The sequence below is a fragment of the Hippopotamus amphibius genome, chromosome 12 (genome assembly GCF_030028045.1).
Source record: "Hippopotamus amphibius kiboko isolate mHipAmp2 chromosome 12, mHipAmp2.hap2, whole genome shotgun sequence".
NCBI lineage: Eukaryota > Metazoa > Chordata > Mammalia > Artiodactyla > Hippopotamidae > Hippopotamus > Hippopotamus amphibius.
In genome coordinates, this window is record NC_080197.1 from 84,026,724 (window position 1) to 84,309,957 (window position 283,234).

At 43.1% G+C, this 283,234-nt stretch overlaps 10 protein-coding genes, 1 long non-coding RNA gene, 4 other non-coding genes and 1 pseudogene across 60 annotated transcripts in view; 6 read left to right on the top strand and 10 right to left on the bottom strand.

The window, feature by feature from the left end:
• Positions 1 to 1,627: 1,627 nt before the first annotated feature.
• Positions 1,628 to 8,906, top strand: ATP5MC2 (ATP synthase membrane subunit c locus 2). 3 transcript variants are annotated; one of them, XM_057703269.1, is made up of 6 exons: positions 1,628 to 1,946; positions 2,281 to 2,458; positions 4,826 to 4,901; positions 6,146 to 6,223; positions 6,997 to 7,193; positions 8,644 to 8,906. In XM_057703269.1, exons 1-6 carry the CDS (start codon positions 1,643 to 1,645, stop codon positions 8,756 to 8,758), a joined length of 948 nt encoding a protein of 315 aa, XP_057559252.1. In that variant the 5' UTR covers positions 1,628 to 1,642; the 3' UTR covers positions 8,759 to 8,906. The 3 variants fall into 3 exon arrangements, with proteins under 3 accessions (XP_057559252.1, XP_057559253.1, XP_057559254.1); XM_057703270.1 differs by lacking the exon at positions 2,281 to 2,458 and having other exon boundaries at positions 1,842 to 1,946; XM_057703271.1 differs by lacking the exons at positions 1,628 to 1,946; positions 2,281 to 2,458 and adding an exon at positions 4,691 to 4,715.
• Positions 8,907 to 23,837: 14,931 nt separating this feature from the next.
• On the bottom strand, positions 23,838 to 23,910 carry TRNAK-UUU (transfer RNA lysine (anticodon UUU)). The gene has a single exon. It is a non-coding gene; the product is annotated as a tRNA-Lys (tRNA).
• Positions 23,911 to 25,468: 1,558 nt separating this feature from the next.
• Positions 25,469 to 120,281, top strand: LOC130832663 (cyclic AMP-dependent transcription factor ATF-7). Of its 11 annotated transcripts, XR_009048348.1 has the most exons (13): positions 35,747 to 35,828; positions 53,659 to 53,727; positions 93,496 to 93,592; positions 97,798 to 97,916; positions 101,819 to 101,956; positions 103,989 to 104,146; positions 105,188 to 105,287; positions 105,815 to 105,928; positions 106,507 to 106,659; positions 109,832 to 110,029; positions 114,662 to 114,770; positions 115,493 to 117,686; positions 119,404 to 119,523. XR_009048348.1 is itself a non-coding variant. In XM_057701237.1 (12 exons), the coding sequence occupies exons 2-12, from the start codon at positions 53,680 to 53,682 to the stop codon at positions 119,619 to 119,621; spliced, it is 1,452 nt and encodes a 483-aa protein (XP_057557220.1). In that variant the 5' UTR covers positions 25,469 to 26,612; positions 53,659 to 53,679; the 3' UTR covers positions 119,622 to 120,281. The 11 variants fall into 11 exon arrangements, 10 of the variants coding, with proteins under 10 accessions (XP_057557220.1, XP_057557217.1, XP_057557223.1 ...); XM_057701237.1 differs by lacking the exons at positions 35,747 to 35,828; positions 115,493 to 117,686 and adding an exon at positions 25,469 to 26,612 and having other exon boundaries at positions 119,404 to 120,281; XM_057701234.1 differs by lacking the exons at positions 35,747 to 35,828; positions 115,493 to 117,686 and adding an exon at positions 35,369 to 35,494 and having other exon boundaries at positions 119,404 to 120,281.
• LOC130834281 (U6 spliceosomal RNA) lies at positions 33,031 to 33,132 on the bottom strand. The gene has a single exon (XR_009048662.1). It is a non-coding gene; the product is annotated as a U6 spliceosomal RNA (small nuclear RNA).
• Positions 33,170 to 33,241, top strand: TRNAE-UUC (transfer RNA glutamic acid (anticodon UUC)). Its single transcript has one exon. It is a non-coding gene; the product is annotated as a tRNA-Glu (tRNA).
• Positions 120,282 to 125,215: 4,934 nt separating the features above from the next.
• LOC130832665 (uncharacterized) lies at positions 125,216 to 125,969 on the bottom strand. The gene is made up of 2 exons (XR_009048349.1): positions 125,896 to 125,969; positions 125,216 to 125,574 (listed from the first exon to the last, which is right to left on the bottom strand). It is a non-coding gene; the product is annotated as an uncharacterized LOC130832665 (long non-coding RNA).
• A 2,196-nt stretch (positions 125,970 to 128,165) lies between these two features.
• Positions 128,166 to 129,178, top strand: NPFF (neuropeptide FF-amide peptide precursor). Its single transcript, XM_057701245.1, has 3 exons — positions 128,166 to 128,322; positions 128,548 to 128,669; positions 128,786 to 129,178. Exons 1-3 carry the CDS (start codon positions 128,215 to 128,217, stop codon positions 128,901 to 128,903), a joined length of 348 nt encoding a protein of 115 aa, XP_057557228.1. The 5' UTR covers positions 128,166 to 128,214; the 3' UTR covers positions 128,904 to 129,178.
• A 74-nt stretch (positions 129,179 to 129,252) lies between these two features.
• On the bottom strand, positions 129,253 to 134,434 carry TARBP2 (TARBP2 subunit of RISC loading complex). 4 transcript variants are annotated; one of them, XM_057703802.1, is made up of 9 exons: positions 134,220 to 134,434; positions 133,504 to 133,668; positions 132,584 to 132,686; positions 131,888 to 131,983; positions 131,252 to 131,324; positions 130,907 to 131,024; positions 130,480 to 130,607; positions 129,850 to 130,051; positions 129,253 to 129,693 (listed from the first exon to the last, which is right to left on the bottom strand). In XM_057703802.1, the coding sequence occupies exons 2-9, from the start codon at positions 133,661 to 133,663 to the stop codon at positions 129,536 to 129,538; spliced, it is 1,038 nt and encodes a 345-aa protein (XP_057559785.1). In that variant the 5' UTR covers positions 133,664 to 133,668; positions 134,220 to 134,434; the 3' UTR covers positions 129,253 to 129,535. The 4 variants fall into 4 exon arrangements, with proteins under 4 accessions (XP_057559785.1, XP_057559783.1, XP_057559784.1 ...); XM_057703800.1 differs by having other exon boundaries at positions 133,504 to 133,673; positions 134,220 to 134,429; XM_057703801.1 differs by lacking the exon at positions 134,220 to 134,434 and adding an exon at positions 133,972 to 134,170.
• Positions 134,435 to 136,131: 1,697 nt separating this feature from the next.
• Positions 136,132 to 152,994, top strand: MAP3K12 (mitogen-activated protein kinase kinase kinase 12). Of its 3 annotated transcripts, none has more exons than XR_009048550.1 (15): positions 136,132 to 136,283; positions 144,521 to 145,002; positions 145,334 to 145,517; positions 145,684 to 145,875; positions 146,151 to 146,309; positions 146,479 to 146,637; positions 147,374 to 147,482; positions 147,746 to 147,855; positions 147,984 to 148,100; positions 148,224 to 148,361; positions 148,549 to 149,173; positions 149,369 to 149,439; positions 149,531 to 149,804; positions 150,192 to 150,486; positions 152,858 to 152,994. XR_009048550.1 is itself a non-coding variant. In XM_057703772.1 (15 exons), exons 2-15 carry the CDS (start codon positions 144,558 to 144,560, stop codon positions 150,288 to 150,290), a joined length of 2,583 nt encoding a protein of 860 aa, XP_057559755.1. In that variant the 5' UTR covers positions 136,132 to 136,283; positions 144,521 to 144,557; the 3' UTR covers positions 150,291 to 150,937. The 3 variants fall into 3 exon arrangements, 2 of the variants coding, with proteins under 2 accessions (XP_057559755.1, XP_057559754.1); XM_057703772.1 differs by lacking the exon at positions 152,858 to 152,994 and having other exon boundaries at positions 144,521 to 144,694; positions 144,794 to 145,002; positions 150,192 to 150,937; XM_057703771.1 differs by lacking the exon at positions 152,858 to 152,994 and having other exon boundaries at positions 150,192 to 150,937.
• Positions 151,538 to 173,327, bottom strand: PCBP2 (poly(rC) binding protein 2). Of its 25 annotated transcripts, none has more exons than XM_057703788.1 (15): positions 173,043 to 173,313; positions 170,590 to 170,732; positions 170,040 to 170,063; positions 169,919 to 169,951; positions 169,268 to 169,384; positions 166,803 to 166,934; positions 165,706 to 165,834; positions 164,589 to 164,663; positions 162,651 to 162,743; positions 161,506 to 161,547; positions 160,197 to 160,269; positions 159,652 to 159,690; positions 158,643 to 158,695; positions 157,976 to 158,145; positions 151,538 to 152,011 (listed from the first exon to the last, which is right to left on the bottom strand). In XM_057703788.1, the coding sequence occupies exons 2-15, from the start codon at positions 170,656 to 170,658 to the stop codon at positions 151,975 to 151,977; spliced, it is 1,086 nt and encodes a 361-aa protein (XP_057559771.1). In that variant the 5' UTR covers positions 170,659 to 170,732; positions 173,043 to 173,313; the 3' UTR covers positions 151,538 to 151,974. The 25 variants fall into 25 exon arrangements, with proteins under 25 accessions (XP_057559771.1, XP_057559770.1, XP_057559769.1 ...); XM_057703787.1 differs by having other exon boundaries at positions 158,643 to 158,698; positions 173,043 to 173,312; XM_057703786.1 differs by having other exon boundaries at positions 164,589 to 164,675; positions 173,043 to 173,312.
• LOC130834284 (U6 spliceosomal RNA) lies at positions 168,755 to 168,861 on the bottom strand. Its single transcript, XR_009048664.1, has one exon. It is a non-coding gene; the product is annotated as a U6 spliceosomal RNA (small nuclear RNA).
• Positions 173,328 to 177,143: 3,816 nt separating the features above from the next.
• PRR13 (proline rich 13) lies at positions 177,144 to 182,388 on the bottom strand. 3 transcript variants are annotated; one of them, XM_057704255.1, is made up of 5 exons: positions 182,330 to 182,388; positions 181,665 to 181,703; positions 181,464 to 181,523; positions 180,631 to 180,995; positions 177,144 to 179,311 (listed from the first exon to the last, which is right to left on the bottom strand). In XM_057704255.1, the coding sequence occupies exons 2-5, from the start codon at positions 181,681 to 181,683 to the stop codon at positions 179,264 to 179,266; spliced, it is 492 nt and encodes a 163-aa protein (XP_057560238.1). In that variant the 5' UTR covers positions 181,684 to 181,703; positions 182,330 to 182,388; the 3' UTR covers positions 177,144 to 179,263. The 3 variants fall into 3 exon arrangements, with proteins under 3 accessions (XP_057560238.1, XP_057560239.1, XP_057560240.1); XM_057704256.1 differs by having other exon boundaries at positions 182,324 to 182,353; XM_057704257.1 differs by lacking the exon at positions 181,464 to 181,523.
• Positions 182,389 to 186,243: 3,855 nt separating this feature from the next.
• On the bottom strand, positions 186,244 to 187,496 carry LOC130834079 (3-hydroxyisobutyrate dehydrogenase, mitochondrial-like; annotated as a pseudogene).
• Positions 187,497 to 193,939: 6,443 nt separating this feature from the next.
• AMHR2 (anti-Mullerian hormone receptor type 2) lies at positions 193,940 to 202,253 on the bottom strand. Of its 3 annotated transcripts, XM_057704252.1 has the most exons (13): positions 202,205 to 202,253; positions 201,723 to 201,905; positions 201,317 to 201,508; positions 200,934 to 201,014; positions 200,655 to 200,779; positions 200,315 to 200,545; positions 198,863 to 198,977; positions 198,547 to 198,719; positions 198,206 to 198,353; positions 197,903 to 198,039; positions 196,811 to 197,016; positions 195,335 to 195,403; positions 193,940 to 194,100 (listed from the first exon to the last, which is right to left on the bottom strand). In XM_057704252.1, exons 1-12 carry the CDS (start codon positions 202,251 to 202,253, stop codon positions 195,382 to 195,384), a joined length of 1,662 nt encoding a protein of 553 aa, XP_057560235.1. In that variant the 3' UTR covers positions 193,940 to 194,100; positions 195,335 to 195,381. The 3 variants fall into 3 exon arrangements, with proteins under 3 accessions (XP_057560235.1, XP_057560237.1, XP_057560236.1); XM_057704253.1 differs by lacking the exons at positions 193,940 to 194,100; positions 195,335 to 195,403; positions 196,811 to 197,016 and having other exon boundaries at positions 197,899 to 198,035; XM_057704254.1 differs by lacking the exons at positions 193,940 to 194,100; positions 195,335 to 195,403; positions 197,903 to 198,039; positions 198,206 to 198,353 and having other exon boundaries at positions 196,807 to 197,016.
• An 8,850-nt stretch (positions 202,254 to 211,103) lies between these two features.
• SP1 (Sp1 transcription factor) lies at positions 211,104 to 247,074 on the bottom strand. The gene is made up of 6 exons (XM_057704258.1): positions 246,965 to 247,074; positions 245,734 to 245,888; positions 243,897 to 245,412; positions 215,295 to 215,463; positions 213,365 to 213,564; positions 211,104 to 213,194 (listed from the first exon to the last, which is right to left on the bottom strand). Exons 1-6 carry the CDS (start codon positions 246,969 to 246,971, stop codon positions 212,881 to 212,883), a joined length of 2,361 nt encoding a protein of 786 aa, XP_057560241.1. The 5' UTR covers positions 246,972 to 247,074; the 3' UTR covers positions 211,104 to 212,880.
• A 33,033-nt stretch (positions 247,075 to 280,107) lies between these two features.
• Positions 280,108 to 283,234, top strand: part of SP7 (Sp7 transcription factor) — a 7,710-nt gene continuing 4,583 nt past the window's right edge. Inside the window, exon 1 of the mRNA XM_057703576.1 lies at positions 280,108 to 280,145. Within this exon, the coding sequence (XP_057559559.1) occupies positions 280,125 to 280,145 (21 nt within the window). The 5' untranslated portion in view covers positions 280,108 to 280,124. The remainder of the gene's footprint in view (positions 280,146 to 283,234) is intronic.

The following is a 283,234-nucleotide window of genomic DNA, read 5'->3' on the forward strand; positions in this document are numbered from 1 at the left end:
TTTGCCTCAGAGAATATGAAACCGAGAGCTCAAAGGAATTCAGTGAGGGCGGGGTGGGGGTGTCTGGGGACTTAAGGAGATATTCTTGCTAACCTGTCTTGCCTTTCTTCTCTGAGCATCCTACCCTGTGCCTGGCACCGCTTGCTACTTGGTAAATACCTGTTGATTGATTCCCAAGGATCCCAGCTCCATTCCTCACCTACCCCCAACCCCACCCCAAGTCAACAACTGGAACTGGAGGGAGATCTGGGCATTTCAGGGGAACCAGTGAGAATCCTCATCGAGCTGGAATCGTGGATTTAGGAAAGGCGGGAAGTCTGCCACCCTTCTCTCCTCGCCCGCTTCTCCGATTTCTCCCCACTCCTTCCCCTCCCTTTCAGGAGCTCAGGGCCATAAAAATGCAGATGGAGGATCGGTGTGAAATAACGGGCCCATATAAATCCCTCTGCCGCCCGCCTGCAAGATGGATTGGCCGCAATGAAATTCCTCCGCGAGGATAATTAAACTCGGGGCCTCATCCGGGCAAAATTACATTCCTGTAATGGCGTCGCTCGGGGTCCCGGGAAATTGCTCCGTGGGCTTTCAGCGGCGGTTTTTATCGCCGGCCGGGGTGTGCCTGGCTGCGGCTCGCCTCTCCTCCGGGACCGTAAAGCTGCTGCCGTGATTTATCCTCCCCTTCTCCCAAATCCGATTAAATGGAGGAGCTCGGGGCCGGGGCGCCGCGGGGCCCGGGAGCCGGGAGGGGGCGGCGGGAAGGACGGGGCCAAGGAGGGGAGGACAAACGGCCCCTCAGAGGGTGGTGGATTTGGCTTTATTTACAGCCGCGGCCTTCTTTTTATTTTTTATTTTTTACGGGGGTTTGGTGAGCTTTCCCCGTCTTTCTCTGCTTTCAAGCACGATGCCTGGACCGACGAGGTTTGGACGTGAGGGGAAGTGGGTAGGCCTTGCCGACCTCCCTCCAGAGGGGCCAGTCAGACCCTATCTGGGAGATAAAGCGGCCTAGAAGAAGAGATGAGGGCCGGGAAGCCCCCTCCTCCCATTGGGGAAAGGACGAGTGAAAGGGAGAAGCCGAGGAGCCGCCATAAGAGCACCTCCTGGGGGGGGGGGGGGCTGCTTATCTCAACTCGTGTAGGTGAAGCCTGGGCGGAGGCACAGGAATGCCTGCGGTGACCTCGCAACCTCACGGCAGGTCACTGATGACCATTATTCCTTGACTGTCTCAGGACTCAGGAAAGAAGGCTTAGGGTCAGTGCTCTTGGGTCCTAATTATCTTAAGCCCCTATCTTCTGGTTCGGTGATGCTGGTTTTCTCATAGCTGATCACTGGAATAAGAAAGAGGGAGAGGGAAATAAAGGTGAAGCCACTAGAGGCAGCTAGGGCATTTTGCTGACTATTCGCCCATTGAACTGGTTTCCCATCCATAAAGTCAGGGTCTGTGGCAACAGAAGGCAGGAATCCTTTTCCTCCTGCTACATTTTGGACACTGAACCCCAATCTCGATTGTATGCTATTTAACACTGAAATTTTTGTTGGTTTTTAGTTTTTGATGGGTTTTTTTTGGGGGGGGGTTGTTTTGGTTTGGTTTTGGTTTTTGCAGCGTGACTGCGCATGCTTGGAAAGGGAAGAAAATCCGAGATCCCAAATGCTGTGCAGAGCAAACCGCAAGCCACGTTACCACGGATCGGCTTACACTGCGCAGTGCCCTCATTTCTGCACACGGTCGGCTCCGCCTGCAGTTTCTCCTTACAAACGCCAGGTGGAGAGACTGGCCGGATGCCGCGACAGAGCTGGCAGGCGGCGCTATGGCGCCTGGACCGACCTCAACTTTGCAATCACTCTATCCTTGGCGGAGCGACTCGTTGGTTCGGGCCGCGCATGCGCTGAGCCTTCCTTTCGCTATTACCGCCCCTTCCCCGCCCTCTCTGTCTTCTCTGCACTGGGAGCAGGTAAGGCTTTGGGCCCTCGCGCCCTCGTTGCGCCGCGCACGCGCCCGTGTCGCCCCACCTCGCGTGGATGCTCTGAGGCCCTTACCTTGCATGCTCCCACCCAGGGCCTCATGCCCTCCCTTGCCCCCGGTATCCCCGCGCCTTAGGGCTGCCCCTTCCGCGTGCCGGTGACCTCCAACCGCGCGGGCCTGGCGCCATCTTGGATGTCTCGTGGGTTGGGGGAGGGCGCTTTGGAGCTGGCGAAAGTCAAATCCCAGGGTGTTCATTCCACCTGTTCCACCTGTCCCAACTCGTCCCTTACAAACGCTCTTTTCTCACTCTCTTGCCTTTTCAGAGCTGTCCCAACCCCCAGACTTTACCTTTCTATCTCTTTCTCTTCTCATCCTGACCCGTGCCTTCCTTATCCTGAAGCCTCCAGAGTTTGGGTCCCAGGACCTCAGGTGCCGAGCAGTGGAGATGGTGAATCGTCTGAAGCCACCAGCTCCTCTAGTCAGCACCCCTCGACTTAAAAAGTAAACCTTGAAAGTGGTAGAAATGAACAGAACAGCCAAAACAGCCCCAACTTTCAGGCTGTGGCCTGGGAGAGCTATAGCAAAAAAGAGGCGCGTTTCTTTGGAACCACTGATTGTCTCCCAGTGCCGTTCTCTTTCTTCCACTGCGGTGAAGTTGGGGAAAAACTCATGTCGTGGACTAGTAGAGTGGTTTTCCCTTAGAGGCAGCCGGCCTAAAAAGGGATGGGGCCAGCATGGGATAGTACCCACCTGCCAGCTTACTACTGACAGCCCCCAGACTCTGCCCTCAAGAGAAAAAGAAGGTTATGAAAGGGAACGTATAAGTAGCAGCCCTGTTACATCCTGGCTGATCTACACTGAGGATGAAACTCATGAATCTGGGTAGTGCTGTTGCCCAAAGTGGTATTGGTTAACAAGTGCAGACTTGGCCAAGGTTAGGTGACCAGTGGCGGGATGGCCACTTCATGTAGGCTCCCTCCAGTTCCACATCAGGCTCTTTCCATATGCTATTTCATTTAATCTCCCTAAGAACTACATTTTACAAATGATGATATTGAGGTTTTGTTGACTTGGGAGAAAATAGTCCTCCCTTTTTAAAAGCTTTAAAGGAATTTCGGATTTTTGACCCAAGAAAACCTGAATACTCTGGCAGCAAAATTGGGTTAGAGTTACATATGGGCAGAAATCACAGTTCTAGATAGGACAAGAGTTGAAGACATCCGTTAATCTAAAAGTAACTAAGATTCTGCCGTCAGGAGTGTAATCTGGGAAAGTATTAGTCCAACTCATTCAAGAAAGTGTCATTTGACAGGCCTAAGTAATCACTGAGTATTTCAACCTGTAACGTATTAGAAAGCATTATGAGTGAGAAGAGTTCAAGTCCTGGCTATACGACTACCAAAGACTGGTTTTAAGACCATGGTCTCCGTGTAGCTAAGAATCATTTGGGAAGCTTTGTTGAAATACAGGGTACTTGGGCCTTATTCCCAGATAGCTTAACCCAGAAAGTCTAAAGTCCAAGAAAATGATTTTTTTTTAATTTTTTTTTTTTTTTTTTTGGCCGCAGCTTGTGGCATGCAGGATCTTAGTTCTCTGACCAGTGATCAAACCTGCAAGCCCTGCAGTGGAAGTGCAGATTCTTAATCACTGGACTGCCAGAGAAGTCTGTTTTTAATACATACACTATCCCTACTGGCATGTAACTAGTTCAGGTGGGCCTTCAATTGTACTTGGAAAAACCCTGCCTGTAGGTCTTTAACTCACCCACGCTTCTCTCAGTCCTACCAACTTATGCACCTACAAGCTGTCAGTATTGTTTCATTTATTTTTTTTTTGCCTTTTACATAGTTTGGGTTTTTTTTTTAATATTTATTTTAATTTTGGCTGCATCAGGTCTTAGTTGCAGCATTCAGGATCTTTCGTTGTGGCAGGCGGGCTCTTTGTTGCAGCACGTGGGCTTCTCTAGTTGTGGCTCACCTACTCAGTAGCTTGGCTCGTAGTCTTAGTTGCCCCACGGTGTGTGGAATCTTAGTTCCCAAGCAGTGATCGAACGTGCGTCGCCTGCTTTGGAAGGCAGATTCTCAACCACTGAATCACCACCAGGGAAGTCCCTCAACATTGTTTTAGATCATGGAGAAAAAAAATTGAATACCCCTTAGTGTGATGGTGGAAATGAATACTTTAACAGTCATTGCTAATTCAAGTAGTGACAGAGTTCATCGTTCGTTTACCTTATCTGGTTAATTTATGTAGGAAATAAGTGTTCTGAGGAATCAAATGTTTCCAGGTAATTCAGTAAAAAGATTGTTGGAGACCCTTTCAGTGCCTTGGCCTTCCACAAGTATCTTCCAAGATTTTTTTTTTTTTTTTTTGGCTGTGCCACGAGACTTGCAGGATCTTAGTTCCCCAACCAGGGATCTAACCCATGCTCCCTGCAGTGGAAGCGTGGAGTCCTAACCATTGGACCACCAGGGAGTTCCCCAAGAGTCTTTAAAGGGCAGCATTTTGGGGCCCAGGCAATGAAGTCTTGAGTTCCTTTTGAGTAAGAGACTGAGGGAAACTCAGACAGAAGACGCTGGGGATATTCATCTGACAACTCCAACTCATGAGACTATGGAAAGGGATAACAGATCTTAAAGCTGGGATAAAGTGGCTTCTTGTTCAGACCAGAAGTCACTTGATTATAAGGAAATGTTGGAAGCTGTGTGGAGGAAATCCTGACTTCAGGGTTCTGATTTCATCTCCGCTAAGACTTGAGGTCAGTCAGTGCTCTCTGGGCCACTTAAATTTCCAGAGCACCTTTGCTGCTAATAAGGGTGTCGTTTGGTAAGCAAAGACAATATTTACAATGCTGCTCTATAATTCCAGCTGTCCTGCCACAGCCCTTCGTCCCTGTCCCCTGAAAATGTACACTTGTGCCAAGTTCGTCTCCACCCCCTCTTTGGTGAGTACCTGCCTTTATTGGGAAAGTTTTTAAGGAGAGACATCTTTTCCTTCTCAAGACCTTGTTCTTCACAGCTAGGTCCTTTGCTGTGCTAGCCTGACAGGAGAGAATGAATGCTTCTCAGGCATTCCCTGCCTCGTGTCCCATGAAGGCCAGTTAATTCTTCTCATCCAACCATATTAGAAGAGTAGAAATGAGAATTTGGCTAAGATCAGGTTATTCCTATCCTGAAACTCTGTGTTCTTGGAACCCTACCAAAATGGTAAACATGAGTTAAATTGCCTGAGTTGGATTGAGATGCACTGTGTACAGGATTTTGTCCTGAGTGTCAGAGAGCCATAGCTAGGAGTTCCTCTAGGAGCTTAAATTTGGATGGGAAGCTAAAATACACGTAAATACACATTGGGAAAATATTTGACTCAGAAGCAACAGCATGGAAGAAATTACAAATTACTAGATAGTGGAGGCAGTTGGTTCATCCACTTATAAGCGAAAAGGAGTGATGCTGTTAGTAGGTATTATTTAATTGAGCACTTACTGTGCCTGGCACTGAGTTTACCAGCTTGTGTACATAATCTTATTTACTCCTCAAATCAACCCTGAGATATGTTATTCCCATTTAATAGATGAGAAAACAGGCTTAGAAAGATTTAAGTGACTTGTCCTAAGATCACACAACTGATACAGAACTAAGATTTGAATCTGTTTATATCTGACTAAAGCCCTGGCTGTTAACCACCATGTTGTCTGCTTTGGAGACATTGGCTTGGAGTTAGTCAGAAAAGGCTATGTGATAAATTTTCAACATGGATCTTTGTGCCTATTTTCCAAAAGGATATGTTCAGGGAACCGTGTTGCAGTCATTGGCTTCCTTCTAATTGGCTGGCCGTTACCAGTATGTGTATGAATTTCTTACTGAGTGAAGTAAATGCTTCTGAGGCTTAAATTTCTTCCTATTCTCAAGGCCTGTAAAAGGGTATATAGCAAGGGTAGGTAATTCCTTCCCAAAGGAAGTAGACTTTCTTCCCTTAAAGCAGTGGAGAAACCTAGGAAGCAAGAGAAATGGTGCCATTCTTGAATCTAGAATTCGCTTAAAAGTAAAAGAATGATTCCAGATTCTCTTTTGAGATTGTGATTCAAGTTCTAGTGAATGAACGGGGCATCTGAGTAACACTTTGGGGTGGTTCTAAAACTCCTCTCCACAGCTTTCCTTGACCTTCTTGGCCTTGTGTTATTCCCACTAGATCAGGAGAACCTCTCCACTGTTGAGCCGATCACTGTCTGCAGTGGTGCTGAAACGACCAGAGATCCTGACAGATGAGGTACGTTATAAGTGGAATTGGGCCTGTGGGGTGGGGAGGGTTACCTGACAATATATGGTGTCATGTATGATACCATATATTCCCTAATGTTCCAGCTTTTGCCATTGGCAGCACATGCCCGTGTGTGCTGCTGATAACTGCCATTACTTGACCTAATGTACTGACTTGAGTTGGGAGTATTTAATCCCAGGAAGATGATCTCCTCAAGGCATCGAGAACAGGCTAGGGCTTGGGAATTCCATGGTGGCGCAGTGGTTAAGAATCCACCTGCCAATGCAGGAGACATGGGTTCGATCCCTGGTCTGGGAAGATCCTACATGCCGTTGGAGCAACTAAGCTCGTGCACCACAACTACTGAAGCCCACATACCTACAGCCCGTGCTCCACAACAAGCGAAGCCACTGCAATGAGAAGCCAGCACACCACAAAGAAGAGTAGCCCCAGCTCACCACAACTAGAGAAAGCCCACACACAGCAACAAAGACTCAATGCAGACAATAAAAATAAATACGTTTTAAAAGAAAAAAAGAACAGGCTAGAGCTTCAGTATTAGATTTCTAGACCATACCTGAATTTTGAAGGTATTTGACATCCACCTCTTGCATTTAAAAGTTCTTCTTGGCAGCACTTTAGGGAGTTTTCCAGGGAGTTAAAACTTTCTGTTTTGGGGAGAAACAATGAGATTGGATCGCATAAAGGGCTTATATGGTACAAAAGTTTCCAAAGCAAAGGAAGAGTTTCATAAAAACTTTCTACCTCCTTCTTTTTCACAGAGCCACAGCAGCTTGGCAGCCTCACGTCCCCTGACCACCTCACTTATTCCTAGCTGCAGCTTCCAAACCAGTGCCATTTCAAGGGACATTGACACAGCGGCCAAGTTCATTGGAGCTGGAGCTGCCACAGTAGGGGTGGCTGGCTCTGGGGCTGGAATTGGGACTGTGTTTGGGAGCCTCATCATTGGTTATGCCAGGTAAGATGGGCCCTCCACTGGCGTTCTGATATGCTTCCAAAGGTCTGGACAGAAATACTTGGGGTTCTAGAGCTGCACTATCCTGTACAGTAACCACTAGCCATATGTTGATAAATTTTAATTAACTGGAAGTACACAAATTTAAATTTTGTATACTTTTAATGTAACTCAATAGCCACATTTGACTAGTGGCTACCATTTTGGAAAGTTCTATTGGACAGCTTTGGTTTAGAGTAAGAGTCAGCAAAGTAAGGCAGGAGGTCCATATCTGGGCCACAGCCTGGTTTTGTATAGCTGAGCTAAGAAGGGTTTTACGTTTTTAAAGAGTCATGAAAATAGACAAGGTCATAGAGACCATATGTGACCCACAAAGCCTAAAATATTTGCCATCCGGCCCTTTACAGAGGAAGTCCCGTCCCTGTCCCGTACCTCCCCTCACCCCCGGTCTAGAACCTCAGCACAGTGGCTTCGCTGCTGTTTTACCCCATCTCCGGGAATTCCCCCCATCACTCCTGGGAAAACTGCCTCTGCATCAGCCCCATGGCTCCCTGACACTTGGGACTATTTGGTCTCCACCAACTCCGGACATCTCACTGTTAGAACTAAATTAATCCTCTAGAGACCTGCAAGTTCTCTTAATGTCTTTGAGGAAATAAGTTTATTTTTTAGGATTTATATGAAATAAGAAACTTCTGTGTCCACAATTCTGCTTAAAGCTGGTGTTGCTTTACTTTATCCATCAAGGCTTCCAGAGGTAACAGAGTAAGGGAAATATAAATTATATATTGACTTTCAAAGTTGGGAGTCCTTTATCCCATTTTAATTCATATCATCTAAACCCCACAGACCATTTGTAGCCCAGAATCTTTTCACTATTTTGAAACAAGAGAAGTTATTTGTCCCTCTGACTCCCTTGTCCACTAGAATGGTGTTTTTCTAATTGTGTTACATAAAGCCCTAGGGTTCTGAGGGTACACCCCAGAGACTGTCTTAGAGAATGAAGGAGAGAGCAATCAAACAAGACTTTCAAATCCCTCACTTTTTTTACAATTATACCTTACCTTTCATACATTTCATATTTGGGGGTTCTGCTGCTTAAAGTTTGGAAACACTACTCTGATAGACCCTGCCACTCCAGATACCTCTTCCATCCTGGTTGAGCCCTGGATAGTTGTGTCCAGACCCAGGGGTCTTAAGTTATGAGGAAACTATGGGTGATGCAGTAGAGAAGGTAATGTTTGTCCTGGGCTATGTTACAGAGTTTTGGATTGTCCACTCCCCTCATTCGTCTCTGTAGAGCCCTTGATGTATCAGAGCAAGAATTGGGGCATGAGAGACTCAATACATAAGATGTTAGCTTGAGATGGATTCTCCCTGAGCCCACCTTTAATATTTGTCCTTTTCTTTGTGTGGACTAGAAATTCAGTCTTTTCTCCTCCCCTTCTCCCAGGAACCCTTCTCTGAAGCAACAGCTCTTCTCCTACGCCATTCTGGGCTTTGCCCTCTCGGAGGCCATGGGGCTCTTTTGTCTGATGGTGGCCTTTCTCATCCTCTTCGCCATGTGAAGGAGCCGTTTCCATCTCCCATAGTTCTTTCTCCCGTGCCTCGTCTGCCCTGTATGTTCCTTTTCTTGTACCTTCCCAGGCAGCCTGGGGAAAGTGGTTGGCTCAGGGTTGGACAGAAGGAAGACAAATAAATACTGTATTCATAAGACGTTTCTTGAGTCTCTTGTGTATTTTTCTTTTCCACAATTGGCTGAATGCCTTGGTGAAAGTATAAGGTCTGGAGGTTGGTGATGATTCTAAACTCAACGTGGGTCTGGGCTCGCTTATTCTTCATTCTCTGTGTCGGGAAAGCTTTATTCAAATTAGTGCTCCTTTTTAATAATTTTCACCTGGGATGGCATGTTACCTTGGAGAATTGGGTCAGTAGCAACTTACAGTGCTGGTTTAAAATTTTGACTAATGGGCTTTCTGTTTCCGCTGCCACTCTGCTGGCTGAGGTCCTCATTGCCACCCACCTGGTCTATTGCAGTAACCTCTTAATTGGCCTTCTGCCTCCTGTCTCTACCCTCTAGCATTTATTTCTACCCTCCACCACCAGGTTAATCCTCCTCAGCATAGGACTGGTTTTGCCATTTACCAATTCAAAAACAGTCTGACTCAATTTTCTCAGCTTTATTTTTTATTATTCTTCTACACTCTACCCAGAGTGGTCTGTCATTTTCCAGATACTTTCCCAGCTTTCCCATCCTTACATATCTGTAGGCCTTGCCGTTTGTCCACCTCTGCTTTCTTTCCCTAAATCTTTAGTCACTTTCCTTTTTCATACTCCCTCTGTTGTCCTGAAAGACTTAGCTTAAATGCTGCCTCTTCTTCCATGAAGCTTTCATTTGATTTCCATCCACTTTAAGTCAAATGAGCATTAACCCATATAAAGGGCTGTAAAGCATGTTGTATCCTTCTAATGCTTACTATGTATGATAAATTGTGGGTTTATGTATACGTGTGCACGTATGTGCGCCTTTATCTTCCAAGTTAGATTGTTCGTTTCTTGAGGCAGGGAGTATGTCATGTTCATCTGGTATCACTAGAAGTATCTAGTGTGACACATCTCAGCAGTATCTTAGTCAAATTTTTAATTTAATCATCTAAACCAGACACCTCGCTTCACACGTGAGGGAACAGACTTTGAGAGATCCGAGGATTCTCCCAGGGATATTTACTAACAGGGCTGGAGCTATAGCAAGGGTCATGTCTCATAGCCCAAGGTGTAAGACTACCACACTGTTGGTCTTGTGGGGCTCTTCCAGTGTTGCTGGTGACTATTGTTTTCCCAAGCAAGAGGAGAATAAGCAAAGATAGATAAAACATTTTCCCTTAAAAATGCCTCAAGAGGGAGTTTGAACAGTGAGGTTAATATAAAGATAATTATTTTCGAAAGGCTAAACGTTAAGCCTTATCTTACATATGCTTGAAGTCGGATATAAGTTAAAAGTCCTTTCATGATAATGTAGATGACCACACAGTTTTTCTTTTGGTTCAATCAGTGACTGAAAGCCCAGGGCAGAGACTAGCCCCCAGAGAAAAGTGATGCTCAGAAAGCAGGTCACCCCAAATCATTCACCCTTGCCCTTTTGCTGTTGTGATCAAGGGTTGAATGGGATCCTATCCACCATTTGCTTCTAGGTTGCTGTACTATTCCCAAATAACTATATATACTGGACTCTGGGGCTCTAGGTGGATCTCACAAGAACAGCTCCCCCAGCCATGAGTAGGTGGAAGGTATCTACATATTTGGGGATGAGGAATAGCCCTCTCTGTTTTGTTCATTTAAGTTTGAACCTCTGGTAGGAGCCTCTCATGCCGGTCCCCTTACCAAGTCATCAGATGAGAATCATCTGTGTTTTATTTTTCTCCTTGGCCCTTTCTTTGGGACTGAATCTAGCTGACTCCTTAACAACTTGGATGCTTGGAGAGAACACACCTGGTGGCCCACGTGTTCTTGTTCTCTCTGAGGTGAATGATGAGATGGTGCTGCAAGAAGCTTCAAAGCAAATTTCTTCAGGAGGAGTCAAGGCAACCTGGATCCTCTCAGTGTCAGGTCCCGAGATATTTATTGGTAACCCTAGTTGCCAACCACTTGGGGTAGAGGAGTGCTATGTTTTAGTAGAGAAGGTCCAAGAGCAAATTTTCTGAAGGTCTTTCCAATTTTGGTAACATAGAATGAAAGTTTTCTATTTGTCCTTGTAGTTTCAAAAAGATCACATGATTTAAAATTAGGAGATGTTAGTTTAATCGCTCTTCTACTCCTGGCCATTGTGGTGGTCAGATCACTAATTAGTAATTCTAGGACCTCAGTTTCTCCCCAGCTATAAAATTGGGATAATACTCCTTATCCCAGGAATTATGTGCATGCACACAGAGGTACTTTGGGTATTTGGAAAGGATGGTGCCATGAAAGTTCAATGTATGTTGATTATAATTTACTTTCTCATTCTCCATGAAGCTCAGAACCTATCACAGGCATTTTATGCACAGTTTCTCTCCCTCTTTTATGGTTGGCAAATCTGGCCATAAAGCACCTGTAGGAAAAATCCCAGGGATGCTGAAGGTAGTCTTGGTTCCCGCTTCTTTTTTTTTTTTTTAATTATTATTGGAGTATAGTTGATTTACAATGTTAGTTTCAGGTATACAAGAAAGTGAATCAGTTATACATATATGTATATCCACTCTTTTTTCCCCATATAGTTGGTTCCCTCTTCTTACTCCTCAGTTTTTTCAAGAGTCAGTTGTATTTCTTCAGTACCAGGAAGGAGTGTCATCCTAATTAGAAGAAAATGATGTCCTTTGAAAATCATCCACAGCCTCCCTTTCAGCATGGATTTATCAGTTTGGGGCCTTCTTAGGTTTTCAGGATGAAAAAGCTGCTCAGGAACAACCCTGGTGCTTTAGCTTAAGTCGGTGCCCAGGAACCTAGAGGCTGCTCTGTGTCTTACCTCCTTTGATGAGAAATGAGGTGAAGGGATATTCACAGTGAATTCTGAAATAGAAAATGGAAGAGGAGTACAGGGAATATTATCCTGGTCCCACAAGTTTTGAGCAATGAAATTGTGTCTTAATTGAGCCATATCTAAAAATACGCATTTTTTCCAACATGTATTCTTAGGACATACTCTTGGACAGCTTTGGACAGCTTGGTGTTGACACCATTTGATGAGGAAAAACTAAAACGGGAAGTTTTTTTTTAGTCCTCAAGTATTCCTTAAAATGCCCTTATTATTGAGCATTTACCTCAAGGCACTGTTAGGACATTGTGACCAAAGTAGCCACTCAAGAGGTGGTAGAAGATATAATGGATAGAATACCAGGGATGAGGTCAGGACTCTCATCTCAAATGCTTGGCTTCTCTTATTAGTATAAATTATCAGTTAGAGATAGTTTATTCCCACTTCCTTCTTCGCCTTCCCACCCCGAAAGAGATCATTTCCTGTCATCCTTTGTATAAGTGCTGTGGCAGGCAGAATTTCTTAAATGATCCCCTAAAAATGTTCTGCTCTAATCCCCAGAACCTGTGAATTTGATGAGCTATCACACCTGTGGTTATGTTATATATGGCACAACTGACTAAGATAAGGAGATTATCTGCATAGGCCTGATCTAATCACATGGGCCCTTAAAAGCAAAGAGCTTTCTCAGATTGGTGACAGGAGAAATGAGAGATCCGAAGAAAGGATTCGATGCACTATTACTGGCTTTGAAGTTGGAGGGGACCATATGCAGGGATTAGAAAGTGGCCACTAGGAGCTGAAATTGGCCCCTTAACCGCCGCCAGCAAGGAAATGCTGACTCTGAAAACGACAAGGAACTGAATTTGGCCAATAGCCTGAATAAGGCTGGAAGTGGATTCTTCCTTAGAACCTCTAGATAAGAGCCCAGCCCAGTCAACACCTTCCTTGACCCTAAACCGAAAGTGTAATCAAGCCTGCCTGGATTTTATGATCTACAGAACAGTAAAAGAATAAATGGAATTTGTTTTAAACCACTAAGTTTGTGTAGTTTGTTACGTGGCAATAGAAAGCTAACAGAAATGCAATCTTCCAGTCTGCGAAAGGAGTGAAGTTTCATCTGAATTTTGTGTTGAAAGGAAACTAAAGTTGACTTATCTGACCCTCTGCCTCCTAACTTCATTGACTTGAACCTAGCTCAGGAGGGCTAAATAAGGAAGGATATTTATTTATTTATTTATTTATTTATTTGCAAGGCCATGTGGCATGTAGGATCTTAGTTCCCTGACCAGGGATTGAACTCATGCCCCCTGCAGTGGAAGCACTGAGTCTTAACCACTGAACTATCAGGGAAGACCTTTAAACAAAAATTGTATGCCTATAGCTATTTTCACTATTGTTACCATAGCTATTTCACTTGTGTGGAGTAGATTTTTTTTCTTGTTTTAACAAATGAGAAACCTAAAACCCATATTCAAGAATCATGACTTAGTTCTAGAGGTTACCTAGGTAGGAAGTGATAGAATAAAACAGAGCTCCTTGCATTATGCCACACCACAAGGTGTGGGGGCCAGGATCTCTTTGAAAGAGAGGAAAAGACAAATCTGGACAGATTTTTAGATTTCTCAGTGAAGGAGATTGATCTGTTTTTCTTACAGTTACCATCCCTATTGTTATCTTGCAGATAGGTAGCGTTTGCCTAACGTCGTGTTCATTTTACCCGCTGCTGGGTAATTTCCTGGGTTTCTGAGTTGGCTCAACTTAGTTGGCTCAGCTCTGGCCCCAAGATGGATTATTTAACTATTGTGGATTAGAGCCTTCCAGGAACTGCATAACTGCTTTTACAGAAACCAGCTCTGCAGATCTTGCTGGGGAGGGTGGTTGGGGAGCTGTGTTTGTGTGTATGTGTAGGGGTGATAGCTGAGCCTAACAGACTTCCATCCCCTTTGCACCCCTAAGGCTTTTCCATCCACATCTCCCAACAACTGGAGTAAGGACTTTAAGTTTCCAAAACATAGCTGCAAAGGGTAACAAACACCTAGCCTGAAACTCCCTTAACAATAGCAGGATAGTCAGTGGGGATTTAGCTCAGGGAAAAAAATTTTTTTGCTTTTGTTTTTTGGTTCGTTTGTTTTGTTGGTTGGTTAGTTGGTTTTTTTGGCCACTCCACGCAGCACACAGGATCTCAGTTCCCGGACCAGGGATCTAGTCCACGCCCCCTGCATGGAAGCGTGCAGTCCTAACCACTGGACGGCGAGGGAAGTCCCAGCCAAGCTCAGGGAAAATTTGTACAGCGCCAAAGACCCATACCATTTTCAGAAAGCAACTTGGCTTATGGAGTTGACCAGATTGAAAGTCTCAGATCTTGGGTTCAAGTCGCTTTTGGTTAATTCTTCTTGTGCTTCAATTTCCTTCCCTTGTGTGAAATGAGAGGCACATTTCCTTGAGATGTACCTCCTGGAGATGTCATAGAAATAAATGAAATTAGATTTTAAAACTTCTTGTTGGAGATGTAGATCTTGTAAATGGTCTCTGTCTCTTCTGTTTCTTAGTTACCAATTTACCAGGAGTAACTTAACACTAGGATTCTCTGCCAGTGCTAAAATTAGACTCCACCAGTCTGGGGTTTCCTTTTCTCCTTGCTTTTGTTTTTGGGGGCTGGAGGGAAACATATGTGCTGCTGGAATTAGTAAACTAAAGACTACAGAAAATTTTTCCCACCAGAAAACATTGTTTTTATCCTACCCACCTTATCGTCCTTTTAAAAAAGGAAACCAGATCTGTCCTGGATTTTGATTATTTGATTCACTCCTAGATATGGACCTGGGAAAGCCTAGGAGTCCCTGGGGGGTGAGAGAGGAAGGGATAAACAGAACTGGAATGGAGACAAGCTCGGCTCCTGATTGCTCCAGCCAGCCTCCCTTTCCTAGCCAGACAGGCTTTCTGCCACTAAAATTGTGAGGTTCTCTGTCACATGACAAAGGGCCTGGAGTTACTCCTAAGTGTGCTGACATCTTTTCTGAGGGTGGGAGGCTTCAGGTATTGGGCACTTTTCTTGTCCAGGTGGTTGGGGAAAAGGAACAGGCAAGGAGGGAGTCAATCTTTTCCAGCTGTAACCTAGAGAGAAAAGGAACAAATTCTTCACCAGGGAAGACTGTGTAAACAGTGCCTTTGGCTGGAGCCATAGAGTTGGGGAAGCAAAGAAAGGGATCTTTGTTCTCCCCTACCCCAGCCAGAGCACAATCGTAGAGCTGGGATTGTTTGCTTTGGCAAAGGACTCCCTGCTTGAAAAGCCTAGGCGTTCCAGAGGCCTCTGTTGGGTTTCCCATATGGAGCTGAGGAAAGGGCAACCCCCAGCCTAAATCTTTTACCTAAGGAAGTGAGTTAGGAAACCTGGAGGCCTAAAGCATCTGGCCTATTCTTCTGTAGCTTTGTTAACCTCCTTCCCTTCCCAACTTTACCACACCACAGGATGTTAGTTAGCCTCAATCTTCCTGCGTTGGAGAATGCTTTGGTTCTTGTACTAGTGTTCTATCCCAAAAGAAGCTATATTTTCACAGAATGCAAGACAATCCCAGGGCTCCTCTCTAAGGACTCGGACAGGAAATAGGGATTCCAAGATCATTTTCTCCATCCTGTTCCCTTTAGGTTGTATTGCACATGACCCTTATAGCTGTAGTCAGTCTTTCCAAAAATGTCCAAAAACATCCCATTTTCCTTGGTTAGTATTAGTATCTCACAAAGGTAAGACAATGCTTATGTAGTGCCAGGTGTTTTGCAAATGCCATTTCATTTCATCCTTGTGACCACCTTATCAGGTAGATACAATTACCCCCATTTCACAGATTAGGATACTAGGAATTAGCAAGATAAAGTAATTTGTTCAAGTTACACAGGCGGTATATTATTTTGCTAGGGCTGCCATAACAAAGTACCGCAAACTGAGTGGCTTCACAGAAATTTATTATCTCATAGGTCTGAAGGCTAAAAGCCCAAGATCAAGGTGTCAGCAGAGTTGGTTCCTTCTGAGGGCTGAGGCAGAATCTGCACCATGCCTCTCCTCTAGCTTCTAGTGGTTTGCTGGTAATTTGGGGCACTCCTTGACTTGTAGATCTATGCCTTCATATTCAGATGGCATTGTCCCTGTGTGCATGTCTGTGACCAAATTTCCCCTTTTTATAAGGATACTAATCATATTGGATTAGGGGCCTACCATACTCCAGTATGACCTTATCTTAACTAATTACATCTGCAATGACTCTATTTCCAAGTAAGGTCACCTCTGAGGTACTGAGGGGTTAGGACTTAAACATATGCATTTGGAGGGAGACACAATTCAACCCATAATAGATGGTAACTTGATATGCCAAGATTTGAACTTGGGTCTATCTGACTCCAAAGCCATTTATGTTCTTTCTACTGTACTATGCTACCTCCTAAAAACCAGAAAGTTACTCAAATTGTCTTCTGGTTTCCAATATCTCTCATCTTCAATCCAAATTCTATATTGCTGCTGCTAGTTATCTTTCTAAAATGTGAATTTGATCAATCATTCTCTTACTTAAAAATCTTTTAGTGGCTCCCAGTGACCAGCTGGTTAAAGTCCAGACATTTTATGGTGATAAACAGGGCCTTTCTTTCATGCCTGTCTTTTCGGCCTACTTTCTCACCACTCTCTTTTCCTATCCAATCATCATAAACTCCAACCATACTGACCTACTTGCAGTTTTTCAAACACATTATGCTTATATATTCCTTCAGGCCTTGATTTCATCCATCACTTCTCCCAGTATGTCCCTTTTACAGTTATCTTCATTTCAACTATTCAAACAAACAAAAAAAAAACTGTAGGCTCATCCTCGGTTCCTCTACTTCTTTCACTCTATACGTCCATCTCCACTGTCACCACCCTAGTCTCAGCCGTTATCTCTCACCAGCACTGCCAAAATGGCCTCCTAACTGGTCTCCCTGCCTCCATTCTTGACCACTCCATAGTGAAATGATTACTGAAAGTGAAATTGTGATTGTTTTTCTTCTGAATAAGACCACCAATGGCTTACCCATTAAACTTAGATCTGAAGTCCTCACAATGCCTGTTAAGTCTTTACATGAGCTGATCTCTTATCTACCTCTCCAACTTCACCTCAGATTACTCCTCTCATCTCAGTATGTTAGCTGTCTATAATTGTGTAACAAATTGCCCCAGATTTACTAGCTTAAAACAACAAATATTTATCATCCCACAGTTTCTGTGGGTCGGGAAATTAGGACTGGGTTAGCTAGTTGGTTTGGCTCAGGATTTCTCATGAGGTTGCAGACAAGACGTTGGCCAGGGCTTCAGCCCCTGTTGACTCAAGGATTGGGGGTCGAGGATCCAATTCCAAGATGTCTCACCCAAATGGTTGTTGGCACGAGGTCTCAGGTTCTTATCATGTGGGCCTCTCCATAAGGCTGATGAAGGTCCTTACAGTATGATACCTGACTTCCCCCAGAGTGAGTGATCCAAAAGAGAATAAGGAGAAAGCTGCAATGCCTTTTATAGCCTATTCTCAGAAGTCACACACCATCACTTCTGCCATACTCTGTTTATTAGCAAAGTGTCACTAAGTCAATCAGCCTACACTAAAGGGGAGCAGAATTCCTCTTGAAGTGAGGAATGTCAGAGAATTTGTAGATAATTGCTTCTCAACATTTTGGCTAAGATCAAGTGTAGAATTTGTGGACACATTTCATTTATTTTTTTTTTAAGATTTATTTATTATTTATTTATTTTATTTATTTTTGGCCGTGTTGGGTCTTAGTTGCAGCATGTGGGCTCTTCGTTGTGGTGCATGGGCTTCTCTCTAGTTGTGGTCTGCGGGTTTTCTCTTCTCTAGTTGTGGTGTGCAGGCTTCAGGGCATGCGGGCTCTAGTTGAGGTGCACGAACTCAGTAGTTGTGGCACGTGGACTTAGTTGCCCTGCAACTTAGTTCCCAGTCCATGGCTGTTTTTTTTAATTTTTTAAACAGAATCTTTTTTTTAATTAATTAATTAATTAATTAATTGGCTGCGTTGTAGCTTTGTTGCTGCACACGGGCATTCTCTAGTGTGGTGAGCAGGGGCTGCTCTTCATTGCAGTGCATGGGCTCATCATTGTGGTGTCTTTTCTTATTGCGGAGCATGAACTCTAGGTGCCCGGACTTCAATAGTTGTGGCACACAGGCTCAGTAGTTGTGGCGCATGGGCTTTGTTGCTCCGCAGCATGTGGGATCCTTCTGGAGCAGGGATTGAACCCATGTCCCCTGCATTGGCAGGCAGATTCTTAACCACTGTGCCACCCAGGAAGCCCCCAGAATCTTTTGAAGACAGAAATTTTAAATTTTGATGAAGTCCAAATTTATCATTTTTTTAAATTGTTTGTGTTTCTTGTGTCCTGGCTAAGAAATCTTTGCTTAACCCAAAATTATGAAGGCTTTCAGTTGTACTTTTGTATAGAAGTTTAATAGTTTGGGGTTTTATATTTAGGTCTATCATCCATTTCAAGTTGACTTTTTTTATGTGATGCAAGGTGTGAGTTGTAGTTCTAATTTTGCATACAGATGTCTAATTGTTTCAGCACCACTTTTTGAAAAGACTGTCTTTTCTCCATTGAATTAACTTGGCACCTTTGTTAAAATTCAATTGATCATATGCAATTAGGCTTATTTCTAGATTCTTTTTTCTCTTCCATTGATATAAATACACTGAAACCACACCGTCTTAACTACTGCAACTCTATAGTAAGTCTTGAAATCAGGTTGTATAAGTCCTCTTACTTTGTTATCTTTTTCAAAATTGTTTTGGCTATTCTACATCCTTTGCTACCAGCAGTTCTTGCATTTGAGTGCCCCTCCCTGCCCCTCATCTTCTCATGTCTGACTCCTTCTTGTCATTCAAGCCTCAGTTCAAATGTTTCCACCTCAGAAAGGCCTTCTCTTACCATTCAGTTTAGAATGGACATACACTAATACGCTGTGTAACACTCTATTGCATCACCCTATTTAGTGCCCCCACCACTAGAGTGGAAGCTCCATGAAAGCCCAGCTCTTGCCTGACTCATTTATCGCTGTATCCTCAGCATCCAGAATAGTACCTGCCATAATGCAGGTCCTTGGTAAGTATTTATTCAGTGAAAGAATTAAGGCCTTTGAATATGTTATTTCTTCAAACTGAATAATCCTCCACCCTCCAAATTTCATATTTATCCACTAAAATGTCTCAATCAAAAGCCTAAGTTTGTGAATTCACTCTAGAGGTTTTTGTCCCTTCCTCTTTATGTCTAGATATATACTTACTATAGGACTTACTATTCATATTGTAATTATTTATGTACATGTTGGTCTTGGCCACAAGATTTTAAGCACCTTCTACATAGTAGCCACTCAATAATTTTTTTTTTTTTTTTTTTTTGGCTGGGCGCAGGCTTTCTCTAGTTGCAGCTTCAGTAATTGCAGCACACAGCCTCAGTAGTTGTGGCACATGGGCTCTAGAGCGCAGGCTCAGTAGTTGTGGCGCATAGGCTTAGTGGCTCCACAGCATGTGGGATCATCTTGGACCAGGGATCGAACCTGTGTCCCCTGTATTGGGAGGCAGATTCTTAACCACTGTGCTACCAGGGAAGTCCGATAAATATTTTTTTAGTGAATGAATGAGTGAAAGAAAAATCCTACATTATGGCTTATCTTATAGTTTGTCTTTCTACAAGGTGGGGCATCTTAAAAGCAAAAACAAAAGTAAAAATATGCACACACAAAATTGAAAACAAAAACACCTTAAAGGGCCACTCTTAATATCAAATGTAAGTAATAAAAACTAACTTTTACCAAGTACTTACTGTGTGCCAGACAGGAACAGACCCAGTTGGGTAGGGCCTGAAGTTTATACAATTTGGGGATTCTCTTTAAGAAAAAGGAAAAAGGGCTTCCTAGGTGGTGCAGTGGTTGAGAATCTGCCTGCCAATGCACGGGACACAGGTTCGATCCCTGCTCCAGGAAGATCCCACATGCCAAGGAGCAGCTAAGCCTGGGCACCACAACTATTGAGCCTGTGCTTTAGAGCCCTTGAGCCACAACTATTGAGCCCATGTGCTGCAACTACTGAAGCCCACACGCCTAGAGCCTGTGCTCTGCAACAAGAGAAGCCACGGCAATGAGGAGCCCATGCACCACAACGAAGAGTAGCCCCCACTCACCACAACTAAAAAGAAAGCCCGCGCACAGCAAAAAAGACCCAACACAGCCAATAAAATAAATAAATAAATAGATTAATTAATTAATTAAAAAAAAGAAAAGGAAAAGGAAAAAAAATTACAGATATAAAATTAAGTACAGGGCCTTGGAGGTAGCCTGAGCAAGTGAGATTCCCTGAAACTTAAATGTCTTTAGTTTCAAGGTAAATCCACGTCTAGTGCCAGACACTGTTTTAAGGGTATTGCTTAATCTGCTTAAACAACCCTATGAAGTAGAATCTCCATTTTAGAGATGAAGATGTTGAGGCCTAAAGAGGCTGAACAGTTCTTGCAAGGTCCCGCTACTGGTAAATATGATAGGGCAGATTGGAACCCAGGATGTCTGGATTCAAAGCCCATACTTTTTTGTACTGCTGTCTTCCTGAATCAGTGTGAAATATTTATCACCCATCATAGGTCCAGATCTGTCATCTCCCATCTAAGATAATTCTTAAATATTAAAATTGACTCAGTATAACAAAAGCTGCAGAGTATGGCTTATCTATAAGTATCTAAAGCATATTCTCCAGCTAGAAGCTTGTACTTCAGCGCTTACTCAAAGATGAAAGAGTAATACTGAGTCTCTGGTAGTTCTCTTGGATTCAACTATTCTACTTTGTATCCTAAATTTGTATATCTAATAACCTCAAACATGGTTCTTTGGGGTGTAGCTATGTAAATCATTAAAATATGGACACAACCAAAAAAAAAATATCACAGACACAGATTAACCATACCCAGTTTAATAATGAAACCTGATTTTATTTCGGCCACAAGTAAAAGAGTAGCCAACAATACTCCTGTGAGTGAAAATCAGGAATCAAAATGATTGCAGGCTTTTTTTTCTCTTTAATTAAAACGTAATTATGAGCCTGCCTATCTTCTTACTTTCCTTCCTTTCTTTTTCCTTCCTTCCTGAATAATTCGGTCTAAAAGCCGTTAGGTGGGGAGTGTAGGAGTCCAGTTAGATGAGCAGCAGCAGTGGCCCATTGTGGTATGTTAGAGCCTGAGGACGGTAAAGAGGGTTCTAATTCCATGTGGGGAAACCGTTATGGGAGCCTGGCATAGGGTGCTGGAGCCCAAGCAGGCATCCATGGTCAGGGGATGGACGGGCAGCAACAGCAATGAATATTGGTTATATACAAATGGGATTGGTCAAATAAACAAACATATTGAGGATAAAGGGAGCCAGGTTTCATTTATATATATACACATATATATGTATACACACACACACATTTTCCCCCTAATTCGGTTCACTGAGGGGACCTGGGAATAGTGACATCCCATAGCATTGGTCTATGGTTTCTAAATACCAATTCTCTACTGAAAAGAACCATTGCTCCTCTGGAAAAGGGCTGATTTGGGCCTGGGGATGGGAAGTACAAGATGAACCTGAAATTATATAGTTGTGCCAGGACAAAGTGTGGAATGCTCAAATAATGATGGGGACATGTCACTTATAAAATAAGTCATGGATGTAATGTACAGCATAGGGAAAACAGTCAATAATACTGTAATAACTTTGTATGCTGACAGATGGTAACTAGACTTACGGTAATTATTTTATGATGTATAAAAATATCAAATCACTATGTTTAAACCTCTAATATAATGTAAGTCAATTATACTTTCAAAAAATGATGGGGACATCATTTCAAAAGGATATAAAAGAGAGCTTTAAAGCAACTATACTCCAATAAAAAAAAAAAAGGAAGAAGTTGAAAAAAAAAAAGGAAAAGAAAAGAGCTTGAAGGGGTTCCCACTGGCCAAATTTGTGACAATTTGAACATCAAACTGAATAATAACAGTAAAAGATTATAATCCACTGAATAAAACAGGAATCCATGAGTCATTCTGATGGTAATAATTAATAAATAAGTGGGGAGAAGAAAAAGCTTTTCTCAGTAAAATGACAACTAATTAATGTAGAAGGAATGATGGAATTAGAAAATGCCATTTAGAAGCCATCAGTAACAATTAAGCCACAGAACATCAATGAATACTAAACCAAATGGGTGAAAATTTGATGAGGAGCAGGATATCTCCATAATCTCAAAGTACTTTCCCACAAAATACTCATTAATTACAAAAGGAAAAATAATAATTTTACAGTGGAGGGACTTGTAAGACATCACCATGATCAAGGGATGAACGTTACTAACATTACCATTAATGGGACAAATCAAAATAATATACAGGCTGATAGAATGCAATTAGAACAACATCACTTTGATTGTAATTCCTGACAAAAATGCATAATCTAAATTGAGTTATGAGGAAATAACAGACCTACCTGATTGAGGAATATTCTACAAAAAATTGGCCTGTAATCTTCAGAAGTGACAAAGTCATGAAACTCAAGGAAACATTAAGACCAAGATAAGTTCCATATTGAAGGAGAATAAAGCAATATGACAACTAAATGCAAAATATGACCCTTGGCTGGGTTCTTTCGCACTGAGGAATATTTTTTGGTCAACTGGCAAAACTTAAACAGGGTCTGTGGGTTATATGGTAGCAGGTATCAAATATTAATTTCCTGATTCTGATGGCTCTTGTGATTGTGTAGGAGAACGCTCTACTTGGTAGGAATAATGCACTAAAATATTCAGAGCTGATGAGACATTTTCCTTTTGTAAATGGCTCAGGGGGAAAAATTATTTGTACTATTCTTTTTTTTTTTTTAATATTTGGCCACACTGCATGGCATGCAGTATCTTAGTTCCCCCATCAGGGATTGAACCAGCGTCCCCTGCAGTGGAAGCCCAGACTCTTAACCACTGGGTTGCCAGGGAAGTCCCTATTTATACTATTCTTGCATTTTTCCTTTAATTTTGACATAAATTAAAAAATTTTAAATGTGAATCATTTGAAACATAGAGAAATGCACTGAGAATTATAGAGATGTCTACTCTTACCACTTCTTTTCCACATTGTATTCAAGATTCTAGCTGGTGTATAAAGAAAGAGAAAGAAATGAAAAGCATATATTTTAGAAAGGAAGAAGTAAAACTATACTTTGCATAGGTAACATAATTACTTATATAGAAAATCCTATGGAATCTACCTTAAAGCCACTAGACCTAAGAGTTTAGCAAGGTTATAGCATACAAGATCAACATGCAAAAATCAATTGTGCTTATACATTAGCAAAAATAATCAGATATGCCACCTAGCAGACTGTAACTGGGTCTCCAAAAGTCATTCCACTGTTTTATCAAACCAGCTGCTTCCAGATGGTAGGGAACATGGTAAGACCAGTGAATTCCATGAGCACGGGCCCATGGATGCACTTCTTTTGGTGTGAAATGAGTTCCTTGATCAGAAGCAATACTGTGTGGAATCCCATGACAGTGGATTAAGCATTCTGTAAGTCCATTGAATGGTAGTTTGGGCAGAAGCATCGTATGCAGGGAAGGAAAGTTCATATCTAGAGTCAGTGTCTATTCCAGTAAGAACAAAATGCTGCTCCTTCCATGATGAAAGTGGTCCAGTGTAATCAATCTGACACCATGTATCTGGCTGATCAGCCTGGGAATGGTGCCATAATGGGCACTCAGCAGTGGCTATAGTCAGGTTGGCTTTGACGAATGGAAGTCCATGTTGCTGAACCCATGCATAACCTCCATCCCTGCCACCATGGCCACTTTGTTCACAAGCCCGTTGAGTGATTACAGGAGCAGCTGGGGAAAGAGTCTGACTGGTACCCACAGAATTATTATAATCCTTTTCTACTGAGGTCATCTGTTGGTGAGCTTTCACAAGGTACGCGAATATTTTCACTTTTTTTGCCCATTCAGAGAAGTCTGTATACATACTCCTTTTTATTTATTTTTAAATTTATTTACTTATTTTTTTCGCCATGCTGTGCAGCTTTCAGGATCTTTAGTCCCCTGACCAGGGATTGAACCTGGGCCCACGGCAGTAAAAGTGCTGAGTCCTAACCGTTGGACCACCAGGGAACTCCTTGGTATACATACTTCTTTCCTAAATTTCCTTGTCCCCAATTTTCTACCCATGTTCCTTCCGAAGCCCTGACCGTCCAGCCAAACCATTAACCACAGCCCATAGATTAGTGTATAATCACACGTCTGGCCATTTCTTCTTCCGAGCAAAGCGAGCAGCCAGGTGCGCTGCTTGGAGTTCTGCACGCCAGGAAGATTTCCTTTCACCGTTGTCCTTCAGAATGTCCCAGAAAGGGGTTGTAGTGCTGCAACTGTCTGCTGCAGCATGGTACCTGCACATCACGCAGAAATATCTGTAAACCAGGCCTAAGTCTCTTCGTTTGTGAAGTAATGGCAGGGTACTCTACGTGAGGCCATAGGTTCAGGCTGGGAGAGCGATGGCAGTGTAGCAGGAGTGGGGATCACGAGCGCTTGGGCCACTTCTTCACTTAACTTACTATGCCTTCAGCGTCTGTTCAAGCCCGATCTCATATATACTACTTCTGTTGGATGATAGAGTACTGCTGTGCACACACAACTTTATGATTTAGTGGGCCAGGTAATATCCACTTCATGATGATGGGCAGCTGAGGTTGCATGGTAACTTGGTTGCTCACTGTGAAGGGTTCAGTCTCTAGTAAGGCCCAGTACCAGACCAAGAGCTATTGCTCAAAAGGAGAGTAGTTATCTGTAGGGATTTCCTCCAAAATTCTAAGGTTCTATGCTGCAGTTCACCAACAGGAGCCTGCCAAAAGCTCCAAAGAGCATATTTGCCATTGACACTTTCAAGTGCTATTGCATCTGCTGGGTCATGTGGCCAAGTAAGAGAGCAGCTTGCACAACACCTGCTGCAGGGCCTTCTCTTGTTCTGGGCCCCTCCCCCCAAACTAGAAGCCTTTTGAGTCATTTAGTAAATGGGCCAATGGAACACACCCAAAGGAGGAACATATTGCCTCCAAAATTCAAAGAGGCCCCCTAGGCATTGTGCCTGTTCATCGGCTGTAGGAGGGGCCAGATGCAACAACATATCCTTCGCCTTGGAAGGGATATCTTGATGTGCCCCACACCACTGGACCCCCTAGAAATTTCACTGAGGTAAAGACCCCTGAAACGTCAGATTTATTTCCTACCTCTGGCATGCAAATATCTTACCAATCTGTCTAGTGTAGTTGCTACCTCTTGCTCACTAGGTCCGATAAGCATCACGTCACTGATGTAATGAACGAGTGTGATACCTTGTGGAAATGAACGACAATCAGAATCCCTGCAAACTAAATTATAACATAGGGCTGGAGAGTTGATATACCCCTGAGGTAGCACAGTGAAGGTGTGTTGCTGGCCTTGCCAGCTTAAAGCAAACATCTTCTGGCCTTGTTGACAGGGATAATAAAAAGGTATTTGCCAGATCAATAGCTACATACTAGGTTCCAGGGCACATGTTAGTTTTCTCAGACAATGAAACTACATCTCCTAGGGCAACTGCAATTGGAGTGACCATCTTCTTGTCCTTTGCCCAGCCTATTTTGTTACTGTGTTGTTTATGCTTCTTAAAAAATTAATTTCTAGGAGTTCTTTATATGTTCTATAAAGAACATATATGCTGGGACTTCCCTGGTGGCGCAGTGGTTGAGAATCTGCCTGCCAATGCAGGGGACACGGGTTCGATCCCTGGTCTAGGAAGATCCCACATGCCTCAGAGCAGCTAAGCCCATGTGCCATAATTGCTGAGCCCACAAGCCGCAAGTACTAAAGCCCACACACCTAGAGCCCGTGCTCCGCAGCAAGAGAAGCCACCACAGTAAGAAGCCCAGGCACTGCAACGAAGAGTAGGCCCTGCTCTCCTGCAACTAGAGAAAGAACAGCAACAAAGACCCAACACAGCCAAAAATAATAATAATAATAAATGTAAAAAAAACCACACATGCTAAAATCCTTTACGTGGAGTGCAAATATTGTCTAGTCTGTGATTTGTATCTTCACTTTGTTTATGGTATCTTCTGATATAGAGAATTTAAGTTTTTTTAGTCTTTTCCTTTATGGGTACGCTTTTTTAGTTTTCTTTGGGATTCCTTCCTTATCATGTTGTCATAAAAATATCCTCCCACCTTTTTTTCTAAAGTGAATTCTGGCTCTGTTACCTACTGGCCGTGTAACCTTGGGGCAAGTTTCTTGATCTTTCTGGGCCTCAGAGTTCTCATGTGTTAAAATGGGGATGGTAATAATGTCTACTTCATGGAGTTGTTCTTAGGATTATTCACCTGTATGAGGCAGGGAGCCAAAGAAACAGATGTCACTCTTAAGTTAGGATGATATGAGATGGGTTTATTTACAGAGATATGGGTAGGTAAAGGGGAACCGTATGGGGTCGTACGATATCCTGAGGGTAGTAGCAGCAAAGAAGCTGTCATAACACTGAGGCCAAAAGGAAGGAATAGGGTAGGCAGTGGTTATTGGAAAGATAGTGATCTTAGATCTAGGGATAGGGTAAATCTGAGGCAATTTGGCAGGGAGGAGCCTGTGGAATAAATACTCTGACTTCTCTGTCCTTCCTTCCTCCAAACTTGTACTAAGGTTCTGCGTGGGCTGAAGCCAGAGGGCAAAGGAGTCCACTGATGTCCATACTAGACACTGGGAAGAAGGAGGGGAGTGGACCTGGAGGAGCAAGTGAAACATAATGACATACTTTCAACCAGAATTTATTGATTGCCAACATGAGCCAGGTACTGTTCTAGGCACTAAAGATATAACTGTAGTCAGTTACAGAGCCCCTAACTTTACGAGCTTACTTCCTAATGGGAGCAGACAAACCATAAACATTAGTAAATATTATATGTCAGGTAAGTGCTAGGAAAAAAATGAAGCAAGATGAGGAGGATAGAGTGATGGAGTATGAGGTGTAGAGGGGTGAGGGGAGCATCTCTGAGGAGATGTCATTTGAGCAATGATCTGAAGGAAGTAAAGAAATGTACATACCTGGTAGAAAAATTGCAGGATCATGCTTGGCAGTCTGAGGAAAGGTGAGGAGGTGGTGTTGTTGGAAAATAACAAGTGAGGAGAGAGGAGAAGGTAGTGATGAGTGGTGGGATCCTGGATATATTTTGAACGTAAAGGATTTCTGCATCTACAGGATTTGCTGATATAGGATGATATAGGACTTTGAGAAAGTCATTAAGGATGACCCTAAAGGATGTGGGTGAAAAACAATTGGAAGGAGTGACATCAGCAAAAATGGTGGATTAAGAACCTCCAAAAATCCACTCTTCCGTATAAGCAATGAGAACACTGGTATAATTGTCAGTATCAACTTTTTGAAACTTTGGAAATTAACCAAAGGTTTGCAACAGTGAACAGAGTGTTTATGCAAGAAAAATAGCTGAATCTCAGTAAGAACAGTGAATTATGTGGCATTTTAAATAATTAATTAATTTTTTTGGCTGCCTGGGTCTTAGTTGAGGCGTGCAAGATCTTCACTGAGGCATGCAGGATCTTTTGTTGTGATGCACTGGCTCTGTCGTGGCTTATAGGCTTCTCTCTAGTTGTGGCACAGGGGTTTTCTCTCTCTAGTTATGGCACGTAGGCTCCAGGACACATGGGGCTCTGTAGTTTGAAGTGTGCGGGCTCTCTTGTTGAGGTACACGAGCTAAGTAGTTGTGGCGAGCAGGCTTAGTTGCCCCATGGCATGTGGGATCTTAGTTTCCAGACTGGGGATTGAACTCGCATCCCCTGCATGGGAAGGCAGATTCTTACCACTGGACCACCAGGGGAGTCCCTTATGTGGCATTTTAATTTGCCCTATTCCCATCTTTTCCTCTCCCCAGCTCCATGGTACCCTTGAAAACCAAAATCCTGCGATCACAGTGAAAACCAGCAGCCCCATATCCCCATGGAGGGGGTGGAATGGGGTTGGAGCTCCTTCAAAGCCTCATCTTTAGAGAACTGTCATTATTTGACCTGTCTGGTGGTTCCCTGGAAGATCCATTCAAGGCTATCTTTATTTGATCTGACTCAGACTCTTACGAACAGCCTTTTCCTTGGAGGCATTTGTTTAAAATAATGAGAGGCAGTTTTTCAACATTACAGCTGCCTGTGGTGGTGGATAGCAGTTGAAGTTAAAAAAAAATAGGCTAACCAAAAAATTTGGAAGGAAAATCTGGGGATTACAATGTCCACTGGGGCTTTGGAATATTCTGACAGGTTCCTGGAAGTCTAGAAGGCCATGCACATTTATAAGACTCGGTGCGTGGTCAGGAAAGACCTTAGAAGCCCTTAAACTCTCACTATTGACTAAACTTGAGGCTCTGCATAAGCAGAAAGTGACGCCTAAGGCAGAGTTGTGAATTGCCTGGATGAGTGTTGAAGACATACCCCAATATGAATTTGAAGTCCCTTGGCAAAGACATACTGGTTCCAGGCATTTAAGAAAATCTCTGTCAACTAATTACCTGACTGCTAGGCTAACTCTGCAGAGACTTCAGAGGATACACATGACAAAGAATACACAATTTACAGAATTATTTCAGAAAAGCCACTAAATAAACAACTACCACCAATATCAAACAGCATCAAAAGAGACCTTGGGTAAGGGGAAGAATCTGATTTTTCTTGTTGCCACATTATATTATTTTAAATGTCCAGTTTTCAACATAAAATTATGAGATATTCAAAGAAACAAGAAAATACAAAAAAGTAGTCAATAGAAACTGTCTTTGAGAAAGATCAGATAATGGACTTACTAGACAAAGACTTTCAATCAGCTATTTTAAATATATCCAAAAAAACAGATAAAGAACATGTGATACACGCACGCGTGCGTGTGCGCACACACACACACACACACACACACAAATGGAATACTACTCAGCCTTAAAAAAGATAAAATATGCCAAATGCAACAACATGAATGAAACTTGAGGGTATTATGCTAAGTAAAATAAGACAGATGGAGAAAGACAAATACCAAATGATTTCACTCATATGTGGAATATAAAAATAAAATAAAACAAAACAAAAATAAATGAACAAATCAAACAAAAACAGACACATAGATACAGAGAACAGAGTAGTGGTTAACAGGAGTGGGGTAGGGAGGAGGGAGAGCAAAATGGGTAAAGGGAGTCAACTTTGTGGTGAGAGTTGAAAACTAAACTTTTGGTGGTGAGCACACTGTAGTGTATAAAGAAGTCAAAATATAATGTTGTACACATGAAACTTATATAACATTATAAACCAGTTACCTCAAACATAAATAAATAAAATATGTTCAAAGAACTAAAAGAAACCACGTGTACAGGCCTAAATGAAAGAGACTGTCTGACCAAATAGAGAATATCAATGAAAACACAGAAATTATTATTATTTTTTAAAATTTATTTATTTATTTATTGGCTGTGTTGGGTCTTCATTGCTGCATGCAGGCTTTCTCTAGTTGCGGAGAGCAGGGGCTACTATTTGTTGCAGTGCACAGGCTTATTGCGGTGGCTTCCCTTGTTGCAGAGTATGGGCTCTGGGTATGCGGGCTTCAGTAATTGTGGCACATGGGCTCAATAGTTGTGGCTCATGGGCTCTAGAGCGCAGGCTCAGTAGTTGTGGCACACGGGCTTAGTTGCTCCTCGGCATGTGGGATCTTCCCGCACCAGGGCTCAAACCCGTGTCCTCTGCATTGGCAGGTGGGTTCTTAACCACTGCGCCACCAGGGAAGCCCAGAAATTATTATTATTATTATTATTTTAAATTTATTTATTTATTTATTTTATTGGCTGTGTTGGGTCTTCATTGCTGCACACGGGCTTTTTCTAGTTGCAGCGAGCGGGGGCTACTCTTAGTTGTGGTGCACAGCCTTCTCATTGTGGTGGCCTCTCTTGTTGCAGAGCATCAGCTCTAGGCATGTGGGCTTCAGTAATTGTGGCACATGGGCTCAATAGTTGTGGCTCATGGGCTCTAGAGATCGGGCTCAATAGTTGTGGCGCACAGGCTTAGTTGCTCCGCAGCATGTGGTATTTTCCTGGGGCAGGGATTGAACCCGTGTCCCCTGCATTGCCAGGTGGATTCTTACCCACTGTGCCACCTAGGAAGTCCCAGAAATTATTTTTTAAAGAACCAAATAGAAATTCTTATGTATAAAAATGCAATAACGAAAATGAAACTTTTACTAGAAGGGTTCCACAGCAGATTTGAGCAGACAGGAGAGAAAAAGTAACTGTTTTAGGTCAATTGAAATGATCTAGTCTGAGGAACAAGAAGAAAGAATGAAGAAAAATGACCAGTGATATGCCATCAAGTGTACCACAGGAGGAGAGTAGTGGAGAGAAAGTTACAGAAAAAATATTTGAGGAAATAATGACCAAAAACTTGCCAAATTTGATGAAAAATCATCATCTACATATCCAAGAAGTTCAACAGACTCCAAGAAGGAAAAGTTCAAACAGATCCATACTTACACACATCATAACCATGCTGTCAAAAGTCAAAATTTAAGAGTGAATCTTCAGGGACTTCCCTCGTGGTCCTGTGGGTAACACTCCCAATGTAGGGAGCCCAGGTTCAATCTCTGCTGGGGGAACTAGATCCCACACGCATGCCGCAACTAAGAAGTCCACATGCCGCAACTAAAGATCCCACATGCCATAAAGAAGATCCCATGTGCTGCAACTAAGACCCAGTGCAGCCAAAACAGATAATTTTTTTTTTTTAAAAGAGTGAATCTTGCAAGCAGCAACAGAGGAGTGACTCACCATATATAAGGGATCCTCAATACAATTTCTCATCAGAAACCATGGAGGCCAAAGGTAGAAGGGTGCCTTATTCAAAGTACTAGAAGAAAAAGATTGTCAAACAAAAATTTTATATCCAGCAAAGCTATCCTTCAAAAAATGAATGAGAAATTAAGACATACCCAAATAAACAAAAATGAGAAGAATTCATCACTAGCATGCCTGTCCTACAAGAAATACTAAAGGGTGCCTTTAGGCTGAAGTGAAAGGTCACTAGACAGTAACTAATCCACATGAAGAAATAAAGAGTACCAATAAAGGTAACTACATAGGTAAATATAATATAAAAGGCTGTAAATGTAATTTTTGTTTGTAACTCTTTCTCTCCTATAGTACTTAAAAGATAATTGTGTAAAACAATAATCATAAATCTATGTTAATGGTTATGCTAATTCCAGCAGTGAAAAGCTGGAAGAATGACCTCGGTTCTTGTCTTCTTTGAGGAAAGAATTCAGTAAAGAGAACAAAATTATGAAAAAGATCAAAGTGTTTATTAGAAGCATAGTACTTGTGGAAGAACACACAGGAGGACTCAGAGTGAGTTACGCACCATAGGGGCAGCTTAAATTGCTTCTATGGGGGCAATTTTCTGGGTTGTCTCTGGCCAGTAATCTCCATATTTGGTCTTGGTGTGCATGCTTATCTCTCAGCCAAGGTGGATTCCAGCTGGCATCTTCTCCCTCCTTTTGTCCTTCCTCTAGACTGAGGGCCTTCTCTGAGCATGTGTTGAGCCAGAAAATCCTCAATAATGCACCCAATCAGGGCCCAATGCTCCCACTGGTATCCCATCTCGAAGGGTCCACAAAAGTGCTCAGCCCAGGGAAACCAGTTGCAGCTGTTCAGCCTGGGGCATATCTATCTTTTACCTCAGTACAATGAGGAAAGATGCAATTTGTATGACAATAACAGCACAAATAGAGAATATCAATGAAAATATAGAAATTATAACAGCACAAAGGAGAAAGGAAATAAAGCTATATAAGAGCAAAGATTTTGTATGCTATTGAAATTAAGTTGGTATTCATGCAAACCAGATAGTTATAAACAAATAATCCTGTTACAAAATGGGTAAAGGATTTGAATAAACATTTCTCCAAAGAAGATGTATAAATGGCCAATAAACACATGAAGTGATGTTCCGTGTTACTAGCCACTAGGGAAATATAAATCAAAACCACAATGAGATTCCATTTCACATCCAGTAGGATGTCTAGAATCAGAAAGATGGACAATAAAAGTGTTGGTGTGAGGATGTGGAGCAATTGGGAACTTCATATATTGCTAGTAGGAGTAAAAGGATGCGACTGCTTTGTAAAACAATTCGGCGATTTCTCAAAAAGTTAAACGTAGACTTACCATATGACTCAGCAAGACCATTCCTCAGTATATATCATGAGAATTGAAAACAATGTCCATGTGAAAATTTGTAAATGGGTGTTCAGAGTCACATTGTTCATAATAGCCCAAAAGTGGGACTACCCAAATGTCCATCAACTGATGAATGGGTAAACAAAAATTGGTATATTCATTCAATAGAATACTGTTCAGCTATGAAAGGAATAAAGTACTGATTGCTACGTGTTACAACATGAATGAACCTTGAAAACATTGTAAGTGAATGAAGCCACAAAAGGCCACATATTATATTATTCCATTTATATAAAATGTCTATAATAGGCAAATGCACAAAGACAGAAAGTAGACTTGTGGTTGCCAGGATTTGGTGGGGGTAGATGGGGAGTGACTGCTAATGAATATGGAGTTTCTTTTTTTGTTTTTTTAAATTATTTATTTATTTAGGCTGTGCAAGGTCTTAGTTATGGCACACAAGAGCTTCGTTGTGGCATGTTTAGTTGCGGCATGTGGGAACTGTAGTCACAGCATGTAGGCTCTTAGTTGTGGCATGCAGACTCAGTTGTGGCATGTGGACTTCTTAGTTGTGGCATGTAGGATCTTTACTTGTGGCATGTGGACTCTTAGTTGCAGAATACATGTGGGATCTAGTTTCCCAACGAAGGATCAAACCTGGGGCCCCTGCATTGGGAGTACGGAATCTTAGCCACTGGACCACCAGAGAAGTCCTAAATATGGGGTTTCTTTGGAGGGGGTGATGAAAATGTTCTGGAATTAGATATTGGTGATAGTTGCATAACTTTGTGAATATACTAAAAATCACTGAATTGTATACTTTATTTTTATTTTATTTATTTATTATTGAAGTATGGTTGATTTACATATACACTTTATTTTTTTCTTTTCTTTTCTTGTTTTATTGAGATATAATTGACATAATAAACTGCATATATTTAAAGTGTACAATTTGATTTTTTTTTCTTATTTATTCTCTACATCTGTGTCTCTATTTCTGAAAAATATGGAACACTTCACAAATTTTCATCATGCTTGCACAGGGGCCATGCTAATCTCTGTGTCATTCCAATTTTGGTATATGTGCTGCTGATGCAAGCACTATATATATACACTTCAAAAAGATGAATTTGGGGAGTTCCCTGGTGGTCTAGTGGTTAGGACTTGGTGCTTTCACTGCCATGGCCCAGGTTCAATCCCTGGTCAGGGAACTGAGATCCCACAAGCCGAGCAGTGCAGCCAAAAAAAAAAAAAAGAATTTTATGGTATGTGAATTATATCACAATAAAAAAAATACAACTGGAACAATGAAGGTAACTTTTACTAAGATAGGAAAGATTAGGGAAGGGGCACATGTGGGAGAGAAAGGAAATATTTATTTTGGACATGGTAAGTTTGAAATACCAATTAGACAGCCAAGTGGATCTGTTAAGTAGGACATCCAAGTAGGATTTGTTAATTAGTCTGCAGTTCAGGGGAGAGGTACGGATTGGAGACATATATTTGGGGAAAAATGAATTAATACATGTAATACACTTAGAGTGGGGCCTAGAACATAGTAAGATCTATAAAGGCTGGCTATTATATTTATTATTCTGTATGTATAGAGTCAATTGGCCTAGCACAATTTGTGGAATCCCTTCTTCTCTGATTTGTAATGCCACCTCTGTTATACACCAATCTCCCATATATATTGAGTGTCTGTTTCTATCATTGTATTCTTTTAAGTAGGAATTGTTTTAGGGGAGAGCAGATTGGAAATCAAGACTCCTCTCAACTTTTCTCTATTCACTTCACAAGAATATAAGTGTACGTTTCTGTTTCACTTTTGTTGTCTAGGGAGAAACCACCTGGATCTTTCTACCTTTCAGAGGCTATGAGGCTAGATAAGATCCTAGGCAGGAAGTTCAGAAAGCTGAGTAATATAAAGCTGCAAAAGGAAGTTACTTGAGAGAAAAGAGATTCCATAGGTAATATTTTGAGTCAACTCTCCTTATAATTACAACATTTTAAAAGTTTTTTTTTTTTTTTTAAGTTGTGGTAAAAAACCACATAACATAAAATTTACCACCTTGGTAAAACCATATGAGAAAATTTTAAATACAGTCTTTGCATTTGATGTTTCACCCAAAATCTTCCCGAAGCTATCTCCTTCTCATAGTTCAAAGGTTCCTTCTTCAAAGAGGCCTCTCAACACCAGGTTTAAAGTTGCTACCCTACTCCTGGTCACTTACTGTCTCATTACCGTGAAGCACTCTTCACTAACTGAAATACAGTATTTGTGTTTATTAACTGTCCCCCACTCCCCACTAAAATGTGAATTCTACCAGACCAGGGACCTGGTCTGTCTACTTTTCTCCCCAAGCCTAGAACAGTTTTTTGCACATAGTATGTCCTAAGTATTTGTTAAAATACTTGCTGAGTAATAAATATAGTGCCTTTTAATGCCAAAGAAGTTTCACATACATTATCTCATTTGATCATTACAACTCTTTGAGTAAAATGGGATTGCTGGCTCCACTGTAAAGGTACTCAAAGAAAATGATAGAGTTGGGAGCTCGCTTTTCCCAACACATTCACTCCAGTTCTAGGGCTAAAATATTTCCAACTACTTTGCCATTAAGGAAGTGATAACTTTGGAGGGCAGTATAAACAATCTGCACATTTTTTAAAAAGCCGCCAGTTCCTGCGGTTGAACTTTTACCACTCCTCACCCCAATATACAGTCGGTCACACACACACAGCAGAGATTATGTCCACAGTGATGCTACTGAGTGCAAAGAAGAAAAGGAAACTACTCGACTATTTGAAACACTGAATCACCTCGTGTAGCTGTTTCGTTTTACCCCCCCCCACCTTTTTTTAATTAAAAAAAATTTTTTTTTTTTTTTTTTTTTGGCTCTGAGGACGGCTTGCGGGATCTAGGTTCCCCCACCAGGAATAGAATCCGTGGCCCCTGCAGAGTCCAAACCACTGGACCGCCAGGGAATTCCCCCCGCCCACACGCTTTTTTAAAAAAACAGCTTTACTGAGGTATAACCTTGTCTCATTTGTAAAGTGCGCTCCTTTGAGGTAATCTAGTTTTCTAGTATGAGAACGGTTTGGATCTCCATTACTACAAGCACCTGTAAAGATTCCCCTTCCTTCTTTTTCTTTCTCCCCTTACACTCGGCAGCCTAACACGTGTGCCCAGCACTCACGGAACTCGCTTAGCCTCCCCCTCAACCCCGGCCCACCGAAAGCCCGGCCCCTTCTTTTCCCGGAGCCCCGCCCCTCGGCCCCTTTCCGACTCAGGCCTCGCCGATCTCGCCCTTCCTCCAACCCTTCTCCATATATCGCGAGAAGTGAGCGCGCCTGGCCGGACGAGAGAAAAGTATCTGCTCCGCTGAGGGGGGAAAGAAGGAGCTGGAGGCAGATTGTGGGATCGAGCGTGGGCGGGCGGGAGGCGACGGAGCTACCAGCGGGTGAGTCCTGATAACATTAACTAGTCCATGATCTGACGGGAGTCTCCCCGTCAACTCTGGCCAGTCCCAGTGTCCCAGGCCGGGGTCTCCCCTCCCAGTGCGTGTTGGACGGGGGCGCTGAGGCGGTGGCCGGGCCCTGTCTGAGGAAGAGGGTGGGGCATGGACTAACGCCGACCAATAAGAGAGAAGGAACCTACGATTGGCAGCGGCGAGCACTAATGGGAGGTCACCTTTACTTTGCGGAGTGCCGCCCCTCTTCTCTCCCTCCTCCCGCCTCCTTCCTTTGGGGGGGGGAAGGCGGGGCCAGAGGCCTGAAGTGTGGGGAGAACTTGGGGTAAGTAGCCCCGGGGGGCACAGGGCGTGGCAAGGAGAGGGGAGTTGATTCCTGAGGGAATGGAAGTCTCGTGGAGCCTGGAATGGGGTGGCATGGGAGAAAGGGGAGAGGTACTAAACTGATTGAAGACCCAGAGCTGCTTCAGAGAGTGGGGTTAGAGGCTTGGCACTGGAAGAGTCGGGGTAATGGGCAGGAGGTAGGGATGAGTAGGTGAAAACATGGCATTTGGTTTTGCTGGGAAGATAGGGAGTAAGTGGAAGTGAGAGCATGGCATTTCGATTGAATTATACAAAAAGTATCAGGGACATGATACCAGAGAGAAAGTATGGATATGGAGAAATTAAGTGAATGCGTTTAGGAAGACTTAATAGGGATGGGCTTAGTGGCCAAAAGGCAGCACTTTGGGAAGGGTATGGGGGAATCCAGAGGGGTCGGGAAGGTGTTTGTGAAGGAGATGGTTGATACATACAGGTATTTAGCCTACGTATCAGAAAAAGCCTGGGAAATGGATTTAGAGCTTTTGGTGGATATGGCACCCAGTCTGGTGACCAGCCTGCAAGAAAGCTGGGATGGAGGTAGAGAAGGAGAGAAATAGAACACTTTCATTACTTCTACTCTGATTTCCTTTCTCCCTCCCTTCCTCTTCCCACACTTCATCTCTTCCTCAACTCAGGGATGGGGGCTTGGGACCTAAGCGGCCAGGTTGGAGCCCCAGCGGGAGTTATATGTTGCTCTGAGTTGCTTATGTTCTCTGACTGGGGTGTTTACTACCCAGGGCACCTCCTACCCAGATTCCCGCGTTGCTACTTTCCTAACTTTAAAAGTTTGTTCTCTACTTATCAGAGGTGTTTTAATGTCTTTGAAGGTTGTATCATAGTAAGTGTAGATTTGTGGGGGTGTGCAGAGTTTTCTCCACAAGCTCGCTTGATTCCTCTGTTTAAAAACTTTTCAGTAGTGTAAGTAATTCTTATGGAGACATAGGTCTTTATAGGTATCTTAAGCACAGAAAAATGTACTAAACTGAAGTTTTTGTTAAATGTGTTTCTTACCCACTCGTATTCTTGAAGAGTTGCTAAATGGTTGGTTGCAGTTAGTTTTAGTTAGCTCATGTTTTTTTTAAGTGGTGTGAATAAAATGGACACGTATTTCAGGAAAGTGAAGATTTTTCAGTTTCTTCCTTTGTGTTCAGATTCAGAAGCTAAAGATATGTCATAATATTGATATCCTGGGGGCAAGGGTTGGGGAAATCAAACAATTTGTACTTAAACATGGAGGATATAAGGTAAGTGAAGACTATTGCGAAATGTAACACGTCTGTAAGAAAAGAAGCTAAAGAAAAGTTTGGCAGCTATACTAAGTAGTCTTACCAGTTCTTAATTCTGCACAAAAAAGGGACGTCTTTGCCCTTTCTTTGATAGTTGTGTATTATTTAATAATGAAATAATACAGGCAACTAATTAATAACTTCTTTACTATTGCATAGATTTGTCTTTTACATTCCTTTTCCTTTTGGAAGCAAAATAACATCTGAAATACCGGTAAAGGTGTTATATGAAGAGAGACCAGAGTATGTTGCTTTGTATTTACCTTTGGTTTTCAGCAACCATTTGTCCTCCTGGCCAGGAAGTTACGCCTGCAGCACATTGAGACCAATTAATTACTGACCTTTTAGCATTAATTACTTAATTGGGTTCCAGTATTTCACATTCAGAGCATTGCTATTGGACATTCAGACATTTTCACAGTTTGCCTAGCAGCAGCACAAAAAGACAGCCAATGAGAGAGCAAAGTTCTTGTTTTATTCTTCCATCCTAGAATTTGTGATAGGTTTGACTTGGGCACCATCTCATTAGTGTTAACACCTAGCAGAAAGGTTGAATGATAAACACTGCTCATCTTTAAACTTATGGATCAAAGGTTACATCCTGTGATAGTTTTAGTGTTGTAACTTTTAAGCATTTTTGTTTACCAGGGCTTTTAAATGTTAATAGATACTGTTATTGTATATCTCCTTTCTCTCCCCACTTCCAACCCAAAATGAAATTTGTTTTTTCAACCTACTCTCAAGCTGCTGCTTTAAGCCCCTGGCTCTGCCTGAACACAGCTGCTCTGAAGTTCTCACAAGTTATTGTTTTGTACATGTCAAGAGTGAGTTTTCCCTGGGCTGCAGTAGGAGGGAGTCAGTGTTAACAGCAGCCTCCTATCCACGTCTGATGAGGAGGAGCCTTTCTGAGAGGAAGTTTTAGGTGGAGCAAATAGCATTGCCATGTAAATGTTTAATAAAAACAGCTCTCTTCTTGAAACTAGTTGGCAAGCTGGCATACAGTTGTCCCTTATCCCTTGATAAAGGTACTAAAGTTATGGTGCATGTGTTGTTTCTTTGAGAAAAACAAATGCAGCATTCATTAAAAAAGAAAAAGCATTATTTCTTTTGTTGTTGGTTTCTCTAATTGTACTATGATTTTAGAGTTCATGAAAAAAATGTCTTCCATCTCTAGAAACATGTCAAATAAAACAATTTTTAAGCTTCTCAGTTTTGAATGTTGTCTACGCCTAACAGGCTTATTTTAAGATCAAGTATTGATATGTTCATGAAATGTGAAAATGGATCATTTTGGAATGTCCGGTGGGTGATCTTTTAACTTCTAAATGCTGTAAGGAAGAGGTCCCTGCTTCATAGATACCCTGTTCCATTATTGGAGCTCTACTTTTAGAACATTCTTTACATTGTGAGGCTCTTTACTCCTGCCATCTGAAGCTACAATAAATAAACCTAATTCCTTGTCAACATGGTAGTCCTTCAAATATTTGATGACAGTTATGTCCTGTTAAGGCCTCTCTTACTGGGGTAAATATCCCACATTCTTTCAGCCATTCCTTAAGTGACATTTTTAATAAAGTTCAGTCTCCTTATCAACTTAGTTGCCTGAGTTTTTAGGGTTTCTTATCTAGATCTGAATATAACATTTCAGTTATTATCTGATCAATACAAAGTACAGGGGAGAGTAGGGCCTCTTTTTTCACTGCACTGAATACCTCTGTTCTTAAAGCCTAAGATCACATTAACTTATATAATTAATTTTTAAATTTTAATTGAGGAATTTGCATTTATCCCTGTAATTGTCATCTTGTTAGTCTTGGTTTATTGTTTTAGCTCAATAATGTTATTTGGCCTTTTTTTAAATTTATTTTTTGTTGAAGTATAGTTGAATTACCATGTGTTAATTACTGGTGTACAACAAAGTGACTCAGTTATCATATATATACATTCTTTTTCATATTCTTTTCCATTATGGTTTATCACAGGATTTTTTTTTTACATTTATCTATTTATTTGGCTGTGCTGGGTCTCAGTTGCGGCACACGAGATCTTCATTGTGGCATGCGGGATGTTTAGTTGAGGCATGTGGGCTCTTGATTGCAGCATGCATGCGGGATCTGGTTCCCTGACCAGGGATGGAACCTGGGCCACCTGCATTGGGAGCGTGGAGTGTTAACCACTGGACCACCAGGGAAGTCCTTTATCACAGAATATTGATATAGTTCCCTGCGCCATACAGTAGGACCTTGTTTTTATCCATTCTGTATATACCCGTTTGCATCTGCTTGTTATTTAGCCTGTTAACCATTCCTCATATCTTTCTATTGTTGATAGTTAAATTTGATAAACATGACACCTATGTTTTTGTTTTAGGTCACTGGTAAAAATATATGAGTGGAACAATGCTGTGTAACATCAGCACACTATCATTAGGTTGATATTAATCCATTAATGAACCTTTTGGGTAAAATTCAGTTATGAATCCACCTACTGTTTTATTATCTAACCTATATTTCATATGAGGTATTAAGAGGTGTTCTGGTGAAATCTAAATATGTTCTGTGTCTGACATTATCCCTGAGCTCCTAGGCTAGTGACCCTGTCAAAAAAGAAAGTAAAGTTAAACATGAGTTACTATTTAGCTTTCTTATGCTAGTGCTTATAGATCATTGCATTACTTGTTCATAAGCCATCTATTTAATAATTCATTTTATAATCTTCCTGAGAAGCAATATTTAATCAGAATACAGTGTCTGGGCTCTGCTTTCCCTGGCCCCTGTTTTTTCTAAGTATTATCTTTTCCCCATTTCCAAGATCTCTGGTCCTGCTTCCTTTAAAAAATAATAATAATTCTAGAATGATTGAACAGTGTTTCCTCATAGTTCCACGTTTTTTGTCATTAGATGAAATTCTGTTTTGGAAACTCTTTTAGGAAGAAACATCATTCCCTGAACATTTTAAGTTACATATTAAAGAATTAAACTATTGCCCATATAACAGTTACATTGTAGCTTCCTACAAATATTGACATCTCCAGTTTAGACCTAACTTTTCATTTTATGTTTGAAATAAAAACCTACAGCATGTGTAAAAAAAAGTACACATACATATATATATATATACATGATATATGTTATAGTTTATTGGTGTTGTGATCTAAGTTTGTCATACTATGTGCTGTAGGTAAAATGGTACTTACAAATAAGATAAAACATCAGAGGACATCTCTAGGGACTAAAGACTTTATGTTGGCAGCCAACAACTTTCCCGTGTGTTAATTTTAGCCTGATAGTTGAATTTATGTTTGAGCAATTTTAGCTGATAAATGCAGTTTTAAAGCACCTTCCTCTTTTGGGGTTTTAATTTTTACTTTCATTTTTAGAAAACTGCAAATTGTGAATGGAAATGTTTGTGTGGAATAAAGTAGCATGCTGTTAGGGACAGAATACAGTTTCTTTTGATGCATTCTTATCTATCTAGATTGTAGTTATGAATTCTCCTGGAAAGCAGACGGATGGACTTGATGACCCCTCAAGGTCCTTTCCAGTCCAAACATTCATAAGTAGAGGCTCAGATAAAGGAACTTATTGAAGAATCAGGAAGAAAAATAGAATGTAAAGAAAATGAAATAGAAATGGTTCTACTGACCCAGTGGGAATGAATAAACAAAAAGTAAGGAACATAAATGACAAGAAATAATAATTCCTTTGAGCTAAAAACAAAACGAAAATCAACAACAACAAATATTTTGCACTGGGGTCATTTTATGTCTTAAAATATTTTATTATGACATTTTCTGTTCAGAATTTCCCTGGTGGACACTGTGTTGAAAGAATGTGGTTGGTTGTTTTTTTTTTCCCTTCTGTTGTCATAGTATTTTGTTTCCTTTCCTTCTCGTTTGTCCTTTTGTTGAGAAACTTAAAAAAAAAAATCTGAATAATGTACTCACTGACTATACAATGAAGGCAAAATTCGTCAGCTTTGAAAGTAACCGTATACTGCATGGGTTCCTTGGAAAGGAAGGATGAATATTCAAATTCAGGAACAGTTTTAGGAAAAGACAAATTTACTATCTAGTTTTTAAAACTTTGTAAGCAGACATCTAGGAAAGATTCCCAACTAAACCAAAGGTGAGCTGCTACAGTAGTGTCATGAAGGAGAACAAAACTCATTGCAAACTCATGTCTTTGTTAGCTTCTTTTTATCTTTTGATTAATTTAATCCTAAGTGTTCTCATATATTTGAAACCTGACTGTGCAGAAGTTTCTCTAATTCAGTACTACATTTATCCTTAATAAATGTCAATTTGTGAAAGTCTAACAAGAGCCAAGATTTAGCTTGAAAAGTTACTTTGTGATCTTGTGGCCTGGGCCTCCATGGGAATAGTTTGTTCTGCTGTAGCCCCACCTTCTCACAAAACCCAACTTGTTTTCTTTAAGTGGAATTACCTACTAATATCTTCTTATCTGGTATAGTGCTTCTTTCTGACATAGCTGACAGAGATTTATGTTCCCCACATTTTATTTGGGGCTTAAAATTTACCATGTAGTAGAAAAGTTACTTTTTTTTCAGGTTAAAAAATAGAGCATAACCGTTCTTTTTGAAATAGGAATATGCCTGACTTTGTTATAAAAACAGGGTGACTTATTGAATATAACATACGATTGCTATAAATGATTTGTGTGGCACCAAGTTTCTTGCCAGTAATGTTTATTTAAGCTTTATCAAACTTGAGTAACACCATCCTGGTTTTATTTAACATGGTTTTTCTGGTATTTCTGGTACTAACATATCTTTTATAGCACCATTTAATTTTTTTTTTTTTTTTAAGTTTTGGTCAAGCAGTAGTTTGCTAATATTTTACATATCTATGTTAGGGACTTTTGAAAGTCAGTTGGATACCCCAGCTAGGTCACTGTGTTGCCAGTATGTGGACAGTCTTAGAAAACAGATATTTTTCTTGTGAATTTCTAAGGGCCTCCATGATTATTGTTGTGGGATATTGTAGCTGTTTCCTGTCTGGGACCAAACTCATACTGGGATTTAATGTTAAAGTCTATCAGGTTTGTTGTTTGCAGCCTATTTAAATTAAGTCCGTGAAGATTTAAAATTTATCCTTAAAGATCAGGGTTTTGGGGTTGATTGCTATTGCTTTGTTGTTTTAGGGATCACACTTTATCTGAAAATGAGTAGGAAAAAAACCAAAACACAACACTAGATTTTTGACAGCCTACCAGTTTCCAGGAATTTTTTTTACTTCTAAAATCATATTGAGGCCAAACATGGATAAGTATAATGTTCTCTAACATCTAACTCTGCTTCCCACTGTCACTCTAGCAAGTTGTTGTTTCTTTGATTTTGCTTTATTAACCTTTCTGAGAATAGCTCAGAATAATTCCGTGAATCCTCCAAAAGCCTGGAGAGACTTTTAAAAAGTTCTTGTCTAGTAGTTGCCTGTATGAAGCTGCTTCCATATAGGTTCTAAGCTTTGGCCATGTGTTGCCTAACTTATGATTCAGCCTAATTCTCACTCCCCTCTGTTTTCAGTCATTTGCTGCAAAACTATTTAAGCTGGCTCCTTTCTTTGAAACCTGTCCTTACATGTCTGAGCCTGAAATCCAGAAATTAATTTTGACCTTCTCTTTGATCATTTCAGGACACTCTACTGTTTATTTCTCAAACTGTGGGTCTCAAACTGCTTTTGGTCTCAGTACCCACCCCTTTATACTCTTAAAAATTATCAAGAACTCCAAAGAGCTTTTGCTTATTGTGGTTATATTTATTTGTATTTAGCAATTAGAAATTAAAAGGAGAAAACTTTAAAATATTTATTTACTTATTTTAAAATAACAACATAAATAACTGTATCTATAGTTTTTTAAAAATGGGGGGGGAAGAACATCAAATATCTGGCCAATAGAAAACAGCTGTATTCTCATATCTCCTTCTGCATTCAATTTGTTAGGATATGTTGTTTTGGTTGAAGTATATGAAGAAAACCTGTGCTTACACAGAAATGTAATAGGAAAAGGAAAGATTATTTTCAGATAATTGTAGATAATCTTTCTTCTTTGATGCTACATCAAAATCTGAAAAGTGATAGTTTCTTAAAGGTTAGCTATTGTGTAAAATCTGACACCACATCTGTGAACTTTTACATTAAAATGAATTGGCCTATGTTGCCTCTTAAATAGCTCTTTTACTCATGTATGATTTGAACACCCATGAACCCTCTGAAAGGGTCTCAAGGATCTGTAGGGATCCCTGGAGCCCCCTTTGCAAACTGATGTCTTATGGTACTAAACTTGAAAAATACAGTTGTTTGCCATTTGGGAGGAATATCCAACCATTTTAATGCTCTCAAAGGGTGTGTTACTGACCATTTGCATCAGAATTACCTAGGGGGTTTTTTATTTATGTATTTTTTGAAGGTGATTGCATGTGGGGCTTCCTAGGTGGCACAGTGGTTAAGAGTCCGCCTGCCAGTGCAGGGGACACAGGTTCGATCCCTGCTCCAGGAAGATCCCACATGCCATGGAGCAACTAAGCCCATGTGCCACAACTATTGAGCCTGCGCTTTAGAGCCTGTGAGCTGCAACTATTGAGCCCATGTGCTGCAAATACTGAAGCCCACACTCCTAGAGCCCGTGCTCCACAACAAGAGAAGCCACAGCAATGAGGAACCCACGCAACACAACGAAGAGTAGACCCACTCACTGCAACTAAAGAAAGCCCACGCACAGCAAAAAAAGACCCAACACAGCCAATAAAATAAATAAATAAATTTATTTTAAAAAGTGATTGCATGCGGGCTTTCTTTAGTTGCAGCGAGCGGGGGCTACTCTTCATTTTGGTGTGCAGGCTTCTCATTGTGGTGGCTTCTTTTGTTGTGGAGCACAGGCTCTAGGCACGAGGGCTTCAGTAATTGTGGCACATGGGCTCAGTAGTTTTGGCTCACTGGCTCTAGAGCACAGGCTCAGTAGATGTGGCGCATGGGCTTAGTTGCTCTGTGGCATGTGGGATCTTCCCAGACCAGAGATCAACCCATATCCCCTGCGTTGGCAGGTGGATTCTTAACCACTGTGCCACCAGGGAAGTCCCCAGGGTGTTTTTTAAAGTGTAGATTCTTGGGCCCCAAAGCCAAGAGAATCCAGGAGGCCTGGAAATCTGTATTTCTACACGGTGCCTAGATGAATATGCTACAGATTGAGAACTATGGAGCTAGCTTAATTAATCATATTTTAAGAAAACGTAATATCTAAATTTCAAGAAGTCAGATAAAAAGAACCTAGTGCTTGAATAGTCATATAATAAAAGCCCCTATTAACAATCACTCTCATATTTGTTATAATTGGGATATCTTAATCTTGTATTTTAATTAATAATAGTTATCATAAATACCAGGAGTGGCAAACTAAGGTCAGATGGTAAATATGTTAGGCTTTGCAGGCTCGAGGTCTCTGTTGTAACTACAGCTGTGCCATTGCAGCACACAAGTAGCTAGCCAGAGACAACATGCAAAGAATCAGCATGGCTGTGTTCCCATAAAACTTTATTTATGGACACTAAAATTTGAATTTCATATAATTTTCACGTCGCAAAGTTTTCTTCCTTTGAGTTTTTTCAACCATTTAAAAATGTAGGGACTTCTGTGCTGACACAGTGGTTGGGAATCTGCCTGCTAACACAGGGAACACGGATTCAAGTCCTGGTTTCGTGAAGATCCCACATGCCACAGAGCAACTAAGCCCGTGTGCCACAACTGTTGAGCTTGCACTCTGGAGCCCATGAGCCACAACTGCTAAGCCCATGTGCTGCAGCTACTGAGGCCCGTGTGCTTAGAGCCCATGCTCCACAATAAAAGAGGCCACCACAGGTAGAACCCCGCGCACCACCACGAAGAGTAGCCCCCGCTCACCACAACTAAAGCCCACGTGCAGCAACAAAGACCCAGTACAGCCAATAAATAAATAAATAATTTTTTAAAAAAATTTAAAAAATAAAGATGTAAAAAACATTCTTAGCTTGTGGGCCATATAAAAACAAGTAGCAGGCTGGATTTGGCTGATGTGCTGGAGTTTGCCAGTCCTTGATGTGTACTATAACTGGATTATGAGTTTAAAAATTATTACAATAAAGTATACAATGTTAAAACTATCAACATTATTTAATTTGCCTAGACAAAAATAATGGTTCAAGAAATTGTAGTCCCTCAAATTCATGTTTCTGGACATTTATTTCTGTAAATAAGCATACAAGAAACACCTGTTTGTGCGTAAACTTGGAAATACACGATTCAGTTAGAAGTAGTCATACAATATTCAAGTTGTTGTACAACTTGCAGGTGTTATAAAAAGATATGGTGTCCATTTTTATGTCTTCTTTGGGGTGTGTGAGAACAGGTAACTAGGATTTAGTCCAGCCACAACCTTTTGATTCATCTTTTGCCTTTCTTTTTTCTTTTTTTTTTTCTCTCTACCTCAGTTTTCCAGTCAGTTAGCAAAGTGCTTTACAAAAGGCTAATTAGTTTTAGGTTATAGAAGTATATATGCTTTTTATGTAATCCTTTTGTGGCATTTGGTTTACCTGCTAATGAAATAATGTGTTAAACTGTTGTTACGCTAAATGGTACAGTAGAAAATGAATCCAGAATTTATGAACAGAAATTTCAATTCCTAAATAATCTAATGCCTAGTAAAACTTGAGTCTTCTTTGTTTTCTAGGGTTAACATACCTTCATTATAGTCTCATAGTTCATATGTTTATTGGAATCTTTTCCTTAAATCAATGTACTATAACAAATACAAGTCACAGCAGCACAGAGTATCCTTTGGAGAATAAAATGTTGAGACTGCTGTAGTGAAGAGCCTCAGTGTTTATATACTCTTTGCTTAGCAGCAGCCAAATTATTTTAGAGTCTGAAACTTGGTATCCAAAGTTTTTGGAAGAGAACTGTTTGTATATAATTTTTTTCTTTTTAATATCATAGGGGAATGGGGCCCATAGAGCTCTGTTTGGGTGCTTGTCTAAATTTTTTAGCTTATTTGTAGCTCACTGAAAGGCATTCAGTACCTGCTAAGCTTGATTTCAGCTCTCTTTATTCCTTTTGTGATGGATGGTTGGGGCAATTTCTAAGTGTTTGATATAAGTACTACTGTTATACTACTACTACAAAACAATGCTGTTGTTAGGCAGCATTCATGAGAATGGGTCCTTGAGGATAACAAAGAAGGAATTATCTTGAAATGCTTGATTTACCCTGTGTATCGATCTAAGTTTCCACCATGTCTATTTCTATATGACGCTGTTAGTTTATATTTTTAGAAAGATTTTTTTGGTAGTCTATTTTGAACTTAGTTTGTCAGTTGGTTCTGTGGTTCTGTTGCTTTGTAGTAGAGAGTGAACAACTTTGTATAATTTTTAAATACTATACTGTTTAGTGCTTTAAAATAGTCTAGCAGAGGGACTTCCCTGGTTAAGTGGTTAAGACTCCCCCTTCCAGTGCAGGGGGTGTGGGTTCAATCCCTGGTTGGGGAGCTAAGATCCTACAAGCCTCCTGGCCAAAAATTGAAACATAAAAACAGAAGCAATATTGTAACAAATTCAACAAAGACTTCAAAAATGGTCCACGTTGGGGGAAAAAAATTAAAATCTTAAAAAAAAAATTAGTCTAGCAGATGTGAGCCTTAAAAAAAAAAAAAACTCAGACTTTTTTTGTCATGCTGTTTGGTAATCTTTTTATTATTAAATTATATTGTAATTTTTTAATTTATTAAAAGCAATCTGTGATCATTGTAGAGACTTTGGAAAATACTGAAGGTAGGAAGAAGAAAATAAAATCATCTGGAATACCGTTATCCAGATATAACAGTATTAACATTTGATGTTAATTCCCTCATCTTGTTCTATGCTTATTATTTTGTTTGCTTTTTTCTAGATTTGGAATTATGGTGCATATGCAATTTTCTATCCTGCTTTTTTTCCCCCACTTAATGTATAGAATTTTCTCATGTTGCTAAATAGCTTTCAGAAACATTATTATTAACAACTTAAATGTATCTATTGTAAGACAGTATCTTAGTTTATATTTATCCATTTTTAAAACATTTAATTCCTTTCCCTTTTTTGTTATAAATATGACTGTGATGAACATTTTCATATATAAATGGTCCATGTTTCTGGTTTTAAGCTCAGAATAAAGTCCTGAACGAAGAATGATTTGTTCAAAGGCTATAAAACATTTTAAGACACTTAATATAAACATTGCCAGATTGCTTTCCAGAAAGATTGTCCAAATATGTACTCCCAAAAGTCCCATATTAAGGTGCCCTCTCTGCCGCATCCTTGATTAGGAAGCATTCTTTTATGCTTGAAAATATATCCTAACAGCTCTGGTCTAGGTTTTGTTTTCAAGGGTCAATTAACTTGACAAATACCTGCCTCTTCCCCATTTTTAACACTCTAACCAAAAACTGTGGAGCTTCTTCTATGTTATTTGTATGATAAGAAAAGCAGAGAATTGGTTGGGTGTAGTCACATAAAGTACCTTAAGCACAAAGTAGTTGTAAATATGTATTTAAAATATGTCTTAGGTATATATCGCTTTAAATACTTAAATACTGCATAGCAGTTGTTTCGTAGACGGAGCAGCTCTCTGCAAAACTTGGAAAGATACGTGTAAAATTTCAGCAAAGTATACTTGAATATAGACTTCAAATTAAGTTAGTAAATATTTATTGAACATCAACTGTGTTATGTCAGGAAAGGCTTCCAGAACTTTTAAACAGGATGTCTGTATTCTACCCCATTACCTTTTTGATCACAGATAATACAGCCATTTATTTATTTTTTTACTTTATTGGCTGCATTGGATCTTTGTTGCTGCACACAGGCTTTCTGTAGTTGCGAAGAGCGAGGGCTACTCTTCATTGTAGTGCACGGGCTTGTTGTGGCTTCTCTTGTTGCAGAGCGTGGGCTCTAAGTGCGAGGGCTTCAGTAGTTGCAGCGTGTGGGCTCAGTAGTTGTGGCTCACAGGCTTTAGAGCACAAGCTCAGTAGTTGTGGTGCACCAGCTTAGTTGCTCCACGGCATGTGGGATCTTCCTGGACCAGGGCTCAAACCCATGTGCCCTGCATTGGCAAGCAGATTCTTTACTGCGCCACCAGGGAAGCCCCCATTTCCTTTTTATTCATGAAACTAAAGTAGTCCACTCCTAGTTACCAACACATCACCATTCCGTTTCTTTCACAGCAGTTATCTGCTATTAATATAAAATTTTGTTTTTTAACTTTTTTGTGTTTGTCTCTTCTTTGTAGACTGTAAGTAAGCACTGTGAGGGCAGATACCTTTTTTTTTCCTCTTTTTTTTTTGAAGGGGGAGGCTGCATGCAGGCTTTCTCTAGTTGCAGTGAGCTGGGGGCTACTCTTCATTTTGGTGTGCGGGCTTCTCATTGTGGTGGGTTCTCTTGTTGCAGAGCACAGGCTCTAGGCACGGGCTTCAGTAGTTACAGCATGCAGGGTCAGTAATTACAGCACATGGGCTCAGTAGTTGCGGCTCTAAGGCATGTGGGCTCAGTGGTTGTGGTGGCACACTGGCTTAGTTGCTCCATGGCACGTAGGATCTTCCTGGACCAGGGATCAAACCCATGTCCCCTGCATTGGCAAGTGTGTTCTCAACCACTGTGCCACCAGGGAAGTCTGAGGGCACATATCTTGTCTGTCTCATTCATTGTGGAATTTTGGGGCCTAGGGTATATGGTAGGCACTGAATAAAGTGTTCAGGGAATTAATGAATTTTTTAAGTTATTAAATTTACTTTTTGATCCCAAAGGTAGATTGTAGTTATTAGTTGCATATGTCTTCCTTGTCAGATCTTATTCCAAGACTTAACCATCTTTTTTGTGCTCGTACACACTCTGGAATTTCTAGCAAAATAAGTTGATAAATACCATAAAGAATAGGAGAAATAGTAAGGGATCTAATATGTATACTGATCAACCTATGACTAATTGAACCTGTAAATTAAGCTACCATTCTTACTGCTTACTTGGCATCTTTCATGCCAGATGACAAGGATTCTTTGCCTGACCAAACTCTATTTAGGCTCCTGAACCTTCTTTTAGACCCATCTATGTACTTCCTTATGAAATCAGATTTTAGCAAGAACCCTGCTAAGTCAGTTTAGCAAGAGCCCCCCACTCTCAATATCTGTTCACTCTCATATCTGATTAGGTTCTTCATCCTCTACCATCCCCCAGGTGATGTCTGATCACCCTGGCCTGTCTTCAGCAAGAATCTTATTAGGTTAGTTTAACCAGAATCCCCCTTGCCCCTTATGTTTCCTCTTAGTAATTTTCTAGTCACTGACCCCCACCGTGGTCCTTGGCTATAAATTCCCACTCTCCCATGGTGTATTCAAAACTGAGCCTGGTTATATACTGAGGTCTCTTAACCTCTATTGCAATAGTCCTGAGAAAAATCTGCTTTTTACTGCTTTAACTACTGTTCAGCTCTGGTTTTCTTTGACACAGATGAGAGAAAGATTCTTTTTTTGCAAAGGACTATTGTCTTTATTTTTATGTCCACTTTGCCTGGCACTTAGTAGTTCCTTAGTAATGTTTTTGAATGAATGAATGAATGAATGATAGCTAGTATGAACCCCTTCTAGATATTCAGGAATCTTTGATATTTAAGGTTTATATGCTCTTCTCAATTTTTTGTACTCAGCAATATCTACTTTTTGTTATTAGGAACCTACAGACAGGCCCTTGGGTGTGTTTGTATTGATGCATGGCTTTTATTCCTTACCTAAATTTGGGCCATCTTATTAACATCAGTTGGTTACCAAAGAAATAATCATATTACAACCAGGTCCAGAGAACTGACTTTGTAGACCTCAGTGACAGACTCCATCCTAATTATATTAAAAAAAAAAAATAGATACACAGATGTATACACAGAGAATCAGTTTTCTTATTTGCACATTGACCGTTTTAGGACATACTTCTGGCTCTGACAAAACTATTTAAGAAAGATTCTATGAAATTACCCCAGTTATTAAAAATCATTCTCTAAACCTTAGATTTTCTTCAGTTCTCTGCAAGCATTCAGATAACTTTCTTTTAAGTGAATACCAATTTTTATCATTCGCGCATTCTGGTGAATCTGAGTACATGAGCCTTTTCCTTGGCCCCTAGGACAACCTTTTTATGCATCTTTGTTTTCCTGTTCTGAGATCTCCACTGAGAGCATTTTATTTTCCCTTGGAAATGTCTCTAAATATGTGTATCCCGTCTGTCATTTATTGCTTAGTTCTATAAAATGCTTGAGTTTCATCCTGAAGAATAGATTGAGAAATAGATGACAGACTTGAGTGTCATGCCCAGACACGTGATCTACTTGTCAAACAGTACAGTTACAAATGGGCTGTGAGTTAAATTCTAGTGAATGGCAGCATCATTATTCAAGATTTCACCTTTTGTCTCAGTCTTTATACTACAGAAATGTGTTGCTATTTGTTTTTGAGACGGCATCAGTTTGACCTCTCATAATTAGAGGTTAGTTTTAAGTATCAAATAGAAATAAGCAATGGCATTCTTTATATGTAGCAATTGATACAGCAGACTGGAATGGAAGAGGAATTTTTAAAAGGATGTTAACTGGGAATTCTTTTTAAAGGGGAGACATCATTATTGTTAAATATTTCATTTTTTAAAAAGACATCACTTTAAATTTAAAAGCAAGAATTATTCAAAATGAAAAGGAGCAAGAGATTGAGGGAATGATTCAAGAATAATTATAGGGGGCTTCCCTGGTGGTCCAGTGGTTAAGACTCCATGCTTCTAAAGCAGGGGGTGTGGGTTCAATCCCTGGTCAGCGAACTAAGTAAGATCCCACATGCCTCATGGTGTGGCCAATAAAAAAAAAGAAGAAGAAGAATTGTGAGTATTTAAGAAGGAGGGCCTTCTTCCTCCCATTGTGATCTCCCTTTGGTGAAAATGGCAAAACAAAAGCCAGCAAAATGGAAAGGAAGCAGGAAATCCTAGTTAGTAACTGTCAGATTTGAGTATTTAAGAGCCGTTAAATGCTTGCTTCTGTTACATTTTAATGTTTTTCCCCAAAACTTATTTTTGTCTTTTTCTCCACTTTTAGAAAATCATGATTTTTCATCTCTATTTCCTAGTAAGGATGCAATGAAGTAAAATTTGGAAGTCATATATTGGGATGTGATTGCACAAAACCAAGTTAAATTTTGAATTCTGTGGTTTGAGGAAAACCATTCCAGAATTTATTTAATCACTTCCTATACCAGTGTTCCTCCACTCCTTAGCCAAGACCCTTTTCCCTCCTCTAAATCAATAGAAGACCGAGAAAACTTAGCCTCAAAAAACATAACTAAGGTAAAAACAAGGAATCCTGCCTGGTCTTTATATCTGCTCTAGCCCTTGTAGTTTACTTCCTGGTTGAAAATATGTTAGACGATCTTGTTGAAATAAAATTCTCATTTAGTGATTATATTAGGAAAGCAGGTTGTGGGACTAGGAAGTGAAATTATCTCCAGCACAGCAGTTGTTAGGAATTCTTCCAGAGATTGATTTCTTTCCAGAAATGTTTTGAGTTTTCAGCCACAATGGCATTGGTCTTTGCATTTATTTATTTACTGTTATATATTTGTATTTATTTTTTGCACTGTGATATAGTTCTATAAAGGGCTGAAAAATCATTGTGTATTTTAAACAAACAAACCAGAAAACCCCCTTGTCCTGGGGCTATGTGAAGAATAAAGCTCTCATTTTCCCCGTACCCAGTCATCAGCTTGAGCTGGCCTCTCCCAGGAACAGAATTTATTGAAGCAATTTATCCTAGCTAAATGTGATATAAATCTGTGTACACCTATGTACATACAGGCTCTCTTCCATTACTGCAGTGCTGCAGCATCAGTTTTCTTCATAGTTAGACCCTGTTCCTATCACAATGAAGGATTACTAAGAAGCCCTTTCTATTTTATGGGGCACCCCACAATTTTAAACACCGATTAGTTGTGGAATACGGGTTTCCAACCCCAGAGTGAGTCTTAAGAGAGTAGCAGAGATGTTAACATTGCCCTCTGAGTTTGAAGCATGGTTTTCTGATTGCCAGATTTGGTCTAGCACTTTAATATTTTATTTTGATGTAGACTTGACTGAGGTTAGCCTGACATTTTGGTTTATCTCCAAGATAAAAATTTGAAATTTGGTTACAGTTCTGAAGTCGTTTCTAGGCATATTCAAATTGTAGTTCTTCCTCTTTCATCTTCCCTTGTTCGTATTCTTTCATACAGCTTTCTCTCTCTTATAGAAGGATGTTTGAAAATGTCCTTTAGGAGTTTATTTTATAAAAACTATTTTTGTGACCCTCCCCTTTTTTCTCTTTCACTCTTTCAAAATACTGTGTATCTTTTAGGAATATTTTTACTATGATTTGCATTTCTAACCCTTATCCATCTCCACCTCTATTTTTATTCCTAGTTGGGATATGAGAAATTTCCCCAACATGTTCATTTGGAATTATTGTTCTTTGACAAGGAATTTCGATCAACATTTCAGGAGTTTAGCTTCAATAATTAAAAAACAACAATGGTATAAACCCTGTTAAATTCTTCAGAGAAACAGAGAGGATGTGTGGTGATGCCTTTTAGTGCCATTTCTTTTATCCCCTGCAGCAGCACACATCTGTTGGCTGCAACAGAGCGGCCCAAGAACTCTGGCCGAGAGCAGCACAAACAGCCGGAACATATTCACCCAGTAAACCCCCAAAGAGTCGACATTTGTTTTATTGCTGCTTTTAAAAACCTAGCCATAAATAGAATCAGGGGGGGAAGGGCACCGATATTTCTCCATTTGCCACAGACGATTGGTGGGGGGAGAAGAAGGCTCCCGGTGGGGAGAGAAGGGTTTTATTTTTATTTTTTTATTAATGAAAATCATTTCCCATGTAGCCCAATAGGATGGGTGCTTTGTTTTCTTTGGCAATAATCTGGGATAAACGGCCCTTGCCAACAGTCTCGTAGTTTATACACCAGGGAGCCAGATTATGGCCCTGTAAAATGGAGCACCCCTCCTATAATCCCTTAATTAATTAAATGACAAATTTTGGTCTTCTCTAGTTCAGAAATATGGCTTCCGCATCGAGCGTTCAGTGAATTTATTGACGTAGGGAACTGCACTGGTTGTAATTCAGCAGACTGAAGAAGTGTGTTATATACCGTAACAGAAAGAAGGAAAATCTAGCAAAAGGTTTGAAATTCTTTGACTCTTTAGGTCTAAATTTTTCTAATTAAAAGTTTCAATTGAGGCACAGGAGATCATATGCCACCTGTCTAATGGGTCTCCCCAAAGTAGCCTGTGTTTACGGCTTTGATAGACGGCATTCTTGGAACACCTGTTTCTAGGCTTGATATTTTTGAAGCACTTTTTTTTTTTTTAACTCCAACGTATTTAACATAACTTTTCCCCCTACCTCCCCCTCCTCAGTTCTGCTCTGCTATATGAAATATGGGAGACGACAGACCGTTTGTGTGCAATGCCCCGGGCTGTGGACAGGTACGTTTACAATATACTTTATTGTGAATGTCTCGTTGTGAATCAAAGTGGCTGTTTTATCACTAAGGCAAAGAGTTTAAAGCCGGTATTTTACGTGATCACTGGAGGTAATCAGATCAGAGGATTTGCAGTGTGTAAATCCAAGTTATGAGGAAGTGTAGGCACTCTACCGTAATGAAATCTGCCTTGCTCTCTTTCATATTGTTATTCTACTGGTGTTTGTTTCCCAACAGCATAGAGGAATACATGTTGCTCTTGCTTCCTTTCTAAGCTATTTATATAAATACAAAGCAAGTTTAGAAATATCTTCTCTTCAGCCTTCATGGATATAAAAGTCTGCTCAGCATATTTGGATAGGCAGCTGAAAATGTACCCATTCATTGTGCACCTCAATTTGCCAGGGTCTATTTTGGAATTTTTAAACAAGAAAAAAAAGTCTCTTTTGATTGTTGATCCAGAAAATCATTGTTAGCAGCTAAGGCAAATACCTGTCTAGGAAGGACAAATCCAACATAGAATCTGAGATCTCACAGCAATATATCAACTACAAGATTTCTCAGCCATTTTCCCTGTCTGACGCTGTTAAATGCCTTATTCTAACAAGCTGCCATGTTATTGTTTGTATGTGTGTACATTGTGTCAAATATTTTTCATCTTGTACTTTTTAAATAATTTTGTTGAAATTGCCCTTTTTTTTTTTTCATTCTGTACCTTCTTCACGCTTATTCCTAGACCCTCACATTCTGCCATGTCTCACAAAGGATGAAGAAAGGAATACAAAGACAGTTTTATTCAAGAAAGTTTTATTTGCCTTCATGGGTTGATTTTATGGAGCCCAAAGTGTTGAATTTCTTTTCAGTTAGGTATATGCCATGTGACTGTCCAGTGACACTTACTGGTAGTATGTGAGATTGCAGACTAGTTCTATTAAACATTGTGAATACTTAAAGTAAGTATGAAAAGAAGAGAGTTAAGTTCCAGAGATTCCCAAGAATTGGAACTTGAGAGGTGGATGAAATGGGGTTCATGACAAGGAATGGGCAGAAGGATGATTCCAAATACCAGTAAGTGCTGAAAATTTCATAAAAGACTAAAATAGCCAGTGTATTCTGAAGTATTCAGCATTGTAGGCTTTATTTCCTTCCTTGTCAAAGTTTTCAGCTGTATTCTTTGTTGACTGCATGTTTTCCCCATGGGGGTGTGTGTGTGTGTATTTTTTTTTTTTTAACAATAATTAAAGGAATTTATTTTTTTTTCAAGTTTATTAACATATTTATTACCTCACATAGTTACCATTTTCTTTTTTTTCTTCCTTTTTTTTAAAAAATTTATTTATTAATTATTTTTTGGGGGTACACCAAGTTCAATCATCTGTTTTTATACACATATCCTCGTATTCCCTCCCTTCCTTGACCCCCCCCCCCGAGTCCCCCCCCACCCTCCCCGCCCCAGTCCCAGTAGAAGCCACTTGGGAAAGTGGAGTAAATTTGTTTCACTTTCAGACAACTTTATTGGAGTACATACCTGAATCTGACTCCTCCAAATTTTTGTGTGTGAATTTGTTGATAATAGTACTTACTGTGACTCCCATAATTGATACCTGGTACCCTTTTTACTTATCTCACTTTAAAAATCTGGACTTTTAGTGAAAAGATTTATTTTTCTTTACTTGTTGTTTAAGCTGCTCAGTGCTCCTCTTATATGTTGTATGCTTATTAAGACTACCCAGATAAGGACTTAAAGAAATAAAAATGGATGATAAAAATAAAGGAATACATAGGTAAAGCATCTCTTAAGCTCTCTGAGAAAGAAAATATATCAGTAGGGTTTCTTCAGGCTGTCTTATCAGAAAAAAGTAGTTCTCATTGAGATTTGTGAGATCCCAGAAGGGTTTTGTGTTTGTTTCTTTGTTTTTGTTTTGTATTATTTTGGACTAGAGGTAGGAAAACAGGGACTTTGTACTTTGGTTCCTTGTTGTATTGTTGGGTTCTGTTTACCATAAGCCTTTTCCTTCCCCTGCTTCTCCTTCCCATTTCTGAATTGTTTGTTGGTATTTTGGTTATTAGGATTCATTATAACCTCTGGCATAAATCCTGGAGGCATATTTTCTCTCAGTGAGTGTGAAACTGAGGGAGAATGCTACCTTCTTTTGGATTCAAGTTACTTGTTTCATAGGAAAAGGGATAAAAAGCTACAACTTAAGACTTTGAGGTAGCACGATTCATCCTTTTGCCTCCTTTGCATGTCAAAACTTTATGGTCAGGTGAGATTGTAGCTCTTTAGTTATATTTAATTTAGTCTCCTTTCAAGTTTCTCCCAATATCTAGTAACAAATAACTCTAGAGTGGGATCGCTACAAGATTTATTGTGATTGCTTCATCTTCTATGAAATAGTGAAAATGTGGCAGAGAAAATCAGTCTGGTAAAGTGAACTACCCTTGGCCTGTCATCCCAACTTCCTTATATACCTTGAAAATGGTTTCATTGTGGAGCCACCTTGAGGCCTTCAAGCCTATTTATAATCAGTCGTCATTGATTCAAAGTCTTTACTTCAGAAATGGTAGAATAATAAAAAGGCTATGTGAGTGCCAGGAGAGGTAATAAGGACCATGATAATTTTTGCAAGGCATATTTAGAACTCAGCAGCCATAGAAGTGTCAAAAATCAGTGGCTTCTACCAGTTAGAGGAAGAAGGAATTAAAGCAAATTATAATTCAAGAGACTGATCCATAAAACCCAACCAACAAAAACTGTAGGAATCTTGCGTTATTTAAATATCTATTCTCTGCCCAGATTTTACCCTGTGTACCCCTAAACTCAGAAATCATATTACGCCTTAATATTAAGGAGAGGTGAAAGGAAAATTCACCTAAAATAGACTAGTGGATTATGCTTTCCACCATATAATCAAAACCACCAGGCTTTCAATGGATACGTAAACATGTTTTGGTTGCTAGGTCTTTAATGGCTGTTATTTTTGGATTCTGTTCATGATCCACTTCCCAACAGTAAGTCTGATGTGACACAGCTGAGTTCTAAATATGCTGCATGTACTTTTTTAAAAAAGATGGCTGCTGAAGGTTGTGTTCTTTGCATTCTTAACTGAAAAGACAGGTGATAAAGAGTTTCTTGAGCTCGCTTGTTCCTATTCTCCTCTTGAGTCTCTTGTTTCTGGTGAGGCCTTATCACCCTCATGAAATGGAACTCAGGGAAAGTAATATTCCTGCTAATATTTCTCTATGGAATGTGGTAGGAAGAATAGTTAACAGACCTGCCTCTGGAGGATGGGTTAGTGTTGTTAAGGCAGCAGAGCCCCAGATCCCCTGTGGTAAAGGGCTGGTTGAATTTGAGTTGTGTGGGTTTTAGAAATGTTTATAAGGTAACATCTATTTAAAAACATTGTAACTATAAAATAGCTTTGCCTCTGTGTTATTAAAATAATAGAAATACAGTTTGGTGCTGAATCTAGAAGACTTATAAGTTTTTAATGCTTTGGGGAGCACTTTTACTTGAAGGTAGATTATAAAGTTGCTCTATTGCATGTGGAAGCAGGAAAAATTACTAGTCTGTGTCAATAATCTTGAATTTGAGATGTTACTTCGTGTGGATACAGTTAAATAACTTACCTTTTGGATGTTTGGGGGGGGGTTGTTTGTTTTTTTGTGTTTTTTTGGTTTTTGTTATTGTTTTTTTTGCCATGCCATGAGGCTTGTGGGATTTAATTCCCCTACCAGGGATTGAACCTGGGCCCTTGGCAGTGACAGTGTGGAGTCCTATCCAATTAGGGAGTCCTAACCCCAGATGGCTAGGGAATTCCTTGTCCAGTTTTTATTACCAGGAGTCAACAATTTCCATATTCCTATACCTCCCTCTCAGGCACGTGACACTGATTTGCAGTACAAATTATGTGGATTTAAGTAGTCCTTCTGGTTACCATAATCAAGTCTGAGCAGAAGCTGGTCGTATGAGCTTATTAGAATGTCTGTTTCCTTAGAACAGGAACACATTTCCTCTGAGAAGATACTATTAATGGATAGTTAGTATCATCCCATTATTAGCCATTTTGAGAAAGGTTTCTGTCATAACCACTCTGTATCAACTGTGTCCTTTTAAGGAAAAATCCTTTGTTTCTCTGTCCAGTGTGGCCCTGAGGGGCTGTTACTCTTTTTATTCCCCCCCACCCCCCCGAAGATATCTACTATCAGATCTTTTCTTCTCCCAGAGAACATTTAGGTACAGGTTGAGGTTCTGTTCATATCTTTCTGAGACATGAGACATATAACTAGCTCATAGACCTCTGGGGCCTGCTTTCCCTTCCTAAGGCCAAGGATAGCAGTAGAGCCCTAGTTGTGGTGGGATGCAGGGCAGCTTCTTTACCTCCTTATCTTGTCGTATAATAGGAATAATGTTTATGGTGCTATAGTCCTGGCTTCACTTGGCATTTAACCAACCTCCAGTGTTGTTTATTGCTTCGTATCCTCTGCCTCCATGAACATTATCCCTTAAATCTCTATTGCTTTGTAATATATGAGGCAACAAATAGCTTCTATGATTGGTTAAATGCTGGCATGCTACAAAGGTGTATATTTTATTGCCTATATAACACAAATCTATAGAGATTATTCCTGTTATCCCAGCCCTCCCATTAAATGGGCCCTACTGGTACTGTGGGACCCTGGATTTTTAATTCTGTCCCTTTGGCAAGTTTTCCTATTAACTAGCATTGGCACAAAAGAAAAGCAAAGAAGAATGGCTGGTGCTGATTACTAATTCTTTATGTTAGGGGAGCATCTTGAATTGGAGATTAACATAGGAAAAAATGGCTCTGGTACATAAATACCATTTGTGGTGATATGTGCTATCTTTACATGCTTCGACAGGTAAGAACAATTTCAGGCAAACAAATAAGCCTTTCTTTCTTACCCCCTGCCAAGAGTTTTAAAAAAATTCAAATTTTTATTTAATAATTCATATTTTATTCAATAATTCATCCAGTTCCCATCTGGTAAGAGTGCCTGCATGCTGTCAGGCAGCTGAAAATACGCTGTGTTATACACAGGCCAAATGCTAACCTTGTTTTTTGTAATAATATGTTGATTTTGCAATAACTTTCAGTCCACTCTGAGTGTGCTGCAGTTTTATATAATCTTGTAATAGAAGTAAACCACTGTTATGCATAGTAAAGAAAAAAACTGGGACTGGGATGAAAAAACCCAAGTCTTTTAATGTCAGATCTGGCACTTTTGACACTTGCCCTTAGAAACAAGTGATTGGCTATTTTAGTTTTTGTGTTATATTTATTATTATGTTACTAAGAGCATGGTAAATTAAAAGCATCCCTGCTCTAGTCAGCAAAAAAAGAAAAGAAAAGGAAAGGGGAAAAAAAAAGGCTGTATGAATCCAATTAGAGCTATAGCTAAGAAATTAAGGTGAAAATTTTCACTCACTCTTGTTTTCCTTGGATATGACTTAATATTTGGAATGGGAGTCCAGAAACTGTTCTTAGAACATTCCTGGTAGAAAAAAAAAAATCCTCTATCTTTATATCTCAGTTATCCTAAGTCAGGAAAAGGGGCTCTTTCCTAGTCCCTTCTTTTACAAACTGCTGAGTTTATAAACTGCCTTCTAGATCTGAGAGCCTAATTCATTAATCCCTCTTTTGCCGCCCCTGCAAAACCACATATATATAGCTAGGTTGTTAACTTACAAGATATTGTCATCATTATATAGAATTCTTCATTCTTTTATCAAATACTCTTCCAGCTAATGCGGCAGATTGAAGGACAGCCAGTGCTCCCTCTGTCTGGTTAGTGTGTTTCTTTAATGCAGATTGACTTGCTCAGCAGTCGCATTTTGTCTGAAGCCCTTGTTAAGGCCTACTCTGTATGTGGATTCATAACACATCTGTGTGTACATCTACAGTGCTGTATAAATAATAATAAGTAATCACCAGATGGCCTATAACTGCTCCTCTGGACCCGCTGGGTCTCTTGAAGCTGTTAGGAGAGTCTTCTGGCGTTTTGCTGGGGAAAACTTGTCATAGATTTATTTCTAAAAAAATTCAAACTCACAACTGGGTGTTTAGGACTAGATATTGCTGTCTGTGTTGTAAATATTTAACAGGCTTTGTACAATGACAAGTAAAAGCGCCATTACTAACCACACACAGTGGCTGTGGAGCTCTTCTTCCCTCCCAGCCATTTAGAAAGGAAACGAAATGCCGATAAATTGTGCATTATGAACAAGGTGCAAGAGATGCTCTCTGGATGCTCTTTCATAGGAAAAGAAAGAGAACCTCCATGTTCTGCTCAAAGGTTGTAACTGGGCAAACAAGTTTTTTAACCATATGCTAGTGACTTAAATAAAACAAAATGCTCTTTAAAATTGGATTTTTAATACAAGAAAAGCCCCTTCAGCTGGAGTTTGGTCAGAGCCAGGTTTCAATCTTGAAGGCTTACAGTTGCAAGTGTTAATAAACACTTAGCTAAATTTCAGTTAGCTAAATTTTAGATTTTGGGTTATGTCTAAGAATTTAAGGAATATATTGTTTGTCAGTATTAATTATAGAGCAAAACATTTTTATTTTTTGTCCTCTTTTCATTTTTCTAAAAAGGGTTATGTATGTTGTTTTGGGTAGAAAATATTATTCTGGTTTAGCCTGCTTATAATTTTCTGTGCTGTGTTTTGTTATTATTTAATCCCCTTCCTCCAGTACCTATTCCAGGGTGCTTGCTCAGTACAGTAAAGCATGTTTTTAAAAATCAAAATGAAACTGATAACCTCTAAATGTTAGTTTTTTAATCTTTGTTTATCATAACATAAAAAAGGTTTTAAACAAATTGGGTATCTTTTAACTCTCAAGCCTAGTTTTCTTTTGTCTGTTGAGGATTGAATCTATTTAACCATAGAGAGACTGCCCGTCCTATAAATCATAGCATGTGGCTGTTTCATTAGAGTTAGAATGTATGGAAAGCTTTTCTCTTTTAAAATCTTATCTTGAAGAAGTGACATACAAATTGTGAGGGAGAAATGCTGCTGTTAATAGTTTATTGTAGTTAGATTTTGCTTTTTAAGTCTTCTCATAAAATTATCAGGTTAAGGAAAGGATTTCAAGGAGGAAGCATCATGAAGAAAACATGGAAGCTTTGGGATTTATCTCTTTGTAATAGTGCCTTTGTGTTTCTACTTTAAAATTTCTTTGTGCAGTGAAATATGCTACCTAAGATCGTGCTTTGGTAAGAATCCAGACTATTTGCAGTTGTCATGTGAAAGTACAGAGAATGAGAATGAATTTTGTGAAATTAGCCCATTCCCAGTCTGGCACACCATGTGCCCTGTGTGGCTGCTGATTTTGCCAGCAGATTGAAGAGCTGAACCAGCTTCTGCTCTAAAGACTAAAATTGCCAGCCATCATTCCCGCTTTTAAATCTTGTTCCTATTGATGATGTCAGATTTGGAGCAAACATAGTCCTGTCTTTAGATCCCAGGTGGAATTTACAATTCCCTGGATTGGACGGAAAGAGTTCTTCCTTTTTGCCTTTGAAAAACTTGAGTAGCTCTACAAGGAAAGTCAGCAGAATAAATCTGCAGCTTTGCCTTGTCCTTTGAGTCATTGTAGAAAGCTGAGTGCTCTGTTCGGCATTCAGCAGATTGGCTGTCAGAGTTGCAGCTCTGCTTATCAGATACATAATCTCTCTAAGAGCCATTTATGTTATTCCAGAGAGAATCATCCAATGGCAAAAGGAACGCCTCTTTTCTCCTCCCAAGGGTCAGATCTTCTTTCAATACTGGGCAATTACCCCTTGATTTTCCTGAAAAATACCTCAATCTGCTATAAAGATTGGCACCAGCACAGGTTGCAGACTTGGTTACAATGACAACCTCTGATTTCTTAGCCACAGGGAGAGGCATCAGGGTGACACTCGTAAGTATGCCAGAGGCTTAATGGTGGTGATTTTTCTGCTGAGTATCTCAGTGCCCCGGATAAGCTTGGCTTCTCTTCTCTTTCTCTGAGGGAGATAACATTTGCTTTAGTGTTTTGCACACCAGTCACTGCGAGAGTTGTCTTTCTCTCATTTCTTCAAGTTTCTTTCCTTTTCTTTAGTTATCGTCCTCTCCAGTTGGAGATCAAGCCCTATAGTCTTAATTTTTTACTTTTTGCCTTCCTTTTGTACTGCTTATTTTGGCTCTTGTTAGCCATTGTGCCTAGTAGGGATTATTAACTAGTGTTTCCTCTAATTAAAAAAAATTAAAGGCTTAATTTTTTTAGAGCAGTTTTATATTTACAGAAAAATTGAGAGGAAAGTGCAGAGAGTTCCCCTATACCCCCAGCTTGTTCTACCTCCAACCTCCCACATCTTGTATTAGTATGGCAGATTTTTTACAACTGATGAGTTAACACTGATTCATTCTTGTTAACTAAAAGCCCATAGTTTACATAAGGGTTCTCTCTTTGTGTGGTACATTCAATGTATTGTGACAAATGTATGGTAGTATGTGTCCTTCATTACTGTGTCATACAAAATAGTTTCACTGCCGTAAAAATCCCCAGTTATTCTACGTATTCTTCCCCCATCCCACCTTAGCCTCTGGTAACCACTGATCTTTTTACTGTCTTCATAGTTTTGCTTTTTACAGAATGTCGTATAGTTAGAATCATGCATTTCTCTAATTTTTTTAAAGTCATGAGCAGATAACCGTGTGATTGGGAATAGTTGCAGAACAGGGGAGAGGAAATTAAGACGTGAGGTCTCAGCTCTGAGGTCTCTCTAAAAGTGCAAGAATCAGTCTAGGGAGATTCATGTGGCCAGCCTTTCTTCTCTCTGGAAGTCTTTCTGATGTTACAGGATTTGGTTTGCCTGGTGACAGTTTTACTGGTTCTAGGTATTGGGAACAAGGACAGAATGAACACTGAATGGGCTGTATCTGGGGAGTCAAGGTATTAGGGCTGGGCAAGTTGAGAGGAAGAAAAGCCTGTGATCCCTTTTCCTTTAAGTTGAGGACAGTAAAGTCTCCTTTCCTTCTCTCACATTGGCAGCCTTATATGTGATTGAAAAAAATCAATGTAAATAAACTTCTGCACTTCTACATTAATTAAAGATTCATGTAAGTTAATATTATTAGAAAAGTATGGGAGCTGTCATTCACACTTTAGTATAAATTAGTTTAACCACAGATGTTATATTGGCTACATAAAGGAATAGAAGTTTTTATTTGGGATTTAGGGGTTAGTGGATAACTGGCTTAGGTGGAATGGCCTCTGAGCAAAGGAGTCATGGAAACTTATGAGGATGTCAAAGATAAACAGATTTACTTGTTAGTTTTGTTTAGGCTATCTCAACTTCCTTCTGCTAGACGCTAGTTGAGGAGTATAAATCTTTTTTCTTTTTCTTTTTTCTTTTTTCTTTTTTGGCTGTACCGCATTGTTTGCAGAATCTTAGTTCCCTAACCAGCTATTGAATCCCGGCCCCAGCAGTGAAAGTGCCGAGTCCTAACCACTGGACTGCCAAGGAATTCCCAAGAAGTATAAATCTTAAGAAGCGCACCAGTAAACACTGGAAACAACTTAATTCTCTTTGGATAGAAAGAGACATTTCCTCCTTGTCCTGGTTTGAAATTTTTTATTTTATTTATTATTATTATTTTTTGGCCGTGCTGCCCAGCTTGTGGGATTTTTTTATTTGTTTAAATATTTATTTGTTTGTTTATTTTTGGCTGCATCAGGTCTTAGCTGCAACGCGCGGGCTCTTCTGTTATGGTGCGTGGGCTTTTCTCTAGTTGTGGCGCACCTCCAGGGCGCATGAGCTCAGTAGTTGCAGTGCATGGGCTTAAGGGATCAAACCCAAGTCCCCTGCATTGGAAGGCCGATTCTTAACCACTGGACCACCAGGGAAGTCTGGGCTTGTGGGATGTTAGTTCCCCGACCACAGGTTGAACCCGAGCCCTTGGGAGTGAAAGCACAGAGTCCTAACCACTGGACCTCTAGGGGATTCCCATAGAAATTTTAGATTGAAAAAATATGGGAGAAAGGGAGTGACCTGATTTCTTTAGTTCTGGAATTCAAGTTTCCCATCTACTTAGAATGTTAACTCCCTGGTATTGGGTAAGATCTCTTTTCATAGAGATACTGACTCTTTTCCTTTTAGATTTGGCTACATATGAGAATCTTCCAGTCGTGGCCTGAGTACTAATTTAATTTCCTTGCTTGTTGAACTGAATTGACTCTATGGTAAAAATGAACACTAGCATAGGGTAGGCTCTGTAACATAAAGTACAGGATTAACATCAGTTAGTGCAGGCCAACATCTTATGTATGCATACATACATCTACAACTTAGAGGAAGTGTTGTGTTTATATAATGTACAGGAAAATTATATGAGGATCATGGGGGAAATGGGAGAGAACAAAAACGAAGAAAATTGTTCGACTTTATCAATGTCTAATAATAACAGCAGCAACAGCAGTGATAACTAAAGCTAACTGAACTCTTACATACTGTGCAGAAATAGTTTACAGATGTTATTTTATTTAGTCCTAGAAATTCCCTGAGGGAGGGTATAATGTTATCTCCATTTTACAAATGAGAAAACTAAGGCTCAGAGAGGTTAAATAACTTGTACAAGGTCATACAATACTCTGTGATGGAGCTATAATACAAACTCAGGCAGACTTCAGACCAGCACTTCTACTAGGATTAATTGCTTCCTTATTCTTCTCCATACACATGTAAATATGCATATCTAGCACACGAAAAAAAAAAAAAAGAACAAGTAGTGGTTTTTTTGCACTGATCCAAATGCAGTCATTTAAGTAAGTCCTAGCTGCAGTTTGTTACTGATCTAGATAGACGTCTGGCTGCCATACCAGAGAGCTGGATCGACAGCTGAACTCTGCGTGTACAGAAAGATAAGAATTCTTACTAAAAACAAAGAGCCATCTCTGCAACTGCCTCAGCCTTATTAATATATAATGTTTTTTATCTGCCTGGGAATGCTGGTGAGATGTATCTAACTCTCTGTGAGGTAAACAACCACTGTTTTGTAGCAGGGGCATGATTTTAAGATGGGAAAGAAAACTAATTCTTGATCAACCAGAAATGTAGACAGAACTAGAGAACTGTGACCTAAAAATCGTAGCTTCAGCATTCTCCACTAATAGGCCCAAAGAAACACTGTCGTGTCATCTTTGTGAATTCTAGACTGGGTTACTCCCTGACTCGTATTCCCTTCTTCCTCCTCTTAGTTTTATGCCTGCGAGCTCCCAAATGCAAAGGGTGGTATCTGGGTGTCTTGCTTTATGTAGTGCCATGTAGCAGTGGGGTTTTTGTTATTGTGGCTGCCATACTGTTTGGTAGCAAGAGGAAATATGGCTAAGGTGGAATTAGGGTATAATTCAGAGTATGTTACCAGTGTAATGAGATATATGATCTGCCCAGTGATTGATAGCTTGTTTATTATCTGACTTTTTGGAGGTATGACTGCATGAAGGGTCTTAACTGTTAAATAATAGAATTCTTCTCCACTCAGATCTCACAATTCTTTCCTTTTTTGACTTCAGAGCACTTCCGTGTATCTGCTCTTTTCTCTTATGAACTGTGGTGTGTTGATGCAGTGGACATTTCATTTATGATTGGAAGTGGAAATATATGGCTAAGTAGATACATGGAAATATTTATGCAGAATAATTGATGATAAAAATATGCAGAAGTACACATAAAGGATCAAAAGAGATTGGAGAGTCTTATAGTTGATATTTTTAGTAAAGGGATTCTTTGTGTGTTGTGTCTGAATGTGTTTATCCTTTTCTGGAAAGTTGCTTAAAATATACATTTCCTTCTTGATTCTAATAAGGATTCATTGTATAACTGTGGACTATGTGAAACTAACTGCATTCAACTGCAAGAAATACCTGACTGGAGTCTTGCCTCTTCTACCTCTGACCATGAAGTCAAATTCTTGGCTTCAGAGCTAAGAATGCCTTATTGGGCAAGGTCACAAACTATCAAAATGATTACTCTGGATGTCCAAAGATCTCATTTGTTTATTTTGTTGGATGCCTTTGACAAGCCAGTTAGTTGTGTGTATACATACGTGTGTGTGTGTGTGTGTGTGTGTGTCCCCTGCCAGGAGTTTCTGTAAAACTGTAAATACAAAGGAAAGGTGATTCAGGGCAGCAGCCTATCAAACAGAAACTACAAGCTTGGCTCCTAAGAGGTTATCAGGTAGATAGTAACAGCTTAATAGCATGGATGGTTATTTTTAAAAAAGAAAAGAAAAAGGCCCTACATTTTAATGCTAGCCTCAGTTGCCTCCATTTTTGTCTCTGTTCTCAAGCTTACTGACCAAAACAGCAAAAACAAAAACAAAATCTTTCACTGCCATAAGTTGACTCAAATGAAAAGAGTTGTCGAGATAGTTTTAAAGATCTGTTGTGGTGTGTAGGTGGATATAGCTGTATAATACCAGAGTGGGCAGATAGTATTACAGACATCTGTCACTTTAGTGAGCATCATTTTTTTACACAGTAGCAATCTGTGTGCATTAATTTTTTTTCATTGTGTTATGTTTATGCAGACATTTGTCATTTTATTATACTTCAATTTCAGGTATTTCTTAGGATTAAGAAAGAGACTGTAGTCCACTTAGACTGTATTTGGAGGGAACAATGTTAGATTCAACAATTTAGCTATTCCCTCTTCAGCCTTTCCTTTTCTTCCCTTTTAATTTTTACCTAGATAATTGCAAAAGTGAAAAGGGGAGACTTTATTTCAGTATTCTTTTACTTATATGTATTTGAAGCTACAGCCAGACAGGGCCTTATGGAAGCTTGTACTTTCAGTTTTGCATGTGACTGCTCAGAGGAGAGTGTTGTGTGCACATATGTAGCAGCTCATGGCAGAGCAGTGGTTAAAGGTTTGAACATATTGTACCTTTTGGTCCTAAGGGAGGCATTTTGCTCCTCTATAAACAGTAATCGGCTTGTCAGAGTCGAATGGCTTTTTGTTTTTTCTTTATCTAGTAAAATGCAGTGGGCTAAGCCTTTCTGGGAAGCAATTTCTTCCTCCACCACATGAACAGAAGGTCGTGGATGCTGTCTGTGAAACAAAGGGGAAGTGGTGATAGAAAAATCAGTGGCTAGGCATAATTGGATTGGAGCTCTGTCAAAGAGACAATAATTCTTGTTTGGAAGCTGGACTTTTCTGCTCTGCCATGCTTTTTTGTCTTAACGTTAGAAATATAAGCAATGAGTACTCTACTTCAGGCTTAATTTTTCAGGCTTTTTTCTGAGTGCTCTATGAGAATAAACTTGCAACAGTCTGTTTACTTTTACTCTGTGGCTTTCCAAAAAAATTTTAAGACTGTTTTTTCAGAGCAGTTTTAGGTTCAGCAAAATTGAGAGGACAGTATAGAGATTCCCCATATACTCCCTGCCTCCACACAAACATAGCATTTCCCATTATCAACATCCCCACCAGAGTGGCACATTTGTTACAACTAATGAACCTATACTGATACATCATAGTCACCCAAAGTCCACAGCTTACCTTAGAGTTCACTCTTGGTGTTGTACATGTGATGGGTTTGGACAAATATATAATGACATATAGTCATCATTATATTATCATACAGAGTATTTTCACTGCCCTAAAAATCCTCTGTGCTCCACCTGTTCATCTTTCCCCCACCCCTCCTTTCCCAGCAACCACTGATCTTTTTACTGTCTCCGTAGCTATGGCTTTTCCAGAAAGCCATGTAGTTGCAATCATACAGTATGTAGCCTTTTTCAGATTGCCATCTTTCCCTTAATATGCACTTAAGGTTCCTTCATGTCTTTCCATGGCTTGACACCTCATTTCTTTTTAGCATTGAATAATATTCAATTGTCTGGATGTACCACAGTTTGTTTATCCATTTACCTACTGAAGGATATCTTGGTTACTTCCAAGCTTTAGCAGTTACGAACAAAGCTGCTTTGAAAATCCAGGTGTAGGTTTTTGTGTGGACATAAATTATCAGCTCCTTTGGATAAATATCAGATTGCAAAAAAACAATATCAAATTGCATGGTTGCTAGATCATATGGTAAGAATATGTTTATTTTTGTAAGAAGCTGCCAACTTGTCCTCCAAAGTGGCTCTACCATTTTTCATTCCTGCTGGCAATAAATGAGAGTTCCTGTTGCTTCACAACCTTGTCAGCATTTGGTGTTGTCAGTGATCCAGATTTTGGCCAATAGAATAGATGTGTCATGGTATGTCATTGTTTTAATTTGAATTTCCTTGATGACATATGATGTGCAGCATCTCTTTATATGTTTTTTTGCTATCTGTATATCTTTGGCGAGATGTCTGTTAAGGTCTTTGGCCTATTTTTTAATTGGGTTGTTTGTTTCCTTATTGTTGAATTTTAAAAGTTCTTTATGTATTTTGGATAGCAGTCCTTTATCAGATGTGTCTTTTGCAAAAACTTTCTCCCAGGCTGTGGCTTACTTTCTCATTCTGTTGACATTGTCTTTCATAGAACACAAGTTTTTATTTAATGAATTCCAGCTTATCAGTTATTCCTTTTATTATCATGTCTTTGGTGTTCTCTCTGCAGTCATTGCCAAACCCAAGATTACCTGGGTTTTCTCCTGTGTTATCGTCTAGGAGTTTTATAATTTTGTGTTTCACATTTATGTCTGTGACCCATTTTGAGTTAGTTTTTGCAAAGGGTTTAAAGTGTGTGTCTAAATTCACTTTTTTGCATATGGATTTCTAGTTGTCTCAGCACTATTTGTTGAAAAGATTATCTTTGCTCCGTTGTATTGCTTTTGCTCCTTTAAAAAAAAATGCGGTAAAATTGACATATAACATTATATTAGTTTCAGGTGTACAACATAATGATTTGATATTTATATATACTACAAAATGATCACCACAATAAATCTAGTTAACATCAATCACCATACATAATTACGGAATTTTTTCTTTCTTTCTTTTTTTTAATATTTACTTATTTGGCTGCACCAGGTCTTAGTTGCGGCAGGTGGGATCTTTGTTGCTGTGTGCAGAATCTTCATTGCATCATGCAGGATCCTTAGTTGCAGCATGAGGAATCTTTTAGTTATGGCATGTGGAATCTTTAGTTGCAGCATGAGAACTCTTAGTTGTGGCATGTGGGATCTAGTTCCCTGACCAGGGATCAAACTTGGGCCCCTGCATTGGGAGCACAGAGTCTTAGCCACTGGACCACCAGGAAAGTCTCAGAATTTTTTTTCTTGTAATGAGAACTTTTACTTTCTTAGCAACTTTCAAATATGTAATATATTAACTGTAGTCACCATGCTGTACATTATATCTCCATGACTTACTTATTTTATAAGTGGAAGTTTGTATCTTTTGACCCCCTTCATCCATTTGACTCCCTTAACCCTTCACCTCTGGTAACCACCAATTTGTTCTCTATAAGTTTGGTGGGCTTTGGTTTGTTTTGTTTTAAGATTCCACATATGATTGGCCCTCTGTATCCATAGATACAGATTAATTTTGCTCAACATCTTTTCACGTATCCGTTGGCCATCTGTATATCTTCTTTGGAAAAATATCTATTCAGATCTTCTGACATTTTACAATTGAATTGTATGGGGTTTTGCTATTGAGTTGTATGAGTTCTTTATATATTTTGGATATTAACCCCTTATCAGGTATATGATTTGTAAATATTTTCTCCTGTTCAGTAGGTTGCCTTTTCATTTTGTTGATGATTTTGTTTGTTATGCAGAAGCCTTTTAGTTTGATGTACTCCCACTTGTTTAGTTTTACTAAACTGCTGCCTTTGCTTTTGGTATCGGATCCAAAAAAAAAAGTCACCAGTATGGATGGCAAGGAGGTTACTGCATATTTTTTTTCCTAAAGAGTTTTATGGTTTCAGGTCTTACATTCAAGTTTTTAATCCATTTTGAGTTAATATTTGTATATGGTATAAGATAGTGGTCCAGTTTTATTCTTTCGCATGTGGCTGTCCAGTTTTCCCAACACCATTTATTGAGGAGACTGTCCTTTCCCCAATTGTGTATTTGTGTCATAAATTAATTAACCATATATGCATGGACTTGTTTTGGTCTCTCTCTCATTGATATATGTGTCTATTTTTATGCCAGTACCATATTGTTTTGATTACTGTAGCTTTGCAATATAGTTTGAAATCAGGGCGCGTGATACCTCCAGCTTTGTTCTTTCTCAAGATTGCATTGGCTATTCAGGGTCTTTTGTGGTTCCTTACAAATTTTAGGATTGTTGTTTTTGTGAAAAATGCCATTGGAATTTTGATAGGGATTGCATTGAACCTGTATATTGCTTTGGGTAGTATGGACATTTTAACAATATTAATTTTCCAATCCTTGAGCATAAATCCTTCCATTTATTTGTGTCTTTACAGTTTCTTTTGTGGTGTCTTAGGTCTTTCACTTTTGTGGTGAAATTTTTTCCTGGGTATTTTATTCTTTTTGATGTGATTGTAAATGGGGTTGTTTTCTTAATTTCTCTTTATGATAGTTCATTATTAGCATATAGAAATGCAACAGATTTTTTGTATACTGATTTTGTATCCTGAAGCTTTGCTGAATTCGGTTATTCTAAGAATTTTTTGGTGGTCTTTAGGGTTTTCTATTTATCATCTGCAAATAATGACAGTTTTACTTCTTCCTTTCCAATTTGGATGCCTTTTTTTTCTTTTTCTTGCCTAATTGCTCTGGCTAGGACTTCCAATACTATGTTGAATAAAAGTGGCAAGAGTGGGCATCCTTGTCTTGTTCCTGATCTTAGAGGAAAAACTTTTAGCTTTTCATTGTGATGTTAGCTGTGATGTTAGCTGTGGACTTGCCATGTATGGCCTTTATTACATTGAGATACATTCCCTCTTTACTCACTTTGTTGAGAATTTTTATCATAATGGATGTTGAATTTTGTCAAATGCTTTTTCTGCATCTAGTAAGATGATCAAATACTTTTTATCCTTCATTTGGTAAATGTGTATCACATTGAATGATTTGGATGTTGAACCATCCTTGCATCCCTGGAATAAATCCCACTTGATCATGGTATATGATCGTTTTAATGTATCATTGAATTCTATTAATATATTGTTGAGGATTTTTGCATCTATGTTTATCCAGGATATTGGTCCTTAATTTTCTTTTCTTGTGGTGTCCTTCACTGGTTTTGGTATCAGGGTAACGATGGCCTTGTAAAATGAGTTTGGAAGTATTCCCTCTTTTATTTTTTGGAAGTTTGAGGATTGGTGTTAATTCTTTGAATGTTTGGTAGAATTCACTAGTGAAGCTGTCTGGTCCTGGACTTTTGTTTGTTGGGAGGTTTTTGATTACTGATTCAATCTCCTTACTGGTAAACAGTCTGTACATATTTTCTGTTTCTTTATGACAGTCTTGGAAGGTGGTACGTTTTTAGAAATTTTTCCATTTCTTTTAGGTTGTCCAATTTGTTGACTTATAATTGTCTGTAGTAGTCTCTTATGATACTTTGTATTTCTGAGGTATCAGTTGTAATGTCTCCTGTTTCATTTCTGTGGGTTTTTTTTTTCCCCTGTCTTTTTCTTGGTGATACAAGCTGAAGGTTTGTCAGTTTTGTTTATCTTTTCAAAGAACCAGCTATTGATTTCATTGATCTTTTTTGTTGTCTTTTAGTCTCTAATTCATTTATTTCTGCTCTGATCTTTGTTATTTCTTTCCTTCTTCTAACTTATGGCCTCATTTGTTCTTCTTTTTCTAGTTCCTTGAAATGTAAAGTTAGGTTAAGATTTTTCTTGTTTCTTGAGGTAGGCATTTATTGCTCTTAGCTTCCCTCTTAAAACTGCTTTTGCCGCATCCCATAAATTTTGATATGTTATATGCCCATTTGTCTCAAGGTATTTTTTCTCTTTCAAGTTCTTCATTGACCCATTGGTTGTTCAGTAGCACGTCTCATTTCCACATATTTGTGATTTTTCCAGTTTTCTTCTTGTGACTCATTTCTAGTTTGATACCATTGTGGTCAGAAAAGATACTTGATATGATTTCAGTATTTTTAAAGTTATTAAGACTTGTTTTGTGGCCTAACATGTGATCTATCCTAGAGAATATTCCATGTGCACATGAGAAGAATATTTATGCCTTTGCTCCTTTGCTAAAAATCAGTTGACTATATTTATATGGGTCTATTTCTGGACTCTCTACTCTGTTCCATTGATCTTTTAATCTGCTCTTTCACCAATACTACATTGTCTTGATTACCCATAGCTTTATAGTGTATCTTAGAGTTTGATAGTGTCAGTCCATCAACAGTGTTCTTCTTCAGTATTGTGTTGGCTGTTCTGGGTCTTTTGCCTCTCCATATAAACTTTAGAGCCAGTTTGTTGACATCCACAATAACTTGGGATTTTGATTGGGATTGCATTAAATCTATAGACCAAGTTGGGAAGAAATGACATCTTGACAATAAATACCTATTTATTTAGTTCTTTGATTTCATCTGTCAGAGTTTTATAATTTTTCTCATATAGATCTTTTACATATTTTGTTAAATTTACACCTGAGTGTTTCATTTTGGGAGGTACTAATGTAAATGGCATTGTGTTTTTAATTTCAAATTTTACTTGTTTATTACTGGTATATAATAAAACAGTTGACATTTGTATATTAACCTTGTATCCTGCAACTTTGCTATTATAATTGTTTATTAATTCCGGGAGTTTTTTGTTGTTTCTTTGGATTTTCTATGTAGATGATATGTCATCTGTGAACAGTTTTTCTTCCTTCCCAATCTCTAGGACTTTTATTTCCTTTCCTTATCTTATTGCATTAGCTAGGATATTCAGTAAAATGCTGAAAAGGAGTGGTGAGAGTGGGGGACATCATTGCCTTGTTCTTGATCTTAGCAGGAAAGCTTTGAGTTTTTCACCAGTAAGTATAAGGTTAACTGTAGGTATTTTGTAGATGTTCTTTATCAAGTTAATGAAGTTCCCTTATATTCTTAGTTTGCTGAGAGTTTTTATCATGAATGGGTGCAGAATTTTGCCAAATGCTTTTCTTTATCTATTGATATGATCATGTGATTTTTCTTCTTTAGCCTGCTGATGTGATGGATTACATTAATTTTTGAATGTTAAACAAGCCTTGCTTACTTGAGATAACTACCACTTGCTCATGGTGTATATAATTCTTTTTATACATTGTTGGATTTCAGTTACTAATATTTTGTTGAGGATTTTTGCATCAATGTTCATGAGACAGAATGTCTTTCTCAGATTCAGGTATTAGAGTAATGCTGGCCTCATAGAATAAGTTAGGAAGTATTCTCTCTGCTTCTGTCTTCTAGAGGAGATTATAGAGAATTGGTATATTTATTCCTTAAATGTTTGGTAGAATTCGCCAATGAACACATCTGGGCCTGGTGCTTTCTGTTTTGGAAGGTTGTTAATTATTGAGTCAATTTATTTAATAGACATAGGCATATTCAGATTGTCCATTTCTTCTTGTGTGACTTTTAGCAGATTGTGTCTTTTAAGGAATTGGTCCATTTCATCTAGGTTATCAAGTTTGTGGGCATAGAGTTGTTCATAATAGTCCTTTATTATCCTTTTAACATCCATGTAATCTGGAGTGATGTCCCTCTTTCATGTCTGATACTAGTAATTTGTGTCTTCTCTCTTTTCTTAGTTTATCTAAAAGTTTATCAACTTTATTGCTCTTTTCAAAGAATCATGTTTTGGTGTTATTGATTTCCTGTTTTTAATTTCATTGATTTCTGTTCCAATTTTTATTATTAATTTTCTTCTGCTTACTTTGACTTTAAATTGCTCTTCTTTTTTTAAGTCCATTGTGGTCTGAGAGCAGACATTGTATGATTTCTATTCTCTTAAATTTGTTAAGGTATGTTGTATGGCCTCTAATGGGGTCTATCTTAGTGAACGTTCCTTCCATGTGAATTTGAGAAGAATGTATAATCTGCTATTCTTGGATGAAGTATTCTATAGATGTCAGTTATATTCAGTTGATTGATGGTGCTGTTGAGTTCATCTATATCCTTAACTGATTTTCTGCCCGCTAGATCTGTCCATTTCTGATAGAGGAATGTTAAAGTCTCCAACTATAATAGTGGATTCATCTGTTTCTCCTAGCAGTTCTGTCAGTTTTGGTCTCACGTATTTTGACACTCTGTTGTTAGGTACGTATATCAAGGATTTTTTTTTTTTTTTTGTCTTTTTGGACTATTTACCTCTTTATCATTAGATAGTACTTCTCTTTATCCCTGATGAGTGTCCTTGCTCTGAAGACTGCTCTGTCTGAAATTAACACTACTCTCCTTTCTTTTGATTAGTGTTACCATGGTATGTCTTTCACCATCCCCTTGCTTTTAATCTGTATATGTCTTTATATTTAAAGTGAGTTTCCTATAAACAATATAAACAATAGTTGGGTCTCAGGGTTTGTGTTTTTTCTTAATTTTATTTATTTATTTATTTATTTATTGGCTGTGTTGGGTCTTCATTGCTGCGCACAGGCTTTCTCTAGTTGTGGCGAGCAGGGGCTGCTCTGCGTTGTGGAACACAGGCTCCTCATTTCAGTGGTTTCTCTTGTTGCAGAGCATGGGCTCTAGGTGCGTGGGCTTCAGTAGTTGCAGCACACAAGCTCCATAGTTGTGGCTCACGGGCTCTAGAGCACAGGCTTCAATAGTTGTGCCACACAGGCTTAGTTGCTCCGTGGCATGTGGGATCTTCCTGGAGCAGGGATCGAACTCATGTCCCCTGCATTGGCAGGCAGATTCTTAACCACTGCACCACCTAGGAAGTCCTGGGTCTCGTTTTTTGATCCACTCTGATCATCTCTTTTTTTTTTTTTAAACGAAATTTTATTTATTTATTTATTTATTGGCTGCATTGGGTCTTTGTTGCTGTGCGTGGGCTTTCTCTAGTTGCGGTGAGTGAGGGCTGCTCTTCGTTGTGGTGCACAGGCTTCTCATTTCAGTGGCTTCTCTAGTTGTGGAGCACAGGCTCTGGGCACACAGGCTTCAGTAGTTGTGGCACGTGGGCTCAGTAGTTGTGGCTCACAGGCTCTAGAGCACAGGCTCAGTAGTTGTGGCACATAGTCTTAGTTGCTCTGTGGCATGTGGGATCTTCCCGGACCAGAGGTCGAATCCATGTCCCCTGCATTGGCGGGCGGATTCTTAACCACTGTGCCACCAGGGAAGTCTAGATGTAATTAATTGATATGAGGTCATACTGGAGTAGGGTGGGCCCCTAATCCAGTATAACTGGTGTCATTATAAAAAGAGAAAATGGGACACAGACGTACACACAGGGAATAAAGATTGGAGTTACGCTGCCACAAGCCAAAGAAGACCAAAGATTGCTGGCAAACCACCAGAAGCTAGGAAAGAAACATGGGACAGATTCTCCTTCACATCCTTCAGAAGGAACCAACCCTGCTGATACCTTGATTTCAAACTCTGGCCTCCAGAATTATGAGACTGTAAATTTCAGTTGTTTAAGCCCCAGGTTTGTGGGCTCTACTTTGTCAGCTCTAGCAAACTAGTATAGGAGCCATTATTGGCCTACCACACTATGGTTGAAATTAGCAATTTGCTATAGTGAGTTGTTACTAAGAAGTGGGGACTAGGCGTACCAGAGTCTTCTTTGATCTTCCCTGACACCCATCGGTATGCTTAATGGCTTTTATATTTATCCTTCCTCCCCTCTCTTCCCATAACTAACAGATGGGCCTGTTGCAATGTGATATGAAGGTTAATGGGATCCCATTACCACCTGCTGGTTTGTCTACATTGTGATATAATGGTGGGGGAGGGTGTTACTATGTAATTGGAGCAATTTGTTATCATTTTAGACCACAATCAAAAATTGACTGTTGGTTTTCACAAATGTCTCTAGTGAGAGACTTAGGGCACATGAAGGATCCATTGTTAAAATCAATGCATTTCCCATTGTGTATTTTGCCAGGTACCTCTAAACTTGAGTAAGCCTGGGAACAGGTTTCCAGAAACTAGCCCATGAATAATTTTCTCAATTCATTCAGACCTTCTTTAGGTTTTGTGGGTTCAATTTAATAAAAAATAATTGAATATCTGCAGTGTGCTAGACACCATGCTAGATACTGTGACAGAAAGATGTATAAGACATCAACATCTTCACTGTCTTATGGGGAAGCAGCCTTGTAAAAATGTAATTACAGGGAGTCAAGGAAGGGAGGGAATACGGGGATATGTGTATAAAAACAGATGATTGAACCTGGTGTACCCCCCAAAAAAAAAAAATGTAATTACAGTAAAACCTTGGTTTGCAAGCATAATTCATTCCGGAAACATGCTTGTAATCCAAAGCACTTATATATATCAAAGTGAGTTTCCCTATAAGAAATAATGGAAACTCAGATGACTCATTCCACAACCCAAAAATATTCATATAAAAATGATTACAGTACAGTAATATAATACAAAATAATAAAGAAAATACAAAATTTAAAGAAAAATAAACGAGTTAACCTGCACTTAGCTTTTAAAACCTTCGTGGCTGGTGTGAGGGAGACAAGAGAGAGGAGGATTATTGTGTAAGATGACTTTCACTATCACTAATGGAATCACTGCTGTCTATTGGCTCAATGGAATCTTTTTCTTTTTGTGCAACTTTAACAAGGATCCTATCCAATGACACTTGCTTTTGCCTCCTTTTGAGGAGTTCGCGGAAATGTGACATGGCATTGTCATTTTACAGATTCATTGCTCACACTGCTACAGCCTTATTTGGGTGGCGCTTTTCTACAAAATTTTGCACTGTTTCCCACATTTTACATATCTCCCTAATATCATTTGAAGTGAGGGATTCCTCTGCCTTTTTGTCCTCCTTCTCTGCAGACGAGGTCTCCTCCATAACCTCTTGCTGTTGCTCGTGATGCAGATCCATCAGTTTGGCGGTGGTCAGCTCCATTGGCTCGGTTGTGATCATGTGACATTTGGTGTCACGTACTACTCGTATTGCAAGATATCGCTTGTTTATCAAGTTAAAATTTATGAGAAATGTTTGCTCGTTTTGCAGAACACTCGCAGAACAAGTTACTCAAGCAATCCAAGGTTTTACTGTACTTGTAATATGATAAATGTAATAATATAAGTATTTCCAAGTATTGAGAGGTCTGTCAGATATCAGGGAAGGTTTCATGGAGGAAATGATGCTTTTACTGGTTTTGAAAGATAAATAGGAATCTGCCAGACAGAGAAGGTAGAGAAGAACTTTCCACACATAAGAGAACAGCAGATACAAAAGAATGAAACAGCATAGCATGTTCAGAGAAACTGCAGGTAGTTTCATATTGCTGGAGCACAAATTGTGATGGAGAGCAGCAAGAGATGAGGCTGGAGAGGTTAGCTGGGGCAGTTTCCTCAGTACCTGATGCTGCTGTATTGGATCGCTAGGAAAGTCAAGGAGATGTGGATAAGTGTTACTGTTAGGCAGCATAGGTTCTATTCTTTTCCCCTGCCTGCCTGTGTTCTTTTGTTATACACTTCTATTCAGTGGCCAACATTCTAAAATATATCTCTAATGGCTAAAAAGCAAAAATCCAAAATTTAATGAGTTTGCCATTTGCCTGGTTTTATTTCAAAATTTTCCAAGTTAGACACAAAGATAAATCAGCTGAATATGTCAACAAATCAGGGTAAGAAGTTTTTTCTGCATTAAATTAAGGTGGCAAGGCAGAATCAGTATATCCTATAAGCTTCTGGTTTATTCTAGAGACTGCCAAACCATTTGAGTCTTGTCTTTGCCCATTTCTTTACCAGCCTGTAACTTCTTTTGTGGTTGCTAAGGCTCTGGGCACTTAAGATTTGATAGCTTGTTTGAAACAAAAATGCACTGCTGCGTTTTGAAATTATTTTAGAGTGAGTGAGTGTAATCTTGTAAGCTTACCCCAAGCACTAGTTTTGGAGACTGAGATCTCTCTCTCCCTCTCCTCCCCCCTCCGTCTTTCTCTCTCCGTTTCTTTCTCTCTCTCCCCCAGCTTTAATGTTTCTTTTGGCTTAACTGTTAACAGTAGTAAATTGTATATGCCCTTACAAGGCAGGGTTTTATTTACTGTATGCTCTGTACTGTGACTCATATATGCTCTGCTCAGCTTGTCCTAAGCATTCAGAATCTCCTGTATTATCAAGAAGTGTTCAGAATATTCTTTTTCCGTAATGAAATTTTCAGCAGCCCAAGAGAAAAACACAGTGCAGTAGATTTTCCTAACTTTTATGGTTAAGATCCACACTGTTCACACTGCATGTTTGTCCTTCCCACCCATATGTGAGATCCAGGGGTGACAACACTTCCTGTGTAGGAAATTAGAAGATGAAAGTATTTGATATGTTCTTCAAGGGTTCTTAATATACTAATAAGAATTTGGGAAGCAAGATGAGATTAAAATGTAACTTTGTAATGTCAACGAGAACTTAATAGGACTGCGTGATAATCATTTTGACCCAAAAAGAAGCTTTCCTTGCTTTGTTAAGAACTGAAGTTGCGCCTTTGGGAACTTTAATGGTACTCCAGCTAAGTGGCTACATCTGGAAAGTAGAATACTAAAAGATCTACCGTTAGGCAAGAGCGACGGAGAAGGCAGTTAACCATGTAACTGACACGGGACCAAGCCCTGCTGAATTGTCCCTGGGATTTCTCTTCTCCTAGGCGCTGGTTCTTAAAAGTTTGTTGAGCATTTAATCCACCCAAGTAAGTAGCTGTCATCTAAAGAAAGATAATGGATCTATCATTGTTAATTCTTTAGCATAGTTCCCAAGAGTGCCCTGGCATTTAGTAAAGAACCAGCCATTAGGTATTGAGGGAAAGGGGCAGCCAGGAATAAGAAAAGATGTGGTTCTGCCTGAAACTCCATACCTTAGTGAAGAGTGATCGTTAACTGCTTTAGTTTCAAGAGCAGCATCATAGGGTGCCTCTTTCTTACTGTTTTGTCCTCCCCCAAAGCCTAGACGGTATATAGCCATTGTTTTTAAGGAGCCCTGGGGCAGTACTTGATGATGAGATAGAGTAATTTGGTATACTATGTGAAAATGAAAATGGAATTCTGCATTAGGGTACAATTGATTAATACTCTTGAAGATATAGCACAAGATATTTTATTGCATATTCCATATCCAAATTCCTTAAATAGAAAATGAGGAAAAATCTATATCTTGAAAACCATCATGTATTGATTAGGAATGGTTTCACCTGCAAGTACCTAACAGTAGCTTAAAAGTTTATGAACACCTGTAACACAAGAAGTCTAAGAATTAAGACTGAGCAATTAAGCAAGGTTATTGAGGACTTTCTACCTCTCTGCTCTGCCATTTTTAGCTATTTTACCGTTTAGTCTCAAGTTTGTTGCCTCACAGTCAGAGGATGAGGAAGAAAAAAGGAGCAGCACCAGGATTTTCTTCTTCTAGTTTCTCTTTTGTGAGGGAGCATATGCTTTCCCAGAAGTGCAGTGTTTTACCCCAACCCCCAGTGGATTTCTTTGTCTCATTGGCCTGAACTGTATGACAGGTTTAATCTTAGCTGCATGGGAAACTGGAAGAGTGAGTATCTGGCTTTTCAGCCTTTATGATGGGAGGCAAGCAAGGGAGAAGGGTTGGGAAGGAGGGTTGGGTTTAGAAACTAGTTGTGCCTTCCCCAAACCTATTGCCTCTTCTATTTCTGTCCCCTGCTCCCACCCCCCCACCCCACCCCCTCAGCTTCCCCCAAGCAATCTAGTATCCAAGGCATTAATTGACAACAGTCTTTTCAGGACCAGAGAGGCCTGATAAGCAATACAGATTTCCAGTTTTAAAACCACTGGACACAGAATTTAGTTTATGGTCTTACTGAAAAAAAAAAAGTCACAGGAAAATATTATTAAAAAGGGAAGAGAGGGATTCTGGGAAGGTGGCAGAGTAGAAAGGATCAGGAATCTGTTTCCTCACATAGACAACAATTGCACTGGTAGAATCTGTCTGATGTAACTGTTCTGGAACTTTGAGTCTGTTGAAGGCTTGCAACTTCCAGAGGAAGAATTGGGGGGTAAGTTGTGGTTAATTTCAGTCAATTTCAGCTCAGCACAGTAGCAGCTACCCATCCTCCCACCCTCAGTCAATACCAGGCAGCTATGCATGTGTTCCTAGAACAATTTGCACACACCATGGGGGAGCTAGGATGGGGCACAAAAGGACCCTTTCCTCTAAGTATCAGGAATCTATGCTCTGGGTGCTGATTGCTGCTTTTGATTGCAGAAGTGTAGACAAGTAGCCATTTTGTTGAACCTCCTCACATTGTTACAAGCCTGGCCTTAGGGGATTTAAAGGGCCTGTGCCCTTCTTCTCCCCTTCATTTTTCACTTTTTCCCCTTTTGGGAGCCAGACATTAAAGTCTAGGACATTCAAAAACAACCACATGTATGGTGGAAATTAGGAAGTGACTGTGCATGCCTAGGGAAAGGGTCAGAAAAGACCTGAGAAGACACTAAACAATGCATGAACAAAATGTAAATATCAGTAAAGAGATAGAAAACCTAAAAAGAAATTCTGGGGCTGAAAAGTTCAGTTACTGAAATGAAAAATTCACTAGAGGGATTCAAAGGCAGATTTGAGCAGGAAGAGGAAAGAATCAGTGAACTTGAAAACAGGAGTTTGGGAGGACTTCCCTGGTGGTCCAGTGGCTAAGACTTTGCACTCCCAATGCAGGGGGCCCGGATTCGATCCCTAGTCAGGGAACTAGATCCCACATGCTGCAACTAAGAGTTCACATGCCGCAATCCCACATGCTGCAGCTAAGACCTGGTGCAGCCAAATAAATAAATATTTTTAAAAAAAGAAAGAAAAGAAAATAGTTTGGGGAATTCCCTGGTGATCCAGTGGTTAGGACTCTGCTTTCACTGCCAGGGCCCAGGTTTGATCCCTGGTCAGGGAATGAAAATCCTGCAAGCTGCACAGCATGGCCAAAAGGAAAAAGAAAATAGGAGTTTGGAAATTATCAAGCGTGAAGAACAGAAAGTGAATACTGACAAGAAGCAAGCAAAGCCTAAGGAACCTGTGGGATCCATCAGGCAGACCAATATATGCATTGTGGGAGTCCCAGAAGTAGAGGGAAGGAAGAAGGGAGGGAATTGAGAAAGGGAGAAGGGACAGAGAGAAAAATTGAGGAAATAATGGCTGAGTACTTCCCAAATATGAAAGACAGAACTGTGAACATCCAGAAAGCTCGAACTCCAAGGAAGATGAGCTTAGAGACCCACACCAAAAAGAACTGTAAGCAAACTTTCAAAGGCCAAAAACAGAGGAAGAATCTTGAAAGCAGCAAGAGAGAAGTGAATCATCACGTATAAGGAATCATCAATAAGATTATAAGCAGACTTCTGATTAGAAACTTTATAGACCAGAAGACAGCTGACCAAATATATGCACAGTGCTAAAAGAAACAAAACTGTCAACCAAGAATCCTATATCCAGCAAGATTGCCCTTCAAAAGTGAGAAATTAAGACATTCCCAGAGAGGTAAAAGCTGAGGGAGTTTGTGACTGCTAGACCTGCCCTACAAGAGAAATACGAATCTCAAGAAAGGTAAATAAATGTGCAATTATAAAGCTACTGTTATTACTGTAAGGATGAATGACTTGTAATTGCACTTTTTGTCTTCTACATGATTTAAGACTAATACATTTAAGGGAAAAAAATTCTATTGTAAAAGTTAGTATTACTGTAACTTCGGTTTGTCACTTCTAATCTTATTTTTCGTGTAATTTAAGAGACTAATGCATTGAAAAGAATTACTTATGTTTTGGGGCCTGTAGTGTATAAACTTGTAATTCTGCAACTTGTATCAGCAACTGCAAAGGAGTAGGCCTAGAACTGTAAAAGAGCAGAGATTTTGTATGTTATTGAAGTTAAGCTGGTATAAATTCAAATTAGAGTGTTAAAACTTTAGTATATTAAATGTAATTCCCATGGTAGCCACAAAGAAAATAGTTGTAGAATATACACAAAAGGAAATAAGAAAGAAATTTAGACTTTTCACTACAAAAAAATCAACACAAAAGAAGACAGTAATGCAGGAAACAAGGGGCAAAAAAGCAAAAGGCATATGGAAGCACAGTGACAGAAGAAAGTTCCTCATCAGTAATTACTTCAAATGTAAATGGATTAAATTTTCTACTCAAAAGATAGAGATTGGCAGAATGGATAAAAACACATGATCCAAAGAAGAATGAAATATTGCCATTTGCAGCAACATGGATGGACCTGGAGAGCATCATGCCGAGTGAAGTAGGTCAGACAGAGGAAGACAAATATTATATTATATCACTTATATGTGGAATCTAAAAAATAATACAAATGAATCTATTTATAAAACAGAAACAGATTCACAGACATAAAAAACAAACTTATGGTTACCAAAGGGGAAAGGAAGTGGGAGAATAAGTTAGGAGTATGGGCTTAATAGACATATTACTATACATGAAATAAAGAAGCAATAAGGATTTACTGTATAACACAGGGAACAATATTCAGTATCTTATAATAATGTATCATTGAAAATAATTTGAAAAAATATATATGTATAACTGAATTACTTTGCTTTACACCTGAAACTAACACAGTATTATAAGTCAACTATACTTTAATAAAAACAAAACAAAAAACCCCACATGATCCAACTGTATGCTGTCTACAAGAGACTCACTTCAGGTCCAAAGACACAAACAGGTTGAAAATGAATGGATGAAATAAAAGATGCTCCATGCAAATAGTAACCAAAAGAGCACAGTGGTGGCTATACTAATATCAAAATAAATAGATTTTAGATCAAAATAGATTACAAGAGACAAAGAAGGCCATTATATATTAATAAAAGTTTCAATGCAGTAAGAAGATGTAACAATTATATGTAAGACTCAGACTCTTAGAAGAAAAATAGGACAAAAGCTTCATGATGTTGGATTTGGCAGTGATTTCTTGGATATGACACGAAAGGAGCAAGTAAGAAAAAAAAAATAGATTGGATTTTATTAAAATTAAAAAGTTTGTACATTTAAAGACAATATCCACAGAGTGAAAAGGCAACCCACAGAATGGGAGAAAATGTTTGTAAATCATATATCAGGTAAGGGTTTAATACGCAGAATGTATAGAGAACTTCTAAAACTCAGCAGCAACAACAAAACAACGTGGTAAAAAAAAACTGGGCAAAAAATTGAATAGACATTTCACCAAAGAAGATAGCCAACCAGCACATGGAAGAATGCTCAATATCACTAATCACTAGGGAAATGCAAATCAAAACTACAATGATAAACTACTTCACACCCATTAGAATGGCTACTTTAAAGAACAGCCACAAGAACAAAAAACCAGTAATAATGAGTGTTGGCAAGGATACAGAGAAATTGGAACCCTTGTGCATTGTTGGTGGGAATGTAAGATGGTACAGCCAATGAGGAAAATAGTATGACAGTTCCTCAAAAAATAAAAAATAGAATTACCATACAATCCAACAATTCCACTTTGGGGTATATACCAAAAGAATTGAAAGCAGAGATATTTGTACAACCATATTCATGGCATTATTTACAGTAGCTAAAATGCGAAAGCAACCCAAGTGTCCATCTACTGATAAATGGACAAACAAAAATGTGGTATATACATACAGTGGGCTGTCATGCAGCCTTAAAAAGGAAGGAAATTCTGCAATATGCTACAACATGGAGGAACTTTGAAGATGTGCTGAGTGAAATAAGTCACAAAAAGACAAATACTGTATTAGTTCACTCACATGAGGTGCTTAGAGTAGTCAGAATCATAAAGACAGTATGATGGTGGTTGCTGGGGAATAGAGGGAGAGGAGTTACTGTTAAATGGGTATAGATTTTCAGTTCTACAAGATAAAGAGTTATGGGGGGAGCCTCCCTGGTGGCACAGTGGTTAAGACTCTGAGCTGCCAGTGCAGAGGGTCCAAGTTCGAGCCCTGGTCAGGGAACTAGATCCCACGTGCATGCCACAACTAAGGAGCCTGTCTGCTGCAACTAAGAAGCCGGCAAGCCACAACTAAGGAGCCCACCTGCTGCAACTAAGATCCAGCACAACCAAATAAAGTAATTAATTAATTGGAAAAATAAAGAGTTATGGGGGATGGATGGTGGTGATGGTTGCACAACAATATGAATGTATTTAATACTCTTGAACTGTACACTTAAAACTTTATATGGTAAATTTTATATATTTTTTTATTCACAATAAAATAAATGAAAAGAGAGCAAGAGGAGGAGGAGAAGAGATTTACACTTACTGCTTTACTGTGATACTAGGGAATCCCATAGAAGTTGAGATGACCAGGACTTTCTAAGTACATTGAAACCTGAAGTTAGATTTATATTTCTCAATCCCATAATAAGCAAGATTCATAAATAGAATAAAATGCTTAATTTTCCTCAGTTAAACTGACAAGAAATTATATTTGCTACCCTCTTTCCTACACTGCCGAATCCCTGGTTGGAGTTGGCCTGTATGACCTTTGGAGCTCGTTTCCTTTCTGCGGTGATTTATTAGGCAAAAGACACCACCCGTGAGGCTCATGATTTTTCACATTTGTCATAAACAGGAGGAGGGAACAGGAACAAAAATAAACATGAATGATCAGGTGTGGCTGAGTGTTTAAAACTTCTGCTACTTAGAGGAATAGTTGTATCATTGGTTTGTATGTTGTGGAATCATGCATTAATGTTAATCCCAGATCCTAACAGGGAAGATCCAGCAATTCAGTGTTGACTGTGGGTTTGAATATCCTTTTTCCACTCCCCAAACCCCAACTGGTTTGTTGATTTGATTTGTTTGTACCTTTTCTTCTTGTTAGATACTCCAGGGTAAACTGTAAAAGGAGGAATCCATTTCTTGACAGGGCTTGACTCCTGTGGGATGCTGATATTCTGCCCAAGAAAATTCAAGAAGTTGAGATCCTGAAAGAAAATGCTTAAAAGGATGTGGTTAAAATTACCACTAGTGGTTCGGGGAGTGAAGAAGGAAAAGGTTGCAGTTGATGAATTGACATTTTTTGCACAGAGCATGTTAGCTGGTAATAAAGTTGGAATCAAATACCCAAAGAAAGTTGACCCACAAGACGTGGCACCAGCGTCCTTTCATACAACAGCAGTATAACTCCAGTGTACTGAAAGTGTCCTAAGTGCCTTTCCATAATAAAGGGAATCTGGTGTCTAACAAAACAGTGGGGAGGATACACTGATTCTCACTTACATGCATAATGAAATATACTTTGGAAATGGAGGTGGAGGCAGATCACATCATTCTGAAAGTGTACCCTGTTAAAGGTCTTAGAATCTAAAGGTGATAAAGCTTTTCAACAGTTATTCTTACACCACTATATAAAACTTGACCCAATCACTGAAAAAGGAGTTTTTCGAGCACCTATTGTATGCTATCCACAGGGTTAAGCACAGAGATGGGGTTAGTGGGGAAGGTAAGGGACAAGTGTAGGGGGGAACTCCTTGGTAGTCCGGTGGTTAGGACTCAGCGCTCTCACTGCAAGGGCCGGGTTCGATCCCTGGTCAGGGAACTAAGATTCCGGAAGTTGCATGGCAGGGCCAAAAAGAAAAGGAGTAAGTGTAGGATACATTTTTAACTGTCTGGTAGTTTATAGTCTACTTTAAAGGATAAAACTATGAGATCATGTAGATAGAATTGTAAATTATATGGTAAAGACTGTTCAAAGTACCATACAAGTTCAGGAAAGATAGACTACTGAAGATTAGAGATGCTTTCAAAAAGCAATTGGATTTCAGCTGGGCCTTGGAAAGTTGTAGCATTTGGATAAATTGAAAGGAGAGAGGAAGACATGTCTGAGAATAGGGGGATTGTGTGGAGGCACAAAATTGAAAATAAGTGGATTTTGCAGATCAGTAGAGACTGACCTGAGTAGAAAGCGTTAGTGGAAGAATAGGAGAAAATAAAGTTATAAAAATACAAGAGCATCAGAAAACTAACAGATTTTACATTCCTTTAAAATCTCCTTTGGGAATGATTTTAGCCCCCTAACCCTCAGCATCAAGAAATTCTCCTCAATGATTTAAATCCCCTTTGCTGCCGTTTGGACCTTTTCCTGTTGTCTTAATTTTTGAAATGCTATTTGTTTCTTATTCTAAGCTTCTCCCGTTAGGGTATTCTTGGTCCTCAGTGGGCCCAGCCTTTAGTTCCATAGGAAAGAACTGGTGTTTACAGTATCAACTCTCTTGAATATTAGTGATGAAAATACTCCCACCATTGTACACATGGATAAGAGTTTTATAAGTTGGGGATGCTTTGTAGCCCTTTAATGAGATATACTTGTTGGCATTTATTCAACAAATGTTTATTAAGCATTCAGTATGTGCAGGTACTGTTCTAAGTGTTTGGGATACTTCCACAAACAAACAAATGAGGATTCTTGCTCTTGAGGGGCATGTATTCTATCAGATGGCTTCTCTGCTAGACCAACTATCAAATAATGTCTCTCCTCTCAAAATTCCTTCTTTTTACAATGGACTAATTTAGTCAGCTGTCAGAATGTTCTCTTTAAGACACTCAAACAGCCTTCTCCGAGCAGAAAATTCCTCAATCCACAGACAAAGGAATTTACCTTAGGTACAGTTTGGTGGGGTTTTCCCCCTCCGTTTAGTTTATACTCCTTCATTCTCCTCACAACATTTTCTCTTAGAATATTTTGGAAAGAAGTTTCCTGTTCTTATTTTTCCTCTATAAATTACCTTGCTCACACATGCAACCTATGAGCTGCTGCTGCTGCGGTTGTATTTATTTGTTGAACAATCCTGTACTTTGAAATGATTCATTCAAGAGCCATGAAGCATTCAAAGCAGGATGTGACTCATTTCGTAAACAGTAGCATCTTGAAGTAGAAAGCAGGAGCCTAAGATTGACTAAGGTACAAATGAAAGTTATGTTGGATTGAGGTGCATGTATTTAGTCTCTTCCCTTCTCCCTTTCCCCACTTTGCCAAATATAAATGATATCTTGCATTGGGAATAGAAGCTCTGCAGTGAGGGTGAGAAGCCCTATTAAGACTGTTGAAGATCTCCCATTTTCTTTTTTCAGAATATGTGATCAGTTGAAGTGATTAAATAATGTTCGAAAAAAGGTCAGCTATTCTTTCCACCCTGCTCAGCACCAGTATCACTGTATTCTAGAATTTTCTACCTTAAGTTCTCCATTTTCTCCCGCTTTTTAGAACTATTTTGTTTCATTAGAATATGCCCAAGTGTAGATACTATAATAAAAGAAAGCTATTCTGTTCATGAAGCACTGCCAAACCCACAGACTTTGGAGAAGAGAGTAGCTAGGTTTCAGCATAAGTGTCTTTTCCGAGTATCACAAATATAAACTCAGTTCCCTGATAGTTTAGGCATTCAGGGCTTATTTCCTAATAATTAAAGAGTTCTGATTTGTCTCCTTCCCCCAGTCTGCTCTTCTAAAACAAGGAAAGGGACGTGAATTAATCATAGGTCAGGATATAAGAGCATTTTAAAATGTGAGGCAAATCCACATGGAAACTGGAGCTGTGGTGGCCAAAAACAACATTTTAGGAATGAATTTGGCTAGGGGTTGAGTGCATACTGCACAGAAATTTCATTGGTCACAAAACTTTACCAAGGACTTAGCTTGAAACTACTGCATTTCTAATGCCCATATTCTTGTGCTTGGCTCAGAGTCAATAGACAAAAATTTAGCTTTAATTTGGCCTGAGTTCTCATTTACCCTGAGCTTTCTCTTCAATTCTGTTTAGTGCTGCTGTTTCAAAAAGCTTCTGGGAGACTAGTCTTAATGGGATTGGGAAAAGAACTCTCTCTAAGCATTGACTTATTTAAAATTATTCTACAAAGAAATACTAATTTTTACTACAATACCTGTCTACCTTGAGATTTAAAAAGGGAAAGAGGAGAGAACTAGCTGAATACATGCTGTATGCCAGGTGCTAAGTGTTTTATATAATTATTTCATTTAAAAGCTCAAGAAAAGCGGAGTATGAGGGGGCCTTCTGGAGTGACTGAGATGTTTCATATCTTGATCTGGGTTGTGATTACACCAGCATATACTTATATAAAAATTCATTGAACTGTACACCTGATATTTTTTGCAGTTTGTATACATCATACATAAACTTTTTTATATATATAATTTATTTTATTGGCTGTGTTGGGTCTTTTTTGCTGTGCGCAGGCTTTCTTTTTAGTTGCAGTTAGTGGGAGCTACTCTTCGTTGTGGTATGCGGGCTCCTCATTGCCGTGGCTTCTCGTTGCAAAGCACGGGCTCTAGGCACGTGGGCTTCAGTAGTTGCAGCACATGGGCTCAATAGTTGTGGCTCACGGGCTCTAAAGCGCAGGCTCAGTAGTTGTGGCGCATGGGCTTAGTTGCTCCGCGGCATGTGGGATCTTCCTGGAGCAGGGATGGAACCCGTGTCCCCTGCATTGGCAGGCAGATTCTCAACCACTGCGCCACCTAGGAAGCCCCATACATAAACTTTTTAAAAATTAAAAAATTTAAGGCTTCATTCATTGACATGTATTCCTGATTTCCAGTTCCCACCATGCTTGTTCTTTAAACCATTCCTAACTTTTTATTTTGCTCTGTTTATTCAGTCAGTTTGCTAGTAGCTAGGATTCCAGTTTCTCATCCTAGGAGAATGGGTGAGAATGAAACTTCCTTGAAATGGAAAGTGTTTTTTACCAAAACTGTACTTGCCCTGCCCATTCTGATACTAATACCACTTTTCAGATTGACTTACTCATTCCTGATAGTCCATTTTATGCTTCCTAACATTTCTTAAACTAAGAAAATTTCCTTTCTTAATATTTTTTTTCCTCCACTGGGGAGTGAAAATCAGAAGTAGCCAAAATTGTTTTGATTTGCTTTCTTCTGTGTTATCTCCTTGCTACTAACAAGGCAGTGCATGAGAATTCCATTTAGTGTTTTCTTCTCCCAATTACAGTGCCTTCTGTCCTTCTGTCTCCATCTTCCTAATTTCCCTATCCTAAACTAAGTATTTGCAGATCAGTAAGTAGTACATCAGCCATTTTATGAAATGAGGTTGGGAGTTTTCTGTCTGTGTTTTTTCCTTCCAAGTTTCAGATCCAAAAACATGTGTTGGCAGTTTAGCAAGGGAAACTAAAAAACAGCCCATTTGTTTGTTTCTTTCTTTCCCTGTTACCTTGTAGCGGGGTTTCTCAGTAGAGACACAAATGACATTTGGGGTCAGATAATTTTTTTTGTTTTGGGGAGCTGTCCAGTACATGAAGTATGTATCAGCATCCCAGGCCTCTACCCTCTAGAGTTCAGTAGCATCCCTCAGGTTGTGACAAGCAGATATTTCTCCAAACATTGCCAAATATCCCCTGGGGGGCAGAGTTGCTTCTCCTTGAGAACCACTGCTGTATAGTATAAACTGTATTTAGAGAAAATGTGTTTGGGGGAATCAAGTTTGAGGAATTCCCTGGTGGTCCAGTAGTTAGGGCTCCACACTTCCACTGCAGGGGACGTGTGTTCGATCCCTGGTTGGGGAACTGAGATCCCACAAGCTGCTCAGCACGGCCAAAAAAATAAGTTAAAAAAAAAAAAGAATCAAGTTTGGCACATGATTAAAATTCTCATGAGATCTTCAAGCATGTTATCTAGAGCGGAGCTGTCCAAAAGAAATACATTGCAAATCACAAAATGCAAGCTGTGTATGTAATTTTAAATTTTCTAGTAGCCACATTAAAAAGTAAAAATAAACAAATGACAATAATTTTAATAATATGTTTTATTTAACCCAGTATATTAAAAATATTATCATTTCAACATATAATCAAAATAAAATTGAGATATTTTACATTCTCTTTTTCCTTTTTTGTACTAAGTCTTCGAAATCCAATATGTGTTTTGACTTAGTACAGTACATCTCCATTTGGACTAGCCACATTTCAAGTGTTCAATACCCACATGTGGCTAGTGGCTACCGTATTGGATAGGGCAAATGTAAATCATCTTGGCCTCTAGATAGGGTGCAGATTAGTACATAATACTTTCCCTCTCCCATTTATGCCAAGAAGCTGTCCTGATTCATTTACTTGAACAAATAAAACTCTAAACTTTATTGGGTTATTACTCAAATCTTCTCCCAAAACATATAAACTGCCTTCCTGATCCACTATAACTCAAATTCTTCAGCCCCCATTTTGAATAATATCAGCCCTGAGTTGTCTTGGAGATGGTGACTATCTATACATTTATTGAAAATCATCATTATTTACCCTACAGCCAGAGTAAATGTTCTCTAAGTTGAGTTGCTCTTTGCCAAAACCTTAGTCATAGGTAAGAGCAGAGAGCAAAGGAAGACCCACTAAGGGTTAACAAATAAGAGAGCTAGATTTTTAAATGGGCAATAATTCAAAAAGGAAATCCTTTTGGGAGCCCCTCCACCCATTTTATTTAATTCAATAGAATAATCTGTTTTTTAATAAGGTCAAATTTTTATCACTTAATAATTTTAGATGTTTTAATTGCTTTTAGAGGGATGGTTTCCTGAGCATGTGGTTCAAGTTTGATCTAGAAAATTCTGGAGTTAACTCTTAATAAATGAGAGACAATATAAGGAACAATGAAAATAATGACCAGATTGACATTCACTTTAATTAAAAAAAAAGATTTAGTACGCTTTTGTTCTCTCCCTCCTACTCTGGCCATACAAGAATTGTGTTAGAAATAGCAGAGAGAGCTGACTGGAGCCGAGGCCAGGCCAGTGCCCTGCTTCTTAAAATTCTGCCCTTTTTGCTCCCCCTCTGAAGCGTACTACCTGATTTAGTCAGGAGGGATTCTTAACTTTTGTGGGGTCATGACCCCCAATGGCAGTTTGGTGAAGCCTATGAACCCCTTCTCAGAATAATATTTTTAAATCAATAAGATAAAAGACATAGGATTACAAAGGAAGCAGTTATTTTGATATAGTTATCAAAAATGTTTTTAAAATATTTGATAATGTAATATATGTGCTCTTTTAAGCATAATGCTGTCTATAAGTTCTAGTGGTAGGCATGGTGACTCTCATAATTTTGAAGTAGTGATGAGTAGAAAAGCTATTTTGAGATCTCAGTAATAACTGTAATGTGATATGAAGAGATGTGGAATTTCTATTATGAATTAGGAATGCTAAATTTCAGTTAGAGTTTAGTGAAAATAAAGATGTAATTTTTTTTTTCTATGCAGGTTCACAGTTATCAAAACACTCTGAGATGAGATGCTGATGGGTGGGAGACCCCTTCAGCCACGTTCAGTTCTCTTCAGACCTCAGCTTTTGATTTGGAAAAAAATAAATAGCTCAAAGGGGAATAGGTTGGTGTGGAAGGGGGTGTGCAGCAGAGAGGAACAAGAACTAGAAGATAAACAAGTCAAGACTGTGCAGAAGAGCTGTAACGAGAAGGGAAGTTGCCTTTTAAAATATTAAACAATGCTAACCAGAGCAAAACCTGCAGGTTTAAAATCTTTCTGCAAGCAGTTTTGGATAAACTAGATTTCTGATAGTAGAAAAGGACTTTTTGCTTGAAAGTCATTCTTCTGTATATTCTAGAACATTGTGCCAAATTTTTTAAGCTACCTACAGGAAATTTCCTTGAAGTATCCATAAATGTATTTTTGAAAAAAGATTGTTATAGCATTATCAGTGTGTGTTTTTTTTGTTTTTTTTTTTTTTAATTTATTTAGTTATTTTTGGCACACGGGCTTAGTTGCTCTGCAGCATGTGGGATCTTCCTGGAGCTGGGATTGAACCCATGACCTCTGCATTGGCAGGCGGATTCTTAACCACTGCGCCACCTAGGAAGCCCTATCATTGTGTTTTGAAAACATGTACCCCTGTCTAATCCACTACTCTTCCTATCCCTATAAAATGATGTTTTTCCTCCTTCTTAGACTAGTTCTGCTGATTTCCTTTTACCAAATACCCAGCAATCCCAGACCCTCCACAGTGACTTATTTAAGCTAGAAGTATACCCATGTTAACACTGTTCCGCCCCTTTCCCACCCCCACCCCCACCCTTCTTTCCTTAGAGAAAAATCTGTGACTGAAAAAGTTGATGCCTGCGATTAACCAGCAAGAGAGTAAACTGAAGTTCTTGGTTAAATATCCCCACGCTTTATTGGTTTTGTCCTAGATTCATTGGAAACCACTAAGGCAGTGTTCTTTTGACTGTTTTACTTCTTGATTCTTCATACTTTTAATTGAAAATTACCTTTACCCTAGCCTGGAAAGACTTTAGGTCTTAACCTGGCTTTAGTTACGATAAAGCCTCAGAGCAAATTTGGGGGAAGCTACTTTTAGGTAAAATAAGGAATTTAAACAGTTCAGTGTTGCTTTCTTAACTGGATGGGTGCTAGGAAGGGGCCAGCTCCTCTCTGTTTGGTTTGCAGTCAAGAAGAGCTGAGGATAGAGGGCTAAAGGTATAGTTTTGGTGGAAAGTATGTATCTATCTAATGAGGAGAGTGAACAGAGAAGACTAACCAATCATTATTTTTAGAAACAAAAAGACAAATAGAACCATGTTTCAGAGCCTGGCTGGTGAAAGAGCTGCTGAAAAACTGCAGCATCCAAGCTGTTACTGTGTTGCAGGCATGTTTTAATGAAGGAACACAGCCAGCCATCCTCAAAGGGAATTTTTGAGGGTATCATTCTTTTGAATTACTGCTCTTCATCTGTTCTCTTCACCTCCCCCTTCTAAAGAAGGGTTGGGGGCATAAATTATTGTCCAGTAACCCTGTCTTACTTAGTCATAAACTGAGGCAGACCTAGCCTCACATTTTCATTGTCCTTTCACCCAGACCCCTAAATAAATAAAATCTCTATAGCATCTTCTTTTTCCCTTCCCTCATCCTGGTCACAGACTTCTCCCTACCCTAACAAAAAAATTTTTGTTTGCATTTTTATTCTGCCATTATATAGCCAACAGCATTGCACTGGCCCCTTTATGGTCGATGGAGCCCAGGCGGGCTGCCCAATGAAGGGAGACAGCATTTGGCCGATGGGGCTGATGTGTGCCATTACTGCTGGCCATTGGGCCTCTGTCCTCTACAGCTCCATCCTGGCTCATTAAAACCCTGAGCCAAATAGCTGGGCAGGCGCCTGCTGCAGCACTGTGGGGGCCAGGAAGTTAAATGGTTCTCCTAATCCTGCATAATTTATCTCCCTGTTAGCCCCCTCATAAATAGTCCAATTCAGCCCCACCATGGAGAGCTTCATTCTGAATTTCCTATTTTTGTGATGCCCAACTAGTACCCAGCCTTTCCCTTCTCCTTTGTTTATTATTATTATTAAAAATTATTTTCCCCTTGTTTGCTACGAGTTTGCCTTAATGTTTTTTTCATTTGGAACCTCCTGCCTGGATCCCGCTTCACCAGCAATCTGTCCATTTCTCTTGTTTGGACCTGATATTACAGAGCAGTTGGTGCTATGGTCTTCCTCTTCCCTTCTCTGCCCAGATTTCTAGTGCTTCGTTTTTCTCCTTCCATATTTTCTCTTTTTTAATCTATCTCCTCTCCTTTTCCATCATTTCCATTTTTCCTCCTTTCCATTCCTTCTCCTGTCCCTCTTTCCAGGGACCAACTTTATTGCAGGATGTTTGGTAGGACATTTTGAAAGGGCACTGAATCGCTTATTTTTTTGTCACATCTCTGTTTCTGTTTTGTTTCAGAGATTTACAAACGAGGACCACCTGGCAGTTCATAAACACAAGCATGAGATGACATTGAAATTTGGCCCAGCCCGAACTGACTCAGTCATCATTGCAGGTATTTGCTGCCCCAGAAGCCACGTGCCTTGATATCACCAGACAGTTAAGATTAATACCAGGGACCAGATGTACTGGGAGCTGTACTCCCCTTCTCCCATTAAGAGCCCTTATGTGATCTGCATTTAATCAGGAAAAAGGAACACTAAAAGCTCCCAAGTTTCTATTGTCCCCTCTACTCTCAGTTTTTAATACAAGATTGGGTTTTGTGGTCTTGAGGTGGGTGTGTTGAGATTTTGTCTTAGCTTTTTTCAGTCTTATTCCCTCCTTGTCTTCTTTTTATTAAGACTTTGGAAGATATACAGACAAAAGACGCCTTTGACATTTCTCCGTACTCCCAGTGAAGGGGTGAACAAAAGAAAGCGAGAGAGCTGACCTAGCCTGGCTGCTTCTCTTCCACTGAGTGTCAGTTTTCCCCTGAGCGGGCAGATTGTCAGTTCGTAAATTCAACTTCCCTTTATGAACCCAGACACCATTGAGGGCAAACAAGACGTTTAGTCAATGGGACTTTTCTGAGCCAATTTGGGTGACCTGGAACCTCTCACTGGTTGTCTGAGATACTGTTTTGCTTACCCATGCCATTCTCAAGGGAGCATTCTCAGCAACTCCTCTCGAACCATGCAGCAGTTCTGTTGTGCCATTTTCAGCTAGACAGATAAACCAAAGTGGGCTTTTTCTTTTGATACCATGAGGGGTTCTGATTTAGCCTGAGTTAAGCAAGCTTACCTCAGTGTTTAACCAGTGGGGGATTTAGTTGGTGATTATTGTATTATATCAGTTAATAACTCAGGTAAGACACAATTTCTCTAAGCACTACTAGCCAAAATGCTGCTTGAGACACAGAGAAGGAAAGAGAGACCTCCTCCCATACTTCTGTACATGAAGAAAGGGGCTTGCCCTATACATCTCCTGTTCCTTATTAGTTCAGCCAGTATTTGTTGAGTATCTGCTGTGTGCACCAGGCACTTTGCTGGGAGCTTGTGGATTGTAATTCCTGGAAAAAGACTTGAGGTGGGAACATTGTCATTGATGATCCTTAAGAAAGCCTGGGGGAGGCCCTTGGAGAAAGAGTGGAGAGGGCATAAACATATGTGTAGGCAACACATACTTAAGTTTATCGTCAGGGCATGTATATATGAAACATTTTTAGTATTTGTAGTCGAGTATCAGTGAATAATATAAACAATATCAATACTAAGAGAATATTAAGTGAAATTGATTGGAGAAGTTTATGAAAGAAGTAAATTTGGGGCAAGGTTATCAAGTTGGAGAGGTTATTCTAAATGCATGGAAGGGCCTATGCCATCCTCCAGGAGTGGGGAGAGAAACTGATACAGGACAGTCCCAAGGAGATAAAATGTTTTCTTATTATTATTCGCGTTCTGTTTTGGAGTGTTCGCCCCATTGCACACTTCAGCTATCATCTCTAGTTTGCTGATCCTCATATCTCTAAAAGAAGACCTGGTATCTCACTTGTATTTCAGCCCCTTGTTGAGCACTTGCTTGGCTGTCTTTCATTCAAAGATTCATGTCAGTGACTATGGATTAGGGAATTCCTTGTCCCCTAAACCAGTTCCTCTCCTTTGTTATTCAGTGATCTCAGTATTCTCAAAATCTTGAGTTGTTTTATTCTTTCTTCAAGTTCTGACTGTTCTGTTCTTTTCTATTCTTCCTACCACCCACCGTCATTGTGCTTGAATTCCTCCATAGCCTCCTAGCTGGGCTCCTTGGCTAGTCTCTCATTCTCACCTATCTTGCATTCTATTGAAAAGCCAGACTTCCTAAAATTCTTCTCCTCTGCTCAAAATCTGTCATTATCTTCCTATTTTCTCTTACTTTAATGCTATTTGTATTTGTGTTTTTAGGCTTTCTGTAACCTAGCCCCGTGGCATCTACCCAACTTCAGATGCAGCTGACATCCCTAACATGGTTATCTTTTGACCTAGACATACCTTTTTCTCCTCATCTATATATTAGTGCCCATACCCTACCTCTCTCTGTGCCATCACCTGCCTTACTCCTCTTATCCTCCTAATTTTCTCTCTTCTCTACCATCTAAAGCCATTCTTTAAGGCCTAGTTCAAGTCCCACTTCTTGAAACCTTTCCTAACTGCTCTGTCATTAATTTGTCTTTATATAGTTTCTATAACAATTTTATTCTCTACTGTACATGACACCTATTTTGTATACTATGATACTACCTATATAAATTAATTTTACTTCCTCAATTAAAAAACATTCTTAGTTCTCTATGGCAAGAACCATGTCTTATATTTGGCCCAAACTCCTGTACTCCTGTCTCTCCCCATCCCCCAAATGTACACACAAGTATATGCATATAGCACCAAAACATAGAAAGTATTCAGTAAACACCTGTTGATTTCTTTGGAATCGTCAAAGCAGGCTAAGTGTTTGCTTATACACTTTCTGCTTGTTGGCTGTTTGTTCATGAGTGGGAAAAGTTTATATGAGCCTCAGACCAGAGATCCAAAAGGCCCTCTTCTGCCATAGTCATGCCCTTAGCTGCCCTGTCCTGTTCCACTTGAGTTGTGATTTTTTGTGTGCCCTTATTGAAGTAGTCTCTAAGCATAAGGGAATATTACCTCCACTCACCCGGGGATGGAGGGAAAGTGGCTTTATCGTTGGCCAACCAAAGCTGCCAGAGAACCTTTTAAAACTATTTTGGGAGGTAGTGGTAATTTTTCCAAACACTCTGATTCAGAAGAAGTTTTGTTTAAATAAAAATAAATTATGTTGTTTCCATGGAAAATCCCACTGGCTATTCCCAATTGATCATGCTCGAAGGACCGATTTTAGCCCAGGTCTCCCTCCTGAAAATATCGTTTAAACATTGTTCTGTCCCTATCGTTCAATTTAGTGGTTTGGAGTATGAGATGAATCCCTGGGGTGATTAGCATGTCAAGGAAAACCATCATAATAGAGTTAGGAGCAGGGAACAAGAAAGATTCAACCAACCTAAGAGAGAAAAACTAGAAAAACGGGGTGGGGAGAGAAAACCTCAAATCTAAAATTCAGGTCTCTTGAAAAGTGCTCATGGGCTACCAAGAACCTTCCTCTTCCCAAGGGCAGGGGCACTGTGCCGCGGAAAGATTTGTGCAGCTTCTGAGAGGATATTTTGGCTGGCAAATCTAAATCCAAATATCCTGGTTTCCGGAATTTGCTCTCGGGCCCAAGTCTCTGTGAAATGAGCTCTATTGTTTGCAGTTTCCTTTTCTAGCTCATGATCTTGCTGTCTTGTTCTCCAGTCCCTACATTTGCCTGGAATGCCTTCAGAAGGTAACAGACCCTTACCTCAGTGACAACTGAAAGACAAGACACCATTTCTTACTTGGTAGCTTTAGCAAGTAAACTCAACATCTGATCCTCAGTTTCTTCTCCTCATCAGATTTTTTAAATTTTATTTTATTTATTTATTTATTTATTTATTTATTTATTTATTTATTTATTGGCTGCTTTGGGTCTTTGTTGCTGCAGGCAGGCTTTCTCTAGTTGCATCAAGCAGGGGTGACTCTTCATTGCCGTGTGTGGGCTTCTCATTGCAGTGGCCTCTCTTGTTGTGGAGCACGGGCTCTAGGCACGCGGGCTTCAGTAGTTGTGGCTCGTGGGGTCTAGAGCGCAGGCTTAATAGTTGTGGCACAAGGGTTTAGTTGCTCTGTGGCATGTGGGATCTTCCCAGACCAGGGATTAAACCCATGTCTCCTGCATTGGCAGGCGGATTCTTAACCACTGTGCCACCAGGGAAGTCCCTCCTCATCAGATTTTAATGTCCATCTGCTTATACCTACTCACTTCAGACCTAGCAGGAAGTTAAGTGTAAAGAGAAAATGTCACTTAACTGTACTTGATTTTCCAATCTGGAGGTTTCACAGACTCTACCTGAGTGGGTGGTTTTGTTTTGCTTGGGGGTGAGGGAGCTGAAACAGCCTCTGGGAAAAAGGTAGTTACATAGATAGTCACACAACAAAATATTGTTCTGTCTTCCCTCTGCTGGCCTTGAGGCAACACAGCACAGACACCCTCTGGTGGCCTAACACCAGTCTTTACTTACTAGAGCTTCATTAAGGCAAATTTGCCCAAAGAGATTCTCCCCAAATAGAAGAGTAAAAATGTGTTCTCTGTGTGCTCTCAAGTTTTAATTTCAGGTCAAAACTAAAATAGAGGTTCCTTTTCTTTCCATATCTACAGATCAAACTCCTACTCCGACTAGATTCCTGAAGAACTGTGAAGAGGTGGGGCTCTTCAATGAACTAGCTAGCTCCTTTGAACATGAATTCAAGAAAGCTGCAGATGAGGATGAAAAAAAGGCAAGAGGCGGGACTTTTGCTGAAAAACTGGTAGTGTTCAGATCTAGGCAACTTTCATTGTGCTCTGGGATAATTTGCTTAATTGGTTAAAGCACAAAATTATGAGCTTAGTTCTATAGAACCAGATAGTACTCACTAGTCCTCGTCAGCCATTCAGGTCTTTACAGGGTCCAGATGATGGATTAGCACAAGTATTGGATCTTCATCAAAAATCAGCCTTGCCCTTCCAGTGGAGCACTGTTCAGTAATTATTTTTTTAATTATTTTTGTTCTGAGTATGTTGAAGATGTTAAAAAAGATTATAAATTATAAAGATTTTATTAGCTCGCATCTTTTTTTGCCAATCTTAAAAAAGATTGGCACTCTTTTCTGAGTGAATCAGACTTCTCAGCTGGACTATTTTATTCAATCAGCCAGTCAATAAACATTTATTGAATCTCAACTCTTCTTTGTTTCAGTATATATGACTCTTACCTTCAAGTAGCTCTCTAGTAATATTCAAGACATTAAGCTTAAGGAAGGATGTTCTTAAAACCTTTCAAAGGAGATCAACCAGGATGGTGAAAGACCTGGAAATTAGGTCACTTTGGGAACATTTAAAGAAACTGAGAACATTTTGCTTGGAAAAGAAATTTTATTGAAATAAAACAGCAGTCTTCAGATATTGCTAGTTGAAGAGCTTTCATGTAAAAGAGGGGTTAAGCTTAATATTCTGTGTGGCCCAGAGGTAGAAATAGGACCAGGATAGGAAGCTATCACAAAGGGTGTTCAATTATATGTAGGCCACTTAGTATAGATATTGTAGACAGGATTAAAATATTGGAATCACTTTGGATTCTTGGGTGCTGTGATTCTGATTTTAACCTTTATATTTAAGAACCCTAGAGAACCCTTTAGTTTGGAAGATCAGAGGAAATAGTTCAAGAAGCAGAGTCAAAGAAAAATAATTCCCATAGAATAAGGAGTTTTGGGGGAAAAGGAAATTGGAAAGGTCAAAGTTTACTCTACTTTAGAATTAGAATTCTGAGTTATTAGTCACTACATAAAATCAGATTCTGTGTTCCATAATAATTCAGAAAAAATTCCAATATCTGTATCTCAATATATACATTAACACATGTACCTCCCATAATTGCATGGTTCAGTGAGGCATGGAACCCCATCAGAATATAGGCAAGCCGAGACAAGAAAGAATTTCCAGGGGGAGCTCTTTCCTTCTGAAAGGGAGATAGCAGGTAAATGGAGAGAGTTTTGTGCACGATTTTTCCATCCATGTTTTTTTTTCATCCATTTTAAATTAAAAGAATGAAGTGTTATTATCAGTGGGGGTCTTTCCAAGTTCCATAGCATTCTGTGTTCTTCATTTCATGCTGTCTCCTGCAAACTAAAAGAAAGTGGGGAAACTCAGTGACGTATACTTGTAGTTCTCCTTTCACACAGCAGAACTAGTCACACTCTGTTCGTCATTTTTTTTCTTCAGAGACGCAGGTCCCTCATCAATCAGTTGCTTCAGCCTATGTGGTATAATTTTTTTAAATATTTATTTATTTATTTAGGCTGCACTGGGTCTTAGTTGCAGCACGCATGCAGATGTAGTTCCCCGACCAGGGATCGAACCCAGTCCCCCTGCATTGGGAGCACAGAGTCTTACCCACTGGACCACCAGGGAAGTTCACTCTATGGTATAATTTTGTTTTACAGTTTCCCTACCTCATTCTGCCTGTCATTTCTCCCTCCCCCCAAACAAAGAAATCAGTCAAATTGTTTCCACCAGGATGTAAAGGGTTTTAAACCAAACTCATTATAGGCAAATTCAAGAAAATTTACCTCCTTTTAAAGGCGCCACATCTTTTCCACTGCCATTTTTAGCTCAATTGACACAGGAGTCCATTCATAGTTAGTCAGGCCTTAATTCATTGGGCATCTCTCGGTGTTTCTCCCTGCTTGGTCAGGGGTGGCCTTCACCTCTCCTTAATGAGAAGTACCAGCTCAGTGGAAAATTGTCTTCAGGAGTGTTTAATGAGCCCAAAACTTTTTTGAACCACAGCTTTTCTAGGAGATTTTAAACTTGTGATTGTATTTATTTAGAGGCCTCTCCTTCCCACCACCCTCTGAATTCAGGGATCTGAGAATTAGCCCAATTGGATCTGACACCTATGTAGAAAAATGTAGAAAAAATGAGGGCAGAAATGGAACCATCTTTGCTGTTTCTCATCCTCATCAGATTGGAGAGAAAGAACCATTACCACCTTCTCTAATGTAGTAGACACCAGGTTATCTTCAGTTTGCTCAAATACCAAGATTTCTAGTGATTAAGATAGCAAGGAATAAATTAAAAACAAGCTTCTCTTTCACCAAGAAGCCTAGAATATGGGCAGAATAGAACAAAGGGTCCACTTTGTCATGAAACTGAACTGCAGTGCCAGCTCTCCTATTGTTTCACAGTATCAGGGTCATCTCAGATGGCTTATTGTTCTCTTCAAAGCCACTCATGGCTCCACAGTTCTGTGAGGTGATTGCACCACTGCCAGAAGAGTACTCTTTTCCTTCTGGTTTTCTCCAGTCCTGCTCATAGGACCAAGTTCTAATTGCTTTCACTGATCAAATGATGAGCTTTTCTTTGTTACTCCAAAACCCTATCTTCCTAACTTTTAGCCTCTAACACCAGATTTTGGGGTGAGAATACCATCAAGCATGGGGAGTTCCCCAGAAAAGATATTTCCTCTCTTGTTGACAGTACTTTAATAGCCAATTTGATTTTGTTTGGTTTTGATAATTGGGTAATCCGGGACTTCCCTGGTGGTGCAGTGGTTAAAAATCTGCCTGCCAATGCAGGGGACACGAGTTCGATCCCTGCTTCAGGGAGATCCCACATGCCATGGAGCAACCTAAGCCCATGCACCACAGCTATTGAGCCCATGTGCCACAACTGTTGAGCCCATTTGCCACAACTACTGAAGCCCACGTGCCTCGAGCCAGTGCTCTGCAACAAGAGAAGCCACTGCAATGAGGAGCCTGCGCACCACAACAAAGAGTAGCTCCCACTCTCCACAACTAGAGAAAGCCCATGTGTAGAAACGAAGACCCCACACAGCCAATAAAAAAATAAATTTATTTAAAAAAAAAAAAGAATCTGCCTGCCAATGCAGGGGACATGGGTTTGATCCCTGGCACAGGAAGATCCCACATGCCTTGGAGCAACTAAGACTAAGCCCATGTGCCACAACTACTGAGCCTGAGCCGTAAGTACTGAGCCCATGTGCCACAACTATTGAAGCCTGTGTGCCTAGAGCCGGTGCTCTGCAATAAGAGAAGCCACTGCAATGAGAAGCCCACACAACGCAACAGAGTAGCCCCCACTTGCTGCAACTACAGAAAGCCTGCATGCAGCAACAAAGACCCAATGCAGCCAATTAAATAAATAAATAGATAAATTTTAAAAAATAATAATTGGGTAATCCAGTCATTCTGATTGGCAGAAAAATTGTTCATAGCTCTCTAGTAGCCAACAGAGCTGGTTGGGAATAGGAAGGCACTAGATTCAGGAATCATTGTACTTTCCTGAAAAGTAATATAATCATTGTATTTGCATGGATAAATGGTATCTTTTTTTATTAAGTTTTTTTTTCCCCCTGCGGAATCTTTATATAAGTATTCACCCATGGGGAGGCAGATACAGCTTTGTATTATAGTTGGGAAACAGAAGCCCTGAGAAGTTAAAGGATTTGGCCAAAGCTGTACATAAAACCTGGGCTCCACATTTCTTTGACTTTCAGTTTGGTGCTTTGAGCAAGGACTGAACTTCTTACAAGTGTATTCCCTCATCTTTTAATTGGGAAGATACAGATTTAACCTGAAGGGGATCATGGGGTTGAACTACGCTCATTTCTCTCTTTTAACAGGCTGCTTCTGGGCCCCTTGACATGTCTCTGCCTTCTACACCAGACATCAAAATCAAAGAAGAAGAGCCAGTGGAGGTAGACTCATCCCCACCTGACAGTCCTGCCTCTAGCCCCTGCTCCCCACCACTAAAGGAAAAGGTAAAACTCTACCAAGAGTCTTCTCAAATGTTAATTGATAGTTGACGTTTTGACGTGTTAGTTGTATAAATTTTGTGTGATGCAGGAGGATTGATTATATTTAAATAAATGTTAATTGTTTAGAAGATTTATATAAATTACACCTGTTCTCTGATCCAGCAACTCCACTTCTAAGTCTGAATGGAAGAGAAATTAGTGCACACGTCCACCAAAAGAAGTATATGAGAATGTTCATAGCAGTTGTGTTCGTAATAGACAAAAAACTGGAAGCAGTCCAAATGTCCATCAATAAGAGAATGAATAAATGGTGGTATACTTCTAAAATGGAATACCACGTGGCATTAAAAAAGAATGGGCTAATGATATACACAGCAGTGTGTATGAAGCTTACGGATATTATATTGAACAACGACAACAAATTTCAGATGCAAAAGTACATACCAGATGAAGCCATTTACATCAGGTTCAAAAAGAAGCAAAACTGGGACTTTCCTGGTGGTCCAGCGGTTAAGACTCCACACTCCCAATGCAGAGGGCACAGGTTCGAGCCCTGGTCAGGGAACTGAGATCCCACATGCAATGTGGCCACCAAAAAAAAAAAAGTAAAGAAGGGGTAAAACTATTTGATGATGATAGAACTCGAAATAGTGTTTACCTCTTGAGGGAAGGTATGGATTAGGAAGGGACACGGGAGAACATTCTGGGGTGCTAAAAATGGGCTTTGTTTTGCTTTTATGTATGTAAAAAATCATTTAGTTTTATTTTATCCTTTTACATTGATGTACTTTACTATATGTATATTGTACTACTTCAGTTAATAAGTGGAAAAGAAAAATCACAGAATTCATAAATTGAATATTAAACAATTGAATATTAAACAAAAAAAAATCTTCCCAAAGGGAAGTTTTCTAGTGATTCAAAGGGAATATCTATAAGGATTCTGATAATTATGTTTTTTAAAGGAAACTTTTTGTGAAGTATTATTTTTTATAAATTTATTGAAATATAGCACACGTACAGAAAAGCACATAAATTGTAAGAATAAAGCTTACTGAATTTTCACAAAGTTTACAGCTTATCTAACCAACACCTTGTTAATATTGTCAGAACCTCAAGCCCCCTCATGCCTCCTTCCAGTCTTTACTGTGCTACTAGTGGTTATTAATTTCAATATTCACTGTGGATAGAGCATCTGTACCTCATCTACCTTACCTCCCTTCAAAATTGGTTTGCTATCATCTCAAAACTACCCCCTCCATAAACATTACAACTGTCCCCCCCACACACACTTTTTCATCAGCATCCAGGGCCTAGTGGCTGTTTAGAGATGTTTTCAGGGCCGCTGTGGCCACTGGCAGTCTAAGGTCCTAACAAGTTAATAGTGGGAAGCAGTTTGTTTTATCACAATATGATCATTATTCAAACTTCTTTAGCCCTTTTTTTAAGGGGTCTATAGGAGATATTGGGTTGCCTTATCATCAGTCTTATACCTGTCTTTTCCCATTAGAGATCAATGGACACTTGTGCATCAAGCTTGGAATGAGAGTAGCTAGATCATGAAAAATTATAACATTCCTGGGACTTGCCAGGTGGTGCAATGGTTAAGACTCCATGCTTCCACTGCAGCGGGTGTGGGTTTGTTCCCTGGTCAGGGAACTTAAGATCCCACATGCTGTATGGCGTGCCCCCCCCCCCCCCCCCCGCCACCCACCCAAAGAAAAATTACAACACTCCTTAGCATTTATATGGTACTATAGGGCTTCTACAGAGATTTCAAGTGATCTTCCAATTGTCATCTCACTCATATAGCCAACATCCCTGAAAGGGAGGTAGCTAAAAGGTCTTAACTCAGCATTCCTACCGAATGGGTGAGTGAGGTGTGGGTCCATGATCGTGATGGAATCAGGTCATGATTTACATGAGTAGCCCGAATGCTCTTTCCAGTAAATTTATACTAGATTTTACCAGCTATGTATTTCCCTATAAGCTGTCCCTTAAAGCATTTTATGATCTGTTGGTGTCTTCTCCCCAGGATGTTGCCGCAAAGCCTGTTGTGATCTCTACCCCCACACCTACCATCGTACGCCCGGGCTCTCTGCCTCTCCACTTGGGCTATGATCCACTTCACCCAACCCTTCCATCCCCAACCTCCGTCATCACACAGGCTCCACCATCCAACAGGCAACTGGGGTAAGTAAAGAGAGCAGGGAGAAACAATGAAGCCTGAATCTCTTTCCTCTGCGTGAAATTATTTGATAAAATAGAGACTTTCTGAATACTCAAGGAAAGCAAGTCACTGAGATTATCTCTCAAAATAAATTTTTCATCCTGTAAACAGAATCTTCTCTACTTTTTTAGTAGACAAGCAAGAATTTATTTAGGGGTGCACTTCCTTAATTTGGAGGTTTAATACTTCTTCGATCTAAAAGAAGAATCCTTAGAACTTTAGGAAGTTCATCATAACAGCGGAGGTCACACAGAGAAGTATGTGTTTCGTTCTTGGCCTCAATCATATGGATGTTTATGGAGGCATTACTGAATGAGGGGCTGAAACCCATTAAGTCATCTTTTATAAGTCTGATTGTTCCCCTCAGTCACAGTTAAGGTTCTTGGTCTTTGCTATTCCTTATTTTGTTTGTCTGTTTGTCTTCATTCCCAGCATGGCCCATACAGATTTCTTAATAGGATGACTTAAGATCCTGTCCCCAGGTACCCATGGGTTAAGAAGTTGTCAGGCTTCAGCCTCTTAATGTTTATTGTTCTCTAGACCCACTAAGAAAAATACAAAGGGATGGCTTCTTTCTTTGAGTAGAGCAAAACATGGAAAGGAACAGGAAGAACCTATTCAGATTTGGCTATCATATGACATAATTCAGCTTTGCAAAATGGCAACTTTGGGCGAAGTATTCCTTGCCTAAGGCAAGACAAAATTTATACATGCCAGTGGTAGGGGTGTTTATTTCATTGTTCTGAACTCTTAAAGAGGATTAGCTCCCTACCCACTTGAATTCAGTGGTGTTTGCTTAATTTGCAAGATATAAAGATCTTGCCGTTTCTCTCCATCTATAAGGTAAGGTAAGCAGCATTCCCTGCTTTATCCACGTTCATGAGGATGTCCAGATTTTACAGTGCTACCATAACTAGAAAAGACTGGGAAATCTGTAATTATTGGGGGAGGATCATTGGCAAAAGGGTCTGTTTTATGAGCATTTCTCTTCATATCTCCTCTAGGTCTCCCACTGGCTCCCTCCCTCTCGTCATGCATCTTGCTAACGGACAGACCATGCCTGTGCTGCCAGGGCCTCCGGTACAGATGCCTTCTGTTATATCGGTGAGCTGTGTGGTTGGGGCAGCCAACCCTACCAACACACCAACTCCTCCCTTCCACCTGAATGCTCAAAAACACACATGAACCCCAGGGAAACGTGGGCTCTGGTCTGTGTTAGTTGAGCATGGCAGCCTGCCCTTACTCTTCACCAATCTCTGCCAATCCAGCACTATGGAACACTAGACAAAGGCTCATCTGGACGGTTGGCCCCTGGTCTAGGAATTGATCTTGCTAGCCTGCTGGTTGTTTGATTCCACTTGGCACTAAGTACCTCACAAATTGCCCACCACTTTCAAGATATAGTTAAGCATTTCCCATAGAAATTGTCATGGCACTGAAGGAATAGATCCCCTATCCTGTAGTGCTCCATGGGGGATGGTATTTCCCAGGCTGTTTCTGCATGCCCCACGGGCAGGGTGCATAGAACAGGCCCTAACATGCCAATCTCAAAAGCACTTCATTTGGGGAAGCTGTTGCCCCACTAATAGCATTATGTTCCCTTCTGGTTTTTCTTCCTTCTCTTGATCCAGCTGGCGAGACCTGTGTCTATGGTGCCCAACATTCCTGGTATCCCTGGCCCACCAGTTAACAGCAGTGGTTCCATTTCTCCCTCTGGCCACCCTGTGCCATCAGAAGCCAAGATGGTGAGTACGTTCCGTCCTGGGGCAATGCCGGCCTTTCTGAAAGAAGTGGTATCTTCTGGGGTTTGCAGAGCTTAAGACCCACCCAGTTGTGGGATCTGGAGAAGAAAAGATCTTTATTCATGACTCCTATCTCCTCTCTTCTACCTTTAGAGCCTGGTACATAGGCCATGGCAGTGAAAAGAAGCAGCACAGATTATTTGGAGTGGAACTCTTGCTGTTTCAGTTCCAGGGTGACAGATGGAGGGTGGATGAGTGGGCAAGAGAGCTGGCCAAGAGGTGAATAACTGTGTAACCAGCCCCTGGCCAGGTTCCAGGAGAGAGCTTTCATCTGGACTCTATTGCTTCAACCCCCACCCTCCAACTGTGCCCAGGATAATAGTGAAGGAACAGAGTAGGTATTTTAGGGATCCGTGTACACATTCTCTCCCCGTCATTTTCTTTTAATCCCTCTGTTAAGGGAAAATCAGTGTGGGAATTTTAGTTGTCCGTAACATCAGTAATAAAATCTAAGCCCACTCATCTCACCCTTGATAGAATCTCACCGTTGACAAGCTATTTTTTCTTATCTTTTCCCACAGAGACTAAAAGCTACACTAACCCACCAAGTCTCCTCAATCAATGGTGGTTGTGGAATGGTAGTGGGGACTGCCAGCACCATGGTGACAGCCCGTCCAGAGCAAAGTCAGATCCTCATCCAGCACCCTGACGCCCCATCCCCTGCCCAGCCACAGGTCAGTTAAACCCTTGGATGGGGGAACCAGCTGTGTCACCATTACTCTTTAAGTCATATCTGTTTTTCAAGGAGCAGGAAAATGAAAGAAGAATGGATTTCAGCGTTCTGGGCATCTATCTGCACTTTGGTTCTTGTTGACAGTTTGACAGTAGCAAAATGCACTATTCTTTGTCCGTCCTTGTGTTATCCTAAATGCATACAGACTGGATAATGCAGAACTGTCATAGAGGCGGTCCTAATTTTTGTTTTCTGCTTTTTGGTTATTTCTATACGTGAATGCTATATCTGCAGAACCCTCTAAAATGTGACAGAACCTCACTTCAGACCACTTTGTACACCAAAGGAGGCTCCCCTAGTTTCTCCTATCTTAAGTCTTACCCCTCCCCCCCCCAAAAAAAAACTTACCTGAGATTTTATAGCAAAAATCAGATAATAACAATGTATTAATAAAATCTGATATCACAGTATTAGGATGGCTGAGTAAACAAATACACAACCAAAAAAAAACACTTTTTCCTTATCAACTTAATCTCTTTTTATCAGGAGAAACTGAAGTCTTAAAAAAGCTAGAGGAATCCCATTTATTTTTTTTATTTTTATTTTTTTTAATTAATTAATTAATTAATTTATTGGCTGCATTGGGTCTTCATTGCTGCACACGGGCTTTCTCTAGTTGATGCGGGCGGGGACTGCTCTTCATTGTGGTGCATGGGCTCCTCATTGTAGTGGCTTCTCTTGTTGCGGAGCACAGGCTATAGGTGTGTGGGGTTCAGTAGTTGCGGCACATGGGCTCAATAGTTGTGGCACACGGGCTTAGTTGCTCCGTGGCATGTGAGATCTTCCCAGAGCAGGGCTTGAACCCGTGTCCCCTGCATTGGCAAGAGGATTCTTAACCACTACGCCACCTAGGAAGTCCAGGAATCCCATTTAGAAGCCACCCCTTTTTTTTTTTCAAGGAGGCTTCAGTTTTAGTGAGTTTCTTTGAAAACTGAATAGGCCTCAGTTTTCATATTGTCTATACTGGTTAGGTGACAACAGCCTGAGGTCAATTTCTAGAGTTACATCTTTTGCCCATCCCCTTTTCTTGATGTCACCAGCTGCTTCATCAGTTACCACCACATATCCTAGCATTTAATGACCGTATGCTGCCTTAAATCTTGGCCAACAACAAAAGCTTCCATTGGAGTTTTCTTGTTGGAAGCTAAGCCTGCTCACCTTCCTGTAACCCATTCTGATGCCAGTCCCTTCTGGAAATGGTGAAGCAGTAGCCCCCTTGCCCAAGTTGTGCTGCTTCCCCTCTTGAGGAAATGACTTATTTTTTAGTTACCACTAATTCCTTTCCTTCTTATTCTTCCTGCCTTTCTCTTCGCCTGTTCTTTTACCTCCATTCCCTGCATGTATTATTGAGTTGCCTATGAGAGAGAATAGGAACCCATCATTTCCCTTTCCCCATTCTCCTCAAGTAGAAATCTTTACAGGCGCTCCAGTGAGCTCAGGACAAAGCAAATTGAAAATCACAGGAGAATTTGTGTAAACTTCCCTTAGTACAGTGAGAAGCAATGACCCCAAGGCCTGTAGCTCGTTAAAATGAGTTTGAAATTTCCTCTCCACCTTTTTTCTTTTGGGAGAGAGAATATTAATCTGAATAAATAAAATGATCTCTTCATTGTCTGTATTAGTGGAGAACGTGGTTCAGTGGCGCCTGAAGTAGAATAAGATTCTATTTTCTTTTAAGCTTATGTTTATTCTCATGCAACTGATGTGAGCTCTGGCATTTGGGAACTACCAATATAGATGTTCTCTAATAGCAACAGATTCAGGAAGAATTTATTTTTGGCGTTGTTTTACATTACATAGTTTCTTTTATACAGATGGTTGACCTTTCTGTATCTTAATTTTGGCCATTATTATAAAATTGGTCTATCTTCTTTGAATAAATACCATCTAACAGAAAAGGCAGATGATTCAAAAGTGTTTAGAGACAAGAGACATCAGCCTAAAGTTTAAAAAAAAAAAAAAAGACGGTCTTAAATCACCAATTTGTAAAGGGATTTAAAAATGTTTTTCTCTTTAAAAACAAACAGAACAGGACTTCCTAGGTGGCGCAGTGGTAAAGAATCCGCCTGCCAATGCAGGGGACACAGGTTCGAGCCCTGCTCAGGGAAGATTCCACATGCCGCGGAGCAGCTAAGCCTGTGCACCACAACTATTGAGCCTGTGCTCTAGAGCCCGTGAGCCACAACTATTGCGCCCATGTGCCGCAACTATTGAAGCCCACGCACCTAGGGCCCGTGCTCTGCAACAAGAGAAGCCACTACAATGAGAAGCCCGTGCACCACAATGAAGAGTAGCCCCCACTCACAGCAGCTAGAGAAAGCCTGTGTGCAGCAACGAAGACCCAACATAGCCAATAAATAAATAAATAATAAAATAAAATAAATAAATTTAAAAAAAAACAAAACAGAACAAACAAGGCAGGAAGTGGGGATATTGCTAAGAATGATTAATAACTGATTGTAAATAAAAAGAATATACTGGGAGTTCCCTGGTAGCCTAGTGGTTAGGATTCTGGGCTTTCACTGCTGTGGGCTGGGTTTAATCCTTGGTCAGGGAATTGAGATCCTGGAAGCGTGCAGCGCAGCCGGAAAGGAAAAAAAAAAAAAAAAAAAAAAGGATATACTAATTCATGTATCTCCATGATAGCTCATATCTCACTGATAGTAAAATCTTTTCTCCTTTTCTGAAACTTGTAGCATGCAGTTATTTGTATATGATGCTTGACCAAATCAGTGCTTCTCCAATTTTTTATTCCATAGTCTCCCTAAAAGTTCCCCTGATACCTCCCCTGATTATAATTTCCCTGCCTACAAGATTTCCTGTTAAGAAACAAAAAGTGATCCTAGTTTCATTTTTGTCTGTCTCAGAAATAATCAGAGTTTCCAACTGAACTGTGGTTTGTCTAAGTATGGAACTGAGAAGACTGAAAGGAAATAAGAGGCAGGATGAGGAACTACTACAAAAGAGAAGCTAAGGGACATAGTGATGAGACTTGCTGTGGTTACAGAGACTGGTACATCCTTTTACCAGATCTTTGCCAGACCTTTTGTCAGGTTTAATTTGGAAAGGACTGACATTCCCTTCAAATAACTCCCCTTCCTTCTGGGCAACAGGTTTCACCAGCTCAACCCACTCCTAGTACTGGAGGGCGACGTCGGCGCACAGTGGATGAAGATCCAGATGAGCGGCGGCAACGCTTTCTGGAGCGCAACCGGGCTGCAGCCTCCCGCTGCCGTCAAAAGCGGAAGCTGTGGGTGTCCTCCCTAGAGAAGAAGGCTGAGGAACTCACTTCTCAGAACATTCAGCTGAGTGTGAGTGGGTCCTGGGTGATTATTGGGATTGTTGAATCTGGAAAGTGGGATTGTTGAATCTGGAAAGTGAGATTGAATCATGAAAAAGTGAGACAATATAATAGAAGATGATAATTCTTTAAATTAAGACAGATCCAGAGTATATGCCAGGGAGAATGCAGAAAGAATGTCTCAACAGTCAGAGTTGAAAGTTCTTTTCCCTGGGGACTGGAAAGGACCATCTACTCCCAAATCTGCTACTAGAATGAGTCATCCATAGGCCAATTTGGATGAAGGGAATTAAATAAAGTGCCCCAGGGTGCTCTTTTAAGTCATCAGTAGAATCTGACAGGGGTAGTGGAACACTCAAAAAGAAAGTATTTGCCCAGAAAATACAGCTTGATAAAAGAAAGAAAAAGCCACACAAATACAAATAGTAGTTATAATCCAGATATTTTCTTGAATATTATTTTCCCTTCTGATTATTTATTAAAATATTTCATTATAAAGGTAATGTATTTATATAACACATATATAATATACACATACATATACACAGCGGTATAGATTAAAAATAAAGTCTCTCTTCAATATGTCTTTTGCAGTCTCATTCTCTTCCTCATAGATAAGTTTGATGTGTACCTATCAGACATATATGTATTTCTAATTTTTTTTTTCATTTATAGCTTTTGTCGGGGAGTCAGGGAGGGACTGTGTTTCTATTTTAACATAAAACAGTTATCTCCTGGAGATCTAGCCATGTGTACAGAGGACCTACCTCATTTTTTTTTTCATCTTTTCTTCCTGTACTTTATTTTTTTAATTTAAGCTCTTTATTGGAATATAATTGCTTTACACTGCTGTGTCAATTTTTGAGATACACCAAAATGAATCAGCTGTATTTATACACATATCCCCACCCTCCCGCAACTCCCTCCCACCCTCCCTATCCTGGCCCTCTAAGTCATCACCCATCATCGAGTTTGTCTCCTTATGTTATGCAGGAACTTCCCATGAGCTATCTGTTTTACATTTGGTGGTGTGTATATGTCAAAGCTACTCTCTCACTTTGTCCCAGCTTCCCCATTGTCCCCCCACCCCCACCCTGTGTCCTCAAGTCCGTTCTCTACATCTGCATCTTTATTTTTGCCCTGTCACTGGGTTCATCAGTACCTTTTTTTTTTTTTTTTTTAGATTCCATATATATGAGTTAGCATACGGTATTTGTTTTTCTCTTTCTGACTTTGCTCCGTATGACCGACTCTAGGTCTATCCACCTCATTACAAATAATTCAATTTCATTCTTTTTTATGGCTAATATTCCATTGTATATATGTGCCACATCTTCTTTATCCATTCATCTGTTGATGGGCATTTAGGTTACTTCCACGTCCTGGCTATTGTAAACAGTGCTGCAATGAACATTACGGTACATGTTTCTTTTTGGATTATGGTTTTCTCTGGGTATATACCCAGTAGTGGGATTGCTGGGTCATATGGTAGTTCCATATTTAGTTTTTTAAGGAACCTCCAAACTATTTTCCGTAGTGGCTGTACCAAGTTACATTCCCACCAGCAGTGCAGGAGGGTTCCCTTTTCTCCACACCCTCTCCAGCATTTATTGTTTTTAGTTTTTTTGATGATGGCCATTCTGACTGGTGTGAGGTGATACCTCACTGTGGCTTTGACTTGCATTTCTCTAATCATTAGTGATGTTGAGCATCTTTCCATGTGTTTGTTAGCCATCTGCACATCTTCTTTGGAGAAATGTCTATTTAGGTCTTCTGCCCATTTGTGGATTGGGTTATTTGCTTTTTTTGGTATTAAGCTGCATGAGCTGCTTGTATATTTTGGTGATTAATCCCTTGTCTGTTGCTTCATTGGCAAGTATTTTTTCCCATTCTGAGGGTTGTCTTCTAGTCTTGTTTATGGTTTCTTTCGCTGTGCAAAAGCTTTTAAGTTTCATGAGGTCCCATTTGTTTATTTTTGATTTTATTTCCATGATTCTAGGAGGTGGGTCAAAAAGGATCCCGCTTTGATTTATGTCATAGAGTGTTCTGCCTATGTTTTCCTCTAAGAGTTTTATAGTGTCTGGCCTTACATTTAGGTCTTTAATCCATTTTGAGTTTATTTTTGTGTATGGTGTTAGGAAGTGTTCTAATGTCATTCTTTTACATGTTGCTGTCCAGTTTTCCCAGCACCACTTATTGAAGAGGCTGTCTTTTTTCCATTTTATATTCTTGCTTCCTTTGTCAAAGATAAGGTGCCCATATGTGCGTGGATTTATCTCTGGGCTCCCTATTGTGTTCCATTGATCTATATTTCTGTTTTTTGTGCCAGTACCATACTGTCTTGATCACTGTAGTGCTGTAGTATAGTTTGAAGTCAGGGAGCCTGATTCCTCCAGCTCCATCTTTCCTTCTCAAGATTGCTTTGGCTATTTGGGGTCTTTTGCATTTCCATACAAATTGTAAAATTTCTTGTTCTAATTCTGTGAAAAATGCCATTGGTAATTTGATAGGGATTGCGTTGAGTCTGTAAATTGCTTTGGGTAGGATAGTCATTTTCACAATGTTGATTCTTCCAATCCAGGAACATGGTATGTCCCTCCATCTGTTTGTATCATCTTTGATTTCTTTCATCAGTGTCTTATAGTTTTCTGCGTACAGGTTTTTTGCCTCCCTAGGCAGCTTTATTCCTAGGTATTTTATACTCTTTGTTGCGATGGTGAATGGGAGTGTTTCCTTAATTTCTCTTTCTGCTCTTTGGTTGTTAGTGTATAGGAATGCAAGAGATTTCTGTGCATTAATTTTGTATCCTGCTACTTTACTAAATTCATTGATTAGTGCTAGCAGTTTTCTGGTAGAATCTTTAGGGTTTTCTATGTATAATACCATATCATCTGCAAAGAGTGACAATTTTACTTCTTCTTTTCCAATTTGGATTCCTTTTATTTCATTGCCTTCTCTGATTGCTGTGGCTAAAATTTCCGAAACTATGTTGAATAATAGTGGTGAGAATGGGCATCCTTGTCTTCTTCCTGTCTTTAGAGGGAATGCATTCAGTTTTTCACCATTTAGAATGATGTTGGCTGTTGGTTTCTCATATATGACTTTTATCATGTTGAGGTAACTTCCTTCTATGCCCACTTGCTGGAGAGTTTTTATCATAAAATGGATGTTGAACTTTGTCAAAAGCTTATTCTGCATCTATTGAAATGATCATATGGTTTTTATCCTTGTTTGTTGATATGATGTATCACATTGATTGATTTGCATATATTGAAGAATCCTTGCATTCCAGGGATAAACCCCACTTGATCATGGTGTATGATCTTTTTAATGTGCTGTTGGATTCTGTTAGCTAGTATTTTGTTGAGGATTTTTGTATCTATATTCATCAGTGACATTGGCCTGTAATTTTCTTTTTTTGTGACATCTTTTTCTGGCTTTGGTATCAGGGTGATGGTGGCCTCGTAGAATGAGTTTGGGAGTGTTCCTCCTTCTGCTATATTTTGGAAGAGTTTGAGGAGGATAGGTGTTAGCTCTTCTGTAAATGTTTGATAGAATTTGCCTGTGAAGCCATCTGGCCCTGGGCTTTTGTTTGTTAGGAGATTTTTTTTTTTTTAATAAATTTATGTATTTATTTTATTGGCTGTGTTGGGTCTCTTTTGCTGTGCGTGGGCTTTCTTTTTAGTTGCGGTGAGTGGGGGCTACTCTTCGTTGTGGTGCGCGGGCGGCTCATTGCCGTGGCTTCTCTTGTTGCGGAGCACAGGCTCTAGGCTCGTGGGCTTCAGTAGTTGCAGCACATGGGCTCAATAGTTGTGGCTCACGGGCTCTAAGGCACAGGCTCCATAGTTGTGGTGCACGGACTTAGTGGCTCCGCGGCATGTGGGATCTTCCTGGAGCAGGGATCGAACCCGTGTCCCCTGCATTGGCAGGCAGATTCTCAACCACTGCGCCACCTAGGAAGCCCTGTTGGGAGATTTTTAATCACGGTCTCAATTTCAGTGTTTGTGATTGGTCTGCTCATATTTTCTGTTTCTTCCTGGTTCAGTCTTGGAAGATTGTACTTAATTCTAAGAATGTATCCATTTCTTCCAGGTTATCCAATTTATTGGCATATAGTTGCTTGTAGTAGTCTCTCATGATCTTTTGTATTTCTGCAGTGTCCGTTGTTACTTCTGCTTTTTCCTTTCTAATTTTCATTTTTTAAAATAGCTGTACAGTGTAGCATTCTATAGTGTGGTTATATTATAAGTATGGATATTTTTTATTGTTTCTAATTTTTTGCCAGAACAGCATTGCTGCAGTGTACATTGTATGCACTTGAGTAGATAGCTCTGTTAAATAGATTCCTGGAAGTAGGCTTTCTTTGTCAAAGGACATATGCATTATTAATTTTTATGTAATCATATTTATCCTAAATAGGAGTAATTTTTCTATTTAAAATTCCTGCTATCACTGTAAATAGCTCATGTCATTGAATTCATGGCTCTGTTGGCCCTGGGCTATCTGATGCCTTGCTGGCTTTTTCTCAGGTTCGAGGGACAAGATCCAGGCAGCATTCTGTCCTCACTTTGGGGATAGCCACTGGGGGTTCAATATTGGAGCATGAATTTCCTTCGTATTCTTTTCTTCCCTCCCTCCTCAGAATGAAGTCACGTTACTACGCAATGAGGTGGCTCAATTGAAACAGCTACTGTTAGCTCATAAAGACTGCCCGGTCACAGCACTACAGAAGAAGACCCAAGGCTATTTAGGTGAGTGGCGCACAGCCTAATAAGCAAGGTCAGTCAGTAAACTGCATGTAATGAGGGTCTCAGCTGTTTAAAATTTTATAACCCCATTCTGAATGTTCGGGGGGGGCCCAGACTAATGAGTGAGCAGCCTTTGTGGAACAACCAGTCCTACCAAAAAAATTCTTTGAGTTATCCTAATTATCATAGTTGGAGAGAAAGGGTAGCACTATGTATTGGGTATCTGCTTTGTGTGAGGCACTCAAGCATCTTCCTAGTTCTCTCATGAAATAGATATTACCTCCATTCATACACGAGAAAACTGCACTCAGATTAGTCACTTACCTGAAGTTACACAGTTGGTGAAGTGGCAGAGCCAAGATTCACATCCAGCTCTTCCTTATTCCAAAGCCACTGTCTTGGCCTCAAGAGGATATAACAGCAGATGATACATTAGGGTTTGTTAAGCACTGCGATTTGGCAGTATGTTTCATCTTTCTACCGATGGGCTGAGGGTGGTTTCAGTTTGCAGTCTCTGAGCACACATAATACAGCGCTAGGAAGAGCTGGCCACGGTCATGCGCAGGGTAAGCACAATCCTGAAATTAAAATCACTGTGAATAATTTGCTTATGGACAATAAACGCTAATAAATCATTTTCCTTACAAATCAAATTCATAGAAATGTTCGCTATCAAATTTTGATATATTGAGTTATTTTTCCACTAACTGTCTTTATCATTTCAGAGATGTGTTCCCATAGAAAAAGAATAACCACATCACCAATTTTAAACATCTCTATTTAAATTTTAATTTTAATTTTACTGTGTACTTCAGGGTACATTCATTCATGAAGCAGATATTGACTGAGCCTGTTCTGTGCCAGGCACTGTTTTACATGCTGAGGACATAATAGGGAACCAAATAGATTAAAGTCCCTGCCCGTGAGGGGCTTATATTTTAGTAGGTGAGACAGACAGTAAACTAGATAAAAAGCTATAATATATAGTATGTTAGATAAGAGTAAATGCTTGGAAGAAAAAAATAAAATAGGAAAGAGGAATATGAAATATTAGCAGCAGGGTTGAAGTTTTAGTTGAGGTGTCTTTTGACTGAAGACCTTAAGGAAGTGAGGGAGCTAGCCATGCATTAATATGGGAGAAAAGTACTGCAAGCGGGAGGAACAGCAAATGCAAAGAGCCAAAGTGGGAGCATGTCTGGCACATTCTAGGAACACCAAGGAGGCTAGTGTGGCTGGATTGGAGAGAATGGGGAATTGCGAGGATTTGGAGGTGAGGTAGGGGAGGTAATGGGAACATTTTCCTTTAGGGCCTTGTTGGTCATAGTGAGGGCCTCAGCTTTAACTCTGCTTTGGGGATCATTAAAGGATATTCGACAGAATAGTTACATAACTGATCTGACTTTCTTTGAACAGGACCACTGTGTTAGAGAGTGAGGAATGCATGGGCAGAAGCAGACAGCCCACTTAGAGGGCTATCGCAGTCATATGAGCAAGAGATGATGGAGCTTGGACCGGATGGTAGTAGCAAAAGTAGCGAGAATGGATTTAATTCAGGATATATTTTGAAGTGACAAGGTTTGATGACGGCCAGATGGGGCAGTATATGTGAGGAAAAGGAAGAATCAAAAATTGTACCAAAGGTTTTGGCCTGAGCAGCTGCAGGAACAGAGTTGCCATTGATTGAGAGAGGGGAAAGTACAGGAAGAAATGGATTGGGTGGTATATCAGGAGCTCAGATTTGGAAGCCTCTTAGGCTTGCAGGTGGGGCTGTCGAGCAGGCAGCTGGTCGTGTGGATCTGCAGTTCAGAGGAAAGGCTGAAGGTACAGCTTTGGGAGTCAGCAGAATATGGATAGTTTTTCAAGCCATGAAACCAGATGAAATGTTATTGTCAAGAGAGAGCACATAGGTAGAAAAAGAGAAGTTCCAGGACTGAGCCCTGGGTACTCCAGCATTTAGAGGTCAGAGAGATGAGAAGGGACCCCCACAAGAGAGACAGAATGAGGAGGCAAGCAGGTAGGAGGAAAACCAGCTGAGTAGCTGACTGTGGTGTCCTGTAAGCCACGATAAGAAAGTGTTTGAAGTTTAGTGATCAACTATTTCAAATCCTTTTGATGGGCTAAGGAGGACAAGGACTGAGTATTTATCAGTATGAAGTCTACATACAGTACGGTTTCTATTCAGTCCCTAGAAGAACTCTGACAGGTAGTCCATCTTTGAAATTACTTATTTGTTACAGCAAAGATGTATTTAGTTCCTATCGTGTGGTGTGGACATTGTGGTAGGTACCTGACACAAGACAAACCAGAGGCTCTCCTATCTCTGAGAGACTCATAGGGATAGGGTTGTGAAGAGATAAACATTTCATCCTGTGGGTTAGGTAAGCACAGATATCCCAAAGAGCCCCTAGACTAGGAACTTCCTGAGGACAGGGAGGCTGTTTATTATTATTATCATTATTACTTTAAATAATGACTAGAGGTTTTAAAAAAAAAAGAAATTATTTATTTATTTTGGCTACATCAGGTCTTAGTTGCAGCATGCGGGCTCTTCGTTGCGGCACCTGGGCTTCTCTCTAGTTGTGGCGTGTGGGCTCAGTAGTTGCAGCGCTCTAGCTTAGCTGCCCCGTGGCATGTGGGATCTTAGTTTCCTGACCAGGGATCCAACCCCTGTCCCCTGCATTGGAAGGCAGATTCTTAACCACTGGACCCCCAGGGAAGTCCCACCTGTTTATTTTTATATACCCCAGTGTCTGGCACACAGGCACTACTCAGTAAATATTTAATGAATAAATGAATGTATGCTCTGGAAGCACAGTGAAGTAGGTAATTTCCTGAGCGTAGCAAAGAAGGCTTCACACAGGAGATAATTGAATCCTGAAAGAAGACTCAGGCATTTTTCAGGAGGTCAAAAATACAAGGGTGAGTCAAAAATTATCCTCACTCTGGCTATAGAATTTAAGTAACTTTTAGAAAAGACAAATACATCATTTTTCGACATAATTTCCTTGCTTTCAATACACTTTGTCCATCTGTCAACAAGTTTTCGTATTCCCTCATTAACAAATGTTTTAGGCTGAGCTGTGAGCCAGGAATGCACCACTGTCTTCACTTCTTCATCAGGAGTGAATCTTTGTCCTCGTAGGGCTGCTTTCAGGGGACCAAACAGGTGAAAGTCCAGTGGAGCAAGATCAGGACTATAGGGAGGATGCTTTAACACCTCAGAACGAAGTTTTTGCAGAGTGTGAGCAGTGTGGGCAGAAGTGTGTGGATGTGCACACCCTCAGACCACAAAAAGTGAATCCCTGCACGCTGCTCTTCTTTTGTACAGATCACAAGTGCAGCATCCATTTTTGCTCGCACCACAGTTACAAATGAACCGATGTGACACGTTCACACCTGCACAGCAGTGACTGGGGAGACAGTAGCCTTGAACAGAAAGTGCTGACAAGACAGTGCGACCAGTAGAAGTTTGGAGTGCGGATAATTTTTGACTCACTCTTGTACAGCCAACTATTGGAATTTGGCCTTATTTTACACATCCCTGTTTAAATAGCCAGAGAGGCTATCTGATGTTTAATGAAACTCCTTGACTGTTGGGCAGCATGGAGTTACCTCTGTGGTTTTTTATTTGTTTGGGATGGGGGGGTTGGCTGCGCTGGGTCTTCATTGCAGCACGCAGGCTCTTCATTGTGTCATGTGGGCTTCTCTCTAGTTGGAGCTCGCAGGGGCTTCCCTAGTTGTGGTGTGTGGGCTCTCTAGTTGCAGCATGCGCGCTCTAGAGCATGTGGGCTCAGTAGCTGTGGCACACAGGCTTAGTTGCGGTACGTGGGATCTTAGTTCCCCGACCAAGGATCAAACCCAGGCCCCCTGCACTTGGAGTGTGGATTATTAACCACTGGACAACCAGGAAGTCCCAACATGGATTACCTTTTTATGCAGCTCAGACATTTGTGTTTAGTAATAAAATGTTATTGTCACTTTAGGTGGAGTGGCATAACTCAGATGTGTTAAATCGTTAACGCCTAGCTAGTTGGTAGTCAGGAGGGTCCGACAGACCTCTTTGTAGTTGGTCGTGTTAACTGAACCTTGGCCAAGGACTGGTCATTCATAACATCATTTGATTGTAGCTTGATATTTATCAAGTTTACCTGTGATGCAACTACATGCTAAAGGAATATTAAAAATAATACGATTAAAATAAAAATAAATAAATAAATAAATAAATAAATAAAATAATACGATTGCAATGTTGTAAGCATTAATAAGAGAGGATAGCTAAAAAGAGATCTATTTTAAATCACCTTTAAAGACATGAATAAGAGGAAGAGTGTTCCAATAGGGGTAATAAACTACGCAGAGACCTAGAAGCCAGGCTTTGTAATTAACGTGTTGGGGATTCGCTTTATTGGGGTAGATAGGTTAATTTTGGCCTAGCTTGCTTCCCTTCTCACAGCTTCCAGTTTCCTAGCCCATTTATGGCTTAGAAGCCAAGAATCTGGGAAGTTTGCCCCCCTAAAAAGATGGGCTTCATTTTCCTTTGGGCTCCCTTAGAATTATGGCAAAAGGTAGTTCTGCCTGTTTTCCCATTCTGTTTTCTAACCATTTGTTCTCTGCTTTTTGCCTTCCTTTCTGGCAGAAAGCCCCAAGGAAAGCTCAGAGCCAACGGGTTCACCAGCCCCTGTGATTCAGCACAGCTCAGCAACAGCCCCGAGCAATGGCCTCAGCGTTCGCTCTGCAGCTGAAGCTGTGGCCACCTCAGTCCTCACTCAGATGGCCAGCCAAAGGACAGAACTGAGCATGCCCATGCAGCCGCATGTGATCATGACCCCACAGTCGCAGTCTGCAGGCAGATGATGCCTCCCTGGTGGAGAGGTCTCCAGCCAGAGCTCGCCCGCCCGAGAGCCAAGAGAGATGTCATCTTATCCGCTCCCATCTGCCTTGGACATGGCAATGTGCGGGGGTGGGGGGGAATTGTGTGTTGTGAGTAATGGTCAGATGTGGGGCTTTTCTCACATGGTGATGTATGTTGACACCTGTACTAGGAGCCTCCCAGCCCCAGAGCCACATAGATCCTCCAGGAAGGGGGACGTTTCTGATGTACCCACAGCCAAAGGCCTTTCCAGATGGTCCGAACAATCATCCCTGCCCATGCACGTGTACCTGTCTCTTTTAACACTAACCCTTGCACATCTACGTTTTGGTTTCTCAGTTCCCTCTCTTTCTACCAAGCCAGGGCTATTACCTTCTTGATCCTTAGCAGCACACCACTTCCTGCTAGGTAGAGGGAGGCTAGAGTTGATGGCATATCACTGGCTGACCCATCCCTAGCCACCCCACGGACTCAGGACTTTATCTCCCAGTAGCTGCTTATTTATCTCCCTTTTACCCCTTCGTAAATTCTAGTTAAAATGTTCACTATGGAGAATGTTAAGGTTACCTTTGATGTATGAAGTAGCAGTATTTCCCAGCTCTTCCATAAAGTTTAGTCCTCCCTACTTGCCACCAAAACAAAAACAAAGAAATGAAACCTCAAAAGTTCTAGTCCTTTCTCATTTATTTCCAGAGCTATTTGGGTACCTTATTTTGTCTCTTGAATTTTCCCAGTCTAGTGGTGGGGTCTTTTCCACCTCCCACTAAGCCTTGGCAACCTCACCTTGTGGCCTTATTAGATACTGCTCGGCAGCGAAAAGGGAAAGGGCCCAGGATCTGCCTGGTCGATTCCCTCCCCTCCCCACTCCATCCTCCTCTGGTTCTAATCATCAAGACAGGCAGGAACAATGTAGTTTAAAGCTCATTCCATCAAGTTACTAGGTTGATTCTTTTATGTTTTACAAGAGTTTACTGGCCAAACCATACAGATTCCTTCTGGTCATCTTTCCACTCCTGCCTCTCCCTCTCCATCCCTCTGTCTACATTCCTGCCTCTGTCTCTCATCTGTAATTAGTTGCGGCGCAGCCCTCTGGAGGCTGTCATGTAGGGGACTCTTGTGCTCCCTTGCTCCCCAGCAATCTCTCAGCCTCACAGATCTGTCTTCTTTTCTGAGTGAGGATCTGCTATTCACAAGTGATCCTCACTAGATCTACCTTCTCTCTCTTTCTCCAAGCTCCAAGCCTAGCCCCTAGGTCTCTCTGGTTCTGTAGTGTTTCTTTAGCTCTTCTCTGCTCTTTGCCCCCTGGATGCGATGCTTCTCTGTAGTCTAAGCCCAAGGACCCTGAGTCATCACAGCCAAGGTCCCACGTGGGTTTTCTTGAGTATGAGGTAGGATGAGTGGAGGCGCAGGAAGGGGAGGTGGAGTGCTGATGTCAGCAGCAGAGCCCTGCTTGTTGAAGGGTCTGATCTGCCTGGGAAATTGGTGACTATTGCTCTCAGCCGTTCTTACTTTGAAAAATTGGGTTGTTGCAGGGGGAAACTCATCCCTCTTGTCCCTCTTTCTTCCCCATTAAGACTTCTCATCTTCCTTTGGCTCTGAACTATGCAATTTCTACTAAGGCCATAGAAAGCAGTCCAAAGCCAGAGGCCTGTGGATAGATAGGTCAGCTTTAATAGCCCTTCAGTATGAAGCCCTTCCAGTTGTCCCAGAGCCACTTTCTGCCATCTGCCCAAGCCAATAATGTCCTTTTCTCTCTCTCTCTGCTACCTCCATCCTATACATGCATACAAAGTAACTGCCAGCTTCCTTTCTTATTTTATCTTCCAAAATTGACTATCATAGAGGAATGAGGAAATGTTCTGAGCTACAAGATTCCCATCTCCTCAGACTAATAAACTGGTGAGCCAGTCAGAGGACATGTTCTATTGCATTTGTTTTTAATTCCCCTTCCTGCTTTTTAGAGCTGGTGCTAAAGAAGCCACACCTGGTGAAGAGAAACGAGAGAAAATACGGTTTTCTCATCCTCCCCTACCCAGGACCCAACAGGAACAGCCCCTGAGGTGACTCAGACTAGCAAATGGCATGGCAGATGGTCAGGATGTTAGGTTACCACCTCCAGGGACTCCACTTGCCTTTAAAACTTCACAGCCATAACTTGTGCTCAGGACTTTTCCTTTAGACGGCTGCTCCCTGGGATCTTCTCCTGCCTTAGTTGTGTTTCATTGTTATCTTGATTCCCTACTAGTAGCCTTGCCCTAAAGCTTGACTGAGTTTATGGCTCCTAAGGAGTCTTCATAGACCCTTGACTATTTTTCTTCCCCCTTCAGTCAAGTGTTTTTCAAGTTAAGAATCAGTTTGTGGCTGCACACATGCCCTGCCTCACTGCTTGGCCTTGGAGGAAGTTTGAGTCCTGCCAGTCTGTCCCTGTGTAGGATGGCTAATTTATGTAGAGGGTCTTATTTAGTTTCTTAATCCCCATGTCTAATTTTCTTGAGTCCTTATTTCATTTTCATCATGAAATAAGGGAAGTTAGTATTGGGGACCTGAGAGGCATTGGCAGAACTTCAGTAGTAAAGCAGCAATGAAATGAGGAAGGAACACAGCAGGACCTCCCCCACCCCAGACAGCTCTTTAGCTGGTCCTTGGTCTCACTAAGAAGGCAGAGCAATTGCTTGCCCTGAAGTCTCTCCTATAGTCAATGGGAATGACATTTTACCTTGTTATTGCAGCCAGCTGTGTGACCACTCTCCCCTGCTCCTTGCCTTCCAGACTCATCTGGACCAGAACAAACATCATGGAGGGTGTCACTTAGCCCTTCTTAAGGACCAAGGCCTTTCTAGGGGCCTAAGGGAAGACAGTTTCTGAAAGGGACTGGGAATGTGGATGCCTTGGGACTCTTCTAAGTGAACACAGGACTCAGACCTCCCACTTCACTCCAAGGACACAGATGCTAGAGACCCAAGGTCACAGAGAAAGGGGCCAGAACCAGGTCTTCTGATCCACAGACTTTATGCCCCATTGTCTTGAAAGCTTGCCTAGCGCTGAAAAGTCTGAGACAGCCTCCCACAATGTTAGAAGGGACTAGAAACAGTAGGACCTCCTTTACTTCATCTTTCCCTGTTGGTTGTGCCCCCCAGATCTGGCTTCCTTCAGCCTCTGTTCCCCTCCTTGACCCTAAGCCCTAGACTGTACACTCTTGGTGGCAGTAAAAGAGGAGATGGCTTAACGGAACCTCATTTTGCTGCCTTCCCCTATGCCTGCTCTGTGGTTCCAGTTCCTTTCCCGACGTACTGCCCTCCAGCAGCACCCATTCCGGTGCTTAACCATAACCACACCCCGTCTGTAGCCTGAACCACCAAGCAGACACCAGAATATTCCTCCTCTGGTTCCTGAGGCCCCCTCGTTCACTCACACTGAGAGGCTCCTTTAAAGGTGCTAGCCCTAAGACAGCTCTTCCCCACAGAGTTCCCGTTTCTTTCACAACTTTCTTCCCATCCCCAAATCATTATTTTTCATTAATATTGTACATTGTATACACAGGAAGGAAATATACTCTTTTTTTTATGTCATAACCAGTCTGTTTAGAATCCAGTCCTCCTAGCTATATTCACATATGCCTTTGTTGATATGCTCTTTCTGCTTTCTTTAGACTTTTGTTTGACGGGGCGGAGGGAAGAGCAGGACAGGTGAGGATCCTAAAGCAGATTAGAGGGCCCCCCACCCCCATCCTACTTCAGCCTCCCACAACCCTAACCATTCCCTTCATAATCTAGAACTGATTTCTCTCTGTTTCTGTGTGCACACATGCAGGTGCACACAGGCAGGAATCCTTACCACCCCAGGGTGCTGACCCAGCAGGAATGAGCGTAGGCGGCTGCTTGCCAACATTGCCACCCTCCATACCGGTTCATTTGTGTCTCCTTGGGGTAAAGTGCTTCCCGGGAATGAGGAAAGGCTGGGGAGAGTAGGGCAGCTTAAGGCAGCTTATGTCCTTTGGATGCAGGTTTGTATTGTAGCTGCTAGGGTTTCTCTTTTTAATGGGAGCTGGTAGCACAGAGCTCTCTCATCAGCATTAACTGCTGGTGAGTGAGGGTTTGCGTGAGGATTTAGCTGTAAGAAATGGCTATGAGCACTCGTTTCACTGACGTCCCCTTAGGGCAGTTGTTCTCAGAATGTTGTCCAGGACCAGCAGGACCATCATCTGGGAACTTTTTAGAAATGCACATTTGGGCCCCATCCCAAGACATGTTGAAGCAGAAACTCGGGATGAGCTCTAACAAGCACTTGAAGTGATTCTAACACACACTAAAGTTTGAGAACCATTGCCTTAGGGGCAAGCTGGGACGTTCCTATAGGGTGTCAAGGATATTTTAAGTACCATTCTCTGCCATAGCACTAACATTTTTCCATTTCCTCCAGTCCATCCCTCCACTCCCATGAAAACAACAACATCACTCATCTCAGAATCTAGGTTTGTCTTCCTCCACGTATGCCTAAAACCTGCCCTGCGTGGGTCTGGACAGGAGTTGTCCCATATTCCCTTGCAGACGGGTCACTCCATGTTCTTTGTTACAGGAAGAACCAGCGGTCCTGTTTGCGCCCCGCCCCACCACACACACCTTTCAGGCAGGGAGACGAGCCTCCAGGCCCAACAGTGGAGGCTACAGCCTCTGAAAAGAAAGCTGTGTGTATCTATGGTTATATCTCTGTTCATCTGTATATCTTTGACATGTAGCAACACCTCTCCATGTCATCGAGGACCTTGACTCTGGGTCTGGGTTTCCCCAGTCCCCAGTGGTGAACTTTGACAGGTGCGAGGATGCAGTGCTACAGGCTGTTTTGTTACAAAACTGTCTTCTCCCTTTCCCCTGCGCCCACTCCAGCATGATCCCTGTGAGCAGGCTCTCACAGTCTCCTGGGACGGGGCTGAGGCAGAGGCTTCGCTCTATTCTCCCTGACCGTCCCTCCTCCTTCCCCTTTGCCATATAGCAATTATCCCCCAGCCATGCCTTCTCCCTCTCTCCCTTGCCCTGACATATATTGTGCCTTATTTATGCTGCAAATATAACATTAAACTATCAAGAGAACCACTGTTCTGTCTGATGCTTCAGTACTCTGATCTGCAAGTCCCATTGTCCATTCTTTCTGGGAATGCACTGGGCCTTCATGCCTGTGATCGTCACTCTCCCGTTTCTTAGGACAGAAGCAGCTGGCATTCTTACCCCTCCTTTTTATGCACGGGGAGACACAGCCTAGAGGAGGTGAGTGGTTTGTATAAATTACATAACAGAAGGCTCAGATCTGCGCACTGCCCTGGGGACAGGGGCCCTCGGCGTCACGGGAGCCCTCACTAGAGAACCCGTGTGCTTTGTGTGAATGGGGGTCAGAGGATGTCCAGAAGGCAAGTGACCTCTTACCGTTCCGTGTGTTGCACCCCCCCACCCCCCCCATGATTGAAAAATAATAAGTCCTACCCTCAGTAAGTTTCCAGTATGTGTGGGGAGTACACGTAGATGTAGACTGAAGGAGAAGTGCTCTGCCATTCTGTGAGTCTATGGGTGTAGGGAGGAGGGGAGTCTGGAAATGAGCGGTGGCGTTTATTTAGAAGCAGGTAAGATACTTCACAAGAAAAACCGGTCGTGCTCAGGAACTACGGGGAGGTGTGGGGCAGTCACTGCTCATTTCTTGCGTCCGTGTATTCCTTGACACCACAAGGGAGGAGGGTGACCAGGCTGAAAAACTGGACCGCGAGATAGCTGGGTGCCTCGGAGGGGTTTCCAGTAGGAGAGGGGTGATTTACGTGCTGCTTGTGACTGGTGTTTGGTATAATTGATACAAACAGGAAGCTCCGGTCTCCTCTGGGGAGCGGGAAAGGCAGGGGTGGTCTTCATTGTGGTCAGGAGCACATGGGCGTCCAGAGAATGGTAAAGGAAGTTGCTGAAAGCCAAATATCAAAGCCAAGAAGGAGAGGTTTTAGAGGTGCAGATGAGACTGAAGGTAGGACAGTTTCCCAAGTTAGAAGAATTAACCCAGTCCAACTTTTTTTTTTTAATTTGGTTGTGCTGGGTCTTAGTTGTGGCAACTGGGCTCCTCAGTTGTGACATGCAAACTCTTAGTTGTGGCATGCAAGTGGGATCTATCTCCCTGGCCAGGGATCAAACCCAGGCCCCCTGCATTGGGAGTGCTGAGTCTTAACCACTGCACCAACAGGGAAGTCCCAACCCATTCCAATTTCTAACCAAAGGAGAGACCCATCACCTCCATCCTGGACACAGGAAGCCACTAGACCAGCCCTTTTCTGAATGCATCTTCAGCTCAGATCCACTTGTAACTGGTGATCAAAGAAGTAACAGAGGGTAAACATTTATTGTGTGCCTGCTCTGTGCTGGGTAGAATGCTTGATGCTTTGCATTCACCAAGTCATTTACTGTTCACAAAACCTCTTGATAACAGGAGTAGTTGCCTCATGTTACTGTTGATGAACAGAGGTTTAGGTTGAGACCCTTGCCCAAGGCACACAGCAAAGCGCAGGAGCTGGATTAAAACTATTCTGACCCTGGAGCCACCCTGCAGCACGCCACCCACCCTCACACCCTGCTCCTCTGAACTTTGTCAAATAAGAACAGACAAGGACCCTGATATGGTGCAGAATCCATTTCCCACAGAAGAACCATCTACCCATGGACGTGATACTCCCTTTTAAGAAGTGGTGAAACTACAAGATGTAATGATGGTGAATGTCAGGTTCTGTACTTGAGACCACCCGTGAGACAAAGCTTACAGAAATGTTCACCCTAGCTTAGGCTGCATTGATAGAAATAAGTATCTAGACCATCCAGATCAAAACCTGATCAAAGCTACCCATCCAAAGTATAAGTTGATTTCTAGATGCCTCACTTTAAAGAAGGGGCAACGCTTCCCCTTGAACAAAAAGAAAAAAAGACTCTAGAGTGGAAGAATGAAACCTGTCTTCAAACATGGGAAAGGCTTGTAACTTGAAAGATGAGAGGTGTTCTGGGGGAAACCAAGACCCCTGATGAAAGCCACAGGGAGATGGAAGTCAGCTCCTTGCAAGGATGATTCTGTCTGGACAGTCTCAGGAGATAGTAGGTTACCAGGCTCAGATACGCAAGAGATAATCACAGCTAACATTGTGAGGACACCCGCTCTATGCCAGGTCCTGTGCTGAATGGGTTACAAAAAGTATCTCAAATAATGCTCAGCTTAGGAAGTGGTTCCTTTTAATGTTGCTATGTTTTAGGTGAAGAAACTTCACTTACAGAGAGCTAAGCATCTCGCCCAAGGCTGATTCACAGGCCCTTTATGTCATGGCATTTCTCCAGTATCAGGTAAAGAACCACAGTGGTGAGGGTGCTGAGGAAGGGACTCTAGAATCAGAAGGGAGACTAACAGATGACTTTGAAGGAACCCTTCCTGAGAGGTAGTGACAGATTTTTCCTAAGGCGGCATTCTAGACACCTGCCCCTGTAGGTCAGAGCCAGGCAGAGGCTGGAGTGACTAGAGGGAGGTGGCCAAAATGATAGTCCAACCCCAGTATCCTGCCCCTGCCTTTCTGAGACTCTGTGAAGTCAGGGCCTTAGGACCTCAGTCCACCCTACCCTTCAAACAAGCTCTGTTCCAGAAAAAGGAAATGGCCGGGCCTGACAATGCAGAGCTGTGACCACAGGGTGGCAGCAGTGCTTCAGCTGCAGAGCACTGCTCTGTAGGCTTAAGTGAGGCAGGGCCTAGCAGTGCTCGTGAAGATGGGGGTCTGTCCACAAACATCTAAAGCAATCTCCACTTTCTGGGGGCTCTGAAACCTTTTTGCCTCCCGTATCTCACTTTTATACCCACAGGCAAATCTCAGAGTAGTGATTCCATTTTTTTTTTTTTTTTTTTTAATAGTTGTGGCACACGGGCTTAGTTTCTCCGAGGCATGTGGGATCTTCCTGGACCAGGGCTCGAACCCGTGTCCCCTGCATTGGCAGGCAGATTCTTAACCACTGCGCCACCTAGGAAGCCCCCAGTGATTCCATTTTTAACCCTCCAAGAGGCACGTACACATGGACGTGACTGGGCTGGGTGGCCCTGCCTGCAGCCTCCCCAGTCACCAGAATGGGTCATCCTGGCCGACTGACCCTGGCTCTTCCCTCCTTCTTTCCCAGGACATAATGCCTAGCCTGACAGGACTGTCTCTGTGCTTTCATTCTACAAGTTAGGAAAGAGAGGAGGTGATCAATTGGAGCTTTCCAACCTGTTGAGGGATTGGGAGTTCTTGAAGGCCCCCCAGGGCCTGGCTCTGACAAAGCATCTGCAATTAATGATACTTCTTGAGCTCTGGAGACAGGATTTATGCATCTAATAAAGTCTATAACTCCAGGCTTTGGGGCTGGGGCCGGAGGCTGAGAGCAGGAAGTCCCATGGGGGTGGGGGGGGTGGGGGTCCAGGCGGCTCTTAATGGAGCCGTGCATTTCCACTGCCTGCTCTAGATTCCCCCTCAGGCTGCTGTGGGGGGTGAGGAACAGGGGAACAGCAGGTATAAGAGGCGGGTTTGGCCACAGGAAGGCAGGTGGCAGCATGGACTCCAGGCGGGCAGCAGTGCTGCTTCTGGTGCTGCTGTTACGAACAGGTGGGGGCCACGCTGAAGGACCAGGGGGCCGGGATGGAGGAGACCAGATCTTCAGGGTAAGTTGGCATGCTCATCCCCTTGTCACCACTTTCCTGTACCTCAGCTTGAGACCTGTACTCCAGGTTCAAATACTCTCTGAGTGCCAGGGTCACTGGGTCCTCACATCTGAGAAAATGACTCAGCTGCCTACGACCTGCTCCTGGAAGCCACTCCCTTCCCCTCGTGACCTAAATGCCCAAGGCCTTTGCCCATCTCCTTTCCCGGATGCCCCTGTACCACAGGAGGAAAACAGTGGAGCCCACCCACCACAGGATGCCCAGACCCCTGGGTCACTCTTGCGCTCCCTGCTCCAGGCTATGCAGAGATCTGGCAGGAGTCCAGCCTTCCTGTTTCAGCCCCAGAGGTGAGTCTAAGAGGCACAAGGGCAAGGCAAGGGCCAGAGGGAGAGGAGCAGGAGAGCGGTAGGGAAGGGGAGGAGGGACTGCAAGGACCTATGGCTGAGGATGGATCTCTCCTAAGGTTTGGCAGAAACACCTGGGGCTCCTGGAGCAACGAAAGGCTGAGTCCCCGAGCTGGGGAGGGGCTGAGCTCCCCATTCTGGAGCCTGGCTGACCCTCAGCGCTTTGGGAAGAAGTGACATGTCATCCTTTGATGTTTGCATGCAAGGCCCACACCCAAAAGTGCCATGTGTCCCCCCAAATAAAGCTGTCTGGCTTCTGAATCCGTGTGCATGTCTGTATCTGTATGAGACTTGAAAGGGCCAGGAGAGAATACCAATACAAGAACCACAGCCCCCTCCATCTCCGCCAAACCAAACTCTCCAGGAACACAGGCAATGGGGTTCCCGGATGTCAGTGCACCCAACCTCCTGCCAACAGAAAGTCAAACATGGGGACCTGTCAGGAGCAAAGTGGGGAGGAACACCAGGGAAAATGACCCGGTGCTAACGTCCTCTGCCACCGACTACTCAGGGAAACAGAGCAGGGTTTAAGAATCCAAAAAGCAGCACGTTTATTCAGGGCTCTTACTGGAGAGCCCCCGATTTCATTCCCCTCTGTCATCACCAGTTATGTGAGGACAGAACCTGGGCCAGCTGAGGCCCTGTGGTCCCTGACTCCTGGCCCTGTGCCCTCCTCAGCCTGCAGGCAGGCAGTCTGTGTCAGAGGTAGAGGGGGCACCTCCAGGGGTACCAGAGCTGGGCAGATGCACGGGCCAGGGGCAGGAAGAGCAGGGAGCAAAGGATGTATGTCCACGAGTCCAGCCGGGGCCTTATTTGCTGCCTGCCATGATCTTGAGGTACTGCAGGGCACGGCGCGCAGCCTCACCACGGGCTGCCTCCCTGGTAGTTGCAGAGCCATGGCACACGGTGGCCGGCTGTGTGGACAGCTCCACCAGGCACTGGCAGAGCCCGCTCAGGCTCAACTCCTCTAAAGACCAAGAGAGAAGAGGAAAGCAGCGTTGGGCAGGAAGGCAGCACTGGGAAGGGTGTGTCCGTGTCATCATCGTGCCTCCCAAACCCTTATTCCCAGGCATACTTGCTCCGGCGCAGTCCCCACCATCCCCCGGCCCCCAGCTAGCCATACCAATATCCAGGTAGCTGACACGGAAGGCCTGCTCCTCAGAGAGCTCACTGAGGACACTGCAGCAGGCAGGGCCCAGAGCGCCCAGGGAGCCCAGGGAGCAGCTGCGGAGGGACAGGATCTTCTCTCCCACCGAATTCCGCAGAGAATCCCAGGTGCAGCCCGGGCCCCGGTTCCGAACTCCATCTAGACGGGAGCCCACACCCTGACAAGACGGGGAGAGGAAGAAGGATGCAGCCAGGGGCTCTGAGACCCAGGCATTTAATAGACATTCTATGTCCAAGGAGAGAAAAGCCCAAAGAATGCTTCCTCCCAGTCGACCCCTGTGTGGCCACCTCTAACTACTAGGCTGTGGACCGGGTGGCCATGCAGCCTTCCTCACTCCAGTAACAGAAGCCTGCAGGGCCCCTGCCCTGGGCCAGCCCCCTCCCGCAACGCGCTCACCATGCAGGCCTACAGCTGAGGCCGAGTGGGGGCCCAAGGAACCCTGGGTCTAGGAGGAAAATGGGCAGAAGCAGGCCTGGGACCCAGAGAGGCTCACTTCCAAGTCACAGGCCTGAGTCCCCAGTGCCCGCCCAGTGCCCGCCCCGGCTTGGAGGGTGCAGCGCGGGGCCTGGCCCAAAGGCCACTCACGATGGAAAACTGGTCATCCTCAGGCTCTGCCTCACCCCCATCCCGGGCATCCAGGGGCACCGTGTGCACTCGAAGCAGCATTTTGGCCGCTGCATTACGCTTCGCCAGCTTTTTGGAAGTGCCGCTGCCTGCATGGGGGAGAGGGTTGCTGAAGTATGTGAACAGATCCAGTACCTCCATCCAGCTTACACTTGGGCTGAGGGTCCCCTTGGGGATGTTAGTTGAAAAGGGGAGCTCAGGACCCTCCATGCACCCAATAACCTGGCTGGCCAGAGAGGAGGGCAGGGTAGGGTGTAAGGAAGAAGCTAGCAGGAAGGAGCCAAGCCTGGCGTCTCAGCCAGGAGAGCAGAGAGAGGCTGGGAGCTGCCTGTGGCCAGGGTGGAGCGCTGGGGGTAGTAGCGACAAGAACTCCCCTCCAACCGGTTACCAATCTCAATGAAACGCTCCACTCGGCAGGTCATGGTGAACTCTTTGCGGTGGGCTGGCCCAGACTCCTGGGTCACCGTGTACTCAGGCAACCGCCAGCCTTTCTGCACCACCAGCTCCTTGGAAGGGGGAGAAACAAGGGTGTGCAAGACAGTGAGAAAAGAGTCCCCACATTCTCTCCCCCTCCCACCCAGGGAGCCTCAGATTCCAGGTGAGAGGAGGAACAAACGGGGGTGGGGGGTGGGAAAAGCCCTCGGAACAGGGTAACCTCCCCACATCAGCTTCCCCCATGGCCCCTGGTACAAGGGAGGACAGGCATGCACGGGAAATGAGTGTGGGGGCACACCTGCAGAGCACCGACAGGGTTGCACTCAGACTGCTGAGGGGAGACAGGGGGCTGCACCTCCATGGGGGCGCTCCTGAAGGAAACAGGGCCCAGGGCCAAAGCTGAAGGGGCTGGTTCCTTCTGTGGCCGCCCATGAGTCCTAAGCCCTGCTCTGGTCTCCACCACTGCCGTCTCCCTACTCCCCACCAGGCAGGCAGCTGTCTCTCCAAACGTCCAGCCCGCTCCCTTCCCCCTCCCACCCTAGCGAGGTCTCCTCCAGGTCCCAGGCCCGTTTTCTGGAACACTTGATCATCACCTCCCCAGGACAGTGAAGAGGGGTGTATATCCAGTCCCCAGAAACACCTGATGGGACTCAAACACAGAGCCATCATGCAGCCAACTCAGAAGAAAATGGGGCCCGTAAGACCTTTAACATAGTCAAATACTATCCATATGCCTACTGAAAAATTCTAAATTACCTACTGTCCCAAGAGCTTACCAGCTGGTGCAAATTCTTCAAACTCTGGTCCCCAACTATTCCATCCTTTGTTTACTCTCAGACTTCCTCATGCCTGACCAGCCTGGATCCAAGGGCTGGGGGGCCAGGAGACAGGACCCCTTCCCTCCCCCCTCAGGCAGTCAGAAGACACAAGATACCTGGTTGGGACAGCAGATGGAACGGGAGTAGCAGCCACTGCAGCTGTGAAAACCGGCACGTCCTCAGGCAGTGAAGAATCTAGGGGAGAAAAAGAACTTCCCGAGGGGAAGGGGGCCTTTGATTCACACCCACATGGGGTGGGGGTGGGGAATAAAGGGTGGGGGACCCAGGTCCTCTTGACCTGCCCATCCCCTAAGAAAATCTCTTCCCACTCAAGCCAAAAATTCAGGGAAGCTCAACTACCAGTTCCTCCTGAGATCTTCCGCTGCCAAACACTTGATCAAAAAGACTAAGAAAAGTGGGAGGAGGGTCTCTTCCTACCCAAGAATCATGGGAGCAACAAACACCAACCTGAGTGTGGAAAAGGGAAGTGACATCTTGCTGGAGAGGGGAAGTATGTCGGGGAGCAACTCCCTCCAGCCTCAGCCTCCACCCCTCTCCCCGCCCAGGCCCCAACCTGGGCCCCAAACCACAGCTACATCCCCTCACTGGGGCTGGCCAATGCCCCCCCAGAATCCTTCACAGCAGCAGGAGCCCTGGACACATCCTGCTCAGGTTCCAGAGGAAGCTCTCAGGAAGAGGCCAAGTCAAGGGGATTCAGTGTGACCAGGCCAAGCCTACGGGGCAGAGGGGCTGGTGCAGGGGCCTGGGTTCCTGACAGAGCTTCTAGGATGCCTCGGCTGTTCCTCCCTCACCTGCTGTCCTCCAGGGCCGGCTCCAGCATGCTCCCCCCTTTGAGGTGTTTCAGGGCCACCTCAGCTGCCTTGTGCTTGGCTGCCTTCTTGCTGGGGCCCTGACCTGAGAGAGGGGGTGTGGGCAATACTGGAGGTCACTGGAAGGACAGAAGAGAAACCAGCATCCCACAGCCTCTCTCCTCACAGCCAGAGGGAGTCAACCAAGCCCCCTCTCGCCAACCTCCCCCTGCCCGAGACTGGAAGTGTTACGCTAACTGCTGGAAGGAAGGGCCCTTATCTTTCCACGAGTTCCCCCAATCAAGCCATGCCAGGCAGAACTGCTCCTGAGGTCAGACACCTTGTCTGGAGGTTCTTTCTCTGCCTTACTTTCCTCTGGGAAGCACTTTCTTTTCTCTCAATAAATAGAGATGGCTGGAAAAACAGAAAGAGTGTAGGCTCTAGAGTCAAAGCCTGGCTCTGCCACCTACTAGACATGTGACTTTGCCCCAGTCATTGAATCTCTCTGAGCCTCGGTTTCCTCACATTCAACATGAGGATACTACCACCTACGTCACTAGATCTGACTGAGGTTTAAGATTAAGTGGGAATTTGATTAAGCACCTGGAACAGAGTACAGCATGGTGGGCACTCACCCCCGCAAATGCTGCCCTGGGATTTTGATTATCTTCTCTTACTTTTTCCTCTAGGGTGACAACCATCTGCCGGATCGCTGTGGCAGCCCTGCTTGCTCCTCTAACTCTCCCAAGTCCTACCCACCTCCTCACAGACCTGTTCTCCCAATCCAGTCAGTGATTTTTCCCCTGAAATCTCTCCTTCCTTCACTGGTCTTGGAGAAAAGGACTGTGAAGACACTCCAAGCAATAAAGCCAATGGGGCCCTGTGAATGCACACCCCAGCCAGGCTGCCCAAGCCTTCCTCACCAGTGCAGCTGGTGTCGCCAACGGTGACCCGGAAGGTGAAATTAGGCTGGTGGGCTTGGCCCTCGGCTTTGAGAAGGTCGTACACGGGCGTCTTCCCTATTCTGGTCCCATACTCCTGCAGAAGGCTGATCGGGGTCTTGCCCGGGTTGGCTGCCAGCATTTGCTCTATACTGGGGGGAGGGGCACAGACCCTCATCACACCTCCCCTCTCTGCACCCACCTGCCCAAGCACTGCCATATCAGACCCAGGCACACTATGGGGGACATAGGGTCCAGGGGACCTCAGACAGCCACCGGTTGGGTTCAATGTGGAGTAGAGGTGCAGGCTGGGAAAGCAGGGCCCACTGCCCCAAGGCAAGCAGGGAAAGCACTGCTCCTGTCTCAGTTAAGGCGGGGGATCCTGTATCACACTGCAGTTTGAAAGTGCGTGTCCCCTGACACAGTGCAGGCCAGGAACCCAGTACCCACCAAACGCACTGAATGTCGGGGGCATAAAGCCCAGTGCCCCAGTGCAGTCTGGGAACCGGGCCAACCCCGAATTAGCTAAAGCTGGAGGCAGTGGCCACTGCCAGGGTGCATGCCGGGAACCACGGCCCACTACCCCAGTGCTTGCCGGGAACAACCCTCAGGCCAGGTGCATGCTGGGGCCGCGCCGCTACTCCCTCCGCACCGCGCCAAGCTCTGCGCCCTGCAGGGATCGGTACCGGGCGGCTCACCTGGGCAGCCCGCAGCCCGTGGTAGTGCCGGAGCCCTGCTCCTCTTCACTCATTCCCTCCTCCGTCCCCGCGGGCGCCACCGTGACTGCAGCCTCCACGCGCCCCGACACACCGCCAACAAGCTAGGGCCGGGGCCAAGCCCCGAGTCGCGGCCGGTCGGGCCCGCCGCGGAGCATGCTGGGATATGGAGTCCCCCGCCCACTGGACTCTATGAGTCTCCATCAGGAGGGGAGCTATCCGCCCCACAACCCTCCGCGTGGTTCGCCCAGGCAGGCAGCACCGCCTTCTGGGAGGAGCGGACCCCTCCACTGTGGCTGCCCGAGCTGACGGTGGTTTTCTGTTGTTTTTAATATCTTCCCGCCTCCTTCCTTTTCGCGTCTCCTCGCCCCAGGGGTAGGGCTCTGAGCATGCGTACTAGCAGAGTGGAAGCGGCTGGGGGCGGGGCGGTAAGGGCGAACTCGAGCACGGGGGCCTTCGGGCCGCAAGAAAACTACAGACCCCAGGAGCTCGCGCGCCACCTTTGTCGCAGCTGAAGGGGCAGGGTCGAGCATGCACGAAACGTTTCGCGGTGTAATTGGTTATTCCCGATTGCGCCCCTTGCTCCAGGTGGATTGCCATTGGTTATTTTACCTAGGGGGCGGGGACAAGGAAAGAGTCAACCCCCTTGACTCCGCCTCTTTCTTTAGACGAGGTTGTGATTGGCCCAGGTGCGAGGCTGCTGTCGGTTCCTGACTCTTTGCAGTCTGGGAGGGTGGGCCTTGCCTGGACGCGGGAGGGGGCTGTTCTCTGCCCCTCAGAGCGCTGGGGCAGTTGTAAATCCCAGTCCTTCTCAATCTCAGTACCCTCTCAACCTTCGGCTTAAGCCCCTGGCTCTCGGGTCTTCGTCTCACAGAACCTGCTTCTTTTTCCTAGGTTGTCCTTCACCTCCCTTCCCCTTAATTCTGCCCTGCAGCCTATGGGTTTCCGCTTCTTTTCTAAAGCCTTTTTGGAATGGCCCTACACCTTTCTGTAGCTGGTTCCCTTAAGCCAGGAGACCCCCTCTGGGGCCCGATAATCAGGCTTTAATGGGACGACAGGATTAGAAGGACCAAGGCACACAGTGGTCTCATTCCCTCTGGTGGGTCTTGGGTCGCCCAGCTAAAGAAAGAGCAAGAGAGGATTCTGGCCTCTTAAGACTAATCGACTAATCTGTGTGCGGAGCAGAACTCGTATTTTTGGGTCCCAGAGCTCCATTCCCTCCTTGCCAAAGTCTCACAGCCACTGGCTTGAAAGATGCAGGGAAAATCTTGTGGCCTTTGAAAGAGAGATCACGAAAAATGTCTGACTCTAATGATTGTTCTGGGAATGGGTCAAGGAAGAGATGGGCTTCTCTGTGCGGGGGTGGAGGTCCGGAGGAATCTTGGAATAATAACGAGGGGTCATCCAGGAACACTGGAGCGGGACGGGGCATTGAGCTAAGTGGATTCCAATTGGGTGGAACTGGAGTGGTGACAATTAGGAGAAAGAAGACAGGCAAGATCCTATGACGGAGAGCGATGCTAGAGCGCTGGGGGGTCCCATCTGAGGGGCTGCTGCCTTAGGGCATAAGAGGGAGCGTATAAGATTGATCATTAGGGGCTCCTACAGAATCGGCTTAAGGCTTGGGGTGGGATCGCTCCAGGTCACCGCCAGCAGGGAGGTGCGGGGCCCAGAGGGGCCAGGGACGAGCCTGGAGCAAGCCGGATGGCAGCAGCGGGCTCCTTTAAGAGGCCACGGCTCCAGCGCAGCATCCCCCGCTCAGGGCGTGTCCGTCCCGGGGGGCCCGAGGCGGGGGCCTTGGAAGGAGCGGGAGTTCAAGCCGTGTGAGGACGGGGCTAGGGGTCGGGGGATGGGGGGAGAAAGCTGGGGCTGACACCCGTGCACCCGGACACCGCACGAGCATCGCCTGTGACAGCGCCCCTGGTCCGGTCGAGGGCAGCGGGGGGAGGAGGGAAGGAGGAGGAGAAGGAGGAGGAGGCGGGAGCAGCATCCGGAGCCGAGCTGCAGCAGCGCCGCCTTTTGTGCTGCGGCCGCGGAGCCCCCGAGGTGAGAGCCGGGCCGAGTTTTGGAGGGTGGGGGGCTGGGATGGGTCTGGGTCCTGAGATGCGGGTGCCGAGGAAGGGTCGGGATGCAGATGTGGCGGGGTGTGGGGAGGGTGGCGCGAGGATGCTGAGACTGTGGGGATGGAGGAGCTGGGGACCTGGACCCGACGCCCGTGGGGATGGGAAGGAGGGGAACCGAGCGGAGGGATGTCGCGGCCCAGCTTGGAGGCGAAGGGCCTCCAAAGCTGGAAAGGAGTGTATGGTGTGGGGGTGGGGGTATGATTGGGGGACAGACTTAAAGGACAGCGGGCAAGAGAACATCCTCCTCTCCTCCCACTCACCCTCAGGAAGGGGGAGAGGGAAGAAGGAGGAAGAGTTTTGGCTCCCTCAGGGAAGGAAAGGAAGGACAAGGCCTTGTGTGCCCCTCACCTCACTCCCACCCCCAGCCACACACATTTAGCAGGCTGCCCCTGAGGATTATAGGCAGCGAGCACCTGTTCCTGGATGCCCAGGTGATGGTCATCCTCCCCTCCCCCATTCTTATGTGGCTTTCTCCCTCCTCCTTCTCTCCATCTCCTTTGGCTCCTCTAACCCATTTCCCCAGCCCAGGCCTTTCATAAACCCTTTTCCCTACACACGCCTCAAACTCCTTGGCTTAAAAATAAGCAAGAATCCTTTCCACAGAGTTATAACTCCTATAACCATGGCCTTGGCTAAGAGGAGGGAAGAGAAGGGGTCAGAGACTCTATAGACAGTGGAAGGAAAGAGTGGCGTGTCCCTCAGAATTGAAGGAAGTCTCACCTTTTAGCTCCGTTACCTGCTCACTCTTGGGAGGACAGCAGGTCAGCGGCCCTCAACCAGGAAGGAGTGCACACGAGGTTTCTCTCCCACTCAGTATCATCTCAAGCCACAGACATTGCCTCCCTCTAAACATGATTTCCCTTCCAACTCACAGAATGGACTCTATGGCTCTGGGAGCTATGATTTTTCAGCCAGAGGGTCATACCTAGGGAAGGCGAAGAGGAGGAATTCAGGAAGGAAAGGGCCCGAGTTCCTGGGTCTTCCCATCCGAACACTGAAGTTCCTCTGAGCTTTAGGGCCTGCTCTCTCCTATCTCACACTTAAGGGTGGAAAATACGTCTTCGCTCTCCAGGCTGCCAACCATCCACTCACTCACTGTGGGGACGGAGGGGATGCTGGGAAGACCAATGGTGTGATACACTAGCTCCAGCACGTGTGAAAACAAACAACTAAGTATCCATCCCCTAATTCAACCCAATTATGGGTGGGGGCAAGAAGTTTACATAAGGAAGTGGCTCAGGACTTCCTGGGTGTCCTTACAGCTACGGATGGCAGAACCCCTCTAAAAACTGACTGCTGTTTCCAGGTCCTTCCCCCTGAGATGATGATGTGCTACTCTGGCTTTGTCAGGAAGAGGACCCTAAATTCTAGTACCCACCACCCTGGACTCACCCAAGGGCTTATCACATGCAGTCCCACCTCACCCTGCTGGGCTGGGAGAAAGTAGGGATTAGGGAATCAACCCCTTTAGGAGTCCCTTGTGTTGGGGCAGAATGAGGATAGTGTGGAGATGACGCCAGCAGGAGCTTCCTGATGGGCTGGCTACAGACACTGGTCTGTCTGCTTCATTTGCTCCCAGAAGAACTAGAGGCAGCTGTGTGTTGGGGAAAAGTGATGGATGAGGAGGCGGGGGCTCTGTTCCAGGGGAGACTAAGGATCCTCCAGGATAAAGAGCGCTCTTCCTTTGGTCCCTTCTTTCTTCACTCTCCTTTTTATCCCTTGTGTTTACAGGGATAAACTCCCTTTCCACCTATACCATCCCTGCTGCCTCTTGCTTTGTGGAGGCAGACAAGGGAAAGAAAGGAAGGGACACACGTTTATAAAAACCTACTGCTGCTTGTTAGGCGCTTTCCATATGCTGATGTTTATAGGGAGCTTCCTGTGTGCCAGGTACCAGGCCAGGAACCTTATTGGGATTATCTCAATACTGCTCCTAACAATACTGAGAGGTAGTGTGACCGTCATCTCTGTTTCAGGGATAAAGAAACTGAAACGTAAAGAAGTTAAGTAATCTGTTCAAAATCAAAAAACCAGTATGTGGCAAAAGAGTTTAGGATTTGAACCCAGGTGTGACTAACCCAGAGCCTGTGTTCTTACCCACATAATATCCTGCCTTGCCACTGTATGAATTTGTGACCACTGTCCCAATTTAGAGAAGAAGAAACTGAGGTTTGTTAAGAAGTCTCATACTCCAGGTCACGCAGCTGATCAAGAGCAGAGACAGGACCTCAACCAAGCCTCTACTTGTCAAGCCACCCAGCCTCCCTCCCTAATTCACAGACAGGAATGGATATAGGCACTCTGCGATCTCCATTTCTTCTTTTTCAATTTAAAATAGGCTTTTAAATTTCTTAACAAAAATATCCACAATTCCACCTACTTAGAAATGGTTACACATTGGTATCTGTCCTTCCAGATCTTTTTAAATGCACATCCAGCTCAGGAACAATTTGTTAAAATACGCTGAACTTCTTCCACGCCCACCTGAGGTCCTGAGTAGCAGGGACCCCTGTGACCTATCATACCTTGCTCCTTCTCTCCCCTTCCCCTCATACCTTAACGGGTAGGGCTGAAGGGTGATCATGGGCCACGGTGGCCAGGGGGTGAGCACGGGGAGTGGAGAATTAAGCCTTCCCCCTCAGTCCAGAGGAGGTGGGATGGAGGGGGACCGGGGGGCTCTAGCACACCACTGCCATTGTGATCTGGTTCCCCTGAGACCCGAAATCGAGATTGTCCTGGGGAAGTAGAAGGTCGGAGACCAAGTCTCCCTTCTGCTCAGACAGAAGAGTTGGCCTCTCCAGAATCCACAGAGAAAGACCTGGTGTCCAGCCAACCAGAAAGACAAAGCCAGGAGCCCGGCACCGTGCTCATGGCATTGCCTACATCATCTTACTTAACCCTCACCTCCCCATAAGGTAGGGTTGGCAGTCTCTGAGGGATTACATTCCTTAAACTAATTCGTGGCAAAACTGAGGTGCTGGTTCTGATCTCTCCAAATCCAAAGCTGGTTCAATTTTTGTAAATAGTACTGCCCCTCTCTCTCAGCCCCTTCACTGCCCACCCTACTGGAAGAAGAGGCAGTGGAGGCTAGAGATCTCAGAGCTCGACCTGTGTGAGGCTGGAGGCCTGGGTTTAGGGGTGATCTCCAGTTTTACACAGGCTCTCAGGGAAAGAAGGCATTCCTCCCTCACGAGGGCACAATAGAAAAGCTGTAGTTCTTTCCATCTGAGAATAACCCTGGGGCCAGGACCATGGATCCTGTAAGAAGCAAAACAAAAACAAGCTGCATCCAAGTGGCCAGGAGCCTTGGCCAGGAGGGGTTAGAGTCCTTTATTCTCAGGATCTCAAAGCCTGCAGAGGTGGCACTACCGTTCCCAAGTCTTGGGTCTCCTTTCCCTGTAAAGACATCCCCCTCCACCTCCCCTACTTAAGAGAGAAGGGGAATCTTCCTCCCTTTCCTGAGTGCAAAATAGGGTCCAAGACAGTGGTGAGTGCTCAGCATGAGACCCCAAGACTTAGACAGATGGCCTGGCCTCTCAACTGAACCCCCAAGACAGCCAGACAAGCAGCTTGGCATTGAGATTCTGCTGTTAGAACAGGAGGGAGTGAGAAACGATTTAAAGGGTTGCCTTGCTACAGGCCTCTACCATCTCAGGCAGGAGAACCTGGGAGGAGGAATGAAAGGGTTGGGGGCGCGGGGAGGTGGGGAGGTCCTCCCTTCCCCCACTCCACCCCTACAACCTGCTGAAGGGAACCACCAGCAAACAGAATCTGGAGCTGAAACTGAATTGGGACCTCCCAGGGTGTCCACAGAACCTCTTCCCCTGGAAGATGCACAGAGTAGGGACCACTCTGTCCCCTCACCCAGGCTGGAGGAGAGTTCTGCACAGTGGGCTTTTGGTAAATATGGTTGACAGAATGACTGACAGAGATATCCACCCCCTCCTGTCACATCCCTGCCCTCCCCTCCCCTCATGCTCTGCATAATTGATGGCCAGGGAGACAGCTCCCCTCCCCCAGGGTGACCGAATGTCTGGGCCAGGGGCTCCTAGCCATGATATCCCCCCCAAAGCCCTGGCGCCAAAGCACAGCTGGGGGGCAGTGGGACACAGCTGGCAGGTCAGAGATAAAGGACACAGAGAGAGGTGTGGGTAGGGAGAGAGGATCTCCAATTTACTATAATTCCCTGGGGCCTCAGCTCCACCACCATCCCCCACCCCCAACACACACACTCCTTCAGGTCAATCTGGAAGAGTCGTCAGTAGCCTGAGAACAGGGAGAGGGTGGATTAAGCCTGGCTGGGTTCCCTCCTTTTCCTTGGGTCCCATCTCCTACTTCTTCAGCTACTTCCACTGCCGGAAAAGACAAACAGGTGAAATGGCTTCTCTCCTTCTCCCCAGCTGCTGGCCCTGGATACCAGAGGGGCCCCTGGGGAGGCCTAGGGAACTGGAGGGAGGCTCGGCTGCAAGTGTCTGTGAGCGTGTCACCCTCTCTCTGCCTAAGCCTCCTGGTTGCCAAACACCAGATGAAGGCTGAAAAATTCCTTTAAAAAGCCAGGTGTTGTGCCTACTCAGAGCTTAGCTTCTAAATAGGAAATGAATCGGGGAGGGCACAGATCTCGTTTTTCAACCCCCTTTCAGCTTTTCTCAGTGTCCTCTGCTTTTCAAAATCAGTTTTCCAGTCCATCCTTCTTAGGATGGTCTCTCCCTGCGCTTCACACTGTTGGGTCTGTTTCTCTCTCGACTAGGCAGGCCCTCCTTCTCTGGCCGTGCCTTTCGCCCCTTCTCGGGTCCACTTTCCCTGTCTCACCATTTTCTGCTCTCTCTGTGGCACCGCCACCCCAATGCCAACCCAAGTCCCCTCTCTTCACCACCACCGGCTCTCCCTCCACTGAACGCAGGGACGGGGATCGGCACGGGGAAGAGGGGACGCAGAGGCGGCCGGCCGGTCAGGGGTCCCAGCCTGCCAGCCCGCAACCAGCACGTGGGCCAGCCCGGGTCAGGGGCGGGGCCCGGGTGCGGCCCCACCCCCGCGGTCGCCGCTCACGTGACTCCGGGCTAATCTTGTCCTGGTGACTTCACGCGCCGCCTCGGGCCCAGTCGTCATGGTTACGCCGCAGCGCCCAGCGCTTCCCCCCACCCGCTGCGTCCCCTCCCCTTCCCCGCCCGGACCCCCTCCTCCCACCGCCGGGCCCCCGCCCCGCCCCCAGCCCCGCGCCACGTGACGGCTGGGAAGGAGGTCGGGAAGCGGAGGGGGGGCGCCGGGGCCGTAACCCCTTCCTCTCCGCTGCGAACGGCCCTCACTCTGGCCTCTCTCGGCGGGAGCGCCCCAGTCCCGCCAGCCCTCCCTGCAGGTCCGCCCGGGCGGAGCGCAGGGCCGAGCGCCCGGCCTTTGTTCTCAGTGGTCCGAAGGGACGCCCGGCGTGGGGGGCGCGGGCGAAAGCCTTCGGGTCCCCCAGCGGACGTTCTCGGGCGAATTGGCCCGTTGCTTGGCCTGTCATTTGCCTTACAACGTGCACCTCACCTCTTGAAGCCGCCGTTACCTCGCGGGATATGTTGGGGATTGGGAGGCTGGGATTTCGGCTTTCTGAGCCTCAGTTTTCTCAGGAATGTAAAGGGACCAATGATAATACCGCCTTCCCGGGGTGGTTTTGAGAAGTTAATGCGAGTGTAGTGTACGTCTGGTCCTCAGGACGATCCTCTGGGGTGTGTATGTGTAGGGCAGTGGTTACACCTAACTGGACACCTTCCTGCACACCGGGTGCTGTTCGAAGCCCTGGGATCCCGTGCGACATCGTCACTCTCAGGAGTGCAGTCTTCCAGAGGAGCCAAGCGCGCGCCCATCCGGCCGCACTGTCTCCAGGATAATGGGAGCCATGATGGAGGAAGCACAGGGGGCTGTGCCAGCCCAGAAGGGACATTAACTCAGAGCAGCAGGGACAGGGAGGAAGACTTCCAGGATGAAGCGAGACTTGGAAGGCAATAGGTGGGGCTTGAGAAGTGCCTTTCAGGCTCAGCACGTCTGGGCACGGAGCTTGAGCCTCTTCCTAGCTAATGCACCTTGGGCAGGTTACTTAAGACCTCTGCTGCCTCTGTCAAATGGGAGTAAGGATGCCTAACGTAGAGTTTTTAGGATTAAATAAGCTAGTGCCCCTATAAAAGAGGCTAACATGCATGGTAAGCCTTCCATAAGTGTTAGCTATTCTCATTAGGTGCCCTGGCCCCAAAAGCCTGATGTAGCTTGGTGGCAGGCTCAGTTCAGTATGGCCTGGGTACCAACAGCAGTGGGAGATGAAGCTGGGGAGGGGCCAAGAACGTGGAGGTGAGACTACAGGACCATGCGGGCAGCTAAAGGGTTTGAAGTGAGGGGTGCTGGCCAATTTGTGCTTTAGAAAGATCCTTCTAAAGGCTAGGTGGAGAATGGGGTGGGGGGCTTTAGAAGAACTTGGAGACCATTGAAGGGGCAGTTTCCCTGGGCCAGGTGACACAGCTAATGAGGCCTGAATTAAAGCAGTAACATGGAACTAGAGAAAAGGCTAGAAAGGCATTGGGTCAGGGTTTTTCGAATGTGCCAGGCAAGAATCACCTGAGGTGCTGGTTAAACACTCATCCAGGCAAAGCCCACACCCACTGAAAAGGTCTTTGCGAGGTCTGGAAATCAAGTGTCACAAGAACTGAGACCGTCAGAGGTTCATCCCCACCCAGTGAGCCCTTTTTATTGTAGATTCCTGCCACCCCTCTCCACTTGTGAGTCAGAGGCTCTGATGCAGGGGGGTAAGGAGGGACACTACTATCCCAAATAGTTAGAGAGGACTGCTGGCTTCAAGAACCCCTACATCTCAGGATGATCTAGTAACTGACTAGATGTGGAGGGAAATGGGAGACCAGATGACTTCTAGTGTCAGGCTTGGGACAAGATTGGCTGAAGAATTTGCTGTGCCTGAGTGATAGTTTATCCCTTTGGAGAAATTGAAATCGTGCAACCAGTAAGTGACAGAGGCAAAGCTAGGATTCAGAGTTGTTGTTGTTTTTTAATTATTTGGGGGGGGGGAGGTACACCAAGTTCAACCATCTGTTTTTATACACATATCCCCATATTCCCTCCCTCCCTCGACTCCCCCCCCCACACCGGATTCAGAGTTTTTTAACGGTTGGTTGCTTTTTAGATAGCACCCAGCTATGAATAGGGACAAATCTCTGTTGTTTGGAAAGCTGGCTCTTGGTTTGCGGAGTGGGGGACAGGGCATTGCGGAAAGAGGAAAGGAGACAGGACCTCTGACTCCTGGAGGAGCAGCTGGACTGATGGGAGGGCTAAGGGGGATGAAGCAGTAGGCTACAACTTGTCCTGACACAGTTTCTGCATCCTCCTTGGACAGCTCTGCCTTTTCCCCTCATCTGTGCTGCACAGATAATGGAGCTGATTAGTTACAGCCATCACTTACCTCGGAGAGGCCCAGGTGTGTGTACCTGTGAGCACCAGAGAGGCAGACCCAGATGCGGGCCGTGAGTGTGCCTTATAAAACACTCCACAGGATCATGTATCAAGTACATGAGTGTGAGGCCCAGGCGTATCACATGTAGGCCCAGGAATGTCATGTGAGAGTGCCTGAGTGGCGCTGAGTCCTAGCAGTGTCACCTGTGTGTGCTTCAATGTGAGGGTGGCTTAGGTGTGTTACTATTGTGTGCCTAAGGTTGAGACTCAAAGTAAAAGGTGTATATCCGAAAGACCCTTATATGTCACATGTGTGCATGGAAGCCTCAAGTGAAAGAAATATGTGCTCCTGAGGTGAATTACAGTAATCTCACAGGGAGAACGGAACTAGTCTATTACCGTACTTGAATTTGGAATGTAGCTTACCAGTATGGACCTGAGCAGGGCTGTTACCTGGGTCTCCCTGAGAATGATACTCAGGTATGGTGCCTGTGTACCTGAGTAAGGAAGACTTGTGTTACTAACAGATGCTTGAGAGGAAGCCTGGGTGTGATTTCCCAAGATGGATCCCTGGGAGGGGGGTAGATACTTGAGAGTGAGGTTCAAGTGTTACTTCCAGGAGAGCTCTTGTGAGCCCAGCTCCCCAACCCGTGCCTCTGCCTCTAGGGCAGGCATCCTGAGCTGGGGCACCTGGGGCTTTGACAGCCCCTCCCTCCTTTTCTCCCACAGGGCCCACCGTTCACCACCACACCGGGGCCCAGAGGCCATGGCCTGCCTCCATGAGACCCGCACACCCTCCCCTTCCTTTGGGGGTTTCGTGTCCACCCTAAGCGAGGCATCTATGCGCAAGCTGGACCCAGACACTTCTGACTGCACCCCCGAGAAGGACCTGACGCCTACCCAGTGTGTACTCCGAGACGTAGTGCCGCTCGGGGGGCAGGGCGGGGGCGGGCCCAGCCCCTCCCCAGGTGGAGAGCCGCCCCCTGAGCCTTTTGCCAACAGTGTCCTGCAGCTCCACGAGCAGGATGCAGGGGGTCCAGGGGGAGCCACTGGGTCCCCTGAGAGTCGGGCGTCCAGAGTTCGAGCAGATGAGGTGCGGCTCCAGTGCCAGAGTGGCAGCGGCTTCCTGGAAGGCCTCTTCGGCTGCCTGCGCCCTGTCTGGACCATGATTGGCAAAGCCTACTCAACGGAGCACAAGCAGCAGCAGGAAGGTAGGCTGTCCTCAAGGGGACCCTCTCCCTGAGCCTGAGATCTGCTTGGACAGCCCCACCCAAGTCACTTGATGACCCTTTCTCTCCCCAGAGCCTAGCCCCAGCCCCTTATTTGTCCATCAGCCACTGACTCCCCAGTTTCTTTTTAGGCCACCCCTTCATTTCCTTCCCTGATCCCTCAAACCTAGTCTTCTCGACCCATTTTAGCTACTTTTCTGCCTCACCCTCCTTGAGTCATCTCAGCCAACCCAGTGCTTTCCCCTGTGCCTGACCATCGCAAGGCCCCAAGTGTGGCTCTCTGAGCCTGTGGCACTGTGCCTCCTGTCCACAGACCTTTGGGAGGTCCCCTTTGAGGAAATCCTGGACCTGCAGTGGGTGGGCTCAGGGGCCCAGGGTGCCGTCTTCCTGGGGCGCTTCCATGGGGAGGAGGTGGCTGTGAAGAAGGTACGGGACCTGAAGGAGACTGACATCAAGCACCTGCGAAAGCTGAAGCACCCTAACATCATCACCTTCAAGTAAGATCTGGGGCGGGGGCCGGGATCTACTTGGGCAGCAGGGCATCCACCTCACCCTTCCTGAAGGGGGTGCCAAAATGGCATGGGTGGGAATGGGGGTGCCAGGTGTGAATCAAGTGGATGCTGGGCTGGCTGAGGCCTTCATACCACTGTGTTCGGCCCCCAGGGGCGTGTGCACCCAGGCTCCCTGCTACTGCATCCTTATGGAGTTCTGCGCCCAGGGCCAGCTGTATGAGGTGTTGCGGGCTGGCCGCCCTGTCACCCCCTCTTTGCTGGTTGACTGGTCCATGGGCATCGCTGGCGGCATGAACTACCTGCACCTGCACAAGATTATCCATAGAGACCTCAAGTCCCCCAAGTGAGTAAGCAAACAAGCAGGGAGAAGCTACTGTGCACGGGCTCCTGTAGGTGTCCCCACCCAGGTCAGTGTGGCCATCTCCCTGCTTTCAGACCCTGTCCTAAAGTCCACGTGGCCATCTCAGAAACCCCTCCCAGGTGACAGTCCTACCTCAAGAGGGCTGTGGTAAGCCCCCCGTTTCTGGGTGTCCCAAATGACTTAGAAAGGCAGAACCGCTGCAGCTAGAGGAGGTGCGTGGAGGGGCCCGGACCCCCGCTGACTACACTCTTTACCAGCATGCTAATCACGTACGACGATGTGGTGAAGATCTCCGATTTTGGCACTTCCAAGGAGCTGAGTGACAAGAGCACCAAGATGTCCTTTGCAGGGACAGTAGCCTGGATGGCCCCTGAAGTGATCCGCAACGAGCCTGTGTCTGAGAAGGTCGACATCTGGTGAGGGCCAGGCTGAGGACTGAGAATAGCAGGCGGCCCGCAGGAGAGGTGGGGCGGGGGGAGGGGGGTCCTTCTAGGGCCTGAGTACCAGTGAGAAGTGAGATGAGTCTGCAGTAACCAGGGCCTCTGGAGGAAGCCCCCCCCAGATGACATCCCCTCTTATCCCTAGGTCCTTTGGTGTGGTGCTGTGGGAACTGCTGACTGGTGAGATCCCCTACAAAGATGTCGATTCCTCAGCTATCATCTGGGGTGTGGGAAGCAACAGTCTCCATCTGCCTGTGCCCTCCGGCTGCCCAGACGGCTTCAAAATCCTGCTTCGCCAGTGCTGGTAAGGACCACCTGGCCAAGCTGGGAAGCAAGGGAGTGTGGCTGATGGTTAGCCAGCACCCAGGGCCTGGGCATCTAGGCCCAGAATCCTTAACAGGGAAAGGGGGACAGAGCTCCCAAATATGGCTCTCCAAGACCCCAAGATTCAGTGTATGTCAAGGGGACTACGATAAAGAACGGAGAGAAGCTGGACTGACCAGTAGTCTGCAGGGGTGCAAACTGTGTGTGGCTTTGAGCAAGCAGTGTTCCCTCTGAACCTATTTCCTTATCTGCAAAATAGGGACAGCAATATCTGATATAGAGGGTGGCTATGAAGCGCCTGTGAAGGACCAGCACAGCCACTGAGCATGGTTGGTTGAGCCTCAAGTAGACTGCCTTAAAACGCAGCAGGCAAGGGCCCTGGACCCTTGTTTGGAACCTAGACCATGGAGGAAGGTGGGAGATTTCTAATCTTTGGTTAAGCATTTCCCAAAGTGTGTTTCTTTTAATGGAGTTACTCAAAAGAGTTGGTTTTGGCAAACAAGTTGGAAAATAGGATTAAATAGGTTTCCTTAACTGCAGGACTTTGATATGCTAACAGCTTGTAACACTTCCTAGATAGATGACCAGGGAATTCTCTTGTCACAGAATACATTCTAGGGTTGGATTCTCCAGGATACACTTTGGGAAAGGATGCTCTAGTTCCTTTCTGGACCTCCTTGAAATTCCTTTCTCTCCCCCAACTCCATTCACTCCAGGAACAGCAAGCCACGAAATCGTCCATCATTCCGACAGATCCTGCTGCATCTGGACATCGCCTCAGCCGACGTACTCTCCACACCCCAGGAGACTTACTTTAAGTCCCAGGTGTGCTTGTGGGGAGGAAAACGAATACCTCAGCTCCCTCCCTTTGCAGAGATAATGATGCCCTTTGAGGGAGGGAGAAGGGTGGCTGGGGATGGATAGATTAGCTCTTGAAGGGCTGAAACCTGGTCTTGGTTGATCCTGTGCTCCACTTCTTTTTGCTCCATTACACACAATTTGCAACACTGCAGGCACCTGCGAAGGCTTTCTACAGGTCTGCTGGGTAAAGGGATGTCCTTCACCTTTAATTGTCTCTCCACCCCCAGGCAGAGTGGCGTGAAGAAGTAAAGCTGCATTTTGAAAAAATTAAGTCAGAAGGGACCTGTCTGCACCGCCTAGAAGAGGAGCTGGTGATGCGGAGGAGGGAGGAGCTCAGGTGTGTGCCTGTGTTTGGGAAGGTGATTTCACCAACAGCAGGGCCTGTAGACCAATTCCCCGAGACTGGGATAAATTATAGCACCAGGTGAAGCCAGCTCACCTCGGGGACCCTTCTGCCAATTTCAGACACGCCTTGGATATCAGGGAACACTATGAGCGGAAGCTGGAGAGAGCCAACAACCTTTACATGGAACTTAATGCCCTTATGTTGCAGCTGGAGCTGAAGGAACGGGAGCTACTCAGGTAACCACGCGCACCCTCATGCACCAAATCCTATCTCCCTGGAGCTGTGCTGGACTTGGAGATCCTGCTGAGCCTCGGCCCCCCTTCCTGGTCACATGCCCAACTAAGGTGTTTTGTCTTTAGGAGGGAGCAAGCTTTAGAGCGGAGATGCCCAGGTCTGCTGAAATCACACCCTTCCCGAGGCCTCCTGCACGGGAACACAATGGAAAAGCTCATCAAGAAGAGGAATGTCCCACAGAAGCTATCACCCCACAGCAAGAGGTAAGACCAGGGCTCACAAGTGCCATCGTTCGAGAATGGCAAGGGGGGTGCTGGAGAGGCAGGAATAGGGCGCAAGGATGCCAGACGGATACTTAGATAAGAGGGGCCTCGTACTGCCTGAGATTAGGGAGTGCTTTCATGTGATAAATTTGTTAATCTCCAACTTGCACTTTCCCTCTCCCACCAGGCCAGATATCCTCAAGACTGAGTCTTTGCTACCCAAACTAGATGCAGCCCTGAGTGGGGTGGGGCTTCCTGGGTGTGCTAAGGGCCCCCCCTCACCAGGACGGAGTCGCCGTGGCAAGACCCGTCACCGCAAGGCCAGCGCTAAGGGCAGCTGTGGGGACCTGCCCGGGCTTCGTGCAGCTGTGCCACCCCATGAACCTGGGGGACCAGGAAGCCCAGTGGGGCTAGGAGAGGGACCCTCAGCCTGGGAAGCCTGCCCTCCAGCCCTCCGTGGGCTCCACCATGACCTCCTGCTCCGAAAGATGTCTTCATCGTCCCCAGATCTGCTGTCAGCAGCACTGGGAGCCCGGGGCCGGGGAGCTACAGGGGGAGCTGGGGATCCTGGCTCACCACCTCCAGCCCGGGGCGACACCCCCCCAAGTGAGGGCTCGGCACCAGGCTCCACCAGCCCGGACTCACCAGGGGGAGCCAAAGGGGAGCCACCTCCACCAGTAGGGCCTGGTGACGGTGTAGGGCTGCTGGGAACTGGAAGGGAAGGGACAGCGGGACGGGGAGGAAGCCGGGCTGGGTCCCAGCACTTGACTCCAGCTGCACTGCTGTACAGGGCTGCTGTCACCCGAAGTCAGGTAAAGTATGGGATGGTTCCTGAGCACTTCCCCTTTCCTTCTCCCTGGGGTGTGGTGCAAGTCCATAACCTCCCTCCCATTTTAGGGTCTTGATCTAAGCCAATCCCGACTTAACCCTTTATAACCATTTCCTTATCCTGGGCCCCTGATGGTCTCTTTCCCCTTTTGACCACAGTCCACTCATCTCTCCTGCAGAAACGTGGCATCTCATCAGAGGAAGAGGAAGGAGAGGTGGACAGTGAAGTAGAGCTGACCACAAGCCAGAGGTGAGTGATAGAATCAGGAGGCAATGGCATTCTTTGCTTTCTGGACTGCAAGGTGTAGTCAAGCTGAAACCCTGGCCTCCCCAACATACAGGTGGCCTCAGGGCCCGAACATGCGCCAGTCACGATCTACCTTCAGCTCAGAGAATCCATCAGATGGGGAAGAAGGCACAGCTAGTGAGCCTTCCCCCAGTGGCACACCTGAAGTTGGCAGTACCAACACTGACGAGCGGCCAGATGAGCGGTCTGATGACATGTGCTCCCAGGGCTCAGAAATCCCACTGGACCCACCTTCTTCAGAGGTGGTTACTGGCCCTGAACCCAGCTCCTTGCCCATCCCACACCACGACCTACTCAGAGGGGAGCAGGTGAGTCACAACCAACCAGATTTTGGACAGGGAGCAGATGCTATTGGGGAGACAGATGCAGAGGCCAGAAAAATAGCCCCTGTGTCACTCTGTATTTGAAGCTGTTTCCTCCCATACTAAAGAGCAAACACCCACATGGTAGAATTCGGAAGTCTCAAGTATGGAGTACCTCAGTGAGGTTGCTGGCAAGGTTCCTATAAATTGCAGCCAGGAGCAATCCTGAAACTAGGAGTCTGGTGCCTTGGAAAATGACCTGAGCAACTGAAATCTGGAGACAGTAAAACCACTAACCTGCTACTACAAAGATCTCAGTGAAGAACCCTAAAGGAATCTATTTGCCAAGAGATGCTGAGCTGCACATCACTGCCTTTCTGCTCTTCTTCACAGGGCCCTCCCAACTCTGAGGATTCAGACTGTGACGGCACTGAACTGGACAACGCCAACAGTGGTGAAGCCTTGCGGCCCCCAGCCTCCCTCCCTCCATGAAAGCCACTCTTATCCCTGTACATAGAGAAATAATTTATATAAGTAATATATATACACAACATAATCAACAAAGACAGGGCTATCCCAGCCTTAAGTCAGGCGCAAAGGAGAGTGAACCCTGACCAAGTCACCTGATAAGCTCTAGGGACACTGGCAGCTGTGGAAATGAAGGACAAGTACTGCCCTAGAGATATGGGTAAGGGCAAACGAGCCCCTTCCTGCTTCGCCCCAATATTTCAAGTGGTGAGGCAACAGAAAAGCCAAACTTGCCTATTTTCCTCTCTACTCTTTCTGCCCAAACCCTGAAGAGCAGGGAAGGGAGCCATTTAGACTGCACTTTTTTGTTTTCCTTTACTCTGTTTACACATTTTGCACTTGGGAGGAGGGAGGCTAAGGCTGGGTCCTCCCCTCTGAGGTTTCTCAGGTGGCAATGTAATTTCTTTGTCCCTCTATTTCTCTGCCCAAGCGCTGGCTTAGGGACTAGGGGGAGGCCAGGAGATTGCGAAAGCATGTGATGGTTCAGGCTGAAGAACTGGGGTGTTGTTTTAAGTCCCTGCTTTTATCTTGGTGCCTGATTGGGGTGGGGACTGTCATATTGTAACCCCTGTGAAAAAACCTTGAAATATAACCACTCCATGCAGGCCCAAGCTGTTGAGGGTTTTCTTGGTGAATGAATGGGGTAGCTTGCATGGTTAAGTAGGAGCTTTGGGCTCTAGATGTTACCTGACTGACTTCCTCCTTTTATGCTTTTCTAACATATTGAACATCACTTAGCACCCCAACCTTCTACAATCTGCATAAATGGGAGCAGGTCTATATTTATGAAGGATTCTAGAAGGATGGATCTTGAAGCACCCATTCTATTTAAAACAGGAAGACTGACGTTTTAAGTTTGTACAAGGGTATGGGCATTCCCAGCAGCCTGAACCTGAGTGAGATACTCAGCCGCTTCTGCGTGTACGTGCATGTCCCCCTTCCCCACCCACCCAGTGGAAGTGCTTGCTTACACTTTGCACACAAGTCTTAGGAAAATATAACCCCCAATCTTTTGGACCAAGGGCACAGCCAGCTTGCTATAGCTATTAAGGTCACTCTGCAGTGCAGGCTCAAGGGCTACAGAAAAAATTGGGAGTGGTAAAACAGAAGAAAACATCTTCACTGGAATAAAGGCTTATATTCAAAACCCAAGCAGGGTCCTTGTCCTTTGAGGGATAAAAGGTGCAAAAAGAACAGCAAGACACCAGGAATAAAACCCACATGAAATCACTGTGGCATCCAGTTTCTATTCACAAAGAAAAAGCTCCAGTCCATCTTTTAATTTTTTTTGAAAAATTCCTGACATTACAGAACTAAACTGAAATGTATTAATATTCCACTCTTACATTTCCATGACAAACAAAAAAATTCATGAGCAAAAAAAAAAAAAAAAAAAACCAAAAAAAAAAAAAAAACACAACAGGGAGAAGCTTATAAAACTAAATATGGATCTCAGCATTAACAGCTGAACAGAGAAAGGAATTAAAACGCTTTAATTAAAAAATCACGAGTGGATGATAAAGTGTGTAGAAACTGAAAATTTACAAACTATTTAAAACCTGGAATCGCTGACTGTTCAGAAACTACACAGATGGATCATGGGTGGTGGTGAACAGCAGAAAGGGATTATGGATGAATCTGCATTGTTCTAGCTGCTCCCCATGCCACCCGTCTCCGAGGAAAGCCTGTAACACACACACAAAAAAAACTCGAAGTTAGTTTTCTGAGTGCCCAGCAGTACCTCACCTCCAAAACTTTTAGCCTGGTTGACCAGATGTAGGAGGAGTACATAATCTGTTTCAGTATCAAGGGAGACATTTAAAGATTTCTTAGAAATCTTTTTAAACCTTTTCAAATTACCTCAGAACCAAGGGAAATTGAGCACCTTGGTTATTAATTGTGGGTATCCCTCAAACTACGCTCTTATAGCATCTTTGGGGGAGATGTTAAGCACTCTGAAAATATACTACACACACTAAAGTCTCCTTTTAGAGGGTCACAACATACAGAAACAGTGTTTCTTTACTGCCCAGCTTATTTTAGCTTCTCCCAAACTAAATAGACCAGCCCTGGGTGTCTCCATCAATGTGAAGACTTAAGAGATACCAGAGTTTTAAACAGTAAGGCATGTTCAAGAAGCAGCAGCATGTACAATAAGTATGGGTCAAGAATTACACTCAACCTATAGTTTTTAGGACTAGTTTTCCAAAGTGGAAGTCAAAACAATTTGTTTCCAGCAACTCCCTATCTCATTCTAGAAGCTCCCCAATTTGTGGTCTTGTTAAGCCAAACTGTCCATCACATATACCTGGCCACAATGTCTGTTTCAAATAGACCATTTGAGGTCCTAGAATCCAATTTTGGGCTTTGAAGGAAAGGTCTTTAGATGTTTAACAATCAGACTTGCTTCACTGATATTAGGTAGCCAGCAAGACTCAGCTCCCATTTTCAACAGAACTAAATGTGTAAGACCCAGTCTCAGTTTGTAACTGTTGTTTTTTGTTTTTTTTGTTTTTGGCCGCACCTTGCAGCATGCAGAACTTCCCTGACCAGAGATCAAATCCACGCTCCCTGCAGTGGAAGCATGGAGTCTTAACCACTGGACCACAAGGGAAGTTTATAACTTTATTTAAAAAGTTTATAACTTTATTTATTTCATAAAGATTTTAAATTTACTGGCATTTGTGTCAAGAGAGCATGAATGATAACTCCCCATCCGCTTCTCTTCCAGAATAATGTAAACCCAAAAACTGGCCAGGAAGGCAGGGGTAGAGAAGGTGGGAGAAGACCAGGAAATAGGTCCTTCAACTACAAACTGCATTTAGTTTCAAGTCAGAAATGCTATTTTGACCTCAGCATAAAAGAAAATAGTTTTTAAAAGGGGTAGATTCTTGCCAACCTCAAAATAAGATGATCTAGGGCGACATAAACAAGACTTCCTGAATCAAAAAGTTTAGCGGGAACTGAAGGTTCAGGAAAGGAACTGCTGCAAACAGTTTAGATCTAGGATCTAAAAAAACTAAGTTCATGCAAGAAGGTGGTGGCATTCTGACACCAAAAAGAACTCAAAAAGAATGGTCCAGAATTTATACATAGCCTGAGCAGGAATTGTGGGTGGCAGGGAGAGGGGGCAAGGAAGGAGAAGGGAAAACCCAACCAGAAATACTACATTAAGAACTCTAGAAGGACCACATGGGGGAGCTGTAAGCTGCTAAAAAATTGAACACCAAGTTCATTTGGATGTGGTGATTTTAGTCAGTCCTTAAAACATCTGACTTCCTTCCAAACAATCCTTTAGGGAGTGTACTCATTAGATAAGGAAGCCTTCTAAAATCAAGAACTAGATAAAATAAAAACCAGTTTTCTGGGGGAGATGGTATCAGCAAGATATAAAAAGGGTCTACTAAGGAGAGCTGAACCACACGATAAAGGAGCATCTAGCAACCAAAAAGAAAAACCCTATCTGCACAATGAAATTTACCCCTCTAGTCCTTCATGCATTCTTGGGACATGTAACACTAATTCAGAGCCCCAGTATGAGACTGAAGGGCCATAGTACCATTAGTTAATACACTGAAATATAGTTTTTTTGTTTTTAAACAACGTAAGCCAAAGGGGATATGGGAAAAGATCACCAGGAGAAAAATCTCTACACTGGTTCTCTAAGTCCTGGGAAGAGCAGTATACTTTCATTACCCTGGCAATATGCATTCAGGCTGAATGGAGAGTTATGAAAAGCCTTCTGCCATTTTACCTAGGGCATTTCTATTCTTTTATGGTGAGAGATTTGGGGATACAAAAGAATGAGGCTTCAGGGAGATTAAGCACAATCTCAGAAGACTAAGTAAAAGTAAAGCACAAACTGCTAGTCCTGACTAGTCACTCATGTAATCTGCAATTTTAAATTCTCGCAGAGCCTCTATTTCTTTAATTTGATCAAGTGGATCAATGAGTTACAGCTGACCTTAAAGGTTCCTTCCAAATCTAGGTCTTTAATCCTCTAATTATGACAGAAAGGCAGGCAGGGAATAAAAGGGTAAAGGGACCTGGCTGAGTAATCAGGGTTGATTTACTATATAACTGGACAGAATCGTGCCAAATTTGAGACAATGTCACAGGCTGGTTGCTCAAGATTTATCCAGTGTCACAGGGAGAGGGGTAACACTAGTTCAGAGGAATGCAGACAGAAGCTAGCAAACTTTATTAGACTCTTCCCAACTTGCCTCCCCAATTCTGGGTAAAGAAATAACTTCTTCGCTTCACAGCACAGTCAACTAAGGTTCTTACTGTGGCAACTTTATTTCAGCTAGAAACACAAATCTGGCCAAGAAGGCCGGCTGATAAGTTAACCATGAAATAATAATTAAAAAAAAAAGGTTAACGGAGAAGCTTTTATTCATTAACACAGAGCCTAACACATTGTTATATTGCAAGGCAGAATAAAGCTACAAAAAAGTAACAGAATGAGAAAGAAGAGCAAGAACTGTGGCTCTAAAGAATTCAACAAGTCAGACTCTGAAACAGGCACTCAAGCAGAAATGGCCTAACCCTAAACACAGTTTACCACTGCCCCTGCCCCCACCCTGTTATCCCCCCAAAAGAGTAAAAAGGAAATGGTCACAAGCTCACAATAGTTTGGTTCTCACCAATGTTAACAAAGGAAAACAAAACAAAAACAAAACAAAAACAAGAAATACTTGAGGGGGTGCCCCAAGACATATGCAATCAGTAGGGAGAGAATCTCTGTTTCTCGCCTTTCAGTTTGTTAGTTACACATGGTACGGCAGAGGTGGTGGTGGTGGCAGTAGCTGAAGCCCCGGTACCCTTAGCAGCAGACACAACATTTAGAGCCAGGAGAGGGATGGGTTTCATGCCAAGCAGACTGGAGACACAAGGGGCGGTCGGAAGAGGGTTGGGGAGGCTGGAGGGTGCGTCGGAGGTCCCCGCTGTGGCGAGCGAGGGGGTGGTGGTGGAGGAGGAAGAAGAAGAAGAAGGGGTGGAGGGTTGAGAGAGGTTGATGCTGAGGTGATCAGGGATCGTGACGGAGGCTGCCTGGGAGGAGGGTTTAGCGTTTTCTAAACTGTAACAGAGGAAAAAAAGGAACAAAAAAAAAAGGGTGGGTGGAAGGGAAGACCACAAAAGGGAAAAGTACAGGACAAAATCCGCTTCAGTTATCAGTAAGTGCCTCTGGTTGCCAATTAGGAAGACTTAATGACAACTTGTGACAAGCTGTCTTTTATTGTGTCCCACCCTCTAAAAATGTATACTTTGCCAAATTCCATTCTACAATGCTATTTAAACCTGCTATGATGAAGAAAAAGCTGACTGAGAAATCATACTCTTCCACATATCTGACACACTGATCCAACCCAGGAGGCAGAAAATGACTTCAAGCAGAAAATGAAAAAGTACTTATCAATCCCCAAACAAGGAAAAAATGTTTCATCCACCAATCACTCATGAAGCTTTGTGATACTAACCCACAGAATTTTAAAAATTGTTTTTCCCCTAATGTTAAAATTTGCTTCCATCGCCACAGCGAACTAACCAAATACATTAGGATGGAAAGGGACAAGAGCCTAAAGTAGGTCATTCATTTCAAACTTCCAACATTGTAGCATTTTCAATGAAAAATGCCGAGAACAGAAGTACAGATAAGCCTCATTTCTGGAGATGGGGTGAGGAGAAAAAAAGGCTCTTTGTTTTTAACTGACCATACTTCTCACATAGACCTTACAAACTGGAAGAGAGAAACTTCAAGCACTGCTAAAAAATTCCGTTTAATAAAGTAAAAATACCACTTCTACTCCTAAAGTAAGCTCTAAATCACAGTGATGACCTGTAGCTCCCAAATGCCTGCATGTGTCCATGCCAGAACTGCAGGTATTTGCTGAAGTCTGTTGGACATTCTATAGCACAAGATTAACTCTTCAAAGGGAGGCTCCTCTCAAGACTCCATTTTGTTTACCTAAATCCAGGGACAGTTGCAATCCATAAAAAAAGGTGCGAGAATCAGCAGAAATGCTCAGGGTCCATTACTGAAAACAGAGAACTCTTTCTTGCCTAGTATTCATAATAAAGGCAGTTTGCTTTCTGCGTTCAAACTGGGCCAATATGAGAAAGTGACGTTAGCTGCGCGTATGCATAGTCCTTGCTTAGTGCTAAATGAAGCTTTGAAAAGTTCTGACCCAAATCCACATCCTGGACAGTTTCATTAAAAAGGATGATCCTGAGAAGAGTGACTAAATCAGGAAACAAAGTTGGACCAAGTTCTGCTTCCTTAAAATTTAGCCACTGACCTAGTATGGGGGGTGGGGGGGGAAGAGGGTCAGGCAAGCAGGTTACATGGAAACACTATCTGACAACATTCAGGGCAAGTCTACCCAAGCAGAAGAAAAATCGCTTGGTTTCCAGCTCCCGAGAACATGACTCTTGCTTCTTAACAACCCACCACCCCATAAGAAACAAGGAAACAAACCTTTACAAACAACCTCCATGCACAACTACCTACCTACCATTTCAGTCTGAACAGTAAGAATTTGGCATCTTGGTAGCTGAAGAAAAAAGCAGATCTAGACATCGAAGTCTTTTCTACATAAAGACTAGAAAATACCTCAAGACATGAAAAGACATAAGGCAAAAGTCAGAACCACTACTGGGGAATTGATAAATTCTTAACCAGGGGAGAAAAGACCATGGAATAAATACATGGTCAGCATAAGCATGACAAAAAACAGACCCCATACTCAACGAATTCTTTTCCTTTGCACTAGATTTAGGAATCCATAAAATTTTTATGCACAACAGAGACCGAATAGTTGTGAAAGAGGTAAATAACAACTAGGTAAAAGTCTACATAAAAGGGATAGGATAGTCCCCTGAGGAATGGGCTGCTAACACTGGTTTAAGATGTTAGTAAGCAATTAAGAACATGACAAACACATGCGCTGAGAAAGCAAGAAATATAAATGTCTTACAGGATGCCCACTGGACTGTGAATAGTCCAGCTACAATCGTGTGTATTAACATCAGCTACGTTTGGATAAGAAAAGTAAAACCTCAGGAAGTCCTTAAGGGATGAAATAAGATGGTGGGGAAAAAAAAATACTAAGCATTTCTGAAATATTCCAATACCTGTACCTCTTAGCAACGGAAGACACTGGCAATTTGAAAAAAAAAAAAAAATGGATGTTTTCAGAAAAAACAGTAATGACTGCCTCCAAGAAACTGTCCTGTCACATGACTCCATTACCCTTATTTCAATTAAGGGGGCTTTGGAGCCTAAACCCAATAAGTGAAGTATTAGTCTATATAACATCCACAGCGAGACCCACATTTGGTTTTAAAGTCAGTATGGGTGCTCCAGCCAGAGCAGTCCTACTAGTGAAGACATGCTCCATACCTTACACTCCCAAAACCATCAAAAAGTCAAATGCAATCTCCCAACCACATGCAAACTTATTACAATCTGGTTACCTTTTCTGCTACACTAAAGATGGATGAAAAGTAGAGCTAGACTTTAAACTCTTTCTTTTGCCATTTCTACCCTTCCCATTTCCACCCCCAAAGAATCCCACATTTAATATTACAGTATACCTTCCCCCAACACACACATTAAAGTAGTAACACAAAAGATATGGGACCCTTACCTGACATTGATTAGATACTGAGCCAGGCTAATGCTGGCAGCAGATCCAGTGATGGTAACCTGCCTATCAGTAGATCCTTCCACTGGGTTCGCAATTTTGATCTGCGCCCCAGACATCTGACGGATCTCATTGATTTTGGCGCCTTGACGCCCGATTATGCAGCCAATCAACTTAAGGAAGAAAAACAACAAGGCATACCAAATTAAGAGTTGCACAGTAAAAAAAACTTGTCAACATCTGCACTGTCCAATAGTGTAGACACTAATAACGTGATTACTAAACATATACAGTGTGGCCAGTAAGATTGAGAAATTGATTATTTTATTCTCAATTCAAACAGCTCCATGTGTTTAGTGACTACCATGTCAGGTAGCACAGATAGAACATCCAAGGACCGGACCACTGCATTAGGGGTGAGGCTTCAGATGCTACAAGAAACAAAGACTGATGGGAATTTCTATTTGAGACAAAAAGGTTTTTTGACTCATCAATCTTCTCCATCAGTTTTCATTTGAGGTTTTATATAGTTTTAAAAATTTAATTTGGTGTCTACAACCCCATTTTCTTTCCCTAGGTGTTAAGAGTGGCATGATGCCATTGAAAAGACCTCTATTCTTTAAAACCAATTCTCTGATCTTCATCCCACGCAATCCAACTACATACTTACATCGTTTGGAATGGTGAGTTCATGAGAAGTAGTCTGAGCAGATGCATCCAAACCTGCTGAAAGACAGAAGAGAGCAAAGAAGTTCAATGCACAGCATACAAACTCCCACTGGTTTGTACATTAACCTAACAGAAGGAAAACGAACTGGAAACCCAGCATTGGCTGTTGGGATTCATCACTAACTTGGAAGCCTCCAAGGAGGAAAGAGGGGGAGAGGGTGTAGAAATAATGCTGGAAAGGTTCCTCTGTACACACAGAAGAGGCTGATTTCATGCCATTTCCTGCAAAGCCCAGCTTATTAGGGTGTAAGGGGATGGAAGCAAGGGGCAAGGGAATGTGGTATCCTCAATTCTCAGGACCAAAATCTAACCAAGTACTTCTGCACTTCTCCCCTTTTCTGGTTGGATTTCCTGCTGTTGTGTTCCAATTTTATCTCACCTGATGCTATCACCAGCACCAATATCATGCCTGTTATTGGGTACCATGAACTTTTGGCACACATGCAGAGTTGCTTTAAATATACCTATATCAGATTAACACCCGCCCCCCGCCCCCCTCCACACACACCCTTACCCTAACCTAAACCTGAAGGTCAGTGAGAATGAAATGGCAGTAAGGTGTGGGAAGTTCATTTCTCCAGATTTATTCCCTGTCTTTTACTCAATAATTTTTTCTGGGTTTCATCTTGTTTCCCAAAGAAAAAGAAAAAAAACCCTATCAGCAAACATCCATACCCATCTGACACCTGGACTAAACCAGGCCAGCTGGTTAACTCACAAGTCTAGTCTTGCTCTCAGCTGTGGCTGCTAAAACTCAGCATTTTTTAGAAGCGGGTAAGCCAGATCCATCAAGGGACCCTCAGGGGCACCAGGCCCACCCCTGCTTTGCTCTCTCAGCTCCTTTCTGCCATGTGCACGTTCTGCTGGTATGTCATGGGCAGTGAAACAAGACTCCCACCAGTTTATTAATATAACAGTAGAATACTACAGATTTTTTTTTTAATCATTACCCCAATAGCCTTTCACCTCTGGAGAGCTGGATTCAATGCCTGTTAAGATACAAGTGAAAATGAGTTTGGTGGTCTCATCCTAACCCTATCGGACAAGTTATTCCTTATATAGAAAAAAAAAAGCCCAAAAAAACAAACCAAAACCAAAACCAAAACCACTACACAATTTGGCACAAATGGATTGTCTCTACCCAGGTCTATGAATAGCTGGTGGAGAGAAAGGGGGTGCCAATCAGATCAAAGGGGCAGCAGTGAGGATGGGTTAGAAGAAATATCAGCCTACCCCTTCGCCTGACAAGCATCCCCAGGCCTCACCCCAAACCTTTCAGGGCCCTTTTTCTCTTTTAGAATAACTCACCCCAAATGAAAATCAAGTTAACAAACACATTACCTCCTTTGGTTTTTAGCCATAAAAAACAGGCAAGTTTAAACCAGCAGGATGCTGGGTAATGAAGTCTGTTTTAAACAGATGTCAAACTGAGACCTTGGGGCTGGCCTCTGTCTTGTACTACACCTTACAGAAATAAACACTGAGGCATCCATACCACTGAATCCGGTGTTGCCATGCGTCATGGGAAAATGAGACTGTTGCATTGCCAACTGGTGCAGCTTGGTCAACTGCAGGAAGGAAACAGAAGAGGCTGGCATTAGAAGAGTAACGTAGCCAGGGCTGAAGCACATTCCAATTTGAAAATGCAGAGCTCCTGATCCCCAAAGTTGGCTACTACTCAAACTATGACAGAGAATAAGGGATAGGGCTGGTATCACAATCCTGGGGATGGGCACAACAAGAAGGTAAGGGTTAGAAATAGAAAGGGTATCAGTACAAAGAGAACGAATGCACTTGGGGTGTGTGAGAAGAAAAGCAGCAGCACCCGCCTGACAACCATCCCCTTGTGGGCTATTTAATGAAGGTGTTTGCAGCCATTGCAACAGTTGCCCCAGGGACAAGCACAGACAGGCTAGGTAAACAAACTGTGCAGTGGTGCTAGGCAAAACACACCATGCAGGGTTCTGTCAGTACTGGGAGGAGGGAAGGGGATGAGGGGGCAGGGAGACTGCAAGGAGGAGAGATTAAGATAAAACTAAACTGGGTTTAGCACACCCCCACCCCATGATTTCTACAGCTATTTTTCTTCATCTATATAAACTGTTCTGGCTGTTGTAAAACCACCCCTCTTCAAGTCTACTTCCCCTCCTGGGGCCTACCACTAACAAAGAGCCAAACTCAACCTCCCAAATCTAAAGCTCAGCACCTGAAAGGGTTAGTAAGGGTAGAGAATAAGTGCAGAAAGAACTGCCCTTAAAGTCCAAATAACAGCACTTCTTAAATTTGGAATTTTTAGTGACAAGGGAAGTTTTCCTGAGTTGAATTCCCAAATATTCAGTGTCCTATCCCTCCCTGTGTAAATAAGCCCCCTTCCCACCCCCTCAGATGCTTTTTAAATTGTCACCTCAGGCCGAGGAGTACACACGGGGAAAACCACCCTACCACCCCCCACCCTGGAAAGGACACCATGCAGAGATGCACAGTCCATGTCAATTTAAACTGTGCCCTGGGATAACAAATGACAGTATACCATGGGACATTTCTCTTTTAGAGTAATCTGGAACATGGGAGAAAGCAGAATCTAATCATCTGCCAGATTATAATTTCCAGGGATTAAATGTCAAAAACAAGGTGCTACTATGTCCTAGTATTTAAGGGCCAAAATAACGGAGTTCACCTTGTGAGGAAAACAATACTGCAAATGTTTAAGACCCAACTCACTTCTGCCTACATGGAGAAAGGAATTAGACAATTTTGGACGGGAGAGGGAGCTTTTCGAAACAAGAAGTGAAAACAAAACTTACATCTGGCTGTGGAATGGCATACTGTCCTTGAATGGTATAGGCCTACAAAAGGAGGAAAACAGTTCCTATTAAAAACCAATCACGGACAGCCACCCAGTGGGGGGAAAAAGACAGATTTCAACTAGCCAGGAAGCCAGAGTTGAACTAGAGAATGGGGAGGCCAGGGGCTGAGGCAGTAGATGATATCTCACAAATACAGTCAGACCTGAGTTGGCCTTCTTTAAACCCTAAATATGATGGCTTATTCTGGGATGCCTATACAGGGAGCCATGTTCCCTGCAATCAAAGACAAAATAACACAACTGTTTCTTAAGGAAAATATGGGAAGTGGGATTAAACAATGCCTCGATTGCCCGAGCCCCCTTCTTTCTCCCTGTGTACATGACAGCCTAGGAGGAAAATTGGTCTCTTTCCTCAACCACCCCAACCCTTCTACCAATCATTGTGACATGAATGATTTGTATCTGCACAAACCTACATGGCATGTTTTGAAACACTTCCCTTTTCCTATCTTATTTTTCTCTACATCTGCCTAAAGACCATAAGTGCACTGGACACTAGCTGGGTCCCTAGCACTAGGGAGCTGACCATAGGAACACACACACACACACACACACACACAAAATCACTGTGTTCTAAGTCCTGCCTTCTCCCACCTCCCCTCCATAAAAGGCACTTGCAGCTCCCACTAGGCCCTCCTCCCCCCACACCATAACCTCCCAAAAAGTGAGCTGGGTCTTTAGGGCAATGGGGTGGGGTACAAGGAGAATCAGGAAGGGAGGGGAAAGGAAGGAGCAGCTGGTTAACAGGATGTGAAGCTTCTCACATCACAGTGGCCAGTACCCCCAAAAGTGCACCCAGGTGGGGGTGGGAAGGTGAAAATGGGGTAGGAGGAGTAAGAGACAGGGAAAAGGGGTTGAACAAAAAAAGAAAAAAAAAAAGGAAAAAAAAAGAGAGTTGGTGTTACCATCTGGTGGGCTACGCAGCCTGTGTGAAATGAGGTGGGGGGGGTCAGTCCAGGTCCCCGTGGACAGGTGGTGTCCACAGCACAAAAATCACCAGCGTCACTGGCCCCCCGCGTGTTGGCAGTCTCGGCTGAGGCGGAAGGATTGAGTGAGCCTTGGAGACTGAACATCCCCTCTCACCTCTAGAGGTGGTCCCTCCAGGTCAGGGTTGAGGCACATGGACGGGGTGGTGTGGGGAAAGCTCGCACTGTCGCTGCCTGTGCTGTACCTGTCCTGTGGATAAATAGAGGATTTCAGTCTCCAGGGCTGTCAATCCGGCACCTTGTCACCAGCATGAAATTCACACAAAAAAAGTTGTTTAATTTTCTTTTCCTTTAAAAAGGAGCTCACGACACAATTTGAAACGAGCTGCAATCAGTGAATTAAAAAAAAAAGTTACCTATAGTGGCAGATTTCACACTGCACAATTGGGCTATTTTCAGTCAGAATGAAGGGGTGGGGCAACAGAGCCAATGCCAGCTCCTGGTCAGCGTGCGATTAAATTGTACCCCTATAAAGCCCACTTTGTCACAAAGGAACAAAAGACACAGGTCCATCTGTGGACACTGCATGAACTGGTCTGTTTAAAAAGGCCCATGGGAATAATCCAAGACAGGGCCACTCATCGAAGAAGAAGCTGCAAGCTTTTAGAGGGTGGTCAACTAAATAAAGGGGAGGGAGGGAAGGAAAGCAAAGAGGTAAGAAGGGGGAGGGGGGAAAGGGAGGGAAGGAAAGGGAAATGAAGGAAGAGTTGTAAGTAGAAAGGACTGCTGCTGTGCAGCATGGACTGTAGATAATCCCAAGTGCAAGTGGAAGAATCCAGAAGAGTAGGAACTTGTAGTTCCAGGGAAGAAGGGAAAATTCCTAAAGCTAAACCTCCCCACTACACTGACTCTGGGCCTTTGTTTATCCTGCCTAACTATCCAGACTCATGGAGAGCCCTTTGACCAAACCAGTCTGTATAAGGCTAGTGTTAAAAGCAAGGTACTAAACTATGATATGATTAATTTCTTGTGAAAGCTTCCAGAACTACAAGACAAAACTAAGTCCCCCAAAACTTGTTCAGTTTTATGACAACTCAACAGAATATGAATGAGATGGATTTTAAGTGCTTCCCCAGTGCAAATACAAGAAGGAACTAGCTGAGTATCTGTGTTTGTAATAGGTCAGCCCCATGTAGGAAAAGGCACTTTGAGCACTTGCTTAGGCAGCTACCAAAATGAAGGTCACTATTTCAGCTGGAACCCCAATATTTTAAAAACTGACCTACCTACTCCTCAAATACTAGCCAAAAAGCACAAAACTACCATGGTGCTAATCAGTGCCCTTTGTCATAAAAACCTAACTTGAGAATAAACCATGTGCCAAGGATCCAGAGTTTAGGTTGGGTGAAGGAGGAGAGGCCAAGGGGTGCTTTGATGTTCTTACTCTAACACCAAAGGTCACAGCCCCACACAGCCCAACATGCTCTCCCCCTTCTATTCTTAGACACTTAAGCCTTACCCCAGCTGATTTCAGTTATGCCATGTGGGTTCAAACCAGTGTTTATGAGGTTAAGAGCCCAGGGACAACACACTGGAGTTTGGGAGTGAAGGGGTAAGGAGTAGGGGAGGTGAGGTGGGGAGAAGGGGAAGTTTGTAGGACACTCAATTTCAGGACCCCCAAATTTGAGACCACCATCCAAGAATCTCTTTCAGAGGTCCAACTCTTTGCTGCCTTTATTCAGACCTCTAAAGAACACCCCACACATGAAAAAACATGGATGGGGTGGGAGTAGGGAGAGAAGTAGTGACACCAAGGCAATTTAACCCTTTCTTCTAACCCAACCCACCTTAAATTACTAAGTAAATTACCTCTTCCGAGTGCCTACAAAACTCCCATCGCCTGCTAAAAATTAAATAAGGTGGCATTCATAGCTTTCTCCAGTACAAAAAATAAATAAAACTGAAAGCAGGTCAAACTATGGCCAGAGTACAGGTTTCAGCAAGCATGCAGAGTGCCCTGGTGTGCTGCTGGCAAAGTTGACATTTCAAATATACTCCTTTGTTCACCTCAGCCCACCAATAAAAAATTTCTTACCTGACCACCTGCAAAGATGACTGGAGAACTTGACGGCTTGGGCCGGTACGGGATGGTCACGCCCTTCGGGGGGGACTGGGAGAGAGTCAGAGGGGAAAAAAACAAAAAGAGATAAGGTTTCAAAGCTGCTTCAGCTGTGTGGCTTAAGCGCACACAGGTCAGTTAAATTAAAAACTTTATTATTTCCATCCCCTCACCTACCAACACTGTCTCTGGCTAGATCTAATCTCAAATCATCTGCAGTTATTTGCCTTTAAAGCAGTAAGATGGTCCATGGACTATACAGCTCACACTAATTCTCACCAAGGCAGATTCCCCTGTGATAATTTAGGCATTATTTCCATGTGTTCTAACGAAGTCTAATTAACATGAAAAACCTCTAGATGTACACATGTACATTTGAGTTGGTAATTAAGATCTTACATTTTGGCCTAAAGAGGAAATAAAGCCAAAATAGGAAATAAAGCTTCCAAATGTACTATCTAGGATAATACAAAACTGACTATAAATAGTTCAAAGGCTCAATCAACACTTTTCCTGAAAACTCTACTTGAAAATTCTACTTTCCTCTCTCCCCAACATGGAGCATCCCTGACAACCCTAAATAAGGTTTAATTTCCCTTAATTTTGCTATTCTTGTTAATTGAATAGCACCTACCAGGACCTCATAAGTCATTCAGAAACACCATTATGGACATATTTTTTTCTATATAGCTACCATTTTGAATATAATCCTAGCTCATAACACAGAAATTAAAGGCTATATCAAAGTTGCATGTAGCCAAAGTACTGTACTCTGAAAGGCAACTTAACTTAGCTTCTCAGGAACCCAGAAACATTTTTTGTCCACTCATCTCAAGTAGTGAATCTTCTCCCTACCAACCCTGCTAAAACTGCTGTAAACCAAATGATCACTGCTGCTTAGTTTCTATTTTTGCTTGGACAATAAGAAAAGTCAAAGCTAGGGGAAGGAAAATATGAACTCAGGGAACCTCTTCCCCACCCCCACTGTGGAGGCTTCTAACAGCCTCACCTAATTCTGGTCTTACTAAATATAGATCAGTCTGTCTCCCTAAATCACCCTCCCCCCATTCTCAGCATGAGCCTGAGGGCTTACCTCCAACATGACCACGCAGATCTGTTTCACACACTCAATGATGGATTGCGGAATGCCAGCAATAGTGATGGCCCGCTCAGTTGAATTGGGGAGCATATCCCCTGCCACCTGGACCTGAGCCCCTGTACTCTTTGGGGTAAAAAGAAATTCAAGAATTAGAGAAAACAGCTCATACTCCTCAATATCTCCCAGCAGAAATTTTTAGAGTCTAAAGCTCAGGAGACACTTATCCCATCTCCTATCTTACCCTTTTTATCCTCCATTCCCACTCTTCTCTTATTCCAGATAAGATTGTTTAATCAGTTATAAATAAATTAGCCTCTGAAAGCTGAGAATAAGCCTGAATAACAGCCTAAATTTAACTTGCTCTCAAGAAAAAGGTTCTTCTAACAGTTTCCTCTCAGCTAATGATAGCTTTGTAGGTCATCAAACAAAATACCTACAAATATCACCCACCTTTCATTCTCTTATTGAACAAATGTTTATATTAAGCCCATCCTATGTGTCAGGCACCATCCCAGGTACTTGCAATACATCAGTGAACAAAACCAAAATCCCTATTCACATGGCCATGTACAACAGGCTCCCAAAAACTCCAATTAGTTTTCTTTTAGGAGCCATTCAAATTTCATTCCAACATCCAATTCAGTAACTCCCAGACATAATTAAAAGCTTCTATAATTCAATGCAACTTCCCATAATTTAAAAGGGAGAATTACAACTACATCCCAATATACCTTCATTTTCCCCTTGCTATTCAGGAATTTGGCCAAGAAAAATATTTGATATCATTATATATCAAATTATAAGCTCTTTTCGGACATAAAAAAAATTATGCAGCCTCATAGAAAAGTTGCCAACAGGTCATATGCAATACCTGGAAATTGTGGTTAACTTTTCTGATTTATTGTTGTTAAAATATATAAAATGTAAAATATATGTATATACACACGTTACCAACCTACAATCTTCTAGGTCTATTATTTTAATAAAAACTTCATCTCAATAAATGCTAACTTTTCCTAACATAGTAAAAGCTAATAGAAGCATATTTAGAATAATTTATGTTTCAAAAAGAAAAAGCACAAGTTACCAACCTCTCTTATTTCCTTGATCTTGCAACCACCTTTCCCAATGAGAGAGCCACACTGACTAGCAGGGACCACCAGCCTCAGGGTGACTGGGGGTCTACTGGCAGCTGTACTATTGGTCATAGAGCTGCTGATGTCCTACAAAAAGAAATTAGTCAAAACGCCAGAAGAACATAAAAGTTTAAATAGATCCCTGGGAACCCATAACTGCCATAAAAGATCCTTCTAAGGAACATATGTCACAATCTGCATCAAAAGAAGTCCAAATATTGCCCCCCACCCCCATTTCTGAAAAGATAAAAAGGCCTACAAACATCCTCAGATTTAGCCCTAAATATATTTTCCTTCATGCGAAGAGCAGTGTTCGTGGTAGAGAGAAAATGATTTACTTGTGAAAATTAAAGAGTTTTCTGCACAAAGTAAAATACTAAGTCAAAATTAATTTTAAGAGAAAGACGAAACAACGCAATCCAAATTCAAGTAACCGACTCTGTTCTCTTAAAAAAAATGTACGTGGGGGGAGGGGCTGGGGTGGGATGAACTGGGAGATTAGGATTGCCATATATACATTACTAATAAAAAAAAATCAAACTGTACACTTTAAATATATTCAACTTACTGTATGTCAACTGTATCTCAATAAAAGTTCTTAAAAATTAAAAAAATTAAATTAAAAAACTACATAAAGGTTAAATACTATACTTCTTTTATCCTTGTTTTAATTTCTTGGTAATATTACCATTGTACAGGTAATAAAATTGAAGCTGAGTACCTACCCCAATCACATCTAAAAAGCTGCAGATTTTAAAACTGAAAGACTGTATTGGCTCCAAAGCCCATAGTCTTTCCCAGAACAATATGCTGCATCTGAAAAATCATGGCTTTAAACTAGTTAAATTTAGCCTTCTGAGGATTAAGTGGTTTTAACCTAACCTCTATGTAGTAGATAGAACTAGGAACTCCTCAAACATAAGCCCCTGAAGTCAAGAACATGTTTATCTGTTAAAGTATGAATATATTTTCTGAATTTTAAGAAAATACTTATTTGGCTGCACCGGGTCTTGGTTGCAGCATGTGGGATCTATAGTTCCCTGATCAGGGATAGAACCCAGGCCCCCTGCATTAAGAGCACAGTCTTAGCCACTGGACCACCAGGGAAGTCCCTAGATTTTGTTAATTTTTTAAAGCTACGAACTCTGGATTAGTAGGGTCTTGCAGGTCAAAAACTTTCTGATCTTGGCAAGGATAAGATTTCAAGCACCATTAAGGCAACAAGCAGCAGCCCAGAAGCTCTTCTCTGCCTGCAGTGTCAACTGCATGATTAGCAGCATTACTGCAAGAAGTGGGAGGAGGCTGAAGACTGGACCTAGGGCAATGGCTGTTCAGCATCCTAAGAGTGAGAGAGCTTAATAAAAAAATAATAGCAATAACTTTCTTCTGCCAAAAAAATCTCTGGTATTGATATTTTGCTTCTGATAACCTATAAAACATATTCCCTCCAAGTATAGCTCTGACACAATTACCAGATTGACTTTTTTAAAAATATATAACTGCATCCAGGGTTGGAAGACACCTGTATTTATAGAGTACATCAGTGTTCAGCAGGGCTCCTAACAAAAGCATATTAATTTAGTTCACTTAACTATGAATTAGGGGACATAATTACCAACACAGTGGTGGCATACCTTCAAAACTTGGTTAAGAAATAAAAGATGCTGGTTTTTACATATTTTTTATAGAGTCCCTGATAATAGTATTTGGGCTTTTTTTGTTTAATTCAAGTATAGTCAATGTCCATTTAGTTTTAGGTGTACAACATAGTGACTTGACATTTAAACACATTACAGAATGATCACCACAGTAAGTCTAGTAACCGTTCGTCACCATATGAAGTTATAGTATCACTGACTATATTCTTTATGCTGTATATAACCTCCCATGACTTGACTTACAACTGGGAAAATATAGACTGCTTCACAAACCTCTGTGTCATCCTTGCACAGAGCCCACGCCAATCTTTCCTGTATCATTCCAATCGTAGTGTATGTGCTACCAAAGCAAGCACTCAAACTACAGTGGGAGGCTAGGGACACCAACACCCCAGCCCAGTGGAAAGTCCATGTATAACTTATCCGTAGCTGAACATCCACCATTCAACCAACCTCTGACTGTGTAGTTCTACCTTACATACTGTGTAGTACTGTACTTTTATTGAAAAAAATTCAAGTACAAGTAGACCTGTGCAGTGTACACTCATGTTGTTCAAGGGTCAACTGTTATTTTTCTACTGATTAAAATGCTTCTTTTTTAAATTACAAACGGTCCAATTTGGGGGATGCTGAATGGGAGCAAAGAACCCATTTACAGAGTTTTATGATCTAGTCTGTCCTTGAGTTTTAAAAGCCCTTAGAAATCACTAAGGTATCTAAAAGCACTTAAAAATTAAGAATGAGGGGCAAGGAACAACAAACCTCTTCCAGTTTGTCAATGATCATAGCAAAGGCTTTGAAGATGGCATTAGTGGGTCCAGCCAAAGTGATAATCCTCTCGGGACAATTCCCTTCTGAGATGTTGATACGTGCACCACTCTGGGTAGGAAACAGAGCCAAAAGGTTAAATAGACAAAACGATCTGAGCATACACATACACACACAAATATACAACCGCTCCTAAATAAGATGGGCAAGGAGCTGCCTATATACATGATCCTGACACAAGGCAGTATCAACATCACTTCAAATACCGCATCCTCCAACATAAACTACAGAAGTTGCTTTAAGTCTTCTATGAATTGAGACTTTCTAAAACTACATCTCCCAGAATGCTATTTGTCATTACAAATAACCGAGACAAAAAAATACCAGCTTCTCCTATTAAGATCTTCCCCCTTCTGGAACTTCCCTGGTAGTCCAGTGGTTAAGACTCTGTTTCCACTGCAGGGGTGAGGGTTCGATCCCCGTTTGGGGAACTAAGATTCCACATGTCGTGTGGCCAAAAACAACCAAAATATCAAAAAAAAAACCCGTCCCCCTTCTAATCTCTCAATTTTTTTTTATGCTTGTTTCAACGGTTTTTAATTTCCCAAGTTAACAGTCCCTACCCCCCAGGCCCCAATAACTCACCTCCTCGCGCATCTTCTTAACTGATTCTCCTTTCTGCAAGAGGAAAAGTCAAGAGTGAGTTCCAATTGTTATTTAAACCCAGACTGACTAAATAGTAATTAGAGTTGAAGTGATGTCTTACCTTTCCGATGATACTGCCAACTTCCTGCAAAGGAGAAAACTAGTGTCAAATATGAGGAAACTTAAAAGTGTTCATTATCACAAAAATTAACTTTTTAACAGTCCAAAGCAATGGAAAAACTAAGATTTATTGAGGGGGGAATGGACAGCCTTATTATTTTCTTTGCTCAAAATATAAGCGAAGCTATCAAAGAATTGTGAATAGAATAATTAAATGCTATCTTTGTTTAACATAAATCATTTTTTAAAATACCAAATATATCACCCACCTTAAAGTTACCCCAAAATTGTTTGGGCAGGGGAAATTTATCTATCACAAGCTATAGCAACATTCATGAGAAAAATCTTACCATCCAGGTGTGATACAGTCTTTAGTTAAGCCTTTCCCGCTCAGTCTGTCTATTTTCCCACTACACTCTCATCTACTCTGGTAGAGTGCTAAAGCCAGATGCCCCACAGCGCTAATCTGATGAGCTCCAAAATCCATGCCCTCTCTTCCTGGCCCCTCCCCTACCAGTTACCATGACCCAATTTCCCAAGCTGGTGCATACCTTTCCATGCATAAGTAGCCGGATGGTGAGAGTGACATTTAATCCACCTTCAATCACACCGGTGTCCATGTCGAGCAGTGTTCTGAGGGGCTGGACTTTGAGTGGTCGAGTCTTTGGTCACTGGTGGGGGTGAAAGCCAAAAACTGAAATGCAAACATGACCAAAATCAGAGTAGGAAAACAATAGAAGTATTTCCCAATGTTATTTTAACCATTATCAATATTTTCTAAGAACTCTTTTCCTTAAATGATAGTCTATCAGTTGTCAGGCTTATATACATCTAGCACAACTGCATTAACAGCTCAGGTTCTGTTACAAAGTATGGAAGGCAACTTTCCAGTCTGCTCTCATTAATGGTAGGGTTTCCGCTGACTCTCAGGATGTGAAAGACTCCTTCAACTGGCAGTGGTTCTAAGGGAACTGCTGAACGTGCACCAGTTGTCCTTCAGCAGAATAAGCTTCAGGAGAATACAGGAACACCTGGAAATCATGAGCACAAACCTCAAACTAACCAACTACAGACATAGAGCAACGACCTTTTGCTTCCCTGTCAAGAAGCAGCTCGGGCTGAAAGCTAGAGAGGACACATGTACATGTTCTTACTGGCAGCAATTTCTAGGTGAGAAATGTGAGAGGCAACTCACATTAAAATTTTGAATGTCAGTAGACGTCACCAAATAATTTTCCAAAGTTTTAAAGCAACGACCTCATTGAAAAAGGCATCTGAAATGCCTGTATGCAGGCTGGGTTCCATACTCCCCTTTGGGAAATGACTGAATACATTAAGTGCAGCCTGAGTCCTCTTTTCACAACCCCACTTGATAGTCACTCAAGATCTGAAAATTTTCCTTGCTTCTGTGTTAACCTACCACTTTATTCAAATCTATTAAATCTTAAATCTTCTTCCAAAGAAACAATCAAAATTAAGACTGGTATTACTAAAAATTTATTGTGTAGCTGTTTTAAGCAACAGCAGTGACGAGCTTTTCCTACTGAGGCCCTTTCCCCAGGTATTCTCTAATGCAATGTTCCTAACATTTCTGCTTTAGAATTGATCATGCACAGAGAAATGTTTTTGGATATACCTTAGCCTACAACACCTCCTTAGGACCCAAGAGTGGACCTCCCCAAAGTTGTGAAATTTCTCCAGTGACAGTTTTAGTATCCATCCCTTCAAAACAACATCGGTGATCTCTCCTACAGCCAGTCTTACCCCTTCACAGAATCAGCCGTTTTAACTTTGCTCTAACACAAAGCCCATGTTCTAAATATTTAAAGTGTTAAGTGGCTGCCAGACCATTCTGTATATGGCAAGCTGCCGCATGGCTACCTCAAGTGTGTGATTACTTAAAAGATGGGCTTTGCATCCCCAAAGCACCTCATTCCCCTCATTTTCAGAATATAATTAATTGCTGGCAAAATCCCAGAATTCAACACGTTTCACTCAAGGAAAAACAATAGCGTGGGGGTTGGGGGGAATGAGAAAACAGTTAAGTCTGCAAGGATGACCTTTTCAGTAAGACATGGTAAAAATTTGGCAGTTTAATTCCTCATCACCACTCGTATAATAGAAAGCACTTTACAAATACCACAACAAACGCAAGTTCGAAAGGGCAAGAAAATTGAAAACCTATTTGAAGCCATTTCTTGAAATAAGGCACAAAGGTGCATTTCCAACTCCAAATCATCCAAGAAATCCCTGTCGTATTTCTCTCCTGACTAGGTCAACATAAATGTACCCAATCCCAGGAATCCAGCTGTTAATCCTGCAGTCCATTACCCCTTCTCCTATAAATAGCTCGGCCTGGGTCTATAGCGGCAGGCATTTTGTAACTTCAAAATTCGTTACCCCGAGAGAACGTCCTGAATAACTCGGTAACTGGGAACCCGTCTACTCTTTAACTCCACAGCCCCCCCTCCCCTTGGTCATCCAAGCATTTTCCACTAAAAAAATGCACCCCCCCATCCCTCCACTAGGAAAGAGAGGAAAAAAAAATAAACGGTTCGGTCGGGGGGGGGCGCTGCGATCCAGGGGGAGGGGCCGGACTAGTAGCGCCTCCTCGTGTGGCTGCGCCAGCGCCTGACCCCCGCGGGGAGCCGCGCTCACCCGCCTGGCCAGCAAGCCGGCCATCGCCTCCCCCCACCCCCCTCAACCAACAAATCCACCGCCGCCCCCCCTACCGCGCGCGCGCCCTCCTTGACTCCTGCGCAGCCGCCACCGGGAAAAGGCGGGGGGTGGGGGGAGGAGGGGAAGGCCTTGCGCGAGGCCTACTAGGCCTCGCCGGAGCCAGGGCCTCGCGTGAATGGCTGGCCAAGCAGAGTGAGGAGGTAGGCGCTCACGCGGAACTACGCGAGGCCGGGGCTCGTGACGAGGACCGGAGCCCGCTAAAGAAGATGGCAAAAGTAGAAACAGAGCTATAGCCGCGGGCGGAGGGGAGAATTTTGAAGCTTACCTGCAGGCGCGAGGCGACTGAGGGGAAAAGGGGAGCGGGCGGGAAGGGGAAGGGCGGGAGGCCGGGGGCGGAACAATAGGGGCGGGCGGGAAGGCGAGGGGGGCCCCGCGGGCGGGCGGAGGAGGAAGGGGGGGGTGGAGGAGGAGGAGGAGGAAGGGGGAAAGAGACCCCGGGGCGGGTGGAGGGCGGCGGAGGGCGGGCGGGCGGGCGGAGGGCGGGCGGGCGGGAGAGGGCGCAGGCTGCGGCTGCTCCGGCTGCTGCCTCTGCTGGTCTGGGAGGGGGACGGGGCGGAGCGGCCCGCTTTCAACCCCGCGCACCCTCCGACCCCGGAAGCGCTAACCGCCCCGGGGGCCAGCGAGGCGACTGCGTCGTCCAAACCTTCCCCACGCAATGCGGACGGCCTCCCAACAGCCTAGAGCGGCTCCATGGACAGCGCTGGCACCAGTGAGACAACTGATAGCAGATGACGAAGTCCATGATAGAGCGGCAGCGTAGGGGCAGGGATGAAATTAGTGGCCCCTAGCGGGCTGGTTGGAAAAGCCCAGGAGTAAGTGCGGAGAGAGTTGGCAGTCGCCATGGATAAAGGAGACGGGAAAATGGGATGTGTGAGGAGAGGCTGAGGAGAGACTGACGAGAGACGAGAAAAACCCAGTAGTCTGTAGTGATACTCAAAAAGAGAAAAAAGCTAACTCGCCACATTGGCGGTCACTTTTACACCACCTTACTCTGAAAATTGGTAATTAAAAGGAAAGAATTATTTACCCTTTCTTTTAGGAATAACTGTAGTTCATTTGTAGCCAATAAGGGAAAACTTTTTTTCAAGAGTTCCATATAATGAATGTAGAGAAATAAAGTTAGTAAATAACCATTTATTCTCCAACCCAAAATGAAATGATTCAAGCATATGTCATCAGTCATAAAAACTTTCAGGGAAAGTTTGTTAAGGAACAGAATATTATCCTGGTGCCAAATATCACCATATGGATTATTTGAAGAAAAAAGAAGTAGAAAAAAAGAGAAAGAAACCCAAAAATTTTAAACTGAAAGGTCAGATAGTCACCACCTTACCCAAGTGATCAAACTTTGCATCACTAATAGTACAACTTTGACATAGTCCTTAATGAGATGCAATAAGTACATACCATTATCTATTAAGTATTCTTTGTCAAGTGTTTAATCTTAGTCTAATCAAGTCTTCAGACCCGATTTGCAATTTACAGGACATTTACAAGGTATAAAGGAAAAAGTTAAACACATCAAGGAGATAATCAGCAAATCCAGAATCCAGGACATACTACAAGACAAGTAGCCTGTTTTCTTTGAAAGGAAAATGTAATTGAAATGGGGGGGGGGGGGGAGAGAGGAGAAATTTAAAAGACAATAATAATCAAATGTAATGTGTGGATCTTGTTTGGATCCTGGTTTAGTTTTTTTTTAAATAGCTATATAAGACATTTTGGAGAAATTCAAACGTGAAGTGAATGTTAGCTAATATTAGGAGGTTCTGTTAGTTTTCTCAAGTGTGATAATGGGATTGTGGTTATGTAGGAGAAATGCTGTTTTAAGAGGTATATGATGAAATATTTAAGGGTGAAGAGTCGCAATGTATAGAACAGACTTTCAAATGGTTCACATAGGTATATCAATAAAGCGAATTTAGTAAAATGTTAACAATTGTTGACTGTAGATGGTAGGTTTATGCATGATCATATATAAAAGTTCTTTGAACTTTTAAAAAATAATTTTCAGGGAATTCCCTGACAGTTCAGCTGTTAGGACTCTGCACTTTCACTGCCGTGGCCTGGGTTCAAACCACGGAGGAGGAACAAGATCCCGCAAGTCCCATGGTATGCCCCAAAATAATATTTTCATAATAAAAATTGGAAAAAATATGATGTGGAATGGAACAGGTTGGGCAAAGTGTTGATAATTACTGAAGCTAGGTTATGGGAAATAGGAGTTCATTAAACTGCTTTCTGCTACTCCTGTATATATCTGTAAATTTCCATATTAAAACTTTTGTTTAAAAAATAGAGAAGAGCCCTGAAAGGGAATAAAACAAAATAAAAAGGATATTGAAAGAGACAGCTACTACAGGGTTACAAATAATATTTACCCTTGTTCAAGTTCTTTGGGTGTCAGTTCTGGCCTTAATATTAGTCAAGTTTTATTGGGCAACCCCAATTCAGTGGAGTTATCTGAAAAGAGATAGCTTTCTGAAGTGGAAAATAAGGCTTGGGGACTCTAACACCTTTCCTCCCACCCTCCAAATGATGGGTGGGCATTAGGAACAATGTGAGAAAAAAAAAAGAAGTCTGTCATTTGGCAAAGGCAAGGGGCAGAACAAAAACTGAAAGAGAAAAGGAAGTAGGAAAATGTTAGGACACCCAGAGAAAAGCAACCCAAAGAGCAGGCTTACTGTGAGGCCTGGGCTGAAGGTTAGATAAACCTCAAGATTTTGCGATTGGGTTTTTTACACCCCAGGAGCTCTAAGAGCTGGGGTGAAAGTGAGTGGCTATCCGTGAAACCATCTCTAATAATGGGGGCAAAACAAAGATCAAATTAAAAGTTGATAAAATAACATAACTCTGCTAACAATAACCTGGCTTCTGTTGGGGCTGGCCAACAGTTGCAGCCAGCTTTGAAAAAGATACATCCAATAGCAATAGTTGATAATTTTATGAATCAATAAATTCTTCTCAGAAGGGGAACCAAACTAGTCAAGTGGGTGAACTTGCCTATGGCTACAAAACAACCTGATACAGGGAAATGATTCAAAAAAGACAGCAAACTGAAGACTCATCCCATGACTTACAGTCCCCAAAGCTAAAGTATCAATGTGTATTTTATTACTAAATCTAATGTGTTTCCTATCCTTTCCCATTTTCAATTAATTATGTGGGAATCTTACTATACTTAGTTTCTAGTAAGAAAAAAATGGCAAAATCCCAGATCCTCTTATGGATATAGGGCATAAGATAAATACATTTGAGAACCATCATCTTTAGAGTCTTATACTGATGCACAAAACAGGGCACACCAACCCAGTGCTCTCTGGAGCCAGGCAAGTAATGTAACTGGCCTAAAGAAAGGTAACAGGGAGCTGAAAGGATGATAAGAAGACTGCAGAGTACAGGATCCATCAGTAAGGAATGACCACTACTCAGGGGCCAGAATTTCTGTCTTCAGAAACATGGGACCACTATTGCTAGAGTTTCCAGCTTGAAATCTGAAACTTTATTTCAATAAAGTGTCTGATAATTAACACAGAGAATGGTCCCTCAAAAAAAAAAAAAAAAAGTTCATAGCCACATATAGCCATAAGCATCCAATTTTTCAACCTCTGGCAAAGATACATGTACCAAAGTGTTCCCCGCAGCAGTTAAGTGTATACCAAGATTGGAAACATTCTAAAATTCCAGCTATAAAAGATTGGTTGAATGAAATGCTGTTAAAACAGTGTTACACACACACCCACACCCACACACTGATATGGAATCAACTCCAAAATAGATAATTAAATGGTGGTAAGGGCAATAGGAACAATGTGAGGTAGAAATAGAAAGGGAGGGGTAATTGACTATGTGCAGAATAGCTCTGTAAATGTACAAAAGAATTTGGTAGGCATGGTTGCCTTTCAGGAGGAGGCTGGAAATCTGCAATGAGAGGAGAACCTTACTTTTCACTGAACATCCTATTTAAAATGTTACAGTTTTTCCCAAGTACATGTGTTACTTTTAGCTTTCAAAAAGTTAATAGACTTTTGAGGAACAACAGCAAAACAGCAAGGTGCTGTGCACCTGACTTAGAAAAGCCAGGAAGGGGAAATGGCCTGTCCATGGTTAAAACTGGGGAGGGAGATTGGTGAATTTCCTCCCTAATTTATCTGTTTGTGTTTTCCCCCTTGAGCCCCTTCTCATTGTCTGTCCTTAATTTCTGGTTTGTTTGCCCACATCTCCCTTGTTCTCCTCGAAAAGGAAGAGCTGATGAGTAAATGAAAACAATATGATTGGGGGAAAAACCCTAGAATGGCCCCCAAATTCAAGACACTGGAAAACAGGCCTTGGTCTTGGATTTCCTAATAAAATTAGAAGCCAGCTCTAATATATTTAAGCATTTATTTCAGATAACTCACCCCAGGGACAAGTCATAGATGCAATCCAGCCAACTAAAAACATTCCTTCCCTGTTCAAGCCCCACACTCAATCCCCAAGCCCTGTGGGTTCCACCTCAGAAATACCTCTCAAGTCCCCTCCTTCCTCTAGACCCATCTAGAGCCTCATTTCCTGCTTTCAGGCTCCTGTATGGTTATCTCAGGCTCAGGAAATCCTTAACTTTCATCCTATGCCTTTTTACAATTCTGTGCCTCTGCAAAACTGCTTCTTCTGCCTGAAATCCACTGGGTTAAACGCACAGACACAAGAGCCACACTGCCTGAGTTCGAATCCTGACTGAAGTTTTCTTCTTCCACAAAATGGAAGCAGCAGTACCTACCTAATAGAGTTGCTGGGAAGATTAACACAAGTTATAAATGTAAAGCGCTTAGCGCCTGGCACATAAATGCTCGGTGTTAGCTGATGTTATTTACCAACAGGGAAACTCCTACACATCCTGAGGCCCAGCCAGGACCTCACTCTTTTCTCATTGGCACTGTCACTCCTTCCTTTGCTCCTCCACTGCTTGATCCCTGTCTCTGTTGTGGTCCCTTTTACTGTATTATAATAGCCTATTCACACGTCCATCTGCTCCCATAGCTCTTGCAGGCCATGAAGGGCAGGAACTATCTTATTCATCCTTGTATCTTCAGCACCTGAAACACAGTATTTCCTCAATAATTACTTTTCCAGGGCATCTAGCCCCACTGGGATACCTGTGATTCCCAAATATGCTATGGAGCTTTAGATCCTGTACCTAAGCACATGCCTTTCCCAGCCCTTCTCTGCCATCCACTTAATAAATCTATTCTCTCATTTTTTTCTACTCATGTTTCTCCACTCAAGGTCATTTTTCCTGTTAAGTCATCTTTGAGTCCTCCTTCCCTTGCTAGTTATTTCCAGGTTTATATCTCTGGAACTTTATAGTATCTATCTTTATTAGTCAGTTCTCTTAGATGTCTTTTTCCTCTACTCGACAGATCTTTGAAAACCTTATGTGTAATACCATGTAAGGCATTCAGTAAACCAGTGGCCCTCAATTCTAGCTGTGCATCAGAAATCACCCCCCATTTTTTAAAAACACTGATTTGCAGGGCCCCATCCTTAAAGACTTTTATCAAGAGTCTTTCAGGCAAAGCCCTAAATCACTCTCTGGTAGCTGACGGGCAGCCAGGGTTGAGAACCTTGGTAGCAGATAACGAAAACTTATCCTTAAGACCTATATCCATTCATCAAATGGAAGACATCAAAGATTCATTTCACTAAGCCTGAACCAATTCTGAAGGATCCTCCCCGTAGAGACATATAGGGACAGTAGGGTGTCTTCCTGATGACGCTCTGGTTCCTTACCATATAACTGATACACTTTAAAGGGTCTGTGAAAGGGCAGCAAAAATAGCAGAATGTGCTAGACCCAACCACGGTAATGGCACAGGTGAACAGAGTCCAGGAGAAACAGCTTTATTTTGAGAGTTGGAGAGTGAGAGGAAGACCTGAGATAGCATACTAAGCTAAGGAGCAGAGATTAGTTTCCAAAATGGCAGTCAGAGCTCATCAACCAAATGGACTCCATTTCCCAGCAGCCTTGCAGGGAGTGCAATCAATAAAAGGCCTGCTGGGAAATGTTTATTTGCCACTAAATCACCCAAGCGTGCCACAATTACAAGAAAGGTACAGGTCACTTTTTTCTTTCCATAACTAAATTTCCACAGCATCTCCCCAATCATAAGTATTAAAAAACAAAGTAAAAAATCACATGTTACAGATCTTAGACTTGTCTTCAGCATTTAGTTCAAATCTCCATCTTCAAAAAATAGTTCTCCTGCAAAACCCATCAGCTAAAAGTTCTATCCAAGCAGTGAAAAGACGGCCTTTGTTAGCTGATGGCAATTCTTTTCTCATTTTCCCTAGCCAGTTAGGGTTTATCAGCAGAGTGAGGCTTAGATTGCAGGGGTGGCGGCGGGAGAGGGACACAGGGGCTATATTTCCCCCAGTACAAGATGGCATCTGAAGCTTGATGGGAGAGCAGAACTGGAGAGACTTGAGGGAAGGGTCCAGGCCCTGTATTCAATCAGAGTCACTGCTGGAAGAGGAGGAGGAGGAGGAGGAGGAATGCTGCAAGGGGAAAGGGGAAAGGAGATATCAGATCCAAATGACCTTTGATCCCTCCATGGAACATTCTTTGGTGCCCTACACCTCCACCCAAGTGCCCTTTGCTTTCTAAGAAGGTCAGGAGTCTTGAACCAGACTGTCCCTTAAACAGCAAAACCAAGGATTTCCTTCAGCAGTGAGCATACAGGAATGGATGAAACTATCCTATATCATTGCACAGAATTTAACACATTGCACTTAGAGCAGGCTTCCAGTTTTCTTTACTTAAACCAATGCCTAGGCAAGGAATAAAGTACAGGCACAAGCACAGTATAGTGCTAGGAAACAACTGCCACCTTACCATACTGATTTGCCACCTGGACATTCTAGTGGCTGTGAGTCTAAGAAAAGTGGATAGCATCAGCAGCTGTGTGTGCATCCATCTCTACTTTTGCCTACATCCCCACTGGAAGAAAGTGAGGAAGGTGGGAGAGAAGGCTGGGAGAGTCCTAGTCAAGGTTCTTTACATGCATACTCCCATCAACAACTGTTATAAAAAAAACACTTTTGAGTCTCTCCATTCAATCTCACCTTTCCTTCTCCTCAGACTTCTACTGAAGATCCAGAACTAGGATTAGCACAGAAAGCCATAAGGCAGATAAATACCGGGCAGAAAAATGTAAATTAAGGCCTCCTCAAGATCGAAGTTGGTTCAACTTTTCTGGAGTTGTCCTGAGAGCTACTTTTACCCTTGCTAATTAACACTCCTCTGGAATGAAGATACTTAGCTTTGGGGCTGAGCATGAAACTCAGGGCTTTATTTGAGGCTGAGGGTCACTGACTGCTCTTGTCCTCAGTTTTCCTGCCAGATAGTAGGACAATAAGGCCCATGTAATTAACACAACACCCTGTGAACACTGAAGGAGAAAAAAGAAACTCCAGGAACTAGGGCCAGATTATTATTAATTATTATAGAAGACTTTGCTTTGTCAAAGGACTGACTCTATTACTTGACATTTGACCACTTAAGTGGGTGTGTCCAACTTGCTAAAGCAAACATGGGGGGGGGGCGGGGGGGCAGTGTTCTGGTAAGAGAAAAGCAAGTTAGAAAGGCTTTTGATTCTGATATCCATTTTAAGGCTCAGCCTAGCCCCTCCCAGATAGAAGGCCTAATTAGCCTAATAATTCTTTTCAAGATTATCAGATTCTTCCCAGTGGGAATCCTTTACACAATTGATGCCCCATGTCCTCAGACTTCCAAACACCCTTCCTTACCCACCCCCTGCCTCCCTAGTCCCTCTGAGGGGGCACCCCTTACTAGCCAGTCACCAGAGGGCACTGACCTTGCCATGCTTGTGGTGTTTCTGCTTCTTTTTATGAGCTTTCTTCATTTTCTTCTGCATCTTCTTGTCAATCACTATTCCTGGTCCTACCATGCCAGGAGTCAATGGATTTACAGGACGCATGCCAGGGGCAGGTGGTGGGTATGGAGGGGGGTAGGGACCTGAGGGTTGGCATCCTGGATACCCTGGTTGTGGCACAGGATAACAGGGCCCACAAGGGGGAAAGGCTGGATTCCCCTGGGGTGCTCCTGGGGGAGTCGGAAAGGGGCCTGGAGGACAGACAGGGTTGGCCGGTGGTGGATGAGCAGGATTGCAACCTCCAGGGTACCCGACATTAGGCGGGTGTGGATATGGCCCTTGATGCCCTGGTGGGAGAAGCAAAGAATAAATTAAGATTAGAACTGCCCAGAGCCTCTGATAACAAACAACAACAAAAAAGACTTCCCTGGTGGCGCAGTGCTTAAGAATCCGCCTGCCAATGCAGGGGATAAAGGTTTGATCCCTGGTCCAGGAAGATCCCATATGCCACAGAGTAACTAAGCCCGTGTGCCACAAGTATTGAAGCCCACACCACAATTATTGAAGCCCACGCGGTCTAGGGCCCCGTACTCCACAAGAAGAGAAACCACCTCAATGAGAAGCCCTCGCACCACAACAAAGAGTAGCCCCCACTCGCTACAAAGACCCAACGCAGCCCAAAACATAAAACAAAAAACAAAAACAAAACAAACCCCAACAACAACAAAAAGAAGAGAATTTTGTTTCTCACTCCATAGTTAAAGGCAAATGGAAAGCTGAGGAAAGAGAACGGAGGTTATGGGAGACAAACTTACCTAAGAGACAGAAAAGGTAATGTCCCTGGCAGGGTGAGGGAGAAAGGGAGACAGTGTACTCTAGGGAAAGATGAGAGCATCGGTCAGCTATGGACTAAGGACTTTGCTTTTGCGGGTTATAGGAGAGGTGGAGGAGAAACTGACACGGAAACTTCCTGTTGTGGACCACCTGAAAAGAAGAGATTCCCCCCAAACACCTACCGGCATTGGGATTCCACATGTTCGGGTGTTTCCTCCAGCCTGAGGAGAAAAAAAATGAAGGCAAAAAGCTGACGGCCCAGAAGTGAGTAGGGGATTTAGAGACCAAGTTCAATTCCAGCCTTCCCACTTCCGCAATGGTCTCTCAGAGAAATACCACAACCTCCCAGAAGAAATGTTTCTTTCCACCCGGTTCTTCGCCCCCAGTACCTAATCTATTCCTAGTTCCCTAACCACAGGGGACCTGGCTAGGGCCCCTCCACCTTCCACTAACTCTGGCCGAGGCTGGAGGTTTCTAACTCCTCCGGAGAGGGCAGAATCCGTGAACCTCGCTACCCCCATCACTCATCTGTCTTTCCGTGACCAAGTCCGGAAGACTTTAGCCACCCATAAGCTGCGGAATGATCTTAAACAACTTTACCGCTCCCGGAGAAGAGTGACGGGGGACAAGACCCTCACTTCAGGCTAAGAGAAAGACCTGCCTTGAGGCAAAAGGAGGTAGGCGGCTCAGGAAAGATCCTCAAACTCTTACATAGCTAGACACGCCCACCCCCTTTCCCATGAAAAGAAAGCAAATAGAGATCCTGGCTCCCAGCTGCGAAGGGACCCCTCATCCAGGAATAAGGAAAGAAGGAAACTGAGGAATCCAGGTGTCCCGTCACCTTTACACCACTGCCTGGGCGGACGCCTTCTTCCAAGCCTCCACTCACTTCCTGGTCACCCTCTCATCTTAGCCTTCAGCATCCGCCTCTGCTACCGCCTGATTGGTACCATTTGGTCATTGGGCATTACGATTGGAGATCATACTCGTCAATCACTCTAGTCCCCACTAGGCTAGAAGGCAATGGTTGCCGTAGGGGCGGAGCCAGGCTCTTAAGGATGAGGCGGTGCAGAGGCATGGGCGCGCCGGAAACCCCTGGGGGCGGGGATAGGAGAAAAGGGCTAGGACAGGGCGAGGCCAGTTTCTGGGCGAAGTCCCTGAGTTCCTAGAGGAAACTGAACCCTTGACCTCTGAGCTGTTAGTCTAGTGGGTGCCACACCTTGTAATGTGAATATGAATATACTGTGATAAGTGTACAGGTATATATATACAGAGAGCTTAAGGAAGGGCGGAGAGCTGCTAAATCTCACCCCAAGCCTCCATACTGCCACCGCCCTCTTAGCCCCCAGAGGAAATAAAGAGACATTCTTGGGGGAAATAGATTTCTAATCTCTCCTAGGATTCTCCATCTCAATTGCATAGCTCCGCCATCTGTCAAATTGCATAAACCGGAAACCAGGAAGGTCCATCCTGATGGCTCTCTCTTTCCTTCACTTTCCCCCCACCCCCATCTCCCTCCAACATCAGGAATGGTCTGTTTTGTTTCCCAAATAAATCTGGAATCCCTACACCTCTCTCCATCGTCACTGCTCCCAGCCTACCATCGTCTCTCAGCTGGATTGCTGCAGTGGTCTCAGATTTTTTTAATAGCACAATTAACAAGCTTGATTTAATAAATATATAGAGAACTATCCACCAAAATAAAACAGACTTACCCTTCTTAAGCATACATAAAACATTTTAAAAAATTGGTCTCAACTCATATAATTCAAATTTCAGAGAATTCTATAATTCTTTGACCACAGTGTAAAATATAAACACAAATGAACCCGAGCAGGACACTGCGGGGCAATCACGGGTACAAAAGCCTTTCCTTGGTCCCCTTTTCTTGTTTGTAGGAGAAAGGGTTCAGCCTCCTAGACCTTCCCTGAATTCCAAAGGGAAGATTCAAACAGTTGCTAATTAGGGAAGGGAGGAAATGCAGAAACAAAAGAGGAAGAGTCAAGAAACAATAGTGCAACCAAGGAAGACCCAACGCAGCCATAAATTAAAAAAATAATAATGACAAGTAAAAACAAAAAACATAAAAGAAACAACAGAGCAGCAATAAAGCAGGGTCCTGGTTTCTCCTAAAGGTGAGAGAGGCTGGGACCTGGGCCCCTTTGCTGCAGTGCTGCAATGCTTGCACCTGGACACACCTCTCCTCGAGTAACAAAATACAAAGAAATTGTACGGGACTAAAAATAACGTGCATGCGCAGTTGGAGCAAATTCTGCACAAACGATACAAAGAGACCAAGAAATCCAACTGCCACTTTTGAAGAGCCTAGAGCAAACGCAGGTTACTGTGCGTGCCCCCTGCACACAACACCACCTAAGAGGTGGGCAAACCACCTAAGCCATCCCTCCAGCTAGAACCCTGGACAAACCCCTACACTCACCGCATATTAGGAACAAGTTCACCCCTCTTCAAGGAGCAAGCCAGCAAGGAAAACTGTTGTTTGTTCTCACTCCCCACTGCTGCAGCAGGGACCCCAACAAAGACTTGCCTGAATTTTTGTCTAGCCTCTGATCAATTTCTACTGATTAAGTAGGCCAAGAACCCTGGTCGGTAACAAAGGGATATACATAACAATATATTTCTGAGTTATTCTGCGGGAACTAGCAGACCCATCCAGTTGGAGGATGGTAACTTCCTGCTAGGCACAAGATTTCTAGAATACCATCTAATTATCTCACCACCAACCAATCAGAAGAAAGTCACATGCCCTTCAGGTCTCGCCCCAAATTTTGTCTAGAAAAACTCTTCCCTAAAAACCACCGAAAGTTTGGGTTTTTTGAGCACAAGCCACTAGTTCTCCTTCCTCGGCCCTGCAATAAACCTTCCTCTGCTCCAAACTCCAACATTCTGGTTTGTTTGGCCTCACTGTGCATCAGGCACATGAGGTTATGTGCATTTGGCAACACAAAGTTAAGAAAAACAAAGGTCTCTCAAATAGCTGTGAGTCAAAGAATAAAACATGATGGAAATTAAATACTTTTAACTAAACCAGAATGAAAATATTACATCCCAAGTTTGTGAGCTACAAAAAATATGACATAGATAAATTTTATACTGTTTGTCATCTTGAAATAAAATTTTTGATAGATTTTTAATTAAAAATTTTTGTTATATATATTTTATTGAAATACAGTTGATATACAATATTGTGTTTTACATAACCATTGTACATTTTGATATATTTTTATATCAGGCTTGTCCTAAATATTTGAGATGAATTGGGACTTTTTTTAAAGACAATTTATATCTAAGTTATTTCTTCCTTGGAAGATCATTGAATCTGAAAAAAATTATTGATGTGTCTGTATGGGCATAATGCCTCTTAGAATTTAAATATCTAAAACTATTTCTTTTTTAAAGCAGCTTTATTGAACTATAGTTCGTATACCATACAATTCACCCATTTAAAGGGTACAGTTCAATCGTTTTTAGAATTTTCTGAGCTTGTGCAACCATCACCATTACCTAATTTTCGAACATTTTTTGTCCCCTTAAAATAATTCCACACCCCATTAGTAGTGAATCCTCATTCTTCTCCCTACCTCTCCCCTAATCCACCCAAGCCCTAAGCAATCACTAATCAACGTTTCCTCTGTAAATTTTCCTATTCTAAATATTTCATACAAATGGAAAATTGTACAGCATGTGGCCTATTGCATTGACTGGCTTCTTTCACTTAGCATAATATTTTCAAGGTTCATCCATGTTGCAGTATGAATCAGTACTTCATTCCTTTTTATGAAGGAAATACTGAATAATATGCCACTGTTTGGATATACCACATTTAGTTTATCCATTCATCAGTTGATGGACATTTGAAATGTTTTTATGATTTTGCCTTTTATATATATATATCACTGCTACAAATATTCATGTACAAGTTTGTGCATGAATGTGCAAATGCGTGACCATATGTTTTCTTTTTTTACTGTCAACATAGACACTTGAATTCAAAATGATATGGTTATATTTAGAATAATATAATAATTATCTAAAGTACATATCATCCTTGGCTCTGAAACAGTTCTAAAGGTGTCATTCTTTTGAAGTCAAAAAATATGTAGTAAGAATGTACAAGGAAACAAAAATATAAAAAAGTTTGCTGAGTATTGGGAATTGTTACAAGAGGGACACACCAAGATAAATATAACAGAGTCCAAATTATATAACATGCAGCAAGGCGTTCTCTTGCTTTATCAGCTCCTAGAAAATAAATCGGTAACCTCAGTAATGCAAGAACACTACCACTTGGTTAAAAGGACAAACTTTCTGAGGGACACAGGTAGTAATTCACTATACTTCCCCTTTCTTGAACTCCTTTCTTCACACCAATTTCTTTTCTGTCCCCTAAAACATGTTTTATCCTGTTGAAAAAAGATGCGGTTTTATTCGTAAATTGGAGTAAATAATATCCTGATTGAAATATTCAAAGATTTAGTTAAAGATGTTTAGGGATCAAATTTTTGAAAAAGGTCAGTCAGCTAGTTAACAGGGACCATCAGCGGCTTACAGAAAAGAAAAATTCAGATATTATGTTTGGTAAATAGATTAAAAAAAAGAATAAGCAGTTAAAAATGGGTGAAAACTCCCAGGGTTTACTGTGATCAAAAGCAGACAGACCCATTTACTTGCGGAGTGAGTTATAAGGAGCTTCCAAGACAGAGTTTGGTTTCCAACAGCATCCACTGCCAAAGGGCAAACTCAGAATGTCTCCTCCTCTCATAGAAACTGGAACATGGATGAGCAGCCTTTCTTTGAGTAGCCCTTTGAGTACATCATCCTGGAAAACTAATGGGCTTGACTGCTCAGCAGGATTGGGCTCTTTGTGCTCACAGAGGAGTCTTGTGCTAATCTCAGATCCTTAGCCACGAGTGGTGTTGTTCTGAATTCACCTTGATAGTTATTAGACAAGGGAACTCCATCAATCACCCCAGGTATGGGATTTTAAGTATCACTTGATCAGCGCTGCGCTGAGCTCACAAGTAGGATTTTAGCCAATAGTTTTGGGTGAAGCCCGAACCTATTTCCTAGATTCATAGCATCAGCAGTTCAAATCATAGCAATAGCTAACAGCATGTTGTAGCAGATCCTCACAGCCTGCCCCATCCAAGAGCTCCACAATACACTGCATTGAAGCCCTTCCACCCCAGCAACCTCTGGGAAGCAGCAAACTGGTCTGTGACCCCTCCTACCATAAACGTTAGATTCCCAAACTGAGCAGCTCCCACACCACCAGAAACCGTGAAAACTGAAATGAAAATTGCTCCCATTTTCTCAGCTTCTTTGGCCAATTCTTTCGAAACTGTAGGATCAACAGTACCGGAGTCTATCAACAGTGAGCCTTTCTACATTTTTTGGCATTCCATTTTCTCCAGAATAAGCTTCTATTGCATTGATACTGGTGGGCAACATTGTAATAATTCCATCAGCTTTTTCTGCTACATCTGCTGGGAAAGACTCTACATCTTCACCTGCATCTAGAAATTCTTTGCATGTATCAGGGTACACATCATAAATAACAAGCAGATAGCCATGTTTCATGAGATTTTTTTTGCCATTGGTTGCTCCATTTGCCTAGTCCAATGAATCCAGCTGGAATCTTAGAAGCCATTTTTTTTAAGATTTTTTTTTTTGACGTTGACCACTTTTTTTCTGCCTTTATTGAATTTGTTACAATATTGCTTCTGTTTTAGGTTTTGTTTTTTTACTGTGAGGCATGTGGGATCTTAGCTCCCTGACCAGGGACTCAACCTGTACCCCCTACATTGGAAGGCAAAGTCTTAACCACTGGACTCCAGGGAAGTCCCTGGAATCTTAGAAGCCATTGACCTAGAACACACCGTTGTAAGGCTGGCCCCTGCCAGCGGCACCAGTAGGGAGGCCTGAGGCCCTCCACAGAGCTCTAAGGAGGCTGCCTTGCTTTCCTGGCTCACCCACTGACTGCAAGTGTGCATGGGGTGTATGGGGATGCGTGCATCTACCTGCTCTAGTGGGTATTTACTTAACAGAGGAATTGCTAGGTCATGTGGTAACTCTATGTTTAACTTTTTTGAGGAACTGCCAGACTACTTTCCAACATAGCCACACCATTTTATATGTCCACCAGCAATGTATAAGGATTCCAATTTCCCCACATCTGCATCAACACTTGTTACTGTCTGTCTTTATTGGTATAGCCATTCTAGTGGGTGTGAAGTGGTGTCTCATTAACTGTTCTGTCAGCATCCACTCTGACCCTCTTCCAATTCATTCTCCACATTGCAACCTCGGAAACTGTTTTCTAAAGCCAACTCTGACATCACCCTACTGCTTAAAATTTTTCAATGGCTTTGTGTTATCCTTAAGACAAAGGTCGAAACTATTTTAACATGTATGTATTCATTTTTGTTGAATAGGTAATATGTTCACATGCTTTAAAAACCAAAAAGGACCAAGAGATATAAAGTGAAAAGTCTCCCTCCCATTCTTATTCTCCATCTACCCAGCCTCCCCCAACCCACATAACCACATAATTGGTTTCTTATATATTCTTTCATAGTTTCTTCATTACAATCAAGCAAATACTGATATAAATTTATATCCCCTCTTTTAAATATACAAACAGCAAACTATGCAGAATTTAATTTGCACCCCACTCCCTCACTTAATATATCATGGAGATGTTTCCATATCATACAGGGTGTGTCCTCAGTTTTTTTCACAACTGCATTTTATTCTATTATTGACTATAGTCAATTTAACCAGTCAATAGATATTTGTGTTATTTTCAATCTTCTGCTGCAAAAAAAAATGCTGCAATAAATTTGACAAATATGTCATTTTACATTTTTTTAGTTTTTATAAATATTGATGAATTAGGCTCCATAGAGGTTATATTTATTTACATCCTCACCAGCAATATGTGAGTGTTTGTTTCCTCCAACTTGTCCAACAAAAAAATACTCAAAATCTTATTATTGCAATGTCTGCAGTGGTCTGACCCTGCTACCTCTCTGGTCTCCTCTCATCCTGCTCACCCCTGGCTTTCTGCTTTTCAGCCCTGAGGCTTCTTTCATCCCTCTAGAAGATCTTGGTTCCTTTGGCAGAAGGGCCTTTGCACTTGCTGGCCCCGCAGCCTGAAATGCTCTCCCCATCTCGCTCCACTTGCCTAATTAATTCATCAGCTCTCGGCTCCAGGATCCCTTCTTCAGGGAAGCCTTCTTGACACCCTAGTCAGGTAAAGCTCCTTTGTTGTAGCCTCTGGAGGAATCTTGCCTTTCCTTTAGCACACCTATCTCAGTTTATAATTATACATGAATCAGTAATTACTTAATGTTAGCTTCTTAGATTAGACTGTAAGCTTCTCGAAAGGAAGGACACAGCACTTAACAGTTCACACAGTGCCTGGTACATAGTAGGGTGTCAATTAATAAACTGTTAAATAAATAACCACAGGAATGAATGAATGAATGAACAAATGGACAAAAAGGAATAGAGCATGGTGGTTCTGGACTTAGTCAGACAGGCCCGGATTCACATCCTAACTTTGTCACTTATTGTGTGACCTTAAATAAGTTATTTAACCTCTTGGACCATCAATTCCCTCATTTGTAAAACAATGGCAATGGTACCTACCTCATAGGGTTGTGATAAGATAATCGTGTATCTGTCACATAATAAGCATTTATCATATGCTAACATGTATTATTATCATGATTCTCACTAATATTAAGAACTTTTACTGTTAGACTAGGATGATTTTAACCTCCCTGAAGGACCCTCATAGGTTGCCAGCAGCCTCCATACCTCTTTTCACCTACCTGCTAGTTGGGAAATTCTTCTTCAGATTTAAATTCAGATTTTTACATTATTTATTTATTTATTTATTTATTTATTTTTGGTCATGCCGAGCGGCTTGTGGGATCCCAACCAGGAATCAAACTCAAGTTCCCTGCAGTGGACACACAGAATCCTAACCACTGGACTGCCAGGGAATTCCCTAAACTTAGATTATTTAAAAAGCATTTTAAAGCTCATTTCACTCATTCATTAAATCATTAATGATTTACCATGCTTCTGTCATTCATTCATTCAACAAATATTTTTCAAGCTAGCCAGGCAGTGCTCTAAGCAGTGGGAATACAGGGAAAACACAGAGAAAAAAATCCTTGCCTTCATGGAGGTAATATCTTGGTGGGAGAGGCAGAATATAAATAAATATACAAAAAAATGCCAAATAGTGATGTGTACCATGGAAAAATTAGTTGAAGTAAGGGGAGGAGCTGTGGTGCCAGTATTTACAGATCCTTGTAAGCCATGGAAAAGAGTTTAGATTTTATTCTAAGTGTGAAGAGAAGCCTCTGGAGGGTTATTACCAGGGGAATTACATGATCTGATTTTCATTAAAAAAAAAAATCATTCTGTAAACCAACGTTCATAGAAGCATTATTCATAACAGCCCAAAGATGGAAACAACCCAAATGTCCATCAGCAGATGAATGGATAAAAAAATGTGGTATATACATACAATGGAATAGTATTCAGCCTTAAAAAGGAAGGAGATTCTGACACATGCTACAATATGAATGAACCTTGAAGATATTATGTTAAGTGAATTGTCAGGCACAAAAAGACAAATACCATGTGACTCCACTTATATGAAGTACCTAGAGTAGTTAAATTCATAGTGACAGAAGGTAATTAGCAAGGACTGGAGGCAGTGGGGAGTGGAGGTTTATTGTTTAACGGGTACAGAATTTCAGTTTAGAAAGATGAAAACATTCTGGAGGACAATGGTTACAGTCGCACAACAATGTGAATGTACTTCATGCCACTGTATTGTATGCTTAAAAATGGTTAAAATGGTAAAATAATATTAATAGTAATTATTATTATTATTATTCTGGCTACTATGTGGTGAAAGAACAAAATAGGCAGAGATGATGAAAGTGGGAAACAGGGGACCCAGTTAGGAAGCTACTGCTGTCCTTGAAGAGAGGAATGTTGGTGGCTTGGATGGAAGTTGTAGAGATGATCAGGAGGGGTCAGACTGTGGGTATTTTTCTTTTTTAATTGAATATAGTTGACTTACCAGGTTTTTTTTTTTTTTTTTTTTAAGGAAGAGCTTAGCAGATTCAGACTGGATGTAGAGGTGAAAGAAATAGAGAAATCAAGGTTGAACCCAAGAATATTGAGCAACTAGGAAACAATTGTGTCATTTACTGAAATAAAGAAGATGGGGGAGGAGCACATGTGAATACTTTTGGACAAGGTTAAGTTTAGGATGCCTATCAGATATCCAAGTGGAAATGTTGAGAAGGCAGTTAGTTGGATTTGGCAGTCTAGAGCTCAAGAAGAGGTCTTGTCTGAAGAGAAAAAAATCGAGAGTTATCAAGGTATCTAAAGGAGCCAGATAAGGTCAACTAGGGGGCAGGGGTAGCCAGAGTAGAAAAGAGGGTCCAGCACTTGGCCTCTGGCCTGCCAATATTTAGAAATGAGCAAGAGAAGAGGAATAAGCAAAGGATAGAGAAAAGATACAGATTTTCCCCTTCTCCAGTGAGGAAGTGGAAAAGCAGAGGAAAGTGTGAAGAAAGGATTAAAGGAGAAAGCTATCAAATGTTCAAATGCTGCTGATAAATTATGTAGGATGCAGACTGAGAATTGGCCATTGGATTTTGCAAGAGTAATGAACTTTTTAAGAGTGGTTTTAATTACATTCTAGGAATGAAATTTTGCCAGCAACAAATTGAGGAGAGAATGAAACACGAGAAGGAAGAAGCAGCAAATAAAAACAATTCTTCCCAAGAGTGTTGGTAAACAAGGAAGCAGAGAAATGGAACAGTCATCATAAGAGGATGGCGGAGGGGGAGGGGAAGAGAAAGAGAAAGAGGATGGGCAGTCCAGGAAGGGCTTTTTAAGATGGGAGAGTTTAAAGCATGTTTGTGAAGTAATAGGAATAATCCAATAAAGAGAAAAAATGATTTTTCTGGAGAAAGAAGGGATAACTGAAGGAGCAAAGTTCCTAAATGACCAGGAAGAGAGGGGTTCAAGTTTATAGGAGGAGACATTGACCCTAGACAGGACAGTTCACTTAGTACAATGTAGTAGTTGAGAAAAGGACCTCTTGTTACCTGAAAACTGGGTTCACCTCTTGGTAGGTATCAAGCAAAAAGACACAACCTAGCCAAAGAAGAAGGAAGGATTTATTGCTTGCAGCAAGTAAGGAGAACACTGGGAATCTGTCCCAAAGCAGTGTTTCCCTGAACAGCAAAACTGGGGAAGTTTTAAGCAAAGGGTACATGCATATTCATGAAGCGGCTTAAGCAGAGGAGAATTCAGCATAGAAGTGGGGCAAAGGTTGAGAGAGCCCAAGATTTAGGTGACTGTAGTCATGAGGGTCAGAAAATGTCAACATCATCATTTCATTCTCCGCCTTGGTGGGAGCCTGCAGAATTCAAAGACATGTATCAGATTGTTATTTATACCCCTTGAGGAGGAACTAGGACTCTGTTTTATCCCTGAGCTATTGTTTCTTGACTGCTTTTCCTTCTTTGTTCCTGCATTCCCTCACTTCTCTTAAGATCATTAAATACCGAGACCTGTTCAAGGACAAGCACTGTGGCCAGGCTTAGATCACAAAATGGCTTAGGGCAAAAATCGCTTCTCTTGTGTCAAGAAAGCCATGCTTGGTTTTCTTTCTTTGGGGACCCCCTACCCTATCTGCTTACACTCTGAATCCAGACTACTTCCTTTGTAAACTTGGACAAGGTAATAAAAAAAAAAACTCCCATGTTTCTGTTTCCCCATCTATAAAGTGAGGGATAATAATAATACCTAACTCATAGTGAGGATTAAATGGCTTAATACATGCAGGACTCAGAACACTGCTGGACATATAATACGCCCTATACTATATGTGTTAGCTATTGCTATTGTTATAGGAGGGAAATCAGACTGTACAGATCCAGATGCAAACGTATTAGTAGATTTAATGGTGGGAAAATGTGACTCTGCTAATTGTTCCTGATTTTTTTTTTTAATTCAGGGAAATAAGAAGCAAGATTATCAGTTGATAGTGAGGTGGAGGGAGAAGATTAGAAATAGTCGTCTCAGAAAGTGGGCAAGCAAATTAACTAGGGAACTGTATTAGGATTGCTGGGCAGTACAGAGGGTTGACTTGAGGTTTGTGGGCCACACATGTAAAGGGAGGCCTGTCAGCACAGGTGGTGGTTTCCTCCAGTTAAATTCCAATGCTTGGGTACAGCTGTGAAATAAGAGAAGAACTGAATTTAATTTGGGTTAAGGTTTGCCTGGAAAATACAAGAAAGGGAAAAGGAAAGACAGGCAAGGCTGTTGAGGGTGGAGCAATTATGGTGATAGACCAAGGAAAATAAACTGAGTGAGGAAGGATAGACATAAGGGGTGTGATGAATAGTGAAAAAGCGGCAGGGTCAATGGATTGGATGTGCCAATGGAGGCTCTCTAGAGTAAGTGAACTGAAAAGGCAGGAGTTGGTACCCAAAGAATGGAATGCTTGAAACAGATCTTAGTGGCTGAAGTGGTGAAGGAAAATCTTGTTGGAAGGAAAAAGGTCAAGATGAAAGGATTAAGTAGATTATCTACATAGTGACTTAAGTCACTAAGAATGATGATAAAAGTAGTAGTGAAAAGCAAAAGACTTTGAACCAGATGCTAAATGTTCAACAAATACATAAGAGTGACCAGGAGGCCTGTAAACAACCACAACAAGGGGAAGTAACAAGTCATGCGGTCTGATGGTACATATTTCAGAGCAGCTTGGGTTTTTGAAGGAGGAAGATAGAGAAATGGTCTGGAAGCAGCAACAGACAAAAGGAAAATATTTACCTTCCTCCAGCATATGTGAAAGAAAAAACAGCTACCACTCTAGGAAAAGTAAGGTTCATATTAATGGGTGGGGGACAGAAAAGGGGATATTCAGAGAAGAGGTTGAAGATATGGAAGATTTTGTGGTTATTTTCCTAGACATGAGGAAGGCACTATAGAAATGCAAAGCAGCGTGAGACACCTGTCGCTTGCTTTCTAAGAACTTTAGGTAGGGGACTTCCCTGGTGGCACAGTGGTTAAGAATCTGCCTGCCAATGCAGGGAACACAGGTTTGATCCCACATGCCACGGAGCAACTAAGCCCGTGTGCCACAGCTACAGAGCCTGCACTCTAGAGCCCTTGAGCTACAACTATTGAGTCCGTGTGCCACAACTACTGAAGCTCTAGAGCCCATGCTCCACAACAAGAGAAGCCACCACAATGAGAAGCCTACGTATTTCAATGAAGAACAGCCCCCCTCACTGCAAATAAAGCCCACGCACAGCAAAAAAGACCCAATGCAGTCAATAAATAAACAAATTAATTAAAAAAAAAAGAACTTTAGGTAGGCAGGCCTATGGCAGGTAGGTGAAGGCATAAAACTATGGCCCAGGCCAAAAAGAAAAAAAAAAAAAAAAAAAAGGGACTTCCCTTGACTGCTTAAGACTCCATGTTCTCGGTGCAGGGGATGTAGGTTCCATCCCTTGGCCAGGAACTAAGATCCCTCATGCCACACTGCCAAAAGAAAAAAAAGAGAAATGACATATTTCAAGTTCCACCCTAGTTAGTGGCAGATCCAGGTCAGGAACCCAGGACTCTCTTAGGCTGTGTGCCGAGTCCTGAACTGGGTGCTATAACAAAGCCAGAAGGAGTATAAACTATGTTCCTCCACACTCACTATGCTTCCCATTACAGTATAGGTGAGAATATGATGCCCACAAATGAAATAACTTCAGCAAACAACATATCAACAAGTACAAAATATGCTACAAGTCGTGTCCATCAGTGCCAAAGGGAGGTGCTGTAAAGTTACGTATGGTGTTTCAAAGAATATTTTCTGGTGATAGTAAATTTGTTTATGTATTTTTCCTAGATCCTACAAGTAATTCATAAGAATTAAAGAAAATCTGGAAAACACAGAAAAGTGGAAAGAAAAAGCAAACTAATTTTGAGGTCCCATCACCCAAACAGAATCACTAATTGTTAATGTTTTGGAATATTTCCATTTAGTCTTTTTTTTTCTAGGCATAGACTTTTTATTATTTGTTTTTATTTTTTAAAAATTATTTATTTATTTATTTATTTGGCTGCACTGGGTCTTAGTTGCAGCATGCTGGATCTTCGCTGTGCTTTCGTTGCGGGGCGCGGTACATGGGATTCTCTCTAGTTGGGGTGTGCAGGCTCTCTAGTTGTGGCTCGAGCTCTAGAGTGCCTGGGCTTAGTTGCCCTGAGGCATGTGGGATCCCTGGTCTGGGAAGATCCCACATGCTGTGGAGCAACTAAGCTGGTATGCCACAACTACTGAGCCCACGCACCACAACTACTGAAGCCTGTGCGCCTAGAGCCCGTGCTCTGCAACAAGAGAAGCCACCGCAATGAGAAACCTGTGCACCACAACAAAGAATAGCCCCCGCTCGCCACAGCTAGAGAAAGCCTGTGCGCAGCAACAAAGACCCAACGCAGCCAAAAATAAATAAATAATAAAATAAATCCTTAAAAAATAAAATTAAATGAAAAATTTAAAATTAAAAAAAAAGATTACTCAGAGACTGCTGTTTAACCTAGATTAGGGGGTAAAAATAGATGGCCAAGGGGCAACTGCAGTAGCTGAGACTTGCCAGACCTCGGAGGAAGGAAAGGGGGGCGGTGCCACAAACAGGCCCTGCCCTTGTAACCTCAGTAGGACTCAAGAATTGACTGGATATGGGTGGGACAAGCTGGGGCCACAGGAGGGGACAAAAACACCTACCTGGTTGGCATCCTCTAGGACAGAGAGTAACTTTGCGCCCTTGAGAGTCAGGAACTGGGGAAGGCAGACCTGTCGGTGAGGGGAAGGCAGGAACCTGGATTTTGATGTGTTCAGTTTCAGCTGGTGGCTGCCTAACTGAGTGATGATGTCTTGTGGAGAATTCAAGATCTGCATCTGAAGGGAGGTCACGTCTCAAGGCCTGAGAGTGGAGGGCTCTCCAGAGGCTAATCCTGGAACTCCAAAACAGTCAAGCTAGAAGGGGCTAGAGAGCATCTCCACGCTCAGTCACAACTGGGCATTTACAGAATGTCCACTAAGGCCAGGTGCTACACAGGACCTGTCGCCTCTTCTTTTTCACCCTGAATCAACCCTGTATGCAGCATAGGTGTCTTTATCCATACTTCACGCATGATAAAATGGGGATTTCTAGGGTTAAGTAACTTGCCCAAGGGCATAGAGCTGGTTGCTCACTGTGCAGGAAGCAATCCTCTTGCAGTGACGTCAAAGCCCTCCCATTGCTCTTCTAGGGTTAGAGCAGGCCTCCAGACCCTTTATTTGGCAGATAAGAAACCTGAGGCCTAGAAAGAGGAAGTAACTCAGGTAGTTAGAAACTGAGCTAGGGCTGTAAGCCAGGTACCTACAAGTGGGCTGACTTTGAGGGGCACCCAGTGTTAAAGAGGCCTGGGGTGGAAAAGAAAAGCCCATAGAGAAAACCCAAAAAAAGAAACAAAGGAAGAACTCAGCAGAGCTCACAAGGTCTTACCTATCGCTCTCTGCACCACCTCTTCTCTCCCCACACCCTACCCTTTTGCTATTCAGATTCCTTGCAGTTTCTTACCGCACCACATGACAGTACAGCTCACTGGACCAGGAATGCCCTACTGCCCCAATACTCCTGGAAAACTCCTGCTCTTCAAGACCCCACTCAAGCATCCTGTGCTCTGTGAGGCCTTCCCACTCAAGCCTCAGGAGACGACACTCCCCCAGGACACTGTATGGGACGCCAACAAAATGAGCTGTGGGTCTCCGAGCACTTTCAGAGAGCGATTTGATTGTTCTCATCCTTCTCCCAGTGCATAGTATGAGATCCCACCAAGTAAAGGCTTATGGAAGAGAGGGAAAAGAAGAGAGACAAGAGGAGTGCAGGATCACAGGAAGGGAGGAAGGCCCCAGGACCAGGATGCGGAGTCAGGAAAGCTGACTTTATCTTCTTCCTGTGCACACCCATTCCCAGTCCCTGATCAGAAGCGGTGGACTGGATGCCCACAGAAGGACCCACCCAAGCACTCGGCAAGTAGGGCAAGCAGTGGTGAGGCAGAGCAGACAGCCATCTGATCACTGTATTTATGTTTCCATGCACACAGATGCCACATAAACTGCATGTTTACACATGAGAAGTAGTACAGGCAGGTTGAGGATTTCTGGAACAAGGGCCCTGCTCAATACCGAAGTGGCAGATACGCAGCTGAAACCTACGAGGGAGAATGGCAGGCGGGAGGAGTGGAGGGACAGTCTTCTGGGCAGAGAGGCGGGCAGCCATGTGGACAGCCCTCTGGGGAAGGGTGGGCCTCCTGGGGCCAGGCTAGGGAAGCCAGGCGCTGCTGCACACACTCAGCTGTCAGCCGTGCTTCTGGGTCAGCATCCCAGCAGTCCTCCAGGAGCTCTCTCAGGCCACCGGGGTCCTGGGAAGAATAAGCAGCAGGCAGGATTCACCCCAGGATCCTGAGTGGCCCCCAGGTTAAAAGGTATCCTTCATGGCCCTGTTTTCAAGACTCTTCTTCTATCCTTCCTGGAGCCTCCTTCCTCCCCTTCACGGAAATCCAGCCCTTTGCACCTTGTTCCCTATGAAACAAGTTCTCTCCAAAGAGTCCACCTTTTTCTCTGAAGAGTTAATTCAAGTTAATTAATGGCTTAACATGCTGATGGGAAATTACTCTTCTTCCTCTCAGGCAACCAGGGTCTTCTGCAAACAATGCCTGGGCCTTCATTATCTAACCCAGCAGACAGTTGTGCAGTGGAAACTTCAAATCAGGTAGCAGGGGAAGGGGCTTCCTGTTAGGAAACTATTTTCCTCAGAAACCCTGAAGTTTCACTATTAGGCCACTGTTTTGACCCTTTATACTTAGTTCTGGCTTTTATTGGGTCATGGCAGAAACACAAATGTGTAGTACAGCGTGAGGAGTTATTGGATTAAATGTTGGGCTCCAGTGTACTAGGAGAGGAGCCATCTTGGGCACAGAGCTCATGGCAGAAGCAAAGCCAAGGAGGGCTTCCTGGAGGAAGGAACTAAGGAATAGGGCAAAATGACAATGGAGAGAAGAGGGACAGAAAAGGCAAGACTGAGCCAGAGGAAAGGGTGTGTCTCAGGAATGGGCTGTGTGAGACTTATGGTGGAAAGGGGAGTGAACTGAGGTACAGAGCAAGTTTGTCCAGCTCCAGCTGAACATGAGCCAGGAGTGGTGGGAGGTGAGAGGGAATAACAGTAGGTGGGCTGGTCCTGTGAACAAGTCCTTGAAGCCTGTGCCCAGACTCTCCAGGTCCCCAGCCCACCAGCCTATGGCCTCTTACTGTGGCGAAGCAGCACCAGGTGGATGGGATGTGAGGGCGCCTTCTCTCCTCCACTGCCAAGGTCCACAGCTCACAGGTGGTGGGGGTACTACCCAGTTCTGCCTCATAGGCCAGTTGGAAGGGTGGTGGTCTGCTGTCTGGGAAAAGGCACATGGGGCTAGGTGTCAGCTAGCCTGAGGGGTGCCCTCTAGTGGAAAGGCCAAGAGGGAGAAGGGTAGAGCTTCCTAGGTCAGGAGGTAGGTGGGTCTAGAGTGGCTGGGTGGGGCATGGGGGGAGGGAGGCCACTGTCACACCTATCCTTACCAGATCGCAAATCCAGGCAGCGGCTCAGGATCTCCCACAGGAGCAGAGCCAGAGAATAAACATCGGCTCGCCGGAGGGCTGTGCCCCAGTCCTGTAGGTCCAGACTCTTGTCCAAGAGCTCTGGTGCCATGTACCTCTGCGTGCCAGCCTGGACAGCAAGGCATGGAGGGCCAAGAATTGTCTCCATGGCAACCCTCACCACAACAATCGTCCGTGCAACAACCCCCCAACTAGACTCAGCAACATCCCATATGCTATAGGTGCTGCTGCACTCTTGCCACATCTCCATCAGCACAGCCACCACCACCATCCTGGGCCTCACCCTTAGCCAGAGTACTGACCTCCATGATGGCAGCTGGGCCTCGGGGTTGAGTAGCAGCCCAGGTTGGGGGCTGGGCGAGGCCAGGGAGCACCAAGGCGAGGCCCAGGTCTCCAATGGCACATGACCCATCGTCCCGAATGAGCACATTCTGGCTGCTCAGATCTCGGTGGGCGATACCTGGTTTATATTGGCCTGTGGGAGAAGCCACGTTGAAGAGGGTATGGATCGTCTTCCTTTCTCTTTTTGACCCACTCCTTCCCCTCCAAGCTAGGGGAAAATCAGAAACAGCAGGGTGACTCCTGACTCCCAAGGCTTCCTGCCCCCAGCTCACCCACCATCCCGCCAACGTTCCTCATGGAGAAATGCCAGGCCCTGCGCCAGGGACAGTGCCATCCGCAGGGAACTTCCCCAGTCACTGGTGTACTGGGTCAAGTAGTGGCACAGGGAGCCCTGGGGAGAAGGAGAGAGAAGAGGGGGACATACAAAGCTGGAGGTGGCTGAGGCACCCCAGGGAGCAGAGATCACTTGACAGACATGCCCCTGCATCTCCTGACAGACTTATGCATGGACACACCCAGGGCAAGGCAGCAGGTAGTGGAGGAGTGAGGACGTGCATCAGCTGTTTTGACAGGAGAAATAGTAGCTCTAGTTCAAGTGTCCCGAGCACTACTGTGTGCCAGGCCTCCTGCAGCCCTCACTACAGCCCTGGAAGGTAGGTACTCCTGTCACCACTATTTTACAGATGAGGAGCTTGCTGGAAATCCCTGGGCAAGGGAGCAGTAGAGCTTGCCCCCCAGCAGTCTGACTCCAGCATCACTCACATTTTACTGCCTCACAGCACTTGGGATAAAGACAGACACGGAAGAGGCAGAGCAGGTTAGGCAGGGGCCCCCCCGCATGAACCACCTGGCCTGAGCTGGCACCCTGCAGCAGCGCGGCGACGGGGGACGGGGAGACCCGTTCGGTAGGAAAGCAACCAGCGGGGACTAACTGGGGATTGGAGGGAAAGAAACAATGGAGTCCCTCATTCTACAAACATCATCCAGCACCTTTGGTGTGCAAGGAAAATTAAACAAACAAACCAACACAAAAAGCAGTGGTTTTTGAGCTGTGCAGTGAGGTACATGGTCAGAGAAGGGACTTTACAGAATTCAAGGCTTCAGAGGTGGAGGAACTGCAGGTGTTGATGACGTCCCAAGTCCTTAGCAGGCCCCCAAGGCCGGTGTGGCCTGGCGCCTGCCCGCCTGGTCCTCACCAGCCTTTGTGCTCATGACCCTGCTTCTGAGTCACGCCTCCTTATTCTTCTCTAATAGTACCTTTGCTTTCAGCACTCAACACACTCTTTACACTTCTTTTTGTGTTTGCTTGATCCATTTCTGTCTCCCCTACTACTCTATAAAATCTGGAGCAGCAGGGACTGGGTATGTTTTTCCCAGCACAAGGAAGTGTGACATGTAGTTCATAAATGTTAGTTGAATGACTAGATGAATGAGTTTGGATGGCTATGCCTTGGAGGTATCTCTTTAACAATGGTTTTCCTTAAGGTTGGGAATATGAATTGTTTTAATTTCTCCCTTTTCTTGTCTCTATATTGTAAGTCAAAAATATTAGTACGTACTGCTTATAATAACAAAAAGAAAACCAATAAAAATAATTTTTAACGTTCTAGAGAAAAGAAAAGAATAAGCATGGACAAGGCCTGGCTGCTATCCAGCACCTGCCCCCCCCCCCCGCCCCCGCTTCCCACACACAGGCAAACACACACACATACATTCCTCAGTCCTCACCTTGGGGTGCAGTTCCAGTACCAGCAGGGGTCCACAGGACAGGGGACCAGGGCCGCCCCTGCTGGCAGTGATAAAGCGGACAACGTGGTCATGCTGTAGGCCTGGAAGCTCGTACAGTGCTCTCTCAGCCTGGAACTGGGCCACAGCCCTCAGGGGGAAGGCCTTGATGGCGACTAGCTTGCCTTGCAGCTGCCCAGCCCACACCACTGCATGACCTCCTTCCCGGATTACCTGGTGGGGACACGGTGCTGGATGTGGGCCTCAGCTGGTAGCAGGGCCAGGTTTCCCCAAACAGCACACCCTCTGGGAGTGCCTAGAGGACCCCTCCCTCCCTGGCCACCTGGGAGAAGCAGAGCTCCGGCAGCTCGGGCAGCTCGGCACTCCAGTCCCTGCCTGAGTCTGGCTCTGGCTCTGGCTCTGGCTCTGGCCCACCTTGCACTCGGCAGGCCTTCCGTTGTAGCAGCGCTGGGGCAGAGAAGAGCCTTAGGGTCAGGCGCACAGGCATGGCGACTGGGAAGGGAGCTTTGTGGGAGGTGATGTGGGTCAGGGGAGCCGGGAGAGGGTCGGGGCGCTGGGGTAGTGTCTTGCGGGCACAGGGAGAGGTGGGGCAGATTAGTACCCAAGACGACGCTGCCCAGCAGCAGCAGCAGCAGCAGCAGGAACAGCCCCAGCAGCCCTAGCGCCATCCAGATGAACTCGCCTGGACATTAAAGCAAGAACGCAGGCTGGAGGAGCCCTGCCCCAAATCTTGCTCTCTGCTCCTCTCCCTCTCCTCGGAGAACTTGCTTCTTTACCCACCCCCACTCTGGTCACAAGCCCCCTTATCTCCCAGTCACCAGGGCAACTAATTTCTCAAGGCCAGGAGGAGGGAAGCTGCGGGGGGGGGGGGGGGGGGGGGGAGGGGGCGGGGACGGGGAGTAGGGTGAGAACGGGCCCTGGTTCTACCTCTCATTCTAACCTGGGCCCCAGCCCCAACCTGGCTCCAGCGCCCTGGGTGGCTACCTGGGATGGCCTGGGGACCCTGGGAACCAGGTGTCCCAGGGCTCCCCAGAGGAGGCAGATGGCTGTAATTGGCATTGCAGAAATCAGTGCCACAGGAGCAGGTGAAGAGAGTAGAGCTGAGGGTAGGATGGGCTCGGGGGCTCGGGTCACAGTGGGGGGACTCACAGCCTGGCTCATCACTGTCTCGGCATCCTGATGGGGTGGGATTGGGAGAAAGGGGGAGAAAGAGAGTGTATGAATGAACATAACAGGGTCTGGGAACACGGAGGGTGTCCCTTCCATCTCTCATGAGCTTTTCTTTCCCTCCACACATTCCATTTCTCCTCCTCTCCTCAGCTGCCACCCCCACCCAGGATGTGCCTCTCTCCCACCCTGGCTATCCCTTGCCATGTGCTGTGCCATTCACCTTGCATCTCCACCTGTGCCTGGTCTTGGGTCAGGTTCCAGATCCCAAAGCAGCAGCGGCTGTAGAGGCAGCGGATAACCCTGGGGGGCCCTGGTCCTGCATCTAGCAGCTTCCCCAGATTCTTTGCGCTACCCCGCACTCCAGGGGCCTCAAAGAACACACAGGTCCGCCTGCTTGGGGGTGCTGTGGCCCAGGGTAAGGACAGGGAAGGGTTCAAGATGAGAGTGAATGCAGGGGCAAAAACAGCAACCATAGGAGAGATGAAATATGTTTTATATCCCAGGGCCAGCCTGGTAAAGCCACAGGAGGAAACAGGGTCAGCAGAGGCCTGGAACCTGATCCCCACCAAGGGGACACACAGCTGTACACTTCACCCTCACTCGCCCACCCCATCACCACTCTTCCAAAGGGGTGGCTGCTTCAAGTGCCCCCTCCCTGAATGGGTAGGTGGAAAGACCCTGCTCCTCCCTGTAGACACTTACCTTGCACAGCTGTGGGAAGAAGTGCCCAAAGCCCCAGAATCCCCAGCATCACACAGCAGGAGGGGGGTAGCATGAGCCAGCAGAGCTGCCCCTGGCCAGAGCTTCCTTCAGATACAGGGCACTATGGGGCTTCTGATCCTTCAGTCCCCAACTCCGCCCCTCCCTCTTCCCAGTCTCTGTGGGGGAGACGGCTGCTGTGGGGGAGAGGATGCGTGTGGGGAAAAGCAGGGAGAGTGAGGGAGGAGCAGAGAACCAATCTCATATCCTCCTCTCCTCAGCCATCTCCTCTTTTCTCTGTGAAGTGGGAGGAGGGGTCCTTAGAGGTCCTGCTGGGAACCCAGTGATGCCTAATTTCAAACCTCTGCCCTTTGCTGACCCTAGGAAAAATGCTGGATCCTGTCAGCCCTTCCCAGGCTGGAAACCAAAGTGAAGTCAAGTGCTCAGAACTATTCAGCTGTGCCCAAGGGCCCTTCTAGCCCTTATTTTCTGGGCTCAGATCTGCAGTTCCCTGGGCACAGAGAAGCTTTACAGCCCATCCTAGAGTTGACCTCATTTTCCAAACTCAAGAGTCAGAAAAGCAGTTGTATAAAATTACTGAGTTTTTTTTTTTTTAAATCACATTGAATATAGGTATCATGGTAAATTTTATGTTATCAAAATTTTTTAAAAATCACATTGAGTCACACACTAAACAAATCACCATTATTGAAAAGGTAACAAATTTTTATTGAGCACCTACATGCTAGGGCACAGCTAGGGTTATGAAGTTTACAATCATCTCATCTAATTCTCCCATTGAGCTATTTATTATTATCTTCACTTTTTAGGTAATAAAGCTGAGTTTAGGTAACTTGCCCAAGGTCACTCTGCTAGGAAACAGCAGAGCTAGGATTTGGACTTGTATGTCTGACTCTAAAGCCTAGACCCTGCTCTTTGCGTTTATGCCATGATGCCTGTAAGAAAATACAAAATTCAGCAATAAAAAATATTTCCATTTAACACATTATTCGAATATTTGAATATGTATTGAGAAAATGTACATCAATACCTGTCAGCAGATCACCAACTAGAAAAAGATAGTACAGTTCAAACTATCACCACCAGAGGTCAGCAGACATGGGAGTAACTGGGGACATAGTGAGGGTGCAGAAAGGGCCTCCTCTGATGAGTAATATCCATAGTACATCTCCAATATCTATTAAGCTGCAGGAACTGTAAAATGTGAAGGGAGGGCACAGAGTGTGTAGAGGGAATGTCAGCATGGAGATGGAAGGAGAGAGGTCTATAGATTTTGCTGCAGTCGAGAGACAGGAGGAGTCCAACTCCACCAGATTACAGCCCAGAATAAGGAAACTACAGAGCAGCTGTCTCCCATGAGAACTGGAGCCAGTGACCAGTTCCCTGTTTTCCTAGCCTTCTGTTTCCCTAGTGGCTGCCTGGAAACCCTTTCTGGGAATGGTCTGACTTAGGTCAGGGATGAGGGCCTGAATACTCTCTGATTCTGGAGCCTTTCTCCCGGGGAGCCTACACAAGAGGGTAAAATCTCCAGTGGTGTGAAGCAGCAGCTAGAGGAATGACCAGGGTTTAGAGGCTGATGGATAGCTAGCTGCTCATCCCTACTTGGGCCCTTTTGGGAGTCCAGTGAGGTGGAATGTTGTACTTAGTTACAACTATCTTTCTTCACCAGCTCCCAGACAAATAAGCCCGGGACTGAGGGGAGGAGTTGAAGGTAAAATAGCTTCTTGTGTCAGAAGTGTCTCAGGAGACTCTCCTCCAGAGTAGAGCGAGGTAAGGATCAGGCAGGAAGGCAGTCTCCTCACCCAAAGCCTTGGATAACTACTCTATCTTGAGAGGAACTATACATGCTCTGGGCAGTCAGAGTTTATGGAGTTCAGATGGTGAGAGAGGGGTAAGGATTTGAGAGCTGGGGGATTAGGAAGGTCCTGAGAAAGAACTTCAGCAGTGGCCCAATAATTTACCTTTGACCCCACTGAAGAAAAGGCTAAAGTGAGTTGTTTATTCATTCAACTCAGAAAATATTAGGTCCTAGTCTTACAAAGGTATTTCATTAAGTGCTGGACCTACAAAGGTACATGTGATTCCTGCCCTCCAGGAACTCAAAGTGTAGAAAGGCAGGAAACTGTATCAATAAGCAACCAGAAACCAGTATCAAGCTAGGGGTATGAACAAGGAGCTATATAAGCAGGATGATCAAATAAGCTAATTCGGTTCAGGGCATAGAAGACAAGGGAAAAGAGGTGCCCAGAGGTTTCACAGAGAAAGCGTTATTTAAATTGTCTAAAGGTAAACACTGAAAACAAACAAAATGAGGGTGATTATTATAGGCCAAGGGAACAGCAAGAATAAAGGCAAAAAGTATAAAGGTAAGAACACAAAGTGTGTGTGTTGGGGCTGGGCGTGGGGGGCGGGTAGACTGAGCAGGAGGAAGGGGTATGAGATATGAAGCAGAATATCATGACTAGCGATAGACTGGAACCAGATTGGAAAGGTTAGGCTTTTCCTAAAAGCAAAGGATTTCAGGCAGGGAGGGGTCTGGTGGCAATGTGGAAGATGGATGACTGAGGCTCAGGAAGACAAGAAGAAGGGAGATCAGTTACAAGACCTAAGCAGTAGCCAGGGTGAGTACTAGCACAGCAGAAATAAAAATAAAAGAGGGAATTGCCTGGTGGTCCAGTGGTTAGGACTCTGTGCTTTCACTGCTGTGGGCTGGGGTTCAATCCCTGCTCAGGAAACTAAGATCTGCACTGTAAGCTGCGCTGCGTGGCCAAAAAAACCCAACCAATCAACCAACCAACAAAAACAAAAACAAAACCCCACAACCACCACCCCCCAAAATAAATAAAGAGGGAAAAAATTGAGATACAGTGTATTGGTAATATTGACAGAATTGATAATCAAATAAATGTTGGTAGATGAAAGGCAGAATTAAAAGATGATTCTGAGGTTTCAAGTATAAGTGATCAAGGGGATAGTAATACTGTTAAGTGAGGTGAGGGACACAAAGGATTATTTTTGTTTCTTACATGTTGAGTTTGAGTTACCTGTGGGATATCTAGATGAAAATGTCCACTAAGCTGGCTGCCAGGCTGAGGAAAAAAAGTGAGGGATTTTGATTTGGGAGTCACAAACATGTATGTAATAGCTAAAGAATAGATGCAATTTGTTTAGGGGTGAAAGGACCCAGGATGGGGAATATCAGTATTTCAAGGACAGAGGAAGAAGTGGCTATGAGGAAACTAAAACAAATAGAAAAGTTGAAGGAAAACCAAAAGTGCATCAGTTTCATACTCCTGTGGGAAGAAAGCACTAAGACACACATTGCTGCAAAGAGGTCTAAGAGGCTAAGGACCGAAAGACCACTGGAGCAGGCAATGAGGATGCTGGTATTGATAAGAAACATTTGGTAAACAATGGGTGCTTAACAAAGTGGACTGAGAGGTGAATAAAAGAGAAAAATTAAATGTAAACTACTTTCACTAACTTTGGAAATGGAAAGAATTAAATCAGCAGCTTGAAGAGGAAGCAGAGGTTTTTCAAAATGGGGGGGGGGGGGGGCAGGGAGGCAGATGCTCATAGGCTGACAAAAGGGAACCCAGGAGAGACTGGAGATAAAAGAAGGCAATACTATTGAAACAAAGAACAAAAAGAAGTCAAAGAAAACAAAGTTGAGAGCACAAGTGGCAACACTGACCTTGCAAAAGAAAAGTTATTTCTCTCCTAAGAAGAGAGAAGGGGGTAAATTAGTATTGGTGAATACATAGATGCTTGTCAGAGAGAAGAGAGGGAAGTTTGAGGAAACTGATGCTTCCATTTTCTTTATGAAATAGAAAGCAAATCATCCACTGAAAAATGGGGTCAGGATTGGGAAACTTGCAATTAACAGTGTATCTCACTCACCAGACTATGAAGTACGATAGCAGGGCCTGTCTTATTTCATTTTTTATCCTCCATTTAGCACACAGGGCTCGATAAATGTTTACTGACTGAATAGTTGACACAACTATTACAGGCCCACTTAAGCTTCCAAAGCCAAAAACTACCTCCCCCGCCAAAAAAACCCTCCAGTAAAGTCAAATACTAAAATGTTATATTGCTAATGGCTACATAAGGAAATCAAACAGCTGAGTGATTGACAAAGCTGACACAGGGAGTCAAATGAGCAAAATAATCAAGAATGCTGATAGCTACAGTATAAACAATCAAGAATTCTTGGATAGGCAGGAAGGGAAGTAAAGGCATAGGTTGATGGGAAATGGGAAAAGCTGTCAGAAAAACTTCAATTTCAGTTTCAAGGGGCCATAATCCAAATTCAATCATTTTAGACACAGGCTGGCATTAACTGAACATAAAACACATTGGAGCTAGATTTTGGTTTCTGAATACCAACCTCCAATAAAAAGAACAAAGGCTTCTTGGAGAAATGCTGATATAGGGATGGGGCAGGGAAAATACAATACGAGCCTGAAGCATCTTGTGTATCAGAAAGTAAGAAAGTGCTCAAAAAAATAATAGGATCTAGACATACCAAAGGGACACAGACGTCAACTTGAAAACATTCCCAATGTCCAAAGCTGGGACACTTTGAGCCACAAAAGTAATGTATAATTGGATTTTAACAACCCACCTATAAAGTAAGTGTTACCTCAGTACATGCTCATTTAACTTAATGGAGAAGAGACAGTTTCCTCACAGAAGTTTAATTCCCACCAACCCCAGTAAGGGTGAGCTATACTTCCAAAGAATAGGGAGAGAAATGAGAAACCAGGCAAACACCACCTTACCCAGATGATGAAGGTTTTATCATCAGTAATGTCACATGGTTATCACATACCCCTTGATAGGATGTGATGAGAAGGGCATTTCACCTGTGTGGTATCTTTTTCCCCCAAAAACCTGTAAGCTCAGTCTAATAACGAGGAAAAATCAGACAAATTCAGACTGGGGGATATTCTACAGGACATGGCCAGTACTCCCAAAGACTGTCAAGGTCATGAAAAACAAGATTAAGAAACTGTCACAAAGAAGACTAGGGAGACACATCAACTAAATGCAACGCGCTATCCTGCACTAGACCCTGGAACAGAAAAAGGACATCAATGGATGAAGCCCATAAAGCCTGGGATTTAGCTAAAGTAATGTACCAGTGTCAGTTTCTTAATTTTGACAATGTACCATGACAATACTAACAATGGAGAAAACTGGGGAAGGTGCATATAGAAACCCTCTGTACTATCTTTGCAACTTTCTTTTGAATTTAAAAGTATTTCAAAATAAAAAGCTAATTAAAAAAAAAGTTGGAGCTGCCCCCATTCCTCTGGGTCCTCCACATTTCTGCATAGTTGTGGCACACTGATCTCATCATGAAATTGTTTAGCTGGGAGTTAAGTGTAGGACAACTGCACTGATTAACATGTATGTAACAACAGCGTAGCTGGAAACCCTTGTTGGGTTTAGTATATGAAGTTATAACCATATTCTCCCCATTCCCAACCCTCTCAACACACCAGAGACATGGCTTTTTATTAAAAAAAAACTTTTTTTTAATTGGTTTACAAAGGAGCTACAGACTACATTGAACTAATCTTTGTACAAAAAGGCAAAAAAAAAAAAAAAAAAAAAAAAGCCCCAAAACACCCAGAGACAAAAGGCAGGGGGAGAGACAAGAAAGAAGATACAAAAGAGCAGGAAGAAACTAAGACAAGAGATTAGCATCATACATACACAAGATCAAGGGGAAAAAAGAGCAAGAAAGATGAGAGCATTTAAAAGTATTTCCCCACACAGCCCCAGTGATAATTGGATTGGAACCAACAATAAACACAGTATGAGATTATTTAGAGGTTTAAAAAGGCAACAGCGGTATGGAGACTGGTTATTGCCAGCGTTAAGAGAGAAACTTGTTTTAGGCACCAGAGACTGGAGCACTGCCCCTCCCTCCCAGAGGACACACTCGGGAAAGGAAGCAGGCCCTGGCGCAGCTGCCATTGGTGTGTGCAGAATGGGTCTCCTCAGGTCAATCTCAGCATATTTTCCCCAACTTTCCCCCAAATCTTTGTGCCCTAGACTCCACGTGAGAGCTATGGGATGCCACTGGGAGAAAGGGGTGATCAGAAATATGAAGACTTGCCCTTGTGCACACTGTTCAAGAGCAGCTGCTGGAAAAGTGGGGGGCTGGGTAGAGAAGCCCATTCCTCTGTGGAGAAGGCACAGTGTAATTCCTGATGGGGAAGAAAGAGGAAACCACACACCCCAGGAGAGGTATCAGCAAGGGCCTCACCATGGGCAGCCTCAGCTTCACGCCATTTGTTGCGATCCCCACCCCCTCCCCGATACTGAAGGGAGCTGAGGGACAGGTCGCCATGCCTCTTCTTGCTCAGCAGGGACAAGGAAGGCTGGGGTGGTTTGATAGTGAGGAAAGGAGAAAATAGGACAAAATACTCATTTCCCTCAAATGAACATTATGGAGGAAACCTTTTTTGGGCTTGGGGAAGTCATATTGGAGAAGACCTAAGAGGGGAATGAAGCGAGGGACTCCCATTTTTTCCGTGTCCCAGACTCCAATCTAAGGCAAGTGAGCTGTATCTGGAAGAGGGAGTAGGAATTTCAGCTTAAGGCTGCTTAACGTCCTCCTGGGGGCTGGTACTTAGAGAAGGCAGACAAAGAAAAGAAACAGGTCAACCTCAAAGCTGGTCTGCTCATCCTCCTAGATGAGGTTTGTACTCCAGGAGTAGAGCCAAGAGAGGCACCAGAGAGCGCACAGGCTCCTAAACAAAAGTAATAACCTACCCATATTTTATCAGCAGTTTTCAAAAGCAAGGTTTTCCGGGGTTGGAGAAGTGCCATATCCTCCTTTCCCCAAAGCTACTGCTGCCACCTTTCATCCCTGCACATTAAGTTACTGGCTCTCTTCTAAGGGAGATGAAACTTTGAGATTTCACATTTCTCCTCCCAACTCCAAGAGGCTACTCAGCTTTGAATAGGGGGAAGGAGAGCTATGCAAAGGGCCCCTCACTTGAGGCAGCTAGACTATTCTCATTTCCTTGGTACTTGGATCAGAACTCCTTTGATCTGACCCGAAGGTCCAAAAGGCATCAGGGTACTTACAACTGAATGAAAACGTTAAGTAACTAGCACCAGGGCTCCCCCAAAGCATAACAGGGGCCTCATTAATATCCCCAGAAGAACCCCTCAAAAGGTATATAAATTTATTGCGTCCTAGCAAAGATCTGCAGCTTCCAGTATTCACACAATGTGAAGATATTAATACAAAATATATTCTGAAAGTCATACATCTGCAGTTCATAGTGCTTTCTCAGATTTGTTAAAAAAATACAATGCTTAGTTTCCTATATAGGATATACAAAAGCAAAAAATATATATATGTATATAGTAGAAATAAATCAATCAGCCATAGTAATTTACAGCCTTTGTCTCTAACCCTCCCCCAATCATAATCTTTACCTCACACTTCAGTCTATACTTTCTGGGATCAAGAGTTCCATCTATTCTGAACTCTGAGAAATGTCTGTTAAACTGCATTCTGCCTGGTACCCACAAACAGGGTGCCAGCTGGGAAGTCCCTGAAGGAAGATGCTGTGGGTTGTTACTGCTCTGAGTATAAAGTGAGAGTCAAATGATGAGCAGATAAATGTAAACAGGCAAGCTGAAAGGATAAGGGAATAATATTACCACTCCTCCTGGCACCCCCCACCCCACAAGTTTTGGTCATTAAAAAGCTAAATAAAAAAGCAACTCATGAAAAAATTTAGAATCAATATGCCTGTCAGTTACATTAATTTATTCTGGCAAAAAGTGCAGGGAAAGGGACTTTCAGTAATAAGCTCCTGACTCAAGGAATGTGGGCTCCTAACTTCCCGTGGAAAAGACTGAGTGACTTTGCTGCTGGGAGACAAAAGCAGAAGCTGCTTCAATTTTAGGGTCAAATAAGACACTGGATCTGGAGTTTCCTTGGTGAGAAGGAAATAGGACAAATGGAAAGAAATGGATATAAATTCGCTCATGCTAATGAATGGAGGGTAAAGCAGCATTCCATTCCAGAGAAAAACATCATTAAATAACCTTCTAAAAAGCTCGTAAGCTTCAGCATCATTAAGCTAGTTTATATCTAATAACTTCATACTGGGGAAGATTCCATTCCTTGAAATGCTCTAGCAAAATACTGCACACTCCGGTGAGTTATCCTGCCCCTTTCCTCCAGCAGATGCCTATGTACATGATTATAGACATAAAATAACAGGTTCTGAGTTCTGCCTTTCAGTGGGAACAAAAGGGTATGATAAGTGGCTGGGCATGGATGACTTTTACTTCAGTATTAATAGAATTTGATCGGGGGGAAGTTCCTTGCAATAGTTCCTGCGTTAAAAACAGTATTAAGTCTGCAGAGAAAGGACCAAATGGAGTGAACTTTTGTTTAGAATATTAAGTTGTATTTCAGGTTAAACAACAACACAAACTTACCCAAAGCCTAATTTGGATGGATTTTATATAAAATATATAGTAGAATTATAGCATCGTCTATTTGTAGTCAAGGTAAATAGATTCATGAAAGGAACTAGGACTCTGCTGTAGATCTGGATGTTGGTTTCACTTTCAAACACAAAAATAGTTTCTTTTTTTAAAAGTGCAGTAACACATCCCCCATTCATAATTGTAACTAATTTAGCAAAAGCAAAGAAATTACCTCAGGAACATACCCAGGTTTTAAGACAGATTTCTAGGTAATGGGCCTGAAAGGCATTTTGATCTGAATTTGATTTATTCTCCAACAATTTCAAATATAATTTCTTATCTGTGTGTAGATATATACAGGCACAAACACACATTCACACACAGTCATACATAAACACTTCACTTTCTATCAGATTAGGGTAATTTTTTTATTGCAGGTCTCTTATAGTATTAGCTAACAGAAAACCTATCCCCAACCTAACAGATTACACACATACACACAGCCATTTCCACACTTCCTCACAGTGAAAAGCTCTCTGACAAGATACCAAAAGGTCGAGAGAGACAATGTTTTAATGGCTGGGCCTTGAGGACAACTCTGGTTGCATTTAAATCTCAGTGCCAAATGCACTAAGAGTTCCCTGCCGCTATAATTTTTGGATCAGTCTCTTCAGCAATCAAACCATGGAGAAAAAGCAGGATGATTTTTCCTGATCTCTCCTATAAACCAAACTGATAAGACAAGATTTCTTTTTGTTCTGGGCTATCATTCCCATGATCATGTGTGCTTCCTTTCCCCTTAGGAACCACCCAAGGAAGAGTTAAGGGAAAAGATCAAAGAACCACTGCCTTGCCACTGGTCCACGCTCTGGGGTTCTGCAGAATGGAAACCCAGAACAGGTTCACTGGCCGATGCTCCTTAATAACATAACAGGAAAGAAACTACTGGGGATGTTCAAAAGAGGAAGTGTATTTCCTTTCAGAATGTGAACTCAGAAGCCCATACATCAAAGCTTAGAGCTACCTTGGAAGACAGTTGTAAAAAGGTCCAAATAATCTACTAACTCCTGAACTGGACTACCTGAGTCACTTCTGCTTCTGAGCACATCATTTTCCTATTGAAAGCCCTTACCTGTTATTTGACCATCTTTTCACAGTTTATACAAACTGATCCCAGATAATAACTTTCAAAGGGTCTCTTTTACAATTCCATAGAAAGACTTCTGATTCTTGATGCTTAGAGCAGCTAATGAAGAGAGAGGTGCCTTTGACTCTCCAGCACCAAGAGGGTGCCTGCGTCAGTAGTATTTTGAACACTCTCTTCACAGCTACCCCAAGCATTCGCCTGAGCTTCAAGGTTTCTCCATTCTGTTGCTGGGACTAAGGACTTTAAAAGAATAACAGAAGTGCCTCTTCCAGGGACCGCTACCAAAAACAAAACATGAAGTGATCAGGTGAGAGAAGGGAGACAGAAAGGGTTGAGTCAGGGAAAGAGTGCAAGAAGCTGATCCCAAATTAAAAGACAAAATTAAGAAAGAAAAACATTATGTATGTATATATAAACTAAAAGCAGAGCATATAAATGCTTAATCTGGTGGGAAGCCAAGACAACATCTATAGAAAATCTTGATGTGTCACAACAAGGCTCAGCCATAAGGAAATAAGGCAATATAAAAAAAATGACCAAGTTATTTTGGTCACAGAATGGTCTCCTTCCTCCTCCCAGCCAACCCCTGCAAATGCATCTCTATATATCTTTTATATATATATATATATAATATAGAATCTGTTTTTTGTTAAAAAGTATTTCAATGATCATATATATTTATCAAGGCATGATGGCTTTAGGAAAGGGGGGGATCCATCATGGGGGAGCTGAGAAGGGAAATGCAGGAAGGGGAAGCTGGGGTAAGAAGTGTTAAGAAACTGGGGTCAAACAAATGCGCATCAAAGGGTGGCACCGCCAGAATTTTCACTAATGTTTCCCACTTCAAGGAGGTACTGATGATACAGGTGTGTGCCAGGACCCCATCTCTTCTCTTGTATCCCTCCCCCAATTCTTCCCACCACCATGCATTTTTAATGCCTCATGGCTCTCTCTCCCACATGTCTCTTGGACCCATGCTACCTTGCATCCCAGGGTTGATGGGTATGGCCCATATGTCTCTGGCCCCGGGTGCCTCATCTCAGAAGCCATTGCCACTGATATTAATGGACTGCAGATCTGCCACCTGCATGACGTTGATGCCACTGTTGGCAAGACGGGCAATACCCTCTGGACAGATAGCCTCCATGGCTACCATGTTGGTGGTAATAAGGGCCGAAGGGGTGGCACTGCCGCTGCCTTCTGAACCTGCCCCACTGTCCAGGGGCAAAGTGCCCACACTTAGGGCTACACCTGGGCCTCCCTTCTTATTCTGGTGGGTCTTGATATGCTTTGACAGGTGGTCACTCCTCATGAAGCGCTTGGGACACTCAGGGCAGGCAAATTTCTTCTCGCCTAGGTAAAGGAAAAGAAAGAAGATGAGAAACTCATATCTCAGGAAGTAGGGGTACCTTGTCCAATTCATTGTTCTCAAACTATATAAGGCACAATAAAGCTAGACCTAGAAGGTGATCAAACTTTGTGTCTTTTTATCCGGTGTATTACTTCCCCAAGTTCCTGCTCACCCGTGTGTGTGCGTTTGTGCCTCTGAAGCTCATCCGAACGTGTGAAACGTTTCCCACAGTATGACCAGGTACACATGAATGGCCTCTCGCCTGTATGCCAGCGCAAGTGTGCCCGTAGGTGTGAGGTCTTGCCATATACTTTGCCACAGCCTTGCATGTGGCAAATGTGCTGTTTCTTCTTGCCAGGATCCCCAGAGCCCCTGGAAGTAAGAACACAACTATTCATCATTCATTCTAGAGACAAAAATTAAAGAATCACAAAGCATCCACATTAATTACTGGACGCACTCAAAACTAATCCAAACTTTCATTTAAAAAAAAAAAAAAGCCTTCTCAAAAAAACAAAAAACAATCCACAACAACAACAGCAACAAAAAAGCCTCTTTAGTATCAGAAGATAAATCTTTAGTCAATTCTGATGTTTAAAGAAAAAATCATTCTGAAGGTGACTTTTAAAATCTATGAGGCATTTTCTTATATCTTTCTGGAAGTTAAGTCTAATAAAAATATCTTCCATGGGAACTACTGTGAATATGGTGATATTTTGGACTGGGAACTTACTTAATGAACAAAGGGTCTCTCCATTTAAGCACCTGGTGGAGAACTTGAATGAAAATATAATATTTTACAACTATAGAACTTTTCTCCTAGAATATTCAAGAGCCAAACGGTAAAGATTAAAAGCTAAAAAGATAGAGCAATATCAGAGACTTCAGTGGAAGAGGAAGATGGGATGAATAAAAGTTAAAAGAGGGGAAAAAAGGACCCTAATTCAAAGTATGTAAAAAAAAAATATTCCCCACATGGAGCAAATTCTAAGCTACTCTCAGGAAATCAGTTCTGAAATGTTTTTGCCAAATCAATTTGTACCATGTGTGAGCCATTAGTGGGCACTGGGGAGATTTCCAAGAGGGATTTTTCTTGTGTTTTAACAGCACATGTTAGCAGAGGGGAAGAAAAACATAAAAAATAACAGAAATGAAATCACACAGGTGGAAATCATAGAATTTCCTTCAAAAACTTAAATCCACTTTAAGTTTTGTGAGAGGGAAACTCTACTGCACTCAAGTACTTTTGATTTAGGTTTTTCCTGTAACGTAGGGTCAAAGAATTCAAATTATTTTTTGTTTTGGTACATTTCTTTTTTTTTTTTGTGGCGCACGGGTTTAGTTGCTCCGTGACATGTGGGATCTTCCCAGAGCAGTGATCGAATCCATGTCCCCTGCATTGGCAGGCGGACTCCCAACCACTGCGCCACCTAGGAAGCCCTGTGCTTATTTTTAATGGGACAAAACTTTAACAGATTTTTTTCCAAGGGCATTTAAAAAACGATGTGACTTTCTATTCTCTTTCAAAGTCAGTGACTTGAAGAAGAAGAAAATAACTTGGAACTCTCCAGAGATAATACTGAATAGCTGCTACACTAATGAGAAAATTTGTCAGAACTCTGTTCTGTAGGACACATTAGATTCCCTGATGGAAAAAATTTCTACCCAGAATAAATATTTTTATCTATTTTGGGGGGAAAGAAGATTATGGAAAACTCATGATTTTCACACAGCCACTGTAAAAAATCATTACAGTAGGTATGTTTCTTTTTCTTTGTCAGACTGTTTTATGAGCTATCTTGTTAAAACCATCTCAAAACAGACATGTGGTAACAATCATTTGACCAGTTGGCTCCAACTGACTTCCTTATCTCTAGGAGAAAGCAGGTACCTATGAAGGCCCAAGGTCTGAGAGTCGATGAAAAGGATCAGAGCTGGAAGCAAGATCACATATATAACCTAATCAAATATACTGTACTATCTCTGATCCCTTTGTAACACTGTCAAGTCTTAAAAGTTAAAAGAATAACCCTTTCTTTTTACCTCCAAATCTATTAATTTTTCTTCTTCATATTCTTAAGGGATTGGCTGAGTCAACTTACCTTCCTTCACTATCTTTACAGTAGGGGCAGGTGCATGCTTCCCGCCGGGTCCTCCGACCAGCTTGGGGTTGGGGATCTGGGCTGTTCTCTCCTTCGTCTCCGCCTGTTGGGTCATCATGTATTCCATCACCACCAGCCCCATGGAGGCCAAGCTGAGCTCCATGATCACCTGAAATTAAGAGAGTAAAAGGGTCAAGGTGGGAAGTAGGGGAGGTCATCACAGCCACAGGCATCTCAGTGACACTTCACTTTTACAGCACATTTCTTCAAAACTTTGAAGTCACATTCACTCACACTGCCCATACTTGAAATCTCAAGATTCAGTGTGGAAGACACAAAGAGCCAATAAGTATATGAAAACATAATCATTCTCACTCAATTTTTAAGACACAACTCTATTTATAATAGACTTTTATAATTTTTCACCTACCAGGTTACAAAAAGTTAAAATTCTAATAATGCACAGCACTGGCAAGGATACAAGGAACAGGCATTTTTATATACAGGTGGTGATAAATCAGTACAACCATTTTTTTTTGGCTGCACCATGCAGCTTGCAGGATCTTAGCTCCCCAACCAGGGATTGAACCTGCTCCCTTGACAGTGAAATTGCAGAGTCCTAACCACTGGACTTCCAGGGAATTCCCAGTACAACCTTTCTGAAGGCCAATTTGGCAACATTATTAAAAATTTAAGTGCACATCTTCAAAGAAATTTCACTTTGAATCAGCAATGTCCTATGGATATATTCATGAGTACACAAAGATACGTGACAGTAAAATTTTCTGTAGCTTTATAACAACAAAAACACTGGAAAAAATAAAAATGTACCCCACTGAGGAACTAGTTAAATAAATTACAATAAATTTATGTGATGGACTACTACACATGCATTAAAAAGGAGATAAAGTTACGTACTGTTATAGAAAGATGTACAACAAATCTCTTATTCATTCCCAGAGCTAAAGTGCTATGGAACCAACCAAATGGAAGTGACTAAAAATAAGACTTTAAGGGATTCCAACTAGAAACCATACAAAACCGGAAAGAGGAAACTTCCTGAAATGAGCAAAAAATTGTGCTGAATATTCAGCAGAACAGTACATGTATATTATAAACTTTAACACAAAGAGGAAAGGAAAGAGCGGAGGTCAAAGTTCATTTTTTGGCGGGGGGGGGGGGGGGGGGGGGGGGTGCTGCGCCAAGCTGCATGTGGGATCCTAGTTCCCAACCAGGGATCGAACCCAAGCCCCCTGCAGTGGAAGCACAGAGTCCACCACTGGACTGCCAGGGAAGGCCCTCAAAGTTAATTCTGCGTAGCCAGCTATACACCTCAGGAAAGTTTTTGTTTGGGACTGGATGCTTTTCAGAATGCTACAAAAAGGAAGAAAACATTTGTGCATACATTCTGTTACTTGATGTCATTTTCTTTTAAAGATAAATTTGTCTGAATTCACTATAATTTCTGTCCTTGTTAAATTAAAATAAACACTACAAAGCTCCAAGTCAGTGCTTTTCAAACTTTTCAAACTTGCAACCCACTGTAAAAATATATATATAGATATTTGACATTGTGACCTAGTATATACACATATAAGTGAAACAAAACTTTCACAAAAAATGCTTACCCTTATGATTGGCAGTGTATTCTGAAATTTTCTATACTCTTTTTTTTTCTTAATGCTGGTCATGACCCATTATATTGATTTCATGAGTTACTAACGGGTCACACTGCACATTTTCAAACACCATTCTAGGCCATGAGGCAGAAGCAATGTTTTAAAGAAATAGATAACATTCTTCTCAAGCTCTCAAATCTACTATCAATAAGCATTCGCCTATGAAAGCACCTTGCAAATAAGTTAATGACTCTATCCATATTTAAGATTCCAATAAAAGGCAAGTGTTGAATTGGCCTGCTTTGTTTTATCTATTTTATAAAGAAGGAAACTAAATAAATGGGTAAGTCAGACTTAACATCTATAAACCTAGGTAAGGCTTCTGTACCTAATTTCAAATCTTTCAGCTCATTAAAATAATTTTGAGTCACAATACCTAATGAGCAGCTCTCCTTGTCCTTTCTTTCTCACTCTACCACTTCTAAGCACCAGCTTATTGCATTAAGATAAATTTAACTGGAATATTTTGAGATTTTCATGATACTGGCAGAACTAAAACTGGGAAGTACTGCAGTACAAGTGAGGAACAGGTTTTGAAGTAAGACAGACCCTAGATATGAGCCCCTGCACTACGATTTGATTTATTTTTCTGGTAGTGATCAAGTAACTCCTCTAGTTATCAATTTCTCCATTGTAAAATTGGGATGACATATCAATCTCATAAAGTTATTGTGAAAAATATTGTGAAGAATATTGTGAAATAATACATTTAAGGTGCTTAGCATAGTATGTGTCACACAGCAAACACTCAATACACTGTAGTTATTACTATTAGGAAAATATCTTGTGGAAAAAACAGTGAGAAATCGTGGAATAAGACACACTGATACTTTGTTTAATCATTCTGACTTAAAAATGTATGTGTTTCTTATATGCGGAATATAGAAAAATGATACTAATCAACTGGTTTGCAAGGCAGAAATAGAGACACAGATGTAGAGAACAAACATATGGACACCAAGTGGGGAAAGTGGGGGCAGGGGCTGGGGGGTGAATTGGGAGATTGGGATTGCCATGTATACATTACTAATAAGAAAAAAAAAATCAAACTGTACACTTTAAATATATGCAGTTTATTGTATATCAATGATATCTCAATAAAAGTTCTTAAAGAAAAAAAAAAATGTATGTCACTGAGTGGAAACTCCCTCTAGTGGGGATGCAGAATTTATCCTTTATAAGCCAAATAGCTCAGCAGACAAGTCAGGATGCTAACTAGTATTGCCAGTGGTTACCTACCAAAAATTACCTTCAGAAGAGAAATTTATAAAACTGTAGATCCAGCTATCTATAATAGGTCTTTAGAAATAAGACAAAACTGTGGTGCATATAAGCAAATCTTCTTTGATCTATTTTCCAAGCTAACCTAACTCCGTCAAAATTTGAGAAGCAATCCATTAATTCCCAAAGTTCTCCCTTGTCCCAATCAACTGGAAAGAGGCAAACCTTTCTCCATTTTATTGAAACAAAAGAATAATATTCAAGATAGGCATAATTCACTAAATAAGGACACAAAGAAATGCTTAGATATCAGGACTACTAAAACTAAATCTCTAACCCTCTTTCAAATTCTTACAAAATGGACAGTCAAAAATTAATATCCTCCTGGACCCCCACAATGATTTCAGATTTTTTTAAAATAAGAAAACTGAGAATGGGGTCAGATAAATGAACAATTCCGAATTTCAAAAAAAGGGATAAAATGTCAACAAAGCATTAACATCAGACCAGAATCTGTTTCCTGCCTCTTTTAATAACAGTTTTAGAAAAAGAACAGTTTTATCTTAAAATGTGGCACTGGTTAAGCAATGAAATGAATTAAAGATTTTCCTTTCCATGATTAAAATAACTAGTAAACCAAAGGCACAGTTTAATGACAGTCTTGCCCAACCCAGTGGTTGCCTCTAGCATCAGTTTCTGAAATAGCTATGGTAGTTACACACTTTTTTAGTTTCCTCAAATTGAAGAAGTGTGCTGAAGTTATGAATTTTCAAGACCACTACATGGTAAGTCAAACACCCTATTTTTCTCAGAGAAATAATCTGGGTAATACTAAAATAAGATGAAATAAGAACCTCCTCAATAATTTTCAAAAGGGTGGTTCCCATTCACTTCTCTATGTATCTGCTTTCTGAAATGATTTTTGGAACATCGTGTTCTTTAATTGAGTATTAATACAGTAAGACTAAACTTTAAAACTATACCTATATTGAGCACACACTGGATTTTCTGAATAGGCTTCATTTTACACAGCATATTTAATTCAAAGAAGTGTATCTCAGACCACAAAGTGTTTGTGTCTTTTCAGCCATGTCAAAACAGAATATTGGCAACACCACTTATGCGTGAGTAACAGGGTGTCCAGAATATGGCCCCAAATCAAGAAATAAAAACATCTCTAGGGACTTCCCTGGTGGTCCAGTGGGTAAGACTCTGCACTGCCAATGCTGAGGGCCCGGGTTCAACCTCTGGTTGGGGAACTAGGTCCTTAATGTCACAACTAAGAAGTTCCCATGCTGCAACTAAGACCCAACGCAGCCCCCACCTGCCCCCCCCAAAATAATTTTTAAAAAGTCTCTAGTAACAGAAAGAGAGGATTTATAACACACAGTACTTCACATTTTTATTTTTTGGCCACATGGCATGGCTTATGGGATCTTAATTCCCTAACCAGGGACTGAACCTGTGCCCTCAGCAGTGACATTCCTAACAACTAGACTGTCAGGGAATTCCCCTTTAAATTTTTAAAAAAATTTTATTTATTTGTTTATTCATTTAATGGCTGTGTTGGGTCTTCGTTACCGTGTGTGGGCTTTCTCTAGTTGCGGCAAGTGGGGCTACTTTTAACTGTTGCGGTGGCTTCTTTGGTTGCAGAGCACGGGCCCTAGAGCATGCGGGCTTCAACAGCTGTGGCTCACGGGCTCTAGAGCGCAAGCTCAGTAGTTGTGGCGCACGGGCTTAGTTGCTGTGTGGCATGTGGGATCTTCCCGGACGAGGGATTGAACCTGTGTCCCCTGCATCGGCAGGCGGATTCTTAACCACTGTGCCACCAGGGAAGTCCCTCAATGTGATTCTCTGCTGCACTGTCAGACTACTGTAGTGGCCAACAACCTGCTGAGGCACTGGTGTCTGGACTTACTGAGGCTCAGGTTCTCTGTCTCAGCAAAGAAGGAATTCAGCAAGAGACAGTGATAATCAAGAAGTAGACTTATTAATATAGGACGCTTGTGAAAGATGCAAGTGAGCAGGTGAGGAGGCTCTGCCTAAATTTTCAAATAATAATAATTTTATTAATCTAGTTTCCCAGTCTAAACAAAGCGTATTAGAGGTAGCAAATTAGAAAAAAAGGAATAGAAGAATCATACTTTTAATGGCACAAAAACTGACAACTGGGCATGATATATATAAATGACCCACAAATCCATCCCTATATTGACTATTTGGTTACTCTTGAGGTATAGTCTAATGCAGGAGAGACAGGACAAATGCTTGATTCTGTCAATTACTAGTTTTTAAGATAATGAGCTGGTTTCCTAGAGTCCTTAAAAAGTGACTAATGAGATTTACTTTTCTTAAAAATCAAGTTTTTGGAGATACAATAAAAATTCACCCCTTTAGTAAGTTTAGACCAAGGTTCTCAAACTGGGGCTATTACACTCCCCAGGAGACATCTGACAATATAGGCATTTTTAATTATCATGTTTAGCATCTAGTGCTGCTAAATATTCTACAATGTATAAGATAGCTTCCTCCTCCCCCCAAATAATTACCTAGTTCAAAATGTCAATAGTGTTGAGGTTGAGAGACCATGCTTTGGACAAATGTATACAGTAAGTAGTGTAACCACTGATAAAGCATGATACAGTGTATTTCTGCCACCTCAAGTAGTGCCCTTAAGCCCCTCTGTAGTCAGTCTTTTTTGCATCGATATGAACTCACGGATTTAAACATATCTGATGCTTCAATCCATTGCAGTTATTAAGTTATCATTACTGATGCTCAAGCTATCCTACATTTGGCCACAGAAACATCAAGTTGGCTCCTTTGTTCTTTGACAAGACATCTGTGCTTGATATTAATTTTCTACTCTAGATCTAGAATCAGCTGTTTCTTCAATATTCCTAATTTCTTTTAATGGGAAATTAGTATTTAGATACCATAATCTAATCCTCTAGTCATTTTAGTTATTTGAAGCTCTAGTAGATTCCACAGGAAGGGATCATGTGAACACTACCTCTTTTATTCTCACGTTAGTGGTCTTTATACTTGGAGGTCTACTTGTCTGGACAAAAAATTCTTGGTTCTTGTTTTATTTTCTTGATTCTCTTCAATATTAACCACTGCATTCTAATACTAAACATACTGTCAAAAAGCCTAGCGAAAATCCATTTTCGTTCCTTTTGTAAGTGATCAGGTCTTTTTTTTTGCGAGGGTGCTCAAATGACTTTTTTCTTTAAAGTCCACCAGTTTAAATAAACTGTGTTTCAGTGTTGGTCATTCTGGGCTGACTTTCCCAGCCCAGGCACATTTGGGGAAAGTTTTCTTTCTGTCCCATGCCTTTGGCTGTATTCTTCCTGGAAACTTTGTTCACATGAATGTTGGTTCCTCTTTGCCTATATTTTGTATCATTTCTTCTCAAACCCCTTTACTTTTTTTTTTCTTCTGGTTTAGTTTAAAAGCTTTCCTCTTTGTGTTAAATATAAAAAGTTAATCCTGTTTTACTTTTGTGTTTTTTATTTGTCATATCTGTTGTCATTTATGTTCCTTTTATTTTCATCTTTATTTCTCAAATGACTTTTTGCTTTTATTTCTAGTTTTTTTGTGTGATCCACTCACTTCTCTTTTCAAATTCTCCTTTTCTCCAATCACCTCGATTCTGAGATTTTTCCTATTTGAATGTAAACTTTCTCTTATAACTTCTATCACACTTCTTAAATTAGCTCATTTTGAATTTTCATCTGTTAGGTGGGCATGTCTTTCCAGGATTCTTTCACTAACTTACAGAGTTTTTCTGTTTCTTTCTGTTGAGTTATATGGATTCAAACTCATTTTTAAAGTTAAATGAGTTTTCCTGAAATTCTGTGAGGAAGGGGTAGGAGCCAGGATGGGTTTTCTAAGCTGCATGGCTTTAGAGATTTTCTCTTATTTTTGCAAAGTGATTAAAAAACAAAACACAAAACAAGAAACATACAACTCTTTATTCTTTCTACCCCGCTGCTTTCTCTTACTTTTATCTTGTCCTTTTCTTTGTTCCTGTCTTGTTCAAAGTGGATTCTACCCCCTAAAGTTTCTCCTCAGTGCAGTTTTGCATTCGAACTTCAGTTCATTAATTTCAAAAGTTGCCACACTTTACCTCCATTCTCTCCTACTCACCCTCTAAGGGCAGAATCCCTTCCCAGTTTCAGTTACTGTTCTAGATGTTTCTCCAGTGAATACATGTTGGTGATTTAGTGGCTCTCCTGTTCTCAGGGCCATCAGAAGCCCTATTGCTTCCCTCTGCTTCCTTCCCTTCACAAATGCCAATAATCAAAGATCTTATAGTTTGTTCCCACCATTTTACCTTTCAAATCTTTGATTATAAAGTTTTTGGTTTTACTGTCCTAGTTTCTCTAGCTATTGTAATTTTTTTTGTTCTGGAACAATTTTAGACTGATAGAAACATTCCAAAGGTAGTTCAGAAAGTTCTTGTATATTCTGCATCCAGCTTCCTTTAATGTTAACAACTTACATAACCAAAGTACATTAGTCAAGACCAGTAAATTAATATTGGTACAATACTAGTAACTAAACTATAGACTTTATTTGGATTTCACCAGTTTTTCACTAATGTTCTTACTCTCTTTCAGGATCCCATCCACAATACCACATTGCATTTAATTGTCATGTGTCCCCAGGCTCCTCCCATCTGTGACAGTGTCTCAGTCTTTCATGACCTTGACAGTTTTGAAGAATATGGATTGGTATTTTGCAGAATGTCCCTCAATTTGGATTTGTCATTAGACTGAAGTTATGGGTCTTGGAGAAGAATACCACATAAGTGAAATGTCCTTCTTATTATAGCATATTAAGAGGTATGTTTTGAGGAGGAAGATCCAGAAAGATTTAAAAAACTGGTTACCATTATGTTCCCACAATTTTCAGTAAATAATTTTTTCAAAGTTTTAAAATAAGGAAAGATTCAGTCATCTAAAATAACTATATAGGTGGACTCCTCATTCTCTACGTGTGGCTGTTTCAGTGGTATATATATGTATGTGCACTAAGCTATGGTGCTCAATAGCAGATACTAATTCTTTTTTCTTTTTTTTTTGGCCGCACTGCTCGGCATGTGGGATCGTAGTTCCCTGCCCAGGGATCAAACCCACATTCCCTGCATTGGAAGCAAGCAGTCTTAATCACCAGACTGCTAGGGAAGTCCCAGCAATACTAATTCTTATTCCCAGTTTTCATTCTTTCTTTCTTTCTGCCTAAAAGCCACCTGATTTGTGTTCAGGGTAACAGTGTGCCAGGTTAAAAATATTCTCCTTCCCAGATTCCCTTGCAGATAAGGAGTAGCCAAGTAACAAGGCCTTGGCCAATCAGGTATAAAACAAAACTGCTGGATAAGACTTTCAGGAAAGCTCTTTAACTGGGAACAGCTAGGCTTGCTTCCTCCTTTATCCTGTCTGGAAAGAGGTCACATACCTATTAAGGCAAAAGTAAACATGGCAGGGGCTCCTACTGTTACTGGGAGCTGCCACACCAATTCTGGACTACCTCCAGATATCATGTTATATGGAACAATAAAGCCCTATCTGGTCAAGCCACTGCAATAGGTTTTCTAGTACATACAGATAAATGCATTCCCCAACTACAAAAAAAAAAGATTTTTTTCTTAAAGTGAGTCATGAATACACTGGGCATACAAATTTTTCTTGACTGCAGTCTATATCTCAGTATGCTCTACCAGTATTTTGTGTCACTATTTTGTGTGTGTCTCAAATTGATGAGTCTTTAATTTCCTTTGTCCAACTCCCAGAACTATGCTGTAAGTGGGTAAGCATGTAACAAAAAATTCTGATGATGATAATTTTGTATGAAACTAGACCACACAGGAATAGAGAATGCGCAACAGAAATATATTTCCTTCTGCTCCAGAATGCAAGCCCTTGCTAATTTATCAGTAACTTGTGCTCTATACAGATCCATATATATACCTGGCTTCTAAACTTACTACATATTAAATCTTTCCTGTTATACAATTACCAAGCATATTTTCACACACACACGAATGATAATTTATAGGCTTTACTATATATAAGCTTCCTTAAGAGCTTGTCCCTATAGTGCTTTATACCACCATGTGGACTCCCTAAAGGCCATCTGTAGAAATGCTTGTCAATTATTTGTTCCAGGTACTATATTAAGCTCTGAAGATTCAAAGAAATAGTTCTCACTGTTGAAGAGCTTGTAGTTCACTAGAGAGAAACAGATAATTTCAACATAATGATATGAATGTTAAAGTAAAAGCCATTCAAAAGATGTTCCAGAGTTGAAAAGGGTAATATCTCCAGTCTGCAATTTCAGAGAAGGCTTGCATCCTACAGGAACTGAGATTTGGGCCAAACTTCAACGAATGCATAGGAGTTAGCCAAGTGAAGAATGTTGGCAAGGGAAGGGCATCCCAGGCAGAGGGAAGACTATGAGCAGCATAAAGGAATGTAGTGGAGTGTAGCATGATGGTGGAATAGAGGGAGAAGATGGAGGTGGTAAGATGAACTTCAAAACAGATGATATTATTAAATGCAAAACTGGTATTTAAATGACTGCTTTTTTTTAAAAAGGTATGGAGAGATAAGAAGTCTAACACAACTGCCAGTAGCATGAGTGCACAAAAGCATACATCAGGGAAACAGCATGGTGTGTGTAGGGCATGCTGGCAACACAGACCAAGTCTTTAAGATGTGACCAATATTTAATCTAGGAATAAGGACATATGGCAGATATTGTATTAAGCTCTGGAGATAGATATAATCCTGGCCATTACAGAGCTCCCCAGCTTCACTATCTCGCTGGGAAGACACAAAATAAAATTAATAAGTATAATAGCTGTCCTATAATTTGTATGATAAAGTACTAATAAAATGCTCCAATAAGAGAAGTATTAGAGTTGGGAGGGGAAGTATCAGAAGGAAAAAAAATGGAATATTCTGGGCCATTTCATTAAATAATGATGAGAGATAACAAAGGTCTAAAGTAGGGCTCTAGTAAAGAGAAAGGCATGGATAAAAAAGTATTTAGGATTAAAAATAAGGAGGATTACACATGCACGCCAGTGTTCACTGCAGCACTATTTACAATAGCCAGGTCATGGAAGCAACCTAAATGTCCATCAACAGAGGAAGGGGTAAAGAAGATATGGTACACATACACAATGGAATATTAGCCACAAAAATGAACGAAATTGGGTCATTTGTAGAGATGTGGATGGACCTAGAGACTGTCATCAGAGTGAAGTAAGTCAGAAAGAGAAAAACAAATATATATTAAAGCATATATATGGAATCTAGAAAAATGGTAGAGATGAACTGGTTTGCAAGGCAGAAATAGAGACACAGATGTAGAGAACAAATGTATAGACACCAAGGGGGGAACACTGGGGGTGGGGGGGGCGATGAACTGGGAGACTGGGGTTGATATATGCACTAATATGTATAAAATAGATAACTAATAAAAAAAGTGTTAAAAAAAAGTGTATTCTTTCTCAAAAAAAAAAAAAAAAAAAAGTAGGATTTAAGTGGCTGAATACAGGGAACTTCAAAGTTTCCGGGATATAATTGAAACAGCAAGACTTCTAGGGATATGAACAAAAGACAGGCAACAAACATTTTTAAAGATTTTTCAAAGATACAGACTAAGAGACTCATTAAAAGTGAATAAACCAGGAAACTCCCTGGCAGTCCAGTGGTTAGGACTCCATGCTTCCACTGCAGGGCGCCGGGGTTTGCTTCCCGGTCAGGGAAATAAGATCCCACAAGCTGTGCGGTGCAGCCAAAAAACAAAAGCTGAATAACCCAGTAACTCCACTCCTAGGTATATAACCAAGAGAAATAAAAACATATCTACACAAAAACCTGTACACAAATGCTCAGAACAGCATTAGTTATAATAGCCAAAAAGTAGAAACAACCTAAATGTATCAACTGATGAATGGATAAACAAAATCTAGTGTACCCACACAATGAAATATTATTTGGCAGTAAAAAAGAATGAAGTACTGATATATGCTACAATATAAATGAACCCTGAAAACATTATGCTAAATGAAAGAAGCCAATCCCAAAAGACAATATAATGTACGATTTCATTTATAAGAAATGCTCAGAACTGGCAAATACATAGAGATGGCAAGTAGATTAGTGACTGTCTTGGACTGGGTATGAGGAATGAGAATGGGAAATGACAGTGTTTCTTTTTGGGGTGATGAAAATATTCTTAAATTTGAATTGTGATGGTAGTTGCACAACTCTGTGAATATACTAAAATCCACTGAACTGTATATTTTAGATGGGTGAATTATAGAGTATATGAATTATAGCTCAATAAAGCTGTTTTAAAAAGCAAACTATAGGGCTTCCTAGGTGGCGCAGTGGTTGGGAGTCTGCCTGCCAATGCGGAGGACATGAGTTCGATCCCTGCTCCAGGAAGATCCCACATGCCGCGGAGCAACTAAGCCTGTGTGCCAAGCAAACCATAGGGACCTCCCTGGTGGTCCAGTGGTTAAGAATCCACCTTCCAATGAAGGGGACGTGGGTTTGATCCCCGGTCTGGGAACTAAGATCCCACATGCTTCACATGCCTCGGGGCAACCAAGTCCACGCTCCTCAACTACTGAGCCCGCAAGCTCTGGAGCCCGTGTGCCACAACTAGAGAGAAATCTGTGCATAACAGTGAAGATCCCGAGTGCTGTAACTAGGATCTGACATGGCCAAAAAACAAACAAACAAAAAACCAGCCAAAACAAAAAAACGCAAAACACTAGTTTTCAGCTGGATTGTTAAGTGCCTCACATTTATATATTACTGCTGATTCTCAAAACAACATTTTATGAGGCAATTTTAAAATCTTGTTTTACATTTAGAGAAAATTAAACTCATGGAAGTTAGGTAGTTTTATAAGTGATAGATCCATGATCAAATCCACTTTTATATGACTCCAAAGTTGTGTTACTATCAGTACCTGACACTGCCTAAGAGAAGCACATCTTGTTAATGAGGTAATTTGAAGGCTGACTCTACTGAAATATAAACGTTAGCTTATATCTCTTTTTACTGAAATAGAAAGATGTTTGCCATACACTTTTAAGTTAAAAAGTAAATTAAAATGCTGTATGTAGTATTATACTTAAAATGTATGTGTAATTTAAATATGGACAACATTTGGAAGAACAAACACCAAAATAAAAATGTTTATTTCTGGATGTTAGAGGTTCTATAATTTTTTTCAGCTCTTTGTATCTACTTTTGAATTCTGCTATGTTAAATACATATGATGTGTGCAATTTCAGATAAGAAAGCTATTTTCTAACTCACTGTACTCATAAACCATGTGTGAATAAATAATGAAGAATGGTTTAAAAAAAAAAAGCCCAGGCAAGTTCCTGAGAATATTATCATCATGCCAGTAGGCAAATCAACTGGTATAATTTGTAAACAAGCAGAAGGAAAAATATTCAACCTCACTAATAAGCAAAAACATAAAAACTTATTTAGGGAAAGGTCAGAGTCCATAAAAATGCTCATCATTGAAAAAAAAATCCAACTATGGAAAGATCATTGGAACAGACACTCATCAAATTATTTCCAAAAACAATACACGAAATGGATTAAAATGTAAGTAAACTGTTCAAGTAATCTGATGGACTACTAGGCAGTCAGTAAAATTAATGATTAACAACTTAGAAAAATGCTTATGCTATTATATTACTGAACAAATCAAGAAACACATTACATGCATACTAAGAAAAAAGCTATGCTAAAGAAATATATATATTAAAACATATAAAGCAGAGCAAACATCAAATTGGTGAATGTAATGGGGAGAGTGCTATTGGTCTTGTTTCTCCCCTTTGCCCTTTCTCTTTCTCACATTTTCTAGTGTAATTACATAAGTTTTATCATTAAAAACACCTACACAGTAAAAACAAAAATCAGCCTATGCATCTCCCCATTTTTTGGTGTATTAACAGTGTTTTACAGTGTTTTGTGGGTTTTTTTCCTCCACTGAATTTTTTTTTTTTTTAATTTATTTGCTTGCACCAGGTCTTAGTTGTGGCACAGGATCTTCATTTCCATGTGCAGAATCTTTTAGTTGTGGCATGCAAACTCTCAGTTGCGGCATGTGGGATCTAGTGCCCTAACCAGGGATTGAACCCAGACCCCCTGTATTGGAGTACAGAGTCTTCTCCACTGGACCACCAGGGAAGTCTCTATTTTTTATTTTTTAAGAGGACCTGAAACTATCAATGTAGAATTGCTTTTTGTAAAACAATTATAGTTGCTTTACAATGTTGTGTTAGTTTCTACTGTACAGCAAAGTGAATCAGCTATGCGTATACATATATCCCCTCTTTTTTGGATTTCCTTCACATTTAGGTCATCACAGAGCACTGAATAGAGTTCTCTGTGCTATAGGATAGGTTCTCATTAGTTATCTGTTTTACACATAGTATCAACAGTGTACATGTGTCAATCCCCATTAGAGTGCTTTTTAAAAACTGGTTCTTCAGAACTTCCCTGGTGGTACAGTGGTTAAGAATCTGCCTGCCAATGCAGGGGACATGGATTCAGGCCCTGGTCCGCAAAGATCCCACATGCTGTGGAGCAACTAAGCCCATGCACCACAACTACTGAGCCCGTGTGCTGCAACTACTGAAGCCTGTGCACCTAGAGCCTGTGCTCTGCCACAAGAGAAGCCACTGTAATGAGAAGCCCGCACACAGCAACGAAGAGTAGCCCCCACTCGCCAAAACTAAAGAACGCCCCTGCACAGCAATGAAGACCCAATGCAGGCTAAACATAAATAAATAAATAAATTTATAAGACAAAAAACTGGTTCTTCACATCTCAGAAAGTCAGCACAATGACTGCAAAGGCTCTCACCAGTAGGCGTCGCTGTAACTAAGTAATAATTTGTCCAGATTATTAAATACTAAAAGCAGATACTCTCATTTATACCTAGTGTTACAGAAACACATCACAGCTTTAAACTGTCAATGACAGTATGACAAATGGATAAAAGATGGAAATGCTCCTCCAGGAAAATATACAGATGTTCATCTATGCATTTGTGTACTCCTTTTCCTAAACTGGTTTCCTTCAACTTTTGCTTAATATGGCAATGAATAATTCAGATATGTGAATTTTATTTAATATATTTTGAGTTTTCTGTTTCCTGTTACTTTAATATTGATTATGTAATAAATGAATCAGCAAACATACTCCTGAGGACTTATTCTAAGAAAATGATTTAAAATGAGAAAACTATGTGTTCTGTTATATTCTATATTTAAAATACAGGAAATCTTGAAACTACATAAGTATTTGACAAAAGAGAAATAAATTGCAGCAAACAACTTGATATAATATTATGCAGTAATTTAAAGTCACCCCTTTGGAAGTGAAATATAAAACAAGGGTCCCTACTATTGTGACTGTTATTTAACAAGACAAGAATGAAATGAGGTATAAATATTACAAAGGAGTAGGTGAAATTATTTGTAGATGACACGACACTATACCTGGAAAATCACTAAAAATCACTAAAGAAAATAACCAAAAATTACTGAAAGCAATCCAAGATTGTAACATAGCCATTTTAAAATTAACACACATAAGTCAATAGGTTTCCTATATACAAATAAGAGCCAGTTAGAAATAAAATGGAAGAAAAGATCCTATTTGCAGTAGCAACGAAAACTATAAAATACTAAGCTTAAACGTAGCAAGAAATGTGTAGGATCAATAAGAAAATAAAGAAAGTACAGTATGAGCCAATCAAAACAAAAATTCCAGAAGAATTATTAGGGGAATCTGACAAAATGTGTTCAATTCATCTGGAAGAATAAGAGATTAACTGGGAAAAAAAATTTTAAGTAGTAATAAGGGAAAATATTAAAACTTTCATAAAGGAAGAGTTATTAAAACAAAGTACCAAGAAAACAATAAAATAAAAACAGGCGATTGGGATTGCCATATATACATTAATAATACAAAAAATTTCAAATTGTACACTTTAAATATATGCAGTTTATTGTATGTCAGTTGTATTTCAATAAAAGTTCTTAAAAAAAGGTAACTCACAAGGGAAAACAAATGATAAATGAAAATACATTTAACTCCCTAATAATCAGATAACACTAATTAAAGCAAGAATCTTTTTTTCCCACATCATATTGGCAAAGATTGATATCAATGGGAGTGTAAATTATTAGCTTTCTGAAATTCAATTTAGCTATAAATATCAAAACGTTACATGTATAAAACCTTTGACCTATTAATACTTAAAAAAATTTTTTTTGAGGTCAAATTCACATAAAACACAATTACCTATTTAAAAGTGTACAGGATTTCCCTGGTGGCGCAGTGGTTAAGAATCCGTCCACCAATGCAGGGGTCACAGGTTCGATCCCTGGTCCGGGAAGATCCCACATGCCTCGGAGCAACCAAGCCTGTGCACTACAACTGCTGAGCCTGTGCTCTAGAGCCCACGAGCCACAACTCCTGAAGCCATGTGCCCTAGAGCCCATGCTCTGCAACCAGAGAAGCCACCGCAATGACAAGCCTTGTGCACCACAACAAAGAGTAGCCCCCGCTCACCGCAACTAGAGAAAGCCCGTGCACAGCAACGAAGACCCAACACAGCCAATAAGTTAATTAACTAATTTTAAAAAGTGTACAATTTAGTGTATTCACAATGTTGTGCAACTACCACCTCCCTCTATTTTCGAAACTTCCATCACCCTAGAAAAACCCCTATACCCATTAAGGAATCACTCCCTATTGTCCCCTTACCCCATCCTCTGGCAACCACTGTCTCTACAGATTTTCCGATTCTACATATTTCATATAAATGGAATCATACAATATGTGACCTTTTGTCTGGCTTCTTTCACTTAGCAAAATGTTTTCCAGGTTCACTCACATTGTAGCATGTATCACTACTTCATTTCTTTTTATGGCTGAATAATATTCCATCAAAAGCACATACTACTTTTGTTTATCCACTGGATATTTAGGTTGTTTCCACCTTTTGGCTATTATGAATAGTGCTGCTATAAACATCTGTGTACAAGTTTCTGTATGGATGTATATTTTCATTTCTCTTAGAAATATACAGAGGACTAGAATTGCTCACTTATAAAATTTTAATCTAAAAAATATAAACGATGTTCATCACAGCATTATTTACAACAGTGAAATTTTAGGGGAAAAAAAGTACCTCACTAGGGTTAAGAATATCCTAGTACAAATGTACTATAGAATTCCCATATAATCATTTAAAATGATGTTATTACTTGTGGAAAATGTGTTTATGATATACTGTTCAGTAAAAATAAGATTATGGAGCACTGTAAATTGTATGATCCTATTTAAGTATTAATAAAACAACAGACTTCTTTGTAAATTGTACACAAGGGTACAAAAAGATGGTTGGAAGGATGATCACCAAAATTTCAACAGTGATTATCTACGGATAGCTAGTGTTCAATTAATTTTTACTTTACTTTCAGTATTGCATTATTTAATGTTTTTATCAATATCATTTAAACAAGTTACTTAAAAATATATTTAGGGCCTAGTGGTTAGGATTCCAGGCTTTCACTGCCTTGGCCTGGGTTCAATCCCTGGTTGGGGAACTGAGATCTCACAAGCCCAGCGGCATGGCCATAAAAAGTAAAAAAATGAAATTTTTTTCCTATCCTCAAAGGTAAGTTTTCTAATTTTAGCTCTATAGATCTTTATAAAGTGAATGCTTTGAATTTTCCCATTTCCCACACTGAAACTGTAATTCACATACTAGTGTGAGTAACGTGTTCTCCCTTTATTCTGCATCCATGTTTATCGTACCAAACATGCTCTGTATAAAGAAAAACAGGGCTTCCCTGGTGGCGCAGTGATTAAGAATCTGCCTGCCAACACAGGCGACACGGGTTCGAGCCCTGGTCCAGGAAGATCCTACATGCAATGGAGCAACTAAGCTTCGGCACCACAACTACCAAGCCTGTGTTCTCGAGCCCATGAGCCACAACTACTGAGGCCCACGTGCCTAAAGCCCGTGCTCCACATCAAGACAGGCCACCCCACTGAGAAGCCAGCGCACCTCAACAAAGAGAAACCCCCACTTGCCACAACTAGAGAAAGCCCGCGCAGCAACGAAGACCCAACGCAGCCAAATAATAATAAGGAAGGAAGGAAAACAGAGGTGGTTCCTGTCCTACAGGCATTTAAGATCTAAAACAGTGACATACATAAAATTGTACAAAGAGCAGCTAACAAATGTCTTAGATATTTGTTTGTATGTATTCATAAATCTATGAATCTACATTACAACAAAGAATTGAGCACATATAATCATCTTTGTCCTGTAAGATGAACAGAAATCAAGAAATTCCAAAATTCACTAAATTAAGTCGGTTCAGATCTAACCAGTTTCTCAATTTTCTACTTTCCTTTTGCAATAGAAGATTAAAACAGGCAAGTTTACATGCACAACCAAAACAACCATTACTTGATAAAATCATACAGTTCAGCAGCAATTTAAAAAAAGGAAGGCAGGACTTCCCTGGTAGCACAGTGGTTAAGAATCTGCCTGCCAATGCAGGGGACATGGGTTCAAGTCCTGATCCGGGAAGATTCCACATGCCGAGGTACAACTAAGCCCGTGCACCACAACTACTAAGTCTGCACGCTAGAGCCCACGAGCCACAACTGCTGAGCCCAAGTGCCACAACTACTGAATCCTTGTGCACCTAGAGCCCATGCGCCACGAGAAGCCACCTCAATGAGCCCACACACAGCAACAAAAAGTAGCCCCCGCTTGTCGCAAGTAGAGAAAGCCCACGCGCAGCAATGAAGACACAATACAGCCACAAATAAAATTAATTAATTTAAAAAAAAGGAGGGCAGACACATTTTGTGAGCTTTAATAATATTTGTATTTTTAATGTATCGTTTTGTGAACTGGGATACAGGTAAAAGAATATCCATTGTACTATCCTTTATACCTGCCTAGGTGTCTTAAATTATTTCACAATCATTTTTGAACTGTTGGGTTTTTTTTCAAGGGTGGGGGCGGGGGGTGTTGAGATAGGTGAGAGAGGAATTAGCTGAGAGTAGAAAAGGAAGTAAAACAGTGATTTAGTAAAAGCAAGTTATAGAAAGGTAAAAGGACAAATGAAATTGTTTTAATGTACAGAAAACCAAACAACTCAAGAAAATAGGGACAGAAAAATAATTCACTGAAATAGAAATTAACAGAAACCTAATTATCACTATATGGACTGTCAACAAAGTATTCATCAAGGAGAGTGTTTTTCTAGCACAGTCTGCATCAACTTCATAACCAGGCCAATGAGAGATAAAGGAACAGAAAATCCGTGGGTAATCCTAAAAACCTCTACTGTCAACTACTGTTTTTACTAGAACGGTTTATGAAAGAACAAAGCATACTGGCTGGAATTTACTTCCTTTGGCAGTTGTGGTAGTTTAACAACTATGCCAATGGACAAGGAATATAATGGGCAAGAAAGAACGTGAAGGCCTGGACACAACAACTTGAAAGAGCTGCCTTCAACTAAGTCATTAAAATCCTACTTTTAATTGGATGGGAGGACAGAACTTTTATTGAGAGATGGGCACTAATGTGTGTTCAGCACTTATTATGTGCTCTCACATGTTATCTACCTCATTGAATCCTAATAACCCCATGGGCATAAATATTAATACTAACCCTCTTTTACAGATTAAGAAACCTCAGCTCAGAGAGGAAGAGCTTCCCCTAAGTCACACAGCCTGTAAGAGGCAAAGTTATGATTTGGATCCTAGTGTGTCATTCCCCTATCCATACTAAATATCTCATTCAGGACAAACTTTTTCTCTCACAAAGGATTTTCAATTACTGCTAGTTTCAGAGCTGGAGTTATTTCATCCAACTAAACTGTTCACAGGATGTGAGACTTGTTCATCTGCAAAACAGTATTTAAAACAACAAACAGTATTTTGGCTTAAAGGTCCCGCTTATAGTCAGTAATCTATAACTTCCCACCCAAAAAGAGTACTAACCAAGTAGAAAAGCTTTTCCCAACAACTGTTCCCAATCTCCCAACAATTTTATGGATTTTTATATCATACTTTCAAAGAGTCATTTCATTTTCCTTCCTAACAGCATCATAATGGGGGAAAAAAAAACAGTACTCTCCTATCTTTAGCAAGCGCCTGACTTTGTTCATAGTACCAATGTCTCACGGGAGGTTGGGAACAGAAATGGGGGTGGTGTGGAGGGGTATAAGAAAACAGGAGACATGACACAATATGACTCATTTATAAACAGAACCATTCATGTGCAGCAGTAGGTTTCATTATCAGCCTCCATTTCAGGTTTCAGAAGGCAGCCGCATGGGCCTGATGGTGGTTTTGAACCAGAACTAGAAAAGCCTCTGAACTTGACTTCTGAACAGAAGCTTATGTTCTCCAAACATAATCTTTATATTTTTGTTTCCTCTAGGTAAAATATTGTAGAGCATGCTGAGCACAATGCCAGGTATCTCCAAACCATCCTCTACTGTGGTCCTGGAATACCTTGCTTTTATGAGGGGGTCTTCAGATGATGCAACACTAGTAATCTTTCAGTAACATTCTCATTAAGAGAATCATCCTGGACGATATCTATAGTACTGAGGCTTTAGGGAGCTAAACAAAATGAAATGTTTGCTATAAGTCTGATGCTTAACTTTTTGGAAAGGGACAAATTTCCTGGCTGGTACCACTTTTAAACAACATTAAATTCCTTTGCAAGCAAAGCAATGATTAAAACCAAACAGTCCATGGAGTAAAAAATTAATACTAAGAAAGAAGTACAGGAAATGAAGATGCCTATTTCATGTAGCCCCTATTACATGTGCCTATTTCCTAAAGTTTAAATGCCTATTTCTTAAATTTTTACGGTAAGACACATCTAGATAATGTGATAATAATATTTTATAATGTCTCCATTCTGGTTATTGCAATAAAATTTTAAGACTTAAATCAATTAGGTATCGGAATGTTTTCAGGAGTAAATCAAAGAACCATCAGTAATTTAAGTCTGGTTGCATCTGAATTTCACATTTCAGTTAAAAATAATACAATGTGATAATATGTTATTGCTTTTATTAAGATAGCTCTGGACTTCCTAGGTGGCGCGGTGGTAAAGAATCCTGGTAAAGAATCCGCCTGCCAATGCAGGGGACACAGGTTCAAGCCCTGCCGAGAGGATTCCACATGCCGCGGAGCAACTAAGCCCGTGAGCCACAACTACTGAGCCCGTGTGCCACAACTACTGAAGCCCACGCACCTGGGGCCTGTGCTCCACAACAGGAGAAGCCACTACAGTGAGGAGCCTGCGCACCACAATGAAGAGTAGCCCCCGCTCGCAGCAATCAGAGAAAGCCTGTGTGCAGCAATGAAGACCCAACACAGCCAATAAATAAATAAAAAAAATAAATAAATTAAAAAAAAAAAGATAGCTCTGATCAGGTATTTCACTAAACGATTAATTACCACTACACCAAGATGTTTGGCCATGCTGCAATTTCCTATCAGATGTTAACAATGGGGGGAAGGTTAGAAGGGTATATCAAAACTCTGTACTATCTTTGCAGCTTTTCTAAAAATTTAAAATTATGGGACCTCCCTGGTGGTGCAGAGGTTGGGAATCCACCTGCCAATGCAAGGGACACGGGTTCGATCCCTGGTCTGGAAAGATCCCACATGCCGTGGAGCAACTAAGCCCGTGCAACACAACTGAGCCTGCGCTCTATAGCCCCCAAGTCACAACTACTGAGCCCAAGTGCCACAACTACTGAAGCCCTCGCACCTAGAGCCTGTGGTCCCTGACAAGAGAAGTCACCACACTGAGAACCCCGTGCACCACAACAAAGAGTAGCCCTGCTCACAACTAGAGAAAGCCTGTGTGCAGCAACGAAGACCCAACACAGCAAAAAAATAATGATAATAATAATCTAAAAAAACCCAAAAAACTTTGTTTACAGAAGCTAAAAGCAAAGTTACAAAATACATTTCCTCAAAAAATTAAAAATAGAATTACTTGGGAGTTCCCTGGCGGTCCACTGGTTAGGACGTGGCACTTTCACTGCAGGGGCCCAGGTTCAATCACTGTAATCCACGACAGACTTAGGTTTTGAAAAGTTTGTGTGAGATGGGTACCGAAACATCTCATGGAAGAGCATAAACAGAAGTGTTTGGATATCTGCAAACAAAATTTGGACCGATACTCTAAGGAAGGTAAAAATTTCTTAAAGAGAATCATTACTGGTGACGAGACATGGATTCATCACTAGGAGCCTGAGAGTAAACGACAGAGTATGGAATGGAAACATCCTCAATTGCCGACGAAGAAAAAGTTCAAAAGTCAACCATCAGCTGGAAAATTGATGCTTACAGCTTTCTGGGATTCTCAAGGGCCAGTACTGGAACGTTATCAGGAGAAAGATTCAACAATCAACAGTGCTCGTTACAGTGAGATGCTTACTGTTGAGCTGAAGCCTAAACTTCGGATTATACGCAGAGGACTGCTATCCAAGGGATGTTGTGATCTTGCAGGACAATGTACATCTGCACACTTCTGCCCACACTGTTGACACTCTGCAAAAACTTCATTTTGAGGTGTTAAAGCATCCTCCCTATAGTCCTGATCTTGCTCTGTCACACTTTCACCTGTTTGGTCCCCTAAAAGCAGCCCTATGAGGATGAAGACTCACTTCTGATGAAGAAGTGAAGACAGCAGTGCATTCATGGCTTGCAGCTCAGCCTAAAACATTTTTTAATAAGGGAATACGAAAGCTTGTTGTCAGATGGACAAAGTGTATTGAAAAGCAAGGAGATTATGTGGAAAAATGATGTATTTGTCTTTTCTAAAAGTTACTTAAAATAAATTCTACAGCCAGAGTGCAGATAATTTTTTGAATCACCCTTGTAGAAAATTTCTAAATATAGTTTTCAGAGTTAGGGGCTTTTTATCTTCAAGACGAATGGTCTGTATAAGATTAAAATACATTTTTTCATGAGTGCAAGAAACTGCCAAAGAACTCTAAGCAGAGTACTTTCAGATATTTCACCAGTAACCATAGAGATATTACGCATTGTCTATGCAGGGCCTGGACAAAATCGGGCCCTACACATTCTCTCAAAGGGTTGTTAAAGGATATCACCAAGTGCATCAGGATATATATATATATTTTTAATCAGAAATACGGGGGTAGTTGAGAAGGAAGGCACTGAAAGAGAATTTCCAGAATAACATGGAAAATAATATATGGGGACAATAAGGAGATAAAGCTTGCTATAAAAATGGCTCAAAAAAAAAGTCTCAAACACATCAAAGAAAAAATAAGAAAAGAACAGTCAGGGAAACAGATCATATCTTCTTAATTAAAAAAAAAAAAAAAAGAGGGGAGGGTAATACCACCCCACCTCAATATGACACAGCTGACCTTCATGTTTTCAAAAACTGATTATGAAAATCTTTTGATTTTTCCCTTCTGCCATCTTGCTCCTTCCTTACTTAATGTACTGATCGTATCATTGATTATTTACATTTCATTTAATTACAAATGAAATAATTTCAAACTAATAGATATGGTTACAACAAATTCTGATTCATAACAAAGTTTATAAAGAAGTTGTTGATTAACCATGCCTTTTGCTTCTTTTTTTTTTTCTATTATTTGTCTTAAGTTACAAATTTAACACTTCAAAATAACTGAACTGGGTCAAAAAACAAATCCATTTTTCTACTTGAGAGAAGTCCTAGTAAAGGCTAAGAGTGTAGTAGTGTAGTGGAAAGGATATTGATCTGAAGTCAAAAGCTCTCTGTCACTGTAAATTTTGTCAGTGACCTTTGGCAAGTCACTGAATCTTTCTACACCTCAGGGTGTCAAAAGGAGGGTACTAGAGGGGATGAGGGTTTCCAGCTCCAGCAACCTGCAGTTTAATCGCTATTAACATGGAGAGTCTGGTTTAACTGCAATGTTTGCAAAGAGCTATAACTTCTAAGCAATCCAAACAGGGTCAAGCTAATGAAGAACATATGGAATAATCTGAAAAGATCTAACTCAATAGCATTTAACCTTATTTAGATTATTTGCAGCAAACATTTGACTTCCTATGAAAACCATTTAAAAATTTTTTCAGAGATGTAGATTTTTTTGTTTTGTTTTTGTTTGTTTTGGCCACACCATGTGGCTTGCAGGATCCTAGTTCCTGGACCAGGGAATGAATACGGGCCCATAGCAGTGAAAAGTGCCAAGTCCTAATCACTGGACCGCCAGGGAATTCCCTCAGAGATGTAGATTTTTAACTGATTTCTCTCATCTTGTAAAGGGCAAGTCTTTGTCTTGACCTGGGTATTCTATATTTTAACCCCTTCTTTGAAATCATTAAATTATTATTTATTTTGTACATAGATATAGGGTGAGAAGGATTCACAGTAAATTAGATAGGCACATCCAAACATGTCAAACAAGTTACACTGCACTATTTCCATGAGCCACTCAGAGTTTAAAAACCACTGGAGTGAGGGACTTCCCTGGTGGTCCAGAGGTTAAGACTGCCCTCCCAATACAGGGGGCTGCGCCCGGTTTCTGGTTAGATCCCTGGTCAGAGAACTAGATTCTGCATGTCACAACCAAAGATTCCACAGGCCACAGCAGAGATCCTGCATGCCACAACCAAGACCCAGCACAGCCAAATAAGTAAATAAGTATTTTAAAAATAAATAAGTAAATAATAGAAATAAAAAACACTAGAATGAAAGTACAAATTCAAATTACAGCCCAGATTTGCAACCAACTCTGAAGAAAAAAACTTTCTTCAGAAACTTTTTCAGGATCTTCTAAGGGGACTAATTCTTAAAACCTAGCATAGTATTAACAATGTAGTCATAGTGTGGACATATACCTTTTAAATAATGCTTCAGCACACCAGAGCCCGTATGATAATGCTAAATGTTAGAGAAAGGGATAGTACTATTGACATAAGAAATATGAAAAATATACTTGTTTCAATTAAACAGCAAATTGAAAATTTTCAACTAATTATTATCTATTAATGTTTACAGACACCCAATCAGTAAAAAAGCATTATGTAATAGAGCTTTTCTACAGATGTTCATCTTACATTTAAAACATTTTCAAGGAGACTTCCCTGGTGACACAGTGGTTAAGAATCTGCCTGCCAGCATTTGATGGAGGATCTTTCATATACATTTGTAATAGGTGAAAAATAAACCAGATTGTAAATTTTTTTTTTTTTTAAGCAAACCATGTACCAGGTTTTTGGTCCAAATTGTGTAGGTTAAGTTAAATTGCATTCTATTAACTCACATGAGTATATTTCTGTAAGCATAGTTATGTTGAAATGAAGTTTTAAAAAGCAAAAAAAAAAAAAAAAAAAAAAGGAATCTGCATGCTATTATTAGCAGGGGACAAGGGTTCCATCCCTGTCCTGGGAAGATCCCACATGCCCTGGAGCAACTAAGCCCATGTGCCACAACTACTGAGCCCACGTGTCGCAACTATGGAAGCCCACATGCCTAGACCCTGTGCTCTGCAACCAGAAGCCACCACAATGAGAAGCCCTAGCACCGCAACGAAGAGTAGCCCCTGTTTGTTGCAACTAGGGAAAAGCCTGTGTACAAGGAAGCAGCCCCTGCTTGTTGCAACTAGAGAAAAGCCTGTGCAGCAACAAAGACCCAAAGCAGCCAATAAAAAATTAATTAATTAAAAAACAAAAAAACATTTTCAAGGAGGGAAAACAAAACAATCAGAAGTAAGGAATTAACAGAACTAAATTTTTAGTGCCAACATTTACATGCTACTTTACAAAGCACAACAATTAAAGGAAAAGGGAGATATGAGAACAGAAAAGACCCTAAATTTTTCTGAAACACTAGGCACCCTTGTGCTCTTGTTATTTAATTAAGAACTAAAATGGCCACATTACACAAAGCAACGTGATTTAACAATGACGTCACTGACAGCCACTGGAATGAATAAATAGGAGCAACTGAAAAGGTCTCAAGAGTGCCTTCTCAGTCTTTTCAAATCAATCAAGTCACCTAGGTTTTAAAAGAGACCTTTTCTCAGAATAAAGTATAATATTAAAGAAAATGATGCAGAAGCATTTTGTTATTCGATAAAATACATTATTTTCAAAATAGAAAATTCTCTTATATGACCTTTTGCACCAGAATGTTAATTTTGAACACATTTAAATCATCTAAATCTACTTATCACTAATGTTCAAATGAACAAGTCTAAAATACAACTCTCTTAATAAATTAGGTCTCAGCAATATGACCCCAAGTTTAGTGACACTGTTGGCAAACCAACTCTGGTATCGCATTCAACTGAACTTCTAAGAGGAGACATTTTCTTGACCCGGATAAAACTGAGCAGATGTGAAATTTTTATTTTTAGTGCCTGAAATTTGCTTCTTGAGTGAATTATAGCCATCAAGGAAATATGTTCTATTCTCTTGCCAAAGCCCAGCCCAGCAATCTTTATTAGGCAGAACTCCCACCAAGTCATCCAAACTAAGTCTTTCAAAACCAGGTCCCTCCTCAACCTGGGGCAAGTTTTCTGGACTTAGAAGCAGCTGAGAAAAAAATCTGAAGCTTTAAGCTTAAAAAACAAAAAACAGACAGACAAACAAAAAACAAGATCTATGAGTGTATGACTACAAAATGAAAGGAAAGGGTGTTAATAAAGGAGAAAGGGTGGTGATTAAAAAAAAGAAAAAGCTGCCAACTTAAAAAGCAACAGCAACAAAAACTAAGAGCCCATAGATCATTTCACTGTCTGAAAACTAAACTCCTTTACTGGGTGGTCCCTTGTTCACTACTACCCACCGGGGCAGAGCTCTGAAAAACAGGAATACGGAGATGGCTGGCTTATTTTGGTTCTAAGTTTGTCCCTCTTTGCCTGTATATTCAGGCAAACAAATAAACACAGTGAAAGTCAACAGGAGAGCTTAGAAGATTTTTAAAAGGTGATTTTTAAAAATAATAAATGTAAGAATTCCCTGTCGGTCCAGTGATTGGAACTCCATGCTGACACTGCCGGGAACCAGGGGTTGGGGGGTGGGGTAGAACAGGTTCGTTGGATCCCTGGTCAGGGAACTAGGATCCCACAAGCCATGCAGTACAGCAAATAAGTAAATAAGTAAACAAACAAAGAAACTAAGTGACACAGAAGCTGCAGTCTTCCACAATGTATAATAATAATGTCTCACTTTGCAGAGCACTATCTACCTATCTATATCTTACAACGTGATTTTATTTCCAAGGCTCTTTCCACTACATCATACTACCAAGACGCTGAGTTTTTCCAATAAAATAACTATATACCAGAAAAAGGGGTAAAATGAGACACTTTGTAGCAGCCAAGCAACAGCTAAAGAGCACTAAGCTTCCAGGAAATGATTTTATTATCTTTCATTAAGCTGAAGTCAGATCAATTGAAGGGGAAAAAAATGTTGCACAAGTATGACTAACCAGAAAGGAGGAAACATGTATCTTCAGAAACCACTATTAATAAAGCAATCTCAACTCTCACAAAATGGCCTTTCAGGGCCTCATTCTCTCGGTAGTGAATACCAAGATGCTGCTACCTTACAGAACGGCATGCATTTTCTAGAGCTCAGAGACCATCAATAACAGCTAGGTAGGTAGCCCTATCCTATGACATAGTAAATGGCAGACTTCCCCAGAGCATGATTTAGCAATGAAAGTGTCTCATAACACTTCCTTAGAGCTCAAGTTATAAACATTTAAAAAAATTGCAAAGATCCAAATTATTACTAACTAGAACAATCTCAGTTTTGCTTTCCTCTAAAGAGCAAAAGTGCTAGTTACAACAACTTAAGAGCAAAGAGAAAACAAACACACAAATGTAGATTACCTAGAAAGTATCTAATTTTCCAGGCTGTGGGTTCAGTTATTACACTTTTCCCGTTTCAACTCCCACAATTTCTAGCCTATAAAACACCTGCCACCTCTTAAATTTCAAAGAAACAAAGATATCTTTTCCAAAACATTTTAAACAATCTAAAGGATTTCTCATGTCCCAAGTTAAAACTAACAGGTAATGAATGCCTCAGACTAGAACTAACAGCAAGTAGCTCAACACTTAAGTGCTTCCCAGTATCTCAAAGTACTCATCTAGAAAATAAGGCAGTTGTATGAGATGATTTCTCAGGTCCCTTCCAGCTCTTTCTGTTCCACGATTGCTGATTCACTAAGAAAATTAGTCGGTTAAGGTTCAAAATGTAGTAATTTTAAACACTCTACAAGACTGTAAGAAAGTAGGGAACTTGAGCAGACCTCTTCACTACAGATCTTCCTGAACTTGCAAGAGGCAGGAAATATGGCTGCCTATTAGTTATCCTCTCATATACGAACCGGTCTAAACAGAATAGGAACTCTATAATAAAAGTAAACCATTAGTAAACCCACACATATTCCAACAGAAATAGAAGTTCGATGGTATTAAACCATTTCCCATCATGATTTGTATATATCATGCCAGAATATAAAAATGTATATGTATCCTAATGTGCTTTATTAAAGATTAGCTCCATCACCATGGAATTTAAAATCATAAATTCTAAATAGATTAACTTTGAGCAGATGTTTTAAATTTCAAATTAACCACTACTAGTGAACACAGTTTCAAATAAACGACTGAACAGTAGCATCAACTAATTCAACATACATATGCCTCTTCCCTGGTGACTCTTTTTCACCTTCAAAGTTCTCCTTATTCCCAACTCCTCTCAACTCTACCTCTCCACTCCATTCTGGGCCCCACTCCCTTTCTCTCCCCTCCCTTCTCAATCACACACTACTTTCAAAGCAGTCTAGGAAGTGGCTCTCTAACCTATGAAATCTCAGAATCACCTAGGAAGCCTAAGAAACAAAAATTATAAAAAAAAAAAAAAAAAAGACCCACCTGGGAAGTTTATTAAACATACACATTAGTATTTTAAAGGTAAACAGGAGTTGAAAAAATTAAACCTTGCTTGCTAAGAGGTTAGGCTCTTCTGGTTAACTAAAGATTAACCAGGAAACTTATTTTGTTGAAAAGTCCTTTGGAATCCATCACTTTTCCCTTGCTTACACTTCATGAGAAATATGTGATGATTCAATAACTGCTCTATAAATAGGTTAAGTTTATAATCAATTCCTATAATCAAATAAAGCCCTCAAGGTAAGAATGGTTTTATATTTTTAAAGGTTGCAAAAACCAACCAAAGAGGTACATGTAACTGAGACCATACGTGGCCCACAAACATTTACGAAAATATCTACTATCTGGCCCATTACAGAAAAAGTTTGCCGACCCTTGTTCCATAGCACCAAAGGCTCTGAAAGTACAGAGACCCCAGGGACACTGCCCAGAAGTGCTCCTTTCTCAACATTAACTGAAGAAAAAAAAAAGTTTCCATTAAGTCAGTTCCAAATGACTTAGAATCATTGCTATTTCTCTAATTGACTCGCCCTCAAGAAAGTGTTATCCTCAAAAGGTTCTACTCCCTTCTTTAGACTCAACAGTTTCAGCTGAGATGCTAAGTAGCTCTGGAGAGAAACGCAAGATTTTAAGCCTTACCTGTGGCATTTGTTATAGCCAAGGGCAGGCCTGGAAGCTGGTGCACCTGGATTCCTGAAGCACCCAATGCACTGAGGTTAATGGTCTGGAGGCCAGGCATGGAGGAGAGCTGAGCAGCATTCACAGTGACTGTGCCGGCAGGGATGGAGGCAGCTGAGGCAATAGGTGTAAGGGTGGTACTGCTGCTGCTGGTCTGCCCCAAGGAAACACCCTGCATTGGGGCCAAGGTGATTGTCTGGGCCTGTGGGTTCTGAACTTGGAGGTTCTGCAACTGAAGAGTCTGCCAACTGACCTGTCCATTGGGCCCCACTGTTGGTGTCCGGATGATGATGGGGCCAGAGTTTGGAACAGCCTGAAGCTGAAGGTTCTGGAGGGTTTCCTGGGAGATAGCTTGAGTTGTAAAGGTCTGCCCTGACAATGGGGCCGCTTGGAGGGCCTGGAGGGCCTGTCCGCCTTGAACTAGTTGAGGCTGGATGAGAATTTGTTGTTGTTGCGGCGTCTGCTGGTTTTGCTCTCCCTCTTTCTGCTGACTTGCTGGCAGTGAGCCTCCAGATGTCTGGCTCTGCTGGATGTTCAGAGTGTCAGACCCCTGCAGCCCACTGACCCTCTGCGGTGTCTGGCCTTGAGAGTTGGTCCCTGCTGATCCGCTGCTGGTAAAGTTCATAATTCCCATGTTGCTGGTGGTAGTAGTTGTTGAGTAGCTATTGGCATTGGTGAAAAAGGAGCTGGAACTGGCTTGTGATGATACCAAACTGGCAGAACTGATGGCAGTCCCTGAGGTGACAGGCTGTGAGCCACTCTCCTGGGACCCAGAACTGCTGATCGTGACTGCCTGAGAGCTAGGAGTCAAGGTAGCTGCAGAAACGCTGTTGACAGGTAGCAAGGTAATATTCCCATTCAGGGCCACTGGTACATTGGTCACATATTGAGTCTGTCCTGAGAGTACATTATTAGCCAGGCCTTGGAGGGGGACAGCCTGCTGGAGTAGGTTTGGCATAGCAGCAATGATGTTGCCTCCACTTCCTCGATTTGTGATGATCTGTTGGTTTGCACCTGGTATGATCTGTATCTGGCCCGAACCATCCTGCTGCACTTGGGCCCCAGTGGCAGCAAATTGCAGCTGTTGCCCATCAACCGTCTGGAACTGTGGGATTACTTGATACTGAATATTAGGCATCACTCCAGGCAGTCCTGTCAGGACTTGCTGGTTCTGCAGGTTGGAGGTGGCAGCCACAACATACTGCCCACCAGAGACCGTGCGATTCTTGGAAGACTCACTGCCATTGTTGCCATTGGTACTGCTGCCACTCTGTTCCTTCGAGGTAGGGGTAGCCCCAGAGGAGGAAGAGATGATCTGCCAACCATTGGCACCCTGGGAAAGTTGTGTGGCTGTGAGATCAAGCTCACCTGTGCCCCCTGACTGGCTTGGGCCCTGGGAGTTGTTGCTGTTTTCATTGGGTGACTCAATTCTGCTGCAAGTTGCTGCCAAGAGAGCCAAAGGGGATGGCTGGGATTCCTGGCCAGAAATGAGGGAGAGGAAAGGAGTTACTTTAGTGACACCCATCTGCCAGCCCAGGGGTCAGTACACAAAAAATGAACAACAAAACAGTGTAAAGAGGGGAAAAAAAAACTAACCAAACAAAAAGCTGACCTATCCATATTGCTGAAATTCTCATTTTGGGGGATCTCCAAATCACTTATCTCTCTGTGCTTACTTCCCTATCTACAAAATGGTTTAGCCCTTTCCTAAAAATTTTTCTGTGAAAAGTAAAACAATCATCTAAGAATATCTGCATCCTCTCAACACCTTCCCCACTCTGTCCAGATCATCACTTACCTGCCCTCCTCCTCCTCCGCTGCTGCTACTGCCTGTGCTGCTGCTTCGAGCCTGAGAAAAGGCACCACCACCATTACCATTGCCCCCATTATTGCCACCAACTCCTTTTTCAATCTTCACCACGGCTGTCATTTCGTCCATGGAGTGATCTTGGTCTAAAAATAATTTTAAAATAACTTAAAGTTGGAGAAAGGAAAAGGGTGAAGTGAGGAAGGGTAAAGGAGGCTGTGATGAAACTGAAATGACTAACAGGAAGGCCAAAGGCGCCAGTATTTAAAAAAAAAAAAAAAAAAAGGAATGGGGGAGAAAGAACAGTTGTAGGACCAGTAGGATGTGAACTAAGCTAGGTGATGCCAAAACTGGGCCTCAACTCTCCCTTGCACAAAATTAAACTCAGAAAACACTGAAAAGGTGCTTTTGGCATAGGAAATGTGAGGGTCGGTGGGCATGTTGGAAAAGTGTAGAAGTATCCTGGGGAAAATAAAGATAGGTAAGGCACAAAACAACATGTGGGTGGATGGAAAGCTTGCTAAAATTAGGATCAAAGGAGATGGAGAAAGAGAAAAATTCAAGTGTAAAAAGTAACAAGAGGAAAGAAGAAAGGGCAAAAGAACAGATAAAAAGTTTGAGTGGGGAAACATTTGTGAATACTAGTAAGGGGCTAAAGAGGTCCAGGGGTTAGAAATCAGGCGTTTCGGGGCGGCTAAAGGGCGGGCCGTAGAGGGAAAGGGCGGTTTCGGGGTGAGGGGCGTGGAAAGGGCGGGACGGTAGGGGGGAGGGGTAATTTACGGGGGGGGAGGGGTAACCTAAAGCGGGGGGGTGGGGGAGGGCCTTGGGGCTAGCGGCGACCAGAGGGCGGACCGGGGAGGCGGTTGGCCCGGGCGGGGCCTGCACGGCTCGGGCCGCCCCCGCGGCTCCAGCCCCCGGCAGGAGGAGCCTCAGGCGGGCGGCAGAGTAGTGGGGGGTAAGGCCCGTCCCCCGTGGCCGGGGCGGGCAGGGGGCGGGCGAGGCCACGCTGCCCCCTCCCCCGGGGCGGGTGGCCCATCCCCCTCCTCCTCGGAGGCCCCGCCACTGCCCCTTCTCCCTCCCTTCCCTCCGCCCCGGGCGGGACCAAGGCCGCCGCCGCCGCCTCCCGCCCGCCCCCCCTCACGGCGGGGACCGCCCGGTCGGGCCTCGCGCGCGCCCCCTCACTCCCCTCCCACCCCTAAGCTTGGAGTGGACTCATCCTTACCGCTCATGGTGGCAGCTGAGGGACGAGCTCAAGGGGGTCCTGTCCGGGGGGGTTGGGGGGGGCCAGGAAAAACGCGGACGCTGACGAGGCAAGCAAACCCGGACCGGACAGGGAGGGGGGGGGTAAGGAGGAGGGAGCAGCGCGCCACAAGCCCGGCCTAGACCCCGCCCCTTCACTGCTGCCCCGCCCAATGAGGGAGGGAGAAAGGAGGGACTTGCAGAAGAAAGACGGGCAGATTGCCCAATGGCAAGACTCGTTTGCCTCTCTAAGGCGTGCAAGACAAAGTTGCGTGCGTGGTGTCCGCCCAAAAAGAGCTCTCTCTCGGTTTTAAAGGCCAATGAAAGACGCAGGAAGTGAAGGTGGGCGGGAACTAGAGATGATAGGCTTGTAAAGGAGCCAGTCAACTGCCAGGCGGGCTCCCGGAGAGTTAGGGATAGGAAGAGCTTTAATTGGAATGACAGAACAACAACCAACCAGAACCCTGGACGTGCCTGGGCAAAGTCCTGGTGGGAGGAGGTAAGAAGTAGACAGGAATGGGATAGGATGAAGTTGATTAAAACCAGTCAGAAATCAGGCGGGCAGCCAGGAAAGTTATGATTGGATTAACACTGAAAAGACACACGATAGGACGCAAATTGACGTGAATAAGAGCCAATTGAACGCCGCGTGAGCTCTGAGGGCAGGAACCTAGAGTGGGCAGAGGAGAATTGGCGTCTCCCTCAGTCATTCAGTCCAATGAGGCGGCGGGGTAAGCCAGGGACCGCCTCCAACTTGAGCAATGGGCGTTACTAGAGCCGGGAGGGACCAGGATTGTGCCAAGAGAAATCCGTCGCCATCTTGGCCCTCCTTAGGGGACGTCTTTACAGTGATTAGGTAGCAATGCTTCAGCTCAACAAGTGTCAGGGCCGAGCCACTCGGCGTGTAGTTCTGCGTTGACAGCAGGGCTCCTTTGAGTCTTAATTTAACCGCTCTTAAAAGTACTTCTCAAGGCTCACCCCTTCCGGGGTGGGCGGACAGGCAGGCGGATGCCTCTGAATGTGGTATGAGCCCTGTGGACACAGGCGCAAGGAAATCTGGCGAGGGTGCTCACACAATCAGTTAATAATATGCTGACCAATTTGCAAGGTCTTTGTAAGACTCCAGCAAACGCCATTTTATTGAATTCTCCCCCAGACAAAGGTGCTAGCTACTTAAGGCAGGTTAACTTTTCAAGAGCTTGCCTTTAAGGCTAAATTAGGTTGGAGAACTTACTAGAGTCAAGTAAATACATCCTAAGCAAAAAGCAAGGTAGCAAGATAGAATTTCTGCTTTTTGAAACTACAGAGGTTAAAGGAGATTTCTCCTGAGACACCAGAATTTCTGGTCTCCCCTTCTGCTTCTCCTTTATCCTAGTTTTGGTGGAGGCAGCCTGGGTGGCTTGTCAATAACATGACAAGGTCATTCTCTTTCTCGCTTGTATGTTATACGTTGTCACTTCATTACCTACAATGCAGCACCTTATATTGTCATGTTTTAAAGTATGGATTCCCCCAAAACTGAGTCCTCTTGCTGCTTTGGGCAAGGCCTGAGGGTGAAAGCCTACAGTGTTAGGTGCCTAGATCAGTTAGGCATCTTGCATTCCTTATGTCATTCTCATAAGGAAGACAGTAAGTATCAAAGATATTATGTATTTTATAAGTGAACAAATTGAGGCTAGGAAGTAACTTGCCCAAGATCACAAAGCTACTGAGTTGTAGTGCCACATTCCAATCCAGGGTAGTCCCAGAAAAAGTTTCTATAAATTCTTAAATGAATAGAGCAATGCTTTGTGTAACCATTTATAAAAATGAGCTTAATAATTTTTTTTTTTTTTTTAATTTTTGGTTGCACCCAGTGGCAGGTGGGATCTTAGTTCCCCGACCAGGGATTCAACCCACACCCTCTGCATTTGAAGGCAAATCTTAACCACTGGACCGCCTGGAAAGACCCAAAATTTTTTTTATTTTTAAAAGAGCTTTTTATTGTTACCTTCTAGCTCCTGAAAAAAATTCTGCCCATACTTCCAGGGCACTTTAAATGGTATCCTCTTTTATAACTGTATTATAAAATAAAATATCACATTACATTTCCATTAATAGCATCTCTCCCAGGTCAAAGTTTCTCAAAATATAATATCAAAGTCTTTATCTGTATCCTCTGGACTGCTTTTTTTTTTTTAAGGTAGATTCCTAGATCCCATCTCAGACCTAATAAATGAGATTCTCTGGGGTGGGGCATGAGAATATGCATTCTTAAATAGCTCTTTCAGGTGATTAGTCCCTAAATCAGAGTTTAAGAAACTCTAAGGGAAGAAACTGGAGAGAAGAAACTTCCAGAAGGAAAGAAACTTCCTGGAGGGAAGAAGCTGCATTACTCATCTTTGTAAACCAAGCTCTGGAGATTCCAACAGCTGTTTAGTGTATTTAGCAAAAGACCACACCCAAACTTGCTGCGGGGGAGGGAGGAGGAACTAACACTGTGGAGCAGTCCTCAGAACACTGCATGGTGTATTGTCTAATTTAAGCCTTTCAACCATTTTAAGAAATTGTCATCCTTTTCTACAGATGAGAAACTTCAGGCTCAGATACTTCATTTAAATTATAACTGTTTTGCTTAGTTCCAAAGCTTGTGTTTTTTTCCAATAGTTCTAAGCTAGTCTAAGCTTAAAATGGGAACTAGCATTTGATTTTATTCCAGGTAGTGAGAAAAAAGGCCTAGATTTAGACTTAGAAGTTCAAGAGCCGCCATCCTTTTCACAGTACTGTCTCTGCTTCTCCAGGGCAAGACAGAATTCAGAACCTAGCTAGTGAAGGATGCCCTCAACACAATCTTGTTTATTGATAGTTCCTGAGAGCAAATGGACATGATCCATCTTGTCCAATTCATCTGTGAAAACCTAAACAAATTTTCTTTAGACTAAACAAAAACAAAAAAACAACAAACATTTCAAGTCTGTCTTCATACTCATTTGTGAAATCATTTAAATAACTCCTAATGACTGTGTTTTAAAAGCAATATGGATTATTTGAGAGTCATCTCGATTCAAAATGAGAACAGAGGGCTAAGTGGTAATGCTCCAGCGTGGTAATCAGGAGCCTGCACTACACCTATTCAGGCTCATCTTCCATAACTGCCTACTACACTCTCTTGCCCTTCACCTTGTTCTTTATTAAGTTTTCCCCAAAAGCTGCTTTCTTGAGTCTCCAAAGTGCAGAACCACAGTCCACTGAGCTTGTTCTTCTGGGCTCATAACTCTTATCTTTGATAAGAACAAATTCAATTGAGGTCTTCTTTCTCACCTCCCCCAGTTATTGAATGCTCTGTCCACCATGCTCTTTTTTTTCTTAATAAATTTATTTATTTATTGGTTGTGTTGGGTCTTCATCGCTGCACGCGGGCTTTCTGTAGTTGCAGTGAGCGGGGGCTATTCATTGTGGTGCACAGGCTCCTCATTGCCATGGCTTCTCTTGTTGTGGAGCACGGACTCTAGGCACGTGGGCTTCAGTAGTTCCGGAATATGGACTCAATAGTTGTGGCTCTCAGGCTGTAAATCGCAGGCTCTGTAGCTGTGGCCCACAGGCTTAGTTGCTCCACGGCATGTGGGATCTTCCTGGAGCAGGGATCGAACCTGTGTCCCCTGCATTGGCAGGCAGATTCTTAACCACTGCGCCACCTAGGAAGCCCACCATGCTCTTTTTACATACATCCATTAGAGGTATCTAAATATCACATCTCCTCCAACTAGACAAAGAAATCGGAGGGCAGGGATGATGCCTTTTCACTTTGTATCCTCAAGGCCTGAGATACAGTTGACACCCAGTAAACACTTGATAAATGGAAGAGGAAGTATAGTCCTCAAAATCCAGAATAGGTTTTCAGATATTACAATGCCAAGAATTGATTCTTAGCCTTCAGTTGGTTTCCTTTTACAAGTAAAAACTTATTTTGAAGATACTCTGATTTTAGCGTTTTCCCACTTAGCAATCTGGTAATGGAAATATTTCAGAAATTAAAATACACAAATGATTCAAAATTCTCCTTTTTTACAATCATTGTAACCTTCCTTCTCAGTAAACTTTCGACTACAGCTGTTAAGAACAAAACCCACTGGCTAAAATTTCATTTACCTGTCCTACCTACACTAGGATAAAGGAGCTTAGGAAAGAAAAATAGCCCCTGACAAGAAAATAAAGTCTCGATGGTCTTATAAACCTTTACATTCTAGCTCTCTGAACAAGAAAACAAGCCTAGATTTTTCACATCATGCACGCTCAGATCATTTGCAAGGCAGTGGTGACTGGAGAAGCTAAACCCTCAGTCTTTTCAGGACCTTGGAAAGGCAAGTAACTAAGAAAAGAATTCTAACAAGACAGGTTTCTTTCTGTTTGAGAAGCCCAGAACCTGTTGATGAGAAATCTAGGACAGGCTATAGATATTTTTTTACTATTATTATTATTTAAAATGATTCATTCTGCACCTTTGCCAGCTTTGTTTCCTTATCTGAGAAGCATCAAGGTTCATCCCTGCCTAGATTCTACCTGGTACTAGGAAGGCCTTCACCCAGTCCAGCAACTAGTCGATGGCTCTGGTGCAGTGTCTGAGAGTTGGGAGGCATGGTCAGGAACACAATTTTGTTATTGTTGGAGCTGAATTCTGGCCCAAACTGCTGGAATAGTCTCTTTTCTGAAAAAGACTGCGAGAAGACAGACCTGAGTGTAAACCCAGCTGATGGTCTCTGCAGCGTGAAGACCCTCTGGCAAATAAAAGCAGAGGTGGTTTCAGGCCTGGTAGGAAAGAGGAAGAGAAACTGATGAGAGACAGGATCCATCTGCATTCTTGAGAGCTAGAGGAGGCAGCTGGAGGCACCTGGGAGGCTCAGACAGGAGCCTGGACCCCACAGTGAACAAGCAGAGAGCTTCACTGAACATTTAAATCTGACCCCTAGGGAATGCAGCTGAAAACAAACACATAATCAAAACATTTCCCTCCCCCCAAATATCCAACCCCCTCAGGCTCCTCAGTTCACCAGACCTGGAAGGAAGCTTGTGCTTACTGCCAAGTTACCCTCACCAGTCACCCCCACCCCTACCCAGACCTGGACCTCCTGCACCCCAAGGGTGACTGGGGTCCTGCTTGGCAGTTTAGCATTTAAAAAAAAAAAAAAAGTTCCTCTTTTAACCAAAATGAAGCAGTTTCCTTTTCTCCCTCCTCTCCTGGGACAAGAAGCCCTGAATCCCCTTAAGGGTCCAGAGCTGAGGAGAGAGCTACACCACCCCGAGCTTCCCACTCCCAGAAAGAAGAATGGCCCCAACTGGCTCAACAGGTCTATAAAAAACACCTGCCTTGCGCGAGCATCCACGGCAGAGGCTGGAGGAAGGAAGGGGAGGGGACCGGAGGGGGGCCGGCCTGGGGCTGGCCCGGTTTCCCCCTCCCACGGAATTGGGGCCACCCTGAGGGCGGGCAGAGGGCCGGGCTGGGGGGTGGAGAGAGCTGGATTCATAAACAAACCCGCCTGGGCCACGAGGTGCCCAGAGGAGCGGGGTGGGGTTTGCCGGCCTCTCAGGCCCAGCCTGGAGCTGGGAGACTGCTGTGGGCCGGGCCGGGGCCTCTCCACCCCCAGTTTCCGGCTAGGGGTGGACCAGCTGGCTCTCCCCAACCGCTAACCCCTCCTTCCTGCTTTGCTCTCCCTCCCTGGAGCCCGAGAAGCCAGCTGAAGTTCGTAGAGGCCTGACATCTGACTTCTCTCTTCTCCCGGAAGTTTTCACTGTCCCCCAGGCGAGTGGGTGGTTCCTGTGGAGGGAAAGGCCCGGGAACAACATGTCCATGCCTTCTTGGGGTGCCCAGGGAGATGGTGGAGAAGGCAGAAGCTTCACGGGCTTTTGCCTCCAAGAGAGGTTTTCTCACCACTGCCCTGAGGCTGATCCCCAGCCTAGAGGTAAACTTTACCACGGCCTACTTTCTCTCCCCTCCCCCACCACTGTAGGTGATCGGAGGTGCCTGGACAAAGGTCCCTGGGCGTCCTCCAGGAAGAACTTACCTTCAGTCACTCACAAGACTAGTAGCTAAAACTTGTTGATAGTATAGTGTCTCTTTCTTACTGATTGGGAAATAAGTGTAGAACTTGAGAAGTGTGTCCAGCCAAGGTCTCAAGGCAGAGTTAGGTGGGACTCCCTGATATTAATTCTACTCCAGCACTTCGCAAAGTGTAGTGGCATTGAACGTTTCTGTATGTGTTCTTTTAATAAGTTTTTAGAAAGAAATTTAACTATATACCAAACCTGTCATTTCACAGGTGTTATTGTTAGGATGAAAAAAAAAGTAATGGTATAGGGACCTCCCTGGTGGTGTAGTGGTTAAGACTCTGAGCTCCCAGTGAGGGGGGTGGGGAGACCAGGGATGACCGGGTTTGATCACTGGTCAGGGTACTAGATCCCACATGCCGCAACTAAGACCCGGTGCAGCCAAATAAATTTTTTAAAGATATAGTTTAAAAAATAGTAATGGTGTATTATGGAACAAGGGGAACCCGATTGTGTTAAAATTAAGAAGGTGGAGTATGATGGATGGACCTAGAGAGTATCATATTAAGTGAAATAAGTCAAGCAGAGAAAGACAAATATATGATATCACTTATATGTGGAATCTAAAAAAAATGACACAAATAAACTTATTTACAAAACAGAAACAGGGGACTTCCCTGGTGGTCCAATGGAAGACTTCGCCTTCCAGTGCAGGGGGTACAGGTTCAATCCCTGGTTAGGGAGCTAAGATCCGACAGGCCTCACAGCCAAAAAACCAAAACATAAAACAGAAGCAACATTGTAACAAATTCAATAAAGACTTTAAAAATGGACCACATCCGGGGCTTCCTAGGTGGCACAGTGGTTAAGAATCTCCCTGAAAAAAAAAAAAAAGAATCCGTCTGCCAATGCAGGGGACACAGGTTCATCCCTGCTCCAGGAAGATCCCACATGCCACGGAGCAACTAAGCCCATGTGCCACAACTATTGAGCCTGCTTTAGAGCCTGTGAGCCACAACTACTGAGCCCATGTGCTGCAACTACTGAAGCCCACGTGCCTAGAGCCCGTGCTCCCCAACAAGAGAAGCCACGGCAGTGAGGAGTCCATGCACCACAACAGAGTAGCCCCCACTCACTGCAAAAAAGACCCAATGCAGACAATAAAATAAATAAATAAATAAAATTTTTTAAAAACGCTTTAAAAAAACTTTTAAAAATAAATAAAAAATGGTTCCACGTCCAAAAAACAAAGTCTTAAAAAAAACAAAAACAAAAATAAGACTTCCCGGGTGGCACAGTGGTTAAGAATCGGCCTGCCAGTGCAGGGGACATGGGTTCCATCCCTGGTCCAGCAAGATTCCACATGCTGCGGAGCAACTAAGCCCTTGTACCACAACTTCTAAAGCCCATGCACCTAGAGCTTGTGCTCAGCAACAAGAGAAGCCACTGCACTGAGAAGCCCATGCACCACAGCGAAGAGTAGCCCCTACTCTCCACAACTAGAGAAAGCGGCGCATAGCAATGAAGACCCAATGCAGACACAAGTAAAAATTAATTAATTAATTAATTAAAAAACAAACACAGAAATAGACTCACAGACATAGAAAACAAACTTATGGTTACCAAAGGGGATAGTGGGGGGTCAGAGGTGGTGAGGATAAATTAGTAGTTTGGGATTAACATATACACACTACTATATGTAAAATAGGTAAACAGCAAGGACCTACTGTATAGCACAGGGAACTATACTCAATATGTTATAATAATCTATAATGCAAAAGAATCTGAAAAAGAATGTATAAATAACAGAATGACTTTGCTGTACACTTGAAAATAGCACAACATTGTAAATTAACTAGACGTCAATAAAAATTAAAAAAAAAAAGGTGGAGTGCAAATGACTGAAGCTGGGGAAATACATGGTAACATCCTGGTCTCACCATCATACATGCAGCTCTTTCTAAGAAGGATGATAGAGAATGAGGATTCTTCAGTGAGGGGCTGGTCCAGATGACCCACAAGGTTTCTTCCAGCACTGACATTCTAAAGTTTAAGATCAATCAAGGAGTATTTAAGGCAGAAACTGCAAGCCAGAGGACAAGAAAAACTGAGCTAGCAGAGTCAGGAATTTTCTCTGAGCCACACCACTACCAGGCCCACCACCCAAGGTCCCAGAGCGGAAGAGGAAGGCTTCCTGCTCTCCACAGTGAGGAGTGCAGAACATGCTGAACAGGTCTTGAAATGGTTCATCTCCCTCCAGTTCTGCGGAATTTTGCCTGGTTAGTCTCCTCATTCCTGCAGGGTGCACACAGCTGAAGGGAGGCACTGCTGCCCGCGGGCTATCTCTGTCCCACGACCCTCTGCTCAATCCTGCCAAAGGACTGAGGCAGTCCAAGCTGCCAACACCAAGCTGATGCTTCTCTGAGTGCCTCCTCCCTGACCTCAACCCACTCTATGCTGTGGCCAGCAGCCACAGAGGCTGGGGTCCAGGTCTGTAGGCGGTTAACTGCCAAATCCCCTCAGGCTTAACTTCCTCCAGCAGCTTCAAAAACACAGAACCCCAGAGCACCAGCCATGTGCCTTATGTGGCCCTGATGTAAGGCAATACAAAGAATACTGCATCACCTAACAAATTTTCTTCCCAAGAATCTTGAACCTGAATCTAAGGAAGTCTTTAGACCTAATCCCCAGTTTGAAGAAAATATGGGTGCTCGAGGAAGAAGGTAAATGAAAACACAAAGAAACAAATCAGAAAAATCCAAGAGGTCCTTCTACAGGGTAACTGACTGTTTCTTCAACAAGTCAATGTGGGACTTCCCTGGCGGTCCAGTGGTTAAGACTCCCCACTTTCACTTTTGGGGGGGGGGAAGGCAGGTTTGATCCCTGGTCATGGATCCTGCAAGCCACATGGCCAAAAATTAAAAAATAAAAAATAATTTTATCCCCCACCATTCCCTGTTCCCCCACCCCGGAAAATCCAATATCTCTGCTGTGCACTTTTATTGAGTGTTGAACATGTTCTGTGCAAGATTGGGCTCTAGTCACTGGGGAAGATGAGACGAAGGAGACATGGTCGTGCCTCAAGGAACTCATGGCTTAGTAGCGGAGGCAGACTCATACTCAGCTAATTATAATATCCTATCTTACATGCAATGAAGGAGATACATACACAAGGGATCCTTTTTTTTTTTTTTTTTTTTTTGGCCTTGCTGTGCACCTTGTGGGATCTTAGTTCCCCTACCAAAGATTGAACCTGGGCCCTCAGCAGTGAGAGTGCAGAGTCCTAACCACTGGACTGCCAAGTGGAATTCCCAAAAGGATCTCCTTTTAAGAGACCTTGTGCCCACTTTTCTTCCCAACAAACTTGTACTCTCTCTCTTCAGACCCCTACCATCCCCACTCACAGCAGTAATCAGTCATCGAATCCCATCAGTCTTTTTCTACAAATATCTTTCAGATTCATCCCTTCCTCCCTCTTCATATCCCTAGCCACTGTCTTAGGCAGGTGAACCCAACATTCTTTACTTGTTACGATAGACAATGGATTCCTTGTCTCCAGGTTGACTCTCTTCAAAGTAGGCCCCAGGGAGTCTTATCTCTTTGATAAGACGTAGCTCATCATCTGGTACAAATCAAATCAAATCTTTCCAGGACTTACCTTTCACCTAGAGAGCAAAGCTCCAAACATGCCCACTCAACTACTTATCCTTCATAATATAAACCAAATGGTTTCCTCCATGACATCCTACTGATACACATACAGGTGAGTGCCTGAAGTGCCCTTCCTTGTAGCAGTTCAAGAACTCACTTATCAGAAATTCCTTGGTAGTCCAGTGGTTAGGACTCTGTGCTCTCACTGCCCAGGGCCTGGGTTCAATCTGTGGTCAGACAACTAATATCCCAGAAGCGATGAAGGGTGGCCAAAAAAAACAAAACTCACTTTTCAAGTCTTAGATGAAGCTTCGTCTCAGGAATCCCTTCCAGAAATATCCCTTCTCTGCACAATTGGCCACACTTCTCCATTTGGTGCCCCCAGCTGCAATCTGATACAACCTCTGCTGTTTTCCACCTTGCAGCCTTCAACACTTTGTTGCATTTACTTGTCTGTACATTTATAAATACAGTGGAGGGACGTGAACCTGGGTCATGGAGTCATAGGTCAAAGTTCACATCCAGGCTTAGAAACTGTGTAACTTGAGGCAAGTTACTTAACCTCTCTGAGCCTTAATTGTGTCATCTATAAAATGAGAATATTATTACTCACCTGGAAGAGTTGTAGAGAAATTAAATGGAAATGGGGTCAGTCTTTTTTGCTTTTGTTGTGGGGGTTGGTTTTTTTTTTAATCTGCTTGGTCTTTATTTTTACTATCCAAGTAACTCATGAACACATGAACATTGTGTCTTTGTATAATATTTGAAACAGTCAGAAGTTTAGTGAGTATGTGCGCATCTCCCATCATTCACCTACCCCACACACACCATTCACTCTTCTTCCAAGGTAGGGAACCACCTTCACCAGCTGACAGTTTGATTTGCAGTTTTTCAATCCCTTTTCTATGCATTTACATATATACATCAAACCTATATTTACTCAGCATTTATTGTATGCCAGGAACTGACTGTATTTTGGTGGTGGTGGTGGTGGTAGTGGTGGTGGTTTAGGTAAGAGGTTTTTTTTTTTTTTTTACTTTTTATTTTGTACTGGAGTATATAGTTGATTAACAATGCAGGCATTAAATGTTCTGGTGTGACAATAAAGACACAACAGTGAACAAAATAGAAAAAAAACCTTTTGCTCTTTTGAGCTTACTTATTATGTTCACATATATTCTTCATTGGTGGTATTTTTTATGTAACTAGGTATTGTAAGTATTATTCTATAGCTTGCTTTTTTTTTTTTACTTAACAAAATATGCTGAAGACCTTTTAATTAATTTCATTATTTCTTAATTTTTCAAACTCTTCTGGAGCAAACATCTTTGTATTTATATATTTATGCCCATGTATGGCATGTAAGAGACAGTGGAGAGCTGTACAGCATAGTGGTTAAGAGCACACATTCTGGAGACAGGTGCAAGGCTGGCTCTGTCACCTACTTGCTGTATGACCTTAGGCAAGTCACTTAACCTCCTTTCCTTACTTACCTTATCTATAAAATGAGGAAATAAGGGTATTTACTGGGTGGAATAGTTGAGGTATGGTAGGAATCCCAAGGCGCAGTTAAGCACACATCAGTATATCAGTATCAATTTTTAGATGAAATTGTAGAGTCAAGATTATACATATTTAAGATTTTGATACACTGCCAAATTATCTTCCAAAAATATTTCCAGTAACACTCATATCAACACTGTGAAAGTGATAGTTTCTCTGAATTCTCACCAGTTTTTTTAATTATTGTTGGGACTTCCCTGGTGGTCCAGTGGTTAAGACTCTGCTCTTCCACTGCAAGGGGCCCAGGTTCAAACTAAGATCCCACATGCCCCCGCGCCATGTGGCGAGGCCAAAAAATTTAAAAAAAAATTTTTTTTGTTAATCTAACAATTCCATTATTGAAATTTTTTCCATATTAATTGAGATTTACAAGGACAAATGTCTTTTCTGTTACTGTCCATTTGTATTTTGCCCTCTGTGAATTGTCCTTTCATGTCCTTTGTCCATTTTTCTATTGAATCATTTGACTTAAGCTCTTTATGTGTATTAGATATTAACTCTTGGTTAAAAATACGTCAAAAATTTTCTCCCTGTCAGTTGTCTTTCTGTTTGTTTGTTTTTGAGATAAAAAATAATCACCTTTAGTGAGGTATAATTTTTACACAATAAAATGCACCCATTTAAAATGTGCATTTCGATGAGTTCAGACAAATGTATAGACCCATGTAACCACCACAACAATCAAGATATAGGATGTTACCCTAAAAAGTTCCCTGGGCCCCATCCCCTCAAACAATCCATGCCAAACCCTCTCCCACCTCAACCCCCAGGCAGCCACTGACCTGCTTTCTGATTTCTAGATTTGATTCTAGAAAAGAATTAGATTTGTCTTTTCTAGGGTTTTGTATAAATACAATCATACGGTATGTGGTTATGTACTTTTTTTTTTTTGCCCTAGTGCTTTCCCTCAACATAATACTTTTGAGATTCTTCCACATTGTTGGGTATATCAGTAGCTTATCCCCTATTACTACTTAGTAGTATTGTGGTAAATGTATGTTTAACTTTACAAGAAACTGCTAAACTGTTTTCTAAAATTGCTGTACTATTTTACATTTTTGAATATACAGAAATATGAGATACTAACCCTTTAAAAAAAAAAGTATTGGAAATATTTTCTTCTGTCAGTTGCCTTTTAACTTTGTTACTGTTATCTATGCAATAGAACTTATTTTTTTTAACAGATTAAGTCTGTCCTTTTGTACCTTCATATCCCCAGCACCTGGATCTGTGCTGGGGATAAAATAGCCCCTCAATTAGTGTTTACTGAATGACCCAACAACTGTGAGGAATTCCAGGGCCATCCGCAGGAGCTTGTAAATACAGTCACATTCCAGTCATTTAGCTAAGACAAACTAGTTGCAGGAGATGAATGTAACCCTCAGCAAAAGATTCCAAAATATTATCTGCGAAGGAGAGGCTGATGAGATTCGCAAACACCTAACTCCAATTATTGCTCCACTGTATACCCACTGAGAGCCTTCTTTAAAAATTTCAGAGACTTCCCTGGTAGTGCAGTGGTTAAGAATATGCCTACCAATGCAGGGGACCTGGGTTCGATCCCGATCCCTCGTTGGGGAAGATCCCACATGCTGTGGAGCAGCTAAGCCCGTGCGCCGCAACTACAGAGCCTGAGCTCTAGAGCCCACGAGCCACAAATACTGAGGCCCGCGTGCCCAGAACCCTCAATCAGAAGCCCACACACCACAAAGAAGAGTAGCCCCTGCTCATCGCAACTAGAGAAAGCCTGCACGCAGCAACAAAGACCCAAGGCAGCCAATAAATAAATAAATAAATAATAAATAAATAAATAAATGATTAAACATTTCAGAGACTTCCCTGGTGGTCCAGTGGGTAAGACTTTGTGCTCCCAATCTTCGGGTTTACTCCCACCTGGTGCAGCCAAACTAACTAACTAACTAACTAAATATTTTAAAATTTTTCATCTGATTTTATTACACTCCCCTGCTTAAACCTTTTCAAGGCTTTACAGCACCCTTGGGATAAAGTCCCCCAAACTTAACTTGGCCTATAAGGTTCTGAGTCATCTGGTCTTCATATTTGGCTGGTCTGCAAGTTTGACCACCATTTCCTCCTTCCCATCAATACATGATTTCGGTTCTTCCAACATGCTATGATCTTCCCCGAGCCATTGTCCTTACTTATGCTGCTTCTTCTTCCTGGAGCACCTCTCTCTCCCTCCATCCCCACCTAACATCCAATCACCTTTCCAGACTCAGTTTAATTCTTAACTCCTCGGGGAAGCCTTCCTTCTGGAACTCCTGAAACAGCCATAGGTAATTACTCATTCAACTTTTGACTTTCCCCCAAATTATAAGCTCCACAAGAGAGAAGACGGTGCTGCTCTTATTTGCCTCTTTGTCTCCACTGTCTACTAAAGTGCCTGGCTCATAATAGACACTTGATAAAGGTTGAAGGGATGAATGCATTAAAGGCAAGCCTGGAGTAGGAGGAATTGTAAGACTCATTAAGAAGTCTGGATTTTATCTTGGGGGTAATGGAAGCCATTAAAAGATTTGAAGCAGAAGAGTAAAATATAAAAGGCTCAATCAGTCCCACTAGGCTGAGATGAAATGTTCAGATAATCGGACAATAGAAAAACATTCATACATGGCCCCACTCCAGTCCAATTAAATCAAATACTTCTAGGGTTACCAAGGGGGGAAGCGGGGGGGGGGGGGGGGGGGGATGGTGGGATGAAATGGGAGATTGGGATTGCCATATATACATTACTAATAAGAAAATATCAAATTGTACACTTTAAATATATGCAGTTTATTGTATGTCAGTTATATGTCAATAACATTTTTTTTTTTTAAGTTCTTTATTGGAATATAATTGCTTTACAGTCTTGTACAGGTTTTTGAGGTAAACCAAAGTGAATCAGCTGTTTTATACATTTATCCCCATATCCCCTCCCTCCACGACTCCCTCCCACCCTCCCTGTCCTGGCCCCCTAAGCATCACCCATCACTGTGTTGATCTCCCTTTGTTATACAGCAACTTCCCACTAGCTATCTATTTTACATTTGGTAGTGTATCTATGTCTATGCTACTCCCTCACTTCATCCCAACTTCCCCTTCACCCCCCACCCCCCACCCCAACCTGTGTCCTCAAGTCCATTCTCTATGTCTGCATCTCCACTCTTGCCCTGTCACTGGGTTCATCAGTACCATTTCTTCAGATTCCATACATATGAGTTAACATACTGTATTTGTTTTCCTCTTTCTGGCTTACTTCGCTCTGTATGACAGTCTCTACGTCTGTCTACCTCATTACATATAGTTCAATTTCATTCCTTTTTATGGCTGAGTAATATTCCATTGTATATATGTGCCACATTTTCTTTATCCATTCATCTGTTGATGGGCATTTAGGTTGCTTCCATGTCCTGGCTATTGTAAATAGTGCTGCAATGAATGTTATGGTACGTGTTTCTTTTTGGCTTATGGTTTTCTCTGGGTATATGCCCAGTAGTGGGATTACTGGGTCATATGATAGTTCCATTTTTAGTTTTTTAAGGAACTCCAAACTGCTTTCCATAGTGGCTGTACCACCTTACATTCCCACCAACAGTGCAGGAGAGTTCCCTTTTCTCCACACCCTCTCCAACATTTATTGTTTCTAGATGTTTTGATGATGGCCATTCTGACCAGAGTGATGTGATACCTCATTGTGGCTTTGACTTGCATTTCTCTAATGATTAGTGATTTTGAGCATCTTTTCATTAAAAAATAAAAATAAAAATGTCAAAAAAAATCAAATACCTCTGGCGTTGATTGAGGCTCAGACATTTACACACTTTTTTCAAAGTTATTATAAAGTATGGATTATATTCCCCATGCTGTGCATTACAATCCTGTGACTTACTTATTTTATACCTGATAGTTTGTACCTCTTAGTCTCCTTCACCTCTGGTAACCACTAGTTTGTTCCCTGTATCTGTGAGTCTGTTTCTGTTTTGTTATATTTGCTTGTTTTGTTTTTTAGATCCCACGTATAAGTGAAAACATATAATATTTGTCTTTCTCTGCAGCTATACATTTTTAAAGCTCCTAAAGTCATTCCAATATGAAGCCAGAGTTGAAAACCACTGAGTTATAAGGATATTCCAGACAGAGAGCAAAGGCAAAACAGCTAAGTATTTCTGGACGTAAATTCTAGACACAGAGAGCCTTGGATTTTATTTTGGATAAAATCTTGGATTACGGAGAATTTATGAAGGATTCTAAATGGAGAAATAAGAGTCTGGAACATAGAATTTTTATTTTCAATCTAGGCGCAAAGAGTCAATAAGTTAATCATATTCTTTGGTTCACAGTGAAACAGGAGGGAAGGGAGCAGGGCCATAGGACATGACAAAAAACTAGTTAGAACCAACTAGGTCCAAGATGGCGGAAGATTCAACTTCCAGTAGACCTCAAGCCTCATTATATGCTCATTGTAATGCATCAGCATGCTAAATGACACACCCACCAGTGCCATGACAGTTCTGAGGCCAACCATAAAAGGCCAAAAGTGGGCAGTAGCCCAATTCCTGGAAATCTCCGCTCCTTTCCCCAGTATAGTTGGAATAATCCTCCCACTCATTAGCCTATGAAATCACCCAGTCCATTAAACACTAACCATGCCTTATTATTGAGGCCCTTTACCTTCTGAGATGGCCCACACTCTGTCTGTGGAGTATGTTTCTCCCAAGGCCGTTTTCACCTTTTGAGACAGACTGCATTCTTAAAGAACCCTGCCCTTCATTAAGTCCGGAGACCAGGTGTGTGATCTCAATTAAAAGACCGTAGGTTCAAGCCCCATCTGAAGTGCCGGTTTCAATAGTGCTCTATTGTGAAAGTTAATAAAGAGAAACCTCATTCAAAATGGAATCTGGAGGCAAGAGGGGGGAGCTCTTACACCCTACCACTTACTGGACTACTACCCAGCAGGAGGAAAGAAGAATTTCTCCTTGCCCTGCAACAGCCCAGCCAATGAGAGACTGTCACAACTCAGCCAGTGCAAAGCCACAACACTTTGAACTCCCAGGCTCCCTCAATGGATTCTTTGTAAGAAGAACCCTCTCAACTGCCCCTTCTCCTAAATAAAAGAGAGGTCCTCTCCCTTCTTCTCTGGACCTGCTTGTGAATGCTCGTCCTGAACTGCAATTCTTTGCTGTTCCAGAACAAACCCATTTTGATGATAAAATAACAGGCTATTTTACTCCTTTGGGCTAACACTGTCATCATTTGAATTCGTACGAGACCCCTGTCTAGTTTATTTTTTCCCCTCTTCATTCCAAAGCCCTTCCCCTCCTCCTTATAAGCATCACTCTAGTGTGTTTATTTGTCCCTGAATATATATACACATTTGTTTTGTGGGTGTGTTTAATTTGCATGTAGAACTTAATTGTTCTACTTTTTTCACACAATACTCCTTTTAAGATTTATCCATGCTACTATAGATACATCTAGTTCATCATTTCTGTTGCATAGGATTCCCTTAGAGATAGAGAACCAGCTTCCTGATATCACAAAGCTTTCATGAATACCCTCACACGTGTTCTCTTTTGCTCCAGACAATATTTTCTCATGGTGATAATTCTAAAATAAAAATGTGGTTAAGACTCTGGCAGGGGGCATGGTTCGATCCCTGGTTGAAGAACTAAGATCCCGCAGGCAGTGCGGCCAAAAAAAAAAAAATGTGGCCACTTCGCCTCCCTGCTCCACATACTTCAGTGACACCCCATTTCCTTAGGATAAAGCACAAACTCCTTAGGATGACAAAGGTAGCACTCAGGATTCAGAATCTGCTCCCTGCCCTACCCAGGAATTCCTGCTCCCTCCTCCCAGCCTTGGCTAATTGCAGTTTTCCGAATGTGTCATGCTCCTTTATACCGCCCTGACGTCACGTACCTTTATGCACATTATTTCCTTTGCCCTGGGATTCCCTTTTTTCGCCTCTTTTTTCTTTTAGTTTTTTCTTTTTTTCCTTCTTGGTTTTGCTTTGACTCAACATATCATCCCCTTCCTCTGAGATGTCTGTCCCATACTCTCTTCCCCTACATCCCCAGGCAGGACATCCTCATAATGTTAAATCCTTTTCCCAGTTTAAGAGAGACTGCTTTCTGCCCTTTTACACTCCGTCAGCCTGCAGAAGAAGCAAGAGGAAGCAGAGACTGGCTCCTGAGAGACCTGAGTTCAATACCTATTGGCTGAGTAACCTTGGGCAAGTCATTTTACATCTCTAGACTTCCCTGTTCTTCAAAAGAAGACCTAACAGGGAATTCCCTGGCAGTCCAGTGGTTAGGACTCCATGCTTCCACTGCAGGGGGCACAGGTTAGATCCCTAAGATCCGGCAAACCACGTGGTGCGGCCAAAATAAATAAATAAATAAAAATACTTATCTAATTTTACCTAATTGATAAGGTATTTATAAAGATCAAATGAGTTGCTGCAAGTGAAGTGCCAATATAGCCTGGAAAGAACTGTGAAAACAATTTTATTGATAGTCTTTTAATGTGTTTCCCCTTCACAGTAAGCATAATGCTTATTTTAGCTAGACTTGAGTGGTGTGGTGTAAAAATGTAGGTGGTAGGGACTGCCCTGGCAGTCCAGTGGTTAAGATTCCACGCTTCCATTGCAGGAAGCACGGGTTCAATCCCGGTGGGGGAACTAAGGTCACACATGCCACACGGTGCAGCCAGAAAAAAAAAATATGGGTGCTAAGGAGTGGGCAGCCCACTCACAGGCCTTTCTGGGCAGCCACCTGGATGGACTCAGTTTGATTGGGTGTCGTAAGGGAAGAGTGAGAGTGAGGAGGCCGGAGGGTCAGACTAGCATGGTTTAGAGCAGGAGGTTTGGGGTCCTGCCCTTTTATCTTCCCGACCTTTGTAGGCTTCTTGAGAACAAAGATCAGGCCTTTATTTTTTTTATTTATCCTTGTTATCTCTTAGAACCTTTGAAAGATGCTCAGAGTAGGCACCTACCAAATGCACGTTGACTCGTGGAGAGAATCCAGACTGTGTCAGCCTCTAATCTAGGAAGCCAGCCTTTTCCTTGTCCCTGTTGCTGCTAAACGAAAGAGTGTGCATCCATCCTCCCCAGAGTTTGTCTGTCTACTCCTTCCCTGGTAACCTCCCTCTATTCCCACCCATGGGCAAGTTTCTACTCAGTGGTCACCTTCTCTGGGAAGTCTCCTCATGAGTGAACGGGGTGCTGTCCCCCTAGAGTTTAAGCACTTATAATAACAGCTATGTGGCAGACAGTGTATTATTTATTTTATTAAAAAAAATTAGGCAGTGAATTTTTTTTTTTAATTTACTTGGCTGTGTCAGGTCTTAGTTGTGGCACATGGAATCTTTTGTTGTGGCACACGGGCTTCTCTAGTTGCAGCGTGCCAGCTCTAGAGTGCTTACTCTAGAGCAGGCTTAGTTGGTCAGAGGCATGTGGGATCTTAGTTCCCTGACTAGGGATCAAACCCATGTACCCTGCTCCGGAAGGTGGATTCTTAACCACTGAACCACCAGGGAAGTCCCTAGGCGATGAATTTTTATATAACATCTTTTTGGTCTTCTATGAGAGTCATTTATCCCCATTTTACAGGCAGGGAGACTGAGGCTCACAGAGTTTCCACAACCAGCAAGTGTGGAGCTTGAATTCACACCTTAATCTGTCTGAATTCCTAGAAAGCGCACATTACTACTCGAAACTGCATCCATGTCATAGGCGTGTGGCTGTTTACCAGGTTTCTTTCACTAGATTGCACACTTCGTGTTAAATGCTATTCTGGGCACTTCTAGCACGTACCTAGCACACAGTAGATGCTCAGGAAATGTCTGTGAAAGGCTAGTAGGCTGGTGGGTGGGGCAGAAAATAGACCTTTGCTTGCTGAATTCTGGCCTAGTAGTCTGGACACTTTTATTTTTATTTTTTTATATAAATTTATTTATTGATTTATTTATTGGCTGCGTTGGGTCTTCGTTGCTGCGCGGGCTTTCTCTAGTTGCGGTGAGTGGGGGCTACTCTTTGTTGCGGTGTTCGAGCTTCTCAGTGCGGTGGCTTCTCTTTGTTGCCGAGCACTGGCTCTAGGTGGGAGGGCTTCAGTAGTTGCGGTACATGGGCTCAGTAGTTGCAGCACACAGGCTTAGTTGCTCTGTGGCATGTGGGATCTTCCTGGGCCAGGGCTCGAACCCATGTACCCTGCATTGGCAGGTGGATTCTTAACCACTGTGCCACCAGGGAAGTCCCAGTCTGGACACTTTTAGACCTTTGACAAGGGTCTTGCCTTCTCTGAGTCAAGACTGCGGGAAGGCATAGAATAAGTACCATAACCCTCTGTGGATTCTTCCCACCCCAGCCCTTACCTCGGCACTGGCAGCTCTGCCACTGTCACCTGAAAAAAGGGGCCAACACACCGGCCTGGGAACAAGCCCTGGAGAGTGGGTGATAAGTGGAGCGTCAGGCAGCTCACTCCTGCCACCTGGTGGTACTGAGCAGCCTTGTTCACCCTTCTTTCAGAGCTGAGGATCTAGGTAAGGTCCTGTCTGAAAAAGTCTGCCCTTTCCTTCAAGGGTTTTTCTTTCCTGGAATCGCTTCCCATTTGCAGAAACACAGAGTTGAGCTGGATGGAGTTAAGACCCTTAAAGATCCTAAACTCTGAAAAGATTGCGGTGTTTATCTCTAGCATAAGGGCTTCAAGATAGAAACAATACTAAAAGTAAAAGAAGTACGAGCAAGGACGTGACACAAAATTCTGACTTCTCTTACGATGACTACTTTAATGTTTTAATTTTTAATAGGAAATAACAAATTATCTCAAATTTTCTGTTTATTTTAGTGTCCCTGCTTTGCTGCTGTGTACTAAGCACTATTGGATACCAAGGTGGACCCCGCTTTGGAAAAGAGAATCTTCCTAATTTAAGCCTATGAACTACTTGAGGGAGAGGGTTATTGTGTTTTATACATGTTTGTCTTTCCTGGGACCCCACGGTGCCTGGAAGATAATAAGAAATAACAATCACTGATTAGTTTTTGGTCTTTACCTAAAATGCAGCCCCGTCTGGCCTGTTATCAAGACACTTGTGAGACCATCTCTACTTTGTCACAGCCTTTTTTTTTTTTGACTCACTGCTCAGCATTAGGCATGACTAATTGACATTAGGCATGTGGGATCCTAGTGCCCTGACCAGAGATCGAACCTGTGCCCCCTGCAGTGCAAGCACAGTGTTCTAACCACTGGACCGCCAGGGAAGTCCCTGTCACAGCCCTGCTGGGTGCCTAATACCTACCCGCCTATCTCTCTGCACCTTTAGTTTTTCTTTTTGCAAGTCAGAACCCTCCCTCCCCACTCCAAGAAACCTGATTTCAGTTCCAAGAAAAGATCTCAAAACCCTAGAACTTTAGAGCTAGAAGGAACCAAGATAGTAATAATCCCCACCATTTGTTGAATCCTATTTTTTCCAAGTGGGTTTTACTAAGAATAGCCATTTTGGGACTGCCTAGGTGGCACGATGGTTAAGAATCCACCTGCCAATGCAGGGGACACGGGTTCCAGCCTTATTCCAGGAAGATCCCACATTCCGCGGAGCAACTAAGTCTGTGTGCCACAACTACTGAGCCCATGTGCCGCAACTACTGAAGCCCATGCACCTAGAGCCTGTGCTCTGCAACAAGAGAAGCCACTGAAATGAGAAGCCCACGCACCACAACAAAGAGTAGCCCCTGCTTTCTGCAACTAGAGAAAGCCTGTGTGCAGCAACGAAGACCCAACACAACCAATAAATAAACAAATTTATTAAAAAAAAAAAAGAATAGCTATTTTGGGACTTCCTTGGTGGCACAGTGGTTAAGAATACTCCTGCCAATGCAGGGGACATGGGTTCGATCCCTGGACCGGGAAGATCCCACATGCCTCGGAGCAACTAAGCCCATGGGCCACAACTACTGAGCCTGCGCTCTAGAACCCGAAGCCACAACCACTGAGCCCAAGTGCCACAACTACTGAAGCCGGCAAGCCTAGAGCCTGTGCTCTGAAACAAGAGAAGCCACTGCAATGAGAAGCCTGAGCATCTCAAGGAAGAGCAGCCCCTGCTTGCAGCAAGTAGGGGAAGCCTGCTTGCAGCAATGAAGACCCAACGCAGCCAGTAAAAATAAATAAATTAATTAATTAATAAAAAAAGAATAGCCATTTTGCTTTTTAAAAAAAAATTATTAGAGAATCTTTATTTTTTTCCTTAATTTTTTTTTTTTTTTAAATAGCCATTTGGGGACTTCCCTGGCAGTCCAGTGGTTAAGACTCCATGCTTCCACTGCAGGGGATTCGGGTTCAATTCCTGGCCAGAGAACTAGGATCCCACATGCCTCATGGTGAAGAAAAAAAAATCAAAAGAAAAAATTAAGACTAGCCATTTTGAATGTTGTCAAATGTCTTCTTAGCATCTATTAAATTGATGATGTGATTTTTCTTGTTTAACATATTAACACGCTCTTTGGTAATGACTTCCATTATTAAAGACCTAGTCTAGCACTCCTGAGATGAATCAGAGAGAAACCGTAGTCACTGAAGTCAGTGTGGATCTCAATTAGATGTAGCCAAACTCATTTCTTTTCAGATGAGGAAATGGACACAATGAGAGGTAAAGTGGGTCATCTATGCTTTCAAATATGGTCCCTAGTTTTTTCATGTTTCCCCCCCCCCCCACTTAGGTTGTTAAGATTCTAAAGGGGAAGCACTGAGGGTCTTATACAGCATTTTCTCTATAATATTTCACCCAAGGGTGCACTCAATAAATCCTATTGACTACTAAACTGATTAGTAGGCTTTTATACTGGAGCTAGAAAAAGAAGTTGCAGGCTAAAAAAGTAGATGGAAGGTGGTAATTATACCAAATAGAGGACTTCTGGATACTTGATTGGTAAACCATTAAACAAGTGAATAAGGATGGCTTGAGGAATCCCCTCCTCAGTCAGGTGAGCTTGAGAAAGCAGAGGACTTGCCTTCTAACTAGGCCACACGACCGAGAATGTCATGACTTTTGGCCAGGCTGAGTAGTTTTAGTTCTTCCTACGATTATCACGTTCTCTCATTCCCCCATGGTGACCTTGTATCCTAGAGTTTCCGGAACTTTACAACTTCAGATATTTCCCTTGAACCAGTGAGATGTTCCAGAAAACAGCCAACTATGTATCTCCATCCTCAACTTTTCCAATGCTCTCTCTGGTATTGTATCCATGCCCAAATCTGTACCCTTCCCAGCAAAAGACAAACACCCAGGATGTAAGATTTAGGCCCCTGAACTGGAAAGGCAGTGGGCAGAAGAGGATAAGGCTAAAGAATGGGCTGAGTTCCAATCCAATATATACACAAGGAAATAAAAACATATGTCCACATAAAAATCTGTATGAATATTCATAGCAGCTAGCTGGAAAGTGGAAAGAACCAAAATGTCCATCAACTGATGAATGGATAAATAAAATCTGGTATATACAATGGAATGTTATTCTGAAATAGAAAGGAATGAAGTACTGACTACAACATGGATGAACTCTGAAAACATTAAATTAAGTGAGAGAAGCCAGTCACCAAAGAACAAATATCATATGAGTCTATTTGTATGAAATGTCTAGAACAGGCAAGTTTATGGAGAAAGAAAGTAGATGATTGGTTGCCTGGGGCTGGGGGAAATAGGACAATGGGAGTGACTGCTGGAGGGTATGGGATTTCTTTGGGGGATGATGAAAATGTCTTAAAATTGACAGTGGTAATGGTTGTAAAACTACGGATATACTAAAAACCATTGAATTTACACTTTAAATGGGTGAGAATTTTTTATTTTTTAAATTATTTTTAATGGGTGAATTTTATATGTGAATTATATCTCAATAAAGTCATCACATGAAAAATACAAAAAAAATGGGCTGAGTGGAATATAACAAAAAAGAAGCAGACTCACAGATATAAGGAACAAACTAGTGGGTACCAGTGGGGAGCAGGAAGGGGTGAGGGGCAAGACAGGAGCGGGGGATTTTTGTTGTTGTTGTTGCCAAATAAGTTTTCTTTTTTCCTCAGATCTTTATTGGAAGGAGTAGGGAATTAAGAGGTACAAACGATTATGTATAAAATAAGCTACAAGGATGTATTGGGAAAATATAGCCAATATTTTATAATGACTATAAATGGAGTATAACCTTTAAAGATTGTGAATTGCTATATTGTACACCTGTAACTTACATAATATTGTATAGCAACTATAATTTAATAATAAAAAATAAAAGAGCCGAGCTGGAGGTACAGTTCCCATGCTCTTCTTCTCCATCTGGCTGAGATAGAAGGGATCAAGGGGGAGCAGAGGTGGGGGGTGGAGGGTGGGCTGTCACCAATGGGCCCCAGGTCCCCAGGTCCCCAGACTCCTGGAGCTCTGGGAGCTGCACACTCTTGCCCTCTCTTTGTCCCTTGGCTGCCATGACTGAGTCTACTGGACACCGTACGTTTCTTCTGCAGGAATTTGGAAGTAACTAGAAAGTGCTCTGAGGGTGGAACTGAGGGGGAACATTGTAGTCTTCCTCTACCCTAGTCCTCGAGACCCTGGAAAGAGGGGTCAGGCCTGAAAACCATCAATAAATGGAACGGGGTGCTAGGTGCTTCCTGGCAGGGCACAGGTAGCCCTAGATGTCTCGGTCTGCCCCCTCACCTCTGTTAAGTAAGGCCTGCCTGCTCTCCTACCAAGTATTCTTGGATTCCTAAGGTCTCCTTAGCTGGCAGGGAAGGCCCAAGGCCCAAGGAGACTTTAGAGGGGTAAGGGACTGGGGAGAGAGAGAATGTGATCATCCGTGTGTGTGTTGAATGTACTTATTTGACTTCAATGGACATCTCCTTCTAAGACCTGGCCCTTGTGGTCGTCAGCGTCGCCATGAATGCTCATGGGTGTGTGACTGTGGCATGTGGTGAGTGCCTTTGTGTGTTGGGGCAGGGGCTCCCTGTGGTGTGCCTGCGTGTTGGGAGGGGGTGATGGTGAGAGACTGGCTCCCTCTTCTCCTCCCCCATCCCTGCTCCCATCTGGCCTTGATCAGTGGGTCCCTGGGGAGGGAGCCGCGGTTTCGGATACAGGAAAATGTTCCAGGAAGCGGCCACTGTGCTGGGCCCTGCTCTGGCTCCCCCAGAGGAAATTGTTCCATGAGGGAGGGGGAGAGTGTTGAGAGAGGATTAAGGGGGGGGGGGGGTGGCTCTTGGCTCCCCTCTCCATTGGATAAAGCAGGATAAACTGATGGGAAGCTCAGGTCAGCCAGGAACCTGGATGCTGCTACCTAAATCATTTAATGCAGGAAGACTGAAAGCCAGCGAGGGGTTCTCTTTCTTATCACTTTCTAGTGACGTTTAAGCGTTGGGATCTAGGTAGCCCCTGGAGATCCCTTTTCTGGCCTGCCAGCATGTACCCAAGCTGGGCACCAGGACACCTGGGTCTTGTCTAAAAGTGATGTGGCGTGATGGGGTGGGGGAGGAGGGGGCATAGGACGCAGCCCCTTCTCCTCACTGAGGGGGCTTTGAAGCTTGCATCCAGGACTGGGAGGGCTGCCTAATTAGGATAATGGAGGTTAATGGGGCGCCTGGAGGGGGTGGCCACGCTCCTAGATCAAAGAGGCCAGCTCTTCCCAACCACCACAGCTGGAGGTCACAGCTGGAGGGGGAGGGGCAGGGGCTTCGGGCCAGCCAGCAGGGGGTGCTCTGGTCCCTGAATGCCTGTCCTCTCGAGTCTCTGACCCCTTCATCGCTTGGAACTACCTTTGCCTAGAGATTGCTTGTGGGGAGGGGGTGGGGGGGTGAGGCATGGGGGAGTCCTGAGATTCAGACTCCTCTTTGTGTGGGTGGATGAGGAAGGGAGGCTGGCAGCCTGGGAGCAACGGGATGTCAGCGCCTTTGGGACCCCGGGCCCTTCGGGGTCCAGAGGAGGACGCCTGGTCTGGGGAGGCAGGACTCCGGCCCTAGGTTCAGGCGGTGGAGAAAGGACTGGGAGGGGCAGCCGGGGGCACCGGCTGGGGCGGAGGGGAAAGGGGCACACAGAGCTCCCCGCCGCCGCCTCCCCCCCCCCCCCCCCCCCCGGTTGGCGCTCCCTCTCGGGCTCTAATCGGCGCGGCGGCCGCAGCGGGCAGAGTCAGCGCCGCCAGTCTCCGGGACGCGACTCCCAGCAATTGTGGTCGGGACCGCAGATATGCAGCTGCCTCCTGCCCGGGCGCCCGGCCCGGCCGGCCCCGCCCGCGCCCCGCCCCCCGGCTCCCCGGCCGGCCCGTCCCTCCGCCTCCCGGCCGCGCGCGGGGACACTGAGGCAAGGCTGGGAGGCGACGTCTCCGGCCGCCCTGAGCCCAGCCCACGCTGCGAGAGGCGGCTGGGGAGGCCCCCAGCCTCGAGATCGGCCGGCCCGGGGGCACCCATCCGCGCCACAGCTGGACCACCAATCTTGCCTTGGCTTTACCGCTCGCCCAGCCTCAGACCTCCGCGCGGAGAAAGTCAAGCCGTGCTTGCTCTGGGATCCAGCGAGGGGCGTCCGACTGAGGGTGCGTGGGGAGGGATGGCGGTGGCTGAGTCCTAAGGGCTCTCATTAACCCGGGCAGTGCGAAAAGGAAGGATGGAGAAGAGTGGCCTGTGCGGACTCCGAACTTACAGAGAGTTCCTTCGTAGAGGGGGCTGGGGAGGAAGGGAGGCAGGGGTGGGTGGAAAAGAGAAAAGGAAATAGTTAAAGAGCGGTTCGGGCAGAGTGTGTGCGTTGGGGGTCCTCCAGGGAGGCTGGAGGCCAGGTCCTCAGAAGCAGCATGGCCCTCCACTGTGCTGACCAGACGCAGCGGCTGGCTGTCAAGGGCCGTTCTCAGCACTGAATAGATACCTCTCACATGCCCACGTGTCCTGTGTGCACCTGCCCACACCAACACAATTATCAAGAGAAGTCATCCTTGGGACCTCCCTGGTGATCCAGTGGTTAAGAATCCGCCTTCCAATGCAGGGGACGCGGGTTGAATCGCTGGTAGGGGAACTAGGATCCCACACGCCCTGTGGCAGGTAAGCCTGCAGCAACTAGAGAGAAGCTGGCCCGGGACAACAGGAGCCTCCCCGCCTCAAGGAAGATCCTGCCTGCCGCAACTAAGACCCAACCCAGCCAGAAATAAAATAAGTAAATAAAGTATTAAAAAAAAAAGAGAGAGAGAAGTCATCCTTGACTGCTTGGTGTCCCTCACTTCTCACATCCAGCTGTCACCAAGTCCTATCTATACCACCTCCTAAATATCACCTTTCCATTGACTTTTCCTCATCCCCTCTGCTGCCACAGGCCATACCTTCTCACCTCTTGCCTGGCCTGCCACTGTAAACGGGTCTTACCTTTGATTTTGCCCTCTTCCAAACTCTGACAATACTATTAGGCACCATTTATGCAACAACTACTAAGTGCCAAACCCTGTGGTAAGTTTCACATGTATTATTCCTAATCCTTATAACAACCCTGGGTGGTTGCTGTATTCTGTTCCCCCATTCTAAAGAAGATGAATCCAAGGCATCAAAGGTTAAACAGTTTGCCCAACCTTACACCATAGTAAATGGCTGATTTGCCCAGAACTGCCTGGCTCTGAGTCCCTATTCCAATCTCTTCTATGCAGCCAGGGTCATCTTTCTAAAATACAAATATTCCCATATGTTGCCCTGAGCAACTAGTTCAGATCCCTTGCACAGCTGATCAGACCTTCTCCATCAGCCCCTACTCTATGTGCTGCAGTCACACTCAACTTTCAGCACCTCAGAATGTCATTAACCCCTCAGACCTCTGGGCCTTTGCATGCACTCTTCCTCTCTTCACCTGGCTGACTCCTATTCACCCTTCAGTTTCCTTACCTAGTCATCCCCACTTTCAGGAAGCCTTCCTTGATTCCCCCAACACTGGCTTAGATTCATTTTGCGTGTGTGTGTGTGTGTGTGTGTGTGTGTGTGTGTGTGTGTGTCTCCAATAACATCTAGCACTTACTCTCTTAAGATACTTCCCACTCTTTATGTTGGTTGCTTGTTTGTGAGGCAACGGACTGAGTCTGTCTTGTTCATGGCTGCAAGCCTGAGCCTAGCCCTGCATGTGTCGCACAAAGTAGGTGCTTGCTGAGCATTTGTTGAATGAAAGAACATTCCTCAGGTCTAGTGTACATCTTAAAAAACTGTTCTCCCAAGAAGACTCTAAGCAGGTCAGGGAAATCAGGGGGAGTGGGGAGGAGTATGTCTAAGATTTTGAAGGACCTTTGCCTTGGGTTGTTCAGCCCCATTGCTGAGGATAGAAAATGTGATCAGGACCCTATCACCCCACGTTCTCTTTGTTTAAAGACAGCAATATATGTCATGTGTCAGATTCCAGGGTATCAGTCTCACAAAGAGGCACTTGCTGGAGATGACTGAGATGACCAGAGTCTTAATTCCATGCTGATCCTTTTGAACCGCCTACCCAGTGCAGGTTCCTCTGTTCCAGGATCAGGCCTCTCAGTGCTACCCTTCCCTCTGTTTCCCTCTTTGTCCCCTGCCATCCTCGCTCCTTCCTCCCCCTCAAGAGCACTTTTTTTCTGATTCTTGATCTGCCTCCCCTGGAACTGCTATATTATCTCAGGGCTCAAATGTCAACTAAGGAAACAGGCTCAGAGCAGAGGGGAACCAGGGCCAGCACCAGGAGTCCTGCCGTGTAGCCCAGGCACTGGAAGAGGGGAAGGGGAGACCCAGCAGAGGGAGGGAGCTGCTGTATCACATATATGTAAATGTGCTTATGTGAACATTAGGATGGGGAACTCCTTTTTCAAGCCATCCTACAGAGGTTGCTGACCTCCTAAAAGCATCCCTTCTTCCTTGTGTCCTCAGCTTTGCCTCCCAGAATAGGATTCTCTTCCCCAAGCTCCCTGAGCCTAGGCTCAGAATATCAAGGCACTCAGCAGTGTCCAAATCCCAAGGTCATGAGTGGATCTTCCCCCCACCCAAGGAGCAAGTTTCCCTGGTTACCAGCCCTGTTACTTTTGGAGGACCCTCTCAGATTAGCAGCTGTCCCTCAAGGTCTCTTATCTCTATCCCCACCATCTCTGTTTCCCTCTCCCTTTGTCTTTCTGCTTCTCTGAATCTGGGTGACTTCTTCTTTCCTGTCCCCTCTGTGTTCTCTGTCACTAGTGTCTCCACTGGAGACAAGGGTTGGGCCTGGGTGCATGGGGGGGTAGTGGCCAGACCAGGGGCCCGGGACATGAGCGCAACTTTCCAAGCTTCTCTTCCAGGCCCCTGTGGTTGGGGAGCTCCACAGAGGGAGAGATGAGTCAGCAGGGCCGCAGAGCAGGGGGGGTCTGGGTGGGGGTGGGGATGCCGGGGTTCCCCAGGGCCAGGGAGCTTGCTGGGACCACCTGGGTCTCTGAACTCTAGTGGATATGGAAAATAAAAGATCAGCGAGTCCTCAAAGGTATGCTACACTGGTAGGAATTGCAGGTAACAATTTGCAGGACTGGCAGGGCCAGTCACATCACCCTTATGCCCAGATTCTTATAGTAAAAAGAGTTCTTAAATCCCTCAGGGGACACCTCAGGGATTTCTACAGCTGTAAGCTTGTGAGGATAGACCTGTGTGTATGTATGTGATATTTACCGCATATGTCAATGTGAGTTTGTGTGAGTCCCTGTGGGGGGTATTGTAGGTGACTTGAGTCTATCTGCATGTATGTATGCTGGTGTGTGCCTTTTTGTGATTGGAGGTTAGGAGCAGTGTCTTGGTGTAAGCATCACGTGTGTAATGTAAGCATGATGTATGTAATGTGCATGTGTATATATATCAGTGAGTGTCAGGGTGGATGCCTGCAGCGTGTATGCATGTTGGTAATTTAGCAGAGTGCATCTGAAAGTGTGTCACTCGTTAGGTACACATTAGAGGATGTGTTGATGTGTATCTCAGGGCTTCGTTCGCTGTTTGCTGGTGCCTCTCTCTAGGGTAGCCAAACTCATAACAACAACAAAGGAAGAGTGAGGCGTCCCTTTGGACTGGGGCTCTCAGAGGAAGCTCAGCCTAGGAGGGTGGGCAGAGGGCAGTGGGGTGGAAGAAGGCGGCTTCCCCGAGGAGAGGGGAGGTAGAAGTCTCCCACTCTCCCCAGTGTTCACTCTCTCTCCACCGCCACTGACCTTTCCAAAAACAGCTAAAGAGAACTGAGGCAGGTTCCCGATTCAACCCCTCTAACCTAGAAATCCCACCCTGATTCTTCTAGGGGAGGGAGGGAGGGAGGGAGGGAGGGAAGGGAGCGGTCCCTGTGGTTCATTCAGCCCAGTCCTGGGGTTGAAAGATCAGAAAGGCACCATCCCACCCCTTCCTTCAGGGGCGTCCATCACTGGAGCTCAGCGTCTGGGTGGCCATGGGCGGAGGCTGAGGGGCCCCCAGGGTGGTGGGGGGGGGGTGGATAGAAACCAGATGCCTAGGGGGTTTATACTGGAAGGACCAGAGCCGCAGCCTCTACCCGCCCCTGCCACATGGCGCCTCTGCCTGGCTGCCCCACCCCCTGGGAGGCAGGGCTGAGGGAGGCTTGCGAGGGTGGAGGCAGGTCCTTGGTCAGGGCTCCCAGTTGTTGACCCCAGCCCCTGGGGGCACTGGGAAGGGGGTGGAGATCTGGGCCCAGGAATAGCAGGCCCTCAGCTGGGCTGCAGGACTATCTTAAACAAGGGTGTGGAAGAAGTCAGAACCCAGGGTCCTGAAGGAGGCAGCTGGGGGCTTCCGGCAGCCCCTCTGCCTGGCTTTGGCACAGACCTTTGGGAGGGGGCTCTGTGTCCCGGGACTGTCTTACTGGGGTTGGCACATCAGGGGCCCTGGCTCACATCTTCCTGGGGACCCTGCTCCTTCCTAGCGCCCCTGCTCCTTCCCAGGCAGGGTTAGAGATCCAGATTCCCGAAGGAAGTGGAGAAGGCTGACCATCCCTGCCCCCATCTCTCCTCCTCAACCCCACACCTCCTTTCATCCTGCCTCCTTTTCCCTTTCAGCTTCTTCCTTTCCTCCCCACCCCCTCTCTCACCTGCCATCTCTTCTCTGGAGTCTAGACTTCTATCCTCTGCCTCAGTTGCCTGCGTGGTCTCAAAGTGGCCGGCTTTCTGCTGGCAGTGCAGTAATTTCTCCAAAACTTCCCCTTTTCCTCCCCAACTTTGGAGCTGGGCTGAAGGGTGGGGGCCAGAAATCCATCTGGCCCCTCGGGCTCAGAAGCCCCCCCCAGCAGGGGGAGACTGCGAGGTCATGGGACACCCCACCACGGGCACTTCCTCTTGGGCAGACGGGTGGGGTGGCCCGTGTAATCACCCGACACAATTATGCGCTATTTATACTGCCTCCCCGCCCCCCACCTGCCTGGCCGAGGTGACCCTCTGCCTCCGCTGGACCTGGCCAGGCCTCCGGCTATTTTCCTTGTCCCGTCCTTCCTTCCGAAGCCATTGTCTCCTCATCTTTGTTCCTCTGGGCCTATTTCTTTTTCCTTTTTCTGCTCCTTTTTTTTTTTTTTTAAAGACACATACGGGTCTTCTGTTTTCCTCTCTTCTCTCCCTGTTGTATCCCTAGTTTCTCTTCTGATTTTCTTGGATTATTTCATTCACTCTGTATGCCTCTCAGTCCTTTTGTGTTCCTCCTTTTGCTTCTTTTCCTTCGTCTGCCCGTCACCCTGGTTCCCTAACCCTCTCCTCAAAAGCTGGGCGCCCAGGGTTCCTTGGCGGAGATCAAGCCTTGGGGCTGGAATCCCACACTACGAACGTCTCCCCCCCAGCCCCATCCTCCCCTGAACTTGGATCCTGCCCACTGGTTCCGCGGCAGTTAACCCTCCCCGGACTTCCAGCTGCTCCTCCCCCCTCCCCACCTTTGCCTGTGAGGAGCTGAGCTGGGAGAGCAAAAGGAGCCCGGAAGTGGGCACCCAGGAAGCGAAAGTGAGGGCACTGGTTGGGAAGTGAGGGGAGCGGGGAAGGACCAGGCTCCATTCCTCTGATGGGCAGGGCTGAGAGCGAGAGCGGGGAGAGGGGTGTGCTGGGGAATAACTGGCAAAACAACCCCAGCCGGCCGGGCCCCTCCGTGGGAGAATGCTGGTTCTACCACTCGGCTGCCCAGTCCTCTTTCCCATAAACTTAGCTCAGGGCCCAGGTTTCAGTTAACAGACTTTTTGAATTTCCCTCTTCCAACTGGTTGACTTTCTTTTCTTCCCCGTTTTGATGAGAAGTCAAAGTTGGGAAGTCCTGCCTAAGCTCTAACTTCAAGTCTTCCTGCTGCCAAGGGAATTGATGCATGACAATGAGAAAGGGAACCAGGCGCTCCCTCCAGGAAAGCATGATCACTCATGAGAAGAACGATCCATCAAAGGATGGGGATGTGATGGGTGGCCAAGAAGGGCCCAGGGATGGTACTGGGCAAGGAATGACGGTGGCTAGGGCCTATCTTTGGGGGGCGGGGGTTCAATCCGAAGTGGCGAGGCTCAGGCATGGATGAGGTGACCCAATGACCTCGTACCTCGACCCTCAGTCCTGCCTGCCTTAAATTTTCTCAGGACCAGAAGATCTAGCTTCTGCCCCACCAAGTGAGGTAGGCCTAGGTGTCATTTCCCAAGAGTGAAACTAAGGCATTGCGAGGAAGACGGGGGAACCCCAAACCTGTGCCGAGCCCTCTCCACCCTGCCCCTCCCTCCAGGCCTTGCTCTGGAACCCACCTCCTGACCCTAAAAGCTTGGGCAGCAGAAGCCTCCACCCCAGAGCACGCTCTCCCTCCTGGCTTTCACATTTTCACAACACACGTACACACTGAGCTCCTGATCTGGGGATGGGTGACTGGGGAAGCAAGCATCTCTGTGGTCGGCGCGGGCGTGTGTGTGTGTGTGTGTGTGTGCGGCGTGTGTGCCCCCAGCCATGTCCCTGTGATCATTTGTGTGCGCGTTTGTCTCTGTCCATTCATGACAGTGGCTGTGCCCGTGTGGCCCGCACTGTGCGTGTGGACGCGCACATGTATCCTGCTGTGTTTGTCCGTGAGTGTGCATGTCAGTGTGTTCCAGTTTCTCTGTGTGAGTGTCGTCCCCAGTCCCCCATTCCCCCCCCCCCGGCTCTCTAATTAGTGGTTTGGGGTTTGTTCCTTTTCCCTCCTGTTCCTTCCCTGAGCGGCAGCAGCGGCGGGCAGCAGGCGCAGCAGCAGCAGAAGCAGCAGCAGCGGCCGCCGCCGCCCCCCGCCGCCCCGCCGCCCCGCCGCCAGGACTCTGGAGTCACAGGAGGATTCTAGGATCTGAGCCTGAGTGGGAGCAGGGGTGGAGCTGGCCTAGGAGAGCAGCGGAGCCCTCTCAGGACCCTCAGGCGACCCCCTGCCGGCACTCCCAGGGCCAGACCTCCAGCGAGGAGAGACCCAGGACACCCAGCCCCAGCGCCCCCAGGTACAGGACACCGGGAAGCTCTGCCTGGGAGGGGTTCCCACAGATGCCTGTGGGATCGCCGGGCGCAGGGCGTGGGACACCTGGGCCCACCGTCCCTCTGCCCTTGCCCTCGGCACCCTCCGGCACGCCCTGACAACTTGTCCTGTCCCTACCCTCTCCTGCTTCCAGCCCTTCTCCGGGAGCCCCGTTTCTCCTCTGCTGCCCAGATCCCTTCTTTGGGGAGCTCAGCAAATGGAGCAGGAAATTTGGACCCTCTGCCTCCCTCCCTCGCCCTGCTCATTGGATCCGGAGGCTTCTCCGCTGGGAAAGCTGTAATTAGAGGGTGGATCCCTACAGACAGAGAGCAGCCCCCCCACCCCCACCCCCCAGTCCCTTCTAACTTTAGATCTCTTCTCTCCCATTCTCCCATTCTCCCTCCCTCTCCCTCTCCCTCTCTCTACGGCTCAGCTCTCTCCATCTGCCTGGCTCCTTGGGACCCGTTCCCCAGCCTCAGGATGGCGTCCTCCCTGCTTGAGGTAACTGCCCCCTCCTTCCCCCAGGACACCAGCCACGATCTTAATGGTCCTAATCCCTGTCCACGTCCCACCTCCCACCTCATACAGACAGTAGCTGTGCTGCCTGTTACTGCCAGGGTTCAGAGGAGTGGGGAGCAGGGGGGCAGGAGAAAGGGGAGGAGAGAGCAGGGCCAGGGGTCAGAGAGCAAAGGAGGATGAGAGCGGACTAGGTTAGAAGAAGGCAGGGACCCCGAAGATCAGCCAAGCACACCAACTCTGAGGAGTGGAAAAGGGATGGAGAAAGGAGGAGGCGAGGGAGGAGAGAGGAGTGGGAGAGAGAGAAGCGGGTAGCAGACACGGGGAGAGAAGAAGGCCAGGGGACTGGCCGAGCAGGCACAGAGGAGCAGTGACGACATGGTTCCTTGGGGGTCCTGGGTCTCCAGACTCTTAGCCGAAGCGGTGTCCTGTCTGGTTGGTAGGTGGGGAGGGGGCTGGGCTTCTGGGCTGGTAGGAGAGGAGGTGGGCAATGAGAGAAGGGAATGGGCAGTCCCTGCATGTGGTGGGGCTGACCAGAGGAACTGGGCCCAGGCCTGAGAGGCAACCAAGGAGGAGGGCCAGGGTCTGAGGCCGCCTGCCCGGCTCACAAATATTTAGCTTTCAGCCAAAGACAAACTCAGCTCTATTTTGGGAGTGGGAGGCTCCAGGGCGGACTGGGCCACTTCCCCTCCAGGCTGGGACCCCAGCATCCCTTGTCTCTGGCACTGGGGACGGAGGGAACCAGGGTACCATGGGGGTCAGGGGTTGGGGGCTTGAGAAATCGTTACTTCTGCCAGGGCTCTGGGGGGACTCATGGCACATAGTTGGAAATGGGGACTCACACTCACTCAGAGCCTGTTTGAATGTCCTGAGTTCTCCTAGCTTCTGGGTCTCTGACTCTGTGTCTCTGTCACCACCTCTGCTTTCTGGGTCCCTCTGCAGGAATTTGGGACCAGAGAGCCCTCCCCAAAGATCAACTCCCATCAGTAGCCTTGACCTTCTGTATTCTTGGGCCCCTCTAAAGGCCCCATCCCTGCTCCCAGTGCACTAGCTCAGGTCCAAGGGGCAATGGGCCAAACAGGAAGCCGACTCACTCAAGCCTGCAGCAGAGGTGTGTGTGTGTGAGATGCACGGGGAGTCTTTTAACACCTGTGTTCACTGGCCTGCGTGGAAGTGTCAGAATGTAAAGCAGCATGCCTGCACACGTGGCTGGCTTTGTGAGAGCACAGGTATGTGTGTGGGTATAAGCTGGGTCACCTGAGTATCTGTTAGTCCAAGTGGGGGACGGTGTGGGGTGTGGCAATCTGGTGGCTAGCGAGTTTGCGACTGAGTTTGAGGGAAAGGCATGCAAGGCAATGGGTGTACACCACGGCCCAGTCAGGGGGCGCTCAGGTGCCGTGCTCTCGCCCCACTGCAAGGGGGCAGGTCGCTCTCCCCGCCATCTCCCCAAGAGACACTTGATCGAGACATCATTGAAACACTGTGGTTGGTCTTGAGGAAGCTGGAGGACTAAGGTGCATGGAAGTCCTGGGTCCACCCAAGGCAGGGGCAGTGTCAGTGGGTGTGGGCTTCATGCCAGAGTTGCCAGCGTGGCACTGGTGGCTGCAGGAGCCGCTAGGCCAGAGGCCTGCTGGAAAGACACTGGATTGGAGTAGCACTTGGCAAGAAGAGCGTGTCGTGGAAACCAGACTTTCATGTCCCTCACTCCCCATGAGCTGGAGATGCCTCCAACACCAAGGCTTCCAGCCTCTCTTTCACCTATTTTGGGTGGCACGTGGGCCCTCAACCTTCTTCTCCCACTCCCATCAGGAAGTCCTTTTTGGCAGTGGGAAGAACTTGGGGGTTCAGAGAGGACATCTTGGTGGGAGGCTCGGCTGGGCTGTGTGAGTTGCAGAGGAATAGGGAGGGGGGAGATATGGGGGTGGGGGCTAGATGGGATGGAGACTTGGAAGTTGGGAAAACTAAACAACTTGGGAGGAGGCTGAAAGTGGAGTAGAAGCTGGGACCTTGGGTACCCAGAGCCTATGGCCAGTCAGCGCTCAGATGTCCAGTGAATATTTCAGTGGGAGGTCAGCAGAAAGACAGGGCTCTCCTCCCTGGGTGGGTGAGAGAGTTGGGACAGCTCCTTATCTTGTTCCTTCCCCAGGGACTCCCCCTTCAGTACTTAAAGCCTGTTTTGTTGTGGTTGTCCTTGTTTCCAATGAATGGTGGGTGGAAGTAAGAGGAAAAACAACTTGAAGGTGGCCCCTGGGCCCCCAGGATGGGGATACAGAGTATTTGGGATCTTTAACCAGGACCCTCTCCGCAGTGCTCAGCAGAGCCCAAGCAGCAAGAGAAGGAAACCGAGGCTGTGGTGAGACTTAGCCAGGTGCCCAGCTCTTGGCCTCCAGAACCTACACAACCCACCGAGTGGTCTGGTGCCTTGCCCCCCCTTCCCTGCCCTCAGGGGCCCTGGGGGCCTCTGCTGCCCAGTGCTGGGGTCTCCTGTTGGCCTGGGGCTGCTTGCCTTCTTTCACCTCTCCTTCCCTCCCTACGGCTGGGTGGGGTCCCTGGGCTTGGCTGAGGCCCCTGTGGCCACAGTGTGAGGGCCGGGCGGGGGGGACGGCGTCGGCGTTTTTAAAAATAAACCGACCGCAGGGAAACCAACGGAGCCGGGCCGGGCCGGGCAGGCAGAGGGGGGAGGGGGTGGTCAGGGGGAGAAGGAGGGAGGAGTGGCCTGGTCTGGGGGTTTTCTGGGGCCCAGCACCGTGGGGATTTTCTCTTAGGTAGGACATCTGCCTTCCTCCTCCCCCTCCCCCTTTTCTTTTTTCACCCTCCTTTCTTTTCATCTGTTTTCATGTGCCTTCCTTGCCCAGTCTCTTTCCATCACCTCTCTTGCTTTGTTTATTCTGCTTTCCTCTCTCTCCCTCCTTTTTGTTGTTTTTTCCCTTTCTTCTCTTTTGGGTCCCTGCCCATTTCTGCCTCTGGGGGCCAGCTTCCCCTCTGTTTTCACTCCGCCACCATCACCCCTCCCCGGACTGGGGGGTGGGGGGGGACTTTTATGTCAGGTCCTTACCCTGCAGGGTCCTCTGCTC

What these genes read in the sequence shown, in the direction of transcription:
- SP1 (XM_057704258.1), bottom strand. An exon ending in GCGGAGGAGGAGGAGGGCAG is followed by an intron (nt 245,413 to 245,733) that starts GTAAGTGATGAT and finishes ATTTCTGGCCAG; the next exon opens with GAATCCCAGCCATCCCCTTT. An exon ending in GGCTATAACAAATGCCACAG is followed by an intron (nt 215,464 to 243,896) that starts GTAAGGCTTAAA and finishes TCTTAATTTCAG; the next exon opens with GTGATCATGGAGCTCAGCTT.
- ATP5MC2 (XM_057703269.1), top strand. Translation starts at nt 1,643, where the DNA reads ATGCTGTGCAGAGCAAACCGCAAGCCACGTTACCACGGATCGGCTTAC. An exon ending in AGCACCCCTCGACTTAAAAA is followed by an intron (nt 2,459 to 4,825) that starts GTAAACCTTGAA and finishes CTATAATTCCAG; the next exon opens with CTGTCCTGCCACAGCCCTTC. An exon ending in CTCATCATTGGTTATGCCAG is followed by an intron (nt 7,194 to 8,643) that starts GTAAGATGGGCC and finishes CCCTTCTCCCAG; the next exon opens with GAACCCTTCTCTGAAGCAAC.
- LOC130832663 (XM_057701237.1), top strand. Translation starts at nt 53,680, where the DNA reads ATGGGAGACGACAGACCGTTTGTGTGCAATGCCCCGGGCTGTGGACAG. An exon ending in CCATCCAACAGGCAACTGGG is followed by an intron (nt 104,147 to 105,187) that starts GTAAGTAAAGAG and finishes TATCTCCTCTAG; the next exon opens with GTCTCCCACTGGCTCCCTCC. An exon ending in AGATGCCTTCTGTTATATCG is followed by an intron (nt 105,288 to 105,814) that starts GTGAGCTGTGTG and finishes CTCTTGATCCAG; the next exon opens with CTGGCGAGACCTGTGTCTAT.
- AMHR2 (XM_057704252.1), bottom strand. Translation starts at nt 202,253, where the DNA reads ATGCTGGGGATTCTGGGGCTTTGGGCACTTCTTCCCACAGCTGTGCAA. An exon ending in GGCACAGGTGGAGATGCAAG is followed by an intron (nt 201,509 to 201,722) that starts GTGAATGGCACA and finishes CCACCCCATCAG; the next exon opens with GATGCCGAGACAGTGATGAG. An exon ending in TGAGGAACGTTGGCGGGATG is followed by an intron (nt 198,720 to 198,862) that starts GTGGGTGAGCTG and finishes CTTCTCCCACAG; the next exon opens with GCCAATATAAACCAGGTATC.
- NPFF (XM_057701245.1), top strand. Translation starts at nt 128,215, where the DNA reads ATGGACTCCAGGCGGGCAGCAGTGCTGCTTCTGGTGCTGCTGTTACGA. An exon ending in GAGGAGACCAGATCTTCAGG is followed by an intron (nt 128,323 to 128,547) that starts GTAAGTTGGCAT and finishes CCTGTACCACAG; the next exon opens with GAGGAAAACAGTGGAGCCCA. An exon ending in TTCCTGTTTCAGCCCCAGAG is followed by an intron (nt 128,670 to 128,785) that starts GTGAGTCTAAGA and finishes ATCTCTCCTAAG; the next exon opens with GTTTGGCAGAAACACCTGGG.
- PCBP2 (XM_057703774.1), bottom strand. Translation starts at nt 170,658, where the DNA reads ATGGACACCGGTGTGATTGAAGGTGGATTAAATGTCACTCTCACCATC. An exon ending in TCATCTTTGCAGGTGGTCAG is followed by an intron (nt 162,744 to 164,588) that starts GTAAGAAATTTT and finishes ATTTATCCACAG; the next exon opens with GACAGGTACAGCACAGGCAG. An exon ending in TGGAGGGACCACCTCTAGAG is followed by an intron (nt 161,548 to 162,650) that starts GTGAGAGGGGAT and finishes CTCCTTTTGTAG; the next exon opens with GCCTATACCATTCAAGGACA.
- PRR13 (XM_057704255.1), bottom strand. An exon ending in TTACCTTTTCTGTCTCTTAG is followed by an intron (nt 180,996 to 181,463) that starts GTAAGTTTGTCT and finishes TTCTCCCACCAG; the next exon opens with GGCATCAAGGGCCATATCCA. An exon ending in AACACCACAAGCATGGCAAG is followed by an intron (nt 179,312 to 180,630) that starts GTCAGTGCCCTC and finishes TTCCCCTTGCAG; the next exon opens with CATTCCTCCTCCTCCTCCTC.
- MAP3K12 (XM_057703771.1), top strand. Translation starts at nt 144,558, where the DNA reads ATGGCCTGCCTCCATGAGACCCGCACACCCTCCCCTTCCTTTGGGGGT. An exon ending in CCTAACATCATCACCTTCAA is followed by an intron (nt 145,518 to 145,683) that starts GTAAGATCTGGG and finishes TTCGGCCCCCAG; the next exon opens with GGGCGTGTGCACCCAGGCTC. An exon ending in AAGGAACGGGAGCTACTCAG is followed by an intron (nt 148,101 to 148,223) that starts GTAACCACGCGC and finishes TTTTGTCTTTAG; the next exon opens with GAGGGAGCAAGCTTTAGAGC.
- TARBP2 (XM_057703800.1), bottom strand. Translation starts at nt 134,272, where the DNA reads ATGAGTGAAGAGGAGCAGGGCTCCGGCACTACCACGGGCTGCGGGCTG. An exon ending in AGGATGACCAGTTTTCCATC is followed by an intron (nt 130,052 to 130,479) that starts GTGAGTGGCCTT and finishes CCGTCTTGTCAG; the next exon opens with GGTGTGGGCTCCCGTCTAGA. An exon ending in TGTCAGCTACCTGGATATTG is followed by an intron (nt 129,694 to 129,849) that starts GTATGGCTAGCT and finishes CTTGGTCTTTAG; the next exon opens with AGGAGTTGAGCCTGAGCGGG.